General features: G+C 44.5%; 2 protein-coding genes across 3 annotated transcripts; both read right to left on the reverse strand.

Annotated features, from left to right (window-relative positions):
* Positions 1-13,579: 13,579 nt before the first annotated feature.
* On the reverse strand, positions 13,580-16,451 carry LOC141952526 (ubiquitin carboxyl-terminal hydrolase 42-like). Its single transcript, XM_074890092.1, has 9 exons — positions 16,207-16,451; positions 15,892-15,968; positions 15,685-15,795; positions 15,507-15,609; positions 15,292-15,359; positions 14,982-15,130; positions 14,441-14,523; positions 14,017-14,206; positions 13,580-13,829 (listed from the first exon to the last, which is right to left on the reverse strand). The coding sequence occupies exons 1-9, from the start codon at positions 16,404-16,406 to the stop codon at positions 13,599-13,601; spliced, it is 1,212 nt and encodes a 403-aa protein (XP_074746193.1). The 5' UTR covers positions 16,407-16,451; the 3' UTR covers positions 13,580-13,598.
* A 33,936-nt stretch (positions 16,452-50,387) lies between these two features.
* LOC141952631 (sphingosine-1-phosphate transporter SPNS2-like) lies at positions 50,388-189,733 on the reverse strand. Of its 2 annotated transcripts, XM_074890306.1 has the most exons (13): positions 189,335-189,733; positions 153,200-153,265; positions 126,148-126,284; positions 104,870-105,021; positions 102,532-102,598; positions 99,833-99,975; positions 98,494-98,646; positions 96,708-96,897; positions 90,890-90,955; positions 83,317-83,415; positions 71,990-72,153; positions 56,888-56,934; positions 50,388-55,035 (listed from the first exon to the last, which is right to left on the reverse strand). In XM_074890306.1, the coding sequence occupies exons 1-12, from the start codon at positions 189,630-189,632 to the stop codon at positions 56,892-56,894; spliced, it is 1,578 nt and encodes a 525-aa protein (XP_074746407.1). In that variant the 5' UTR covers positions 189,633-189,733; the 3' UTR covers positions 50,388-55,035; positions 56,888-56,891. The 2 variants fall into 2 exon arrangements, with proteins under 2 accessions (XP_074746407.1, XP_074746409.1); XM_074890308.1 differs by lacking the exon at positions 90,890-90,955.
* Positions 189,734-237,392: the final 47,659 nt, after the last annotated feature.

Below are 237,392 nucleotides of genomic sequence, written 5' to 3' on the forward strand. Positions count from 1 at the left end.
ATCGATGCTGTTGGCATGTAAGTGACACAGGACTGGCACACAAGCAGCATGCAAGCGGCATAGGATTAACATGTGATCGAGAGAGGATTAATGGGGATTGTTTAGAGCTGACATGGTCCTGACATGGGATTGACCTGGGATTAAGGCGACAGCAATGGAAATGAAGAGATGGTTGACATGTGAATGGCTTGGGATGCACACGTGACCAAGGCGCAATGAACACGCATCCCACATGGGCTTTGCACGGTATTAAGGCAAAATCAGTAAGGGGCACAGGATTAACATGTGAGCAACACACACCATGGGAAGAACACGGGGTGAAGATGGGACTGACACGGGACTGAGACTTGACCAATGTGGAATCAACAGAGGGTTGACTCACAAGTAAGACATGAGCAACATGGGATTAACATGCAACTGACACTTTATTGAGCAGCAACCAACAGGTAATCAACACAGGATCGACACGCTCTGCCTTCACGCAGGGCCACAGTCTGCCTCCGCCACGACTGCACTGCGCCGAGTGGTTGTCTGAGCTGCCTCTCTGGCCAAACCCTTCACCACGTCCTTGTCGTCCTCCCTGCTGAGGGGTCACAGGCTTCAATTTCCTTGAACCGGCTTTGGAGATCATGGCCCTGCAATGGGGATCTGCTGCGTTCTCTCTGCCTGTGCGGGGCCTGCTCCCGAGCAGCCCTGGGTGTGGCGGCCAACAGGGAGCTGCTGTTGGCAGGCCCTGGAGCTGCATGACCTCTGGGAGCAGAGGCACAGCTTGGAGGTCTAGTTGTCCCCCTGCTCCTCCTCCTCAGAGAGCGGTGGTGCTCCGTGTACTCCAGAATCCGGCTCTGTAGATCATGGCCCCGCCGTGGAGATCTGCTCCGCTCGTTCTGCCTGTGCGGGGCCTGCTCCCGAGCAGTCCTGGGTGTGGGGGCCAACAGGGAGCTGCTGTTGGAGGGCGCTGGAGCTGTGTTAACTCTGGGAGCAGAGGCACAGCTTGGAGGTCTAGTTGTCCCCCTGCTCCTCCTCCTCAGAGAGCGGTGGTGCTCCGTGTACTCCAGAAACCAGCTCTGGAGATCATGGCCCCGCCATGGGGTTCTGCTCCGCTCTGTCTGCCTGGGCGGGGCCTGCTCCTGAGCAGTCCTGGGTGTGGGGGCCAACAGGGAGCTGCTGTTGGGGGGCCCTGGAGCTGCGTTAACTTTGGGAGCAGAGGCACAGCTTTGAGGACTAGTTGTCCCCCTGCTCCTCCTCCTCACGGAGCGGCGGTGCTCTGTGTACTCCAGAAACCAGCTGGCAAGGTCAGAGTTGCGCAGCGGGGATCTGCTCCGGGCCCTCTCCCTTTCACTGTTCCTCTGGCAGGGGGAAGGTGGCCTGAATGCGTGCTCTTCTTTGTTGCTGACTTGTGGCACGGCGTGCAGCACAGGGTCAAATGGCTGAGAGCAGCCCCGGGACACAGCTTCCCTTCTGGATACCAGCCTTCTGGATACCAACAGGCTGGTGCTGGCTGGTGTGGATGAGCCACTGTCTTGTGGAGAGTCCTCCAGGCCCAGCACCGTGTCCTGCAAAGAGAGGTGTGAAAAGGTCCTGCCCTTTCCTCCTGAAAGGCCCAGAACCACGGGGAACCCCCAGAAGCTGTGGCAGGGGCCAGCTAAGGGCCTCCTAACGGCTCTCCAGGAGGTGTGCAAAGGCAGAAAGGCCAAAGGCGGAGAAATGGGATGGGTCTAGGTGGGATGCTTTGAGAGGGAGCAGTGTTGCAACTGTGAAGAGAGCTGCAGTGTGGGAGGGAGAAGAGTGATGCCAAGATGCCAGAAAGAGATCCCCTGTCCCTCTGGTGCCCTGACCCATCTCCCCAGAGTTAACCTTAGTCTGACAAGGCAGACCCTGTGGCCCCACAGAACCCACCTGTTTGTGGTTGGCCGCCGACCGACTGAGGAAGGAAGGGGCATATGATGGTGTCGGTGAGGAATAAGCCCTCTGTCCAAGTTGCGATTTGGAGCACCTGGAGAAGACAAGAGTGATCTCTGTTTAGGGCTGTTCTTGCAGCCTCCTCTGGGGTTCAGTCATTTTCTTGGAGCCGTTTCTACAACAGAGAGAAGACCTAACCAAGACTACAAATGGGAAATTCAGTCATCGTCTTCCCACCAGGTCCCTTACAGCCTCCTTTTCATAGAATCATAGAATCGTAATGAAAGGGCTTGGATTGGATGGAACATTAAAGATCATCTAGTTCCAGCCCCCCCTGCCACAGGCAGGGACACCTTCCACTAGCCCAGGTTGCTCCAAGCCCCATCCAACCTGGCCTTGAACCCTTCCAGGGAGGGGGCAGCCGCAGCTTCTCTGGGCAACCTGTGCCAGGGCCTCACCACCTGCACAGTGACAAATTTCTTCCTTCTAGCCAATTGAAATCTGCCCTCTTTCAGTCTGAAACCATTACGCCTCATCCTGTCCCTACACTCCCTGATGAAGAGTCCCTCCCTCCCTCCCTAGCCTTCCTGTAGGCCCCCTTTAATTACTCTTCTCTACATTAGCCAGCTTCAGATAGCAGTCAAGTAGCAGTTTACACAAGGGCAGCAACCTAAAGCCCAGCAAGGGAAGAGAAGGACGGACATGGGGTAGTTCAGATTTGACAGTACTGAAGGACGCAGATCGTGATTGTCTCCTATGACAGAGAGAGAAACACAGAAAGGGAAACAGGAGGATGATCAGAAGAAGAAAAGCAAAGCCAAGAAAGGGAAACGTGAACACATTTTTATACTTGTTTTTACCTGACGTAAAACAGTAAATAGGCTTGCTGCCTGAGAACTGTGTCGATGTCACAACGATCCACAGAGCTATCGTCCATCACGTACCACAGTCCATTGCTGGCCTGTAAAAAAAGACATCGACATCTGGAGATGAAGTGCAGGGTTTCTCAACAAAAACACAGGCAGAAAACGGCAGCGCCAAGAGTCCATCAGAACAAATCCAACCCAGCCCCTAAGGAGACCTCCTCCCCTAAAACTTTGGCTGCCAGTAACACCACCATGAAAATTTGTCTTCCCCAGCACAGGTTTTTCCCTTGTGAGGAAGGCAGTTGCTCTTTACCTTTGTGTAGCAGTAGTAGTGTCCTGCAAGACAGCTGGCACCCTGGTGAACCAGGACAGCGTACAAGGAGTAGAGGAGCGGTTCTCCAGCTGTCTGAGACATGTATGGGCGAAGATCCAAGTACTCGGGATACTCCACAAACTACGGAGAGACCAAGAGGGCTCAGAAATGATCCTTAAATACTCCATGAAATAGCCTTGCACGTCATGCTTTGGGTGTCAGGAAACTGTTCTCGACCAAAGCAGCTCTGTTGGAGCAGAGTACGTGCTTGTCTTCCCATGGGAACTCTCCTCTCCCCAGCAGAAAACACAAAAAGCTCAACACGAACAGCTTGTGAAAGGGCGCACTGACTGCCTTGGGAAATCTCCTCCAGGAAGAGGAAGTTGCGCTCCGGTTGCGTACACACCTTGCTGATCTTCCTGCTGGTGAAATCTTCACACCTATTCAGGAACACCGTGAAAACCTTAGGCGCGTGATGGACTGTGAACCTCTTGGAGGCGGCAACCATCTTGTCACACCTTGAAACCAAGCACAGAGACAAGTGCTGAAGTGCTCCCTGTCTTGCCCCAAGAAGGCCAGATAACCTTGCATGGCTGACCTGTCCTTACGCTATTTGAAGGTCATTCAGTACCGTAAGGCCATATTAAAAAAAGGCTGCGTCTCATTGTGGTGCATTAAACCTATGCGAAAAGATGACTTGCAGCACCTTCACGCACGATCTAGTACTAAGAAGTTGTTAGTCGTCTTCTTACCTCCTACACTTAAAGCAGTTTTCACCGTCCAGCTGCTCAGGTTTCACAAAGTTCTCCAGAGCTGCGGTGACAGATGAGGCTGCCTGGAGGAGGGAGAAAGGAGAGCACTGAGCTGCAGGAAATACCCTCGCCCACACACGAGGAGTTTACACAACCACGCAGCTAGGGTGACACTGAGAAGAGCCCCTGTGAACCCGCAGGCAGTGTCCAGAAGGAGGCAGAAAGAGGGCATTATGCTCGACATTCCCCTCATTTCCCAGGGATTCCTGGGGCTACCAAGAGCTACATCTGTGGGCCACCGCTCAGTTCAGCTACCGATGGTGTGCAGGGCCATCAGTAACGAGACCACCACAAGCCATCAGCCTAGGAGCCAGAGGGGTGTTGAGGGAGGGCAAAGGGAAGAAGGGGGAGAGCCCATCAAGGGTGCAGAGAATGTGTGCTTGTCCAGCTTAAAGCCGGCACGTACAGGGACACCGCTGCCATGACCTCCCCAGGAGGACACCATCCGTTCCACCTCCCATGCACCACCAAGCTCTCTTGCCCTAAGAGTCAACCGCATGGATTCTGGAAAGATACAGGGGCTTGGGACATCCCGAAGCGTGGTTACAAACCCTCTTACTTTTATATGCAGAGGAACATCCAGGAAGGCCTCGTAGTAATCGGAAACCATGTTGCATCTCAAGCACGTGACTGGAAGGCAAACCGAAATGCTCAGTGATGGGGGAATTCGATTGACTGTGCTGGTTTAGGTCCTTCATACCGACTACGCCAGTCACAGCATCATCTGGTTATGACGGGCAGACAGAAGGACACAGACAATTCCAAGGAGAGCAGTGGTTGTGGAGAAGTACCTCTGGATCTCAGAAAGCCCGCAAAGATTTGATGGACAACGGTGGTTGATTGGGAAGCCATGTCCAAGCTGGAAAGAAATGGTAAGGCAGAGAGTTAGCTCCTCCAAGAGTTCTGCTTTGTCTGAAAGCCCTGGGCGTAGCGTTGCCTTGATGGGAGTACATCAAGGTGTCCAAAGGGCTCGGGAACGTTGAAAAGGTAATTTGTTTGTGCTTACTTGCTGCTCCCACTCAGACAAGCTTCCTGCATGGCGGCGACAGTACAGCGTAAGAATTCGTGGGCGTCTTCCTGCATGCCAAGCTTGAAATGTTCTCCTATTCCTGAGAAAGAAGGTGGTATTAGTTCTGTCCTACAAGAATGGCAGAAAACCTGTAGAAGCACCTGAAAGGACTTACGTGTGAGAACACTGACGATAGCCCAAGGCTGGATGGCGCTGCCTGAGGACTGCAGGACCTCGTTAACGTGCCTTTCCATTCTGCACATCATGCAGAAGCCTTGCTGACGACCTGAAGAGGGAGGGAAGCAAACTTCTCAGGTTAGCAAAATACCCATAGTGTTGGGAAACCTAATGGGGATCTTGGAGTTATAAGAACAGTGTGCACCCCTCTTCTCCCAAGGTGCCAATATCTCAACGAGCCCGGCACATTTTAGTGCGTAGAAAATGTTCTTCAGAGGGATGCTAAATTGTCATAAGTTTTCTGTGCAGTAAGCAGAGTTTAACTTGTGGGAATGGGGACCCGAGGCCAGAAAGAGGTGCCTTTCCAAAGATGAACACATCTAGATAGGAGAAGCGGCTTCTAGGCTTGAGTGTTCAGAGACCACCAGCTCGTGGGGCTGACAAAGAAGGGCCGCTTTTCGCAATTCCATATGCTTGGAATCCCTGGGAAGCGCCCAACGGATTCACAGGGAGATGTTGCTAAAAGCACTCACACGACTGGCTGTGCTCCCGAGAGAGCAGGTAGTTGGCCAGAGGTGGGGTGTACGTCAGGCACTGCAGGACGGAGTTGAGGAAGCACGTATTGCCCATGTTGTGGAGTCCCGCTCCAGCTCTCTGCCGCTGCTGCCATTCCGTGCAGATCTTCTCCGGGGGGAAGAGGATCCTCTGTGGTGGAGTCATTCCCTCACCAACGACTGCAGGGAAGTGACATTTGAAAGGAGATGACACGAGACTGTTGCATGAAAGCATATTTAAAAGCTGAGTTTTCTCCAGGAGCACCCAGTGCAACAAGCTCTACATCCAACCCAGAAACCCAGACACTCAGGGCTGGAGCACCAGCCACGTCCACTGCCTTTGGGCAGCCACAAAATCCCAACCCGCTGGTGAAGCCGTTACTACTCACAGGAGTCGTTCCCCGTTGCGGCCATGGCTCCTCTCAGGAACAGAGGGGAAATCTTCGGATGGCAGAGGATGTCAGGGTGCTTTGCAGAGAGAGGAGGTCAGCGCAAATCCCTGATGGCAAAAAAATGATTGTAGCTCAACAAAACACTTACAAAAGCCCCAACACAACCCACAGAACAGCATCTTCCATCAAAAGTGTCTCATTGGTAATGTGGGTGCTGCAGAGCTGCAGGCTGACGGCCCTGCTGTTCCTGTCACAGGACTGCAACCGCCAGCAATTACAAAGGCCCTCTTGAAACTTTTATCCCCCATCTATGTGCTCTCTGTGATCTGTCCTGAAAGTCAAATCATCATTACCTTTGAAAGAGGATGGAAGCTGAGGAGAAGTGGGAAGTAAAGGACGAATGGTTGGGAAGAAGTAGGCACGCAAGTGCCAAAGGAAGGAGCTGAGGTATCCCGAAGGCCAGCTCAGCCCAACTGGCTTTTGCTGGCTGCTTTTCGGGCTATAAGTACCGGCCAGATGAGATCACAATCGCTAGGCGGGTGGGTACGGCATCGCTGCCCCTTTGTGACATCACAGAGCCGCATCGCTGCCCCTTTGTGACGTGGGGCCGCAGGGACGCACAGGGACCCACTGCGGCCACGCAGCTGCCACAGCCCCGGCACCTCCTGAGTCCAGCATCTGGCAGCCCTGCTCCTCGTCAGAGAGCGGTGGTGATCCGTGTACTCCAGAAACGGGCTGCGGAGATCATGACCCCGGCATGGGGATCTGCTCCGCTCTCTCTGCCTGGGCGGGGCCTGCTCCCGAGGAGCCCAGGAGTGCAGCCCACGCAGGAGGCCATGCTGATCTGGCATGGTCAGACGCGGCTCAGCCAGCCTGCAACTGCCTCCCAGGCCCCTGCCGAGGTCAGCCGGCTGGTGCTGGCTGGTGCGGAGGAGCTGCTGTCTTGTGGAGAGTCCTCCAGGCCCAGCGCCACGTCCTGCAAAGAGAGGTGTGAAAAGGTCCTGCCCTTTCCTCCCGAAAGGCCCAGAACCGCAGGGAACCCCCAGAAGCTGTGGCAGGGGCCAGCTAAGGGCCTCTGACAGGCCAGAGGGACGCAAACCTGCCCAGGGCTGTAAGCGTTGGTTTTGCCCCTGCTCCTCTCAGGGAGGATTTCTCTTTTTAGCCTCTGCTTGGGGCATCCAGTTTGGCCACAGCTTTGCTTGGGTGTCCCTTTCTCATCATGTCCCTCTTGGGATGGCTGTTTTTTCCCCTCCCTTGCTTGGGGAAGCTCATTTTTCCCCTTCTCCACACAGGGTACCTGGGTTTACTCCGGCCCTCCTCAGGTGGCTCTTTATGCCCCTGCCCAAAGCGTGGTGGCTAGCTTTGCTCCTGCCCCGCTTGGGCCATTGAGTTTTGTCCCTGTCCTGCTCAGGGCATCTTGTTTTGCCCCTGACTCTGCCCTGTTCGGAGTGGCCATTTTTGCCCCTGCCCCAGCAGGACCAGGGGGGCTCCAGCGCCATTTCCCTGGGACCAGCCACCGGCCCAGTGCTGTATTCAGTTGTCACACCACACCCTTGCCTTTCAGGACAAAGATCTGCTTCTGAGCCTCCTCTAGCACCGCTCCTGCAGCTGCCATCGGACATTCAGAGGTGCAAAGTTCCCTCCCTGCTGAGCTCATGGCAGGGTCAGGGCCCAGGAGCTGGCAGTGCCTGATGCCACCCGGGATGCAGAGGATGCTGGCAGCTGGATGTCGAGCAGGATGTGCCGCTGCTGCCTGCTCCTCACGCACACGCTTTAGCTACAGCTCTTGTGCTTGGGCAGCACGGCCTTCGCTACCCTTCGCAAAACGCCGTGGCAGGCGGGCTTGGTTGGGTGAACGCGGCTGAAGAATTCCGGAGCCCCAGGAGGCTCCTTTTACGGGAGGCATCTTGTCCATAAGATCATCTGGACAGAGTTTTCGCTTATTTGGCTTTTCAGTAGTAGTCCTCTGAAGATGCCTGTGAAAAAAAAAAAAAAAAGAAAAAAAAAAAAAGATTTTTTAAAAAATCATCTGTATCTATTTCAGTGCTGTCGCTGGTAAAGGCAACAAGGAGCCTGACCAGCAGCAGCTGCCAGGGCTTGCAGGCTCTAGGAAGCTCTGGCAGAGCTGGCAGAGCTGTGGCTGCCCTCATTAGACATTACTGACAGGGGAAACGCCAACTGGTGAAGCTGTCTTCAGACCTGAGCCATTGCCCATCCCTGTGGTATCTAACAATGCTTTAACTGAGATAAACAAGAAAAGAAGTGCTCTGACTTTGCTGTCTTTGTTTACTCCAAAAGCTGCTGCAGCGATCCCAAGCTTGATGCTTTGGGCTTGTCTTTCTTCTTCAAGGCTAAATAGTCTTGGGGGGATTTCCAACACATGTTGTGTCACCTGTCCCCTGCTGTCCCCCCGCATCCGATCCAGGTCCCCAGTGGCCTCCAGCCCCACCTGGTAGAGCTTCGGCAAGCCAGGATGTGACCCAATCTGCAGAGGGTCCAGGTGATCAGGAACCATAAGCGAAGCTGTGCTATAAAATCCAGTGCTACGCTGCTTCTGAAATGGTGCTATGCTGATGCTGCTTATAGAAATCTTGTGCTATGCTGATCATAAAACTGTGTTAAAAAAGCAAAGCTTTAACTGTAAGTACGACTGAGTGTTGTCATCATTCTGCTCAGGATGCCCAGAAGAACCTGTGTGTCCCCACAGTGTCGGGTGGCAGCCCGGGCCCAAAAGGGGCAGAGGGAGATGCAGAGTGACTGTCCAGCAATGGCATTTGGCTGAGGGGGGCGTGCAGGGCAACAGGGACCCAGACGAGCTGGTAACAAGTCCCTGTGCTCTGGGCCATGTTTTCCTCTCTGGTAACAGAGCCTAGGGATCAGACGCATGCAGGATTTTTTTGTTTTGTTTCTAAATACCTCTGGATTTCTTCAATTTTTCGGTTAAAGTAAGAAGTTACTTTTCAGACTTCAGTGTGTCTTTTGCCTCTTTGTGTTGTATGAGGTTTGGAGAGCACGGCATCTTCATAGGAAACGATACGTTCCTTTGTCAGGTGAGGGAGAAAAATCCCTTGCAATGGTGAGAAGAGACAACAGCTTGGGACTCCCAGTTTTTTTTTCTTCTCAATTTATAGACTTTTGAGTAGTGTCATTTGACTGAGCTTTCAAAGTCACATTTGATGGTGAGAATAAAGTGGAATGCAATATAAGCTGAAAATCATTCTACCTGCCATAATTCAACAAATTACCGAACCCATGTCTGTCAGAGCCTTTAGAAATCTGGTAGGATTTTTTTAGCAAGCTCCGTGGACTTACCAGAGAGCATAATTAAACTCCCATTTTTCATTTCATTCCTCATATTTACAGTACTCAGTTTTGTTCAAATAAAAACCCAAACCAAACCAAACCAAAACCAAAGCTCAGCTCAGGAGAATGGGACTTCAGATGCATGCTTTCCCACAGGCTAAGGAAAATTACATCCAGAGGTTTGCCTTTTCTGTCCACGGCGCAGATGCATTTTGCCATGATTTACTTATCTTTACACTAATGAGAGTGTGGCTAAAACCAAATCTTCATTCCAGTTTTTTATTTTCTTGCCAAAAGCCTTTTAATTCTCTTCTGTCGAATATTCTGCCGGTCCCTCAGTGCTTCCTTGGCAGTTCTTCTGGTCACCCCCCAGCACGCTCTTCTGTGGTCCCTCCCACTGCCTGGTCTCGGCTCTTATTTTCTGAAGTCCCGATCATTTGCGTGTCTCTGCCAGATTCTGCCAGTCTCTGGGTGCTGATTATCCTTGGAAGAGGCTTTGCTACCCTGGAAAAATGTCAGCGGTTGTTAGAATTCCAAATCTATCAGGAGCATTTAGTTACATCCACAAAGTGGTACTGGGCGACCTTAGGAGGGTTGTAATGGTTGGCTGTTTTATAAACAGCCCCACATCCCCCCCCAGCCCCACATCTGCTCCCCCAGTGCCTCCCCCCTCCCCCATCCAGGCAGGGCAGCACCTCAGAACCGCAGACCACCACCCCACACCCAAAGAAAAGGGCCCCGTGGGGTGAGGGGTCATTAGTTGTGCCCAAATCATTAACGATGTGTGGTCTTTAATGAGGGGTAATTAATGCCCGTGGTTAACTGGGGAGGGAGGGGACCCGGATGGCGTGGTCCTCTTGTGGGGGAGGGGGTGAGGCGCTTGCTAATGAGACAGGATGGACACAGGTCAATGTGGGATGGACACGGGACGGACACAGGTTGCAGATGGGACAGACAGGGCCTGGGGAGGGGTTGGACATGGGTCAACATGGGATGGAGATGAGATGGACAGAGGACAGGCATGGGTTGGACGCAGATCAACGTAGGACGGACACAGGGCAGACACAGGACCAACACGGAATGAACTTGGGATGGAGACAGGTCAACATGAGATGGACACAGGATGGACACAGGATGGACATGGATCAACACAGGATTGACATGGTGCTGACATGGGATGAAAACATGACCAAGGTGTGATGGAGACGGGCTCCACGGGGGATCGACACAGGAAGGACACGGGAGTGTCACAGGGTCGAGACGGGATCCATGGGGCATCGATGCTGTTGGCATGTAAGTGACACAGGACTGACACACAAGCAGCATGCAAGCGGCATAGGATTAACATGTGATCGAGAGAAGATTAATGGGGATTGTTTAGAGCTGACATGGTCCTGACATGGGATTGACATGGGATTAAGGCAACAGCAATGGAAATGAAGAGATGGTTGACATGTGAATGGCACGGGATGCACACGTGACCAAGGTGCAATGAACACGCATCCCACATGGGCTTTGCACGGGATTAAGGCAAAATCAATGGAGACTCAACATAGATTTGACATGTGAGGGGCACAGGATTAACACGTGAGCAACACACACCATGGGAAGAACACGGGGTGAAGATGGGATTGACACGGGACTGAGACTTGACCAATGTGGAATCAACAGAGGGTTGACTCACAAACAAGACATGAGCAACATGGGATTAACATGCAACTGACACTTTATTGAGCGGCAACCAACAGGTAATCGACACAGGATCGACACGCTCTGCCTTCACGCAGGGCCACAGTCTGCCTCTGCCACGACTGCACTGCGCCGAGTGGTTGTCTGAGCTGCCTATCTGGGCAAACCCTTCACCTCCTCCTCCTCCCTGCTGAGGGGTCACAGGCTTTGGTTTCCACAAACCGGCTCCGGAGATCACGTCCCCGCCGCGGGGATCTGCTCCGCTCGCTCTGCCTGTGCGGGGCCTGCTCCCGAGCAGCCCTGGGTGTGGGGGCCAACAGGGAGCTGCTGTTGGCGGGCCCTGGAACTGCGTGACCTCTGGGAGCAGAGGCACAGCTTGGAGGAATAGTTGTCCCCCTGCTCGTCCTCCTCAGAGCGCGGTGGAGCTCCGTGTAGTCCACAAACCGGCTCCGGAGATCATGGCCCCGCCGCGGGGATCTGCTCGGCTCGTTCTGCCTGGGCGGGGCCTGCTCCCGAGCAGCCCTGCGTGTGGGGGCCAACAGGGAGCTGCTGTTGGTGGGCCGTGGAGCTGCATGACCTCTGGGAACAGAGGCACAGCTTGGAGGAATAGTTGTCCCCCTGCTCTTCCTCCTCAGAGAGCGGTGGTGCTCCGTGTAGTCCACAAACTGGCTCCGGAGATCACGGCCCCGCCGCGGGGATCTGCTCCGCTCGTTCTGCCTGTGTGGGGCCTGCTCCCGAGCAGCCCTGCGTGCAGGGGCCAACAGGGAGCTGCTGTTGGCGGGCCGTGGAGCTGCGTGAGTCCTAGTAGCAGAGGCACAGCTTGGAGGAATAGTTGTCCCCCTGCTCCTCCTCCTCAGAGAGCGGTGGTGCTCCACAAACTGACTGCCAAGGTCAGAGTTGCGCAGCGGGGATCTGCACCGGGCCCTCTCCCTTTCACTGTTCCTCTGGCAGGGGGAAGGTGGCCTGAATGCGTGCTCTTCTTTGTTGCTGTCGTGTGGCACGGCGTGCAGCACAGGGTCAAATGGCTGAGAGCAGCCCCGGGACACAGCTTCCCTTCTGGATACCAGCCTTCTGGATACCAACAGGCTGGTGCCTGCTGGTGTGGAGGAACCGCTGCCTTGTGGAGAGTCCTCCAGGCCCAGCGCCATGTCCTGCAAAGAGAGGTGTGAAAAGGTCCTGCCCTTTCCTCCTGAAAGGCCCAGAACCGCGGGGAACCCCCAGAAGCTGTGGCAGGGGCCAGCTAAGGGCCTCCTAACGGCTCTCCAGGAGGTGTGCAAAGGCAGAAGGGCCAAAGGCGGAGAAATGGGATGGGTCTAGGTGGGATGCTTTGAGAGGGAGCAGTGTTGCAACTGTGAAGGGAACTGCAGTGTGGGAGGGAGAAGAGTGATGCCAAGATGCCAGAAAGAGATCCCCTGTCCCTCTGGTGCCCTGACCCACCTCCCCAGAGTTAACCTTAGTCTGACAAGGCAGACCCTGTGGCCCCACAGAACCCACCTGTTTGTGGTTGGCCGCCGACCGACTGAGGAAGGAAGGGGCATATGATGGTGTCGGTGAGGAATAAGCCCTCTGTCCAAGTTGCGATTTGGAGCACCTGGAGAAGACAAGAGTGATCTCTGTTTAGGGCTGTTCTTGCAGCCTCCTCTGGGGTTCAGTCATTTTCTTGGAGCCGTTTCTACAACAGAGAGAAGACCTAACCAAGACTACAAATGGGAAATTCAGTCATCGTCTTCCCACCAGGTCCCTTACAGCCTCCTTTTCATAGAATCATAGAATCGTAATGAAAGGGCTTGGGTTGGACGGAACATTAAAGATCATCTAGTTCCAGCCCCCCCTGCCACGGGCAGGGACACCTTCCACTAGCCCAGGTTGCTCCAAGCCCCATCCAACCTGGCCTTGAACCCTTCCAGGGAGGGGCAGCCACAGCTTCTCTGAGCAACCTGTGCCAGGGCCTCACCACCTGCACAGTGACAAATTTCTTCCTTCTAGCCAATTGAAATCTGCCCTCTTTCAGTCTGAAACCATTACGCCTCATCCTGTCCCTACACTCCCTGATGAAGAGTCCCTCCCTCCCTCCCTAGCCTTCCTGTAGGCCCCCTTTAATTACTCTTCTCTACATTAGCCAGCTTCAGATAGCAGTCAAGTAGCAGTTTACACAAGGGCAGCAACCTAAAGCCCAGCAAGGGAAGAGAAGGACGGACATGGGGTAGTTCAGATTTGACAGTACTGAAGGACGCAGATAGTGATTGTCTCCTATGACAGAGAGAGAAACACAGAAAGGGAAACAGGAGGATGATCAGAAGAAGAAAAGCAAAGCCAAGAAAGGGAAACGTGTTCTGAACACATTTTTATACTTGTTTTTACCTGACGTAAAACAGTAAATAGGCTTGCTGCCTGAGAACTGTGTCGATGTCACAACGATCCACAGAGTTATCATTCATCACGTACCACAGTCCATTGCTGGCCTGTAAAAAAAGACATCGACATCTGAAGTGCAGGGTTTCTCAACAAAAACACAGGCAGAAAACGGCAGCGCCAAGAGTCCATCAGAACAAATCCAACCCAGCCCCTAAGGAGACCTCCTCCCCTAAAACCTTGGCTGCCAGTAACACCACCATGAAAATTTGTCTTCCCCAGCACAGGTTTTTCCCTTGTGAGGAAGGCAGTTGCTCTTTACCTTTGTGTAGCAGTAGTAGTGTCCTGCAAGACAGCTGGCACCCTGGTGAACCAGGACAGCGTACAAGGAGTAGAGGAGCGGTTCTCCAGCTGTCTGAGACATGTATGGGCGAAGATCCAAGTACTCGGGATACTCCACAAACTACGGAGAGACCAAGAGGGCTCAGAAATGATCCTTAAATACTCCATGAAATAGCCTTGCACGTCATGCTTTGGGTGTCAGGAAACTGTTCTCGACCAAAGCAGCTCTGTTGGAGCAGAGTACGTGCTTGTCTTCCCATGGGAACTCTCCTCTCCCCAGCAGAAAACACAAAAAGCTCAACACGAACAGCTTGTGAAAGGGCGCACTGACTGCCTTGGGAAATCTCCTCCAGGAAGAGGAAGTTGCGCTCCGGTTGCGTACACACCTTGCTGATCTTCCTGCTGGTGAAATCTTCACACCTATTCAGGAACACCGTGAAAACCTTGGGCGCGTGATGGACTGTGAACCTCTTGGAGGCGGCAACCATCTTGTCACACCTTGAAACCAAGCACAGAGACAAGTGCTGAAGTGCTCCCTGTCTTGCCCCAAGAAGGCCAGATAACCTTGCATGGCTGACCTGTCCTTACGCTATTTGAAGGTCATTCAGTACCGTAAGGCCATATTAAAAAAAGGCTGCGTCTCATTGTGGTGCGTTAAACCTATGCGAAAAGATGACTTGCAGCACCTTCACGCACGATCTAGTACTAAGAAGTTGTTAGTCGTCTTCTTACCTCCTACACTTAAAGCAGTTTTCACTGTCCAGCTGCTCAGGTTTCACAAAGTTCTCCAGAGCTGCGGTGACAGATGAGGCTGCCTGGAGGAGGGAGAAAGGAGAGCACTGAGCTGCAGGAAATACCCTCGCCCACACACGAGGAGTTTACACAACCACGCAGCTAGGGTGACACTGAGAAGAGCCCCTGTGAACCCGCAGGCAGTGTCCAGAAGGAGGCAGAAAGAGGGCATTATGCTCGACATTCCCCTCATTTCCCAGGGATTCCTGGGGCTACCAAGAGCTACATCTGTGGGCCACCGCTCAGTTCAGCTACCGATGGTGTGCAGGGCCATCAGTAACGAGACCACCACAAGCCATCAGCCTAGGAGCCAGAGGGGTGTTGAGGGAGGGCAAAGGGAAGAAGGGGGAGAGCCCATCAAGGGTGCAGAGAATGTGTGCTTGTCCAGCTTAAAGCCGGCACGTACAGGGACACCGCTGCCATGACCTCCCCAGGAGGACACCATCCGTTCCACCTCCCATGCACCACCAAGCTCTCTTGCCCTAAGAGTCAACCGCATGGATTCTGGAAAGATACAGGGGCTTGGGACATCCCGAAGCGTGGTTACAAACCCTCTTACTTTTATATGCAGAGGAACATCCAGGAAGGCCTCGTAGTAGTCGGAAACCATGTTGCATCTCAAGCACGTGACTGGAAGGCAAACCGAAATGCTCAGTGATGGGGGAATTCGATTGACTGTGCTGGTTTAGGTCCTTCATACCGACTACGCCAGTCACAGCATCATCTGGTTATGACGGGCAGACAGAAGGACACAGACAATTCCAAGGAGAGCAGTGGTTGTGGAGAAGTACCTCTGGATCTCAGAAAGCCCGCAAAGATTTGATGGACAACGGTGGTTGATTGGGAAGCCATGTCCAAGCTGGAAAGAAATGGTAAGGCAGAGAGTTAGCTCCTCCAAGAGTTCTGCTTTGTCTGAAAGCCCTGGGCGTAGCGTTGCCTTGATGGGAGTACATCAAGGTGTCCAAAGGGCTCGGGAACGTTGAAAAGGTAATTTGTTTGTGCTTACTTGCTGCTCCCACTCAGACAAGCTTCCTGCATGGCGGCGACAGTACAGCGTAAGAATTCGTGGGCGTCTTCCTGCATGCCAAGCTTGAAATGTTCTCCTATTCCTGAGAAAGAAGGTGGTATTAGTTCTGTCCTACAAGAATGGCAGAAAACCTGTAGAAGCACCTGAAAGGACTTACGTGTGAGAACACTGACGATAGCCCAAGGCTGGATGGCGCTGCCTGAGGACTGCAGGACCTCGTTAACGTGCCTTTCCATTCTGCACATCATGCAGAAGCCTTGCTGACGACCTGAAGAGGGAGGGAAGCAAACTTCTCAGGTTAGCAAAATACCCATAGTGTTGGGAAACCTAATGGGGATCTTGGAGTTATAAGAACAGTGTGCACCCCTCTTCTCCCAAGGTGCCAATATCTCAACGAGCCCGGCACATTTTAGTGCGTAGAAAATGTTCTTCAGAGGGATGCTAAATTGTCATAAGTTTTCTGTGCAGTAAGCAGAGTTTAACTTGTGGGAATGGGGACCCGAGGCCAGAAAGAGGTGCCTTTCCAAAGATGAACACATCTAGATAGGAGAAGCGGCTTCTAGGCTTGAGTGTTCAGAGACCACCAGCTCGTGGGGCTGACAAAGAAGGGCCGCTTTTCGCAATTCCATATGCTTGGAATCCCTGGGAAGCGCCCAACGGATTCACAGGGAGATGTTGCTAAAAGCACTCACACGACTGGCTGTGCTCCCGAGAGAGCAGGTAGTTGGCCAGAGGTGGGGTGTACGTCAGGCACTGCAGGACGGAGTTGAGGAAGCACGTATTGCCCATGTTGTGGAGTCCCGCTCCAGCTCTCTGCCGCTGCTGCCATTCCGTGCAGATCTTCTCCGGGGGGAAGAGGATCCTCTGTGGTGGAGTCATTCCCTCACCAACGACTGCAGGGAAGTGACATTTGAAAGGAGATGACACGAGACTGTTGCATGAAAGCATATTTAAAAGCTGAGTTTTCTCCAGGAGCACCCAGTGCAACAAGCTCTACATCCAACCCAGAAACCCAGACACTCAGGGCTGGAGCACCAGCCACGTCCACTGCCTTTGGGCAGCCACAAAATCCCAACCCGCTGGTGAAGCCGTTACTACTCACAGGAGTCGTTCCCCGTTGCGGCCATGGCTCCTCTCAGGAACAGAGGGGAAATCTTCGGATGGCAGAGGATGTCAGGGTGCTTTGCAGAGAGAGGAGGTCAGCGCAAATCCCTGATGGCAAAAAAATGATTGTAGCTCAACAAAACACTTACAAAAGCCCCAACACAACCCACAGAACAGCATCTTCCATCAAAAGTGTCTCATTGGTAATGTGGGTGCTGCAGAGCTGCAGGCTGACGGCCCTGCTGTTCCTGTCACAGGACTGCAACCGCCAGCAATTACAAAGGCCCTCTTGAAACTTTTATCCCCCATCTATGTGCTCTCTGTGATCTGTCCTGAAAGTCAAATCATTACCTTTGAAAGAGGATGGAAGCTGAGGAGAAGTGGGAAGTAAAGGACGAATGGTTGGGAAGAAGTAGGCACGCAAGTGCCAAAGGAAGGAGCTGAGGTATCCCGAAGGCCAGCTCAGCCCAACTGGCTTTTGCTGGCTGCTTTTCGGGCTATAAGTACCGGCCAGATGAGATCACAATCGCTAGGCGGGTGGGTACGGCATCGCTGCCCCTTTGTGACATCACAGAGCCGCATCGCTGCCCCTTTGTGACGTGGGGCCGCAGGGACGCACAGGGACCCACTGCGGCCACGCAGCTGCCACAGCCCCGGCACCTCCTGAGTCCAGCATCTGGCAGCCCTGCTCCTCGTCAGAGAGCGGTGGTGATCCGTGTACTCCAGAAACGGGCTGCGGAGATCATGACCCCGGCATGGGGATCTGCTCCGCTCTCTCTGCCTGGGCGGGGCCTGCTCCCGAGGAGCCCTGGGTGCGGGGCCCAACAGGGAGCTGCTGTTGGAGGGCCCTGGAGCTGCGTGACCTCTGGGAGCAGAGGCACAGCTTGGAGGACTAGTTGTCCCCCTTTTCCTCCTCCTCAGAGAGCGGTGGTGCTCCGTGTACTCCAGAAGCCGGCTGCCAAGGTCAGAGTTGCGCAGCGGGGATCTGCTCCGGGCCCTCTCCCTTTCACTGTTCCTCTGGCAGGGGGAAGGCGGCCTGAATGCGTGCTCCTCTTTGTTGCTGTCTTGTGGCACGGCGTGCAGCACAGGCGTGCAGCCCACACAGGAGGCCATGCTGATCTGGCCTGGTCAGACGCGGCTCAGCCAGCCTGCAACTGCCTCCCAGGCCCCTGCCCAGGTCAGGCGGCTGGTGCTGGCTGGTGCGGAGGAGCCGCTGTCTTGTGGAGAGTCCTCCAGGCCCAGCGCCATGTCCTACAAAGAGAGGTGTGAAAAGGTCCTGCCCTTTCCTCCCGAAAGGCCCAGAACCGCAGGGAACCCCCAGAAGCTGTGGCAGGGGCCAGCTAAGGGCCTCTGACAGGCCAGAGGGACGCAAACCTGCCCAGGGCTGTAAGCGTTGGTTTTGCCCCTGCTCCTCTCAGGGAGGATTTCTCTTTTTAGCCTCTGCTTGGGGCATCCAGTTTGGCCACAGCTTTGCTTGGGTGTCCCTTTCTCATCATGTCCCTCTTGGGATGGCTGTTTTTTCCCCTCCCTTGCTTGGGGAAGCTCATTTTTCCCCTTCTCCACACAGGGTACCTGGGTTTACTCCAGCCCTCCTCAGGTGGCTCTTTATGCCCCTGCCCAAAGCGTGGTGGCTAGCTTTGCTCCTGCCCCGCTTGGGCCATTGAGTTTTGTCCCTGTCCTGCTCAGGGCATCTTGTTTTGCCCCTGACTCTGCCCTGTTCGGAGTGGCCATTTTTGCCCCTGCCCCAGCAGGACCAGGGGGGCTCCAGCACCATTTCCCTGGGACCAGCCACCGGCCCAGTGCTGTATTCAATTGTCACACCACACCCTTGCCTTTCAGGACAAAGTCAGCTCTGCTTCCGAGCCTCCTCTAGCACCGCTCCTGCAGCTGCCATCGGACATTCAGAGGTGCAAAGTTCCCTCCCTGCTGAGCTCATGGCAGGGTCAGGGCCCAGGAGCTGGCAGTGCCTGATGCCACCCGGGATGCAGAGGATGCTGGCAGCTGGATGTCGAGCAGGATGTGCCGCTGCTGCCTGCTCCTCACGCACACGCTTTAGCTACAGCTCTTGTGCTTGGGCAGCACGGCCTTCGCTACCCTTCGCAAAACGCCGTGGCAGGCGGGCTTGGTTGGGTGAACGCGGCTGAAGAATTCCGGAGCCCCAGGAGGCTCCTTTTACGGGAGGCATCTTGTCCATAAGATCATCTGGACAGAGTTTTCGCTTATTTGGCTTCTCAGTAGTAGTCCTCTGAAGATGCCTGTGGAAAAAAAAAAAAAAAAGAAAAAAAAAAAAGAGATTTTTAAAAAAATCATCTGTATCTATTTCAGTGCTGTCGCTGGTAAAGGCAACAAGGAGCCTGACCAGCAGCAGCTGCCAGGGCTTGCAGGCTCTAGGAAGCTCTGGCAGAGCTGGCAGAGCTGTGGCTGCCCTCATTAGACATTACTGACAGGGGAAACGCCAACTGGTGAAGCTGTCTTCAGACCTGAGCCATTGCCCATCCCTGTGGTATCTAACAATGCTTTAACTGAGATAAACAAGAAAAGAAGTGCTCTGACTTTGCTGTCTTTGTTTACTCCAAAAGCTGCTGCAGCGATCCCAAGCTTGATGCTTTGGGCTTGTCTTTCTTCTTCAAGGCTAAATAGTCTTGGGGGGATTTCCAACACATGTTGTGTCACCTGTCCCCTGCTGTCCCCCCGCATCCGATCCAGGTCCCCAGTGGCCTCCAGCCCCACCTGGTAGAGCTTCGGCAAGCCAGGATGTGACCCAATCTGCAGAGGGTCCAGGTGATCAGGAACCATAAGCGAAGCTGTGCTATAAAATCCAGTGCTACGCTGCTTCTGAAATGGTGCTATGCTGATGCTGCTTATAGAAATCTTGTGCTATGCTGATCATAAAACTGTGTTAAAAAAGCAAAGCTTTAACTGTAAGTACGACTGAGTGTTGTCATCATTCTGCTCAGGATGCCCAGAAGAACCTGTGTGTCCCCACAGTGTCGGGTGGCAGCCCGGGCCCAAAAGGGGCAGAGGGAGATGCAGAGTGACTGTCCAGCAATGGCATTTGGCTGAGGGGGGCGTGCAGGGCAACAGGGACCCAGACGAGCTGGTAACAAGTCCCTGTGCTCTGGGCCATGTTTTCCTCTCTGGTAACAGAGCCTAGGGATCAGACGCATGCAGGATTTTTTTGTTTTGTTTCTAAATACCTCTGGATTTCTTCAATTTTTCGGTTAAAGTAAGAAGTTACTTTTCAGACTTCAGTGTGTCTTTTGCCTCTTTGTGTTGTATGAGGTTTGGAGAGCACGGCATCTTCATAGGAAACGATACGTTCCTTTGTCAGGTGAGGGAGAAAAATCCCTTGCAATGGTGAGAAGAGACAACAGCTTGGGACTCCCAGTTTTTTTTTCTTCTCAATTTATAGACTTTTGAGTAGTGTCATTTGACTGAGCTTTCAAAGTCACATTTGATGGTGAGAATAAAGTGGAATGCAATATAAGCTGAAAATCATTCTACCTGCCATAATTCAACAAATTACCGAACCCGTGTCTGTCAGAGCCTTTAGAAATCTGGTAGGATTTTTTTAGCAAGCTCCATGGACTTACCAGAGAGCATAATTAAACTCCCATTTTTCATTTCATTCCTCATATTTACAGTACTCAGTTTTGTTCAAATAAAAACCCAAACCAAACCAAACCAAAACCAAAGCTCAGCTCAGGAGAATGGGACTTCAGATGCATGCTTTCCCACAGGCTAAGGAAAATTACATCCAGAGGTTTGCCTTTTCTGTCCACGGCGCAGATGCATTTTGCCATGATTTACTTATCTTTACACTAATGAGAGTGTGGCTAAAACCAAATCTTCATTCCAGTTTTTTATTTTCTTGCCAAAAGCCTTTTAATTCTCTTCTGTCGAATATTCTGCCGGTCCCTCAGTGCTTCCTTGGCAGTTCTTCTGGTCACCCCCCAGCACGCTCTTCTGTGGTCCCTCCCACTGCCTGGTCTCGGCTCTTATTTTCTGAAGTCCCGATCATTTGCGTGTCTCTGCCAGATTCTGCCAGTCTCTGGGTGCTGATTATCCTTGGAAGAGGCTTTGCTACCCTTTAAAAATGTCAGCGGTTGTTAGAATTCCGAATCTATCAGGAGCATTTAGTTACATCCACAAAGTGGTACTGGGCGACCTTAGGAGGGTTGTAATGGTTGGCTGTTTTATAAACAGCCCCACATCCCCCCCCAGCCCCACATCTGCTCCCCCAGTGCCTCCCCCCTCCCCCATCCAGGCAGGGCAGCACCTCAGAACCGCAGACCACCACCCCCCCCCCAAAGAAAAGGGCCCCGTGGGGTGAGGGGTCACTAGTTGTGCCCAGATCATTAACGATGTGTGGTCTTTAATGAGGGGTAATTAATGCCTGTGGTTAACTGGGGAGGGAGGGGACCCGGATGGCGTGGTCCTCTTGTGGGGGAGGGGGTGAGGCGCTTGCTAATGAGACAGGATGGACACAGGTCAATGTGGGATGGACACGGGACGGACACAGGTTGCAGATGGGACAGACAGGGCCTGGGGAGGGGTTGGACATGGGTCAACATGGGATGGAGATGAGATGGACAGAGGACAGGCATGGGATGGACACAGATCAACGTAGGACGGACACAGGGCAGACACAGGACCAACATGGGATAAACTTGGGATGGAGACAGGTCAACATGAGATGGACACAGGATGGACACAGGATGGACATGGATCAACACAGGATTGACATGGTGCTGACATGGGATGAAAACATGACCAAGGTGTGATGGAGACGGGCTCCACGGGGGATCGACACAGGAAGGACACAGGAGTGTCACAGGGTCGAGACGGGATCCATGGGGCATCGATGCTGTTGGCATGTAAGTGACACAGGACTGACACACAAGCAGCATGCAAGCGGCATAGGATTAACATGTGATCGAGAGAAGATTAATGGGGATTGTTTAGAGCTGACATGGTCCTGACATGGGATTGACATGGGATTAAGGCAACAGCAATGGAAATGAAGAGATGGTTGACATGTGAATGGCACGGGATGCACACGTGACCAAGGTGCAATGAACACGCATCCCACATGGGCTTTGCACGGGATTAAGGCAAAATCAATGGAGACTCAACATAGATTTGACATGTGAGGGGCACAGGATTAACACGTGAGCAACACACACCATGGGAAGAACACGGGGTGAAGATGGGATTGACACGGGACTGAGACTTGACCAATGTGGAATCAACAGAGGGTTGACTCACAAACAAGACATGAGCAACATGGGATTAACATGCAACTGACACTTTATTGAGCGGCAACCAACAGGTAATCGACACAGGATCGACACGCTCTGCCTTCACGCAGGGCCACAGTCTGCCTCTGCCACGACTGCACTGCGCCGAGTGGTTGTCTGAGCTGCCTATCTGGGCAAACCCTTCACCTCCTCCTCCTCCCTGCTGAGGGGTCACAGGCTTTGGTTTCCACAAACCGGCTCCGGAGATCACGTCCCCGCCGCGGGGATCTGCTCCGCTCGCTCTGCCTGTGCGGGGCCTGCTCCCGAGCAGCCCTGGGTGTGGGGGCCAACAGGGAGCTGCTGTTGGCGGGCCCTGGAACTGCGTGACCTCTGGGAGCAGAGGCACAGCTTGGAGGAATAGTTGTCCCCCTGCTCGTCCTCCTCAGAGCGCGGTGGAGCTCCGTGTAGTCCACAAACCGGCTCCGGAGATCATGGCCCCGCCGCGGGGATCTGCTCGGCTCGTTCTGCCTGGGCGGGGCCTGCTCCCGAGCAGCCCTGCGTGTGGGGGCCAACAGGGAGCTGCTGTTGGTGGGCCGTGGAGCTGCATGACCTCTGGGAACAGAGGCACAGCTTGGAGGAATAGTTGTCCCCCTGCTCTTCCTCCTCAGAGAGCGGTGGTGCTCCGTGTAGTCCACAAACTGGCTCCGGAGATCACGGCCCCGCCGCGGGGATCTGCTCCGCTCGTTCTGCCTGTGTGGGGCCTGCTCCCGAGCAGCCCTGCGTGCAGGGGCCAACAGGGAGCTGCTGTTGGCGGGCCGTGGAGCTGCGTGAGTCCTAGTAGCAGAGGCACAGCTTGGAGGAATAGTTGTCCCCCTGCTCCTCCTCCTCAGAGAGCGGTGGTGCTCCACAAACTGACTGCCAAGGTCAGAGTTGCGCAGCGGGGATCTGCACCGGGCCCTCTCCCTTTCACTGTTCCTCTGGCAGGGGGAAGGTGGCCTGAATGCGTGCTCTTCTTTGTTGCTGTCGTGTGGCACGGCGTGCAGCACAGGGTCAAATGGCTGAGAGCAGCCCCGGGACACAGCTTCCCTTCTGGATACCAGCCTTCTGGATACCAACAGGCTGGTGCCTGCTGGTGTGGAGGAACCGCTGCCTTGTGGAGAGTCCTCCAGGCCCAGTGCCATGTCCTGCAAAGAGAGGTGTGAAAAGGTCCTGCCCTTTCCTCCTGAAAGGCCCAGAACCACGGGGAACCCCCAGAAGCTGTGGCAGGGGCCAGCTAAGGGCCTCCTAACGGCTCTCCAGGAGGTGTGCAAAGGCAGAAGGGCCAAAGGTGGAGAAATGGGATGGGTCTAGGTGGGATGCTTTGAGAGGGAGCAGTGTTGCAACTGTGAAGGGAACTGCAGTGTGGGAGGGAGAAGAGTGATGCCAAGATGCCAGAAAGAGATCCCCTGTCCCTCTGGTGCCCTGACCCACCTCCCCAGAGTTAACCTTAGTCTGACAAGGCAGACCCTGTGGCCCCACAGAACCCACCTGTTTGTGGTTGGCCGCCGACCGACTGAGGAAGGAAGGGGCATATGATGGTGTCGGTGAGGAATAAGCCCTCTGTCCAAGTTGCGATTTGGAGCACCTGGAGAAGACAAGAGTGATCTCTGTTTAGGGCTGTTCTTGCAGCCTCCTCTGGGGTTCAGTCATTTTCTTGGAGCTGTTTCTACAACAGAGAGAAGACCTAACCAAGACTACAAATGGGAAATTCAATCGTCGTCTTCCCACCAGGTCCCTTACAGCCTCCTTTTCATAGAATCATAGAATCGTAATGAAAGGGCTTGGGTTGGACGGAACATTAAAGATCATCTAGTTCCAGCCCCCCCTGCCACGGGCAGGGACACCTTCCACTAGCCCAGGTTGCTCCAAGCCCCATCCAACCTGGCCTTGAACCCTTCCAGGGAGGGGCAGCCACAGCTTCTCTGAGCAACCTGTGCCAGGGCCTCACCACCTGCACAGTGACAAATTTCTTCCTTCTAGCCAATTGAAATCTGCCCTCTTTCAGTCTGAAACCATTACGCCTCATCCTGTCCCTACACTCCCTGATGAAGAGTCCCTCCCTCCCTCCCTAGCCTTCCTGTAGGCCCCCTTTAATTACTCTTCTCTACATTAGCCAGCTTCAGATAGCAGTCAAGTAGCAGTTTACACAAGGGCAGCAACCTAAAGCCCAGCAAGGGAAGAGAAGGACGGACATGGGGTAGTTCAGATTTGACAGTACTGAAGGACGCAGATAGTGATTGTCTCCTATGACAGAGAGAGAAACACAGAAAGGGAAACAGGAGGATGATCAGAAGAAGAAAAGCAAAGCCAAGAAAGGGAAACGTGTTCTGAACACATTTTTATACTTGTTTTTACCTGACGTAAAACAGTAAATAGGCTTGCTGCCTGAGAACTGTGTCGATGTCACAATGATCCACAGAGTTATCATTCATCACGTACCACAGTCCATTGCTGGCCTGTAAAAAAAGACATCGACATCTGGAGATGAAGTGCAGGGTTTCTCAACAAAAACACAGGCAGAAAACGGCAGCGCCAAGAGTCCATCAGAACAAATCCAACCCAGCCCCTAAGGAGACCTCCTCCCCTAAAACCTTGGCTGCCAGTAACACCACCATGAAAATTTGTCTTCCCCAGCACAGGTTTTTCCCTTGTGAGGAAGGCAGTTGCTCTTTACCTTTGTGTAGCAGTAGTAGTGTCCTGCAAGACAGCTGGCACCCTGGTGAACCAGGACAGCGTACAAGGAGTAGAGGAGCGGTTCTCCAGCTGTCTGAGACATGTATGGGCGAAGATCCAAGTACTCGGGATACTCCACAAACTACGGAGAGACCAAGAGGGCTCAGAAATGATCCTTAAATACTCCATGAAATAGCCTTGCACGTCATGCTTTGGGTGTCAGGAAACTGTTCTCGACCAAAGCAGCTCTGTTGGAGCAGAGTACGTGCTTGTCTTCCCATGGGAACTCTCCTCTCCCCAGCAGAAAACACAAAAAGCTCAACACGAACAGCTTGTGAAAGGGCGCACTGACTGCCTTGGGAAATCTCCTCCAGGAAGAGGAAGTTGCGCTCCGGTTGCGTACACACCTTGCTGATCTTCCTGCTGGTGAAATCTTCACACCTATTCAGGAACACCGTGAAAACCTTAGGCGCGTGATGGACTGTGAACCTCTTGGAGGCGGCAACCATCTTGTCACACCTTGAAACCAAGCACAGAGACAAGTGCTGAAGTGCTCCCTGTCTTGCCCCAAGAAGGCCAGATAACCTTGCATGGCTGACCTGTCCTTACGCTATTTGAAGGTCATTCAGTACCGTAAGGCCATATTAAAAAAAGGCTGCGTCTCATTGTGGTGCGTTAAACCTATGCGAAAAGATGACTTGCAGCACCTTCACGCACGATCTAGTACTAAGAAGTTGTTAGTCGTCTTCTTACCTCCTACACTTAAAGCAGTTTTCACTGTCCAGCTGCTCAGGTTTCACAAAGTTCTCCAGAGCTGCGGTGACAGATGAGGCTGCCTGGAGGAGGGAGAAAGGAGAGCACTGAGCTGCAGGAAATACCCTCGCCCACACACGAGGAGTTTACACAACCACGCAGCTAGGGTGACACTGAGAAGAGCCCCTGTGAACCCGCAGGCAGTGTCCAGAAGGAGGCAGAAAGAGGGCATTATGCTCGACATTCCCCTCATTTCCCAGGGATTCCTGGGGCTACCAAGAGCTACATCTGTGGGCCACCGCTCAGTTCAGCTACCGATGGTGTGCAGGGCCATCAGTAACGAGACCACCACAAGCCATCAGCCTAGGAGCCAGAGGGGTGTTGAGGGAGGGCAAAGGGAAGAAGGGGGAGAGCCCATCAAGGGTGCAGAGAATGTGTGCTTGTCCAGCTTAAAGCCGGCACGTACAGGGACACCGCTGCCATGACCTCCCCAGGAGGACACCATCCATTCCACCTCCCATGCACCACCAAGCTCTCTTGCCCTGAGAGTCAACCGCATGGATTCTGGAAAGATACAGGGGCTTGGGACATCCCGAAGCGTGGTTACAAACCCTCTTACTTTTATATGCAGAGGAACATCCAGGAAGGCCTCGTAGTAATCGGAAACCATGTTGCATCTCAAGCACGTGACTGGAAGGCAAACCGAAATGCTCAGTGATGGGGGAATTCGATTGACTGTGCTGGTTTAGGTCCTTCATACTGACTATGCCAGTCACAGCATCATCTGGTTATGACGGGCAGACAGAAGGACACAGACAATTCCAAGGAGAGCAGTGGTTGTGGAGAAGTACCTCTGGATCTCAGAAAGCCCGCAAAGATTTGATGGACAACGGTGGTTGATTGGGAAGCCATGTCCAAGCTGGAAAGAAATGGTAAGGCAGAGAGTTAGCTCCTCCAAGAGTTCTGCTTTGTCTGAAAGCCCTGGGCGTAGCGTTGCCTTGATGGGAGTACATCAAGGTGTCCAAAGGGCTCGGGAACGTTGAAAAGGTAATTTGTTTGTGCTTACTTGCTGCTCCCACTCAGACAAGCTTCCTGCATGGCGGCGACAGTACAGCGTAAGAATTCGTGGGCGTCTTCCTGCATGCCAAGCTTGAAATGTTCTCCTATTCCTGAGAAAGAAGGTGGTATTAGTTCTGTCCTACAAGAATGGCAGAAAACCTGTAGAAGCACCTGAAAGGACTTACGTGTGAGAACACTGACGATAGCCCAAGGCTGGATGGCGCTGCCTGAGGACTGCAGGACCTCGTTAACGTGCCTTTCCATTCTGCACATCATGCAGAAGCCTTGCTGACGACCTGAAGAGGGAGGGAAGCAAACTTCTCAGGTTAGCAAAATACCCATAGTGTTGGGAAACCTAATGGGGATCTTGGAGTTATAAGAACAGTGTGCACCCCTCTTCTCCCAAGGTGCCAATATCTCAACGAGCCCGGCACATTTTAGTGCGTAGAAAATGTTCTTCAGAGGGATGCTAAATTGTCATAAGTTTTCTGTGCAGTAAGCAGAGTTTAACTTGTGGGAATGGGGACCCGAGGCCAGAAAGAGGTGCCTTTCCAAAGATGAACACATCTAGATAGGAGAAGCGGCTTCTAGGCTTGAGTGTTCAGAGACCACCAGCTCGTGGGGCTGACAAAGAAGGGCCGCTTTTCGCAATTCCATATGCTTGGAATCCCTGGGAAGCGCCCAACGGATTCACAGGGAGATGTTGCTAAAAGCACTCACACGACTGGCTGTGCTCCCGAGAGAGCAGGTAGTTGGCCAGAGGTGGGGTGTACGTCAGGCACTGCAGGACGGAGTTGAGGAAGCACGTATTGCCCATGTTGTGGAGTCCCGCTCCAGCTCTCTGCCGCTGCTGCCATTCCGTGCAGATCTTCTCCGGGGGGAAGAGGATCCTCTGTGGTGGAGTCATTCCCTCACCAACGACTGCAGGGAAGTGACATTTGAAAGGAGATGACACGAGACTGTTGCATGAAAGCATATTTAAAAGCTGAGTTTTCTCCAGGAGCACCCAGTGCAACAAGCTCTACATCCAACCCAGAAACCCAGACACTCAGGGCTGGAGCACCAGCCACGTCCACTGCCTTTGGGCAGCCACAAAATCCCAACCCGCTGGTGAAGCCGTTACTACTCACAGGAGTTGTTCCCCGTTGCGGCCATGGCTCCTCTCAGGAACAGAGGGGAAATCTTCGGATGGCAGAGGATGTCAGGGTGCTTTGCAGAGAGAGGAGGTCAGCGCAAATCCCTGATGGCAAAAAAATGATTGTAGCTCAACAAAACACTTACAAAAGCCCCAACACAACCCACAGAACAGCATCTTCCATCAAAAGTGTCTCATTGGTAATGTGGGTGCTGCAGAGCTGCAGGCTGACGGCCCTGCTGTTCCTGTCACAGGACTGCAACCGCCAGCAATTACAAAGGCCCTCTTGAAACTTTTATCCCCCATCTATGTGCTCTCTGTGATCTGTCCTGAAAGTCAAATCATTACCTTTGAAAGAGGATGGAAGCTGAGGAGAAGTGGGAAGTAAAGGACGAATGGTTGGGAAGAAGTAGGCACGCAAGTGCCAAAGGAAGGAGCTGAGGTATCCCGAAGGCCAGCTCAGCCCAACTGGCTTTTGCTGGCTGCTTTTCGGGCTATAAGTACCGGCCAGATGAGATCACAATCGCTAGGCGGGTGGGTACGGCATCGCTGCCCCTTTGTGACATCACAGAGCCGCATCGCTGCCCCTTTGTGACGTGGGGCCGCAGGGACGCACAGGGACCCACTGCGGCCATGCAGCTGCCACAGCCCCGGCACCTCCTGAGTCCAGCATCTGGCAGCCCTGCTCCTCGTCAGAGAGCGGTGGTGATCCGTGTACTCCAGAAACGGGCTGCGGAGATCATGACCCCGGCATGGGGATCTGCTCCGCTCTCTCTGCCTGGGCGGGGCCTGCTCCCGAGGAGCCCTGGGTGCGGGGCCCAACAGGGAGCTGCTGTTGGAGGGCCCTGGAGCTGCGTGACCTCTGGGAGCAGAGGCACAGCTTGGAGGACTAGTTGTCCCCCTTTTCCTCCTCCTCAGAGAGCGGTGGTGATCCGTGTACTCCAGAAGCCGGCTGCCAAGGTCAGAGTTGCGCAGCGGGGATCTGCTCCGGGCCCTCTCCCTTTCACTGTTCCTCTGGCAGGGGGAAGGCGGCCTGAATGCGTGCTCCTCTTTGTTGCTGTCTTGTGGCACGGCGTGCAGCACAGGCGTGCAGCCCACGCAGGAGGCCATGCTGATCTGGCCTGGTCAGACGCGGCTCAGCCAGCCTGCAACTGCCTCCCAGGCCCCTGCCCAGGTCAGGCGGCTGGTGCTGGCTGGTGCGGAGGAGCCGCTGTCTTGTGGAGAGTCCTCCAGGCCCAGCGCCATGTCCTACAAAGAGAGGTGTGAAAAGGTCCTGCCCTTTCCTCCCGAAAGGCCCAGAACCGCAGGGAACCCCCAGAAGCTGTGGCAGGGGCCAGCTAAGGGCCTCTGACAGGCCAGAGGGACGCAAACCTGCCCAGGGCTGTAAGCGTTGGTTTTGCCCCTGCTCCTCTCAGGGAGGATTTCTCTTTTTAGCCTCTGCTTGGGGCATCCAGTTTGGCCACAGCTTTGCTTGGGTGTCCCTTTCTCATCATGTCCCTCTTGGGATGGCTGTTTTTTCCCCTCCCTTGCTTGGGGAAGCTCATTTTTCCCCTTCTCCACACAGGGTACCTGGGTTTACTCCAGCCCTCCTCAGGTGGCTCTTTATGCCCCTGCCCAAAGCGTGGTGGCTAGCTTTGCTCCTGCCCCGCTTGGGCCATTGAGTTTTGTCCCTGTCCTGCTCAGGGCATCTTGTTTTGCCCCTGACTCTGCCCTGTTCGGAGTGGCCATTTTTGCCCCTGCCCCAGCAGGACCAGGGGGGCTCCAGCACCATTTCCCTGGGACCAGCCACCGGCCCAGTGCTGTATTCAATTGTCACACCACACCCTTGCCTTTCAGGACAAAGATCTGCTTCTGAGCCTCCTCTAGCACCGCTCCTGCAGCTGCCATCGGACATTCAGAGGTGCAAAGTTCCCTCCCTGCTGAGCTCATGGCAGGGTCAGGGCCCAGGAGCTGGCAGTGCCTGATGCCACCCGGGATGCAGAGGATGCTGGCAGCTGGATGTCGAGCAGGGTGTGCCGCTGCTGCCTGCTCCTCACGCACACGCTTTAGCTACAGCTCTTGTGCTTGGGCAGCACGGCCTTCGCTACCCTTCGCAAAACGCCGTGGCAGGCGGGCTTGGTTGGGTGAACGCGGCTGAAGAATTCCGGAGCCCCAGGAGGCTCCTTTTACGGGAGGCATCTTGTCCATAAGATCATCTGGACAGAGTTTTCGCTTATTTGGCTTTTCAGTAGTAGTCCTCTGAAGATGCCTGTGGAAAAAAAAAAAAAAAAAGAAAAAATGAAAAGAGATTTTTAAAAAAATCATCTGTATCTATTTCAGTGCTGTCGCTGGTAAAGGCAACAAGGAGCCTGACCAGCAGCAGCTGCCAGGGCTTGCAGGCTCTAGGAAGCTCTGGCAGAGCTGGCAGAGCTGTGGCTGCCCTCATTAGACATTACTGACAGGGGAAACGCCAACTGGTGAAGCTGTCTTCAGACCTGAGCCATTGCCCATCCCTGTGGTATCTAACAATGCTTTAACTGAGATAAACAAGAAAAGAAGTGCTCTGACTTTGCTGTCTTTGTTTACTCCAAAAGCTGCTGCAGCGATCCCAAGCTTGATGCTTTGGGCTTGTCTTTCTTCTTCAAGGCTAAATAGTCTTGGGGGGATTTCCAACACATGTTGTGTCACCTGTCCCCTGCTGTCCCCCCGCATCCGATCCAGGTCCCCAGTGGCCTCCAGCCCCACCTGGTAGAGCTTCGGCAAGCCAGGATGTGACCCAATCTGCAGAGGGTCCAGGTGATCAGGAACCATAAGCGAAGCTGTGCTATAAAATCCAGTGCTACGCTGCTTCTGAAATGGTGCTATGCTGATGCTGCTTATAGAAATCTTGTGCTATGCTGATCATAAAACTGTGTTAAAAAAGCAAAGCTTTAACTGTAAGTACGACTGAGTGTTGTCATCATTCTGCTCAGGATGCCCAGAAGAACCTGTGTGTCCCCACAGTGTCGGGTGGCAGCCCGGGCCCAAAAGGGGCAGAGGGAGATGCAGAGTGACTGTCCAGCAATGGCATTTGGCTGAGGGGGGCGTGCAGGGCAACAGGGACCCAGACGAGCTGGTAACAAGTCCCTGTGCTCTGGGCCATGTTTTCCTCTCTGGTAACAGAGCCTAGGGATCAGACGCATGCAGGATTTTTTTGTTTTGTTTCTAAATACCTCTGGATTTCTTCAATTTTTCGGTTAAAGTAAGAAGTTACTTTTCAGACTTCAGTGTGTCTTTTGCCTCTTTGTGTTGTATGAGGTTTGGAGAGCACGGCATCTTCATAGGAAACGATACGTTCCTTTGTCAGGTGAGGGAGAAAAATCCCTTGCAATGGTGAGAAGAGACAACAGCTTGGGACTCCCAGTTTTTTTTTCTTCTCAATTTATAGACTTTTGAGTAGTGTCATTTGACTGAGCTTTCAAAGTCACATTTGATGGTGAGAATAAAGTGGAATGCAATATAAGCTGAAAATCATTCTACCTGCCATAATTCAACAAATTACCGAACCCATGTCTGTCAGAGCCTTTAGAAATCTGGTAGGATTTTTTTAGCAAGCTCCGTGGACTTACCAGAGAGCATAATTAAACTCCCATTTTTCATTTCATTCCTCATATTTACAGTACTCAGTTTTGTTCAAATAAAAACCCAAACCAAACCAAACCAAAACCAAAGCTCAGCTCAGGAGAATGGGACTTCAGATGCATGCTTTCCCACAGGCTAAGGAAAATTACATCCAGAGGTTTGCCTTTTCTGTCCACGGCGCAGATGCATTTTGCCATGATTTACTTATCTTTACACTAATGAGAGTGTGGCTAAAACCAAATCTTCATTCCAGTTTTTTATTTTCTTGCCAAAAGCCTTTTAATTCTCTTCTGTCGAATATTCTGCCGGTCCCTCAGTGCTTCCTTGGCAGTTCTTCTGGTCACCCCCCAGCACGCTCTTCTGTGGTCCCTCCCACTGCCTGGTCTCGGCTCTTATTTTCTGAAGTCCCGATCATTTGCGTGTCTCTGCCAGATTCTGCCAGTCTCTGGGTGCTGATTATCCTTGGAAGAGGCTTTGCTACCCTGGAAAAATGTCAGCGGTTGTTAGAATTCCAAATCTATCAGGAGCATTTAGTTACATCCACAAAGTGGTACTGGGCGACCTTAGGAGGGTTGTAATGGTTGGCTGTTTTATAAACAGCCCCACATCCCCCCCCAGCCCCACATCTGCTCCCCCAGTGCCTCCCCCCTCCCCCATCCAGGCAGGGCAGCACCTCAGAACCGCAGACCACCACCCCCCCCCCCCCAAAGAAAAGGGCCCCGTGGGGTGAGGGGTCACTAGTTGTGCCCAAATCATTAACGATGTGTGGTCTTTAATGAGGGGTAATTAATGCCCGTGGTTAACTGGGGAGGGAGGGGACCCGGATGGCGTGGTCCTCTTGTGGGGGAGGGGGTGAGGCGCTTGCTAATGAGACAGGATGGACACAGGTCAATGTGGGATGGACACGGGACGGACACAGGTTGCAGATGGGACAGACAGGGCCTGGGGAGGGGTTGGACATGGGTCAACATGGGATGGAGATGAGATGGACAGAGGACAGGCATGGGATGGACACAGATCAACGTAGGACGGACACAGGGCAGACACAGGACCAACATGGGATAAACTTGGGATGGAGACAGGTCAACATGAGATGGACACAGGATGGACACAGGATGGACATGGATCAACACAGGATTGACATGGTGCTGACATGGGATGAAAACATGACCAAGGTGTGATGGAGACGGGCTCCACGGGGGATCGACACAGGAAGGACACGGGAGTGTCACAGGGTCGAGACGGGATCCATGGGGCATCGATGCTGTTGGCATGTAAGTGACATAGGACTGGCACACAAGCAGCATGCAAGCGGCATAGGATTAACATGTGATCGAGAGAAGATTAATGGGGATTGTTTAGAGCTGACATGGGCCTGACATGGGATTGACATGGGATTAAGGCAACAGCAATGGAAATGAAGAGATGGTTGACATGTGAATGGCACGGGATGCACACGTGACCAAGGTGCAATGAACACGCATCCCACATGGGCTTCGCACAGGAATAAGGCAAAATCAATGGGGACTCAACATAGATTTGACATGTGAGGGGCACAGGATTAACACGTGAGCAACACACACCATGGGAAGAACACGGGGTGAAGATGGGATTGACACGGGACTGAGACTTGACCAATGTGGAATCAACAGAGGGTTGACTCACAAACAAGACATGAGCAACATGGGATTAACATGCAACTGACACTTTATTGAGCGGCAACCAACAGGTAATCGACACAGGATCGACACGCTCTGCCTTCACGCAGGGCCACAGTCTGCCTCCGTCACGACTGCACTGCGCCGAGTGGTTGTCTGAGCTGCCTATCTGGGCAAACCCTTCACCTCCTCCTCCTCCCTACTGAGGGGTCACAGGCTTTGGTTTCCACAAACCGGCTGTGGAGATCACGGCCCTGCTGCGGAGATCTGCTCCGCTCGCTCTGCCTGTGCGGGGCCTGCTCCCGAGCAGCCCTGGGTGTGGGGGCCAACAGGGAGCTGCTGTTGGCGGGCCCTGGAGCTGCGTGACCTCTGGGAGCAGAGGCACAGCTTGGAGGTCTAGTTGTTCCCCTGCTCCTCCTCCTCAGAGCGTGGTGGTGCTCCGTGTAGTCCACAAACTGGCTCCGGAGATCACGGCCCCGCCGCGGGGATCTGCTCGGCTCATTCTGCCTGTGCGGAGCCTGCTCCCGAGCAGCCCTGCGTGCGGGGGCCAACAGGGAGCTGCTGTTGGAGGGCCCTGGAGCTGCGTGACCTCTAGTAGCAGAGGCACAGCTTGGAGGAATAGTTGTCCCCCTGCTCCTCCTCCTCAGAGCGTGGTCGTGCTCCGTGTAGACCACAAACCGGCTCCGGAGATCACGGCCCCGCCGCGGGGATCTGCTCTGCTCGTTCTGCCTGTGCGGGGCCCGCTCCCGAGCAGCCTTGCGTGCGGGGCCCAACAGGGAGCTGCTGTTGGAGGGCCCTGGAGATGGGTGACCTCTGGGAGCAGAGGCACAGCTTGGAGGACTAGTTGTTCCCCTGCTCCTCCTCCTCAGAGAGCGGTGGTGCTCCGTGTGCTCCAGAAACCGGCTGCCAAGGTCAGAGTTGCGCAGCGGGGATCTGCTCCGGGCCCTCTCCCTTTCACTGTTCCTCTGGCAGGGGGAAGGTGGCCTGAATGCGTGCTCTTCTTTGTTGCTGTCTTGTGGCACGGCATGCAGCACAGGGTCAACTGGCTGATAGCAGCCCTCGCAGGCAGCTTCCCTTCTGGATATCAGCCTCAGAAAGCTGCAGAAGCTGCGATGTGTGGAGGAGCCTGACCAGATACTGCTCACCCAGCCTGCAACCGCCTTCCAGGCCCCTGCCCAGGTCAGCCGGCTGGTGCTGGCTGATTCGGAGGAGCCGCTGTCTTGTGGAGAGTCCTCCAGGCCCAGCGCCGTGTCCTGCAAAGAGAGGTGTGAAAAGGTCCTGCCCTTTCCTCCTGAAAGGCCCAGAACCGCAGGGAACCCCCAGAAGCTGTGGCAGAGACCAGCTAAGGGCCTCCTAACAGCTCTCCAGGAGGTGTGCAAAGGCAGAAGGGCCAAAGGCGGAGAAATGGGATGGGTCTAGGTGGGATGCTTTGAGAGGGAGCAGTGTTGCAACTGTGAAGAGAGCTGCAGTGTGGGAGGGAGAAGAGTGATGCCAAGATGCCAGAAAGAGATCCCCTGTCCCTCTGGTGCCCTGACCCACCTCCCCAGAGTTAACCTTAGTCTGACAAGGCAGACCCTGTGGCCCCACAGAACCCACCTGTTTGTGGTTGGCCGCCGACCGACTGAGGAAGGAAGGGGCATATGATGGTGTCGGTGAGGAATAAGCCCTCTGTCCAAGTTGCGATTTGGAGCACCTGGAGAAGACAAGAGTGATCTCTGTTTAGGGCTGTTCTTGCAGCCTCCTCTGGGGTTCAGTCATTTTCTTGGAGCTGTTTCTACAACAGAGAGAAGACCTAACCAAGACTACAAATGGGAAATTCAATCGTCGTCTTCCCACCAGGTCCCTTACAGCCTCCTTTTCATAGAATCATAGAATCGTAATGAAAGGGCTTGGGTTGGACGGAACATTAAAGATCATCTAGTTCCAGCCCCCCCTGCCACGGGCAGGGACACCTTCCACTAGCCCAGGTTGCTCCAAGCCCCATCCAACCTGGCCTTGAACCCTTCCAGGGAGGGGCAGCCACAGCTTCTCCGAGCAACCTGTGCCAGGGCCTCACCACCTGCACAGTGACATATTTCTTCCTTCTAGCCAATTGAAATCTGCCCTCTTTCAGTCTGAAACCATTACGCCTCATCCTGTCCCTACACTCCCTGATGAAGAGTCCCTCCCTCCCTCCCTAGCCTTCCTTTAGGCCCCCTTTAAGTACTCTTCTCTACGTTAGCCAGCTTCAGATAGCAGAGAAGTAGCAGTTTACACAAGGGCAGCAGCCTAAAGCCCAGCAAGGGAAGAGAAGGACGGACATGGGGTAGTTCAGATTTGACAGCACTGAAGGACGCAGTGATTGTCTCCTATGACAGAAAGAGAAACACAGAAAGGGAAACAGGAGGATGATCAGAAGAAGAAAAGCAAAGCCAAGAAAGGGAAACGTGTTCTGAACACATTTTTATACTTGTTTTTACCTGACGTAAAACAGTAAATAGGCTTGCTGCCTGAGAACTGTGTCGATGTCACAACGATCCACAGAGTTATCATTCATCACGTACCACAGTCCATTGCTGGCCTGTAAAAAAAGACATCGACATCTGGAGATGAAGTGCAGGGTTTCTCAACAAAAACACAGGCAGAAAACGGCAGCGCCAAGAGTCCATCAGAACAAATCCAACCCAGCCCCTAAGGAGACCTCCTCCCCTAAAACCTTGGCTGCCAGTAACACCACCATGAAAATTTGTCTTCCCCAGCACAGGTTTTTCCCTTGTGAGGAAGGCAGTTGCTCTTTACCTTTGTGTAGCAGTAGCAGTGCCCTGCATGACAGCTGGCACCCTGGTGAACCAGGACAGCGTACAAGGAGTAGAGGAGCGGTTCTCCAGCTGTCTGAGACATGTATGGGCGAAGATCCAAGTACTCGGGATACTCTACAAACTACGGAGAGACCAAGAGGGCTCAGAAATGATCCTTAAATACTCCATGAAATAGCCTTGCACGTCATGCTTTGGGTGTCAGGAAACTGTTCTCGACCAAAGCAGCTCTGTTGGAGCAGAGTACGTGCTTGTCTTCCCATGGGAACTCTCCTCTCCCCAGCAGAAAACACAAAAAGCTCAACACGAACAGCTTGTGAAAGGGCGCACTGACTGCCTTGGGAAATCTCCTCCAGGAAGAGGAAGTTGCGCTCCGTTTGCATACACACCTTGCTGATCTTCCTGCTGGTGAAATCTTCACACCTATTCAGGCACACCGTGAAAACCTTGGGCGCGTGATGGACTGTGAACCTCTTGGAGGCGGCAACCATCTTGTCACACCTTGAAACCAAGCACAGAGACAAGTGCTGAAATGCTCCCTGTCTTGCCCCAAGAAGGCCAGATAACCTTGCATGGCTGACCTGTCCTTACGCTATTTGAAGGTCATTCAGTACCGTAAGGCCATATTAAAAAAAGGCTGCGTCTCATTGTGGTGCATTAAACCTATGCGAAAAGATGACTTGCAGCACCTTCACGCACGATCTAGTACTAAGAAGTTGTTAGTCGTCTTCTTACCTGCTACACTTAAAGCAGTTTTCACCGTCCAGCTGCTCAGGTTTCACAAAGTTCTCCAGAGCTGCGGTGACAGATGAGGCTGCCTGGAGGAGGGAGAAAGGAGAGCACTGAGCTGCAGGAAATACCCTCGCCCACACACGAGGAGTTTACACAACCATGCAGCTAGGGTGACACTGAGAAGAGCCCCTGTGAACCCGCAGGCAGTGTCCAGAAGGAGGCAGAAAGAGGGCATTATGCTCGACATTCCCCTCATTTCCCAGGGATTCCTGGGGCTACCAAGAGCTACATCTGTGGGCCACCGCTCAGTTCAGCTACCGATGGTGTGCAGGGCCATCAGTAACGAGACCACCACAAGCCATCAGCCTAGGAGCCAGAGGGGTGTTGAGGGAGGGCAAAGGGAAGAAGGGGGAGAGCCCATCAAGGGTGCAGAGAATGTGTGCTTGTCCAGCTTAAAGCCGGCACGTACAGGGACACCGCTGCCATGACCTCCCCAGGAGGACACCATCCATTCCACCTCCCATGCACCACCAAGCTCTCTTGCCCTGAGAGTCAACCGCATGGATTCTGGAAAGATACAGGTGCTTGGGACATCCCGAAGCGTGGTTACAAACCCTCTTACTTTTATATGCAGAGGAACATCCAGGAAGGCCTCGTAGTAATCGGAAACCATGTTGCATCTCAAGCACGTGACTGGAAGGCAAACCGAAATGCTCAGTGATGGAGGAATTCGATTGACTGTGCTGGTTTAGGTCCTTCATACCGACTACGCCAGTCACAGCATCATCTGGTTATGACGGGCAGACAGAAGGACACAGACAATTCCAAGGAGAGCAGTGGTTGTGGAGAAGTACCTCTGGATCTCAGAAAGCCCACAAAGATTTGATGGACAACGGTGGTTGATTGGGAAGCCATGTCCAAGCTGGAAAGAAATGGTAAGGCAGAGAGTTAGCTCCTCCAAGAGTTCTGCTTTGTCTGAAAGCCCTGGGCATAGCGTTGCCTTGATGGGAGTACATCAAGGTGTCCAAAGGGCTCGGGAACTCTGAAAAGGTAATTTGTTTGTGCTTACTTGCTGCTCCCACTCAGACAAGCTTCCTGCATGGCGGCGACAATACAGTGTAAGAATTCGTGGGCGTCTTCCTGCATGCCAAGCTTGAAATGTTCTCCTATTCCTAAGAAAGAAGAAGGTATTAGTTCTGTCCTACAAGAATGGCAGAAAACCTGTAGAAGCACCTGAAAGGACTTACGTGTGAGAACACTGACGATAGCCCAAGGCTGGATGGCGCTGCCTGAGGACTGCAGGACCTCGTTAACGTGCCTTTCCATTCTGCACATCATGCAGAAGCCTTGCTGACGACCTGAAGAGGGAGGGAAGCAAACTTCTCAGGTTAGCAAAATACCCATAGTGTTGGGAAACCTAATGGGGATCTTGGAGTTATAAGAACAGTGTGCACCCCTCTTCTCCCAAGGTGCCAATATCTCAACGAGCCCGGCACATTTTAGTGCGTAGAAAATGTTCTTCAGAGGGATGCTAAATTGTCATAAGTTTTCTGTGCAGTAAGCAGAGTTTAACTTGTGGGAATGGGGACCCGAGGCCAGAAAGAGGTGCCTTTCCAAAGATGAACACATCTAGATAGGAGAAGCGGCTTCTAGGCTTGAGTGTTCAGAGACCACCAGCTCGTGGGGCTGACAAAGAAGGGCCGCTTTTCGCAATTCCATATGCTTGGAATCCCTGGGAAGCGCCCAACGGATTCACAGGGAGATGTTGCTAAAAGCACTCACACGACTGGCTGTGCTCCCGAGAGAGCAGGTAGTTGGCCAGAGGTGGGGTGTACGTCAGGCACTGCAGGACGGAGTTGAGGAAGCACGTATTGCCCATGTTGTGGAGTCCCGCTCCAGCTCTCTGCCGCTGCTGCCATTCCGTGCAGATCTTCTCCGGGGGGAAGAGGATCCTCTGTGGTGGAGTCATTCCCTCACCAACGACTGCAGGGAAGCGACATTTGAAAGAGATGACACATTTAAAAGCTGAGTTTTCTCCAGGAGCACCCAGTGCAACCAGCTCTACATCCAACCCAGAAATCCACTCAGGGCTGGAGCACCAGCCACGTCCACTGCCTTTGGGCAGTCACAAAATCCCAACCCGCTGGTGAAGCTGTTACTACTCACAGGAGTCGTTCCCCGTTGCGGCCATGGCTCCTCTCAGGAACAGAGGGGAAATCTTCGGATGGCAGAGGATGTCAGGGTGCTTTGCAGAGAGAGGTGGTCAGCGCAAATCCCTGATGGCAAAAAAATGTAGCTCAACAAAACACTTACAAAAGCCCCAACACAACCCACAGAACAGCATCTTCCATCAGAAGTGTCTCATTGGTACTTTTGGTTGCTGCAGAGCTGCAGGCTGACGGCCCTGCTGTTCCTGTCACAGGACTGCAACCGCCAGCAATTACAAAGGCCCTCTTGAAACTTTTATCCCCCATCTATGTGCTCTCTGTGATCTGTCCTGAAAGTCAAATCATCATTACCTTTGAAAGAGGATGGAAGCTGAGGAGAAGTGGGAAGGACGAATGGTTGGGAAGAAGTAGGCACGCAAGTGCCAAAGGAAGGAGCTGAGGTATCCCGAAGGCCAGCTCAGCCCAACTGGCTTTTGCTGGCTGCTTTTCGGGCTATAAGTACCAGCCAGATGAGATCACAATCGCCAGGCGGGTGGGTACTGCATCGCTGCCCCTTTGTGACGTCACAGAGCCGCATCGCTGCCCCTTTGTGACGTGGGGCCGCAGGGACGCACAGGGACCCACTGCGGCCACGCAGCTGCCACAGCCCCGGCACCTCCTGAGTCCAGCATCTGGCAGCCCTGCTCCTCGTCAGAGAGCGGTGGTGATCCGTGTACTCCAGAAGCCGGCTGTCAAGGTCAGAGTTGCGCAGCGGGGATCTGCTCCGGGCCCTCTCCCTTTCACTGTTCCTCTGGCAGGGGGAAGGCGGCCTGAATGCGTGCTCCTCTTTGTTGCTGTCTTGTGGCACGGCGTGCAGCACAGGCGTGCAGCCCACGCAGGAGGCCATGCTGATCTGGCCTGGTCAGACGTGGCTCAGCCAGCCTGAAACTGCCTCCCAGGCCCCTGCCCAGGTCAGGCGACTGGTGCTGGCTGGTGCGGAGGAGCCGCTGTCTTGTGGAGAGTCCTCCAGGCCCAGCGCCACGTCCTGCAAAGAGAGGTGTGAAAAGGTCCTGCCCTTTCCTCCCGAAAGGCCCAGAACCGCGGGGAACCCCCAGAAGCTGTGGCAGGGGCCAGCTAAGGGCCTCTGACAGGCCAGAGGGACGCAAACCTGCCCAGGGCTGTAAGCGTTGGTTTTGCCCCTGCTCCTCTCAGGGAGGATTTCTCTTTTTAGCCTCTGCTTGGGGCATCCAGTTTGGCCACAGCTTTGCTTGGGTGTCCCTTTCTCATCATGTCCCTCTTGGGATGGCTGTTTTTTCCCCTCCCTTGCTTGGGGAAGCTCATTTTTCCCCTTCTCCACACAGGGTACCTGGGTTTACTCCGGCCCTCCTCAGGTGGCTCTTTATGCCCCTGCCCAAAGCGTGGTGGCTAGCTTTGCTCCTGCCCCGCTTGGGCCATTGAGTTTTGTCCCTGTCCTGCTCAGGGCATCTTGTTTTGCCCCTGACTCTGCCCTGTTCAGAGTGGCCATTTTTGCCCCTGCCCCAGCAGGACCAGGGGGGCTCCAGCGCCATTTCCCTGGGACCAGCCACCGGCCCAGTGCTGTATTCAATTGTCACACCACACCCTTGCCTTTCAGGACAAAGATCTGCTTCTGAGCCTCCTCTAGCACCGCTCCTGCAGCTGCCATCGGACATTCAGAGGTGCAAAGTTCCCTCCCTGCTGAGCTCATGGCAGGGTCAGGGCCCAGGAGCTGGCAGTGCCTGATGCCACCCGGGATGCAGAGGATGCTGGCAGCTGGATGTCGAGCAGGGTGTGCCGCTGCTGCCTGCTCCTCACGCACACGCTTTAGCTACAGCTCTTGTGCTTGGGCAGCACGGCCTTCGCTACCCTTCGCAAAACGCCGTGGCAGGCGGGCTTGGTTGGGTGAACGCGGCTGAAGAATTCCGGAGCCCCAGGAGGCTCCTTTTACGGGAGGCATCTTGTCCATAAGATCATCTGGACAGAGTTTTCGCTTATTTGGCTTTTCAGTAGTAGTCCTCTGAAGATGCCTGTGGAAAAAAAAAAAAAAAAAGAAAAAATGAAAAGAGATTTTTAAAAAAATCATCTGTATCTATTTCAGTGCTGTCGCTGGTAAAGGCAACAAGGAGCCTGACCAGCAGCAGCTGCCAGGGCTTGCAGGCTCTAGGAAGCTCTGGCAGAGCTGGCAGAGCTGTGGCTGCCCTCATTAGACATTACTGACAGGGGAAACGCCAACTGGTGAAGCTGTCTTCAGACCTGAGCCATTGCCCATCCCTGTGGTATCTAACAATGCTTTAACTGAGATAAACAAGAAAAGAAGTGCTCTGACTTTGCTGTCTTTGTTTACTCCAAAAGCTGCTGCAGCGATCCCAAGCTTGATGCTTTGGGCTTGTCTTTCTTCTTCAAGGCTAAATAGTCTTGGGGGGATTTCCAACACATGTTGTGTCACCTGTCCCCTGCTGTCCCCCCGCATCCGATCCAGGTCCCCAGTGGCCTCCAGCCCCACCTGGTAGAGCTTCGGCAAGCCAGGATGTGACCCAATCTGCAGAGGGTCCAGGTGATCAGGAACCATAAGCGAAGCTGTGCTATAAAATCCAGTGCTACGCTGCTTCTGAAATGGTGCTATGCTGATGCTGCTTATAGAAATCTTGTGCTATGCTGATCATAAAACTGTGTTAAAAAAGCAAAGCTTTAACTGTAAGTACGACTGAGTGTTGTCATCATTCTGCTCAGGATGCCCAGAAGAACCTGTGTGTCCCCACAGTGTCGGGTGGCAGCCCGGGCCCAAAAGGGGCAGAGGGAGATGCAGAGTGACTGTCCAGCAATGGCATTTGGCTGAGGGGGGCGTGCAGGGCAACAGGGACCCAGACGAGCTGGTAACAAGTCCCCATGTTCACCTTTTTTTCCTTTCCCCTCCTAGGTGATGATGATCAAGCCCTGGGCACCTGCAGCCATGTTTCGAGTCTGTCATTCCCTGTACACAAGCTGTACATTCAGAAAAATGTAGCTGCAAAAGCACTTTTCTGAAGAGCGGTGGTAGTTATTTACGCAGTGCTGATGCTGCACCAACACCCGAACATCTATTTATAATGTTAGATTTGATCTCCAGGCATAAGGTCTTATTTCTTTTTTCTACCTATAGAAATTTAAACAAACAGTGCCTGTGATGACAAATGGTCGTTTTCTCTATCTGACCAAATGGGAAATATTGGCCAGGCTTTCTGGGAGAATTTTATTTAACCTTGGTCACTCTAGTTTCCTGTTTTTAAGGAAGAGGTTTGTCTTGTTCACTTAGTCACATAAAACACACGTAAAACACACAGCATGATAGAGTATTAGCTGTGGACAATACAAACCTGGAAGGGAAGCCGTGAGCCTAATCTAAGGAAGAAATTTTGTATTTGCTTGTATCCTGCTGACTTCTAAATGCGTGTCAAGTGTTTCTTGGATGGGCTTGCTTATCTGTAGTAGGGCCTTCTGTCAGAAGGATCTAAAAGTTACTGAGTTAACTAACTCTTTAATTTTTTCATTATTTTTCTCCCTTCCTTTCTGTCTTCCTGTGTGTCACTGAACTATTTTCTCCTCTGTCCATTTAAAACCTAGATCTCATCACATACTTCCCAGCTGTCAAGTGCTGAGCCAGTAAAGCACTGTTGGAACTCAGCATTCTTCCAGTTGGCAGAGTGACACCCATTAGCATTACAATGGGAAGATGTGTGCATCTTTTCCCCAGAAAAGTATGAATTGTGTATGGTTTGCTCTAATATCAAATCTAGTACTACCAGAAGCATAAATTAGTATATAATGCAAGAGTAAGAGAATTAGGCAGTGGCAATGGCCCCAGGGACCTCGCTTTTCTTTATATACTTGTTAATGTACATAGTTTCTTGAAGACCTCACAGAAAAAGTTACACTTCTTTTTAGAAAAATTAGCCTTATAACACAAGCAATGCTCAAGACAGTAACAAAGATGAGACACAATGGCATTCTTCTTAATTAGAAGCTGGATACCAGGATTCAAAAGGTAAAGCTTTGGTTATAAGGACTGGAAGGTGCATTGCTGAATTGGGGACCAAGAATAAGAAGGGAAAAGTAGACTTTAAGATCATCAGGAATCTCTGTGAAGAGTTAAAAGCTGAAGTAGCGTATTAAGTTCTGAAATCGGCAGCTGTCAGCAGTAGTCAAAAATACTAAATCAGGTTTCCCAACAGAACTAGAAATTCTCTGTGAGGCTGGAAGATGGCTGGGTCAGCACAGGCTCATGCAGCAGAGCTTCCCACCCAGGCAGCCATTCTGTACGCCTGGCTTGACCATCTGCTGCCTTGTCAGCTGGTGTCGCTCTGCTCGTTAGTCCCCAGCCCTTGCTGCAGCTCTGTGTGTTGCCTGACCCCACGAGCGGTATCGCAGCAGCCTCCTGTTGTCAGAAGAGCTGGGATTTCCACCAGGGTGTAGGTCAGAGTGTGCTTGGTGTCACTTCCATGGCGAAGCAGTTCCCTAGGCACTGGTGACTCAAAGTTTTGCTCTGCCTTGCTAGGCTTCCCCTTTTTAACTTAATAAAGACCATTAAACCATTACAGCCCACCTTTCTGTCTTGATACCAGCATGCTTGGACCCACAGAGCATTCTTTATCCACTAGATGTGGTTAAACTCCTGCAGTGCTCTCTGTCTTGTAACAGGCATCACTGAAGAAACTCTTTTAAATGTCTCGTGTCTTGCTGAGGTTCAATCTGAAGTGCTTGTCCTCTTCGGTGTGCTGGGTCCCTACAGTTGACTTCGTTTTTCTCATTCACAAAGGCAGATGATAGATGATAGCTGTTCAGTCCCGCGTGAGCCCAGTAGCTAATTCAGTCAGGTCTTGAATTAAGCAGTTTCAACATGATTTGAGTTCATTCCCCAAAGGGAGTTCTGTCTTACCCCATCCTTGTTCAGCATGGGATAAAGACGCTGTGTAATGCACATTACCGCTGTTCTGGACAGCGCCTTAGCTGGTTTTGCTTGAATTGCATGCACCAAGGGCACATTTAGGTGTTCTCTTCAGGTGTTTTTCACGTTTATTTCCTTCGTTATCTCCCAGTGGATTTTCCACCTCCTTCTCTTTTGATTTTGTATGACCTCTGATACCATGGCACTCTCTTCCAGAAGGTTTTTCAGGGTAATTTCCAGCTATATGAGATTTCAGTGGCTCTGCCCACCAGGACAATCCTCCCTTTGTTCCTGACAATATGGCAAATTCTCTCGTCTGGTCCCAGGTGGACCAAACCTATCTGGAGAAGAGTTCTCTCTGTTTACCGGAGGTTGAGGCTGAGTGCCAACAGCACCAACCTTTTCATACCATTTTCCATAGGTCCTTTCCCATTCTCCATATCTTTCTTTTTCAAATGGATTGCTAAAGCCAACAGATCAGCCATAGTAAGTTTTCATATCATATGGTGGAACCTTCTGTGTATCTGTTAAAATATTCCCTTTCTCCTTCCCCTTGAGGTATAGTTCATTTAGTGGGAGACTGGCCTATAAATACTGGAGACCTTGACAGTGAATGGGATCTTCTGTATGGGGGTGACCTTGACCTAGAATGATAGTTATGACTCTTCTGGGATATGACGGTGATCATGAGTAGGAACAAGAATGGGAAAGACTAAACATAGAAGCGAGTGTGGGAAGAACCTGATCTTGACTTGGAGTAGGTAGACAAACTTCTAGAGAAGATGAAGCACTACAGGGAAACTTGAACCTTAAAAAAAGGTGATCCCGCAAGGTCTGCTGCATGCCCCGAGGGCTGCGCTGGCTCCTGCTGGCAGCAGGTGAGGGCTGGAGTTGCTGCGCCCACATGCTGGCAGGGTTCAGCAGGGAGTGTCGTCCTTCCTTTCCCTGCCTTTCGCTCGGTGCCTTCACAGCTGGCTGCCTTGGGCGCTCGAGGGAGGCAGGACTGAGGAGCACTTTGTTGTTGCCTTGGAGGCTGCAGCCCTTGTGCATCCTGGATGAGGAGTGGGCAGAACGGAGCTGGACTCTGCAAGTCAGGCACCCTTTGGGTAGTGGCACAAATTGGGGCAGGAGGTGAAGGGGAGCTTCCATTTTTTCAGTGCAGCCCACAGAAATCAAGATGGATGAATGCTTTCTAATTCTAAATTTCTGTTATGTCTTTCTTTCTAAATATCCCTCTGACTTCACTTACAGGCTTTCTGTTATTCTGTAAAGAGTGAGATAATTGCTTTAGGTGCTCCCATTGGTCGATGAGCTATTCAGATCAGCTTTAAAACAACAAAAAAAAACCCCAAACATGCATAAACATTTGGCTTAAATGAGGAGGAGGAGAGTTAACTAGTTTTCCTGCATCCTAAGAAACCTTTAAAACACAAATTTGATGGGGACATAAGCATTCCCTTTGTCTCATTGTTTCTGCCTGTTCTAAGCTATTTAATTTTTTTTACTTATCTGAATGCTTTGTGCTTTTTTTTCCTCTATCCATCATCTTAATTCCTTTATTTCATTGGGAGTGATGCAGAAGGGGAAGTCTTATTGTGTTGAGGTTTCAGTTCCGCCACAGTTGAGTATAGTGCAGACTTACTACTGTGCTTTACTTCAAGTCTGGCAGTTTTGTTATGAGCAGTTCAAGGTAATTTTCTTTTCTTGCTTTGAATGTACTTTGCTTTCGTTGACTGTTCTTTTATTCACAAGCCAACTGCAAGGTTGCCAATGTCCCTTAGTGTGTGAAGGGAAGCTCTCCTTTTGCCCATGCTTGCTAACTATTGGCCTCCAGCCTCAGCAGGGTTTGCAGAAGCTGCTGGTCCTCAAGCAGGATGAAGGCTTAGGCTGCAAGTATGTGGCCAGGACAATACAGGTCAGACCTTCAGTGAAGCGCCTGGTGCCTGCATCTCTGTGTGGTGCTCCCACACTTGTCGGAGCAGTTTAGGGCTGAACTTGTCCTGCTTTTCTTCAAAGACACATTAATCTGAAGGTTGTTGTATGGTCTTGATTGCAATAGCTGCTCATGAAGTGTGCGAAAGAGCTACAAGTCGTTGTTCGCAGTCCGAAGGTACCAGCAATTATTATTGCCAATCTTGTCTCCAAGAAAAAGAGTGCCTCTGCTTCAAAGGGGACTGTTAGCACCAGGGATGCTGCCCTGTCTCTTCCATTTAATGCTGAAAGCTGGTTCATTCCCTTGTTAAAATCTCAATCCCAGCTAAGCCCCTCCATATGTGGAGTGATGACTTTTCGTATATTATGCATATTCGTATATTTCGTATATTATGCAAGTGCAGCATACAAGAGGCCAGCAGGTCAGGGCCATCTGTGTTCAATGGTCCAGAGATGCTCTGAAGGGGAGCAGGAATTTCAAATCTGAACACTGTCTTCACTAAAAAATTTTCTTCCTTCTTTCTGTGCCCATAAATAGGACGTCCTGGGACTTTGTACCACTGTCCCTGCAAGAACTAGAGGAGAAACAGCATGCAGGTGTGGTGGGTGGAAAGCAAGGTGAGCACACAGATATGTGGGTGTGTTGGGAGTGGGAAGACAGTGTTGGACCCCACTGGGCTGTCTCTTTGGATGTGCAGCAGGGCAGCAGCTTGATTGTGTTGTGGGAGCTGAGCGTGGTGCTCAAGGCAAGAGGGCCTGGAGCAGCCTGTTGCAGTGCCCTGGCCTTGCCACACAAGTGTGGATGATGCCACCTCACCCTTCTGTGGGAACATGAGCCTGCTCCTGGGCCTGGCAGGTGCTGGGCAGAGCAGGTACTGTGGCCTCACAACAGGGACTTCTGGCCCTGTGAGCAGTTTGGGGTGAAGTCTTGTCTCAGCTGGTGTGGTTTTTGCCCCATTAGAGCATGCTGAGGCATTTTAAGGACCAGTTGAGCTCTCCATCACTTGCAGGCTCAGAGATGCAGTTGCAGCCGAGCTGTGGGACAGCAGAAGGTCCTGGTGAAAGTAAGTGTTCTAGAAAGAGCCTTTCACAGTGCTCCCATCAGAGCTGCCGCAGCAGGCTGAAGCCTACTTTCCTGCAGGTGGCACATGGCAGGGCCAGTGCTTTTACTAGGAATAGGCATTTCTGTAGCTACTCTTTCTAGCTCGCTGCTACCAATGTATGACTGGTTTAAATAGCAGGTTTTGACTCAACAGCTCACTGAAGTGAGCTGGATGAGAGAGCTCTATTCAGGCAGCAAAGTTGGGGGGACCTTCATGCCTCTGCAGAGAGTGCGTCTGCCCGGCACCCCGAGCTGCCACGCTCCTGTCGGGGCCAATGCTGCCGGGTGAGTCCTTGCCCACATGAGCGTGAGCTGGGGCCATGGAGACTAAAACTGAGCCACTCTAGGGTATCTGCCAGGATCACAGAGGTTAAGAGTTCCTGTGGATCAGGTTGTCACTGTCCTTTTGGGAAGAGACCAGGGAAGGTCAGAGCACGAGGCTGAAGCCATGTCAGCCGTTGTTTCTGATGGGATGGCACCTGGGTAGTGCCAGCTGCCAAGCTGGACAGGTTGACTTTGACCTCCACCTTGACAGCGTGGAGGCTGCCGTGCTTGTGTGTGTGGTTGGTGTCCAGCGCTTGCAAAGCGGTCAAGGGGACAGGAAAGCTGTGAGGCATTGTGCAAGCTGTGCTTTGGTAACAACTCTTTCACCAATTAAATTACCTGACTTCAGGCAGGCTTTGATGCACAGTTTATAGAAAGCAGTCACTAATCCACCAAGTCAAATCATGTTTCACCAGCACTTATTTGCGCCTTTTAACAATTACAAAGGTTTCATTTTACTCAATTTCGTGTCACAGAATCACAGAATCATCTAGGTTGGAAGGGACCTTGAAGATCATCTAGTCCAACCGTATGTCCTGTCTGCTTGTTGGACCTTTACAACTTTAGGGGGTAGAGCATGCTTTGATTTTAACAGAGCCTTTTCTTTTCAGCTGTCCTGGGCTCTGATGCTTTTTGGCAGTGATAAGAGCTCCAGGGTTCTTCTGAATGCAAGAAAATAGCTGCAGGCCCTGGGGCGCTGCGCTCAGGGGAGTGATCCTCTGCGGGTGTGCTGCTGGAGATGAGCTCCTGTCCCTTGCCTTGCCCAGTCTGGTGCCTGCTTGTGCGAAGGCTGTAGGCTGCTTTAACTGAAGTCAAGATTGTTTGGTCCCAAGGTGCGTTAAGACTCTCTCAGCTGCCTATGACTGGCAGAAGAGTCAGTGCTGAATTGCTAGTGGAGGATTTGGCCAGGACATAAAGGCTGGATGTCTGTGGAGGGGAGAAAGGCTGCATGTGGCAGTCAGGTGGAGCTGGGCAGTAAAATGTGCTCCCTGCAAAGGGGATTAAAAATCTACCTGTCCCAAGCTAAGCCTGCACTGGAACAGCCGTATTCAGGTCTCTGTCCTCCCTCTGAATCTCATCCTTGCAGATGAGATCAGTCTTGATCAGTCTACAGCTTTCAAACTTCAGCCATGGCAGGAGGCCCTGCAGGGGTCAAGGCAAATGGTAGCTCAGCCACCTTGCTAACAAGGCTGGGGGAGAAATTAGCTGCCCTGTAGCGGTGGGACCTTGGTGATGCAGGAGAAGCCCTGGGTTTTAGTGCCAGCAATGTGTTCCTGTGGGGTGGGAAGTGCCATAGAGCAGTGCAATGCACTGGCACTGATGTGTCACTTGTGGCCAATATGCTTTGGAGCATCGATGCTAAGTGGCAAATACAGTAGCTGTGATCAACTCAGCAGCAGCCAGTCCTCTTCCAGAGAAAAGAAACTGCAACAGCTTTTACTTTTGCACAGCAAAACCAGAGATTTTTTTCTGAGTTGCTCTTGCTGCCAAGACATGAGTCCCAAACTTATTTCCAGTTGCTCCAGACTTGTGTAAAATATGGCCTGGGACAGGCTCAAGACATACCTGGGAGACATCTGAAAGACAGGGAAGGCACATGCCTGGTCTTGCTGTCTTTAGAAACAGTTCACTGAGAGTCCAGCATGCAGAATAGTGAGTTGTGGTTTTATTTTTCTCCCTTTTTCAGGCAAAGGAGAACCTGTCCCCCCAAATTGTAGTGGAAGCAGGGCTTAATGGTGACGATTCTCTGCTGTCTCTTAAAGCTGTCTTCTTCTGACAGATTCTCTGTCTTCTGCTTATAATCAGAAGCCCTAAGGTTACAGGAATTGGCTCAAACCGGGGTGTTGACACTGTGGTGTTTTGCTTCGTGCTGTGAGACTAGAGAAACCAGCCAGTTCACTGTTCCGCAGGAGGCCGGCAGCATGTGCGGCAGCATGTGCTGGGGGTGACAGGACACTCCCGGCTGCTTGGTGCTGGTTTGGATTGGGGCAGTGACTCTCCCGACAGACTGGCTGTGCTGTGAGGGGTGACTCGGACTGGCCACCCACAGGGAACCTCTGCCCCTGGCACCCAGCAAACGGGTTCACATTGTGGCTGCTCTTGGCAGGGGAAAGCCTGGGCACAGGGATTTCCTCCTGACTTGCATCTGTTGGTCATCACAAATAACCACAGCGAAGGCGGAATCGGCTGCTAGTGAGGTAAACATTGTGTCCAGCTAAGCAAATTTTCAAATGCTAAAACGTTAATGCTTTATTTATGAAGTAATAAAATATGTGTCATACAGAGAGATCACCAGGGACACTAGGAGATGGTTGTAGCGTGTTGTAGTTGGTCAGGAGTGAGAGAGGTTGGCATGCAGTCAAGGCCAATTTACCTGTGGTAAATGCACCAGCAGTCAGACCAGGACACCTACGGCATAAACAGTGTCAGCTCGTACAAGCCAGCTCGGGCTTCACAAGGTGATGCACAGCTCTGGCTTCAGCAGGTGTTGGCGATGGTCAGTGTAGTCACCCTGTGCAAGCCCAGGCAGTCAGGCTGTTGTCATGTTTGTCAGGCTGCAGATGGCCTTGGTAAGAGCTCTACAGAAAGAGCGTGGGGAGGATTTATGAAAAGGGAAGGCTGGGGTTGGGGCAGAGTGTGTACGCACATGCACATATGTGTCCATGATCAAAAAACATGTGAACAGTAGTCATGTTAGTTGTTGCTTGATGGAAGCTAAAGCTGCTGAGCTTCGAAGCTTAGCTGCTGGAACATCAGAATTTATAAAATTATGTTTAATCATACTGTGTAAATTACTTGATTAAGCTGAAAGCCCCGAGATGCACTGCCAAAAGGCCATCAGGGTTGATAGTTTAAGCGACAAATCTTTTGCTTTCAGGGGTGTCCTGACTGGGACACTTGTGCTGGGCTGAAGGAAAAGAATGGTGAAGGGAGCGTGGCAGGGCCCTGTGGGAGAGGTCTCCTCCAGGACTGGTAAGGGGACAACAAACACCCCTTATCAGTGCTGGCACTGCAGACCAAGGCAGGAGAACAGGGGGGCTGCAGTGCTTCTGCAGCAGCAGCACCAGCCCCTTCGCTCCTTCTGTTGCCCACGATTGAGACGCCACCATCCCACGAAGCTGACAGGGGATCCCTGGCAAAGGGCAGCCTTGGTGCCTGCCATGGCAACCACTTGGGGATTAACTTCCTGGTCTGCTTCCTGCCCGTCCTCCTGAGCACCCTGACCCGGCCATTTTTGTCAGATCAGCCAGGTCTTTTAGCTCTGACTTGTGCTGTGCAGTGAGGAGCCCAGAAGGGGATGGAGCAGGACTCTGCCTCTGTGCCCACCACTGACTCCTTCCCCCTTGCTCTGATCCTGGGTTGGATCCTGGCAGCCAATTTGGAAGGAAAAGGAGGCTGTCACCCACCACCCCTCTGCTCTCCTGGCTCATGGTGTTACTTTCTAAATGAGCTTCAGGCAGGCTGGTGTCCAGGTAGATTCACTGTCATCCACATCAAGGTGTTCTTGGCAGGAGCTGAGTGGCTGGTGGAGCTCGGGGCAGCCTTGTTCAGGGACCAGACCTGCAGACAGCAACCACAGGAGTGCGCAACCAGAGCGAGAGGTGACACAAGAAAGGGAGCCAGGAGCTATGTTTTAAATACTTTTATTTCTTAATTTACATAAAGGTATATATTTGGCTTATTTATCTTTTTTTTTATACTCTGAGATTCACAATCAATTGCTCTTAAAAAATAAAATAGTCATTTGCTTCTGAAAGAAATCAGAAAACTATTTTATATTCCTCCCTTGTATAACAAGAAAATATACTAATACTCCCGTACATCACATAGTAAAAGTGATTGTAGTGCTGGTTTACCAAACAATAAAGCAAATGGAGAAGAAAACACACAATTAAGACGGAGGGTGCAGAGAGGAATGCTGCTTTCCAGAGCACGACCATTCATTTATAGCGTTTAGTCACCCTGAGGTTCTCTCTTAGCTAGTCTGTAAAAGGGGAGAGGCTCTTGGGTTCACCCAGGTTCCAGGTCTGTGAGCGAGGGCAACAGGAGGCCTTATAGTTACTTGGGTTGGCAGCTTGTTGCTTTTTGGGTAATTTTCTTGCCTCTCTGTGCAGTTCCCATTACCTCTGTTCCTCTCGCTGTGTAAAAGCCACCTAATTGCTTCTGCAGTAGGTGCATGGGTGCAGATGCAGTATTGGCTGCGGAGGAAGTTAATGCTTGCTTAAAACCCCAAAATGTTTACAAAGTGGAGTAGAAGAAAGCCCTCATGATTAACTGAGGGGCATCCTGGACCCTCGCTGGCGCACTCTGTACACTCTGTGCCCTGCACGGACCCCGATGAATGCAGCGAGGCTGCGTCTAACCCTGCAGGTCCCACAGAGGGCAGGGAGGCTGGAAGGAGCCGGAGCCTTGTGGAGAACCACCGGAGATGGTCGACCCTTGGGCAGAGGTGGGGAACAGGGGCAGAGCACAGGGTAGGGACCAGCTGCGGCCCTGAGGAACAGGGTGAGGCAAGGGAGTGGGGCAAGACACAGCAGCACCTGCCGATAACCTGGAGACCTCTGCCCTCGCCTGGCTCCCGGTCCTGAGGAGATGTGCCTGTGCTGGGATGGGAGGGCGGAGTGGGGCTCACTGCCTTTTGGTATTTTACCATCTGTTTGAAAATGTATTCAAGGGTTCCTGTTTCTGTACTCTAATTTTCAGACATTTACACAAAGTGATTTTGTGTGCAAGAGATCAGTGGCTCTAAAGGTATTTCTGTCCTTATTGTGACTATTTAATTTTGGGTTGAAGTTTAGAACCACAAACATAACCTCGATGACCTGAGCAATTACTTAAATAAGCGACAGCCTGGAATCTTGCTTCATTTGGTGTGATGGATACTAAAATATGTGGATTCTTTATTAAAAACTAACTCTCTTTTCCTATTAACAGCCTTTCTTTATAAAAACAGAAATACAGCTTGGATATGCATACGCATTCAGTCTAGATTTCTATTCTCATTCCAGAAATGCTTCCTATGTATATACCAAAAATTGTTCCACTGCTCCACGAGGTCAACAAAGAAATGGCCCTCACAGCTTCCAAGCCTGGTTACATCTGTACCTGCATAAAGTGGAGTCATTAGGGGAAACCAGCACAACGTGCTTGCTAAGTCCAGAGTTCAGCACTGGTATAATACAATACCTCTACTAGAGTACAAACACACCATCGCTTGTTTATACAGCATCTCAGCAGCGAGTATCTCAGCTCTGCACATACAGAAACTGAGGCCAGGCAGTGACTTTCCCCAAGTCACATACTGGCAGAAACGGGCCGATGTCCTTGGACAGGGAACAGTAGGTTAGAATCCAGGGAAGGGTCTTATATGGCAACATAAGTCCAGTTTCTGTTCAGTAATACATATGTTTCACGGCCAGACTTGATGTACCTCTTACTGCCTTAATCTATGGATCCTTGATCTAAGCAAGCTGGTTTCCCTCTAATAGACCCAATATCTTTATAGAAGCACTAACTGAACAATTCCTCACAGCTAAACCAAGAAACTCTCAACAAGAAATGCAGCCTTTCAGCTTCCGACCATTCGAATATGGGTCATCAACATAAAGGAGCAGCAGCATCCACAGGAGGTGGAAAGGCTGAGTTTTCTTTCCTTTCTGTTCACCTCCTCTGAGCAGCCATAGCTGCTGCTGCTGCTTTGGCTTCCCTCTCAGCCTGCAACATGTGGGAGCAGGGATTCAGGGATCCCTTGGTGTGGAACTGCTGCAGGCCGGACTCACTTCTCACTCCCTTTCTCCCTTCTCTCTTTCCTTGTCAAAAAGAAAGCCACAGCAGTTTCCTTCATATGCACAGAAGATAAAGCTGACCTCCTGTAACAGCACTGTTTCTCTAACAAGGACTGGGGCTTGTCATGAACAAGGACAGCCAGTGAAATTACAAAATACTTAAGTTCCCTTTTCATTGTTGACTCCTGAGAATTAAGTTTAAGGACAATTCCTAATCTCTGAACTTTAGCAAGAATGCTTCATTTTGTTGACAGTAAATGCTACAACAGAGAGAGCCTATCAGAAAAACAATTTAGGAAACGTGACTAATCTTCTTTGGTCTCTCAGATGAAATGACTGATTGTTGGGTTGCTTTTTGTTTCTTTTTAAACAGCTTAACAAGGAATTCCTTAATGGGAATCTGAAATTCATGTGCCTTTAAAGCCAAGTGTTTGGCTCATAGACTACAGAGGCGGTATTTCCCCTATGAATGTAAATAGTGGCACAAGGTGGGAAATGAAGCATTGTTTTGGATTTGCTTTGTTTTATTATTTCTAGCACCTGCTTGCTGTTCTCCAGAGGATGCCCAGGCACTCGAGGAAAATTTCTGGCTTTAGTTGTTTAGCCAAATCTTAAAGCTATTGTTAAGGTATTTTAGGTGACAGAGCAACCTTTGCAGAAGAGTCCTGTGGAGGTTGATGAGGAGGAAAGGCTCACATCGTTATAGGAGTCACACTCAGAATCCATCTGCCTGGACAGAGGCTGGCTACGTGGTTGAGTATTAACTGGGTCACTGGTACCTGGAATTACCAACCACCTCTACTACAGTGCTGTCCTGTAAGTCCAAGCAATCCTGGGAGAGGATGGGAAATGAAACCCAGATGTACTAACAATACCTTCCTGTGTCTCTGCACAAATTGATGCCACAATCGGGACAGCCAGCTTCCAGTCATAACTCACATACAGTCCTGGCTTTGCTGATTTAGTCTTACTTGCAAGCCCAACTGCAGCCACTTGTTAAACATGAACACAAGAGTGAGGAGCTACTCGAGATGTGTGCTGAACTGTAGGGGAGTATCTAAACTTTGGGACACATTTAAACAGGAAAAAGGAAGCAGGGAGTTCACTGAACCAATGCCCTTTCGCTGGAAGCCTGACTTTCTCCAGCACCCATGCTCACCTTCCTTCCCCACACTGTTGCAGCATCAAGCTGGCATAGCATAAATTTGGCTTATGCAGGCCACGTGCAGGAAACAAGACTCTAGTGAAATGGCACTCTGAGACTGCTTTACAGACCCACGCGTCTGCATTTGAGACTGATGCAGGGCAGACACCAGCCTTGTATATTAAAGATCTCAAATGCATCTTCATAAAGACAGAAGTGACACCCCAGTAAGAGTAGTCTGGGACTGTGCATGGGGTTGGGCATGCATTAAATCTAATCACTGTTCCAAAGGAAACAGCTACGGTAGAGTATCAGCCACCTGCTTTGAAAATACTGACAGAGGGAGAATTAGCATTGACAATACATGTAGTATGATATGCATGTAAACAAAGCATGATGTCACTGGCACAGCAGTATTGCACTACCAGGCCCTAGGTAAAGCAATTCAGCCAGATGGATTTTGGTATTTTAAAAAACCTGTGAACCTCCTAGGCAAGGCTGAATTTAGCATATTGAGCAAACGCTAGAGCCCCTAGGTATTTCTGTCCAGAGTTCTTCTGGGCCTTTCTGTAACAACCACCAGCATACCCAGTGCAGTGAAACTCTCTCCTCTGTCCCATTGCTCAGCCTCAGGTGACAGGTAAGTCATCTATGGGAAGTCTTCCGACAGTGCCCTTGCAGGGCCTGATACCAGGACACCGAGATGAGGAGAGTTGTGGACGTTATCATGTCTGGTATGGTTGCACAGGCAGCTCCAGATTTTAAATGTTTAAATAAAAATTGTTTATCTAAATATATATATATATATATATCTGTCATCTACTGTTTTCAGAAGAGATAAAGCATCTTATGACATATTTAAATAAAAAATAATCATCTGAATTGAGCCTTCAGTGTTAAAGAAAAGGTGATGTACAGAATAGGTCCCCAACTAGTGCAGTCTCTGGGTGTGGGAGCGCTGACAGAACAGCAGCTTTCAGTAGGACGTAAGTTGCCCTATAAACGATGTGGACTTCGTTGGCTACAACTAAAACCATATACACAATCTACAGTCACTCACTTGGGTAGCACATTTTGGGTCCAGTGGACAGTTGTGTTTGACGCTTAGAGGAACCTGTGAACATCCTTATGCTCAAGAAGTTCTTGCGTTCCAGGCTGCCCTGCTCATCTCCTCATGCCTGACCCTGCAGGCTGGAGTGGTGTGATTGATTTGGTGCTGGATAACCCTTCCAGGGTAGTGTGGAGCTGAAGGATCCACCAGTTTCCAGTACAGAAGGGCTTCGAGCTCAAGATTGGTGTAGCGGTGGCGGGAGCAGGAGTCCACATGTCACTTCCTTCACTGGCAGCTGCAAACAGGGAAGAGAAGGTGGTTAACGGGGTAGTCACAGAAATGGGTAGGTAACGGTGAACATACGCACCCCAGCTTTGTGGCAGAGGCCTCAATGCAAGTTGGAGGCTAGCAAAGCTTGACCAGTGTGGAGACAACACTTCAGGAGGTATTGTAGGCTTTTGGAATGGGAAACACAAATACACTGTGATCCTGGCACAATCTGCTCAGCAGCAGGCACAAACCTGCTGAACAGCAGCAGGTTTAGACTCCTTTCTGTAGTATTTAAGGGCATTGACCATGTCTTATGGCAGTTGTGTAGGTGCAACTGTTCATAATGTAGGTTGAAACAGCTCAGCAGATAACAGAGTTAATTTTTGCTAGACTTTTTTTAACCCCATCAGTTTACTAAAGAAAACAGGGATTTCCTCTTGCCTTAAATTGTCATTTTCAAAACTGGTGTCCCTTGGAGAGGCCAGTTCAGGCAGTCAGTCCAGCATGCACATCCCCCGCAGTAAAGCTCAGCTATCAGTCTTGCTGCTAACAAGGTACCCCGCATGCTGGTGGTACACACTTGCTTTAAAGAGCAACATCAGCACATCTATTGACTGGTGAGATACCACTTGTGCATGCTGTGGCATATCTAAGCAGCCAGCAGCCTTCCTAGATTAAGTGGAAAGGATAACCAGTTCTCTCACTGCAGGATTTCCTGTGAGAGGTTCTGTGCTCCATGTCATGCAGGAAATTGCCCCTGACCTTAAAAATCAGTGGCTGCTGGGTTATAGAAAAACTCCCTATAATGATGGCCTGGTTCCTCTCAACCTGTATAAAACTGGACCAAAAGAGAAGAAAGTGTGCACAGGACCCAAGTGTTCAGGGTTTTATAAGGTAAGTGTCAGCAACACCACCAAATATTTCCTCCCAGATTTTTTGAGGCTTTTTTCTTAAAAAAACCCCACTTTGTCTAAAAGCTACTGATAAACAATAATGTGTGAGCACACATCCCACCCAGAGACTGCAGGTACAGGCAGGCCTATCATATCCTTCGCTTACACCAGAATATACTCCCCTTTGTGGAAATAACACATCTGCTCTACTAGAGATTGTATTAAATCTTTTCCCCCAAAAGGCCACTCTTAAGTGTGTTATTGAGTTCTGATTTTATCATTAGTCTTTCAGTGCATTTAATTTATGGGAAAGAAATCTCTTCAAAAACTTGCTTTAATTAATTTTGGCTACAGTAAAATGGTGGGAAACGTTTATCAATCGTTGCAGCTCTGAGCTGCAGCGCTGTGACTGGTGAGTGATAAGAATAGCATGAACACAAGAGAGAAGAAAGGGCAGTGGCAGTGGGACTCTCCCTCTGGCTCGCAGCCAAGGCCTCAGCTCTGTCGCCCTGGACCAAGGGCTGCAGTGGGGACAGTCCTACCAACGACATACAAGTTCATACACTGCCAGAAAACATTTTTCTGCAGAAAATTTGGAATATGCTAGGAATGGTCACTTGCTAGTGAACAGATGTTGGACCAAGAGCGATGCAGCAGCAGGTTTTATGAACGCAAGATACGTTCTGAGTTCTGGCCTCAGACAATCACACCCACTGCTGGACAAGGTGAGAGGGGTTCCATGGTCTTATCTGCTTAAAGAAAGGGGCACCATGTTTCTGGAAGCAACCCAACACAACAAAGGACACTGGAGTTGACCCCTGGTTTCCCTGTTGTTGATTTGTTCCAATTTGGGTTGAGGGTAGCAAAGGTGCAGACCACGGCTGTCTAAGGTTAACTTCTTTCCAATTTCTAAGGAAAGGAAGGGGTTGACAGGGATTTTGGAGTGGATGGATAGCTTGAAACCAATTGGTTTGGGTCACTCACCATCTCAGACTTTCACAGAGGCTGGTGGCATCACAAGTTGATTTACCCTGGTGAAGGGAAAACAAAAGTGACATGTGAGAGCTACAATTAGTGAAGAAACAGGCTCCTAAAAACATATGAGCCTATTAAATCCAGGTTCCTGTTGCTTAACAGTTTCTGAAGAGATAGAACATTAATAACTGTCCTGCACAATGGTATAAAGCTGAAACCCTTTCACACAGAGGTGTCTGATAGCAATTCTGAGAATTGCTGGAACATGCCAGGTACCACTGCTGACACTAATTGACAAGGATTTGGGAAGGTCCCAAAGGCATTCAGACGTAGCAATTGTTTCCCTAAGCCAGTAACAAGACTGTTTATACAGCAGCTGTTGAATGGTGTCCTTCAGACTGACAGCACAAATGTAAACAGTCACCAATGATAAAAATTAAATTAAGAAAAAAGGAGCTGTCTTTCAGTTTTCAGCTCCTGAAAGCCTCCTGCTGTTCCAGACAACTGCTCCCAAGTGACGGATGGAGTCTGGTGGGGACACTGCAGTGTCACCACCAGGCAGAAGCTGTCCTTGGCAAGGTGCTGTCCTGCACCTCCTGCTTGCGGGCAGTGAGGGGAACAACTCCTGTCTGCTCTGTGGGGTACCCAGGGAAAGGCACCAACAACTAAGTTCATCCCTTAGAGCTGCTCCTTGTCATTGCAGGACGTGTCCTGTGCCATTCAGCCTTCCTTGGCAACAGCCCTCCTGCTGCTGCAGATCACCTCGCCTCTCCCCCCCTGTTCCTGCCTTCCCAGGCTGTGGTTACGCTGGTGCTCCGTTGACAGCAGGGCCCCTGTGTGAACTGTGACCAGACAAGTCACCCTCGGCCTCTCAGACCTTTGGGACTTGACTTCCTCTCTATCTCAGACACTTACTGACCTCAGTGGGAACTCCTGGATTCGTACGAGGACGCTGGAAAACCCCCACCTCACCTGAGGACCTGGCTTGACGTTGCCACGTTTGAGTGCTTTTACCCAAATGCACTCTAGCTGTACGTGGCCAATAGAAGAATAAATCTGAGTCACAAAGAGTCTGCTCATACAATCTGGCTGTGCTAACTTAAAATTACAAACAAACTGAAACAGCACTATTTTATACCTTAGAGGATTGCAGCAGGATATTGCCATCACATGCAAATGCACAGCTTCTTTCTGAATCAGTGAAAAACTTGGGCAGGTTTACAGGGAAGACCACACAAATCATCACTGCCTGAGGTTCTACCAGGTAAGAACTTCTCAGTGAAACAAAATTTTCCTTTGGAAAATGCTGATTCTATAACACTTATCTGTGGCTCTTCACCAGATTTCATACCTGACCCAGGACGCTCTTTTTGCTGAAAAGGGATGATGCTGGATTCAGACATGTATTCCAGAATAAAAACTAACCAGTGTTTAGGGGACACCTTTCAAGAAATCTCTGCATCAGAAATTGGCCCAGTTCAGCCTACAGCTCTTGACTTCACACCGACCTCACAGAAAATTTGTCTCCAAGACGCATAGAAGCCTCTGTGCCTTTTCTGCCTTTCAGGGCTATAAGCAGAAATATTTTTGATGCAGGAGCTGGTGCAAGTTTCTTTGTAGAATTACCATTCTCGGTAACCCTACTGCATTGGACGTTACATTGTACTGAACATTGCAGCTGTGCTTTAACTATCAGAATACATCAGAGGGATGAAACCTATCACTGTGCAATGCTACAGTCCACTTCAGAGGTAGGAAGTAAACTGTGGTACGTTATGAAGCTATCATAGAACACTAACACTCCAGATGTTTGAATGGACCATAATGTTGTTTGAAAGTCGTGTCCCTTAACATGTACTTCATTACACATTTTTCCAAGATATAAAATACATACAGAAAAAGTTAGTTTTGCCATCATCTCTTTAACACAGAGAACCCACCTGCATTGCTGACAGATGAACTGTAAATACACACACAACTTTCCTTCTTATATTACTTACAGTTCAGTCTCCTCTGGGATAAAATGTACCTCCTACATAAGTACTTATGTTGTCCCCAAGTCATGTGAGTTACTCGCTCTTTGCATTTTAACACATTTCTCTCAATTTCTGCTTTATCTCTTTTTTACAGATGGGAACAGAGGCCTAGAGGGGCTAATCCTAAAATGCATTTAGAAGATTTCATGGGAAATTAGACCTCACATGACTTGAGAACCTGCTGGGGAGAGAAGTGACTTTCAGGGCTCACATAGGAAGCTCCTGGGCAGAAGAGGGAATTGAAATAGCCTCCCAAATTTCAGACACTGCAGTCTTCATTCTCTGAAGCACTGTGTTGTAGACAGTGGTCAGTGGCTTAGGCACAGCCTGATTTCAACGAGGCTCAGCTTACAGGTGGCAGCAGGTCAGCTGTGAATTTTTTTTTTTTAAAGAAAAACCACTAATAATAAATTTTAGGTTCTCTTGGGTAATAGAATGTAGTACATGGACTTAAGCTAACAAGGCTCAAGAGCATCTAAATCCCTGTTTAAGTCCCACTTGCCTTTCTAATAATGATAATCCCACACTGAATAGATTGTCGCTTCCGATTTGGTGATATCTGCCGACTAAACATTGGTTCCTAAATTGTTCTATTTTCTCTGCAGTGTTTTCTCAAGACTGTGAATGTTTTTGTTCCTTGAAGAGAGCAGGGTGGGAACCACTCTGTTGTTTCCTTTGGGGGAGGAAACTTACCCAAATTGCCTTTCAAGAACAGAAGCTGTACAACTTTTTTGGTTGTTTTTATGGGTTCTTCCAGCAGTTAAAAATGTGGCTGACTCCTTCTAACCCCATCATTTCCTCTCCTGTCAAACCTAAATATTTCTTCTAGATCCTATCAAACCATTTCCATGTAGTGTGACAGCATCTATAATTCTGAAGTATTTATAAGACTGTCTGTTTAATATTAAACTACATGCTCTAGAGCTATTAAATATTTATACTATGTAAAATGGATCTAATTTCACAGCACCTCAGCTGCTTAGAGACTGCATAAGAAAAAGAAGACAAATTTAAGATAACAGATGAGTGGCCAGGATCTTTTACAGGTCAGCCACACTCTTTATTTCAGGAACTGTGCAGAGATTATTCTCCAAATGCTCCGTCCGTTTCAGTCTAGCTGGTCACTAAACCAACAGATAATGGAGATTACAGTTTGTAATACAGCCAGCACAGCTGTACAGTTCTGAGCACAATCTGGGCCCTAGAAGACCTTTGAAAGAGTTTTTGCTGCCCACATCCCATGCAAGAATGCTCTGCTCCACCCTCTGCCAGCACGAATAAAACCCGGATCGCCCTTCTCACCTGCAGCTCCATCTGCTCCAACAATTTAGGGCGAAGTTGTGAGAAGCAGTGGTGGGACATATGTCCCCCTGACTCTCCATAACATATAAGCCTCTGAATGTTTGAGCTCCATGAATATGTCATCTCTGCTCATGAGCTCGAGCTGAAGCAAGTAACAGGATGTCAAGAAGGACAAGACACTTTAGTATGTGCAGCTCCGTCATGCACAAGACTCCAAGAGAAAGGCTGTGCTTATATAAACCTTTTGTGAATGATGCCAACACCGTTTCATGTTAAGTTTCATACATAACTTGAAGAACACACATATTTCAGTATCCTACAGCTTTCCGAAAGCCCTGTTTTCTTGCTATCTAAACAAGTCAGGCTCTGGCTTTCGTAACAGAGAAGCATATTAGGAAATAATGTCCTAATTTTATGACCTGCTGTACTTAACATCACTTAACTTTTACAACCAACAATAAAATGCTTCGGTGGGGACCTTCTAGCCTGCAAATAACTCATTTTTTAACTAGCAGGAGCTCATTCAGCAGATGAGAGTATTGGGGCTATAGGGCCAGCTAGATCACTAGACTTAGCAGCAACTCCTGCCTGTGCTTAAGGATGCTTCTTCCTTCATTTCACTGGAGAGAATTCTGTGTTTCTGAAGTGCTGTGCAATATGCTATGAAGTGCCTGTTTGAAGCAGTGCTTTAGGAAGGGATACCAGCATAACAGTCGCTAATGGCACCCTTCCTCCCTGTCTGAACTTCCTCAGACGCTGCGGGTGGGGTGGTAAACCCCTCACAAAGGCCTTGTGAACACACTGAAATCAGAAATTTTAGGTGATGAAATGTTTACATGGACAGACACCCTTGAAAGCTAATGAGACTTTATAGCCTTAAATCTATGAAAAACAAATCTCTTTTTCAAATACAGCTAGTTAAAGGGGTTCTTCTTGGCATGGAAGCGTTGGAGCCAATGACACACTCCACCGGTGTATCAGTGATGATTAGCAGTGCAGCCAGGTGCAGCATTCTGCAAATCCAGCTACTGAAACTCATCAGTAGCATTCAAATCTAATGTTGCTATCTGAGCCTGTGCAAGCAAAACAGAGTCTGAGGATTATCATTTGTAACTCCACACCTGCATGACTTTCAGATGTAAGAGTGAATTTTATCCTCTGATAAATGAACACAGGAAGTTACTTGCACATGAGTTAGCTCATGCCATTGTTATCACTGTATTCCTGCAGACAGATAACTGACAAAATAGTTATGGAGTAGGAGAGCTGGGGCAGCCTTTGACATTGGGTTTCCTGATCTCCAAATGCACACAAACTCAGGTAAGTTAAAATTCTAGGTTAGAAGTAATGCTGTCACTGTGGTCCCCCTGACACTTGCAGGAGGACAAGTGTAGTTGCAGCTGGAAGGAGGAAAGAGATCACTAAAGCAGAGCATAAAGTGGGCTTAGGCACAGGCAAAGTCCTCTCTCTGCACAATAACTGCCTCCTAATTTACCAACTGTGGTTCAGAAAGGGAGAAATGTCAAGAAAGCGTATGTTTCACAAACTGGGCTCACTTAATCCTCCCCCTCCTTAGTGCAGGGATCAATTGCCTTAAATAAATCCTTGCTGAAGCTGATTGCCAAAACACATTAACATTATAGTAAACAAAGGAGGGAAACGGACACAAGTTTACAGACCATCCCACTCATATTTTCCATCACTGACTGCATGCTGTCAACCCCTCATAAGCAGAGTCAGCTTCAAGAGGATATAAAGCTTATCGCAGCTGGCCTGCCAGCAATACAGACAGGTAACACAGGACCAGGAAACACCTTAAAAACCCAACCAACCACCTCTTGTACGTTACCACACCTCATTCATACTCTACACAGACCCTACTGCTTTATCTCACCGGTATTTCACCACACAGGGATTTCTAGCTGCATTTCACTGGGATTTTGTCCCTTTTTCCTTGAGGACTTTGAATCAGTCCAGCTCCATTAAATGCACCAAGTTTTATCTAGTAATGCATGATGCCAACAGGGCCACGCATGTGGGCACTGAATTCATGCAAAGATTTCTGCCCCTAAAGCAAAACAAAGTCGTCCATGGCTACTCTGCTTTCTCTTCATTTTACTCCCTGTAGAAGCCAAACCCAGCTGTCTTACCTACTGCAGAGTTCTCTTTCAGCTTGGCTCTCGACCACACTTGTGAGTGTAACATACTGGTCCCAACAACACACCACCTTTTTGCCAGACACTTTACAAAGAGCAAAACCAGCAGGCTGGAGACTCAAGTGTGTACCTTTTATGTCCTTCATTATACAGAGGTTTTAACCAAGTAGTGCAGAATGTAAATGTGTTTGCCATTACTGTACTCCAGTAACTAAGTATAGTTGCTGTTTTCACCTGCAGTTGGAAGGAGATGGCTTTGGTCCCCTGCTCTACAAGGGAGTTCTCCCAGGATGCTGAACAAACTGCTAGGTGCACCTGTGCCTCCGTCTCCACCTTAGAAGATGGCTGCAGAACATTACACCTTAGTACAACCTATTCCCTTCCGAGCAGGGTGTAAGAACAGCCAAAGCAAGGATTGCTTCCAGAGAGCATGTCCTGTTTTAACTGAACTCAGGTCAGTAGCACTTTGGGACAAGATACTCACAATTAACAACATGCATTACTGCAGAAACTCAGTGCTTTGATTTAAAAGGCTCCTAGTATGCTGTAGCTGAAAACAAGGACTGAAAGTGAAGATGCACGAAAGGTGAACAATAATAATACATCAACCTAGAAAGATCCCAGTGAGTGGTACAGGGACAGGACTGGCACAGCTAAAAATAGTCTATGCACTGAGCTTCCTGATGCATCATGACAGGTTCACCCAGCCTCCCAGGAACAGGGCCTGTTTGATGAAGCTGAGGTCAGTTTGCTAAAGGAAAAGGATGCCAAGCAGAACGCTAACAAAATTTAACAAAGAATCAGGCATAGGAGTAGCTTGCATTGGAGTGGGAAACCATTGCTTAATTTAGCTCTGCTGCCTGCTTGCACTCACTCATTTCTACCCAGAGAGGAAGCCTGGGGCTTGTGTAAATCTGAAGCACTCCCAAGCAAGGCTCAAACAGGACTTGGTTGTTGCAGCCCCCCTGGCAGCCACTGCCCTTCGCTCTGGAGACAGAAATGGTGGCTCAGTCTGCAGCGAGCAGCAGCTCCCGTGGAGGCAGCCCGACAGGAGCTTCGTGCTGGTGATGACAGGTGCTCCGCCAGCTGCACTAAAGAAATGAACTGGCTTAAATCCCCTTTTCTTCCTGCATGTCAGTGTGTTCAGCAAATGCAATATGAGAATCATGTACAGCAAATACATATTTTCTGTATATTCAGTACAGCCCCTTAAAGTTCTGCAGACTCTGTTAGTATTTTCCATCTGTTCATTTAATCTAGGTGCTGAGCATATTTGCCTCCAGAGGGGGAAACATAGGTCAGCTTCTATTTTTCCTCTTTCACATGTCTTGACAGAGAAGAAAACTGGCATAAAGAAAAAAAATCAATAATGTTTCCTTCCATTTTTCCAGGCAGCTGCAACAGAACAGATGTGAAGACAAGTGGTTAACAGCACTCACTAGGGTGTGGAGGACTTGGATGGAAACGAACTGCAGAGATAAGGCTGCCTTACTGCTCTGCGGTGGTACGCTAACGTGGGCTCCTCAAGTTAGAGATGTGGGTCTCTGAAGGTCTCTCAACTTTGTGCCTGAGTCTGGCCCTGTATGTATAATTCTGCCAGATATGGATGGGCTCAGAATTAAGGTGGTGGGATTTTTAGTGCCATGGAAGATGAGGGTAACATCATACCCTTACATCCACTGAAATAATGGAGAAAAGAGGAAGTGGAGGGTCTTGCTTTTTTCTTGGCATGACTGACTGGGAAAGGGGATAAAAATGACATAAAAAGCAGGTATGATCTAATTAAATCTTTAAACGGAAAATCCTGTAGAACTTCCTGATGCCACTTGATTAGAAACATAATTCTTACCCTCCAAAACAGCTGCCTCATCATACAGCTCTTTTCACCAACCTCTAAGTTACCAGGTGTGGGGAACCATCCTTCTGTTTTGCTCCACTGTAACAGTCTGGGCAAGCCTCGTCTGGCACGTGGTAGTGGTCTGGCAGCAACTTTAGGAATGACCAAGCCACTTGAGACACTCCTTATTGAAGCACTGGAAGTAACCCTCCGACAGTTTTGTCCCTGTTTCACTAAGAGATGCCGTTCAGGCCAAGGACCCAACCACCAGTAAATTACTCTAACACACCTACAGTCACGGCTTGCTGAAAATCTGCCTTGCAGATTTCTCCACATGAAGAGGTCATCTACTGTTGATAAAAGTAAATACCTTTGTAAGATGCTCTGTGACCCTGACAGGCTTCAGGAAACAGACTAGCAGGGCTGAATTTTTCATGACTGTTTGTATTTCCTTGTGTCAGAAAGGGTTTCTGGCTTGAAGGCTGCCTTCTGTTCACTGCTCCAGTCACCTGCACAGAATCTGATCAGATTTCCTATCTGTGCCAGGGCAGCCTTAGCAGACAAACTGTGCTAGCAAGAGTTTAAAATATCCTTCTGCATGATACAAGTCCCTCCATGCCAAGAATTGTCCTTTGCAATGACAGTGCAAACTGACATATTGAATCCATTGTAAGCATATGATTTAAGTGCCCCTTGTACCTTGTGGGCAAGTGCTTTCAATCTTGTTTTACAGCTGATGAGCATTTTAGGGACAGCATCTGATTTCCTGAAGGTCGCAGCAGAGAGTCAGTAGCCAAGACAACAGTAGGACTCCAAGTAGTTCTTGATCTGCTGCTCTTCTTGGACAAGTAAGTTTTGCCTTCCCAGAACTTCAGGCACAGGGAGAAATTCCACTCTTGCTGTAGAACAGCACTTAAGTAGTAGGAATAGTCTAGGAATAATGTTTTCTTTTCTCCGTGGCACAGCAGATTAACCTCAAAAGGTTAGTGTATGTGAGGAATTGATGGGCTTGGAGAACCATGAAGTTCTGCCTGCAGCCTCTTCCGCAGCTTGCAGTTAGCAAGACCTATGCCAACACCAGCTGGCTCAATCCTTCTGCCTGTACTTAAGCAAAGCTCCTGCTGCCAGCAATTAACTTAAACAGCATATTTCAAATGCCACAAGCATTTTGTGTAAGGACCACAATTGAGCTCAAAATGTCTGTGAGCAACCAAACTGACCTTTGACATCTTCCTACCTAACCTGCAGGAAATCCGCAGGTTGACAAAAGCAAAAGAACAAATCTATTTTTTTCTATATGACACCATATTTTCCATCTGCTGGTAGCAGCTCCCAACTGAAGAAACAAACCAGCATTTAGAATTCAGCCAGTCCCGAGCCATTACATTCTTCTATCTGCTAGCCCCGTTTATGGAGTTACAAACATGGCTGGCAAACAGGGGAGAAAAAAACCCAGGCTCTACAAGCAGGCTTTTTCCACCAATACTAAAACTACTTACATTTTAAACACCTCCTCCCTTCAAACTCTTAACTCTTTGATTCCACATAAATGATCTAATAGTCTAATCTTATTCCAACTGCCATCTATGTGTCTTTATCACACCACTCTCAGATATTCAAAACACACTCCTTGCCTCTCTTCTTCCATCATCACAGATCCTGTGCGTCTTAATCTGGGCTTTTTGCTGTAAATTCACATACCTTCAAAGGCCAAGGACATCTTATCTGGGCTAAAAAAGCATTGTGAGTTTATATCACTGTAGGAAATGTTTAATTATTGTTCTTCTTTTGTAAAGTAAAAAACAAACAAAGCAATCATATTATTTCCCCTAAATAGCTGAATATCAGCAGTGAGTTAACTGTTTCTCAAATATCCCTTTATGGGAGTTGTTAAAATCCGCTTGCTGGCCCTGAAATCCTCAAATCCAAACTCTGCTTCAATGCAGCACTGAGATGTCTCTCTAAAGTAAGTGTCTAGCCTCTTTAAAAACACCCTTGCAATACATCTTAAAATATTTCATTGGAGAGATATTCTTTTTAGTAATGCAAACTACCAGAATGGAACATGCTCTGTATGAGTCTAGCATGCCAGTTTACTACCTGTGACACTATTAAGAGGGGACTCTATCCTTTACTGGCAACAACATGAGGTCACCCGATGGGTCCTTTCTGTCTCTAAATGCTGCCGCAGAAAAATCAGAGAAAAAGATGGTTGACAACTCTGTGAGTCCTTCCCCTGTCCCACATAATAGAATCTGCAAAGCCAAAATAAGGTCAGACACTTTCAAATTGCTGCAATAGGAGAACTGGGAGATCATTTTATATCTAGTTCTAGAAAAGGCTAAAAATAAGCCTGATGTGAGGCAGAAGACAGAGTCTGAAAATGGATTATTCTCATTTTCCCTGTAATGTAATTTGCAGATGTGCCGTGTTTAAGACAGCAGAAAAGGTGTATGGACTAGGGGTTGTGCTTTTTGTGGCTTGCACTATCTGTAATGAGTATTTTCTTTCTAGTGTTTGTGCTCACCTTTTTTTAAATGAAATGTTAATCAGCACTGCTACTCAGCAAGAATTTCCACACCTGATCAAAGGTGTTAAAAGTAAATTTTTTTTCTTATTAAATGTTTGATTTTTATTTTAGGAGAGAAGAAAAACCTACTAGAGGTGTTTAAATAACCTGCTTCTTGTCATGTAAACAAATGGGTGAACCATTTAGGCTCCCAGGTCTCTCTGAAGTGCTGAGTGGTAGCTAGTTAAATGCTTAAATTCTTTTGTTCTGACCAGCTGCATCAGTGCAGCTATTTATTCCTGTTCAGTCTGCACCAGGGATACACACTGCAGTTGCATCCTGCTGCCTGATCTGCATTGCTGTATCTTTGGCGAAAATATCCAGCATGTATCATGCAGGATGCAGAGGGACTGAACAATTATAAAACTTGGATATCCACCCAGAGCATCTTTCTGTACCTCTGGAAGAATATGGGGAAAAAAAGAAACGCGAGTGCTTCCAGGTATAAAAACAGGGATTAAAGAAAAAATATATTAAAAAAAAAAAAATCCTTTGAGGGGTAGACTGTCCTACACCTGCAGAGGGTGGTGTTTCTCAGGAAAAATCTAGGTGAATTTGGGTTTTCCCTCAGCAACAACTGGGAGTGGCCCTGCTGGAGACAGGACTGCAGATCACCCTGCGCCTGCTGCAGAGCATCAGCGGCCCTACAGGTCTGTGCCCGTGCAGAGACAGAGGATCATTGCTCAGCAAAGCTCCAGATGCTCAACGCTCACGCTGACTGCCCAGAAAAGAACGCCACACACTAATTCCATTACAGTGATTTATATGCCCTGGCACCCAAAAGTTGTCAGAGCTTGGGGAAAGGACTTTTTTTCCCTTTTCCTAATAGAACGAGCACATTCTTTCCAATTACTGGTGAAGCCGTTGCTTCTAGTAAGCACCAATGTAGGCGTTTCTTCTGCAGCTCTAGGGTGAAGCTTTGTTTTTTCAAGTTATCTGCATTATGAGCAAGGAAGAGGACACAGGCAGACCACAGACGCAATTCTCAGCAGTGCTGAGCTTTTGTTTCCAACCCGTGAAGTACCTGAAGTACTCCTGACCTCTGAAAGTTGCCTTCTGGCTGACATCTGCCAAGGCTGCACAGGTATCAGTGATGGAGCTAAGGAATAAAAGGTCATCAGATTTCTGATCCGTTTCTGTAGGGCTCTCCCATGGCAAGACTGCACATGTACGTATTGTCTTCCAGAGGATCACAAGTATAGCTTGGGTCTCACAAATTTTCATTAAGCAGGTAAGAGAAATACAGTACAGAGTGGAGTCATGTTTGGAAATAAAATATGACTGCCTTAACCCTCCACTGCAGTAGTACAGAACAGGGAAGGAACAACAATATAGTCAAGAGAAATCACAGCAGGAATTGTAGTTCAGTGGTTTAAAAAAGAACTGAAGTATTTATTATTACTAGTGCATAAGAGCTCTTACAGAAACCATTCTTACCCATTTTCTCTCTCTTATCACTTTGGAAGGGTGGGATTAAATTTGTGTTATAAAAATTGCGCCAGAAAAGATTGGATTATATTACAGTGATGTACTGTATCATGTTCTCTGCTAGTCCTAAATTTACTAAAAGCCTCTTAAAGCTGTCAGACTTCTGAAGCAGTATGAAAATAGTTATAAAATAATCGCAATTTAAAAAAAAAGTATTGCTGTATAAAGAAATTTTTCTCATGAGTGTTTTTGTGAGAGGGGAAGCCTTATTGACTGGAATTCCTGTGCTAAAAAAGTAATCTACAAAATATGCCAGGAATTGTGGCAATGATAAAAGTAGCGTAAAAAAAGTCACGAGGCACTGGAAATTCTGTTTTTGAAAGGAAGTGTGGTGGAAACTGGTGGAAGCTTTACAGGAAAGAGAGGTTGCTATCCTGATACTCTGTCCTGCCTGGAATTATCTCTAAGCAAAAGCCCAGAGACCATTACACAAAGGAACAAACAAACAAAAAAATCCTAGCAATAAAACCCTGAACTACTTTTCACAGAAGCATGGAAATTAAAGCAGGGAAAGCTTAATTTCCATAGGCAGAGCTGCAGAGAGCAGTGTTACACTTCTTTGCTTCCCTATCAGTTCATTAGAGAGGTCTGTGACATCTGCCCTGTGTGCCCTGACCCTCCTGGTGATGAATGGGTTTAATCTCTGGCGTGTGACACCAGCGTTTGTGATTCCTGCAGGTTAATTGATTTCTTTTGGCAAAGCACATTTCCAAGTCCTGTTGTCTGAGCAGCAGGACTGACTGCAGAAGGAAAACAAGGCATCTTGAGAAAGGAATTCTCCTGTACCCAGCAAGCAATAGGTAGGCTCCGAGGGAGGACTGGCCGGGCAGAAAGCTCTCCTCGCCAAAGGTGCGCGGTGCCAAGCGCAGATGGCCTGTCAGCCAGGTGGGAGCTGGACGTTGGATCTGCAGACAGCATGGAGTTTTAAGCTGCTAATAGGAAAATGCTCTGTAGTCTTTTCTCTCACAGGCAAGCGTGCAGCTAATAACAAACAAATCCTCCCCCATAAATTCTTCCAAGGAGACCACCGAACCTGTCAGCAACGGCAGATGGGACCCGATCGACAGCACAGACACCACTGCACATGGCAGGGAGAGAAGCCTTACTCTGCAGTTGCCAACCTTATTAAAGATACTGTCTTACTGTTCAGTAATGTGTCAAACTTGAATGAAGCTGCACTCTCCAGGAATCTGACTGTAGGATGCCAGGGTATTTTTAACATGGGAGTGGGCATATGCCAGAAACAGTGCACTAGGAGTCATTTGAGAGAAATTATTTTGTTAACCACCATTTATGAAAACTGTTCTCCCTCTGTATCTGAGCCAGTTTATAACACGAAAGATCCATAGCTGAATAATATAAAATTCATACAGAAATGTGAATCAGACAGACCAGAAAAGGGAAGGATGCTGAAAGAGAGAGAGAGCAACAAAAACATGTCTGAAGCCTGAATATGTTTCTTCAAAAAGTGGACCAGTGACTGGCTGGGAAGCTGGTATGCTTTGGACGTGAACAGAGTACAACCAAATCTGCTCAGGCTAGACAGCAACAGGCAGAAATAAACACTTTTATGCAGGAGAAAGCAGAGCTGTGGGATGTGATCTCCCTCCCATAGTAAAACTACTGCAAAGCTGGGTTTTGGTGCACTGTAAAACAGTCCTGTAAAACACACCAGTGCTGGCACCCAAGCAGAGTCAACCAGCTAGCGACCAGCCTGTGACCTGCAGTGCCTCCTGAGAAAGCCTCTTGCTTGGGAACTCCACTGGAGCTGGGATACTGGCTGGATACCACAGTGCACTGCCCAGTATAAAGGTCCAGGTGGGGTTAGACATGTTGATAAAGATGGGAGTGACCTGGAATTCATCAGTACCCGAATACTGAAATCCTCCTTCACCACCTGAGACACCTTCATGCCATGCTGGCAACACTCGTGGTGCAAAGGGACACATATCTCCACCCTAACTGTACCTAGAACGAGCGCTCTCCCTTCTGAATACAGTGAAGACAAACACTGAAGTTTGCTTAGAAACAGGTGGGGTTGTGAGCGAAGGCTAACACTACAGCTGCACAAGGAGGATTTCATCTGCTGCACTGTATCACTACCCTGCCACCAAACAGAACTTTTGGCTCCTTGCAGAAGAAAAAGCCACCCTGAGCACCTCGAAACTGATGTTCATCTTGCCATGTCCCCAGGTGATCACTACTTAGACTTGCATGTACAGCTTATGTGCACAATTACAGAAATAGGACTGGAAGGCAGCCAGAGAGCACTTCCCACCTTCCTGCCTCAAGACTGAGACACGAAGGCCTTCAGAAACACAGGACAGCTTTCCTGTCTTCTCCAAATAATCTTCTGTAGCATTTACATCTTTTTTTCCTCTTAGGAAGTCCTAACATCTAATCTCCAATTCCACTTCTTACAATTTAAAGCCCTTATATAGAGATAGCAAACCAGGCACACATCAGCCATGTCACATCTCCAAAGCCTGAAGTTCAGCTGTGCACGACTTATCCTCCTTACAAGATACACGATGAGGTCTTGTTTTTTCCACAATGTTTAAACAGCTTATTACAGGGGGAATGTATATATCTAAAGGCACCAGGAGGCAGAAAACCTTTCCTTTCTCTGGTATTTGTGCACTTTAGTAAAAGGAAGGTGGAACTGCTTGCAGGGCCACAGCACCATCTGTGGCACTGCTTCCAGATCTCTTGCATCCATCTGATATGACAGTGAGCCAGAAAGTATCACCCAAACTGTTCACACACTTATGTCCACCTCCAAACACCTTATTTTCATCCTAGTTGTACTATGTCTAGTGACAGTGATATGCCAGGGCCCTTCTCCTTAAGGCACAGCAAGGTATACTCTGCTCTCTGTCTGCAGAATTACGACAGGCTGTTAACGTCTGCGCTGTGTGTCTGCGTGTCTCCTGCTCTCCCAGTGGGACAAAGGCAAAGTCAACTTATAGTCAACACCAGACTAGTCACCTATCCACATATTCAGCATGACATTATACATAGATACTCTTATTTTTTGACAATTATGAGAAAGAGACTAACCCCAGAAGTTTGTATGTCATGTGGAAGCGTCTTCTGAATTACTGTAGTTGCCAACCGTGAGGTGGTCCGAATCGGTTTCTTTACTGAAAAACAGTAGCTTTTTTTTTACAAGCTGCAATAAGGGACTGGGAAAGACTATCTTTATTACAGTGACCCTTGAGCACATATGTCCCCACACACAGCTTGCTTCCTTCTTGCCTGATGTTCCTGTGTATTGGAGGTAGTGGGCAGGGCACAGGGGTCTGAGTTGGGACTGTGGGCTCAACGTTGACCACCAAGCTCTGTGAAGTATCTCTTGCTCTTCACCTAGCAGTCCACCAATTCCAGCACACAGCAACTCCTCTCCACAGATGGCCTGGGCTGTGGCATGCTCACGCAAGGGTAAAAGGGGCCTGCGACCTCAAATCCTGTGCTCCCCTCCAGGCCATGTGGCCAACAACTGAGATCCACCAGAGCAGAAGCAGGTAAAGGATGCCCAGCCAGCATGACACAAGCCCCTGTGCTTTGTGCAGCCTCATGCACTCTGCTGAGCCGAGGTTCTTAACACACAACCCGACATCCTTTATCTGGAAGGACCAAGGCCAGGGAAAGAGTACAAGCATAACATTCAAGAGGGAAAACAGGCTGCGGTACCTCCCCATTTGCAATTGCCAGGTTACTCACTGTTGTTCAGCTTTGGCTCGGTCACTTAGGAAGAAGAGGGCTGTGGCCAGGAAAAACATCCCTCCTAGGACAACGACAAACGGGCAGAGCATGAGTGCATACCCCAAGCTGAGAAACTCCCAGACTGGGGACTCCTTTGTGCTTTGTCGTATCAGGTCTGAGATCTAGGAGAGACGGGCAAAAAAATTAGTCACTTAGATGAGAAAGAGACATGATAATGGTGAAGAGAACACGATTCCCTAAACAACCACCCGCGGAACATGTGCATGAGGTTTAAAATGGAACAGTGTGTTCACTAAAAGCTGAATGTCCCTTGCACGCTTCAGCCTTCCACATGCCACTCTGGAGCCTGGGCAACTTACGGTGCTGCTCTCCCTGTTGTTCTCCTGGCCTGATTCTTCCCACAGCTCACTCTATCTTCTCCCTGGCTGCTTCAGTGACTGCAGCGTGGGTGTCTAACCCTGCTGTACTGACCAAGCCTCCTGGGGTGCTGGCAGGAACACACTGGCATGGCTCAGTGCGTGAGGGACTGATCAATCTTCTCTAATTTCTATCAAGTCCTGCTTACTCCTACACCTTACCTCCCTTTCGGCAAAAGGAGGCATTAAATTCCATTTCTGTGTATTGAGTGGGAAGGGGGAAATGTTTCTCACAGAACAAAAAACCAGAGATCCCATCTGATTTTCAGAAACAGAACTCAAACATGGGCTTTTTATCCCCACATCGGAGCTATGGGACTCATTTCCTCTTCTAACCTAAGCTTGCTGCACTTTGAAGTGTAATTGTGTGCAAGATGTGACTCTGCCCCCCAGGCTCAGGCAAGGTCTGTTGCATAGGGGCTGTGCTCACACCGAAGAACCACACACCACCGAGTTTATGGACTAAGGCAACCTGCATCCTCCAACAGCCAACATGAACACAGGTTTGCGCTTACACAAAGGAGCAGTGACGTAGTTAGTTCATTATGAAAAGCTTTTGCTAAAACACAGTAATATTTAATGACTGTCTGTAGCTAAAACAATCACATTTTAATATTTACTGTCCAGCAATAAACTTTACTCTCCATAAATCCAACAGAGCAGTAGCAGCAGTAGGGGTGAGTCTCAAGGCATTGGGTATTTAAATGTCCAGCTCTGTTTTCATCTGTGGCATTTTGTTGAGGCAGAAATACTAGATTATACTAAAAGGCTGCAGGGAATTTGCAACATAAAATCCTACTGCTGTGCACACACGCAAATTGGTTCCAGAAATAGCCAAAGCTTGTGCAGCAACTTCTAAACTGCTACATTACTGCTAAAAGGTGGTGTCAGACACAAACTACAAGCAAAATCTGACATTCAAGGCTTAAATTTTGACAATCAAGTGAGGAAATGCCACACGCAGGAGAAATCACCAATTCACAGCCCTGCAGCCAGCTGTAGTGACCTGGAAGGTAAACGTGTGTGAAGAGATGCCTCAGCAGAGGCCAAGCACAACAGAAGGTCAGAGAAGGATGACATTTGTGGGGACTCAAGTGACCAGGTTGCAGAATGTGCTTTAGCAGGGAAAGTCTGAAGCACTGGTGGGCTCAGTGCCTTAATATTCATCTTACAGCTCAGCCTGGCTCCTGCTAGAGCGAAGGAAAGGAGGAGTGGCCAGCCTGATGCTGGAGGTGGAACCACTACACACAAAAGAGGAGAGGACTGCCTTTTAGGATGGACCATTCTCAAGTAGAGAGAAGTAAGTAAACACTGGAAGAATGTATCCACAGAAAGAACTGAAGGTTTTTAGCCAGACTCCTCTGTTTCATTCCCTGTCCTAGAAAGGACGAGGAGAAAATTTCCGTGCTTGGGAGACAGCTAAGGAAGTGTTCCTGTCCTCTCAAAGAGAACTTTATTCACAGTGTGTAACACACACAAGTTAAAACAAGAGTGTTATGAACAAGTCTCATGTGAGAAATTATGGCTAAAAAAGTCCTTAGACTGAAGGCGAATAACAGTGGCTATTAGTCTGAGAGACTTATTAAAAAATAGCAACGAGACTTGAATGTGAAAAGAATGCACCCACAGGAAATTAGCAGAACATGCACTGCACCCAGGGACATCAGCTGGTAATTTATTCCCTCTTGTATCCAGACACCTTAATTCCCAACATTTCCCTTACTCTTCATTATGAATCAAAATTTGGCATTGAATCAGCTCCTCTGTGTGCAATAGCTAGAATTAAGGCTATTCTAAAATAGAAATTTAGAAATTCTAAACCACTTTTCATTTTGGAGAATGGATACAATTATCCTCCAAAAGGACCAGACAATAAATCACTTGACAAATTGACATGATAAATCAGCAGTAGAGGATGAAAAGCCAGACATGCGCTCCCAATTGCTTTCTCTTACGGATGACATGACATTCTAGGATAAAACCAGCTTTGAAGACATAAAGTCTCCAGCAAATAAAATTCTCAATGCAGCTTGCCCCACACCTTCCCTTCTAAGGCATCGTGTTGATCTTTTATACCAACAAATCATGTTAATATTGAATCTGCTATCTTTTTCATTTTTAACCCAACATATTCTGTAAGTGCACATTTTAGAAAAAGCAGTGTTTCCTCTCATCCAAGGTGTAATTCCTCCCACCCAGCCAGCTGAGCTTTCTCATCTAGGTTTCGTATAAACTCCTCAGCTCTATCTGCCTCTCTTAACTCTAGAACTTTATCAGGGCCCACAAAGATGTTGTTGCTGTTAACTTAACAGTCACTATTCCTTTGCTGTTTTGTTTCACTCAGTTACAAGCCACCTAAGACTGGAACTTTGGCATCTCCTCTCAAGAGGACACAGGACATCATAATTACAGACTTGGGCTCCAAGAATGACATATTGTTTGCCAAATGGTCTGCTTTCCAGACTCCTCGCAACGACAGCATCCTGAGCTGTCTAACTGTGATCTGGCAAGACACAATCTAGCATCATATTTGGTGTCTTCTCTCTATCATGAGTAACAAAAAGTGGGGGTTGCATGCACAGTCGGTGCCAGTTCTTCAGCACAGAGTCCTGTGTGGGAATTCTTTGTTCTGTCAATTGATAGGTGGCAAAAAAACTTCCAAAACATTTACCCAAAACGGGGGGGTGGAAAAATCAATAAGGAAGTCTGCTGCTTCTCTGCAGTCTAATCAAAAGTCTTTGATAACATCCTAACTAGGAAAGTTCAAATCTTCTTTTCCCTTACTGTCTAACACAGATCTCAGACCAAGAGGAATGACTTCCCTAAATAAACTTCAGCTGATGGCATTTTTACAACAGAATACAAATGGCATGTATTCAGCTGGTGGCAGCCAACTGGATAGAGTCCAGGAAGAGAAAATGCCCACTTGCCGGAGAATGAACAGTGCAGCTGCAGCTGATCCAAAAACCCAAAATCTCTGATTGTGTCTCAATCTGAGTGAAGAAGACAATGAAGGGAAAAAGGGGAACTTCATTACCTTTCTTGGGAAGCATGTGCTGCTGTGTTTTTTGGAACACTGGACAGGCTATTGATGTAATAAAAGCTCAGGTGGGCTGACACCCTAGAAAGATGGCTTGCTTCTGTGTTACTGTCCCTCCTGAACAGCACGAGTGGTTAACTTACATTATTTACTAATTCGACAATGTAGTGGTAACAACATCTTTGAAATCATCATTTCATCTACTCTGTCTCATTGCCAAGTTGAACATCTCAATTCCTCTGCAATTGCTTGACTTTCCTAAATTTCTGACATTGCCTCTTGGGCACAAATCTTGCCACATAAAATGGTGTTTCCACTGCAGTATCTGGCACAAATACCTGATTTTTACAATTACCAATTTGATACAAGCCAGGTTCTCCCTGGCTCTTCTCTTCAGTACAGTTCCCTAACACAGTATTCCCTGTAACCCCACAGTGTCACCACAATGGTTCGGGGTTCACGCACTCTGAATTCAGAGGTTTCTTTGATTTCTTAAAAAAATCTAATATGAATGCAAACGAAGACTAAAACCAAAAATAAGGGATTTTATAAAGTAAAAGTAAACAATTTGCTGGGCCTGTGGGGAGCACAAGCATTTATACTGTGCTAAATGGCATGAGAAACTTGTTATAAAAAGAAGTAAACCTGACTGTTTTATGATATTCATTTAGAAGACTGCAGAAAAGTAAAAGCAATTATAGTCTAAAAGTTATTTCAATTTTAACCTTGGCATGTTTAGATGTTAGAGGGAAAAAAAAAGCAAAACATCCTGTTAATTGTGTCCTTTTGAGATCGCAAACACATTTAATACTTGGCCAGTGACAATATCGGTTCCTTGCTCTAGTGTGTGGTACCCGAGTTCACCCCAGCAATACCCATAGCAAGGATTCCTGCACTGCTTCCCCTGTGGAAGGTTCATCTGGTTACGCCCTTGTACTCTCACCCAGGATTACCAGGCTGCATTAAATAAGTGGTGCTTCCTTCAGAAGGCTGCAGTAAATTAAAAGACTCAATCAAGGGTTCTGCTTGAAGTGCTAGCAAATGGACTTTGTACGTCTCTTGGTGTTAGAGCAACATTTGCCTCCAGACAATGTTTGCCCTGGAGAGGGTTGGAGGTTTATTTTCTTCATGTCACTGCCTTTCTCTCCAGGTCTGGTCTGCCCAGAGATTTTCTAAGTTACCACTGGACTCTCTCCTGTCCCAGCAGGAGATGCCTTGTACTGTGGGGAACGTGGAATCGAGGAACATGACTCATACGACAGGGCAGAGGTACTTCAATGTGTAGGGATCAGGGAGGGCCCACTTACATGTAGAAACAAGGTCTGTACCACAAGACCACAGTTTGGGAGCACACCCTTTCGCAGCATCCCTGTCCCCCACCTCTCCTTGCAGCACAGGCCCCTTCCCTGGCAGCACATCCCAGGAGAAGGAAGTCACGTTGCAGAAATTGGACAACTCGTTCTGAAAGGTGCACAGCCCCATGAAAACTCTGTGTCCGTATTGGGTCCTTCGCAGCTCAGAGAAAGAAGCCACTTATTTATTGAGATTTTTAGTGCACAGAAGGAGTGATGGAGCAGATGGGACAGAGCTTGAAATACTTGAGGGAAACAACGATCAGCTCTGGATTTCTGGGCTTTCTCTAATGAGACACTTTTACATACTTTAAATGTCCGTTTATCAAAAACACTGAGAACCTGCACTTCTAACCAAAGTCACGGGAAATGACAGGTGCACAGCAGCTCTGGAAAAAAACCAGAACAGGCTGTGAACCCTTGGCAAAGAGCGTTTTATATATGGGAAGTCATTTGGGTTTTTAGGGCAGATTTAAATCTTGTCTGTTGCTGAGTCATCAGAAGTGGGAAGCTTGTTAGCTCGTCGCAATGAGGAGATAAATCCTACGTGGATTGGTCTCCAGGTGCATAATTCTCCCCTTTTTTTGCAGCTGACAGCCACGTCAAAGATTTGGTCTTTCCATGCACTAGGAAAAAGGCTTTTAATTGTTCAGCTCAGCCAGGACCAGAGAAATCCTCAATTTAAAGTTACTGGTTGAAGAAACAGATAACAAGGATGAGGGGCTGAGGGCTCCTTTCTCACAGTATTTCCCTGACCCATGTACATTAGATGTTGGACTGCACCCACTCCCCACCACAATCTGGGTCATACACAAGCATGAATGCAGGGGAAGATCTCTGCAGGAGCAGTGATATCGTTAGGGCCACAGAACACCAGTCAAGCATCTGGCACTTGGTAAAGAAAGAACAATAGAAAACATAAACGTGTATCACATTTCATCTACTATCTCCATCAGGTGATGGAAGGTGCTGCCTATACACACTCATATATACGATAAATATTGGAACATGTAACAGGCTGCAAAAGGCAACAAGACAGAGACCTCTGTTCCATCCTTAATCCCACAACAACAGTGGAATAACTCCTGATAGTCCATAAAACAGAGAGTGATGGTAGGAGAGTACCTTGCACGTTTTTGTTACAGGATATGCCCGCCTTTTTGAACTCACGTTCATCGCACACCCTGCTTTGGCAGAAGAGAGAGTACTGTGTAATCACCAGCGAGCACATAATGGGCTGTATTTGAGGAATGGCTGCGCAGGTCAGACAGGGACAAAACACCCTGCCTGCAGCATCACATCGCAATGATCCACTTTATTCCACTACTGTGCTTTTAAGTCAGACAGCAGTGGATTTGAGCACCAACAGCCTGTTGTAATCTAGCAAGCTAAACTGGAAAAAATGTTATTCCAGAGTAAGCATGTCCACAAATCTACTCTGAAGTAGCCACAGCATTTTAAAACACAAAATATGAGTTTTAAACCATAATACCCCAATTCAGCCTTCTCAGGCAGGCAAATCTTTACACATAGAACTACTTTCTATACATATATATTTACTTGGATGGGTAAACACCTTTGAAACCAAATCAGCAAAAAGGCTGTCTCCAACTGGGACAAGACGGCTGTGAAAGCTACACCTCCAGTTATAACTTTCATTAGAGAAGTATCTTAATTGCTGTATTTACTACAGTTTTCCTTGAGTTGCCCCTAATCAAATGCTGATGTGCCTTCCCTGATACTCTGCACCAGTTATAATTAACACTGTTCTGCTAACTACTTGCTAAAGGAAGGTCATTAGCATTCTTGCTGTTTAAGTAGCTCATTAGATCTGGTTTATCAACCAACTCACATAAGAAAGTTGGGGAAGGGAGAAAAGTGAAGGCTTATTTTAAAAATCTTTCCAGGTAATACTAGGAGCAGCACAAAATCCCTTCAAAACAGAACAGCTCAGATTTGCTTACAATTAATTACAAGGTCATGCAGACCTCTTTTTCACAAGGAGACGGTGCAAAGAGAAGATGCCTGTTCAGACACTGGTGATCTCTGTGGCCGGGTGAACCCGCACACCTGGGCACCGCAAACCGACACAGCGTTGGGTCACGGGGTCTTCCAAGAGGAGTCTGTCAGAGACCCAGCAACTCGGGTAACGCTGCCGTTTGCGTAACTGGGGATGGACAGATGGGGAGAGCTTTTGCATGACCCTCAGCACACAGGCGAGTGACCGGGGTCCCCGCTCTCACCCAGCCTAGTTGCCAGACTGTGGGATCCTGTCCTGACGCTGCCTGGCCGGAGCGGCTGCGGGTTGTGTCCCTTGGGTAAAACTGAAGCAGCAGCAGCAGCCAAGGAGGTCAGGACAGGTGGGAACCTCACCAGTGGAGTACAGGGAGTAGCTTTTAGCTCATCAGAAAGTGCTGGTAGAGGAGAGCTGTTCTCTAGCACTTGAAAACACACGTTGATGTTGCTGGTGACAAGCAGATACAGACAGGTTTCAAACCACAGACCTGATGGATTGTTGCACAGGGGAGATGAGAAGGAATTTAATAAAGCAGGAGGCTAACAGGAGAGGCAACAGCACGGGAGCAGCAAGGACGGTGTGTGCCCACAACAGCAATTTCCCTGGCACACGTAGAGAGAGCAAAACCTGCCGTAGGTGCCCATTTCTCATCACAGCCAGGGCTAGAAGCCACGCAGGGATGGAAGAGGAAGCAATGCTGTGCTCAGATAGGAAGCAAACGACAGACTTGGAGGAAGGAAAGAAAAAGTACCAAGGCACAGCCTCAAAAGAAACAGCAACTACCTGTACTCGGTTTTCCTGAAGCAAAAGAGAACGCAAGTGAGTGGAGGGAGACCACTGTCTGTGTGAAGGATTGATGTAAACCGCGAGTAGGGAAGACAGGTTCATGCATGCGTGTGCACAGATGAACACAGAAGCGCAGACTCACTGGCACTTCTTACAATTATTTAATTCTAAAGGACAAAGATTTAACCAGAATTAATAATACAAAGAGCTGGAGCTATGACGCAGCCTGAGAACTGTAGTTCACATTCTGCTGCTAGCTACCTCCACTCAGCTCTTCTGAGTCTGAAATGCTGTCTAGGTATTAGCGCACAGGAGGAGCAGTTAGAAGACCTTTATCTGATACTCAACATGAGTAGTGGGATTCGGGGTATTTCTCTTAACTGTTCTGTGCTTCAGCAACCGTGTCTACATAGTGGGACCTCGCAAAGATGGAAAAGTACTGGAGATATCTGGGTGTTATGCACTGAACCAGTGAAATTTCTTACAGACTACATCAAGAGTAAAGCATGGAGTTATACTCCAAGTTGTTAAACAGGAATTATTTAAACTCTGCAGGTTATCACAAAGGTCCTGAAAAAGTTACAGTTATCTAGGAATAAAAACTATCCCATCTAATGAAATACTGCAGCAATGCCTATTCTTATTTGTGAAGGAATAGGCAGCACTGTTTAATAGTAATTGATCTCAGTGCTTGGCAGGTAGTAAAACCTTATGCAAATTACAGCTGCCACCCTAAAACTGCATTTGCATAACTTCTTTGTAAGTCAATCTTAAGCCTTTTTACCATAATAAAAGTTATCTATATTTAAAGAGACATGAAAAATAACCATACATACATGCTTCCTTCCACTTAGCTTTTAAACACTAACATATATTTGGTGCTTTGGGTGATTGTAAGGAACTGCACTGCAAGATTGGAAATTGGGGGAGATTACAGAAAAAAAAAAATCTGAGTCTGACCTTCAACTCTTACTGCACACCACAGAGCAAGGGAGCCACCGCACACATGAGGCTGCAGCTGTTAAGTACTTTCTACGTTCCACATGAGGATTATAAGATCAATACAACATTTATTGGTATCCAGCAGACAGACAACTGCCTGCAACAGCTTAGTCCCACAAGGACACGGGTGTCTGATTCTTTATTAACAGCACTGCTAGAGGGAATCTCACTATGAACTCACCAAAACTATGTAAGCCATATTCGATCAAAACACTACTCATTTAGTGAGGGAGCTTCAGGTGGATTTTGTTAGTAGTCAGAAGAAATGGCAGATCTTCAGGCTCTCAGATGAACCCTGAGTAATCAGGAGGCTGTGTTTGACTGCTTCTGAGCATGCCTGCTACTGCAGTTCAGTTATTTATCTTGCCTTCTGCCTCTCTCTTTCAAGATCTACACCCTGCTCTTGGTCTCCTTCATGGTAAGTCTGGAGTAACAGCAGTGTGAGTTGATGTCTCCAGGCTGGGGATTCCCAGAAGGACTACAGGAATTGGGTTCCCAAATTTCCCTTAAAGCCAATAGGAATAGGTTGTTTAGCTCCCACAGACTGCCTTGAAAATTCTCCTCCTAATCCAAGCCACTTTTGTAACCTGCCAAGTGAGATTTCAATCCTGCATGAAGGTCTCCAACACCACAGCTGGACAATTCCAATGACAAACATATGCAGTTTTTAACAACAAGTTGATTGGTTGTCTTAGCTCTGGCAGAGAAGTTGGTGTTTGTCCTTTAAATATTATTTGTTTTTCTGTGTTATGTGAAAGCTGCAGTTGACCTTTCAGTCATTGTAGCACAGGGAGCATGAGTCAGCCAAGCCAGTCCAGAGGCTACAGAAATGGATGCTGGTGCCTTCCATGACATGAGAGCTTCTCTCCTGCCACAGAGCCTTGCACTTGAGCAGTCTCCTCCCAAATGAGGACTGCCCAACAGGTACAGCATTAGAAAACAGTAATTCAAAATCATAATTAATATTTTCCCAGTCTGAAGAAAGCCTAAGGCAGCTATTAAATTGGGATTAAGCATATTTCAAGCAGGCATCCTTAAGTAACGCACAACTTGCTTGATCTCTGAATACCAGAAGGGCAAGGCACATTATTTTCTACAACCAAAGTCCTTTTTTTTTAATCTGTGACACTAAAAAGCCCTAGGCAACTTTCAAGATTAATTGCAATTGTTCAGGGTCCTCGCCATTCCTCCTGGATATCCCTCTTATGTAAGAGAAGGAATGAACATGCAGCAGAGTCACTGGAGATGCCTCGCCTGCATCTCAGACCCTGCCTCTCATCGCTGGCACCTGCCTTCAAAGCATGCTGGCCTGCTTATTTCATCTCCTACTTGACATTCCCCATGTTGACTGCCTTGCACGAAGCAGTCTCTTCCAGTGATTCCTTTGTTCTTGTCACTTTCAAATAATTTCTAAAATAAGATCATTTCTCCCTGAGTGCCCAGAACATTGAAGTAAATAAAGAGTAAGCCAAATTGTACATATTTATTCTCTTGAGACATTTCTCATTTCTTTGGTCCATTCAGCTTTATCTATATCTGTCTCTTCATGTATGCCTCAGAGGGCTACAGAGAAACTATATCATTCTGGGGAGCTGGCATTCAAAAGGAAGTATTTATGTATATTTAAATATATATACACAAAATTAAATATGTAAAAATAAATGCGTATAGATACACACACTAGTGTCTATGTGATGAATAGATGAGAAATGACAGGGGTTTTTTTAAAAAAAAAAGTCCACAGCACCCAGCAGCTGTGTCACACAGCAGTACTGAGCTGGAAGAGCACATCAAAGTTCTGTCTGTCAGCTGATGGGACTAGTGAAGATCCCAGTTACATCACTGGAAATCTGTAGCAACTTCAACACAATGTGGGCTTTACATGGAAGCTACTGTATTTTATAAATGATGATTTGTGTTCTCCAAAACTCAATGCATCAAACTCCACAGAAGGGTGCAAGGGAAAGAAATTACCCCAGTATATCTAGACTTGTTTTCCTCATGAAATTTCCTAGGCCTGATCTTTTCAACTGTGAATGTTCTCTGATTGCCGTTTTTTGGAGCAGGGTCTTTTGTTTTGCTCTGCACTAGGATAATGGTGGCATAATAAGGGAGATCTCCAGTCAGACCAAGGCCAACAACTGCAGCAGTAGTAGAAAGGAATACTACTAATGAAAAACCAAAGCATACACACCATAAAGGAATACTAATAAAACCGCCAAAACATACACACCCATCCCGCCATGGATTTTACACCATTATTTATTATCATACAAACTAGGTTCAAAATATCAGCAGGTCAGAACAGCTGCATGTTGCCACCCATAAATAGGTGTTTGGTTTATGAGACCAGATTAATAAACACACACACGAGCCTGTTCCAATCTAATTTCTAATGGACCTATGTCCACACCACAGAAGCAACCGCTCTCCCTTTACAGAGCTGTCTATACGTTTTACAAAAGCCCTAGGCTAAAAAAATTTAGAAGCTCAATTCTGTTGACCAAGTGGTCCTTCCAGGTTTGAATTGTAGCCCACTGATAACAAAAGCATGTAAAAAAGTTGCATTGCACTGCACCGCTTCCCATTCTGCTGATAAATACAGGCCTTCCTTCCCTAGCATGGTTTAACTTGGCATTTTAGATACGCAGTTAGTAAACAAAAACAAACATGGGCACGCAACCCTGCCAAAACCTGCTGTGAGCACTTACAAATCCAATCAGATACGGACTGCCAGCATCTCCCAGGAGGTGTGAAGTGAAACTCTGCAAGGCTACTGCGGTTGCACGGCGTGTTGGAATGACCACATACTGCAAAGAAGAAGGAGAAAGAAAAAAAAATACATAAGGAAACTTAAGTAAGAACCTGTCCAGCTGTCTTGCATTGCTCAGTTTATATCCAGGTCAGGACAAAGTAAACAAGCTTCCCCAGATGTCGGTGGCAGACACAGCCACTGTCCAGTCCACGGGCTCAAGCAACCGCGGAGCTCAGCTACCCTTCCTGGCTTCCTAGTACTTCTGATGGCAGGTGCTGAGGGAAGGAGGCTCTGTCGGGTCTGCACTCCACTCAGCAGCACTGAATGCCTGGGTTTGACTAACAACTTTGCCCATGAGACACTTTGCTATTGCAAATCCTCAGCCTGTATTTTGCTTGGCTGATGGGAAGAGTGAAGTTCAAGGTTGCCTGCAGCACATAATTTGCCAGCACCTCCAGCCTTCCAAGTGAAGGACTTTGCAGTGACCTGGGATATTGTCCTTTTTCCACAATAAGGATATAATTTTGTTTCCTAAACCATAAGCAATTCACATCAGTATGAAAGGTCACACATGCTCCCCTTCCACTCCATCTCTAGCCACTTTATATTTTTCTCAAAAATTTGCAATTCCACTTGTGAAAAGTGACCAAGACACATTAGGAAAATTTTCCATAGACAAGATATTGTCGTTTGGTCTCCACTCCTCTAATAAGGCATGACACCCTCGGCCAGGTCATGCAGAATCAGTCTGACTACAGAAGATCAGTGGAAAACACAAATTACTTCCCCATTAAGGGACCAGATCTTACAGAAAACAGAGCCCTAACCATGAAAGGGGATGAAAGATTAAAAAAGGAAAAAAACCCAACAAACCCCTGTCCTGCAGAATGACCTTAACTTTATAACATGCATTTAGGAGCAGAAAAAAGTAATTCTCCTGCACAGAACTTGTGAAAGAAGCTGGCTAAGAACATCTGCATCAAGTCCACATATCCTGGTTTATAAATTGATCCTGTCTTGATTTAAAGGCTGTAATTAATGAAGAATTCAATAGGTCTCTAAATCCAAGTGAGCTTTGTTTCCACTTCTAAGCACTGAATCTTGTTCTGCCTTTTTCTGTTGCTCTGAAGAGCCATCTACTCTGCCAGAAATGACTCTCTTCTTTAGCTGCTTGTAGACCATGATCCCTTTTACTTGTCCACTTTCTCTCTGATGGGCTGCCTTTACTCTTTCTTTAGAAGGCATCCCTTCCCAGACTTCCACTCATTCTTGCAGTCCTTTCCTGAAGTCATTTATTAATTAAATGTGACATTTCAGGACTGGCATATCCCCAGCTAGAGATACCCAGAGATGAGTCTACTGAGGTAGGGAGAACTCACTGCTCAACAGTGACATATCTCAGGGCACAGGATCTGAAGCACTGTTTCAGTGCTTTAACACTTCCTCTTAGGGAAGGGGAGTTGCCTTGTCTGCAGTGGAAAGAGCCACAAAAAATGGAAAGAAAAGAAACAGCATTGAGAAAATCCACACTAGAAGAGAACTGATGCCTATTGAGAATGATTGTCTCATTCCAAGCAGAGACAATTAGGAACGATGGGTAAAATTAGATTAAATGCTTTTCCCTAGGGTTTTACCATGCCCTTTCAGAATGACCTGCCAATTCTTTCATTACTGGTTTGACAAAGGTGCAAGTGCACACTGCTAATGCACTTTGATGCCACATATTAAATGGGTACCCTGTTAAACTCCTGTTGTGCAACAGAAGAGCAAAAGATGATCAGATCCACAGCAACCACCTGGCTACAGGTGTTATACACTGTCCTCCTTTTGCATCCAGGGGCTCACAATAGACTTGAAGGCTCACAGAAATCCCAAGAGGAAAATAAGGTCTAGACTTTATTAGAGACACAGAAATGTACCACAGGAGGAGAGCCACACAATTCATTACCATTCCCCAAAGATGCAGGGTAATGGGTGCAACCTGGATAGATTAGACAGAGAAAAGAGGAAAAAAAAAAAAAAAAAAGTGAGTTATTGTTCTTCCCACCTGGTCCCACTTCAAACAAGTGCAATGGAGCAGCATTCTGCAAGAGCTGCTTGAGAAAGGGCACCTGAGAAGATAAAGTGAAATTCTACCTAATTCAAGAGTCCAGAGCTGGGTATATCTGTGAAACAGGGAATTTTAAGTTTACATTAAAATAGTTTTCTTTCTATAAAGTTTATGTTAACAAATCTGGAGAAGAAAGCCTGCCTGGCTTTACATTCTATCAATTTTCCTAGCAAAATGACAAAGAAAATGGCAAATTTATTAAAAACTTGCTATTTTCAAGGAGTGGTAGTGAATTAGTGTAAAGTGGAGAAAGAAAATTGAATAATACCTGAATCATATCTGTGTGTGCATATATATATTTATACACATGAACACACACATGTATTAAACATAATTTTGCATGTATATCTGTATTATGTGTACATATAGTTTTGCAAGTAGCAATACAATTTCCTGCAAGTTTTCAGTTTGCCTAACTAAAGAAGTTATTGATGGTTGAAACCATTTAAATTAATTAAAAGTAAATTTAGTCTGGAATTCAAGTGAAAAACACTCCTCCCCCACCCCCAACATGTGGCAAGCAAACGAACATAAGATTTTTCCTCTTCCTCTGAAAGATATTGGAAAGAAAAAAAGGCTTAAACCAGCACGTCCAGAACAGCAAAAAAAAACCCCCACCCTATCCCTCCTTAAAAAGCATTTCGTTCTGATGGAGAGGAAGTAGTTGGTAGCAAACATTGTCTACTGTTCTAGGGAGACAGCAGTAAATTACAGTTCTAAATGGGCATTTTGATACTAAAATAGACCTAAATTCAAACCATACATGGCCTGGTTTGAATATCCCACAGAAACTGGAGGTGGGAGAGCCACCGCAGCCAAGGCGGAAGTCCGTGGGATCGCCCTGGCTCATCTCTGACTCCAGGTTCAGAGGCAGACAGCACAGAGGATGGGCAGGGAGGCTGACCAAGCAGCTTTGGCAAACCTCTGCTCTTTAAATAGAGGTTCCGAAAGGCCATGGTTTACTGCTGACATCCCCTTCCTGTCGTGAAACCAGCAGAATGAGTTGGTCTGAAATAAGTTAACCAGGAAAGCCAAGGAGAGATCACCCTTCTCCCAGTGAAAGGCCACATGCCAAAGAGGTAAGTTCTGATGTTTATGTCTACTCTTTGAAAGAAAACTCTACTCTCTAAAACGCTTTGCTGCCCTTCCTGGGTCAGACAGTAATCTTCAGGACAATGCATTCTGGCCTCTTCAGCACCAAAGTCAGAGAAAACACATGCTAACCCCGTTCTAGGCACTGACAGAGCCTGGAAGTAGTCCTGGTGTCCCTGTTGTAACTGCTGGTCAGAAAAGGCAAAGGCTGTGATCCAGAGAAACCAGCCTGAGAGAAACCCTTCACTCAAGCTAGGCAGGCATTGTCTAACACAATACTTTTAAAAGAAATAAAAGAAGGCTGATTTGGTCTCCAAATCACAGCACAACGTGGAGCAGCACACATCCATCTGCAACCCTTGGCCCACAGAAGAACTGCAGAGACGCCCCTTGGCACATCCTTCCCTGTCAGAGCTGTGCTCGGGTGTTTGAAGTGGGCTGTGTACCTTCAGTCAAAGGCACTCCTCACCCTGCCGTAAAATCTAAACCACAGCACTCAGATTACTGATGTGTGGAGGCACACTGAGAGAAGCAACAATGAGAGCTTCTGGAAATGCTATTTATCTGCGGCTGTAAAAGTAGGGCAGTATTTCATACTACATAAATAATTGGTTTTTATTTATAGGGAAGGTAATCAGAACAAAAGCAACATTCCTCTGTGCCTATAGCACAGCTGAGCACCAGTCTATACCTGTTTCAAGCCTAAAGGAAGACTTTGACTCTACAGCAAAACGTTAAAGCAGCTCCTCCATGGCAGCTCATGACCATTTAAAAAGAACTAATGTTTTAAAAGAAAAAAAAAAATATGCAGAGCATTTTTTTGCATGACTGTCAGGACTTTGCATAAACTGGAGGGTGGCTTTTCTCAGCAAAGACCTAAAGAGATTGTGTGATTGCAATAGCTGAGGCCCTTTAAATTGCCTACTGGCTCCTACACAGAAAAGCCACCAAGCCTCTGTCCATCACCTTTATTTTTGAGATGTGCTATGGAGGAAAAACCTCACTATTAGAACCGGATTCCACAAAGTCCCAAGCACTCAGCACGTCTCAGAATGTTACACACTTGCCCGCTGCACTGAAGCTCATTCATTATTGCTGTTACAAGGCAGTTTTAATGCTTCTTTGGGGTTCTGGTAATTTTGAGGCCAATTTGCAAAGATGGCTGATAAACTCTGTTTCATAATTAGCATGCTCCATAAGAATCATCCCCCCCTTCCCTAAGCACCGTCTGAGCATGTGCCTGGGAAGAGATCTGGAGAGTTGTGCTCGGGAGAATAAGGCCTGTTTTGTACAAATTTGCATTTGGAACAAATATCAGCCTTTTAAAATCTCAAGCAGTGCAGTACATTCTGCAGTGCTGACAGTTTATCAAACCTAGCACTCAGCACCTTTTACTGCAGACACTTTGAGGAGCTGCACACTGACCGTTACACTGGCAAGAACAGTCGATGCAATGGAAGCACAAAGTTATGAAGAGCCAACCATTAAATTTGAAGATAATAAGCAAACATCCTTGCTTTGCCAAGGAAATTAAACTTGCAAAATCTCTGAAGATGCTTACCAACTTGCCTGATAGGATTATTAAGCAATCACAAGATCTGTAAATCTTGGGAGAGCTATGGTAAATCATCTGGGATGCAGTTTCCAAAAAGCCTCACTTCTGGCATAATGAAATCAGTGGGAACAGTGTTCAGCCAGTATTGACAGCTTTTTACCCATGAAAACAGGATAATATTTATGTATATGATGAAAGTGGTGTTAAGCTTACGCTAATAATGCTTTTAAACTCCTTACCAGCCTCAGGCAAGAACAGACACGCTTCTGATTACACCAAATAAATAGTAATCGGTAGAAATTAATTTGCCAAACATTTGAAGTGCATCTCGCTAAAGCATATCCACACCTTTCTCTGGCTAGGACTTCTTATAAAGCTGTCTGTCAAACATGGTTATAGCCCTGGCTCTCACCTATCGTCCAACTAAACATCCTCTCAAACCCCCTGTGTAATACGGATGCACTTCAGACCATCTGTTTACAGGCTTGCATTGATCTAAGTGGATGTTTACTTTTATTTGTATAGCACTTTTATAGGTCTACTCATGCTGATAATGCATTAAGCTGGGCATTATATATGACACTCAGTTCATTTTTCTAAACAGACAAGAGAACAGCTAGCTTAAGAGTTGGCATCAATTACCAAAATTCAATTTTTAATATGCTTTTAGTTTCTTTTCCATGTTTTGGAAATTTGAACTAAGAAATTATTTTCAATTATTTCCAATCATTTCTTACAGAGTTCTTTTGCACTAAAGCAACATAAATAACTGCAAATGCATCCCTACAAAATGCAACTCACTATAGGATGCTGGTAAAACAGATGGCAAACCCTATAAAAGCCATTAAAAAGCTACAGGATACTGAAGTCACATTGAAATCAACACAAAAAATCTCAGTAATTAAAATGGGACAATGATAGCATCCTTAGTACACTTGATATAACAAAGTAGTTGGTTGAAAAATGCCTTTTGGGGTTAGCTTGAGACAAGGTAGGTCAGGTTTCAGCTCTCTCTCTGGCACAGATTTTCTGGAGGACCTTGAACATGTCCGACAGGTACCCTCCGTCCAGCTGTGCTGTGTTGGCAGCAGAGATGACTACCTCAGCTGCAATTTCACTGCTGGAGGACTGCAGATGTGCTCCATGGCCAAGCCCTTACCTGTTTCAGCCAACGCTAGTGAGGATATAAAAGATCTGCTGTTTAAGCCAGTCAGCTAATTCTAACCAGAGTTGGGAGTGCTCCTGGGAACACCACAGCCAAAGGCAGGATGCAACAGGAAGCTCTGGCAGGAGGCAGCAATGACAATTACAAGTATTGTATTATAATGTATTCCTCAACACAGCTGTCTGAAGACCGCACATCTAAGTGTTGAGATACCACTTCATGAACGGCCACGGCAGCCTTGAACTCCCCACAAGCTGCAAAACTCACATAAGTACGGAGTAACCACACGTTCAGGCCATGCAGGGCTCCATCACACCAAAGCTAAACTGGTGGGAGGAGCGAACCTCGGTAATTAAAAGCTATGTAATGCTACTGAAGTACACTGATAACACCTTTGTTTCTCTGTGCTTTATTCACATCTGAGAGAAGGGGAATTAACCACCCCATCTCCCAAAACGTTCTCTCCACAAATGAGTTAAAGATTGAAAGTTCATCAGGCAACACAGTTATGGCAACTACAGAGCTACCTTAAAAATATGAACACCACCTTGAACTCAAATCATAAACAGAACTTAAGCAGAAGCTTGAAGTTCTTTGCTGAATCAATATATCAACACTATTATCTTTACATCTAGGAATACTGAGCCAGACTGTTTTCTCATTGATGTTTGCATAAGCAACAAATACAAGTCAAGGGAGTTTTCTACTGATGCCAGACTGATTATATTTTTAGTTCTGTCAGCAAGCTGCCAAAAGACCTCGGGCAAGTCCTGTAATGGTTCTGTGCTTTAGTTTCTTTCTTTTCCATACAATAAGCAACAAGTAACCTTCCTGACACTGAGATTTCAACATACAGTTTGTTTGATAGGCTCTGTAAGTCTCTGATGGAAGCATCTACAAAACATGCAGGGCTCTCTAACAAACATTCAGACTATTTCATATGAAAATCTATCTGCTGAGGTCAGCTTGCTGATTTGAAAGACTTAAAAAGCTCTACAGTGGAGAAAGAATGGAACATTAAGGACATGGGGTGAAAAGTCCCTGACAGTTTCCTCTCGGACAAGATGGACATAGTCCAAAAATTCTTTATACTTTCTTTTCCTCTCTCCTCTCCCAGAGGTGGTTTTCTATTGTGTATGTGTTGAATGGTAGGTTTGCTGGAGTTAAGCCAAAGAGAGAGGTAGATGGCTACCTTTGTGGTCAGAGGAGGGAGGGAGGGAAGGATTTCCTATTGCAGAACAAAGCTGAGTTACCAATAACAAAATCCACTAATATGCTGAGTATTAGGAAATGCTGGCTGATTTCTTTGCATGTGGGGTTTTGTGCAAATACTTAAAACTTGGGGAAACTATTTGAATTCAGTAGTGGTGTCATTTCTGGACATCTCCTCTCCCTGGTGCTCAGAACAAAGGATGAGAAGAATCTTTCTTCCCTTCTCTCTTTCTATCTCGCTTCCCTTTTCAGCAAGTAAAAAAAAAAAAAAATTAAAAAATAGGCTGAAGTAGGGGCTAGGCATTTGGGAGAAATTGAACTTCAGGTTGTTCTTGCAAGCTGACAAACTGCTCTGGCCACCAGAAGAGAAAGATGCTGTTCCAAAGTACACTCACCATTAGTATGTCTGCTGTGATAGCCCAGTTTGAAAACAGAAGAGTTTCTCCGATAAAAATGCAAATCTGTTGTAACAAAACACACAAAAAGGAGAAGATTTATTCACTTGACATTCAAAGGAAAAATAACCTGTCACAAACTTTCCTTTGCTGCTTATTTGTCTCAGACCTACAGAATACACTCCTTGTTACTGTTGTTATCCCGGATATTAGAAAACTATAGACTTTTATCTGAGCTCTAGGGGTTGGCCTGCAACTTTGTTAGAGTAAACTGTTTATGATCTACAGAGCAGCTAAACAGAAGGCTGACACATTCGATTACAGAAGAACATGAGAAGCCAGCAAGAAGAGACAGCCCTGGGCTTCCATACTTGCATCATTCTGTTCCAAAAAGCCAGTTAGAAAAGGCAAGAAGGCTACAACTCCCCAAAACACAGTCATTTTCATCACTAGGAATCAAGTTATGAGTTAAGTTCTGTAGCAAACCAAATGAGGTTCTCTGCTCACTATGTGCAAGATCCCTTCCCTTCCCCAATAGCATATTGCTGTCCTTTCTGAGCGGGACATAGGTCTAGGCACTACAACATCTCAAGCATTACACTGGTAATATCTATGTACAGTCAAAACAGGACTTAAGTATGGCTTTTGCAACATCAGTGTCTTATGGTGAAATATAACTCTTGACTCTGTGGAGGAGGTCAACAAGATACATTAAAAGCCCTGTGTATGTAGTTGGATGAGAGCTTTTTATGGTGGCGTGGCATGAACAGCCACCACATATGCTTTTCATCTCTGGCACTCCCAGTTGTGCTGGTACAACAGGGCCAAGCAGGGATTCGGAGCAGGAAACTGAGATGGAGCAAAGAATCTTTTGTTAGGGGGAAATAGAGGAAGAAGGGCTTGTTTTGCTTATTTTTAACCCAAATCAGTTGTCTGGTGCAGTTCACTGCAGTTCTACAATCAGTTATAGCAGTTGAAGAACTGGAAATGATCAAGAGGAGAAACAAATTTAACCTGGCCTCATCATTACACTGAGTCCAACGGAACAAGGGTGACACGGCTTCAGGAGGAACACTGCCTCCATCAAGAAGCTTTTTACTCATATCTCAATTATGAACCTTTTGCTTTTATACTGTATGGTAACAATTTAGCAAAGAAATGTTGGTTCAAGAGGATGAAAAAACAAGGATAGAAAATCTTCCACACACATGTTTTCCTCTTCTTTTGTGTATTATGAAGAACAGAACACATGGACAAAATGCTACTTAAATAACCAGACTTGTAAAAATCAGCTCCCTCATTCCCCACCAGTAAGAAGGCAAGCAAAACTCCTTTAATCTCCCTCCAGAAAGTTGCTTTTTGCCCAGCTAACCCATTTCTTTTTGTGGCATCTAGAGAGAAAACATTACTCCTGGAATCCCTATAGGTAGCTGGGGATAATAGCTATGGAGATTGGGATTCTGGCAATTGAAGATTCCCCATTTTAATTGCCATACCTTCAGTTTTTGTTATGTTGCATAGGCTACAATTCAGTAATGAAACAAAGCCAGCAAGAAATACACGGCACACCTTGTTCTGAAGAAACATTCAGCTGGGTGTCGTTTTGTGGCGTTCCTGTGAGCTTTGACGGGCTGACAGGCACAGCCACTGCCCCGGTCCCTGCTGCCTGCCCAGGCGCAGGTTGGGGCGGGAGGAGGAACTGCAAGATTGGCAGCTATGGCATGATGTGACCATCGCAATTCTCTTTCCCACACACCGGTTGAGATTGCCTAAACCCCTCAGACCATCATGTCACTGCCAGAAATAGTTTGCTTTATTTAGTGAGTCTTACGTATTGACCTACAGAAAGCTTCCTCTATTTGTTTCTAAAATTGTCTTTGTTTCCCACACATTCTCCCTCCCTATCCCCTCTTTCTGTGACTGGATCTGCTTCCTCTGTGATGGTGTCGGAGCCAGTCATTATGGCCCAGCTGGTCAGCTAGGAAATCTCCTCTTTCCATTTTCCCACTGTCCACTGGTCTGCCTTGAACTTGGCTCTCACTGGAAACCACAACTGCCAAGCTAAGAAACACAGATCCAATGAATCAAGGTGCTGACAGGAGTTGAAGCCATGTGTCATGCAGCACGGGCATACCAGAGCCCCAGGTGGGCTCTCAGGACCTGCTCTGAAATCTGTCCTACTACAGCTCTGCAGCTGCTGTTGCTGTGGTTCTGTGGCTGGATAGATTAAACTGAGCTTGGGAAAGATGTAATCACACTTCTGAATATGGCATTGCCATGGCCTGCCTGTTCATACAGTATTGCAAACAGGCAACTGCTTGCATTAAGGTTATATGAATTACAGACACATAACACATATATGAATTGTTACACACAGCAAGTAAAACTTGCCCCCTTCTGCAGGTATTCAGCACAAGTCCTATAAATAAATCACTGAAATCCTACAGATTTCAGAGCGCACCAGTTCTGAATTGCTGCATGTGTCTTTCACCCACCACGTTTCCACGAAACACATGCTTAGTACGCGGATACTGGTAAAAGGAAAAGAGGAACAAGAGGAAGATCAAAAAGTAGGACAAAAGATACTGACATTAAAAAAAGTCTGTCCTTCAGCTGCTAATGGGGATTTATAAAAATGAGTTCTTCCCCTGCAAAGGGCATATGAGGATATGTGGCATTTCTGCTGGAGAGAGACTCTAGGGATGCTTACTGCAAATAGGGCAGCCTCCAGAGCAGATCAATACCTCCCGAAATGCTCACGGTTTTGACTCCTCACACACTTTTCAAAGCCTCATTTTACACTGAGATTTCAGCTCTACACATAAATCCTCTTCCGAATCCAGCTGTGTTGTATAATATCTCACCATCTCCATGTGGTGTCCAGTTGTGATGAGCTGACAGAAGTTATATCCCCCTCAAGTCTTTCTGTTTATGTGATCAGTAGCAAATTCTGATTAGTAGGTTTCAGTGTGGTCACACCAGCAGCTCTCACAGCAAGATCTAAGCAGGTTATAAACTCCTTCCATGGCTATTTGCAAAGTGCATATCTGTCTATATCTTCATTACTTGTATTTCTCTGAAATCATGGGTAAGACTCCCACATGGACTCTTGAATTTGAAGCAAGTATAACTCCATCTCAGTGTTGGGCCATACTGATGCCTCAGAAGTAGGTACGTTACCAACACCATGTCAACAGAAAGTCCCTGGCGTTAAGACTGAGATGCTGTAAAAGCTCTATGGCAAGGATTTACTCTGGGATTTGCTGTTTCTGCAAGCTCATAACACGTCTTTGGGGAATTTAAATAGATGTTGAAATTGAGGTACAACAGGAACTTGGAGCAGTGTGAAAAGGAAGGCAAAGCAAAGCACTTCGCTCCAGTCATTTGGAGATTTAAACTAGTGTAAAATCTGCTGTTGAAATGTCTGAGCAGTGTGATACAATGATGCCATACAGTTAATGGGTTTCAAGAGAGAGGTTTGAAAACCAACATTTCAAAGAGTACATATTTCAGAAAGAGTGGGACTTAAAGATATGCAAATTTCTGTTTTAAGGAGCTAGACTACAACACACAAATCCACATGCTGCAAGGAAACCAGGATAAGAACTGATTGGACTGTACAGCCAAGCAAGATAGTAAAAGATAGAAATACAAGTGTCTGGGCAGCTAAGTGATATAGAATGCTCTTTTATTCCAAGATTGCAATAGCATTGAATGGCATGGAAATACAAGGGCTTGTGTTTGAAACTTGCCTTGAAAAGTCAATTCAACTGATATATAGCACCACCATGGTAATACACTGTGTTATGAGACATTGGTAGCTCCAACATAGACCTGTTCTCTCAGTTGGGTTTAGCACCTGTAACACTAAACGGCAACAGCAACAGGTGGTGTGTCATTGTTTTCTGTTTATATTCATTTATAGTGGATGTCTTGTCCACAGATCATCTAACGCTAGGTCATTAATGATCTAAGCTACCCTGACCCTTTGTAAGTTAAGAATTCTCATTCTTGCAGAGGCAAAACAAAGTTAAATAACTAGCCCACTGTCACATGTAGAATCTATAAAGAGAGTTCAGATCTCTGAATCTCTGATTCCCCAATTGACACATTAACCAGACTCATGATCTGCTTTCTATGCATCAGGTTTCCAGCAGCAGAGAGAGCATATTTAGGGCTACAGAGAGGCAGTGTTGTTACCCACAACAAATGTATGCTTCAGCCTAACAGCATCAGCAAATACGCTTATATTTCTCATACCCCCTCCGTATGCAGATATAACTTCCTTTGCAAATCATTGACTCTTTATTAGATTTACTGCTCATGCATAATAAAATAAATTGCTTCTAAGACTGGTTAAATAATACCATCTATATATATTTACACAATGCAAAATAATCACATAGCTATTAAAAAAAAATAAGAAAAAAAGGATGAAAATGAGACCAATAACCACCTTTTGTTGCAAAATTTTTGAAAACGGTATTTCAAGCTTAGAAAGGGAGAACTTTCTCCATAAAGAGACTAAACACCACAAATGAATATGTCTGTCATCGGGTCTGAGAAAGGAGAAAATCACAGGTCTGGCTGCACAAAGAGGTGGAGGGGAGGGGCAGGTAGAGGGGTGTGACAGATCACTCAGAGGAGGGTTAATGCTTCATCAACCAGTGACACCCTCTTATAGGTTGTCTGAGGTGATCGTTTTTCTGCTGAATTGATTCTAGACCATGCCACAAACCAGAGGACTGAATCTCTTCTCACACTTTCTAAAGAGCCAGAGTAGGCATTCTTGGTTCTGTCTTAATGTTGTCAAAGTTGCATTCCTTCTTCTGTGTTTAATGATGAAAATATCCACAGCTAGGCTACTGCTAGAAATACAGAGAAGCAAGGAACCACAGTAGGTTGGTTGGTTGGTTGGTAAATTGTAAATGGATTCTCCTTGCTGGGTGGTGTGCACTGCTCCATGGAAGCCAAGGGTGGGCTGTCAGAAATTATCCCACTACTCCAACCATCTCATGTTTTCCCTTCAAAAACTTCTCCCAAGTCCCAGGCTTCTCTCTATTACATTGAAAGTGAACCTGGGACCTGGATTTCTACTCTCTACTGAAAGCAAGATTCTAGCCTGAAGCTGGATTATTATACTTGAGTTTTTCCTTTTTCCCTCAGTCTATTTGTCTGGATCTATCTTTTTCTATACTTTGATTATAAACACTCAGGGAGGGGCCATATTTTAATCAGCAGTCTGCAGCATCAAGTACTGTGGGTTCCTGGGCTCAGACTTTCAGATGCTATAGTAACACAGATAACAACAAATTGAAATTACATAGTAGTTAATATTGGTCTGCAGCAAGCTACCTAGTTATGGAAATTAATGGTACTTATAGGTAGCCAAAAGCATGCCCACAGACAAATTATACTGCAATTATAATTTGGTACCACTGCAGCTACAACACCCTTACTGCAAGGGAAGCGGTCAATTCTCCTGTACCAAAACATTAGGCAAGAGCAACAGAGGTATGGAGAGAGGTATAGACAGAACAACCCAAAGGCAGGGAACTGTGGGTTTCCATGCATGCGCTAAGTCACCAGCTCTGAATTCTGATGACAGTAAGTGGGGATAAGCAGCTGAGATGTCATTTTCCCTCCAGGCCCATCTAGATAGTGCCAAAACACCAAAGGGCAAAATGAAGGGCATTCAGAAGGGGAAAAGCAAGACTGACATCTCAGGCTTCCTGCAGGGGACAATGCACGCACTCTTCTAAGGAGTTTGGAGGAGAAAGTACAAGCGAGACTGGCATATGCAAAGGATTATACTTACATAGGCTCCCACAATGCTGCTCTTGGCAGCAACGAAGATCAGACAGATGAAGATGGCTGATCCTAGCATGCCAACAGCACAGACAAGAGGATCAGCTCGCTGGGTTTTTAACCGGCACCATTTGGTTGCCCCTGCCCCTGTGATTACACCCAGGAAACCAGTGAAGCATGTGATTGCTCCGAAGATCAAGCTATAAAAAAAAAAAAAAAAAGAAAATAAAAAAGACAGGTTTGGGGTTTTTTTTTGTTTTCCCAATGTGGGCATGGTCTTTGAACAAATTATTAAAACAACTAATGGAAATCTGCACCTTGGCTTTTAAAATTTAAAATAAAACAAATGCGCTCCCCTGATGAGTGCTTGTGATTTTTGCACTCTTGCCCTGCAATTAAGAAAAACACAGCATATGTAATTCAGCCTTGTACACAGGCATTGATCAACATGCAAAGAGGTGCGAGGGGCCCACAGACTGCTTCTCTGTGTGGAACTCAGCTTCCTGTAAAGTGCATTGTACAGCTAATTCTGTATGCACAAAACTAAGTAATAACCTGCACACTGATCATGTAAGGTGAAATCATGGATAGCACAGGAACCAGGAAACCTAACAAGACCATAAATAGCAGTGACTTTCAACATACTTTGACTTTCTAACTCCTTTCAGACCACTTCAAAGAAGCCTTCTTCTGCTGTTAGGGTACACATTTGAAATGTGTTAATTTAAATTTAAAGAGCCAGGAGCTGTCAAGGATTCTCTGTATTGTATGTGCAGGACTTGGATTACAGAGTCTTTGGCAACTACGTTACAGTGGCTCCGGGGCAGCTCAAAACATACATGTCATCAAGGAGTGGAAAACTTCTCTTTGTAAACAGCAGATGGGCAGTCAGACTGGAGCTGTATTTTCTACGCACTGCATTTTCGCAGAATAGACTGGGACTGCCCGCTGGGTGCTCTGGTTGATGGAACTCCAAACCACTAAGTAGTTTACTTCAGATGGGATTGTGTCAGCTAGAGCAAGAAGGTTTTCCTAATGTTATTTTTCCCTCACAAGCTAAAAAACAAAAGAGCTAACAAAAGGCAGTTTTTCCCATCTTTTACTCACCTGGAGAAATGCTTTTTTAGCATTTTATGTTTTGTGCCATCATGGTAAAGCACAAAACAATGAATTACTTTTCATAGCTTACGTGCTGTAAGTGATGTTACATAACCAGGACTGAAAAACCAAACCACTGTATAACATGAAGCACCCCAGACCGAAGTGTCCCAGATCTCTGCACCATTCTAGAGCAAAACTCAGCAAACACAGTAGCATACAGAGTGATGAAACACAGTGAAACCCTCCCTCACATAGAAACAAAAGTATTCAGGATTAGTCTCTGCAGCCTTTAGGGAAAAACAGTCCAACCTCTGACTTACAGCCACCACTGTGGCTACCCAACCTACCACCTTATTCTGCTGCTATTAAGTATGGGTCTTAAGAAACCAAATTCTCAGCTCTTCAAACATCCTCTAAGTCAAAGACAAAAGTCTCTTTTCTACTTCTGCACCATAGCCTGGGAACTAAGACAGCGCTGAGGTAACTGCTTCTCCCTTGGTTTGACTTCATGCAATGAAGAAGAGAAATAAAACCTAGTTTACAATCCCAGCATTTCCTATCATTGTTGCGAAGACCTAGAGGAAATTACAGACATTCTAGTAACTTGACTCTGTGGGACCTGCCTGTTTCCTCTGGCAAAGAAGCCCCCACCCCCTTTTCCCCCCCTCTTTAAAGCAGAGGAGTATGAATCTCACCTATCTTTGGTGCTGCAGGGCTGTGAGCTGCAGGTCTCTGCTGTCTTCTGCACGACCTGTGCTCTGTGAAGGTAGAGAGGGATCCACATGCCAAGCGCCCCTGTGGCAAAGGAGACAGCCGAGGTGGCCAACGATGAGAACACGTAGCTGCGGCTGTGGAGATGCAAGAGGCAAAAACAAGAGAAGGTTTAGTGGGAAGAGTGAAAAAGCAGGAGCCCCAGGACAGAAGCCAGTGCTTCAGTGACAAAACACAAGTGTTCCCCCATACTAGCCACCTCCCTTTGCCAAGGGGCAGAAACAATACAAGGTACAGAGCAATGGAGGATAAGAGACATGGAATATTTCTTCATATGTGATGCTCTATTGATAATAATGTACTTAACTCTTCAGAGGTGCTTCACAGAGACCATTTCTCATGGGACTGTTTCAGGAGACAATCAGTACTTAGTCACTAAGACATCACGTGTGAATTACAGGCCTTTCACTGTAATATCACCTGTTTACCTGGATGAGCAGTTTCACTTCTCCCTCGCCATCCATGCCACCATATGATTACTACTTGAATAAACTACCAAAATAAGTAATAAAGAAATAGTGATAAATTAACCATCATCACTTTTCATAGTCCTTTGATACTGGATGACAATACCAACAAGGCATTCTAGCCAGCAGTTCTAAGGATGATGGACACAAGTTTTCCATCAGAATTCTGATGTAACGCTGAATTCACAAGTGCAAGATTTACACATTCATAGGCAAGATTTCTGAAAGCAAGTACAGCTGCTTAAACACTCATGAGCATGTGATCTTTTATGCACATATACAAGCACCCAAGCACATTCAGTGCTCATGCATTCAGTCATATGTCGTTGTATAAACATATATATTTAAATTTGCCATGTAGTGTAAGCTTTTGTGTATTTTCTCCTCTTATATTGCTCTGGTGTTTAACTCTCTTCTTCCCCTCAGCAGATCAGCTCTTTCAAGGAAGAAAAAGGATCTAAGCATCTGAACAACAGTGCACAACAATTAATACAGGAACACAGCAATTTCTACACTTCAAAAGCCTTGATTTGTCTGAAGTATAAGCCAAACAAAGCAGACTCCCTCTTAGATCTCAATCTTGGAAAGGTTAGAGCAAAAGTTGGAATCCATCACTGTCATTGTCGATACCTCATGAAAATGTAGCTGCGATTTTCTCTCCTAGCTCCACAGACTAAGCTCCCGGCAACTCCCTGCCTGTTGTTGCTTTCCAGTTTCACAGTGCTAAGAGGTACAGGCCATTGCACGTTCCAGTTAAGCACTAGAGGCAAAGCATGATTTTTATTAGTGCTCTTACTTTCTAATCAGTGCTTTCATGTCTCTTAGCCACGAGGTCCGAGCCTTCAGCTGTCCCCCAAGTTGTTCGACATTTCCTCTTTTAGCAGCAGGTACAAATATCAAGATGAGTGTCCCTGTTATCATTCCCAGGAGTGGAGACACCTGCAAGAAGGGAATAGGGAATTAGCACAGGAGTCAGCAGGGTTTGCTCTGAGTAGTCAATAACAAGCAGATTACATTAGTTTTGTTTCAGCGACTCGATTCTTTACAGCTAGCCAGAATCTGTAAGCACACTGAGGCATCTGCTCCTTTCCTTCCTCCCTGACATTCCCTGGACTCTCTTATCTCACTCTGGAAGCATGTAGCTTTGAGAGTACTCTGATTAAGGCAGTCCATTTCTTTGTGTTATTAAAGTACCAAGATTCATCTAAATACGGTTCTTCAGTGATGTTTAACTCTTTGGAAACCTACTCCCAGTTGGCCTAAGAGACCAACTAGTTTCTGGGAGAGTGCAGAAATCTTTTAAAGGCAATGAGGCCAGGTGAAATATTTCTGGATGTAGGGAGCATGCTGGCTTTGAAAATCCTTGCTTGACATGCATCCCTCTTCCAGCTAACCCACAACGGCTTCCCATATTCAGGCAGCTTCCTTGGATTACCTCAGTGTACAGCAAACCAAGAAACACTGAAAATTCAGGCTGGAAGATAGGAAACAACACATTCAAGGGTTAGGTTTCCCAGTTTCCAACCCTTTCTCCCAATCACTACACAAAAATACAGAGATCCCACAGTGTTTTGCAAGCTCCAAATGTGATTCTTGTTTTGACACTGAAATTCCATCATTGTCAGAATGGAAAATAGCTCTGTTAGGAAAATAGGAACACAGATTTTCACCAAACTATCATCTATTCTGTACATGCTATTTTAAAAATAAATTCCTGTTCCAAAAAAAATATGTTTCCAATAATAACCTGAGAATGGCCTTTCAACAGAGAGCAGTGTTTCACACGCAAAGATGACAAACCCAGAATTCTTCTAGGGAAGGGAAGACAAAAATATTTCAGAACTGGAAAGTCAGGAAAATCCCTCATCCACGGATAAATGAAGCCTGATACAGTATCCTTAATACAGTTGAGGACAAGACACAGCACTGGTTAAAAAACCCCCAGAAATTCTGGGATTTTCTAGGGCCATATAATTTAAAGTCTCCTTGATTTTTATCAAAAGACTTAATCCCCCAACAGGACAGTATCCATTGAGACTCAGTAATGCTCCAGTAAAACACAGACGTTACTGCTAAATCCAGAGACAAAGCTGCACTTGCCAATGTGCCCTTCTGTCTTCTTCAGCCCACTGAAGTACAGATTATTCTTGACCTCTCCTGGATTTGGAGACCACAGGAGAACACAGAGGGAAGCATCACCTAGGGGAATCTTTCACATTTTGTAAGAGCACAGTAATTGCCACGGGGATGGAGGCTGCTTTACACTGATGCCTGGAAGCTTTCAACATGTGCTGTTTGACTACAATAAACAAGAAAAACTGTCTAAAGCAACCATCACAGAAGCGTGCAGCTTGTCAGATTCCCCACAATATTGCAATATTGTCTTTCAGATAGCCTGGATTTCTCAGGATAACTGTGGAGAGTTCATCTGAAGAAAAAGATGCTAATGAGGATTTCTTTGCACAAATTAATCATTTGAGTTTTACAGACAGAAGCACAAGAGTGCTCCAATGTATCAACCTCATTAACACCCACTGACCAGGAGGAGGGACTTTGGGGTTTCTTATTCCTTGTGCTGGCCTCTACTCAAAAGTTACTTTTACCCTTAAAGTATTTCTGCTACTGAATGAGGTAGCCATCCTCTTGGTGTGAAGCTGTAGGCTAAGAAACTTTTCATTTCAGGTGCACAGCTGAAACCTACTCTCCACTCTCTTAGCTGCAGATGAACTGTTCACGGTGATTTTCCTGGCTTTGCTTACCCTTGCTGGACAGGGAGGGAATTGCTTGTGCAACAGAAGGGCACATTTGCTTGAGATGGGAACCCATGTATTTCATCACCTGCTGTTATAAATGTGGATGGCCTGAGCTTCATGAGATTCATTTACTTCATGAAGTGCCAGAGCCACAGAATGCACCTCATGGGGGCTCATGCCACCCAGACTGCCAAAGGTCAGAAAACAGTTCTGCTGGGCCACTTCCTCTCAGCTCTTTCAAGACATCTTTGTGTGCAGGATCTGTTTGTGCGTATGCGATTGCAGTGTATTATCTTTTCAACACATTTATCAAGGTCCCTAGAGGTTAAAATAGAAGGAAACCGACTGTCTCAGGGCAGAAAAACAAGCGGAAACTGGAACAAAGTGTTTTTTCCTCAAAGCAGGAAGTCATTCTCGGAGTTTCTTGACAGCAGGGGACTGAAAGACTGTGGAGTTGATTTAAGGCCAATGCATCGTCTTCCCATCCCCATCAAGAAATCATGGTTGACCGATAATAAAGTGATTGGAAAATTCTAGCTCCCAGGCCAGGAAAAAAACCAAGTACAATGAGCCAAAACCACATACCTTCCCCACTTAGAGAATGTATCTGCTATGCACTTACTATCCATAGATGTAATTTCCAATCCTTTATCTTCTATATATAATAACAGGTTCAGGAATTGTGTGATAGACCTGATAAACAGATGCAATGATTATTAAGATGTTATTAAGATTGGCTTACCCGCAACGCCCAGTGCCAGTCTCCAGCAACCTGCTTCACACTTGAGCCAGTGATGTATCCCAAGCCACTGCAAGAAATACATGGATGAGAGTCAGTCAGATCTTTAACAGAGTACCACAGTCACAGATCTTCTTAAATAAAGATAGAAAGAGGCACAATTGATTGTGTGTCTTGGGCTCTCTTCTGCAGGAAGAAACATGGGGGGTGAAGCGGATGGTGGCTAATATGTAACTCTTCCCAGCACTGTTGATCTAAAAATGCGCAAACCTGATGGAAATTTGGACATTGATCTCGAGTTTAGAGCTGACCTTTCAATCTACAGTGGATGGAAACAAAGCCTCAAAAAGAATTTATTTCCCAATTTAATTTCTACATCAGGCCTTTCTGTGCACTAATATGAGTACTTAATAATTTTATGTTCAAGCTCTCAGTTAAGAAGTGCCCTTCAAGGACACACTATATTCCATCATTAATTTTTTTTTCTTGTCATTTAATAGCACTTAGTTCTAATTACCCATGAAGAGATCATTTTCCATAAGCTTGTAAGAAAAAACAAGAAGAATATGCAAGACAGTCTGATGTGAGAAACATCAGACCTGAAGACTGGAAACCTCCTCTGAAGATAAAGGAGCAACAGGACCTTCAGCCACATGCTAAGAACTACACTGAGGTAACAAAAGGTGGCTCACAAAGAGGCTAAATAAAGGTGACCATAGCCATGCTTCTCTCAAAGTGAAGTGGATGGATGTGAATATCTTTTTTTTCAAAACTGCTGCATTTGTTGCTGAGATTGCCTTGGCTAGAAGTTACCAGGGCTGCTGTGGGGCAGCTCTCAGCCATCACATGGCTTTACTGAACAGTCTGCCATCTGGACATCTGGAGGTTGCCATCTAAAATCACCCCAAGGGCTTTTTACACAGACAGGCCCCAAAATCAAACCATGGATCCACACCTCTGTTGGATATTGAGATAATTTAGTCCAAGAATCAGGCTCAACAGGATGAATATTTGTCATTTCTTGCTAGCCATAGTGCACTGAATTCTCTGTGTAAATACTTGGCATCCTCAGCCCTCTTGGGAAAATATTCTTTTCACCACTTAAGGACTTGTATATCTCTCTTTCCTCAAGAGCAAAGGGATGTTTGTGAGTTTTATCTCAGGGATGAGTGCTCTAACTCATAAAATGCACCACCCTGAACCAGAAGTTTTTCCCTGAGTTGGGGGGAATTAAACTGCTGTTTTCATGTTTTCCACGCTGGAAATGAACCCATGATGCCACTTTTGCACAGGATGTTGTCCAGCTCTGGGAATTGGTATGTAAACTATGCGAACCCACCCTGCCTACAACCTCACAATAGAGGGTCAGCCATTATTTTTAAAAAGTAAAAATGAAAAAAAAACCCACAACACAGATTCCCTCCTGTCCCAACAATCAGATACTGCATTGGGCTGATAAGGGAACTCAATTGAAAGAAAGTGCCAGAGGAAATAACTACCCCAAATCTGAATCTGCTTCTTGCTTTCATCAGGCATCTCTGGGCTTGGCTGTCCTCCACTGCTCAGCATTGAGACAGAGTGGGAACAATCATTACAGTTTCTCTTTTCAGCCTTACTGTCTACATCAGACTTCACAATTTCTCCTAACTGCTGTTTCAGTGGCCATAGCACTAAAATGGACTGGCCATTGCTATTGCAGCTACCAAGTCACCTAAGACTGGCTTAGCTGCATTTTCCAAACTCAGTCAGATTGGCCAAATTCAAGGTTGGGCAGAATTTGAGCTTAAACTAAAAATATTTTTAAAGTCAGCATTTCAAATTGTGTATGTTACATAGCATACTCCTCTTGCAACCTCTGATATTTAGGAGGACTGTCACGTAGAAGCAGGTACCCACTTGCTCACTTTTGAAAACTCAGGTCAGTGTCTTAAGAGAACTTGATTTCACAGTAACCTGAAAGACATGGCCTAAAGAAGGCATAGACCTCATGTGAATCGAAGCAACAATTCAGAGAACCTATATAACATTATCCAAAATGATAGTTTAATTTAATAATGCTAAAAAAAAAAGTCAGCTAAAATATTTTGATTCCATTTCCGCCCCCTTACTGTAAAAAAAAAATTCCTTCCCACTAATTCCCAGAAGTCACACATGAACCAGTAACAGGGCTAGAAAAAGGATCTAATTCCTGCAACTAATTAGTCACTGCTCACAATATTTTCCTGTTTAAACCATTCCAGCCAAAGACAGAAGAACTACGATCATTAGCAGCCTAAGATCTGTGTGAGCTTACTTTAAGAGAAAAGCCCAAACCAGACGAAAGAAGCATTACATCACTTACCTGCCAAGAGGAATTGCAAAGTAGAAAACAGACAGCATAAGGGTCCTTGTGTTTTTGGTGAAAAGGTCTCCTATGATAGTTGGTGCAATAGTGGAGTAACTTGCTTCACCGATGCCAACCAAACCTCGTGAGAGCACAAGGAGCCAGAAGTACTAAGAAAAGAAATAAAACACGTTAGCAGGTCTCCCCTTGTCTTTTTTAATTCAGGATGGACAACAGTGAAATCTGCGCAAATAGGGAAATATAAACCCCTGTGACTGGAATGTGATCCCCTTGTATACGTTTACTTTTTAAAACCTCAGACTCATTTCATTTAAAAACTCAGACTCTCTTGCTGGGAGGAAAGGGACTATAGATTTTGTGAAGATTTATAGGCACGAAAGAAAAGTAATAATACATGTTCACTCAATGACACTCAAGAAGATATTCTAATACAGGCAGAAGACCCTCAGTTTATTCTGAGGATGCAGCTCACTCTTGTTAAGCCAGCATCAGTGCACTGACAGAGGAAGGTTTGGGGAGGCGGGTGACTGTAACAAATCCTGCTCTGGGATCCAGAAAAAGCAATACTTGCCGAGCACAATCTGAACCTCCCCAGCATGCCAAGGGACAAGTTAAGACTGGTGAAGTCCTAAAGGCTCTTCAAAGCTGTGACAGAGTTGAACATGCAATCCCCCAAACTCTATTTTTTTTTTTTTCCTTCATTAGAGGCCATGGAATAAGGGAAGTTTTTCAAAGGTGCTAAGCACCTATCTCACTCCACTTCTTTTGAAAAAAAGCATCAATCTCCCCCTCATAGCAGGAAGGCAAAGTAAGCCAACACTGAAGCGTTCTGAAAAACCTCAGGTTACAATCTGGGCTGAGATGCACGCAGTTACAAAGAGGTAAGACAAGCTTTACTGTGCACCACAGGGACATCGGTGTGCACAGTAAGGAGTAGCCCCAGGTGGACGATTCAGAGCCAAACCAGGCCACGGCACAGGCTGCGAAAGGCATGAGGCTGCCCAGAGAATTACACGCCTTTCTGAATAAAGGGCCATCCAACAGAATGAGGAGAAGGACTTCACGTTCAGCACAACACAGCCTAAAAAGGGACGAAAAGGAATCGTTCGCCTAACAGAATCTTCTCCATGGCCCGTTTCCCTGTTTTAGCCAATGCTTTCATAAACTGCAAGGACCTGATTTTCAAGTCGACCTCTTTCACTACACTTGCAGTTTTCTGGGTGCTGCTGTGTGAAGGCATAAGGCACAATATTTTGATGCCTAAATACCTGATAGATGAGCACAACCAAGTTCTCAAACATCCAGGCAGCTTGAGCTACACCCAGAAGTAACTGCAGGTACAGAAATGAAACAGGCAATTGCAGAAAAGTGTAAGCACAAGGAAATCTATGTCTACAAATGTGACTTCTACAAATCCTCTATTTACTGTTATTATTCATTTGTGTGGAAAACAGCAGGGATTATGGTAAATATGAAAGTGCTTTGAGAACAATGAGCGATTACAATGAGTGATGAGGGAAAAAGTTGAGTTGCAGGGAAGTGACTGACTTTGTGCCCTACAGCAAAGCTAAGCCAGAGTACAGGGCTCTCATTCACAAACATGGAAAATGCCACGCAGACATCAAGCCACGTGCCTCGGTCATAAATATATCCATCAGCAGACAAAAATCTACCACTGACATGTTCTCATTGTTTTCTTCATTGTAATCCCCTGGTTGATAAGAATTTCTTGAGGATTCCTATAGTCACACAAAACAAATACTTTTGCACATTCTTCACTTCCTCTTATTTTGATGTAAATTCTGCATTAATACCTACCTTCTGAGTGTATACAAGTTCCTTGTTTGCTGGCAGGGAGTTTGCAGTGCTGCTATCATTCATATATCTCCCATAAACTGCACATACGTAACAGACATGTGGGTGTATGCAGAAAGGGCAATACTGTGACTCAAGCGATTTAATTTATGCAAATTACCCAATGCTAAACCACTCCACGGCAGAAATATGCTGACAATGATGGGTGCACAGGTAACCAATGTATTTGGAATGAGCAACAGTATTCATTACATGCTGAATGACTTAGTCATGCAGAATTAGAAAGCGGGGGAACTGGAAGATGATTTTTGTTTCTTAAGAGGTTCAGATCTGGATCACAGAGAGGGTGACTGGCAAAATAGTCATCTGCCAGACCCAGAATGAGTACGCAGATAGTGCTAGTTACACATGTAGAACGACAAGTTTGTAAATCACAGAATCACAGAATGGTTTGTGTTGGAAGGGACCTTAAAGATCATCCAGTCCCACCCCCCTGCCACGGGCAGGGACACCTTCCACTAGCCCAGGATGCCCAAAGCTCCATCCAACCTGGCCTTGAACCCTTCCAGGGAGGGGGCAGCCACAGCTTCTCTGGGTAACCTGTGCCAGGGCCTCATCACCCTCACAGGGAAGAATTTCTTCCTTATATCTCATCTAAATCTGCCCTCTGTCAGTTTAAAACCATTACCCCCTGTCCTATCCCTACCCCCCTGATCAAGAGTACCTCCCCCCTTTCCTGTAGCCCCTTTAAGTCCTGGGAAGCCGCTCTAAGGTCTCCCCAGAGCCTTCTCTTCTGCAGCTGAACCCCCCCAACTCTCTCAGTCTGTTCCCACAGGGGAGGTGCTCCAGCCCCTGATCATCCTCGTGGACTCCTCTGGACCTGCTTGAGCAGGTCCATGTACCTATTTTGTTGGGGGCACCAGAGCACTGGATGTTCCTCAGATTTGAAATACCTACACAAAAATGACACAAGTTTGTGCTCACCAGCCAGTATCACTCTCGGTGAATGCACTGGGCAGGAATTTCCTCCAAAGAATGCTGTTATAAGGTTCCTCTTACAGTCCTTGCGTAAAGCAGGAAAACGGTACAGTTTTTTATTGTGGTAAAGAGTGACTTAGTTCCACCAATATAATTGAATCAGAGTCCCAATACAATGAAATCATCTGCAACAAGTAATACGTTCATTCTTCTCCTCCAGTTCTTCCTTGAATCCTCCTCCCTGGCTTGTCCCATGCTTACACACTCCAAATATCTGTTTAATATTTAAACTGTTCTCTGAAGCAGTGGTATCCAAATTTAAGTCAGGAGATTCTGATTTCAGTTGGCAATAAAAGCAGTCTTATAAAAGCATAATCTACATAAAGAGATGAATGATGAGATGATATATTTAAGACTACGGACAATGTAGCTATTTAGGTGTAACATCTAGGCAAAACATACAAAAGTCTAAAACAATAATAGGTAATTATAAATAATCAGTTGTATGTTGTGCCTGGATTTATAGCTCTATATCTAGGATTAAAGAGCTAATGCCTCTTCTTATCCTGCTGTAAGATCTCTTCTGGATCTTTGGCTAGCATGCATTCTATTGGAACCTATACAATAAAATGATGTAGTAATTTGTTATAATAAGCTAGAACCCCCATTCTTCCATCTCTAATCAGTCAGTCAAAACTTATGTTTTTGTCATTTCTGAACAGGGACAGCTGGGTAGCTCCCTGAGACAAAAGGTGGTCCTTTCTGAGAAAGGCCTACTCTTTTCATTTTTCGTAGGGGAAGAAAAAAAATCCAGACAACAAAACAACTCCAAAATTCTTATGCTGCTGCTCATTTGGACCACAGACATGCCATGAAACACTTAGAAACTGGTCCCAAAACCACTATGCGTGCAATACAGGCAACTGCTATTTTTTGTATGTGCATTTATATACACATACACCCATACGCACACCCCTCTCTCTGAGCGTATGCATACATGACAACGAACATAAGCAAATGGGAAAGTCAGATATTACCCACAAAGAGGAAGCACTGTTCCCCACCGCTGCAGCAGGACACTTCTACCATCTCCTTTGCAATAGATTTTTGCCCCAAGTGCTTTTTCCTCTTTGTCCTGCCCCAGGATTCTCAGCAGTTTAGTGAGATGAAAAGGGCTGACACCAGCCAAATTCTTCTCTACATTATCTGCACTTAAAAGCAGTACAGGCAGTTGAGACTTTTAACTGAATTTCACTGTTCCCCAAGCAGAAATTGATATATACTAAAGAAGCTTATTCCTTTCTACATTACTTTAGAGCTCTTCTGTAATTTGTTCATCTGTGTAAATAGTTCTCACTCTGACAGGAAAATTAAAACCATCCGAGTCAGCTCTCAGCACCTGAGCTTGTTCCTTTTCCACAGGTTAAGCCCAGCAAGCTCAAGACTTCAGTGTCTTTTTCTCTGGGTCAGTGCTTGCAACTAAGTTTTTTGAAACGAGGAGCTATTACAGCAAACTATTTATGTCTTTAATTTTGTTTAGCAGTCTGCACCTCCATGAGAGCTGCCAAGATCTGGTTTGTAGAGATGCAATGGTTTTCTTCGAATGTATGGCAGAAATCCCCCTCCCTGCCTGTGCTTCAGCCCAACCTGCTCCAGACACTATCGCAGTCATGGCCATGCCGCAGCAGAGCTGCTGGTGCTGGTTGGATGTGGACTGGAGAACCTGAACCACACAATGCGACTGCCATGAGCCCTGGGGGCAATTTAGGATGCAAAGGTGCTCCGAGCTCCTTTCTCCAACTTGTATGTGCCACAAAGGGGCTGATGAGACGCCAGCCAGGGAAGATTCCAGTATACAATAAACCATCAACATATGGAAAGAATTGTGGCTGACAGAGACCCAGCACTGGCACAGTCTTCCTGGGAATTTCCCTTCAAAGGGGCCATCACCAGAAAGTAGCACACAGAGAAAGCACTCATACAAGTGCATGTGAGGTAGGAAAGTCAACGGACCTGCTCTCTTCTCCCCATCTCTTAACTCTATGGAAGGAAAAATACGCCCTAGTTCTAAAGCTGAAGACTTTACTACTTTGTAATTTGAAGACTAACAAACCCAAACAAAGAAGAAACCAAATCCACCAACTTAGATATGAGTTTTGGAAGGGATACAAATCCTTATGCCTCAGGGAATGCACCAATCACTAACAGGAATGCACAACCTACTAATTTCTAAATTTCTTAAACTATCAGCAAACTGTAGGCAACAGCAGCAATAGATCATGGGGTCAGATGGACTTGGTCTGACTGCTGTTGCCAATGACACTGTCCCACTAGAACCTATAGGCATGACACAATCCTTCCAGAATTTTCATCTAAAAAAAGCTTTCATCTAAAAGAAGCTTTCATGATTTGAGTATTTATAATATGACATATATCTTTTCTGCAAAGTATGACATGGTTTATACTCACATTTTCATACTGACTTTACTCTCATCCTCTTGCACACATAAATGTTTGATGGCCTAGAACATGTGACTATCTTTAATCATGTTTGGACAAACCTCCTAATTACACATTTATCCTAGTTGTACAGGCCATTGAGTGAGTAATACATGTTTTAATAGGTCTAATTACAGCTTTAACTTCTTTCTCTTTTTTTTAATTAGTTAACAAAAGGAATTAAGCCACAGTTCTCTAAAAGATTAGCTGTCAGTGATAAACCCATAATCTGCCAAATATGTGTACAACTCCGAACCACCAGATTTACTCTCTAAAGAATCATATGATCCTTAAGCTTCGGTTATTAAGTATTTGCATTTGAATGTGGAGTAGCTTGTAAGGGTCATAAAACAAGCTGAAGACATGCTTCTTTCAGATCAGGGACACACAGACCGATGAGATCACACAGGTATAGTTAACCTAGTACAAATTACTAGTACGGATGCACAGCACCAATGCAAGCCATGTTTTGAACTGATGTTGCTGGTCTAAAAGGACGATCTTTTATACAGCTACAGCAACTGCACCTGCACCCTTTCCTATATGAGGGTATATGAGAAACCTCCTACGGTTTCTACATTTAGCTTCAGTAAAAGAGGGTTCAGCACCATGAGATTCCGTATTTGAACTGCTGAGGTTTGCCACATTTTCTTTCTTTTATTATATAAACATTATGCAGCAAACAAGGATATAGAATCAGGGTTTGCATCCTTGGAAAGATGTGCGTAAGAAAAACCATCCATGCCATCAGGCAGCTAGGATTGCCACACAAAGCCTAAAATAGATGTGTGTGGAATGACAACAAGCTAATGAGAAAGCATTGAGATTGATTTAATCTCCCTGAGTTTCTAGATCAAACTCAGCTGAACTGTACTGCAGTTACAGTCTTGTATTTCTACAGCTGGCAGAGTCTTGCACTGACAACATCCAGGGTACCACAACAGTCACAAGCGATCAATTAGATCAACTGAAGATAGACAAGTCTGAAATACTGCAGGAGTCAGCTGACCAAAGTAAAACCTGCAGGGCTCTAATGTATATTCAGGGGCTACACAACTGAGGTCCCTTTTGACAGCTACACTTGTGTGCAAGCATTTGCCCTTTGCGATCAGAACTTGTATTTTCTGGCCAGGCAAACACCACTTCCTCTTGCATTCCATTAAGTTTTCCCAACAGTATCAGTACTTTGCAGGAATCTAAGTGGTTAGAGGTGACACACAACACGCTTCACCGCAGGTACAGCAAAGACCATGATGTAAACCAAACCAGGAACATGCTTCTGAGTATCAGTATTGTGACTAAGAGCATTGGCTCCTGCAAACTCACAGTTCAAATTCCAGCTCATTAACTGAGAGTCACTGGAAGAGCTGAGCAATGGAATGACATTACAAATGCAGGTGACATATTAGCTTAAACACTAAACACTCCGTTTCTCTTAGCTCTCCCAGCAATGATGGTGTCACCTTTAAGAACCTGAAAGTTTCCAAGTCAGACAGGGACATTGACATATCATAAAAGACAAGATGACATTAAATGATGAACATGTTTTAAATTCCATTCTGTGTCTGGATGGATGACGAAGACTACAGCAGAATACATAAGCCTAAATACATCTTCCACCTCTATGCAGCCCTAAAGCTTTCCAAATTTTCAATACATATATGCAAGGCACCTGGCTTCCATTGGTGGATACAAGTCCTGGGTCCACACACTTGACAGGAGTAGTGTGTCAAATCTAGATGTGGACCACAAAGTCACACGCCCTACCTTCTCAAATTTGAATGGTTCAAAATCTCCTTTAATAAAAGCAGAATAAATATCATAGACAGTTAGAGAGAGGTAACATATTTAATACTGGTGAATTGTTCCATGCCAGTTCTGAAGAACATGTCTTCCTGTGACATCCAGCCCAGACTTCTCAGTAACTGAATATTCATGCCAAATTTTGGCCATTTAGTGTCTTATTGTCTGGGAGATCTTTGTGCAGGAACAAAGGAAGATGAGTATCTACCTTTATCTACAAGTAATCTTAACTAATCCCTCATGGAGATTGCCAGCAGAGACACCAAAATACAAAATAACATGAGGGCAGAACTGTTTACTATGATGTTCTGTTGGTCAGTACTTTTTTCCCCCATTAATAGGTTGGGTAAGCATTGTTTTCAGGATTTCCTAGAACCAAAAGGAGTTTATTATGTTTAATCTCTGGGTGGCATAAAGAGTGGCTAGCCAGGGTACATGCCTGTGTGGAGTCTGGTTGGCGACAGGTCGGTGAGTTATCAGAACTGATGCAATGCTGTGAGCTATCAGTATTTTATCTGTTTTCTGTAGAGATACAAGTGCACTTAGAGGTTCATGCTACAGGTACCTGTCTGATAAATGTAACTATAAACTACCCTTCTCACCTCCAACAAGATGTTTTTCCCTTATCAGACGTGAGTCATGCTGGTAGGGTAGCCTGGGGGAGATTCACTGCAGTTGCTCGTTCTTTTGCCATTTGGCTCAATGCAGAGATGTGATTGGGTTTAGAGTCTTCTTTTCTTCCCTCATTGTGTGTGTCATCACCTACGCATAACCACTTTTCACCTCCCATCTCTTTACAATCACAACTGCCTTTTAAGTCACTACTGCACACAACATTTCCCGTAACTTCTATCACCACTGGATTCTACAGTTTCCTCCCTTCAAATTGAACTCTTGATGACAAGCCCGTATTTCACCACCATTTTCAAACTGCTCTTCTCATTTACGTGCATGTCACAGAATCAGAGAATAGTTGAGATTGGAAGGGACCTCTGGAGATAGTCTAGTCCAAGCCCCCTGCTCAAAGTGGGGTCAACTACAACAAGTTGCTCAAGACCATGTCCAGTTGGGTTTTGAATATCTCCAAGGATGGAGAAGCCACAACTTTGCTGGACAACCTGTTCTAATATTTGACCATCCTCACAGTAAAAACGTGTCTTCTTATGTTTAAATGGAATTTACTGTATTTTAGTTTGTGCCTATTGCCTCATCTTTTCACTGGGCACCATTGAGAAGAATCTGGCTCCATCTTTACTGCCTCCTATCAAGTCTTGATACACATTGAAGCAACATTACAGGCTCTCCAGGGGTAGAAGCACAGTTCTAGAGTAAGGATGACACTTTAACAAGGGTAAGCTATTCAAAATGTCAGGTTTTTCTTCACTTGGCTTTCCTGAAGCCTGCTTGGGCATAGGAAGTGTACAAGTTTAAGTATTTGTGTCCAATGAAGAACATTTCTCTTACCCAAAGGTCTCTCCCTGAACTCTGACGGGCAGGTCATTAACACTGAAGTGAAAATACTCTGGGCCTTCCTTCAAGTATTCACACATTTTATTCACACATGCATATTTTATGCTGGCTAGAGGTTATAGACATGTTACAGAGGAGACCACTACACCACACCAAGATTTAATAGCAAGTTATTGAGTTATTGAAACCTTAGTACACTTAATTAATCATTTGCTCAAGGGTCAATGTATAAACGCTTTGCAATTAGGACGGACTTATACTATAGTTTCTAAAGCAGGTCTCATTCTTCTGCAGCATCCATTTACACTATGTCAAACACTTCAAAACTTCAGCTCATTTGGATGCATTAAGTGTCCTACCAATTCTCAGCTCTAAGCAGCTCACCTTTGAACAACTGGCTTTTGGGAAAATTCAGCTGGTATTCAGAGCCCTGCAAGGAGAAGAGAAACTACAGCAAGCAGAAAGAGAACAAAATACGTATTTAAAAATAGAAATGAGCAAGGGAGATGAAGCAAAGTCCACTCACCTTTCCTCTGATTGTCTCTAGTATTTGTTAATGGCTTTAGTTCTCCCAGGTGACCTGTTCAGGCACACTTAATTGAATGTGGAAAGTTTTATTTGGAAATTAACTTAAGATTCTGGCTGATCAAAGTGTCCTTATTTTATGAGATTTATATTATTATTTAGTATGTAAAAATAACCAATAAAGACTGTAAGATACTTATTTTTCACCCATCACACCCTTCAAACAGCAACTAAGGTGTTTAACAACTGGATACCTACAGGTAGGCTCTAAAGTGAAGCACCTAATTAAACACTCTGGAGAAAAAAACAAAAACAAAACCACCCCGGAAGTAGCAAGAATCCCACAGCACTTCCCAGAGTCAGCAGGGAGCTGCTGTGTGCTTCGCAGGTACAAAAATCAGGGTCAAGACCTTCTTAGCTACTTGTAAATTTTGAATGTGAAATTCCCTTTCAACATTAAAATTGCAGCGTTTGAAATCCAAGTTCCCATCACTGCTCTCCCTTCAAACCTGTGGCAGTCCCGAGAGGCTCTTCTACTACTTTTCAGTCATTTTTGGGTAGCACAAAAGAAAAAATGAAAAAAAAGAGTAAGCCCAATTCCCATTCTCCATCCAATTAGGTAATGTAATTACAAGACACTGGGTGAAGCAGCAGCACCACTGGGTCTTGACAATAGCCTCGGTTAAGACAAAGCAGCATTACAGCTTACTAATTGAAGGGCTTTTCATCTGATTGACCTGCCTGTGGTAAAAATATTACATGACACTGAAATGGTGGAATTTATGTTCTTCTCAATTTAGTCTCTTGGTCATTAATATTGCATTAATGACAGGGGTCTGGAATGTAATTGGAAGGAATGTAACAGATTAGCTTGCTTATTCACCAGAACACTGAGTGCTACATGCACAGCTACTTATATTATAGACCTTAAAGAAAAAGGCTGATGTTTTCAAATAAATCATAGGGATCATAAAGAGCCCCATGTTACCAGTGCCTGCTAGAACATTGAGTTAAAACACTTCTTTCATCCTTGTGGCTCTGGTGTAAGACACAGAGGAGTCCCTAGCATTTCACATGGCTGCAACAGTGGTCATTTATCCGTGTTACAGAACCATTACACGCAGCTCGGCCAGAATGTATCTTCCAAAACTGTTCTCCTGAGAACCTTAATAGTTCTGGGTCGGAAACAAACTGTTGCTTGTTGTTCCAGATCTGTCAGGTGGGACACACTTATCAGCACTTCCAACAAATATCTCTGGCATTAGGCACTATCACCATTCCCTTCCTGAGACGTGCAAAGACACCCATAACATAATCACAAAAATAGAGATTGGGAGAACTACAATGTAGTTTTGCAACTGTGGAAACAATGCAAGGTTCTTGACACATAAAAGTTTTCAAATACTAACAGCTGGAATATGGCCTGGCTAGGAATATTATAAACTAAAGGATATTCACAGGCAGTAACAGGCTCCTGTGTTCCAGCCACAGATGAGTCACAAGCGAAGACTGAATCCAGGCAAATCAGCTCTAAACAGCCCATTTTTCAGAAAAAATAGTTACAGGCACTGATATATAACACTAACCACATCTCCACCTTCAGTGATGTCTATAGAAATGCGTGAGATCGAACCACATTAACCTGATTGGCCGTCTTGGTCAAAACACTCTTTGGCTTGGACCAATTCTTAAGCCAAAATTTAGTCAAATCCAACAGACAGGTCTTGTTCTTGGAGAGCACAACCCCATGTTCCTATCCACCAGACAACTGCAGAAACCATGATTTCTCAGGACCCTTTGAGAAAAGCATCAGCCAACCAACCGAGACATCCAGGTGTGAATGTTTTGCTCTAACCATATGCATTTTCAAGGGCAGAACAAGTTTTGAGAGTCCATGAAGGACACATTTGAATAGAATGCCTCAAGGTTTAAATGAAATTACCACAAAATTATAGTCCCAGCAACTTTACCCATACTGTTGGTTCTGCTGATTCTTGGCATATTTTACTCTGCATATACTAACAATTTAAGTACAGCAGCAGGTCAGACCTTTTAGGCATCGTTGTTGAAAAAACACCCAAATCATGACAAACTCTGACTTTTTTTTGTGTGTGTGCTTTCTGTTTTCACACTTCTCTGCCTTGCTGACTCAATCAAGATCCAGAAGCGCTCAAGTACTGTGAGAAAGGCTGACCTCGCAGTATGTTTGGCCTACATTTGAGACGTCTTTTTTAGCATCAGTTTTCCAGAGAGAAACCGATGCATCTACCAATTCCTTCTACCTACCAGCTTCTTCTTATTCATGATCTTCTTTGAACGGTTGTTATATTGTTAGGTGAAGCATTATTAACTGGCAGAGTTTCATCATGCTGTAGTTTCACTTCATTCTCTAAATCCAGCCTATTTGACAAAATGACAGTCCTATTTAACTATACTAAATGCATTTGCATGTTTTGTTACTATCTTCTCATGAGACTTTGTCAATCATATTTTCAGACATGATGATCAGCACCTTTGCCAGGGATTTCCAGCTCAAAATCTATTAGATGGGTTTGAGATTAGTACTCTAATTCAATGTTATCTGAATTGCAAATGCAGTGTTTTGTGTAGCATGTGAACTTTATGCATTTAAAAGAAATGTCAACACTTCAAAAGACTAATTTAGCACCTGGTACTGTAAGACATTTCCCATCTTCACACTATTTGCACATTACTCAGATCACAAAGGTCCTTTTTTCAGCCTTTATGCATGACCCAGGAGGCCACAGACTGTGTGCGCCACTGAAGAAGCACTTACACTTCCTATAGTATGACTGATGCTTTTGTATCACAGGCAACCAAGAGCTCAACCAAAGATAGGCTCAAATCCATACTTTTGCATCTGAACATGAGCCAGAGGCCTTCCCTGTCTCCTGAATCCTATTTTTCAGGACAATATGCACAGCCTTCAAGAACCACCAAGGCCCTGTGAATACAAAGTTTAATTTGTTTCCAGGCCTCCTAATGCATTAGCCTAAAACTGGGTTGAATGGATTGTTTTCTTTGTCTGTAAGGCATCATTAACCAAACTCCCCTGAAGCATCATGCTTCTTTCCAAGTCATAAACCTCAAGAACACAAGCCATAAACTGCTTCATTTACATCCATGCTAAGTACATGTCAGCTTACATCCTTAAACGGCAACATTTCTCCAGACCCATATTTGAACATCCCAGTGAAGCATGAAGGGACATGTTCTACACCACCAACTTGGCATCCTCTCGACACCCTCAATACACAATTACCCGGGAAGCTTATTTCCAAAGAGGCAGGATCACATGGTGGCATGCAGACACTGCAGTAGTGACTTGCTTTGCCTTCTGAACTCGTTTGACTGAGCCAGGCTTCCCCACCACTGAAGCACAGCATGTAACAGTGGAGCACTGCATCAGGAATGGCTTGTGTTCCTCAGGTCACTACCACTACTGCAAGGATCACATTAAGCTGATAGGAAATTTTATAATTCCTTACTCTATCTTTTAACATCTGCTTGGGAACTTACATGCAGCACTACCTCCTCTTTTTAAATTTTTTTTTCCCCCCAGCTGATTCAATCCCTATCTATTCAAGAAGCATTTTTCCTTTCTTCCATTCCTAGGATGTTTTGAATGAGGCTGAGCTTAAGATGCTGCAACAATTATTTATAAAACATAACGCTAAAGCATTAGAGAGACTTTCAATAAGACAGAGTTGAAGCAATAAAATGTCCTTTTTGTGTTCCATCAGCATGCTCTTGGTTAGGCTCTGCTGTGGTACGACAAGGAGAATATACATTTTAATAGACAACAGAAGAAGAAGGAATGCTTCCAAGACACATACAGCCTGGCAATGAAATAAATATGCCTTCTTCCCTCTGCCTCCTCAGCAAATAACTGACCCAGGTGAGATTTCCTGCCCAGGCACAATAAAAGCAGGACAGGCGGGTTGATAGTTACAGGCAGGCATTGCTTCCAAATCATCCAGTAACTGACATAGTGGCTGAACTTTCCTACTCTTTAACCTAGAGACTATAAATTCAGGTTTCTGCATAAAAATGGGACAAAGCTGTAAAGGTCTGTGGCCTGTAAAGATCCTTCATGCTGACGCCATGGTCCCCAGCTGTTGTCTCTAGGCATTTTCATGATCCGATGAAACAGCATCAAATGTAAGCATATTGATTTAAAAAGATGTAGGGTCTGACTCAATTACCACAAAGACACACAAAAGGTTCCCACAGACTTCCAAAGGAGGAGCTGAATCAGAACCACAATCACAGACCCTGTGATAAAGATTTCAACATCTTCCAGTAACCTAGATAACCAACGGTTCCCTAAAAAAAGGGTAAGCAATTACAGGGAGCCCTCACAGAGAACCACTGCAAATTAGCATTAAGCCTCGAGACTATTTCTTGATACTCTCCCAGCACAAACCTCTGTGCACCTGCTCTAGAAAATGCCTGAGCTCTGAGGAGCAGTTCTGACATTTCAGTGCAAACCGCTGCCTTCATTTTAATGAACTGGCAATAGAAGCCTCTGCAGCAGCATGCATCAGTTCAGGTGAGTTATGACACTCAGCAATAGAAACATCTCTTCTTCTTTCAGCATTCACAGTGTTTGATTCAGATATTGCATGCTTTCAGACTGATTAATGACCCAAAAGTAGGTAGCAGAGGGCAGGAGGCACGAACGTAACAGCAGGGTGATTTGAAAAGTTCAAATGGGACATGCTGGCGCCAGGCTGACCCTACCTGGGGAAGGTGGGACTTGGGGGGTGCAATCTTGATTGCTCTTGGGTCCCAGAGGGGAGAGCAGAACTGATCCTGTTCCAGACACACTGCAGACAGGAAATGCAATGTACGGTAGAGATATTCCTTATGATAGTTTCTTGAAGTTCATTTTTATCATCACATGAATAAGCTTTCTGAGTAAGCTTTGGAACTATACTCTGTCTCTCTCCTGGCAGCCATCACCAGCTGTGTTTTTAATAACTCTTCCCAAATGCTTTACAGACACATAGATGCAGATACTGGAGGGAAAAAACCAACACTCAGAGCAGAAAATACAGCACTTCAATTTCTGATAGTACCTATGAAAAGCCTCCTCCTCTCATAGATTGGCTTTTTGGGGCTGATGCTCTGAGAACACCCTAGCCTGTTTTTCATTTATTGTTTCCTTTGGAAGAGGGACAGGTAGAAAGGGATGAGGTAGGAATATAAAGCAGCTAGGAGACAAACATATGACAGTAATTCTGCACTCTATTTCAGCGAGCTGCAACTATTTCATCTATATAAATCTTTGCCCATCTCTTCTATCCTAGGTCAGCAAAATCTGAGGGAACAACGAGGACCCAAGATTCAAGAGTTCAACTCATTACACTTGTCTGTGCAAGAAACGATGTTGCTCTTACATGAAAACAGTTTCCCATACAGTATTTGGTATCAGCTGTGCTGAAGATGCTAGCAGACTTGACAGATGCTCAGAATACCTGAAGACCAGCTCAGCCAATGCTTCTTTATTGAACGAAGAAGCAATAGTGTATTTTTTTTCCTATAGTACTCCTCACGTAATCCATGTTTTAAAAATGCAAGATAGTAAAACTTTTAAGAGTGCTGTGAATAGCACTGGGGAGGAGCAGCAGGTGCCTCCTTGCTGGAGAGGTGTCAAAGAAATGATGTCTTTCAACTCCCATAGAAACTCTCATACTTCTTTGTCCAGAGAGCATGGATTTTGTTATGTCTTGATCTAGTCCTAGCTGGAAAGTCAGGAAGCCATGAAAACACAGAGGGAGTTTCTCACAGCAAACTGCTGCAGGAACCTCACAACTCCTACCTCCCAAGAGTCGCACCTTTAGAGATCTCGTGCCCATCTCCAGCAGCCATATAGGTGTAAGTACATATAATCAGATTTGAGGTAGGTTTATCTCTTCTCCTGATGGGTAATGCCACCACCAGCACACGGCAAGTAAGACTTCTGCATAGCAGGCTGCTGATGGGGGAAGCAGGTCTAAAGGGGGCTGTGGGAATTACCTTTCTTCAAACCATCTGCTTTCAGACATATGGGAGAGGGAAAGCAAGGCAAAATCAGTCTGCAAAGAATTTCACTCTGCAGTGTAAAGCAGAGATGACAACCCTTATTCTTTCCCTCTCTTCTGGGACCTCAGAGCCACCTAAATCCAGCCATCACAGCATTCTCCTTCACCTGGCACCCACCGATCCCCATTCCCCCAGCACAGCAGCTCTCCTGCGGTGAGGAGGGAGCCCTGATAGATGAGAAGAGGAGATGTATAGATTGCCATGTCTTATCTTAACAGAGGCGAAGCAGGATTAGCTACCGGGTAGCGCAGAGTGGCATCATACCAGCATTATACATACGGTCATAATAGTAGCACTTAGTAATTTGAGTGTTGACACTGCTGGCAGATAGAATAGCAACACTACTGTAGTATATTACCCACCCTAATCTCTTCCTCTGTGATAAGAGAGTACGCAGTGGACTACATTTTTCCTGAGAAGTCTAGCAAAAGGGCAAGCATGCAGAAATCCAAATGTCAACAGCATATGCTCATCTGTAGGGTTCCAGTACCACATTAAAGGCTGGCAAAATACACCAGAGCCAACTAACAGCCTTTGTCCGTGAGCACCCCATGTTAGTTCCAGCACCGATTTCTGTAACAGCCGCACAAACTGACAGGAGCTGCATCTGAGGGAAGGGATTGAATGTATGTGCAGCAGACTTTACTAAGTTGCTGGAAGAATCTCTTTTGCTTTCTCTCTAAAAGAGTGTTCTGCTCAAAAATAATAGGATGGAACAGTGGGATATAAACATTCCAATAATTCATGGTGACTTCAAAGATAACACTTCGTACCCTTCTTGCATACAAAACGATGGCTTGGGGCTTCTAGTTTTGTTTGTTTCTGTTCTTCAAACTGTGGATTTATCTCACGCAGTGGAAGCAAAAGAACAGAAGCTCTAAGTTTTATAACACAACTTCTGTCAGAGCACTTAAGACTAAAGGCTTTTCTTTGCTTGGAGAAAATCATCATGTGTAGGGGGGTGGGGTTGGTTTATGTTTACGTTTTTTAAAATTAACCCAGCTAACCATTTGTTCCATACTGCACATAATTTGTTGCTTCTCTTTTAGCACTCCTTGAAAGACAAGCTGTGGAAATAAATATACATCTGGCAAGTCTGAAAGACAGGACTTTAGCAAGCACTGCAGGCTAACTGGAATTCCACAGTGGGCTATTTGCTTCCGCTTTCAGAGATAAATCAAAAGGAGAGGAAAACAAAATAAGCAGTAGTAGAAATACCTATCCAGATTAACTTGCAGTGGGAGCAAAAAGATTTTATCATGGCAGTTATATCAACATCTAAACAGAAATATCTATCAAGAACTGGAGGATTCAAAAGCACATTCCTGATTTACCTTGTTAATTCTTTGCTTTTCCGTTTCCAAACTTTCTGCCATCTGCAACTCCGATGTCTCACAGCAAACCCACATTACCACAGCCTGGTCTGGTTGATTATTAGGTACACTTGGTCTCCCAGAATAGTGGAGCCTAACTACTTAGCAGAATACTTTGCTCATCTGTAAAACAGCATCCCTTTTACACAGAAATATGCTTTATTCGAGGTATTTACATGGGAAATAGCAGTATTTCACAAGACTAGAGAACAGTCTGCAACTTTCCACCTCCAAACTCTTTCTTGCTTTAAGATACTGGTGTCTGCCCACAAGGGAGAGGGGTCCTGATCCCTTAGAAGTTTGTGCTAAGAGGGGTAGGAAGGCTACCACCAAAACCAAGGTTTCATCTAAGACAAATTTCTGGCCAGAGTAGTCAGCGGTAAGAACTATTATTATGACTAATAGATGTGGATATCCACGCAGCCAGAAAGCAACTCTCAGCACGTGGCCTGATCACTCCTGATAACCAAGTTGCTTTCACATGAAACTGTTCAGAAAGAGAGACATGGTGCAACTGGGATTACAGACTCTTTCCAATGACATCTGCACTATAAACCAGCTCAAGATGAGCAGCCACAACGCAGGCAATCAGGCACTGTGCTCATCAAAATGCTATCTAGAGAAAAAAATGGTTACCTATAAATCAGAGTTTATATTGATACAGAGGAAGACAGACACATATTCAGCTTTTTGTGTGGATGGAAATGCATCCTGGTAAAGAAACTCCATGAAGATTGTGTGCTCAGTGCATTTCTTTGTGATACGACTCTATATTGCAGAGCAGCTCACTTATTTTTTGCTGATTTATTACAGAACATGAACCAACAACCAGCAAGCGTTTTCTCCAAATGCTTGCCAAAAGCCAAAAACAACAAAAGAAAGGGTTTTGCAGGTGAAAGTACCAAAATTTGTGTACCCGCAGGTGCAGAGCTGATTAAAAGGCATGCATAAAGGGAGGTAATTTCTAAGCAGGTGTTTGTACTTACAAAATACAAATTAAGATATATACATACTTTATTGAAGTTTCTATAAACGGAGTTAATCTAGAGATAGGTCTAAATATGTATCAACTTTAACTAATTTCAGATTAATGAACAAGTTTGTTAATGGTTGTTTTAAGCAACTTTTATTTTAGAAAGTGCTAAACAGTGTTATAGAGCAGAAATGTGCAAGTACCAGAGACAAAGTAGTGGAGGACTCATTTCTTATTTTTCTATAGAGAAATTGTGCACTAGTATAAATTATCAAATCATATTATTTGCCAGAATAAAAAGTGACCTTTTCAATATTATTTCAGTCTTGTTACTTCTGATGATTTTCTTTAGTTAAATTTATCATTAGCTATTTCTATCCATGCAACCAGGTGTATTTATTGATACAGTATTTAGTTGGGTTTCTTTTTTTGATTTGTTTTAAATGTAATTTAAGGCCTCATGAACAGTAACCAAGCGTTAAGTATCTAGTTGTCCTGTTTCTATTTTGCTCTACGTGGAATTCACGCATTATTTTTTTCTGTAACTATCACCTCCTATATATTCTGGAACTATCCTTAAGTTTTGGCCTGATTTTCTTTTTTCCTTGTGAGAGCCTATTATTTAGTTATTTAGTAGCTACTAGCAGATGAGAGATCCATTTATTTGATGATCATTATTCCATGTTAAAAGCCCAAAGACATTTGGTAACAAATAACCAAGGTTTTTTTAAAGTCGTTAAAAACCTTAATGCAGTGCTCTCTAGCAACTACATGTCTACAAGGTATATATATCCAATTCCCTGTTTTATCTGCCAATTTTCAGTCACTATCTTTTTAACCCAAATAGCATGAAATAGCATTTAGATAGTATCTTAGATGACTGTTTCACTGTGCTCCAATCCTTTTTTCCAGATCAAAATACATCTCTCTGAGGTACTTTCTCACTCCATGTCCTTTTCTTGCCACTTGGGTATTTCTTTACTGAACAACTTGACAATAGCACAGATAAGAATTAAGAAGTTCTTTTCTGTATGCTTATTTGCACAATAAATTACAAATAATCTAGATATTCGCTCAAATTATAGCATTTTGACCGCTCTCCTTTAAGTGTCCAAATTTTAGCCAGGAACTAATATTACCAACACACTGCTGAAAACCTACCAATTGGGCACCTTTAGAGTCCACCAGAGGCGTAGCTGCTTTCCATCTTTGTTAAGCTGTCTCTTTCCATTTACACTCCAAATCTGAACTATGCAGATATGTACTCTATTTAATTACACAGGGATAGCATGCATGAGGCACTAGACACTATCAAAATCTGAAGAAAGGCCATCCCTGAAGACATAGTTTGCTATTTCTACTGAATGGCTATTGTTTCTCTTCTAGTTCAGTATTTTTGCTGTCACCACAAAAAGGAGTTTTCTGTACAATTTTTCAATGGGCTCAGCCTGTGCTAACTTGCTCCTTCTAGTCCTGTCTTTTCATGTTGACCTGGATGTGAGTACTTATCTACTTACAGTAGTCTTACTACTGCTTTTATTTGTGCCAGCAAAGTCTTTTCATATTTCAGCTCCTAGCCTTCCTCCCTGACAAACACACCAAACCTAGAAGAGAAAGATCAGGGAAAATGCCTAGTTAGTCACTGCATACAGAAAAAAAGCTGCATCAGCTCTTCTCTGACTCTTTTTCTCATTAAGCACTTCAGGAATTCACCTGTTCAATGTGGCATGTCTTCCCAATTAAAGAGCAGGCCTCCTAAAAGGATACCAAAGTGGTAGGGATACTCTGTGAAGTTGGGACTATTCTTATAACCTTGCTCAACTGCTGCAGCCCCTGGGTAAAGCACATCCATACAGCAGCTGCAAAATTTTCCATTATCTTCTGGAATAGATAACAAGAGCTGGGCATGAGACCTCTGGTTCAATAAATAAGCCTTCCAGTAGAGTTGAGGAACACAATAAAATCAGGACAAAGGATTCTTCTCAGTATTTAGAAGATTGTGTCCAAGGTTGTAGTTTGAGTCCCGAGTTAGTACTGATGCAAATCCAGGAGGAATTAACACAGGCCAGGCTATTTTGATCTTGGCTCTCTTGTGACTTCCAAGACATTGGGGTTTGGATTCCAAACATATTCCAGCTTTATAAACGTTATTCTCCCTCTCTTTGGCTAAAAATATGCCACTTCCACTCTGAGCTCCTGTATACTGATGACCACATATATTAATCCTTGAACTACTTCAGCTAATACCCCCCCAATCCTTCAGCTGAAAATCAACTTTGCAAACGTAATTACATCAGTCCAGTTCCAGTGTTCCCCTACATGCAACTACGGGACTACATCTATTGCAGAGAGAGCGATGAGAACCCGAGCATGAATGTGTGTTCCTAATGTGAGAAATGGTTATAAGCAAGTAACTGGTTCCTCATAAAGTGCTTCCCTCTTTGGGCTCTGATCACAGCTGCTTTTGCAGAATGTTATGAAGATAAATTAAAAAAAAAAAAAAAAAAAAAGGGAAGAAAACCAAAACACCTTCTTCATTTTAGATGGGATATGTACTTTCTCTGGAAAGGATGCTTCCTGGCCAATTATAAACCAGAACAATTTACTGAGTTAAAGGCTTCTACATTTGGCCATATGCGTTTTTCTTTAGAAATGCAACAACAATCAATCCAACATGAAAGCCAGACAGACATGTGACTGCCACTGCCCACTTTAGGTGGAAATACTCTTTTATTAGAAACTGCAGAGCATGTGTGTGGGCAGGAGGGAGCAGGGCGGAGCGGTTTAGTCCCTGGTTGTCATTCTTTAGGTGTGACCACAATGCTGCAATCTCTGGAACGCAGCTGGACAGAAAGGATGAGGAATGCCCTTGCCTCCCTCGGGGAAATCAGTCTGAGGATGCCAAGAGCTGTGATTTGTCTCTCCAGGAATGTTGCCACCTGCAGCAATTAAACCTCCTCTATAATATGATTTAAACAAGAGGATATTTTTCCCTAGAAACTGCCAGATCATTGTTTCCTCCAAGTGCCTCTGACAGGTAAGAAAATTAATGCAATGAGGAGTCCTCAAAATGGGGTAATGTGGCTGTCCTGAAAGCAGGTGAGGGATGCTGTGCATAGCTTGACAAAATTAAGTGAGCCTGACAACTCCATCATCAGTTCCCCAGACATATTCATCAACTAGCATTAAAGGAGCTGAAACTATGTCTAATCTCTATGCTATCATCCACCCTCACTGCCTTGGTTGGATAAGAAACAAAGCGCACGCACAAAACCACTGCTGGATGCATTCTGTCATTCCACAAGCCACAAGCAGACTTCCCAACAATCTCCAGTGGCTTCTGTTGCATATCAGAAGACCAGAGAACCACTATATAGCCATGGATTTTTTTTTCCCCAAGTCTTTTTTAAAGCCTTTTCAAGTTTCTTTAGGATTTCCCTCAAAATAAAGACCTTATATCAACAGAAACTCTTGCTTAGATATGCTTCACCTGTTATATTTTATGAGTGTGCATGATCAAAGAATAACAGCTTTCACAGTTAAGAAAACACTGTTACACAGATGACACGTCACCCACAAAAGGTCAGATAATGCAACATGCTATACGTTAAATACACGCGACAGGGATACGTTCCCCTTGAGCACACGGAGATGGGGCGTGAGGATTTTTTCAGGACCATATTGTCCTTCTTTTCAGGACACCCTGCAAAGCACCTTTGCAAAGATCTTACCTGTTCAGTGATGAAGGAGCTTGAAAAAGTGACAGCTGACCAAAAGAAGATCCCACAGCTGAGAATGATCTTTCTGTTGAAACGGTCACCAAGGTAACCAAAGATAGGCGCCGCAACCATGAAACTACAGATGAAAACTGCCAAGGAGAGAAAAAGGAAAGAAACGTTTAATAAACATCAGGCCAAGAACATGAAAACTAATTTTCTGCAAGCCAAATCCTCTAGAGAGCAGTTCCATTTAATTAGACATTCTGCAGCCCTGACATAAAGTTGCGCAGTCTGATAGGCTTTCAGAAGTCAGTGTTTCCTTAATCAAACAGATATTTCATTCCCAGAGAAACTTCAGACAAGTATTACATTTGAAAGCACCAGCCCCTCATAGTCCACTGTGAGCTCAGAATCCAGGGATGGGCAAAACCAGGACAGAATAAGTGAAAAGCTTCTGCCTAAATATCACTGAGAAGGTGAATTGGAGGTTGGAAGGAGTTTCAAGCAAACAGAAAGCAAGCCAAGGGCTGCTTTTGGTTCTTGCAGCAGAGATCAGGCCATAGAAACTCAAGTTCTTTCATCCTTCCTAGCAGTATTTTAAGGCAACCATGAAACAGTGAGGAAAACCAGTAAACACTACTATCACCCTACTGGCACCAGCCCTGTAATTAGACAACTCCTTCCTCCTCCTTAGGTCCTTTCACCAGCACTGAACTTGTATTTAAACCCATCACTGAGCAACAGTTTCACTAAAAGAAAGAGTTTTAACCTCCAAAGCCCTAACAGGCCAGGAACGCCCTCATCTGAAAGACTACAAGTTCACCTTTCCCTCTGCTTCCCCCCTCAAAAACCCAAAGCATTAACCTAAGACCTGCTGTCATGTAGGAATGAGGCACTTGATAGAATAACCTCTGCAAAATCTCCTCAACTTCGGAGGTCACTCCTCCAGCCTAGCTCAAAACAGTCTGGCCAGTGACACCACTGAAAACACCTCAAACGAGGCACTCACACCATATTCATGATTAATTTGGAAGTTGGCAGAAATGGCCAGGTTTTAAGCTGATTTATATCCAGCTTTTGTCTGTTCACATTAGAGATCTGGATGAAAGCAACTACATTGATTTTACTGCCATGTAGTATGAACTTTTTGACTTTCACTGACTGCCTTGAGTTCAGCAAACCCAGAAGGATTTGGGTGGGACACTAGAATACCTGGAGAGGCCTCTATAGTCACAGAGTTAAGCCTCTCATTAATTAGCAGGTAGTTCTTGGAAGGCTGGGTGGGCTTTTGGCATTGTTTAACCCCAGCCATCTACTTTTAATTGTACAAAAGGGGAGGGGGGATAGAACAGGAAAAAAAAAGGCAAGAGCAGAGGACACACCCCCCTTTGGTTGGAATGCGCACATGAAATTAAAGTGGTTAAGGCCCAAATGATGCATTTTTCATGGATAATAATATACAATAGCTCAAAAACATGCAGAATGCTGAACTATGAAATGATCTAAACGTCTCTTCTTTTTTAGTATATTAAGATGCCAAAGCTGCTTTATAAATAATACATATCCATTTGCAACTATATTTTGTGAGCCATATGACTGTGTGTATATCAATTTTGCACTGTGATATTTGATGGGAATTACAGATTTATTCCTTTTAGAGTAAAATAAATGGAGATAATACAGAAATGTTAAGACATGAAAAGAAGCACATGAAATGATTATATCAGGCATATTTCAATAGTAATGCTATGAACAATGTTGCTGTTAAAGCTAGCACACAAACCCTACTGATAGGCAGAACGCTCAGTCCCTGCATCTACCCCAAAATCCTTGTGCAAACAAAACCTGTTGAATAAAACTACGAGCACTTAACGCAGTGTTTGCATTTCTTGTGTTTTACAGAGAAACTACACAACTAGTCTGAAACCCAGCTTAACACTCTATCGCCAGGAAACCAGTCCCCATGTGAGACTGTGGGACTGATACCTTTTGGGAAGCCCAAGACCGTGGGGTTGATACCTTCTGGGAAGATGGGCCAGTGCCGCTGCCCCTGCACTGCAGCACAGACGCTCGGGGTACAGAGCCCAGCTTTGCCAGGCAGGGCTGTTGCATTCTGCCCCCAGCACCGGGCTCACGCAGGCTCCCTCTCAGCTCCCTCTCAGTTGGCACACGCAATGCCTGGCGTAGCCCAAGAGCCCTGTTGTTCTGCTGACCCAGGTTGCCAGGGACTGCCTGGGCAAACACTCTTCTTTCCCACACAGGGGGTTCTGTCATGCACACCCACCCCTGCAGCACAGTCCAGCTCCCAGAGCTTCACATCCCCAAAACCCTTGATCTCCAGTGAACTTGGCTCTAGCAGACCAGAAGTGGCTTACAAATTCTGCAAGGGTACATCTGCACTGGCCCCAGGCCAACAAGGCACTTAAGCACATGCTTATATTAAGCATTTTAGAGTCATCAATTCCATGATTAAGTGCTTTCCTGAATTAACACCAAAGAGCTTGGCACCTTGCAAAGCTGGTGCAGCAACCTGGCACGAAGGATATGTGACTGTTTATTGGGAATGAGAAGCAGAAAATGACTCTGACTCTTACCGAGCAGTGTGCCCATTGCAAGTTGACCTTACCCTTGGAAGGACACTGAAATTCATTCATCTCTGAATCAGATATTATGCCATTTTTATGATGTAAAAAGACATGAAGCTAAAAAAGCTTCTAAGGGAAAATTAGAAACATTCAAGTCAGCATCCCACCATTTCAAATAACCTGATTAATTCAGCTTTGAGACAGGGAGGGTGTGATCCAAAATTCTCATTAATCAGTGGGATTATTAGCTTCGATGACCTCTGGATTGTCAACGCAAAGACTAATTCTGGAATCTGGGCAAAAACAGGGCAAAAAGCACAAACCTCCTCTTTCCAATAAAACAAATGAAAAAAAAGATTGTCCTATGCCTTTCCAACAACATACATCCTGCTGTTACTCAAATCCCTTCAGAGAATTTATTTTTGGAAGATTCTAAACTGAGCTGTGAGCTTTGTCATTGGTAAGCAGCTGACTTGACAGCTCCACAAGGTGTAAAATGAAAGGACAACAGAACCTAATAAATAATAGGTAATGGAACACAGCTGTCATAATAATAAATGCAATTTATATCAGAGTATTTATGACCCAAATATGCATCAGAGCATTGATTGACTCAAATAAATGCAGAATATGATGGCTGTGTGGTCTGTCAAAAGGATCTGCCTGTTACAGGCATTTCTCATGAATCAATGCTTGCAATTACTCCTGCAAATGACAGGCAAGACTCCTGAACAACAGACTGGGTTGGCAGAAGAGAGGTGAATGAATCTAGGGCATGTTACCAGGTGGGATGGAAACCCCAGTTACTCTAGACCAAGAGTTGAAGTTCTGTGACAGCTAAACACTGTGAAGGAGAGATCTTATCCAGAAGTCAGAAAACTGCCAGCATGTTCAGCTGGAGAGAGGGGCAGCAGAAACATGATTAATTTGTAGAGAAAGAAGGCCAGCAGCATAACGCAGAGGGATGCATTCCAGTAAAAGAGCCTGGCCCTTGTGCCAGCCTCTTCCTGTCTGGCTCCTCTCCCCTCTTCCACAGCATTTGCTGCTCCTTGCATTCACCCACTCCCCAATTAATATCCAAGTGACACCACAGCAGCTGCAGCTTCGGCTCAACACACTGCCACAAATCTTTTTTATTAGGAGAGCGCTGTGACAGAGGCTGGCATTTCATTTGCCTCTTTCCAATCAACAGCTCCTCTTCCCATTTACACTTAAAGCCATCTCAGAATATTACCAACTCTCGAGAAGACATACACTGCAAGCCAGGGCAGAGTTAGAAATCCACTGGGATTTGGGATGAGCTACAGAAAAGGTAGCGATGGCGTTCAGAGCGGCTGTGGGCAGGTATAGCTATGTGGGTTGCCACTGTGTATGCTGTACAGCTAATTTCTCTTGGTAAATGATCTCCAACAGTGCCAGAAGTGGCTCAGTCCCAGCACTGGGTGGAGCAGAGATAATTTCTGCAGTAGAAAATTATCATGTGAGCAAAGGCTGAATAAACAGACACATAATGAATGCCATCCCAGGAGGGAGGTTCTTTTAAGTACAGGTATTTTCAAAAGGAGATCACATTTGTCTTTATACCTCCCTTTGTGGCTTAGCTGCTGAAACGCCGACCGCGGTGAGAATGCAGGAAGAGTGTAATTGCCCAAACAGGATGGCTTGGTGTCTATTTCTGCCTCTGAACGCCTGTCCCACCCTGTACAGGTGCACAAGCACCTTCTCAGCCAGCACTGCCCAGCTTTTTCTGTGCGCGGCTGGAATTACAAAAATGTGCAGCTTAAAAAAAATACAAAAATCTTACACTTCCCACCCAAACACACACCAGAGAAGGAAAGCATCCTCCCCAGACTTTATTGCCTACTTCATGTACTATAGCTTCAGCCATCATTCAGGGATTATGGCCAGGGAGCTGCCATTCAGCCCACGCTTTTTCCTCTCAAGAGCTGTTTGTGTACCCAGTGGAAAAGTAAACCCCCAGACAGTGGAAGCAAAGGAGATTCAGGGAGAGGGAGAAACCACAGACTTTAATAGTCACAAAAAGCTCCTGCCTACTGGAACTAGACTTCATTGTTCTTATTCTTCTCTTCTTTCTCTCCAAACAAAAATTTACCAGCTTGACTCTACAGCTATTCCCTGAAACAGCTCTGATCCATCAGCTTTCTACCCCTTGATTCCAAAGACACTGTTGCCTCTGTCTCACTTGCTCTTTTCTTATGGGGACTGATCAACCCTTTGTGTCTCAGAGAGGGACTTCTCCTGCCAGCAGGTCGTCCACACAGTATAACCAAGAAGGAACAGAGGCACATGCAGAGGCTGCATTTTCTCAGTTACTGGAAGACTGAAAGGATCACAGGCACCTCCAGAAAAGGATCCCTTCTTTCAGTTTTGACTTCAAGCACACAGGGTTTATTTTTTTCCTATCAGGAATAATGCTAGAAAGGTTCAGGTAAAAATAGCTTGCTGTCTCTATGCAGGGATGCTCAACAAGAAAAAAATAGTGGCTATCTTTGAGCTCTGAGTCAGCATGAAACCATATATACACATCTAATTGAGTGCTGACAATGTGTTTGGCTCTGTGGAAGGCAAACCCAGACAGCCTCTGCCTCGAGGGACTGGCCATCAACTTAGACACAGCAAAGGACTATGTGCTGTGAGGTTGTTAATATTTTCCCAACAACAAATTTCCAAACAATGAGAACACCTAAACACCCAACTCACTCTGGATGGGATAATTTACGGGTGTGTACAAGGACAATCCTGCTCTTTCTGCATGAGACACTGCCCTGCCAGGATTTGGTTGAGCCATTTCTACTCCAGGGACTTTTGGTCGTGATGCACGTGTTTCTCAAGCTGCTGATGGGACCAGCTTCCATCAACCTGCAACGGTGAATAGAGACTCCACATAGCCCAACCAGCCCCTCTGTTCCAAATACATGTTTTTGCAATGCCTTTTTTTATTATTTTTCATGATAGTTTTATGGTATAATAGTACTACTCGGCACATACATACACAGCACATTTAATCACAGTGAGGCTTGGGACAATTTAGAAAGGAAGTTAAACATCATCAATTTCTACTTCAGGGCTAAGGAAATTAAGACACAGGGAAGAGACCTGACCAGGATGAACTACAGAAGTTTTGAACACATGCAGGTATTCCAGCTTCGCCAGTGTCCTGTTTACAGGACCATATCTATGTTAAAGGTATTTTTTAATGTCTACAATCACAATTAAAAGTGATTTTTTTTCTCACTGCACCATAAAAGCCAAGCAAGAACAACAATCCTTTCATGGTACTTCACCACTGAACCTGACTGTTCAGACACAACATGGTGATGTGACCAAGGTAAAAGTGGTATCTGATGATGGGGCAATCCAAGGCCCTGGGAAAACTCAGCAATGTGATTTAAAAAGATCATCCTTTGATGGAGATGAATTCCTACTACACAATTGTTTGTGATGTGTGGTGGTCAGTTCCCTGTATCACTTGTACAAAATATCACCCTTCAAATCGTCATTATCACAAACTCTACTATAGGTATGCTGTTACATCACTCTGCATGGACTTTGTTTTATTTAATTTCTAATTCAACAGCCAACAGATGGATCATGTTACTGCATTTTGCCAAGTGCAAAACACAAGATCACTGGGTTCCAGACTATCATGCAGACTACAAGTTTCTTGCAAGTGTAAAGAGCTCTGAAATACACCATCAGTTCCGTATGTCATGCAAAGCTGTCATATACTGACAGCATCGAACGCAGGAGAATTTAAAAAAAAAAGGCTTGAGAACACACCAAATCAGTTGGACTTAAGTATACAAATGTTTGGTTTGGACATGGCCTGAAATGCTCTCCCGGAACAAATCACAGTACAAGATGAAATAGAGAATTTCAGAAATGCCTCATTCTTGTGTGCTTGTGTCCTCAGCAAATTAGTGAGGAGAAAAGCAGTGCTTTAAAAGGTGTGGACCTAATTGCTCACACACTTTGCATTTCTCTAGTATCTCTCTGTTTGGCAGGACACTCTAGATTGCGTTTCCCTCACTGCAGATGCCTCTCATCAGTATTCAAGTTCCAATCTTGTCTTCTCTATAGGGAGCATGTTGCACCATGAGGTGCCAGTTTTTTCCTGAGAACAAACTGATATAAAATATAAACAACATGTTTAGGATGACTATATACACACCCAGCTGACATACACATTTACACTGAGAAGGCGGCTGTTGTACGATACCACTCAATTTCATTTGCTGTGACAGGGTCAGAACCTGGTTACAAAACACACTTATGAAGACAGACAAGGCCTGAACGCAGCTTTCCTGGCAAGTTCTTGATTGACTCAACAATACAAAGGATGCAGCCCTGAGAAGAATTCAGTACTGATAATTCCACCCCTTTTCCTCACTGGAGAAACCAAACTCTTCTAAGAGTTACATTCCTTATATTCCCAGCAAAGGATATCCTGAAGGCTTACTTTGTTCAACTTAGCCAACGAGAATAATTGCTTCAGTGGGAATTTCTGGAAAATCTACTCCTTGGAAACAGAAAGTCAGATAAGAATAGCCAGAAAATCAGTCCAATAACACACTAATGCCACCTGAGCTTTGAGAGGAACTGTGTTGGGCAAAGAGCAACCGCTGTGGTCAAATATAAGTAACTGCTGTCAAAACTGCCATATATAGTACAGTATATCATCGATCCATACAGGGGTGAGTATGTGATGTTATGGATGTAAGAGATATTGCACTCACTCTGTTCATTGCTGTATAGGGGTGAAGAAATATTTCTCTTCAGTCCCAAATGCCTAGACAACAGCTACAAGAAATAACTCTAACAAAAGCGAAGGCTAAAAAGGGAAACAACCCTTACACATGAGTACCACTGCCTACAGACTGGCAAAGTTGAGAGTCCAATGGCCATGGCAGTTCCTTACGTGAGTAGGCTTACAGACAAAATCATTCAAATACCAATCAAACCACGAAATATTCAACTCAAGAAATCCATCTGCAAGTCCTGCTGCATGTCTAGTAGTGGAAGTAAAATCACAGGTGTAAGGTGTGAACTACTGTTATTCTGGTCTTCTCAATAGCCCGTTTTAAGGGCTGTTCAGAGGATATTGGACAGTTTGGTCATCACCAGTGAGAGGTGACTGTAACTAGTGAGCTGTCAGCTGCTGACTCTGGCATTGCTGCTGGTGGGCTGAGACAGGCATGTACCTATTCATAACCAGAAGACGGAGAGACCCAGAAATGATCAGGTACAATGCACTGCAGAGAACACAAACCTTGCCATAATATACACTGCCTCCCACATAAACTTAAAGGAAAGACAAACAATGTCTCCAGCCTACTTTCTATAAACCTATAAAACTGATCACTCTATGGTCCTCATTTCTATGGTCCATAGCATACCAGCACTCCCTAAAGAGCAGTAATGATGCTCCTCTCACTTAGGCCTCACAAATACTGCTATGACGTTTCAATGTATGAAATCTGCCTTGGTTTCCTGATTCAGGCAATCAGCATTGTAAAGGCAAGGAAAAAATGGCTTTGAATTAAAAGCCAAGATGTAAAACAGCACTCAAATTTTTTATCTAAGCATACAGTGAAAAAGCCAGCATTTTGCTGTACTGTTCAGTCTCTCTGGACGTCCAGCAAATTTACTTGGAGTAGGAGCTAACTTGCTACTAGATTAAATTTTGAACAGCTGTACACAGACAACATCATTTCAAAAGAAAAGAGGAAAAACCCAAACCCACCTTCTGCTTTTCAATTTGGGAACTACAGTGATTACATTACCATTGTTTTAAAGGCATTTGGGCAACCTGAACATCAATAAACCAGTTACTGTGTTCCTAGAGATGTGCTTCATAATACATTGCTGCAGGCAGCAATCCAAAGGAAGGGTTCCAGCTTACCGTCCACCTGTACCTAAACTAGTGCTTGCCTGACCTGCAGTGAGCTGAATTCTGGGCGACCAGCAGGTAGCCAGCCCCGATGAACATCTTTTGCAATGAAATAGTGTATTTGCTAGCAGAATGTCTTCTGTGGCTACACAATGCGTTTGATTGGGGGATTAAAATTTAAATGTGAGAATGTTTGAGGAGGAGCAAACACCACCTCACCCCCTCAACTAAAAAAAAATCTTCACATCTGGGTCAGTTCCACAATCTGGTTCATTACATGGTTGCCAAAAAGAGGCTGTGGCAGAGTTTGCTTTCCATGCCAGTGCCATACAAAAGGCATGCAAATTATTGCCTAAAACAGCATTAGATTGCTGACACTTAGCATGAGAGCTTGTCTGGCAGTGTTTAAACTCTGCTTTTGCATTTCTTGCCATTCAGAAATGAATGATTAAGTCAGTCAAGGCCACTTTTGTTTTATAGCCACTTCCACTTTGAGTTGTTTTTCTGCAAAATGCTTTTAGTGTGGTTTGATTTAGACCCCTGACCAAAGTTGATAAAAGGACTACCACTTGATTCAGGACACATTAGAGCTGAGTTTGTTGTTTAGATGTAACTGCTTACAAATCCCCAATGGTAGCAGAGATCACAACTTCTTTACCAGTAAACACATTTTAGTACTTGTAAGTTTACTGCATCCCTGTAACATAAAAGCTTATTACTGGGAAAAGCACAGAGAGCATCAAAAAAAATTGTCAAAAGGATGAAACAGGTCCTTTTACAGTAAAACATTAGACATACTGGAAAAGGAACGACTGATGTGGGATATAGAAGAGATCTAGAACCACAAGCAGCAGGTAAAAGGGGAAAACTGAATCACCTCTCTTAGAAGACTGACCAGGTGGCATCAAGTAAGACTGGCAGCTACAAAATTCAAATCCAAGGAGATATTTCATGCACAAAACTTAACTAAACACTGGGGTTTTATCACAGGAGGCTATGGGAGCTCAGAATTTATGTTATTTCAAAACATTGGATAAAGTCCTGGAAGAATACTAATTTAAAGGCTTTAAAGATCACTCCTCTTGTTCAGAAAGTCCTCAGCTATCCAGTTAATGGGGTATACTGGGGAGGTGTCACCATGATCTTGTCCTGTTCTTTTAGTATTTTTCCTATTTATGTGCTATTGATCACAACCAAAGACTGAATAAAATAATAGAAGGACCTCTGGTCTGGACTGGTACAACTATTCCCATGTTATTCTGAAAAAAAAAAAAAAAATTAGGAAGACAAAATTGCATCTGCATAATTTCCGCCAGCTTGATTAGGTAATGGCTTATTAACATGTTATTGAGTTGTACCTAAAATTATTTCTAAAGGCTGTAACGTGGTTCACAGTTACATTTCTAAAACCACAAGTGACCTTCACCCTGCACAGGCACACTCATAGGGTAAAGTAACAAAGCACGCAGGCAGTTAACAGGAGCTTTTTCCACTTGCAAGTTCTTGTCCAGACTTAACGGGCTCTGACTGAGAACTTTGCTGGTTAACACAGGGAAGTGAAAAAGGACATCATCCTTTCCTGGCTGCAGCCTCGCTGCTCACACCATGCGTGACATGGGTTAGTTTGCCCTTCTCCAAACAGTTGCAGGGAAACTTCATTAACTTAGCTAGCCAGTTAGGATGGATTTGTATCCAGTCTGGTTAATCCTGAATTAGACATGAGATCCCAGGGGTACAGAGATCGGACAGTAGCTTTGCAGCACTGCAACATCATGAGTGACACTGCTACAAGATTGAGTTTGCCTCAACACAACTAAAATACACCTAAAACAATCTCAGCGACTGTTACAGAAAAGCCAGTAATCACTCCTAGCGCTCATGAAAGTCTGCATGTGAAATAAATGCATTTTTGCTTTTCCCTTTTTGTGCAGTTTTCCAGGACATTCTGCACACACACGATCCATCTGAGAGCCTCTCCAGCCCAGAGGAGGGCTGCTCCCATTTACCAGGAGGATGAAGCACCTATGTCCAGGGCTCAGGACTAGAGAAAGGGATCTTAATTTAAATAATCATAAACCAAATGGATCCTTATTTTATTCTATTACCTTCCTCTACTTGAGATCTTTCTTTTTCCATTGCAATTATGATACCAGGCACACACTACAACCACATTCACAGAACCCTTTGGAAATAAAGGTGAGCTCTTCTAAAAGAACTGGTCAGACTTCCCCTTGTGCCAGTACTAGAGCTTGTGTATCCAAATGGAGAGCAAAATCAGGGAACTGTTGAGGACTGAAAACTAAACTCGTATCTTTTCTGTCAGGTCCCTGATCTATGGCACGGCAGTGCGAGTGCCAGGCAGGCAGTAGGCACAGGTAGCCAGAAGCAAGCCAATTTTCTTGAGGCAGGAACAGTGACATGCACATTTGCCCATAAAGCCTTTTCAACCACAGCGTGCACTTAAATGCACCAAGAAATGACAGCCTAAAGCTGATAATGCAGAATAATCTAAATCCTTTGATCCTTGAAATCTGCATTGAGTACCATGAATTAGATTTAACTAGCATAAAATACTTTAAATCTATTATTCTCTTAATAGAATGGTACATCATTTGTATCTGGTATAAAGTGAAATAATGTTTCTTGTTTCCAATCTGAGATAGAGGGGGAAGACAGTTTTCATCCTAAAACAAGGTTTACCATTCTTCTTTACAACCGCACCACTAATCCTGCATCCCACCTCAACTAACATTTTAATTTCAAATAATTAACTAGTGTGCAATAGGAGTTAATCTGTCTCAAAGAGAAATCAATCTCAACACCTACTTCCTGCAGCAACAGAGAACAGGAGAGAAGGCACTTCGAAAGTATTACTACGAAATTCTTTGCTACGTGTAATTTATCAACAGCAGCAGCTTCCGAAGAAAAACAGTGCAATAGGAAGTGCTTCCCCTTCTCTTTTGAGTGGAATCGAGAACTTCTAGTGCCATGGTACTCGGGGAAACTTGCTAAAAGAAACGTTCATCTGACATATTCTTATCCCAGAGCTTTTGTCAGATTTCAGGTTTGGTCAGGTTTGTTTTTAAAAGGAAATTCACAAATAAATGACTATTCCACAGTAGGAATGCCTTGCTAACCTCTACATCGGAGTTTCTAATAGCTGCTGGTTGCATTTACAAAGTGGGAGAAACCCTGCAGTGTCCCCAGATACACTCCCTAAACAGGCTGTACAAACCGCTAGGGCACAGGACAGCTAACTCGGGTGCAGTTCCATTATAGGGTGAGGGATTCGGGGAAGGCTGGTGCACAGATGCTGATGTTGCAAGTAATCTCAGCCAGAAAGAGACCCTCAGCCATCGCCTTCCACCAGGGGCACAAGCTCAGGGGGGATTTTGCAGCTATCAGTCCCGAGGGCTGTGCTGGTGGGAACCGAGGAGATGCTGAGAGCGGCAAGGAAAAGCAACAGCAAAGTCTTGCAAATCCACAGGGCTCTGCTTTGGGAAAAGGGGGGGCACAGTCCTTTGCTGGCATTCTCTCCCGCAGCCAGTGGGACTGATTGATTTCTTTTAAATTATCATTGCAGCTCTTTGGGGGGCTGTTGTGCAGTGGGCTTGGCAAAACACATGCTCCCTCTTTTGAAGGGAGAACGGCCATACTCTCATTTTCATTACGCAGTTGTCTATCAACCAGCTGAAAGCCTCATTACAAACATTTTCTACTCTGGCCAGGACAGAGGTACGAAATAAGACGTTGCTCTCAAGCTTTTAATGTCTGTCATTGACATCCACCAAAGTTGTCCTACTGAGAGTTAAAACTGAAGTCATATCTTCAGATTCATGTTCCAGAAATTGCTCGGAAAAGCATGTAAACACAGGGCAAATGGAGAGGAAATGCTTTGGGGTTAATGAGAGACCTCCAGGGCACTCCAGATCCTGCTTCGGTGTTACCACAGAAGTGCAGGAGCAGAGCACCAATGTCTGGACAGGAAAGGACAAGGTATCATATTCAAAACATGCATTTGTACACGTGCGAATAAAAGCGTGTCAGGGTTTGGTAAGCAAATTCCTTTCTCACCATTTTTCTGCAAAATTGTTACCTTTCCAATTCAAGCCATACATCTGCAAGAGTGCTTTTAGCAGACCGGGAAAATGGCATCTTTTAAAATCAATAAAACCTCAATAACTAAGAAAATTATGAATCTGAAAGGAGAAAATGCTGATTCATCTCTGTGTATTGTAGCTAACTTCCTTCACAGAGGTCAGTTCAGATCTTTCTAAATTTTTAAACAGACTAACTTCACCCTGGTTTTATGCTGCCTGCCTCTAGTTATCTGGAGGAAGGCAAACATCTGTCAGATTAAACTGAATTCTAAGGGATGAAAATGCATTACCTCTTATCAGAAGAACTTCAAGACGACATTTGAAATATCTGATTTTTATTCACTTGCTCCAAGATGCAGGCAGCACCAACAAGGGGTATTGCTCTTAAAATCCTGCCATCTGCAGCCTTATGCTAATTCACTCTTTTAGGAATAGAGAGCACTGTGGAATGGGAATATGCTAAAATCCACAGGAAATATGGATGTAAAAGCAGTTGTGGGTAATTGCTTTTGTTTGATGCTAACCCAGCAGCCTGGGGTTGTCTTATTATCGTCAAAGTTTTTCCTCCAACTTTCCCCCCTCTCAGGGATGTTAGTGCTTGGTATAGATAGCTTCACATTGATTTGTGGAGGAAACACATCAATTTCATAACACTGCCCACCAAACTCTTACTTCTAAAAAGCTGCTTGCTGGTCACAGAGGGAATTTCACTATTTTGTCCTGCTCAATTGCCTACTTTTTTTCTGAGTTGCCTATAAAATATAGTAGTGTCTCATGCAATAACAGCTCTTGCTACCACCCATTAGGGAGTGGGCCAAAACCACACTAATTTTACAGAGGAAATTTCTGTAGTGCTGACTGGGTTTCAATTCAAAGCAGCAACACAGAAGGAGAGAAAAGCATCTCTCAATGGACTCTCACAGTTTCTCCTTAACAGTGGTGTCCATCTTTCTGCTTAAAGCATTGGCAGTGAATAAATAATAAGTCCCCCAAGAAAAGATCTTTCATGTAACCTCAGGAGACCACTTCATAAGAACATGAGAACAATGGCAACAGATCAGAAAACCATGTAGTCTTGCATCCTGTGACAGTGACAGCAATCAGATCCTTCCGAGGAAAGTACACAAAATTCCTACGCATGCAGCTGAATTACCCAGAGGCTGGCTTAAGCCCTTCCAAGAATTATAATGTGCTATCCACATAAAGATCTGGTCTTTTAAACTCTGGCCCTGACAACACTCCTTGTTGTATTCATTTCCACCAGCTAACTGTTCACTGTTAAGTTTTTGGAGTGCTCTCCAGCAAACTGACCTGTACTGATTGTTTCTGCATTATGAAGAAAACATAAGAAAAACACACACCCTACCTTTTCAAGATGTTATTTTATGTGCTTTTACATTACTCCCCCCTATTTTTAAGAACAAGAAAATTAATAATACAGATTATCTTTAAAAACTACTCCTGTAAGAAGGAAGTGAAGGGCGTGCATGTGAAGCCAAGATGTGAATACACACCGGGGCCGAGGCTGGCTGGCTGAATTGGACTAGACACATTGGCCGAGAGTTGTGTGCGTAAATGCACTTGCTGTCTAGTTTCATTCTGAGTCACATATTCTTTAAAAGGCAAGGAAGGAACCATCTGCACTTGCACTTACCCTGTACCCTGAACTAATTCTTATTTGTTTTATTACCCCAGTCATTACACTTGCACAGGCACAGACACTGCGTGTTTAGACAGAAACAATTCACCAGTAGCTGCAAGGGCCAGGAAATAAAATGCTGAACTACTAGCCTAACAGTACAGAGGTGCTCACGGAGGAGTCTGGATGTGCCAGACAGCAAGACCTACCTTTAGGAGAAAACAAGGCTCTAGCCCCTCAGGAGTTACCATGCTGCTTTCTCTTACTGTTAAGGTACATCAGGTAACTCCACCTATGCTTCTCTTAGGGACTGGCATCTAAACTACAAGAGATGGACTTTCCAGACAAGCACCAAACTCCAACCTCCTAAAAAGATCCTCGTGCAAGCCAGAGACGTTAAGAACATGATCTTATGACATCCAGAATACCCTCAACTCCCACATCTCTGCGTGTCCAGCGCGCTTTAGAGGAAGTGTCATCATCATTTAAGAAGTCTGAGCACAGGATAGGAGTCATAAATACTTCTTACTTCCTATGCAATTCCACACGATGCCCATCAGCACTTAACAACTCCCTGCCAGGGTACAGAGCCACAGGCTTATCCATCTACTTTTTCAAATGCCAGCAACATTTCAATAGGATTTTGCACCACAAAGTAAACACAAAGAAACATTGCTATCGACTGCAATTAGTAATTATGTATTGACTAGTAGGACAAGAGAGATGAACAAACAGCAGGCCACAAATAAACACCTACAACGACAAGCAGTCTTCATCCTACAACACAGAGGGATCACAGAGTACGTAAGGAAGCCTCTCTCATAATTCTAAGTGGCTAGTGATATTCAACAAACTATTTACTGATTCAATTTTGCTGGCAGTATTTAGAAATGCTTTTGCCTCTTGCTGTTATAAATGGCAATTCAGACAAAAAGCAATTGTTTCAGAGTGGCTGGGTGGCCTTCAAAAAGGAATAAATTCCTTTAAGGAAATTGTTGAAATACTGACATATTTAATGTTATGTTTAATTTGCCATGGTGTGTAAAAGGAAAAGGATGATAACTACACTGGAGAATTCATTGAGTCTCTGTCTGTCTTACAGTTGTTATTTCTAAGATGATCATCTACGTGAATTTCCAAAGTGTCATCCACGACTTGCAAAAACACTTTTAATACCAAGTTGAACTGTGACTCCAGGAGTAAGCTTTGCAACTCAACTTGCATCTGTGGATAAAAGAACATGACCTCTGTAAAAGATCTCAGGGTTACAAGTAGTTTCAATAGCCATGGTGCATGACCAGACCCTGTTTTAAATAATCCCTCATTTTAAATTTCTTCTGACTAGTATCTTGCTGGTAGAATGAGTACTACTGGAAAACAATATACTGAAATGAATACTGCAATGCACAAGGTTTGCAAATGCAATGCCTTCATGCATCATCAATTGCATTAATAGGAAAAAGGAAAGACAATATGTGGTGAATCCAGGAATTGTTAACGTATTAGAAAAGCCCATTTCAATCAGGCCTAAATATGTAGAAGGTGAGACTGATGTCTGACCAACGGCACATCTGAAGTCAGTTTGTGTTCAGCACCTATTCCATTCCCCTCCCTAGAGACCACACCGCTGTCCATGTCCCAAGATGCCAGCTGAGATTTGTTATTAGCAGTCCTATACAGCTGAAAACTGAACCTTGGGGAAGACTTGTCATGGTATTGCCAGCAGTTTTTCTGTCTGGTGATTAGACAATGGAGTCTAGTTTCTGGACTGTGAATCCATAAAGAACAAGTTCAAGAAGTACAAATAAGGAAAATTAACACGTCTTTTACACACAATGCAAATATTTCTCAGCTCAATGTGTCATATAGTGTATTGTCCAAGTCATTGGAAAGTATAACATTAGCAGCTGGTAGGAATATCTCACTGGGGAGCTTTTAGTGAAAATCCAACATCCATTGTATAATATCCTGTATTATTACCTTTGCTGCCATAAAACATCCTCAATGGGAACAAGGGCAACTTTGGACAACTTGCTTTTCAGGAAAATCTCTTCTCTCTCTACACATTTTTTTCCAGAGATATTTTCTTTTAATATTTTCTCTTTGTCTTGCTAATCTCCTGCCCAAATATGGCATATTTTGTACCATACTTGCTAATAATTTGCTGCATTATTACATCCATGGGTTTCAAAGCAGTTAGCAAGCAGCGTGATTGTTATGTTAACCAAAAAGCTGGAAATAACTGAAGGCTCCAGATGGGTAAAACAGAAATGAAACCATCTGCACTTCTCGGCTGGTGATGCCAGCTGACGGAGGCAGGGCACTGTGCAGACCCACGCTGCAGTGGAGCTTAAAGACCTCACCCATCAGCAGGTCAGATACACATTTGTGAATTTAGCCTCACTGGTCTCATGAGGAGCTGGAAGGTCGTGTTTCCAAAGCATGCTCAACTCTGTTTCACTTCACATTCCCAAACCTGAATGTCCCTTGTGAACAACAGGTTTTGCAGACTAATGACTAATGGTCAAGGACACTGGACAGCACAAGAACCAGAGCAGGGCACTAGTCCACTAGATTCCACTTATTATTGTATCCACATCCAAAACATCTGTCCCTTGACAGTGACTCTGTGGCCAACAAACTCCAAGTACCTTCAGGATAATAGCCAACTTGCAAAGCTGGTGTTTTGACAGATTGTGACAGATACTAGCGAAGCTAAACATCTTGAAGAAGTAGGTTTCTTTATAAGGAGATCTCATCACATTTTGTCAGAAATGGAAGAAAATAACCCTTAGAGACAGATCTTCTTGCTAGGCCCATATGACTAAACAAAAGCAACCACATGGCCGATGACAGTTTCAACATTGTGAGCTATAAAAACAGAGTAGTACCTTAGATTTATCCATTTCAGCAGTGCTCCTGTGAACCCCTGCATGGGGGACATCATATTGGCAGCATTTTGATGGTGGAAGATGTCAATTTAAAAACAAAATGGGGGGGGGGGGACGACACAGGATGGACAATGACGGACACAGACCGAAACAGCAAAAATCATGAGACCTTTTCATGTTCCTGTTCTGTAATTTTACCTTCAAGAAGCTTGATAAGGGAGATCAATTTATCTAGTCAAACACTTGCATGGTTCTCACTATTATAACTCTTTACATCACCCCTCTGAAATAATATCTATTTTTAGTATCAGGTTTTTAAAGTATCCTCAACTCACTAATTTTGAGCTTGCAATTTACCCTGGGAGCAATTTTGCTGGTGGAATTAGTGCCACTTAACTACTTTGATTTGCAGGCACAATTAGTAAGTTAAGTATTTATAGATCCTAAACTACACCTGCAAAATGGAAGGCTGCTTTTAAAAACAGCCCATATGCTTAAATTGAACGCAACTCAGTTCAATGGCACATGGATCTCTAAAGCACCATGCACATTCCAAAGTAAGCAAAAAAAACCAACTTTTTTTTTTTTGTGGCAAAAGTTATTCTTTAACTCACCCATCTTTCTTACATGACTCATTCTAGTCACAAAGGCTCTCATAAAATAGTACCTTTCTTTGTCAGACTTTGTCAATGATTTCTAGTGCTCAAAAGGTGTGGCCAAGGGCACTCAGGCACTTTTACTGTTATTTATATTGCCAGGTAGGTTGGACAAAATCACGGGATGCTGAAAGTACAAGCATGGAGCTGACAGCTAACACCATCAATCGATCTGGTGACCAGGACCACTCAGATCCCAGGCAAGGTAGAGGCAAGGATAAAACCAGTAACTGTGATTAAGGCAGAATTAAAAACAAAGACTTTGGAGCATATTTCAAACATCCTTCAATGAAAACAAACAAAAACAAAACAAATCTAACGCCCCCAAAAACACCAGACAGACAAATCCTATCCTGAAAATTTCACTCGGCCAAAATTCATAACAAGGTCAGTTTTAACAAGCACTTCATCACAGGCTTACAGGGTAGGTGATCGCCTTGCCTCTACAAACTGATGATCTAGAGGGCGAAGAGAACAGGGGAAAAACCCAGAGAAGAGAGTACCTTGGCCAGTGCCATCAGCAGAATTGTAAAAAGAAATCAAAGCTCAAACTGCTTTACTCATACTGCTGCCCTAATTCACTTTCAAGCCTACCCCAATACTAATTCATTGTAACCATCCAGTTAAAATCAGTGTAGCTCCAAATAAGCAAGTTAAAGTTATTATAACTTCTTAGCTCTTTAAGGCAACTCTTTGCAGGAAAGGCATATGACTATTAATGTTCTTAGTTCAACACTACTATCCCCCAAAAGAATAAATTAGAGTTGCCACATCTCCAATTCAGCTCATCTACAAAGAACAAGGACAATGATGAAGTAGGAGAATATGTAAAATAAATCTTGCTTTGTAAACATTAGTGGCTGAAAAGGTTGGAAGGAGGAAATGGTCAAAACTGTCCAAATGTTTAATTAACAATAACCTGACGTATAACTGAGTGAGGGAATAAAAGAAGTCACAACTGAACTTTCCTTGGAAACATCCTTTCCACTGAAAACCAAAGCACCTCCCTGCTTGCAGCAGCAAAGAACACAAGACCCCTCCTCCCCCTATTCATCCCATCAAATAACTTTTCCATTTGAGATTCAAAAACCTAAGCCATCCTCAGTCTTTTGACTAAAACTTGAAAACAACTGAAAGGAGTTTTAGCAAAAAAATGTTTATGTACATTTACATTTTTTTGTGAGAACTTTGAATTGGGGTAAGTAATGGACGATGGTCAGGAATATTTTCCCTCCAAAAACAAGTTTCTTGCATAATCTAAGCAAAAAAATTGGTCTTTGCTCTATAACCTTACAGGAAAAATCCTGGAATTCATGCACATATTGGGGTTAAGGAGAGTTCTTTTGAATTGGTGTAACAACACAGCATTCATGCAATTCAGACTTACTTGTGTTAATTGGAATCTAGTTCTGCAGGCTGGTTGCACTACCGAATACCATGAGGAATGTTCACTCTTTACGTAACTGATGCCCTGGAATTCATTTTCTAAGCCAGGTATAAGTGTCTACAAATGAGTCACTCCTTCTCAAGTGTGCATGGCTCCATGCACAGGAATCTCTGCAACCTGTACTGAAATGTAGTCGCTTCTGCCTGGAAACCACCACCTGTTTCAGCAGCTTGTAACACCTAAAGGCCATGGTTCCCTAAATCGTGTTTCACAAGGTAACAGCAATTTTTTTGCAGCCAACCACACAGCAATATTGCTTTTATGGTGGTCTGATGATAAATCACTATAAAAATTGGATTGTAAAGATGCAGAGTGCTCTGGCACTCAGCCCAAAAGGTTTGAGAAGCACTGGTCTGGAGGAAAAGCCACCTGGAACTCAGGACACATTAGAGAAGCAAAACAATCACATGGGCTGGCCTAGGACCCCAGCATTCCCACTACTACAAAACCACCCTGCTACTTCCAGAGTCTACCAAATGCCTGCAGTATTACAACAAGTAACAGCAGTGCTCTTGCTTCATTGCAAGACGGTACCTTCAGCGCTCCAGAGCTCCTTCACACTCTGTCAAGATTATTTCATTTATCCAAATGATGTCTCTCTCAAATCAAACACATCCTCCAACAGCAATGCTTCCAACTATACTATATTAACTCGGAAATCTCCCAGGGGGCACAGACCAAGCCTGACTTCTTTATCACCTGATCTCAGATCCCTGTATGAATATAGCTGCTTACATTTTTCACAACACAGCATGTTACCCTGCAGAACAGTAGCTTTGTGCTCTAAGAAAATTAGAGTTCTTCAGGTGTGGGAGGCAAGACAAAACCAAAACAATCTTAAATCTTTTAAGAGAGAATACTTATGGGTCCCCTAGGATGAAGTATATTAAATATACAAAATGTTCTATTTTCTCACTCCCAGTTCTTAGAAGACCCCAGTCCAACTTCCCTTAAAGTCAAGGCAAAAAGTCTTCCCCTCTGGGCTAACACTTGCCTTAAATTGGGCCCAGCAGGTATCAGTAGCAGCTGTATGCACAGATCTAGATCAGGGTACAGAGAAGAAATACAGGGCTCCTTCTGATTTAGACCATATACAAACACTCCTCTGGTGACCACACTTGAAAATTAAACTTAGAGGCTCAGTGAAAAGCAAGAATTAAAGCTAAGCAGGTTTTCCACTTACTACCAAAAGCTTTTAATATCACTGCAGAGGGGGGAATAAAAAAAAAGTAAGCTACTTGTGAGGTATTGAATATAAGTACATACCTCTCTTCCAGCAACTGGTACCCATTAGATGTCTAATAATGGCATTAAAATAACTCTTATGTAACTCAAATGTTCATCTCCCTATTTCAAAATTCCAAATGTGGTGTTAATGAAAAAAAACAAAGGTGGCAAGACTAGCCTTTCTGAACTATTTGTGCATGAAACACACAATACAGTGCACATGCCTGCTACGTGAGAACGCATAGCTGGTATTAAGAGGAAGTTGTTGTTTAAAATAATTACACAATACCAACAAAAATCCCATCTTCCACTACAAAGAGCTTGAATTAAATTCTGAGGTTTGAGGGACATGCGCAGGGGGAGATGGACAGGCTATGTTAAAAACTGTTAGGACTTCAGGTGGAATGATAACTACTTCTCTAAAATCTGTGGAAAATCTTTCCCCTCATTATTATTACAAATTACAGAAGTGAACACAACCTTGGCAAGAGGTGCTTGAGTTACAGCCAAAGGGAAAATAGGCCACTATCTACTTACAGAACAGACGTGCCACAGGGAGCACAAGTGCAAGTTTGTCTTGCAACACCCAAACCAAGTACCTGCCCTGGTCTGAAAGGCCAATAGTTAGGACAAACTTTCCTTCTGCAAATCAGGAAATAGAATAGGAAAATGAATTTGTGTCAGTGGCCATGCAGTATCATAAAATCAAGATATTAATGAAGGCAAGCCAGTCTGAAGAGTTTCCCTGTTCTAGTAGCCTGCACTCACTTGCTGACACATACAATAAAAAGACAAAGTGCAGCACTGGCTCAAGCATTTACCACCTATCAGCAGGAGGCAAGGACACCTTCCCCTCCCTTCCCTGCCCCTTCTCCCCCACCAAAGATTATTTACTTTGCAATCTAGGGCTGTCCAGTGAGAGTTCACACTGTAAACAGCATTTTTATAGTTTGGTCCTTGGTGTATGGAGGACTGGGCTAGGGCACAAACACATCTTCCTGTAACTTGCTCACTGATTCGAGAAAATACTTTCATTCTTGATTGCAGAGGGATTTCCAAATAGGCTTAACTGCTTTCATGAATCAGACCCTCAGATTGCCATGACTTCTTAGCATATCAGATACCATTCTAGCAGACAGGAAAAAAGGACTGTCGGAACTTGTAAAGGATTTACGTGGGAAATAATCAAGCTCTGGACTATCTCAACTCACTCTCCCTTGATAAGTAAAAGACCTACCCTTGTCACAACGTTAATCAAGGCACACTGAACGCAGAGCCCTGCTTTTTCATCTTTATTGCTTAGACTATACAAAGTCCTATACAAACCGTTTAATCCCTAGATCAGCAGCATGCTTCAGAAGGCTGGAGAAGTTCAGAAAAAATGACACAAAATCAGGTATGGAGGAGGAAATGGGGAAAAAGGTTTTGCTCATTGTTGATACGACTTAGACGATCTCCTTCTGGCAGAAGGAGAGCTCCACCTTGCCCTGGCATTCAGAGCCCCTGATTGCAAGAGAAGTAACCTGGATTGAAGAACGCTTAGCATAGTTGGGGGAAGGGAAGATGACAGTGGCTTGACCTGCTCCGGGTAGTTCATGGTGGTCCAAACCATTTGCAGTCATAAGAGCAGCAGCAACTACTAAGCATTCTGTCTCACCTTCTGCACTGGACACCTGAGATACCAGGGCCTTGGGAGGTGCTCTGGTGTAAGAAGTCATTCACCCAAAAGGAAAGCCCATGGATTTTAAATAGAAAACAGAAAAGTGTCTAGAATATGAGTTCCTGTGTTCTAGCAAAAAAGAACAGTTAAACAGGTGCAGCAGGAAGTGAAAGATGAAGATTTGATTCGGTTATGCATAGCACAGATGAGGAGCAAGACAGCATCTATTCAGGTAGAAGCAGATGGTAGAAAAGAAACATGCGGCACCTGCAACTCATGTAATATACACATATTCAAGGTTAGCATCCAGAGGAGGTGGTCACTGTGTGGAATAAATAAAAAATGTTAGAGCAGTATAGGCTGTCATCATAAGCCAATGACAAGGAGATGGAAGTCAAAGGGAGTTGAAAGAAAAAACAATTTAGCAAGTCTGATTTATCCCATCATTGCACCCCACTATCTCAAGTCCCTACTCACTGCACATGCTTATAGCTCGCTTGGTACAATCACAGCACACCAGAGTTGCTAACATATTTGCAAGGTTGCAATCTAGTACGAGGTTACACTAGGTTGGCTCAAGAGACAGGGGAACTCAGGTAGGTAAAGGTTTCACTTTTCAAACAAACAGAGATTTCAGTTGGAATTGACCCTTACAGGAAAAATGAGCCCACAATACTTAAGAAAGTACCTGGCATTGCTAGGCTTCCTGGGAAACTAGAGGCTGAAAGGCGTTTGGGAGAATGCCCATCTCTCCACGTGAGAAGAGACAAGTTCTTTCAGAGCCCCAGTTATCTATGATTATTCACCTTTAATGTGTCCTTGCAGATCTCTCCACTTCCTTACACTTCCTTGCTTCTGACCTTATGGTATAAACTTTTGGTTACCAGGATTTCCTCTAATGACATCCCTATGCTCTTTCTGCAAACAGACACTTTTCCCCTCTGTGTTTCAACAGAATTCTTGCCATACCCTCCATTTCATGCCTCACAGTTTCCACTTGCAGAAGTCCCCACTGCTTCATGTGCCTTCCCCTGAGCTTGAGCTGCCTAGGCTAGAAGATTAAGGTGCCCATTAACAAGGACCAAATCTCTGGGTCTAAGCATTAACCTAGTTGAATGCTGTGTGTTCAGGAACTGGATGGCAGTTCTCATCCTGACTCTGCCTCAGACCCGCTGTGTGACTTTGGGCAGGTCATTTCTCCCATCTGGCTTTCTTGGTTTCCCCATCTGTAGAAAAGAGCAAGTCTCATTATCCCTTCCTATATAAAACATCCTGAGATCTACAGAAGACAAACTGCATTGAGAGCCAGGCACTATTATTATTAGAGCTCTGTAGTACTAAGCAGACACTGGCAAGAGACACAAAAGTAAAATAAATCGAAGGGCAAGGAAAGCAGACAGAGCAACAGAGCACAAAAATTGAAGAAAGAAGGGGAAAAAATCTGGTGAAAACCAGACTACAACACTGGGGCACCATTCCTGTGGTCTAAGTATATACGGAAGGATAACACTATTTAGAAGCAGGTCTACAAATCCAGTTGTCTGTCTTCTCAGTTTTTAGGGGCCTTTAGTTTTGGTGAGTCTAAATTGCTGCTCCTACCTAACTTTGCACATAGGAAAGACTTTTTGTATAGTTTGGCTTACAAGTGTATTGACTGACTACAGCTGTACAGCTCAAGTAGGCAAGAAGATGCTCTATCACCTTTTGAGATCAGCCAGGATTATCCCTTCTCCAGCTGGGAAAAGCAACCACTAAGAAATGAAAAGCACAAGAAAGCCTGGATGCAGACCTGTAGGACAGTTAAGTGAACCTAACTAATATTTATATAAGTGTGTATGTAGTGCTTTAAAAGGGAAGATGGGCACAGAATTAGAGCATCATCAAGAGATAACTGAGGCTCTGGAATCAACATAGTCATATGCCTGTTACTCTACAACGCTACTGGGCAAGAGGCAAATTGTGATCCATCTGTCAGCGTGTCCTTTGCTGTCACAGGATCCTTGCTGCAGAGACTACCACGTTCTGCTTCTTTCCATTATGGATGAGGCTGGAATGTCCCTGTGATTTTTCTGTACAAGGAGTTACAGTGCCCCTCTAACCAGTTTTCATTATATCTCCTAGGCAAAGAGCAGCTTGTATCTTGGGATTAATATAGAAGACGACAAAAATTCAAATCCTGTCTTTGCAATTCCTAAGAAACCACTCACCTTTGCTTTCGAGAGAGAGAGCAGCAGAAGCTGAGAGTGTATGAATTGGCTTTTGAATGTTTGGAGTGAGAGTGCTATGAGATTGGCTGGGTCTGCAAAGAATGGGTTATGGTATGAATGCAGGGACATACATTGCCTTTGGTGGATTTCTTTTCCCCTTGCTGTTTGAGTTTTCAGTACCATCTCTTCCTAAAGCTGTGTGCAGCCTTGTTTCTTAGTTAAAAGGATTTTCTTTATTATTTTTTAAAGCCTATTTGATGAGTGATATGAACTGCCAGTGAATACTACATTTCACTCCCTCGCATTAACATTGTAAATTAATTTAGGACTCATTTAGATGCAGGATTAACAACCTGAGGACTAATCCACTCTTTATTCAGAGGACATATTTGGGATGAGCAGTCTTTCGTCTCACATCACTCAATTAGTTAGCAGGACCATCTCTTGGGAATAAAATGATATTTCTGTCTCTCTGCTTGCAAAGGAACTGTTCAAGGTCAAGGTAGAGGTCTGGGAGACATCAGTCCTGGTCCCAGCTCTACTACAGGCTTCCTCTGCAATCTTGGTCAACTGCTTTTACACTCTGCATCCATTTTTCCCAATTTGCACATCTAGAGAGGTCAGACTTAGAGAACAGGCAAAAGATTAAAAGTAGTGTTGTTTATGGTGGCTTAGGCCAGCGTGTTTTATTTCACCAGGGTTAAGGGTACATGGGCCATAGGCCAGCTGCCAACACAGAAACTTGTTAAGCTGAAGTAATACATTTAATAAGTTTTCAGTTACGTGTCCCTACTCTTACTTACGGGAAATGGTGTTTTATTTTGAGAGAACTCTCTTCCTGTAATGGCACTGTGATTAATACATTATTATCTATATTGCAGGGGCAAAGTCAAGCCCTCAGTTTTCAGATCAGCAAAAAAACAAGAGAAAAATGTTGCTTTTCTTAAAGCAACAGTTATCAGTTACAAAACTCATGACACATTCAGCAGCAATCTTGCAGTATCTCAGTGACACCATTTTCAGATGCCTTGTACGTTTGCTAGAGAAATAAATAACATTTCTTGCAATTAACAAATGAAATGGCCTGTTGGAGATTAGCTCTTACTTGCTGTCAGTAAATCATCTGCAGAAGAATTTCATCCACTGAGGGGAATGAAGATTAAATATATGCTTTGGCAAATGTCGTTTTCAACCAGAATATTTTCTTGAAGGCACTTCGAGTCTAATGATATATTGAGGACCTGTTCCTCTGAGTACAATAAATAAATACAAATATTTGCTGTGGAATAGAGCCTGATGGACAACCAGTGCCACTTTGGGCATAACTGACTGATGCTACCTGTAATCAGTAACACTTGTAAAGCTCAGGCCTTCTGTTCTGGACATGTGCTGCACACATCAGCTTAGCCGAACTCTGTCGTCCCACAAGGAGAGCATTTTTAAAGCCCTAATACAAACTGCTATTAATTGTGTGTATTGCAACATTACCAAGAAGCTGTAATCACAGATGAGGACCGTGATGTGCCATGGGTTGCAGAAAATAAAAAGGAGGAGATACTGCAGTGGTTCACATAGTTTGAAATCAAAGGCCAAATGACAGAGCTCCAGAACATTCTCACCTCTGGTGTGATAACAAAGGATGAATGATTTTATACAGTTTATTATCGGCTACAGTTTCATGGACAAGCTCCTGACAGGCATTTGGTATCCACTGTGGTAGAATAAGAAAAAAAGCATGGAAAAAAATGTCTTTCTGGCACACTATTTCTAATCCTAATTGAATTCTAATTTTTTTCAAAGAGATAATTGTTCCAGTGTGGTTCCCTCAGACAGATGACAGTGACAAGACAACCACAGCACCACAAATCTCTGACTCCAACTAACAATTCTGTAGGAAGTTTCCAAACCAGACTGTCTCTCCCCTTAAAATACTGCTTATGCTCTCTGGCTAGTCCTTTCAACTCTCCATAAAGATCAAATGTGCTGTCATAGCTACATGAGACTGCTACTCAATGTCATCAAATCCAGCCCATTGACAAAGGCACTCCTCTAAACCGCCTCAAGACTAGAGGCCAGAAAAGCTGGATTTGTCCTGGGGTTGTACAGCTCTGTCTGCAGATGTCTGCAACATTAAAACGTCTGCTACATCACAATGCAGTAATCCTCCTTCCTTAAACACAAGGAGAGAAATGTCTGAAGCTACAATACCAAAATCACAGGGATATTGTTAATCCATGAGTTACCATGAATGCAGTGATTGTTAGCCTTTCCTGCAGTTTGCATCCTCAGGTACTTGTCCTGATGAGTTTTACATTTTCATGCCACACTGTACTCCCAATTACTGTACATTCAGCAGATTCTCTGTAGAGCACATCCAGGGCATCATACATCACACTTATTACCAAGAGTTAAGAGAAGTGAGAACAACAGGATCCTGCTGTTGGTTTATCATGAGTTTTCTGATGTAGGGGAAGTAGCCATCTCTTATTTGAATTTTGTTGCCCTAAATAATGTCATTAAGTTTGTTTACTTTTGGCCCATTCTACCCTCAAGTCATTCTGAGCCCTGATCTCCTGCCCACCAGCAAATCAAAACCAAAACAACCCTCATGTTCACTCGTCTTCCTAGTAAGAGTATATTTCACAGCCAATGTGCCCAAGGGCCATAACTGAAGAAACCTGAAAGCACCCTTCTGAGAAGAGGAAGGTTACAAAAACCAGAGAGAAAACAAATACTCTTACCTGTCTGTAATAAGCCAGCCCCACTGTCTTTGACTCCAAAGTGCTGCTGGATGTCTAGTAACACACCTGCAAGAAAAACAGACAGAAAAAATTCAGTGCCTTCAGCGTTTTAAAAGCATACAACTCAAACCTTTTGTGAAGCATCAGAAAAGCTTCAAATTCCAGTAGTTTAGACACATAACTTCTAAAGTTTGCACACTGGCTGCTCTTCTATACATGCACACTCAATAATTTCAGGCTACTACAATAACAGCAGAGGTAGGTAGATATAACATCACGCAAAGAGTTTGGGAATGAAATCCTCATGCATGAGAAACTGGTCTTTCCTTTCTACTTAAATAAGATCAGCGTTTTCTTTTTGTTTGTTTTCTGCAGAATCCAGATCCCTTACTTCTGTTATTTTACAGAAAAATAAGGAAACCGATTCTGTGCCTTAGGTGATTCAAATGGTTTGACAAGACAGACAAATTGAATCCAAGACAAGTTTTAACAAACCTCTGTTGGGAGGAGATATGACACATTGATAGGAGCAATGATGAATGTTTTCACATTTATCTAGTTCTGAGGGGGTTCTCATTTCCAAAACAAATGTAGAAAATAAATTTAAAATAGCTTAGTAAAGGTGGGTAAGTGACCAAATACTTAGCTTTAAAGCAACTACAAGCAAAACCAGAATCAACCTCCTCTCTTCCCTGAACCCCCAATATATTAGTTGGCATAAGCAAAATTAACAGGTTTTGTAGTATTTACATATTCAGCTAGATTTAGCACTTGGGTATCAAACATACCAATGCATGTAATGTCAGGTATGTGTGAACAGGCATGCTTTTGTAATCTAGCCACAGGGAAAACCCACAAGAGAGCTTTTATAATTCATCTTGGGGGACACACATTTGCCAAGCTGTAGATGGTCCAGTTGTGTCAGGTACAGATCCATACGCTTGAAAGTTTGTCTATGGTCTAAACAAACTGTACTCCAACTTCTTGGGTCTGGAACAGAGACAGTTGCTCTCTTAATATCTGGAACTTCCTTATTTAGGCTACTGTCTTCCCCAAAACTGAGGATATGCAAGTTTCTTTTTTAAAAAACAAGAAACACCACTCTCCAACTATACTGAACACCTATAAAAGTTCACCTCCAGTTATAAATTTGATCCAAGGCTTTATCCAAAGTGATTCTGCTCATCACTGTAGGTCACAGGAATCAGCTAAGCACCAACCTGAACTCACTCACCATATATCTTATCTTTTGGGACTGTCAGGATCACACTAAATGACAAACACAGAGATAAAAGACCCAGAGATAACTATTCCCAGCAGACATCTGGAACAATGTCAAGAAAACAGACATAAATTAAAGGTACTAAAGGAAAAAAAGATACAAAAAAGGAAGGAAAAAGTAAGAAACTTCATTTATCCTATTTCATATTACTGGTACATCATCATTTACTCAGGCAGCATTCAGCAACCAATATCTGCCCAGTAACACTAGTTCAACCTCTTACCTCCTACAACGACCCCCTACTCCCATATTCTATCAGTGTTTAGCCCTGAGCAGAGAAGGCTTGGGGTGGGGACGGGTGTGAATCTTATCAATGCATGTCAATACCTGATAGGAGAGGGAGTAAAGAAGACAGAGCCAGGCTCTGGTGCCAAGTGAAATGAGACAAAGTGCACAAACTGAAATACAGGAAATTCCATTTAAACACTAGAAGAAATATTTTTACTGGAAGAGTGGTCAAACATTGGAACAGGTGGCTCAGTGAGGTTGTGGATTCCCCATACCTGGAGATGCTCAAAACCCAGTAGGACACAGTCCTGAGAACCTGCTCTGGTTGAGCCCACTTTTAGCAGCAGGCTTGGACTAGGTGATCTCAAGAGATTGCTTCCAACCTCAATTATGCTCTGATTCTGTAATTTTCTGAAATATTAAGTGCCTGATTACATCCAGCCTGGCAGTTTTCCCCTGCCTTTCTTTTTCTTTGGAGCATTCCTGTCTACTGTGGTTCCAACAGGTAGTTCTTAGGTTCCTCTTGGATGGCAGATTTACCTCCATTTTCAAAGTGCTTTGGCATTTCTTGCCTGTCCTTCCCTCATTTGCTCCATTAATAACTGAGATATCACTATTTAGGTAATATCTGATGAACAAAAATAAATTTTGCATTTGCCTAGCAAAACCCTCTGTGGCTTAGATGACTTGCATACTTACAACACTCCAGCTGGAGAAGCCAAGTCAGAGGGATCCAAGCTCTCCTTTCTTTTACAGATGCATTCAATAAAAGACTTAATCTGAGCAGGTACATCACCAGCTGCTCAAAGTGATGCCCATTCACCTCCTGATCCATGGGCAAATGGTTTCCTGGTGGATGCCATGTCCCTGTTCAGCCCATCAACTTGCAGCTTCTTTTATTTCAGTAACAAAGGGCTAAGTTTTGCACCCACCTTTCTTTCAGGATGGGGCTTCAAATCCCACTGACATGATGATAGATTTACGTTTTAAAAATCAAATAAACTCTGTGAAGCAGGCTACAAGTATATTACCTAAAGGCTGCAAAGAAAAACAAAGCAGTAAGATACTAAACCAGGGACACTGCAACTGTACTGCTCCCAGCACTCTAGTTAGGATGGCAGCTGATGAAAAAACTTATTCTGAAGCTTGCGCAGACAGACTACCCTGATGTTGGTTTCATGGTAGAAACCTCTGAGCTGAGGTGATCACCAAGCAAGATTCATACCTCCTAAACTAGCGGGTGCACAAGGGTCAAGAGCAAGCCAGTAACAGAATCTCACCTGTACAAAAAGCAAACCAGCACAACCTACTGTCCTGCCACAGGATACCAAAGGGACTGAGTCAGTGATGGGAAAAGGGACATTAAGAGCTGTAGCCCTGCCTTATTAAAACTGTCTGAGGAGGCAGATCCTCTGAGTGGGAGGGTTGGACCAGACTATCTCCACAGGTACCTTCCAGTCTCAACTACCAGGACTCTGTGCTCCTAATCCCACAACGGAACATACACACGCGTCCAGAGCTCCCTCCACCACCCTGAAAGGTGCCTGCCCTGCCTACAGCAACATATTCCCAGTCAGGCCAGAATGCCAAAGAGGTCCACTAAACCACCAAAAGTTACAAGGAGCAGGAGCCTGGGATGTGATGGAAAGCAGAGTCAGAAAGAAGATTTTTTTGGATTTGCATCAGAAACCAGAACAGCAAGTGCAAGGGATTATAATGGTGCCTATACAGTAAAGCAGAGGAGGTCTTCTAGTTCATTACAAAGAAATTATCTGCCCAGTGACAATGGCTTTATAGTTCTACAGTGTTTTTTTCCACAAGAGATCGTGGAAACACATAACGTGTTTTACAAGCTTGAACTACCGTAGCCATAAATGAAATACTTTTAGGACACTGAAGTGCAGCTACCTTGGATTAAGCCTACAACTTCATTCTGGTGGTGGAGAAGGAAGTGGGTTCTGTGGACAGTACAACACAGAACCACAATTATAAGTCCTGTGTGAGCTTGGAAGGTTTCAGATGATTAAGAGGGATCTGCATGTCTAATTGGCATGAATTTCCTACTTCAAGTCTATTTTGTATTCTATTTGGACTACAGGTGTTTTGATATGGGATTTAGAGCATTAAATTAGAGGCAGCAGCAAGCAGATGATGCAATGCATCTATGAAGTGATAGGAGTTTCTCTCTGCTGTGGGAGTTTTCCTGCTCAGCACACTCACATGGGAAGACACTCCTCCTCTCTTAAATTTGCTCAGCTCTGTTTCCACCTCACCATAACAATGACTCACCCCAAATTTTAATAAGATTTAGGGATACAATTAAGCAATGATAGACCAGGGGAGAGAATACAGTAAAATGACAGAAATGATAGAGCTTTTGACTTTCCCTTCTGCTTCTAGATGATGGGACGGCAGGGACAGCTGGAGCCAAGCTCCAGACAATGATCATGTTGCTTGTGGAGATGTGCTCCCAGGTGCCTCACAACACCTGATGCAATCCATGAAAGGGAAGCCGCCACATGTGGCTGACAAGGCTTTTCTTGGATTAAAGTTCATACCTACATCCCAGGAGGATCTCAAAATAACCATGAGCAGCTAACAGGCACCATTCTTCCTGAGACAGTCTCTCAGCAGGCCTGAAGGCCATCTGGGAGGTCTTTATGATTACATGGCACACGTTAGTGCTATCACCTATTATTTCTTAAACACACTTGGCATTCTCAGGACTGAACAAACATACAGGAAATATGGTGCCAACCTTCCAAAGTATCTTACCAGCTGAACCAGACACTATTAATGCTGATGTAGATCTTGGAATTCAATGAGATGAAACACAGGCTGCACCTAGCCAGGAGAACTGATCAAGACAGGCACAGAGACAGGACTTACTGGGAACCCAGACAGAGGAATTACTAGTTACTTCAGCCCTATCTAGGTTACTTTACTAGGCCTGCCACGCTGGCACCTAAGTACCTGACAAAGGCACCAAGGCAGTTATCAGATTTTTGCGGACACTGGGCATGAAGAGGACTTTTAAGAGCAATTTGGAGGATAAAATGTCTTTGGGCATGAAGTGTTAGATAGGGAGGGAATGCCAAGTAAATGGGGAAGAGGAACATGGCTGACATCCACCTACAGTGTCAGAGGGCTTCTAGGATCTAGTGCAGGATCCATCATCCTCTTGCCTCCCATTCTTTAATGGCCACTTCACAAACAGTGAATATAAAAGACCTGATTCTGAGCCTTTTGGAATGCAGGTACACATTTAATGGCCTAAGTTATCTCTGATTTAGGGGAAATACCTTGCGAAAGGCAAATTTTCCTGGAGGCACATGGTTTAGGCTTCAAACAGGGAGGTAGGTGGTACTGATGACACATGAGGCAAGCTGCTTGCCTGGATAGACTCTGCGTTACTGACCAGAGCTACAACAAAACAAAAGTTGCAAGACTGGAGGGTCATCTGATATGGGTAAAAAGATACTCAAAACAGAAGGTCATCTTAATACAAATGGTTTTTGTGGTAACCGTGACTTACAGAACTAGTCCACAGCAGATCTAGTGTGCAGAGTGCATTGGTTGTCCTTTATATTTAAAAGTGGGCTCCTCACCTAACCACTGCTACCTGTATATATGAATAAAGAGTCGCTATGTTAAGAAACTATTCATAAGCTAAGCCACAGTGAAATCACAATTTCAAAGCAGAAAGACATGAGAGCTTCCGTGGGAGAGCCCCATTTTCCACTCACCAAAACAAAACATTATGATTCGATTTCAAACTGCTTCCAAAGCAGGTGCAAAATATAGAGTTAGCCACCGAGCACAAAGCTACAGAAACAAAGGCACAGGTTTTCAGCTCACCAAGCCTTGCATCAGTAATGCCAATGCACATTCTTTAAACACTGTCTGTGTGCAGCAACACCCTTGTCTACTTACCTCAAAAGCACATGCATTTTTAAAGCTATCTTTTAATGGGGAGAAATGATGGTGCTTTAAAGGAACAAGCACACAACTTTCCAGATGATGCAGGCTGGGCACTGACAGCAATCACATGTGCCCCCAGCACCCCCTCTCCTGCCCCACTGCACCGCTCTCTGGGGAAGCCTTAAAGGAGGTGGAGGAGAACCCACACTCTCTTGGCTCCCACAGAGCCAGAGCGGACTCTGTACTGACAACTCTGTTTCCTCCATTACTTGTTGCTACCTTCCTCTCCTCCTCATAAAGGCGTTTTCCTTCCCCAGCTGTGCTCCCTGGTTCTTCCAGGACCAGCCCCCTCAGGTGGGGGTCACTAAGCAGGGATAGCCAAGCCCTGGCCTCCTAAAGGCACAAGCCACCTTCCACCATCAGGCTCTTCCTCATGCCTGCAGCCCTATTCTACCTGCTTCAAATAACGCGTTAAGGAGGCTTAGGAGTCGTGTACACACCTGTCTGTTCAGAGTCGTGAAAAGATTAGGTGGAGAGGAGTTTATTCTGAGGCCTGTGTGATTGTATCTTCACTGCAACCCTAAGGTGTGACTGCAGTTCACACACGGATCCCTAAGCTTCAAACAAGCTGGCTTCAGCTCAGCCACCCACTAGCTATTAAACACCAGCTTGACAATTTGGACTCTATTTAAATACTCAGCTGCAGAAAACCACCATGGTACCCTGCTGGTATTTGTACCTCAAGATAAAATCCCACTGCTACCAGAACTAGCAAGTCTAGAACTAAAACACAGTACCACCTTCTTTGGATCACCATGAAAGCATTCCCTGTCTTACACGCAAAAAGAAGCAGGCCTGCTCTTTAAGTATTGATAAATGAGTGGTGACATCTTTCTTGAAAACGTTGACAGGAGCTTCCTTAGGACATACGCACAGACTTTCCTTCTGCAAAACTGATTTCCACTGTTGCATGACATGACAATACACATTGGTGAAATAGTCTATGGTTTTGAAATAGTTTTGCAGGATTAAAAAGAAACAAACAAAACCAAACCAGCAACTAGACAAATCACAACAAGGGTTTCCTAATATCTGCTCACACTGGCACGCAAGAAACTTGTGACCTAGAAAGCATTGAAAAGAAACTGCCAACACCCACAGTGGCATATTTAGAAAGGGGTTTCCCTGAGTAATAAAGCAGAGCGCTGTGAAGAGAGAAATCCAGCACAGCAGTTCGAGCCAAAGATCAGAATAAGCCAGGGTCTGGGCGCCCAGCGCTGCAGTAATTCACAGGCCACGAAACAGCTGCTTAAAAATCTGCTAACAAAACCCAGAGTAGGTGAGTTCAAAGCCTTCACAGACACTGATAGCCTCCCACTACCTGCACATGAAGAAAGGTGACGGGGTGAAGGCTCGTCTCAGAAGACTGTGTTTGAAGTGGAGAGCAAACCCACAAGGGCATACACCTGTAGCTCTGGCACACAAGAGGACTTGCTGTGTACCCCGAGTGGCCTTTTCAGTGGGCTTTCATTAGGATAGGTGCTGTACGCTGCCAAGCATGCTACTGCTTGGGAAACAAAATTGAAATTTCTGTGTGCTTTGTAGTGACATCCCTATTCTGAATCAAAACCCAGTGTTACCCTCAGTGACTTGCACCACCTGTCACACCCACTTTTTCCATTCAATGTTTTTATCATTATTAAAATATCAGTGGGGAAGTATCTGAGCTATTCATTCATTCCCAAAGGCTATTGGCTTACCTGCATGGCATGTAACAAGTAATTACGCATTAGGAAAAAAAATAAGGAATGCAATTAACCAATGGCTTGGAGAAGAAAATATATTAAAAAACAACTTCTCCCTCTCTCTCTGGCAGGGGCTAGGTAGTAATAAATGACGGTTCTTCTAACATAGCTCAAACTCCACTGTAATATTGTATGCAAAGTCTTAGCACAAAATTGCCTGTGAGAGTAGGAGGAGATAAAAAAATTCATCAGGTGTAGAATCGATTAGCACAAGGCATCATTAACACAAGGTCAGGGCGTCTAGGGAAGGCAGCACAGGACAGCTAGTCCTGCTCAGATTAAAAAAAAAAAATCAAAACAAAACAAATAAGAATTTGAATGTAACCATGGCTGCCAAATGCTGGGTGCCTCACTGGCAAAACCACACCCTAATCAAATATTTCATCTCCCTAATTACAGTGTAGGCCTGTTCCCAGGACTATGGCTGAGAAGGAAGCCCTTGTCAAATGTGGAACATTGGATACTCGGCCAGCATGAGCCCAAGAGCTTAAATAAACTTCAAAATGTCCAAGATTTTCCATTTATGATCAAATGCAACAACAGCTCTCACCGGTAAAACTGCAAAATGACATGGGTCAAATCTGACACTAAGCTTACAGTGTCACTTCACTCTCCTTTCCACCCCCATCACACAGCTCCCTACAATAAGATCCTTAGTTTCACCTCTGCCTCCTCTCACTTTGAGACTCCCACCGTACCTACCTTGATCAGCCTTGCAACTCCCACAAGCCAAGGAAAAACTTCAGTTAAGGGATAAATGACGGGATTTGGCTAAAAAGACAAGCTAAAATGAACTGGCACCTAGACCTGAACTTGAAACCAAACTTATTCATTGAATCTTGGAAAGATTTCTTTATGTGGAATAGTAAAAATCAGAAGCTGTTACAACTTTAAACAACAAACAGAAACATAAGTAGTAGCTAAGGTTTATGTTAGTCATCTAAAATGACAGAAATCATTAACAGTTTTCATACGAAGTGGGCCAGACCTTTCTCCCACACCCAGGATCTCTATCTCAGGACTCAGTTCAGACCCCCTTTCTAGTTTTTTAACTCACACAAACCAAGCAAGGCACACTTTGCACTTCAACACCTCTGCTCCAACACAGAATGGAACACAATCTTCACCGTGACATTTCAGATCTAATCAGCAGCCTTAACAGATTTTCACACCAAACAGCAGAGCCTCAAAAAATAAGGTCATTATTGTCCCACTTACTGAAATCTTAGAAAATCCAGAGACTCTCCCCGTTCATACTCTCTTTATATATGCTATGGCAGAAAAAATTGGGTCTGCCACCTAAAGCTCTAGTTGTCTTCTGGCTTTCTAACCTTTACAGAAGACTAACAAGTCTAGCTAATTCATGCAATGAAACTTATCTCAGAGACTTTGTATATGAACTAATTAAAATAAATAAAACCAGTATAGATAATGATAGAGCAAATCAAGTGCATATGAATTCAGCCAGTGACTCACCACTCCCTTGTTTTCCTTATTGGAAAACTTGGCGTATCACCATACTGGAGTGACAATGAGTCAGGAAACTGGCATGAACCACAAATTGCAAGGAAATTAAAACAACAATCTACCAAATCTCTTTTTGGAGACATATTTGAGATTTTTGCTGGTTTTGTACGGATGTGGCTATGGACTTCACGGCTCTATTCTCATGGTTTTCTGGCTAAACAAAATCAACAACAGAAAGAGTAATTTACAAGTTCTTCTCAAGACAGTACATAATGATTAGGCTCTTGTTCTCAGAATCAATTTGATGCCTTTAGTTTTACATTGTCTTGCTTATATTTTAACCAAATACATTTGAAGCATACTACCATATCCTACTGAATGCTCAGTATCACCTTATCTAGAAAATAGGTGGATTATTACTTGCTTGGAACCAGCCAAAGTACATGCAAATATTTTAACAGCACTAAACTGAGGACTAATGGTGTGCATGACATGAGGATAACAGTTCTCAACCTCATTCTGTGCAAGCATAACCTCTAGCTGGTCACTTTGTTGCCTGACACATTCACACAGACCATGAGAACTTGCACTGTTACCTTCTGACACAGCCCCTCTTGGGCTCAAGATTTTCAGGCAGGCTGGGAACATGAAGCCCACCAAAAAGCCTGGGCTATCAGGTGTAGCTTCTACACACAAGCAGCTATGTCTCTGGGGCTGTCAAGAGATCACATTTCACTATAATAAAATTCAATTCAAAATGTTAAATTAAAAAAAATTATTTAGAGATAAATAAAAAAATGCAGATTCCAAGGTTGTGAAGACTAACAAAAGAAAGCTTCTGTATTCTCTAATGTCACAGACTCTAGTGAGTGAGGACTTTTTACCCACTACCTCCCCTTTTATAACCACAGACACTTTTGTGACACAGAAGACTGAGATATGAGTGAACTGGGGTAATTAGTGACTGATGATTTACAGCAGATGACAGCTAATTTCTCCAGTTAAGAAGATTTCTATCAAATCTGCAGAAACATGCACTCAGATTGGACCAAGTGACAGCATCTCATTTCTCATTTGTATTTTGTTTCTGCTTACCAATGCCTTGAAGCTATTTTGGAACATCACAAGCTGTCCAGGGCATGCTGATATGTTTGTATGTAATTGTAAGGCGCTTTCTATTCTTTTTCACTACAAAGAATGTTTGATAAAATGCAGGGGAGATGTCAGATGCAGAGGTACGCTGTGCTGAGTGGCCTGCAGAACAGCAACCAGGTGGTAAAGCAGCCCGGCAGGGAATGTTGGGCACCTCCCAGGCAGGTTTCTGCTGTGCAGAGCTGCCAGTTTCTCAGTGAAATCCCAATATATCTACTGTCATGGTCCTGGGTTCATAAAGAGTTCTGGTAATCAACTTCACATCAGGATGGGGGTACATGAGCACATCTTCAGTGCTCCTGCTGAGATGCACACTGATTTTAAAAAGTGGCTCTGCAATGTTAGTTAACGTCCACTACGCAGATCTCCCTCTGGGACCTAGATCTGGATGGAATCAGGAGGCTTTAAGTACAAAAGTAGGAAACACTGGAATTGCCTATATCACATCCTCCATGGATTAAAACCTGGGTAAAACTGCGATGCAAACTTGGGGCTGCAGCCCACTTCTAAGATGACAGAAAATCTGAAAAACAACCCCAAAGCCCTACTATTTCAAGTAGCTACCTAAATTTTCTTGTTTTAACTTCCAGATGAAAAAGATTTTTGGCTGTGGATAAAAATACCTACCCTAACTTTAGTAATCCCAGAATGGCTCTTACTGCTAAATATATGCTTTAAACATCTCTGAGACACCGCTGCTGAACACGGCAAGAAGATTTGTGAGTCGTCATCCTGCATAAAGAAAGGAGGGTAGAGCTACTCCAAGGCCACCCTTGCACACTGCTCCCTTTCATTCACCTGTTTTCCCTGTTCTCTCTAGAGCACCATATCCAGGACTTTCTGGGTGTCCTCCTCCATCTCCTGATCGGGAGGGCACTATGTTCCGTACAGCAGCTTCTCATACCCAATGCATATTCCTTTCCTCCTTCCCTCTCCCCATTCTCATATGCGCTGGGGGAACTCTCCCATCACAGGTTCATTGATCTATGCAAGAATCCTACTACACACATGATGTAAATAAATCAAAAGGTCGTGTTTAGAGGAGCTTTTTTCATATCCTCACATGACCTGAGGGAGACGTTTTTCCCTGCAGATGAGGCTTGCAGGTATATTACTGCACTCTGCCAACATAGGCTCCTGGAACCCTCTTGTGTTTTCTTCCATAACTATTTAAAGCAGCCACTGCAGTCCTCTAATCACAGGCAGTTTTTAATCCGTGTATGAGTGGAAATGCCCTTCTGTCACTGTCCATTCCAACATCTCCCACTGATAGAAAATATCTTTCCCTGAGCACAAAGCAACGCGATACTCCTCCTCTGTGCACATACACGCACACACTTACTCTAAGCAACGTGTCTTTAAACTCATCTAGCTGACAAGACAAGCGGCTTTGCGTAGTTAATTAGTACAGGTATCCAAAGAAGATCTGTGTGGGGCACAAAAGCTTGTTAAGGAACCCAGGACATACCCACAGCACTATTAGGGAAAAGAGAAAAGAAACCAGCTTTGGAGTTATCACAGGAGATGTTTAAATACATCAGTCTAGCTTCTTAAATATGACCTATTAAAGAATTTACTGTGTTCTACAATAGCTCCACAGCTGATACAGCAGTAAAATCTGTGTGTAAAACCTTATACCTGCATGAGGGTGTGTACTTCAATGAGAACAGAGTGCACTAAAATAAGTATGTCAGCTAGGACTTCTCTATAATTGGAAGGGGTTATTGGTGTAGCCACATGACTACAGCAATATCAGGAAATCCTCACAGCACAAACAGGACTTGCCCTGTTTTATTTATAGAGTGTTTTATTCAGTGCAAGTGGTAGCAATTTCTGAAGCTAAAACACCCTCCACAGCAACGTTTTTGGTTTTTGCCTAGCTGCATTGCCACAGGACCTCTATGCGAAGGGCTACGTAACACGACAGCGATGCACTAAATGACACACCCACGTTAGCAAAACCTGAATTCAACCCAGGCTTAAGAGACAGGTCTGCTCTGTTCCCAATCCTGACACTACATCGCTATTTAACCTTGGGTAAGTTATTTGATCATGCAGAATTTCAGAGCCTGCATTAGCCTAATGAAGATAATAACAATAATCATGTGTGTCACAGATAGAGTAGGGCTTGGTTATTATGTTCTTGTGAAGTCCTTAGAAGAGCCCCAGATGAAAGGGAAATTTGGAGAAGGAAAATTAATTATAAGACATGTGCATCCCAAATAAAAAACAGACAGGAACATTTTTGTTGTTGCTGTTATTAGGAGAGACAGTCTCTTGATTTAGGGCAGCTTTTATTTCTGTGTTGGTAAAGCAGACCCATTTTAACCACTTTCCACATTCAAACTTTATTTGTAAGTTGTGGGTAGGTGATAAAGGCTGCTGAGCCTCTGATACTGCAAACATAAAGGCCTTTGATCAAAGGTCTGATTTCACAGTAACTGGCGTCTGTGATATGACAAAGCTGACGGGTCTGCCTGTGTTTTAACTGTTGCAAGGCAAAACAAGGAAGCAAAAATTTATTGCCACTCTGAAGGAAAGACAAGGATTGAAAAAAAGGAAACACTTCCTGTGGATAAACACCTCATAGTAAGCATAGTCACAAGTGAGAAATGTTGCAATGAAATTATATTAACAAGCACTTGGGAATTTAACAAGACGTGCAAACAAAAACATCTTTTCTACAGTGCTTTTTATCTAGGAAGTACTAAGCATTACCTGTTTTAAATATGGGGAAGGGGGGATAGTGAGAGATGCAGGGATACATCTGAGCTCATGTATAATTGAGTAGCACAGCTCAGAAAGAGACTCAAGCTCCCAACTTTTTCCCCAAGCCTCAGCCTGGACTACTGTGCACTGGAGTAGGCTTCCTCCTTTGCCAAAGATGAACCCTAGTTCTTCCTGCAGCATGTTAGAAGTGTTAGATGCCATACTTTAATTCAACATCATCCAGTGACAAATTCAGTTCTAACTATTAACTTCATTGCGTGAATTTCAAAGCAATACCAAATTCCATGGACTATGCCTTGGGGCATTCAGTAATGAATTCCTTAAAAAAATAGATGAGTACAGGAACCTGGGGGAAAAAAAAAAAAAGAATAATTGTACATTCTTTCCAGGACATAGGAAAACCTTTCCTTCACCTTGCACAGAAAGTTTTCTGTTTTTTAAAAAATAGGGTGGTATTGAACCCTTCATTTCTCAAGAGTCAGATTTTTTTAAAATTGCTGTCAGTAAGTCACCTACACTTTAATTTGTGATAATTAACAACGCAGTAGAAGAAAAAAAGGACGCAGCCTCCCCTTGTTTCAGGAGACACTTCAATACAGCTAGCTAAAGAAGGAGTTTGGGTTTCCCCCCTCAACTATAAACAGTAAAAGGCTCTAATTTGTTCAGTTGCTGCTCATGAAATGATCATTAATTCCTTAATGACAGGTGCACCTCAGAGTCAGGACAGCTAATCACAAGATCAAGAGCTAACCACAGCACATAGCTCATAGAAGCCCACATCTTTTTCAAAGAAAGGTTTGGCAAGGTCCCACAAGCCAGTTCACAGCAAGTTTACAGCAAAAAGTTATTTCCAAAAAGCAGAACTAATGATCCCTGTTGTCCTACAGCTTTATGTCCTGAGACATCATTCTCCAAGCTTCTTCAGCAGTGGCCGATGTTCAAAATATTTTGCCTTTGTGGTTTCCTTCACATCTAATAAACATTAAGCTCATGTTACAGGGACTCCCTCATTTCACTGGCTCCAAATTTCTATGAAACCTCTAGCAGCATTGTATCTTTGAAAAGTCTTCCTTTGAGTATGGCCAAATTTGGTCAATGGATTAAAACAGTAAGGGGTGAGGGGAATAAAGAATAACCTAGAAAAGACGAAATACCCTCTGTTTAAAAGAAACTGCTGCCATTGCAATTCATGTCTTCATTTACTGGAATTGCTGAAGTCCTTTTATTTTGGTCATAGTGGCCACATTTTATTCCAGAGTGACCTTCCTGTTTCAGAACAGCTACATGCATTACGGATCTGAAGCCAGCCATAGTGGGCTTTTCCTCTCTATACAGAGCATCACTCCACTGTATCTATAAACTCAGAAATGCATGCATTACCCCGTGGCAGTTGCCACTCTCACTTCTGTTAATCAATACTGTCAGCCTTTTAGTAAGTTAAAACACCACACAACTTTGGTGAAAAATGGACCTAGCAAAATTTCTTGCAATGGTGTTTAATAACCTGAAGTTTCATAGCTGGCCAGTAAAATATGACTTTTGGGCTAGACAGTCCCTAACACTCAATCCTTATCTCAGGATGTTTTTATATATGAAGTGGAAAAACAGTTCAAGCTTCAGAAATAATTGAGATTGGACACAGGTGCTGCACATAAGGGACTATCACTGAAATAAAGCAAACAGTATTTATCTTTTCTTCCCTACTCACCCTACTTTTGCACAGAAATATCTAAACAGCCAAAGAGATAGGGTCAGGAAGAAAATGCTTAGCCACCGAACTTGTACGAACATAAGAGGCAGAGCGCCCTTTGAAGAAGGAGCCTGTTGGGTGAACATGCTTTTTCACTGAATAGAAAAGAAAAATAAAAGATTCATTTTAAAATGAAAAGCAACTCAGTCCTCAATCTGAACAGTAATCCACACTCTTTGGTCCTGCACTTCAGTCACTTGTATGAAATGTACTTCTTTTAGGACACGTGTCAATCCTTTTGATCATTTATTCTTGATTTAGATGTTGAGCAGAAAATAACGCATCTTAGTTGCATGCGTACTAGAACACTGCATAACATAGAGGGGATGCAATAAAAAGCAGCAGTGCCAGTCTGAGGCAAAGGGGAAAAAAACCTCAGTGCTCTCTGATTATTGAAAGTAACTCACAAAAGTATTGCAAAGTGCCTGTGCGGTCAGTAAATTTAAAGTAAACGAGAATTCAGGAAGTACTGCAAAATCCGAGCACCAAAATCGGTGCTATCAGATAGAGCGATTCTCAGAATAAAATTTCCCTGTCGAGTATTCTGCTGTGGGGGTACACGTTGCAGGTGGAGAGCAGACAAGATCTTGCACAAGCATGCCATACCCACACGGTGTGCAAGACATTTGCCGGGAAGCTGGGCTGGAGAGCACCCGCTGACCACTGCTTCTGTCAGTCCCTCAGTGCTGAACCACCAGAAGTTTGGTCTGGATAGAAGTGCAGAACACACCATAGTACGGATAAAGCTCCCCACTGAACATGTTTTAGCATATACAGACAGTAGGTAAATCCACAAGGACCTGACAAGATAGATATGCGAGCTACCACAGCACAAAGAACTTTATTTTCAAACAGGCAAATGCCAAGCTAGTGAGGGCGCTTTCAAGTCGGTCCAGCTGCCAGACATGAATGCCACCCAAACACCAGCAGATAGCTCTGTGCAGGTCTGAACAGGCACGCCAGGTGTTCCCAGGAGGTACGCACTTTACCAAGGGAGCTGCAGCATTCCTCACCAGCCTCCGCATTGGAAAGGTTCTCAGATGGGGTCCCAGAAGCCATTTACTCTGTAAGCTATTCCCCACAAGGTATGGGGCATGATGGAAATGAAAACAAGAGAAAATTAATCTTTTCATTAACTTAGAAAGATGCAATTCATGATTCATAGCAAGCTTGTATAAATAAATGGCATTGTTTAAATTGATTTGTAATTATACTTCAAGCCAGAGGTTTTCAAAGCTGCACTAAGAATACGGCATCCAACTGCCTAATTTATTGTTATTTTAAGCAGGTACTCTATGCTCAAATTCCCTTGGCAGATTACATCTCAGCTTAAGTGTTTTGCTAGAGGTAATTTTCATGTGTTCATGACAGCAGCAATGAGAGGAAGGAAATCAAACAAAAGAGAATTCCATCTATGTTGTCCAATTTCTTCCTCTCTCTGTGGCAAGTTGAAAGAGATTCGTGCACAACTGCAAAGCTGTACACTCATTGTGCTCTGCCTGATTTGGCACTGAAGAGAAAGTGGAAGTGAGGAAGGACCACATGCAAGTGGTTTCAGAAAGGAAACAAACCAGTAGGCTTGCTTTATCTGCCATGCACTTTTTAGAAACATGAAAAACTGCGCTTCGTGCTACTTCTGCTCGCTATACTAGGCACCTGTTCATTACAACAACGGTAATTAATAGGGAACAAAAACTCAGAAGTAGATCACCTTGAAAGTCTTGTTCATACTACTTCATCAGACTCCTGCAGTCCCCAACCACAGACTTAAATTTCAAAAGGATCAAAAATGTGTAGAAAGCTAGAAATCATTGAGTGGAAAAATCATTTGTGCTAATACGTATATAAATCTGGAACACCAATCTGCCTAGGAAATGATTCTTAACACATCACTTGAAATACCCCAGGCATGCTTAGAAGGCACCTGCTGATCCCCAAGGAAACCGATGCAGTTTTGAGGAACTGTCACATAGCTGGTTGTTCTTGAAAAGTTGGACAGAGAACAAAAATGGCTGGAGAAGTTCCTATCACGTATCTACTGCTTTTTAATACCTATCACAGTGCTGCAGTGTTGCATGAAATCTAAGACATGTAGCTAACACAAGGAAAATTAGCAGCTTCCTAATATATATCACTGTTAATAGCCAGAAGGATCAGTCACCCACTTACTCACTACAGAAGTTGAGTTGGGAAAGTTTCCATCTGTCCTTTTCTCAAGGCACAGTTTTAACCAAGGGAGATTTCTACATGAAAGTATAACTAAATCCTAAAATGCTATAATTACTAGGACTGTAAGATAGATATATATGTATATTCAGAAAAAAATTGTTCCCTAAATCAGTTTAATTTTTTTCTTTTGCTGCTAGAATATCTGGACTGCTTCTCCCTCAGTTAAGAAACTTGCCTTTCGTGTCAACTCAAATTCCCATGCAACAGATTTAATTTTGGTTTCATCTCCTGCTCATTTTGCTCCCACTTTGTGATGGAACTGATGCTGAGGAATGAGAACTGCTCCATGCAGTCTAAAACTGAACCCAAGTATAGTGGGTTTTCCTTCTCTGTTCAGAAACACAGTCAGCAACTTGATTTTGCTATGATCATTATTTAAGAATATACACATAACCCTATCCAGTCTTGAACTGACTTCAAATTTCTTTCTTTATGTTGCTGGATTCCTATCAAGTGTCTGCTACAGGTAAGAAAATACAGTGTGGTACCTGAAATGGCAGAGACAGAGAAACCTCTTGCAATTAATTTTAAATGACCTGGAATTTCAGAGAATACTGTTAAATTCATCTCTTTGTAGGTGGGGCCACAAACTGTTATTCCCTATCTTCTGATGCCCTAAGGGCCCAGAGGAAGACTGCAGGTATTTGGGGACAACTGGCAATGTTAGATGTTAGAAGATGCAGGTGTTAGAAATGACAAAGACATTTGTCAAATGCATACATATTCCACCCTACTCCTACCTTCCTTTTGCGTCATTTCCTAGTTTTATGTTATTAATACCACTTTTTGGGGGTGAGAAGGAAAATATTCACCTCAGGCACACCACCCTAGGATACTGCAAAAAGAAAAGACTGCATAAAACATCTACAGACATAAGGATCCTGCTGTGTGCTGGAGGCATAATACATCTCCATTTGGCTAAATTGTGCAACAGAGAAGTGGAGAAAAACTGCAGAGATTGCTTTGAAAACAAAAACAAAAAAGTGTTTTCCTAGAGCCATCATCAGGTTTGCTTGTCAGATCAGATGCCTTTCTTTTTGTGCTCCATTCAAATGCAAAGAAAATGCTTGAAGAAAATTGCTAGTTCTGATATTTACACCCTTCACATACGCAGCTGGAGTGGGATTTCTGCCATGGTGGAGCAACATCATCGACAAAATAGTCTAAACCTAATGGTAGTCATACTGCAACAACTATTTAAACATATATGCAAAAGATTTCTTGATTCCCTACTACATACTCTCTAATCAACTTTACGCATATACAATTTTTAAGTACTTATTTTTACAGCAAGTTTTAGGGAAATGGGCCATTTCGGGTTAAAGATTATGGTCTTGGAAGTAGGACTGAAGGAAGGAGGCTAATAAAGGTAGATGGAGTCATGAGAAACCTTCTCCCCACTTCAGCAAGGAAAGCAGAAGCTTCACAGAAGCTCCAACAGAAGGCAAATCATTTGGGAATCACAAGCGGACATTTGTCTTGTTTTAGCTTCCCATCTGACAACAGCATACACTCTGCCTCATGCTGCAGCTTTTTAAAGAAACACAGAATCAGTTCTAACTTTTTAAGAAGTAGAATTTAAGAACTGCCATCTCCTGTGCGTTTGTTTACCCTTTCGATATTTGGCACTCTCCTTAAAACAGCTGTTACTGCAGTTACAAAATTTAAGACTAAGCTCTTCAAAACCCCAAGGTTGTGCAGAAAACTCCCAAAACAGAAAAAAACATGCTCCAAACCCAGAATACAACTCAATCACACCCAAGAAGTTTCATAGCAAACTTGAAAGGCCTGCTCATTATTGTGGCAATTAATATCTGTAAGGTGTAAGCTTCCATCAGACACCACCATCCTCTTTCATTTATTTTTTGCAAACAGAACAATGATAATTCTTAATATAAAAAACTTGCTCAGACATAAGACAACAAGGCCACAGGTTAACAGAGAGACAAAAGAAAACAACGCATCTTTTCTGTCAGTCTGACAGGTATCCTGACCAACTCAACGCCCTCTTTTTCACATAACTGCTGTGGAAAAAGCTCTGCTCCTGTAAAGCCAGAATGCCTTTTGCTTTGCTACCAAAATACTATGGCTATCTATCCTGATAAGGGACAAATTATTTGTCTAGTTATTTACCTCCAGAAAAATTTAATTACTTTATCTTTCTTAGCTGATCAGCTGTGTCCCACTACCTTGCTTATCAGCTGCTTATTCCCACCTCCCTTCCCTGCCCTGACCCACTTGCTGCTGCTCCCTACATCACCTCCTGCAGCAACTACTTGTGTGCCCATGGCCAGTTAGAGGGGGAGCAAAAGCACCTGGAAGGTAAAGAGGAATGTGTGGTTTTGCTTTACTTTCTCCTCCCTGCAGAAAACAGTAACTAATTTGCCTTATAGGACAAAAATTAACAATGCCACTGCCTACAAATATTTGAGTAAGCCTTCAGAAATGACCAAACGTGTTATTTCAGCAGAAGCATGTCCTAATCCTTATTGCTCCAGCTATACACAGACTAGTTCCAGAGCCTCCTAAAGTGCTTTGAGTTGCATCAATTTCCTCTCCAAGTCCTTCATATGAATTGATGTGCTCTGAATTACATCATCAATTTCTGTCAAAGTACAGGTATTTAAATGCCATCCATCATATTTTTACTTAAAAGCCCTTAGCCTCCTTCTCCCTTTCACACACATGCTCACTCACGCTCAGCATAACACAGGGAAAGAAGCTCCATGTTTTAATACACACCAACATCAGCTGCAAACAAGAGGTGTGAAAGGAAATTAGGTATGCAAGTCAACTCATTCACAAATTAACTGCCTATTCATTTGCAGGAGCATGGTGCTTTGCCACACTGGAAAGCCTTGCCAAACAAGAGGCAGCTAGGAGAGCATCGGTGGTTTTCTAGCAGCTTGAAAACAAGAGCAGGTACATGGGAAGATACCTTTGTTTCTCTGAGAAGACATTTCAGGATCGGCCTCTTCTAGTTGCTGTTCTCAGTCTCCAAACACAAGGCAGACATCAGCATCATCACCGACATTTTGATGTTAATAATAAACAAGTAACTTACAGGACCACTGTGAGTGATTATTTTGAGAAGTTCTTCTATGCTAGACAGTCTCGCTATGCTAGGTGGGAAAGCAGAGCCAGAGAGGCTGTGCCCAGTTATCCAAGAGCATCAGCAGGTCTGCAGGATGGTCCTTCTGGAGCATGGGCCATCTGCATCTCTCAAGTGCTCCTGCTGAAGTCCCCTGACGTGACTGAGTCTCCTTCCTATCCTCCTTCTCTTTGCTGTCCTGCTTCCAGCACCACTTACAGGGATGCAGCAGGGCTAAAGAACACAGGGACTTGGACTTTAGGACTCTGCGGTAATACAAACTGCAATGCTTAATGGCAGTGTCCAAAACCCAGCTTAAGCTCTCTGTTCCTTCTTCCATTTATCCTTTCTAACACAGGAAAATAAAGTAGTAAAATCTTGATCTCAGTTGTACAGTATAAACACTCTGCAACTGCTCTGTATTCACACTAACATGAAAAGACTTCAGCCCAGCTATTTTCCTTATAAGCTTCACTTTAATCAACTTTGATCAAGATATGAATATAATTTCCTTTCTGAAACTTTTCAACCTAAAATAAACATTCCTTCATCACAATCAAACATTTATATACAAACCCGTTATTAACATTTCACAGCACGTTTGAAAAATAAATGGTTGCAGCCTATCAAGTAAAGGATTTTGCTTAAATTACACACTCTTTCATAAAATTACAGAATGTGGTTTTGCCTTCTCGCTGTACCGGGGACTGCACAGAAGCGCACTGCAGCGCTGTTACTGCTGCTGCACCACACATGCACCCTGCAGACTGCTTAGGCCCAGTCTTTTGCTTCATATTAAACAATATAGTACCCAATTTGTTCAGAAGCAGAGATAACAATGGTCAGCCTCACTGGTTGAGGACTGCCAGCAGCAGAGATCCTTGTTATACATAAGGAAAGGCTAGTCAAGGAATTAGTGCCTACAGGTACAGCACAGGTGATCCACGTGCTGAGCAGAGAGCTCCATCCTCCCAACAGTCATCGTTGTTACTCGTCTGCACAGAACACAACACAACAGTGTCCTTAATTGCAGTTCCTAACTGTAAATAGAAATAATACATAATTCGTGTATAACCAAAAAGCCTTCCCCAGGCATTTCAGATTTAAGAAGCATCCATGACTACTTTGGTAAGCATCAAAACTCCACTACATTTTAGAGCTGAGCAGAAAAGTAAAAATATCTGGAGCTTAAAGTATCTTTGTACTTCATGACCGACCTCCATCTATAGTTAGGTTACATCATAAGCCCCTGAAGATCTGAATAGTTCAGTTAATTGCATTTACTTGTCACGTCCTCTTACTGGAGAAATCCATACTAAGGCTACAAGTAGAGTAACGGTTATAATAACAACAGGGCATGCCCAGAGGATAAAATTGATGTAAAAAGCAAACAACAAAGAATAAGGTTTAATTTCTTAGGGCTCCTGAATAAAAAAATAGACAACAAAAAAACAGCAATATGAAACCCAACTGAAACGATGAAAACCGTATGAAAGTGCAACTCAGATCCATCTTTCATCTCAGCATTTCAAGTTTTCAGACTTTATAATAAATGATATATTATTTCCATTTATGACATAACAATTAAACATATGGCCTAAAATGAGAGACTGGCTGATAGCTGAAACTCAAAGCATCTAGCTAGAGATTTCAGACCAGCCAAAGGCTCACAGCAATATCTGACCCTTCCACTAGCTGATATGAATTAAAGAGCAGAGCACATTATTTGGGAGATTCTTGGATTTTGCATAGCAAACACCTCAGAATTTTTTCTGTGATCTCACATTTTGAAGTGTTCTAGGAGAGTACAGCCTGGTTCTCCAGCACATCTTTCTGCTGGCCAGTTACACTGCTGGATGTGTAAAGCCTTCTTTGCACATCCAGCAGGCACCTTCTGCACCCCAGCACCCTGCTCATCACCACTGCCTTCTCAGGGCTTTCTATTACAGCACAATATGCAGCTCCGCAGTCCTCCCTGAGAGGCGTCTCCACCTAGATTAAACAGAAAAAGACCATGCTGAGGAGTTTAAAACATCGAAAATTCCAGTTCAGAAAGAGAGAGCTGCCAGTGGCCAACATTTCTAAGGGCAAAATTACAGCATGTGGGAATTACAGATCTGCAGACAAACCAGCAATTTGTGAGGAATTCAAGTCACCAGAAGCGACAAATTAGGACCACAATGCTAACAAAATTAGACACAGTCTCCTTTTATCCTCATCTCTATTTTTAAGGGCTTTTTTTTTTTAAGGTCTTGTATTTGTTTTGTTGTTAAAGTTTCCATGAAATTGGGCTGAGAGCAACTGTTTAGGAACGAAGTTTCCCCATAATTTACTCTCATTACCTTAGGATGTGTGAAATTATGCCCATGCCTGTACAAGGAGGTTTCTCTCAGCCGTTTGACAGTGACAGAGTCACACAGCAAAGATAGAACTCGGTAGCAACGTGAAAATTTCCATAATCTTTGCAAATATGCCACTTGACAGGAGGCTGTCAGTTGTAGGATTTTTTTATTTTGAGGTTCCCTTGCATTCTTCAGTCTTCTCTCCAGTTGGGGACACCGCTAGAGTCAAAAGACAGCTCTTTCCCAATGTGACTCTTGCTCATCTACATGTCAATAGACTGAACTATGGAAAAACAAAACAAGAACCAAGCCAATTTCCACCCCCCTCCACTCAATAACAATAAAATCACACAACAGCATCTTTAAAACCATGCCAGTTCATTTTGATAATTACTCTAACAGTCCATCTAAACACGGCCTCTCAGCCCCCATCTCCAAAGGAGAAACCAAAGCCTGAAGAAGGAGGAAACAGCTCATCTGCTGAATACAATGTTCGGAAATGTGAGGTGAACATTCCTTACCAAAGCAAGATGAATGTTCCCACCCAAGCACAAAGAAAGGATTCATATTTCATATATTTTCCATTGTTTGAGCTTGCTTGTACATAAGCAACTACATTTAGCAATCACCAATAGGAGATATTTAGCAGCTAAAAAGATTAATGTTTTTAACAGTGCAATAGAAGAAGCAACAAGGCAGGCTGCACCCTGTTCAGTTCCACCAACATTCTCCAATTCTGATGGAGATGCACCTCTCCATGGGTACAGTGACCTCTGTTACACCCGCCAGTGAGATGTGCAACATTAATGAAAATACCACATTATCCACAAACGAGGGGGCTGCAGCAACGAGCCCCAAAGGAAACTAAATGCCAGTTTGCTGCTTAGTCTAAGCAATGCTCTTAGAAAGCTCCACTGCATAATGCTGTCTCAGTGGTTTTCAATGATACAGAGAGAGTGGATACGAAGTCTGTGTGGAACCAAAGAATTCTGGATTGAAACAAGTGAATACTTTGAAGTGTAAAATATTTAAATTAGATCACTTCTTGACTTAGGAAAATATCCTGTAGGTAGTGATGAAGGCAGTGGTTTCAAATTTCCACCCTGAAAAAGTGTTGGTTTGACTCCAAGTTGTTCATCAGACAGTGAAAAGCATGGTGGAAGGACTTTGTGCAGAGCAGGCAGACCGGGCAAGTCTCACAGCCCGATGGCCATTTCACACTCCCGTGCTGCTGCACCTTGATCCTACTCAAAGTGCAGCTGCTCAGGCAGGGGTGGCTGGCACACAGGGTCCTGCACGGGGGAGAGGCAGCAGCCCTGTACCCCAGAGAAGGCACAATGCCCAGAGATCTGAATAGAAAAAGCAAGAGAGGCTTTACCAACCTACAGTGGGTTTCAAATAGAAGTCTGCAGTGTTCCACAAGTGACTGCTACTGTCTCGAATGATCCAGCATCCTTGCACAGTTATCACTTGACACCATTTGCTGGTGATTTGGGCTGCTGCCTTTATGTATTTAACAGAAGCCTCATAACATTGCCCTTTCTAGCTTTCATTACATGTCTGAAAGCACTCTTCAACTGGACCCTGTAAAAATACAATGCAGAGTGTTTATGGACAAAGACAAGCTTTAGAAGACTGGCAAGGAATTAAGTGTCCTTAAAACTATTAACCGAGATAGAAGGAACAGGGAACACTTATCAGCACGGGCTGCTGGCACACGAGGTCATAGCAGCAGCCAGCAATGGCAGGTGCAAATGATGAAATCTGTGTGCAAATTCTAGAGGGACAGCTTTCTAACAGAGGAGCTCTTCTCCACTGGGGCTGGTGCCTCTGTTTAATTTGATTACACACAAGTAAGAGCCTGGGGGAGGGAGAGAAGGAAAGAAAAAGAGTGAGGACCCTCTAAACACCCATGCTGAACTTAAAGGGCGCGTGCAGCTGCAGTCCCAGCAGCAGCAGGGGGACTGAACAGTGGTCCACAGCAAAATTATAGGGGGATCAGACAGCTGACATGGCATGATCCTTTGGCAGACAAAAAATTACTTGCTTTCCCCTCAGCAAACCACATGCCACATAGCAATTTTGACTGGAAAGATGCTATCCCAGATTTAAAGGGAAACTAATCCATTAAAAGAAATACATCACTGAGCAGGAGATCTGGAATCTGTGTGTGAATCCAACGCCACACACACAGACTGACACTTCAGCCGTAACACTTGCAGGTGCTCCACTCTTTCAGCTTACCACCAACGAAGTATTTTACTACCTGGCTTTTTAAGAGCTGCCAAGAGACTCTTTTCTAACCATAACTTGAAACCTAAAAGTACCCAAAGCGTGCTCTTGCTTCTTGCTAGCCCTGAAATCTTATAGAAGCACCCTGGGACTGTTTCTTTAAAAGACAGAACAATTCCATTTCTATTTCATTCTGAGTTAAAAGGGGAAAAAAATAAAAAAATTTAAAAAAACCACCACCAGAGTCTAGGATCAGGTCCTCCAGACTAAGCCCAAGAATATCACTAAAGAAGAAAGTTGCTCTTGTTGAAATATTTAGGTACATTTTTTTTTTTTTTTTAAACCTACCTTAAAATTGTCATGACTCTACCTACCGGAGTCTAAATTATACTTTCAAAATTATATGTATTAATATCTAAAGTGTGTAATTATAAAGGAGCAGATATATTTTAGAAACACCATACTTATAAACCTATTTTTTAAAATAGAAACTTTCTGCCTAAGATCTGTATTTTAGGTCTCCTGTCTTCACGACTCAATACTAGCAGAGGCACATGTTTGAACGGAAGCTGCAGTGATCTTCTACATTATGTCAATGGCACTGATAAAGAAAAAGCAAACTTTACTCCTGCAGAATAAAAGCAGCCCCTGAAAACAGTGGAAAAACTGCTAATAAATTTTCTTCTTACCAGCTTCCTTCACTAAATCCAAACTCAGGCAAGCAAAAAGTTTTATGTATTTTTTAATCTACCGAGAAAACTGAAGCACTGAAAAATACTGGTTTTGCCAGCCAAAAGTGGATTAATGACATTTATAAACAGCTTAATTATCAGATCTGTCATTTAAATTACTAACTAGTGATGTCTACACCATGACTGATCCTACCTGTTGTTTTCTGGCACTCTCTGCACAGAGACCGAAGGCTGAATTGCTATGACTATCCAGACAAACCAAACTCTCCCACTGCTGGGCTTGTTCTGTATACACAAACCTCTTGCTACAGATAGCAATTGCACAGGACATGTCTCCCACTCTAAACGGAAGCAGTGTGTACTTCAATTGCACAAGTCTTCGAGTGAATAAAACCAAACATTGTCAGGTTACAAAGTCCAGTAACTCCTAAATGATGATGAACCTATTTCCTATTCACATAGAAAATGTGAAGGGATGGTATAATAGAGCTTGACTAAATATTTAAGTCAAGAAGGTTAAATCCTGATTCAGTTTGTACTGCATGTGCTTACAGGTAGAAGCCTCTATCCAGCCACTCACACAACTTGTGTTTTTATTCAAACATTAGCTCCACTGTTAATTTATTCTTGTTAAGCAAAATGACTTTCAGCAATGCAAGTGATTTAAATGTACACTTGCGAGGCAAATGTAAGCTTGAAATGATGTACAGATTTTGACATTTATACCAGTATACATTTTTGAACATAATATTACAGAAGCATTACTAATTTTGAGTCATTTCCAAATGAGAAAAAGAAGTTCAACAAGAACAACGAAATGCAGAGCAAAAGTGATTTACCTCTCTCTGCTTCAGCTACTGTTGCAATCCCTCTTGATTCACAGTCCGAAAACCTGATAATTTTTGTAGCTTTTTAATAACTTAAGGTACACCCACTGCATCTAGAATAGCTGCCAAAAATGTGCCTTAATATCACATGCATCTTAGCACACCTTTAAGGACAAAGGTAATTTTAACCCTCCTTGGAAAAGTGTTTTAGCTTCCAAGAGCTTTAGTGAAACATCACATGAGAGACAAAGAACCTCGGGGAGGGCACTATGCAGCTACTCAAAAAATGTGTTTTCACCAGGAATAAGCTCCAAGAAGCGCAGCTGTTCTCCCTGCACTGCATCTGTAACTTCTGAGAGATACAAGTTCAGAAAGATGCCCTACTCCTCCAGTGCCCCCAACCCCAGCAACTTAAGAGTATGACCCTAAAAACTTATTGAAGTAGGGAAAGGTCTACCCAATTTCATGGGTGTAAAAGCACATAAAAACCAGTGCACTAGCTTCCAAAACTAGTCACACACCTAAGCTTAGAAAATAACTGCAAGTGATATCCATTTATGCCAAGCTGGAATTTGCCAACATGTAAGAGGCACAAATTATGACTACCTAAAAATACATGTTTTATGAAGGAAATAGCAAGTGACCCTGAATTTTAGCAGCTCTGCTAAGATACTGCTATAATGAAATAGGCAAGAGAAGCAAACTCATTAATTTTATTGCTTTTTCGGTACTTCTGTACAGTTCAAAGTACACCACAGAGCCACCAAGCACACAGCAGTACGTGCTAGGGAAGCTCATGAGCATCCAGCACCTGCATACATATAAAAAGTAGATTAAATGAACACAGAGGTAAATGAAATAAAGTTGGTATTCCCTCAACGGCTAAGAAATGCCGCTGGAGAGAAAGGGAGGGAGGAAGAGGCAGAAGATTCAGTCACTGTATGGAGCACTAGTGGGTAAGTGCCAGAATTTGCACCCAACAACCTCATGTTCTGACCAGTGATTCAAGGTTTTTCATTAGGGATTGGATAATTGTTTATGCAGTCTGTATGCAAGCACAGATGAACTAAACCACCACAATTCCTCTCATTTAGAGAAAAATAAAAAAATATCTTCCTTGCCTTAATACAAGTTGGGAATAAACCACACACACACACACACTTTTTAGTGCCCCAAACACCATAGCTTAACTGATCATCAGAAGTCCAGGAATCTCAGCACATTGTCCTTATAGTCAAAAATCAATGACTAGTAACTGACACCGTAGTATTTTCCGTATCTTGTTATAGGAAAGGCATCATGGAGAGATCAGTGTTTGCCCTCCCAAGCACTATTACTTGGGTACCTTACTTGGTACTTCTGAGTTACAAATTCCTGAAAAATTGCAAAGGAAAAAAAAGTTGCACCTCCTAACACTATCACATTACATCACTTTTTGCCCTCCCCTTCTCTTCCCCATCAGAGAAGGGACTAAAACATCCAAGATAAAGCTGATCAGGAACTGTCAGTTTTAATCAGAGTACTGTAGCTGTCAGTCATCAGTGGCCCTTGGATATTTTGTTTCCTGAATATGTGAAATGCTGTTAATCTTAAATTTGGTCAGCATTTCTGCCTGCTAGATGGAAATAACAAGACTATTATAAATGTTTTAACATTAGTATAGCTGTAGCAGTATTTGAGTTCTAGTAACTTAAACACATGCAATGACCACTCTTTATGAGCCACACTGGTGCATTAGAAACAATTTTTTCCTTATTGCATAGTTTGTTTCCTAACTTACACAGTCAGCAGTTATTAATCGTGTTGCAATTCTATACTAATTATTATTTAGCACTGACAGTATGCCTGGAACTGCACAAAACTAGTCCCTGCCCCAAAGTGCTTCAGCAGCCCCGATTCAGTGTCCCATAACCAACATTTCATACACCAACCTGCCCAATTACTAAAGCCTGGATAGTAGTGTAACTTGGTCAGCTGATGTCACATCAAATTATTTAACTTGTGCCACACTGCAGTGGGTCTAGCTGGGATAAAGTTTACAAGCACAAGCCTGTTAGAAAAAAATACCCAACACTAAAGGCAATGTAAAAATGAGAACCCAGTATCTAACGGAAAAAAAAATAAATCCTGTCAGTCTCACATCTTCAGATGAAAACTCTCCCTGAAGAGGTATACAGCAAGAGCACACAGTGGTTTGTAAACTTCCCAAACTGCACACCTGGTAGCAAAACTGTGCTAAAGCAACTATATATGCCTGGTTAAACGCAAAACATCCAAGGTCATCACTACCACAGAGTCACAAATCATGAAATAAAGAAGTGGTGGGCAGAAAGAAGTGAAAATGGCAAATCAACAACAGGGCAAGGCCCCCCTTTCAGGTCTGTACTGCTCTGTTGGCGCACTCTCCCAAAGGATCACTTCTCTGCAACAAGAATATGCAGAGAGAGCAGATCATCAAATCGTAGGACAGCCACATGAATCAAAGTTAACCTTCGGGTAGGTTTACTTCAAGCCCTGCAGGCTTCACACAGACAAATGTCCTGTTGCCTCTGTCAGTTCACCCACTCTTGTTGTTTTCCATGTTGTCGAGAACACAGGGCTCACGTTCTAAGATAATAATGACATGTTTCTAATACAAATAAAGAAAATGGGAAGCTATGAAACAAATAATTAACTGCGTTCTGTTATTTACATAATTATTGGCAGAAGCCTGAACAAGGAGTAAAATGGATTACTGCAGTTTTGGTTCAATGCAGCCTTAAAATAAAAAAACATCGTCACATGCCAAGGCTGAAAGGATTTTCATTCCAGCATGTGGTTCTCTCGTTCTGCCAGACAAGCTCCAAGCTGCTACTGCAGCTATTCTCCATATAAACCCTGATCTTTTCCCTCTGCTGTTCTGTTCAGCCACTGCAGTTGCTGGCCACCAGCAGAAGCACAGGAAAGGTATTAAAAAAAAAAAAAAAAAGCCTGTAGAAGATAATACTGTTCACCAACAACATAACCCTGGTATGTTCATATTGCTGAAGCCTGAATTTAGGTCTGGCAAGGCATAAAGCTGACTTTTTCTTCTGTATTTCTCTCCCTTTTCTTCCGCTAAAATTGCTCTATGATTTCAATTGTGGTAGAAGATCAACAGTTCTGGAGAAGGATGATTGATATTTATTCCCTCAAAAACAGAAGTACAGGATAGGTGGGAGCAGCTACATTGCTCTCACAACATGCGTCATTGCTGTCTAGAAGGATCAGCCTGACTGAAGAACTCAATGCCTTACTCTGTCATTTTGTATTTTGAGAGATAACATGGTGATTCCCAGCCATGTCTTGTGTGGAGGCTTTCATGAAACACAGCATCATGAAGCATGGAAAGAGATCAACAGAGGGTCATGAACAGCTCATTCAAGAGCCTTCCAAAAGAAACCCTTCAGCCACTCCTGACTGGCTACAGGTCCAAAGGAATGACCTCAAAAGGGAAGGATTCTATGTCCCTTCAGTCATCCCGGATCCTTTACATTCTCACTTTCCTGATTATTTATACTGTTGTAAAACCAGAAGCACAGAAATTACTGTTCACTCCCTTTCACTTCCTTGCCCTGCAACCCTACAGAAATAGCTGGGTTACATAAAACAGAAACACCCAGAAAATAATAATGAAAACAGATGTGTCAAAAAAAAGAAAAAACGTCTATGAGATGCCTACTGTGCGTGCCAATTCTAAGTAAAGTATTCGTCCAGTCTGTGAATAGCACAGTGAACTATTTTAATAGTACCAAACTCAAAGGGAGGTTCTAGTAGTTAAAGAGCTCAGAACTAAGAGGTTAGGGGTTTGTTGTTCTTTTTTTTTTTTTTTAATTTTGCCTGTACCTGTCTTTGATTTGCTTCTTGACTTTCATCCCAAGAATTTCAGACCACCAAAAATATAATTTTCAAGAGAGGTCCATGTCAAGCTCTGTACCCAAGCTTCTCTGGAAACCACCAGGAGTTGTTCACCTCATTTACACCTCTCTGGGCTCCAAGCCCAAGCCCATTTTGCTCAACTCCCCTTAACTTCTATGGCCCCTTAGCGACTTCACAGATCTTTTGTAGAATTCATATTGAACATACCTTATTTTTTCCCTAGAACACTCATCACCCTACATCCATAGTGCCAATTTCCAGAAAACTCTCTCAAGCAGCAGAAGAGCATCATCCTCCATCATCCATTTCCAACAGACATCTTCAAGCTTTCTCCTGTGATGCTCATCATGTTTGGTAGATGCTGCCTGTAAACACTTGTTGAAAGCTACTGTTGTCTTCCCTCAAATCCATTCTCACGCTTTGGCTATGCTGCCTACCAAATTCATATCTGCTAATCTCCTAGGGCCCCTTGCACTAAGCAATGCTGCCTCTTGTCTCCTTCAGCCTCTCCCATCCATGGCCTACAGCTCTCTGATATCTCTTGATATACACGGATTATAAGTACCTTGGGTACACCATCTGATTCAATAGAAGCTGCACAATGATGTCCTGGTCTGTTATACACATAAAGCAATGATGATGCAAACAAGCAACTCAGCAAGAGTTCTGATCTCTGAATTTCCTCATTTCCATCTGTAAAATACAATTGTGGTTTCCCATTGAATCTCCTGAATAGGTACCATGAGCATTTATTAACAGTTATAAGGAACTTCAAGACCTTTACAAACCTTATTTGATTCAGGCGACACGTTATAACAGCTTTTAATCACAAGTTCCTCAGCAGTTGAAAGCCCAAGCAAGACCTATGGGATTTCATATTAGGGGAAAAGTCACCAGCTTTTAACAACTTCTGTTGAACTTAGTAGCCCACCATGCTACCTAATCACCAGCTTATTTGCTTCTGATGTACAGTCTACCAGAAGCAATAAAGAATAAATGTATAATAAATAGGAACAACTGAAAACAAGTGGACTGATGGGATTTAACTCTATTACAGCTTGGCATGGTATTTGAAAAGTCCTGAAGAAATTATTACAGAATTCCCACACTTTTGACCAGAGCAGCTTTTCCACACAGCTTCTGGTATTGACAGTCTCAGAGATCAAGGGACTAGTACAATCATCACATTATTCTTAAGAACACACTCAATATTTATGAGGATCTTGACTTCATGGGCTACATTCTCTGACTGTGACGACTTGGATGCTTTGGGATAAAATTAATCAACATGCACGAAAGAGGATCTCAGAGTCAAACAGGAAAATCTGCACATAATAACAAAGATAGTAACTATCTGGCAAACCTACATCACAAGGTAGAAAAATACTATGATTAAACATAATAAGACTTCACTTGAAATGTAAATACTCTGGAACAAATCCTGCCAACCCGCATAAGAACCGTCAAACAGGAAGCAGCTGACTATGCAATAAAGTCCATCACACAGGGAAAACACAACGTTAGAGAACTAGATGCTACTACACACTGTGCTGCAGAGTGCTTTCTATTGCCTACTGTTGAAGTGCGTGAGGTTCTGTCCTTCTAGCTTATGCTCACAGTGCAGTACTTCTTGAATGTTGAGCAAGTAACAGGTACCTACTGCCCAAGTAAAACATTGTCGTCCTTCTGCAAATTCTCACATGCGTGAGCTAGTGGCACTGCTGGCTCAAGCAGGTTCTGTCAATATTCTTTTCTAATATTTTCCAACATTACCCTCCTTCCACAGCTGAGTCCTAGGTTGAGATTAGCTCAACAAGAGATAAAAAATTAAGAGCTTGCACTGCCATTTAATGGTTTTCTCCCTGAAACTGTAAGCACTGAGCACAGTCTCCTTACAGTGGGGATAAGGGGCTCTTTATCCCATTACACATTTGAGATCTCAGACTGCGTGAAGATCATTCAGTAGGAAACATGCTATGAGGTAATACACTACTGCCACAATGTGAACTCACAAGTAAAAGGAAGCAGTTTTGGCTTATAACCTCTTGAATGTCTTTGCACTTGAGAGTTAGTGTTGAACCTTTCCTAACCCTTCAGTTATAGCTTGTCCTACGTAGTTTTAAACTTGACTTTCAACTTTCAATAATCATTTGCATGTATGTATCTTCAAAGAATGGTATTTGATTTGCAACTATGTGTTGTAATGAGAAGCTAATTAACACAAATATGGTTATTAGCAAGTTACAGACATTTACAGGTCAAAAACAGCAGACCAAAGCCTATGGCATACTGTGTCACAGGGATAGAGAACCTCAAGGATGAACTAATACCAACCAAGACTCTGCCACTAACTACATTACCACAGGCAAATCGACAACACTCTACAACTCTGTTTCTCCTTCTGTAGTGGGATAGTAAGATTCGTACACTTTGCTGGGTAGTTCTCCAGCTTAATTAAATCATTACCTTTAAATTAAAAGCACTACAGAAATGCCAGGAAGTAGCATCTGAATTAGAACATGGAGGTGACACCCTAATGAAGCAAGACTATTTTCATTGTCAACAGGAGGCGTAGAAAAAGGTCATCCATGGAATAATTGTGAAACCACATTCCAGGCTTCTGAAGGTAAGATGACTTTTCCCAAAACTTCATTAAGGAAGAAGGTATGTCCTAGCATCACCACATGGCTGAAATGCCATAGTTTCACAGGGAATCTACAATGGTTTCATGACTGCTTGTTTTATCTTTTCCTTACTCTTTGCTGTCCCCAATAGCAGCAAAATATCACAGCTCTGGAAAGAATGCTTTTTCCACAGGCGACTGTTTTCAGTATGATCAAAGACCCATTAAGAAAATTGCACAGGATCATTTCCCTTCAAGTCAGTAATGTTCAGCACAGAGTTTTCAATCTTTTCTTTAGAAGAGCAACAGTAGAGGCACTCCTACATTTTCTGTGGGACACCTTCTCCCAAATATCATTATATTTTAACATTCCCCATACACACTAGAAATTTCCAACTGTGCGTAAACATGAGGACATTATTGAAACGTCCGCTACTTCTGCGCAGACTTTTTAAAGTATTGGAAGAAACTTAAACCGTAAGAAGCAGGACAGTCCTCAGTGGAGGCCCAGTTTCATCACGTATTCCCAACAGAGCTGCAAGTTAGTGTCAGGTGTGAAGCTGGGTATGTCCTGCATCTCAGAAACTGCACTCAAGTTCTGTCAGGGAACGTCCCAGATACCAAACAGCACATCCCATCCTAAACTCATTTAGTCCATACTGGGGAGTCATTAAACCAAAACTAGGGAAACAGGCAGCTACTTCCTTGTTTGTTGCACCTGCAAAAAGATTACCCAAGAACAACTCATTATACAGAGTGTCTTTGTATCCAGACTGTAAACATCAAGAAACACCACACTTGCTGTTTATTTTTTAGCAATGCAAAAGCATTTGCTTTTTACTTTTAGGAGCAAGATGTGCTGCTATAGGAGAGGTCAGCCTAGTTCTTTCTACTGTGTAAGTTCTCCTTGCGTTGACTGGATGGATATTGTCTAGCTTCTGTGTGGTTATGTTAGAAAACTGTGGAAGGTACCCAGGGAATTACACTGGCAACAAAAAACTCCATATATGATCTTTTTTCTAGTTACTAAATATATACCTGCATATACTTATTATATATATATATACACACACTAAATATATACTTGCTTTTTATATACTTGCATTTGTGATCAGGAAGACCAAAACGATCGCAACCAAGTTTTCAAGTAAGAAAGAAGATGTACTTGTAGTATTATGCCCATACAACTGGATTCTCTGTTTCCTTATGTCCGTCTGTCAGCTGCCTACTATATTAATCACTTTGAGTCCACTGACCTGCTTTTGACTAAATCTGACAGCAGGAAGAAGTCCCAAAGCTCCCAACACTTTCATTTAAAAAAATGGCTGGGTAGAGGAGGGACTCTTGTAAGACAAGAAGAGCAAGGTTAATGACAAAGGTCAACTCCTATTTGACGTCACAGAACCTACAGGAGGGGATCACCCTAGAGACACAAATTCTCAGGAACCAGTTTCCATTGGTCCTGCTGCTCTTCTAACACTTGTTTTGAACAGAACTGGAACCAGAAATTAATTCCAGTTCTCACAACAGTTCACCGGCCTTAGGTAAATCATAATTTCTGATGCCACTTCCCCGGCCGTAACATGGCTAGTGTTAAACTCCCTTATTACGTTGCTGCAACAATTCATATTTGAAATGTACTTTGAAGGTCTGAAGAGTTGTATTCACTAATTATTACCTGTCTTGAGACATGAGCTGAATATTCAAAGCGCTAGCTTGATTCATATGCAAGTGCACATCACATAAGCATGTGGTATGCACTAAGACTCAAAATATAAAAGCAAAGATTGCTTTTAGAGAAGACTTCATAATGAAGACAGTTTTGAGCTCAAAACACATCATTTGTATTACTACAAGTCTTCTATTAGACTAGATTTAAATTATTCCTTGTTTTGGATTAGCACTTTATAAAACACCAGTTTGAAAAATAAATATCACTTGACAAAAGACAAAAAGACCATGCAAAATTTGATTCTGTCCCCAAAGGAAAGTCTGATGTCTGAGATCTTAAACCTTTGATATCAAGCTGAATGCTAACAGATAAGTTCCACTGGACAGTCATTGAGCACCATAAAACCAGAGCTTATCCTAGAAATACTGGCAATCACAGCATCGGGACTGGCAACACGACATCACAGCAGGCAGGCATTTTTATCCTCTGTTTGGTCAGGCACTTTCCAGCCTTCCCAGAAATGAGGATGCTTCTCCCTTCCTTTGCCAGAGCATCCCACGCCTTCTGTTCTTGCAGGCAGAAAAATCAGATGACAAAGGTCTTGCTGAGAGTACTAGAGCAAATAGGTGAACAACAACATTGCTATTTTTTTTTAAAAAAAAAGGGTGCACGAGGGGGGATAGCTTCCTGAAAAGTAAACTTTCCACGCATTAAAGGAAAACGGTGCTTTGTGGTAAAACTCTCCACTAGAGAGATTCCTATTTGAGGGTGAGGAAGCAACCTAGTTTCCTTCAATAATAACAGATCAACCTTGCATCTTCAAGCATCCTGTAACACACCAGCTACCAGCCAAATACTCAATACTTCTCGATACTGACCTTTACATTTCCTGAAGGAGCAAGCCCTGTCTAAAAATAATAATAAAAGAGCCACAACAGCGTCAGCTAAGTTTTCATTCTAATCCTCCCCATCTCCCTACCCCAGACAAAACAAAGCCAATCTGGCCAATTTATTCTGACAACAGGGACTAGATTTATGTCCCTTGTGCTCTACTGCTGCCCTACAAACATATATTATTTTAATGTGGTATAAACAAATATCTGATTTGTTTAACACCACATCGAGTCCTAGTGATTATGTATATGCATAGAGCAAAATTTATACATGCACAAACCCCTTTATAAGCTCTGAAGATAGAATTATCGGTATTGCCAAACACAGAATATGTATTATGCTTTAATTACGTGAGACAGTTGAATACCAACAAGCCTACTTCATTTCTAATTAGAAAAAGTTCAGTAATCATCTTCTTCCCTGCTGTTATTGCCTGACAAGAATAAATGAGGAGTCCCCTCTAGGGACTGTACAGTAAACATCCGAACGCACGCTTGTCCCGGAGCCGAGCTTCACACTCGTAGTAACCACCGAGGCACACGGTGCTTTTCACGCAGTACAGCCGGTAAAACACCCCCGTGACGGAGCGCACGATTTTCAAACGTTTCCCTCCAGAAAAGCGCCGCGTTGCGAAGCGCCAGGCGGCCGCCGCGCCCCGCCGGCTCTGCGGCGCGGGGACCCCCGGGGAAGGCCGGAGGGACAGCCCGGTCCTTCAGCCTGGAGGCACCGGCCGAAACAAAGCCACGGTGATCAGCTTCAGGGCGATTGTCACCCGCGGAAGCAGAAGCGATCGCGTTCGCCCGTCGCGCCCCTGCGTGCCCGGCAGCGGCTGCACCTGCCGCCCGCCGCACCGACACCGCTCGGAGATCGATAACGCCGCTCCCGGCAGCCCACACAAGCCCAGCAAGTAGCCCCCGCGCTGGCCAGCGCCGCCCGGCACCAGCCCTTTCCGAACCCCCCCGCCAAACACTTCGCCATCGAGCCCAGACAAACAAAGGCCACCTCCTTTTATTTTCCATAAAATTCGGACAAACTAGAGAACAATACCGGAGGGGCTGCACAATGGGCACCGGGCGCAGCCGGCCACGACACGGCCCTGACGGCTTATTGCAGCCCAGGCACGGCGAACCGGAGCCCCCGGCTCGGTGGGCGAGCCCCGCTGCCCCCCGCCCCGGGACGGCCCCACCGGGCGTGGGGGGGGGGGGGGGGGGGTGGAGGCGGCCGCACCGTGCGCGGGCAGCGGCTGTCCCCGCGGGGGCAGGGCATGGCTCCCGCCGCAGCGGGCCCGGGGGTGCCCTCACCTGCCACCGTGTACCGGTCCAGGTAGTTGAGCACGTTGCCCACGCTGAGGATGCCGGCGGCCGCCACCCGGGCCCGGCCGAGGCTCGGCGGCTTGTGGCGGGCGGCCGGGCGCTCGGGGTGCTGCTTGCCGGCCGCCGGCGGGTTCATCCTGCCCGACAGGGTCTGCACCTCGCCCTCGGCGGCCCGGCCGCAGCAGCCCCGCTCGCCTTCCTCCTCCTCCTCCTCGTCGCCGGCTCGGAGCCGCCCGCCGCAGCCCGGGCTGCTGCCGGAGGAGCCGTCGCTTTCCAGGCACATCATGAGCCGCGGGAGGCAACGGCGGCGCGCAGGAGCCCGCGCGGAGTGACCGCGGTGCGCGCTCAGCGCCGCAGCCCGCGGCCGCCCCAGCCGCCAGCCCGCGGGACCGGCCGCCGCCGCCGCCTCTGACAGCTGCCCCCGGCGGGGCGGGGCCCGGCGCAGGCCCCGCCCCCGCCCCGCCCCAGCGCCCGCGCGCAGCCGCCCGCGCCCCGCCCCAAGGGCCGCCGCGCGCGCGCCCCGGCGGGGTCCCCCCGGCCCCCTCAGGCTGGGCCGCAGGGACCGGTCCGGCCCCGCCGCGGGCGGGTCCTGCGGGATCGGCGGTGCCGGCAGCGGGGAATGGGCCCCCCTGAGCGAGCTTTGTCCTTCTGCAGCGCGGCGGGCTGGGAGCGCGGCGGGGGGGAGAGCGGTGCGGGCAGCTGGGAAAAACACCCCGAACCGGCGCAGGGACTCGAGCGGAACGGGCTTGTGCCCAGCACCAGCTCCGCGTGGGCCACGCAGGCCCACCCTCAGAGCGGGTTTTGAGAACAAATCCGTACAAAAACCATCTCCTTGCCGACTTTCAACCCCCAGAACCATCCACAGTCCCTAGACAACTGCTGTCGGGAAGGGACGACCTTGGGAGGCAGGGTGAGGGCACGCTGGAATGCGCTGCCGACCTCGCAGCTTCCTGCTCGGCCCCAGACGATTTCCCTATTACACAGAAGTTGCTTCAGGAACAACGTGCACCTTCAAAGGGAGTAAAATTGCTCCAAAGTTCCCCCCAGTGAAAACAGTTTCATCCCACTCCCTGTAAAGTTCCACCTTTGAGCTAAGAACGGCCAAGAGAAATTTCATTTCAAAAGGAGAAGTCTTCAAAGAGATAAAAGTGTTCACAACCAGAGTGGCTCCAGCCTGTCGTACCTGTAGTAAAGCTACAAAAGCGAACTAAAAACAGAAATAAAGCGACTGCTAGAGAGCTAATGTGCGCTTGTTGAAGAACAGTACGTTACGATTTCAGATTTCTCAGTTTGTTGATCTTACCTACGAAACTGTATCATGATGAAAGCCTTTGTCTCTAGGATACACATTTAAACAAATCCCTCGTCACCCACCTCTGAGGAAACCAGAGTTGCTCACAGCACAATGTGGTGTGTGTGTGCTCGACATACCTGGCTTTGTCACACCCTTTCCACAGAGCTCCCACCGATGACGCCGGGGCCGGACTATGCCAGTAATCTGGTGAGAGACCGCACAAGGAACCCCCGGGATGGGGCCGGTGAAAAGGGCACTTTCTGGTGAGTCAGCGTGCGATTCGGTGCTGTTTGAGCAACGCACTGTTGAGGAAAGGAGCAAGAAGCGTTTCTGATGACACACGACACTCCCAAATAGTGGTGACGTTTTTATGTTGAGAATAGGTCTGCACAGACGTTCCAGAGCTAGTTTCGGTAACAGAAGCAACATAGCTGGATTAACACAGGATAATGTTCTGGTTGGCTTGTCGAAGTCTAGGGAATTATATTTTTACTCCTTAGCAGCATCTGCAGTTCCGTTGGAACTGACTGGTAAGGATAACCTTTAACCAACAAAACTGCTTCTTCACATTGCCACTAATTTCAGAATTCAAATGGTGTACACAACGTGGTCGAGTGACAGTGCTCACCCAGAACATTACATAGCCCAAAAAGAAAAAAAAAAAAAACAGGGTAAAATTGAAAAGAAAAAAAAAAGGGGGGGGGGGGGGCAAAAAGAGGGGAAAAAAGAGAAAGGGGCGGAAGAGAAAAAGAGAAAAAAGAAAATGAAATGGCTTCACAAAGGCCACACAGCTTGCCCAGTAGTGGAGGCAAAACTCATGCTTCCTTTAAATTAGAGATATCAGGCACTAAACACAGCTGAACTACAGGTTCAAGGAGTTCCACAGAGACCAGATGAAGTATCCAGAAGCCCTCAAATGTGTATGGTCTGCTCCAAAGTCTCATTCCACTCTTTTTTTACTGCTTGGGCTACCCCTGGGCTTTGCACACAGAAAACAGTGTTCAGAAGATGTTAATGAGATTAAAAGGTAAGGCAAAATTACAGACCTTAGTCTTGTGGATCAGATGGTTCCCCTGAAAGCAACTAAGCACAGTTTCCGTAAGAAACTGAAGTTTAATTTCATTTCTTTCTTTTCATTTGTAACCAATCCCAAGCACACAAACACAGCTGACACTGAAGCCGAGGTAGCTTACTGCACATTAAAATAACTGCCTAAAAAGGCTGGGGAGTGACTTCTCCAATCCCTTCAATCCAGCAAATCCCCAAGAGAAACCAGCCCAAATGCCAGCTCACTATTAAAGGTCAACTTGTATGCTCCAAAGTTCGGGCAGGCCATCAAACACGGAGCAATGCAGGACCAAGCTGAAGGGGCTTGCGAGAGCATCCTTTTATTTCTGACACAGAGAGGAGTTTCAGCTCAGAGACATCTACAGGCATAGCACAAAGAGGCACCGGACAGGCGGTTAGTTACATGGACATGCAGGGTCTTACACCTTCAGCTGTACGTGGAAACTCACAGACAAACAGAACGTATGCCAGTGCCTCCATGTCATGAGATCTATGTAAAGGAAAAGGAGAGGGAACTGGAAAAAATGCAATGGAATTGGCTTTACTGACAGGATGATTCATATGACTGAACTGCTAAAATCACTGGTTACTACCTCTTAAGAGGAACAGAGTACATTCTAGCTTAGAGACATTGCTGGGTTTTGCTGTTACAGGTTGTTGAGAGGCAATTTGATTACAGTGTGCAAGTTCCATCATGGGGAGAAAAATGCCAGTTCTAAGAGCTCTAATCAAGTGGGAAAAAGCATAGCAAGAACCAGAACAATGGCTGAGAGCTGGAGTTAGAAAAATCCTAATGAATCATCTAGTTCACATTTGTTACAGAGTGATTATCCTCTGGAACAAAATGCTAAAGAAGGGGTGTATTCTCTGTTCCTTTATGTCCTTGGATCCAGGTTGATTGCCTTTCTAGAAAGTGCCTTACTGAACTCAAACACAAGCTATTGCGCTCCACGCAGAGAGAACTGGCTGTAGTATGATGATACAGGAGGTCAGACTAGATGGGTTAAAGTCCCAACCCTAAAGATCCGAGTTCTTACTCTGCTTACCAAGCACACAACATTTTCTGCACCCACTTCAGTCACTAGACTGATCTGAGCATAGCCCCTAAGAAAGCACATTACACCAACCGAATCTTGAAATTGTGATTGCAAAACAGTAGTGTTCTCGTGGCCCTGCTGATAAAAATGGACAGCATCATTCTAGATACTGGTGGTAATGTGTTCTCTCTAAAAGCTAGGAAGTTCCCTCACACTGAGAACACTACCAAGAGGTGTGTAGATACAATTAAAAGCAAGTTTGAACTTAGCTAGCTCATCCTTCTGCTTCTTTCTGTATTATGCATGTCATCTCTGCTCCAGAATGAGCTCTGGCCAGTTTCTGTAGATTCCAGCTAACAGATATTAGCTAGGGATAAGAGAATCAGCAGCCTTTCCACAGAGAAGTAACATAGCCCTGGGCACATCTCTAAAAGCGCCTCAGCCCATACCCCATCACTGTCTTGACCCAGTGGCCTCAAACACAGCTATGCTGTCCGGATGAGACCAAGTGAAACCATGCACAAGTCCTTACCCATGCTCTGCTGAAAGGTACTTGCAGTCATCTTGCAGAGTGTCCAACGAGGAAAAGAACAAATTCACTTGTTAGTAGCCCTGCTCTCTCCCAGTGCAGTCAGCAGAGCTTATCCCTTCAGGGATTATTGTCTTCCTTTCATTATTTTGTTAGTAACCTAAAAGCTTGAAAATGTTTATTTTATTTTATCCTAGTCTGCACTTATTGATTTTTCTCTATCTCCAGAGTTCTAGAGGTGGTCGGTATGAGCAAAAGCACTTCTGTTTGACAACAGCTATAACTTATCTTTGAGAAAACAAAACCAGATTTGCCGGCGCACCAATATTAACTATGGTGACGTAGTCCAGTAGCTGGTCCGTGGGCTAGATCTGGCCTATGGGAAGTTTGTGACCAGCCTGCCACCTTCTCTCCCAAGGGGCGATGGCTGATCCTCTGGTGCTAGGTGCCAGCAACTGCCTTCTCCCTCACCTCCTTCCCTCTTACCAGCTCTTTCTGTGAGGGAAAGGGAAGAGGGGACTGTTTGCAGAGGGGAATGGTGGGTTGGACTAGCCATGGAAGGCAAAACCCAGACCTGAGCCCCGTTGATAACCAGGTTGGACCTTACCTAAAATCTAAGCAGTTTCTAGAGCCTGAGGAACTAGACCATCAGGAGGGCATCATATTGCTGTTCTGGAAATAATCAAAATTAAAAGAAAATGCCTTTCCTTCTCTAGGCCAGCTAATTTAGAATCCAGATTCCTTCTTCAATTAATAAAAATATTGGAAAAAAATCACTTTTTATACTTCAAAAAGTCACAGTAATCTAATACACAACTGTCAACGGACTAGAGTCTCCCTGAAGTAACGCTTTGCCAAAATGTACACCAGTCTAGCCACAACTGTTATCAGGAGCAGTAACTGCTACAATAGTCTAACATGTTAGACTGTAAATAATTATGACTCAAAATGGCTTTCGTCCTTTTCCCATGTTTTGCTTAATCTGGTTCAAAATCAGGACTCAAACATGGGAGGGGGACGCACACTCACCGAGTCTCTCACTTAAGAAAAATAAAGCTATCAGAACACCAAGCTACAGGATCAAAAACCTCAGATTTTAGGTTATTCAGACATAAGCCTTAACCTGACCAAATATTATGAAAGGTCATATCATCAGATTGTCATCAAGGCTGCAAGAGCAAGACACAGGACAATGACAGAACTCTCTCTAGCCCTACCCATTCTTGGACTTCAAACAGATTGCAGCTCTGCAAGAAGAAGAACCACAACCCTGCAATTACACACGTACGTTCCCATTATGCCCACTGTATCTCCTGGCTTCTTTTTTCTTCAGAAACTGCTTAGCTGAATAATCCTGTTACTAACAACCGGTATTATGCAGCAGCATTTACAAGCTCAGAGGTTCCTTGTGTGAGATGCTGTACCAGGGAGACCTGCTGGGCATCAGGCAGGGCTTCCAAACCAGCTGGTGGGGGATACACATAAGCATATACCTCCATGTTTTCCAGCAGTCACTCTCTCTACCTTAAACTACCTAGAGAGACCAGCCTCTTAATTTAGCTATTTAAGGTGTGTGCTCAACGCTCAGTGATGTGAATAACCCCCTGGTTATCATCCTTTCCCCTCCACACTCATGTATGACATGTCTCACGAGGAGAGCTTTGGGCACTGGTGTGCTGAAACCTCTTTGTATGCGCAGAGCAACAGGGCCAGACCATGACACCTTCAGAACAATTTCATTAGGCAGAGAAAGTATGAACAGTGCCCCAAGATGCACAGAAGTTTTAAAAGCTCTCAGAAGGCAAATTAGGCTTAATCTCAATGTTGAAAGTGTAGCAGTGTTTTAAGTCCCTGGATTCAACAGGAACATGATGGAGGCAGAGGCAGCGCATCAAAGGAAAAACCCGTGAACAGAAGCTGGCATCCCAAGGCCCAGTTCCCTTCTGACCCTCACGCTGTAGCACTTGAATTGATAAATTGGGTGCAGAAGCAGCTGTATTTCCATGAAAACATTTAGCTTTTGAAACAATACAAGCAGCTGCTCTCACCCTCCCCTACAATCCTACATAAGTGCCTGAATATTTGTTTGTGAATTTTTCAGTTACAACATTTGTATAGCGTTTCAACCTGACTGGCATATAACAACTTGTACCAACCCAAACTTAAAAAAACCCCGCCAAAACACCCCTCCAAACAACCCCAAAACACCCGACCCTCCCCACACCCAACAAGAACAAACACACGCAGACCCCAAACCAAAAGTCTGCAGGCATAGCAGACTGCTCAGAATCCCAGTATCCAGAGGCCGTTGGTACAGCAGCAAACACCACCTTTGCTGCCTTTCGCAATTTCTTAGTGAATGGGCCTTTGATGTTCAGGACTGTTGAACGTAGTGATCCATCTCCAAAAAATACTGACCTTCATTATACTCAGAGGAGTCTCAATGCTCCAAATAAACGGAGTTTGTGGTCTCACCTCAGGTCCCAGCAGGGACTACAATTACTAGTATGCCACATTTTTGGCAAGTTTCGTCCCATGTTTGAATGAAGGATGTTGATCCTGAACTACTGCCTCCTCCTACTAGAGGAGTCAGATTCTGCAGATGATAACATGCATATTTGCTGTTAGCATCCCACTTCTCAGAACAGCGAAATACTTGAGGTCTGATTAACTAGCATTTAAGAGTCCATTGTGGAATGGATAGTTACAGAAATAGCATTCTTGCACTACCCCAGCATTTTAGGAAGGGACTGCCAGGTCCATGTGGGAGCAGAGGAATCCCAAAACAATAAGGACAGACCCAGCAGTTACCAATTTATAAACAGCTTCCTGGCATCTTACAAAAGAGCTCAAGCCATGAGAAGGGGATCCTTACAAAAACAACATTAACAGAAACGGTTCCACTGTTTGTTTTTGCCCACATGAGGACAGATAAAAGATGAGGTCACACAAAGTGGAACAGGCTGAAACTGTGCAGCTCTAACTGCATGGTTTTTTCAGTCAATGACTTAACTCATTTCAAGACCAAATTTCCTCGAGCAACTTTGAAAATTCCAGCTTAATACTAGCAGCTGTAATTAGGGCTGAGCATCCATTGTCCCATTGTCCCCAAAATTACAATCCCAGTCTCATAACCTCATGTGATTTATGTTAATACATCATCAGGGTCACTTGAATTTATATTACTCCAAGTGGGCTGAAGCATTTGCAGTTAAAAAAAACATCTATAGCCTCAACACTTGAAGGGCCAATCTATGCTTTCAGAAGAGGGGTTTATTTTATTTACACTTAGTAATTTTCATGCCTTTCAGCATTCACAGTGAAGCCATTTGGTTTATAATAGGATATTGGGGATGCACTCTTCTGGACTAACAGCAGTTGGACTGAACAACTGCCTACAATTGTATGGGACAGGATTTGACAACTAGATATATAGGATGGAATGAACCAGCTTAGTGGTTCAGCAGTTTCCAGCTCCGAAGTCCACACTGGTGACCGGTCCACTTGATCAAACAGAACATGCAGGGCTTGCTTCACTAGTGGATTGCCCTACACAGCTTGTAAAGAGACCAAAAACATTGGTCAAAGAGCTCTTTGTATATCACAGCAAGTTCTATGCCATGAGCATTAAAGAAAAAAAGAAAATGAAAGGCAAAAATCATTCTTCAAAGCCAAAGCACTCCTCCAAAATTAGGAAGCTGAGCTAGGTTTCTACCCAAGGCAATGGAGGTTGCAGGTAGTAGTGAGATTCTTTGAGGGGATCACAGTTTGAATGTAGTCAAGATCAGGGTATTTGAGAGCAATCTGAAGAAGAACATCCAGATTATTCTGAGATCAGAGGAAGAAGGAGGTTCTCAATCCACTGCCTAAAGTAGCATGGAGTAGAGGCTAGGTAGCTTTGAATTTAAGCTTATCTTTTATGGGATGGAGAGCTAAGGGAGAGAAAAAAAAATTAGTGAAATAGATGCAGAGTAAAGGGACACATGCTGCCAGTTTCAAAGTTAACTGCAACTCTGTAAATTATTAGCAACTACTATTTCTTAGTTCAAGCGATCTTGTGTCCTAATCAAACAAGTTTTAAATTAGGTTTAATTTTAAACACAAAAGGGAACCGATCACATAACTAGATGTTAGTTGTGATTCATGTAGGCATGCTTACACCTGGATCATCCTTCTTGTATGCAAACAGAATATAGCCAGTGAGTAATTAATTACCTGACCAGTGTATAGTGCTTGGTGTTTTAGCAGGGACTGTTTCACAAAGCCAAAACAATCATGAGTCCCATTAGCAAGAGAAAAGTTAGGGATGATAGCAATCTAGGAAGCCACTCATTTACTGAGAAAGAGGCTATAAAAATCATACTAATACCATTAAAAGGACAAATTTTGATAAATTGGAATCTAGAAATAAATTGATAACAAAGCAAAAGGATGCAGAATATTCTGTAAGCGATATTTTCATTTTGAAGTGTATTTTAACATAAGAGTAGTGTTGACAGTATACTACCTCGTCATTAGATAAGGGGGTAGAGCTGACAACAACAGACTATTCTGCAGTCTGAAGCTACTAAGGCCTAGACACTTTTAAGTCAGAACTTCAAAGACTGTTAAAAGATCAGGATGAGGGCTCTCTGGTCTGCTGACACGAGACATGCTGAGAACTGTTAACACAGAGAACTTCCAGGAGCCTGGAAGGATGCTGAAGTTGTGCCAATATTTTATAAATTAAAATATAGGCCAGCTAGCCAGGCATCAGTCCTGAGTAACATAATGTAAGGGCTGACATGGGACTTGATTAATAGAGAAACAGGGTGATCATATAATTAGTACCAATGAACAAAAATTTATTAAAAGGTAGAACTTGCCAAATTAATTTGGTTTTTATTTTAATGGGATCAGAAGTTTGCTTGCCTGCTGAAAGGTGGCAATGTCACTGTAATGGGCTTTTGCACAACACAATTGTGTGACATACTCATTAGGGATCCACAATAGTTCAGACTTACCATGACACGTTAAATGAATTAAACCTGGCTACATAACAAGTCACAAAATGTAATTATAAGTGGGGTTATATTCCTAAGCATATTTCCGAAGGAGTCCTTTGGGAACTTTAGCTCTGTTTTAATACATTGTTAGTGACAAGGAAGAAAGCAATCAACAACCATGTTCCAGTGCTCTATCATTTAGTATAGAAGGACAGCAGAGCTTACTGCTGCATGATCTGGATTGCTTGGCAAGTTGGAATAATATGTTTTAATGTCTAGGAACACAGACCATAGGTCTTACAGGACAAAGGATTTTACTCTGGAAAGCACTCACTTTGGAAAGGCAACTAGGCTGACAGTGAAAAGTCAATTAAACATGAGTTCCCAGTGCAGTGCTGCAGGCAAAAGGGCTACAAACACCACAGGAACCTGGAGTAGGAAGCAAGTGATGTCACCTTTCAATTGTGGTGTCACATCTACTTCTGACACAGCAAGTACAGTTTTGTTGACTACCACTCAAGAAGGCTGTTGATAAATAGAAGAGCACTCAGGAAACAGCTGCAAGAAAGATGAAGGGGCTGGGAATGATGTTTTGTAATAACAGATACAAGAAGCACAAATGGATTCAGATTTTTAGGCCAAGGGCTGATTTGAACAGGTTTTTGTGCATATACATAGGAAAACTAACTCAATTGTTACAGTCTCATCCATGTGAGGAAGCTGTAAAAAGGCCCTTACCAGCTAGAGTGTGAAGCTACACAGATACAAGCAACGAACAAGATGCATGTTTATTAACAATGAGGATAATTAGCCAGACCATTTCACCAGCAACTGTAGCAGTTCTACTTTACCAAAAATTATTCAAGTCAAAATTAGGTATTTTCCTAAAACCTGTGTAGTTCAAACAGGAAATAATTTACAGAAGTCTATAGCTATAACATACAGACTACTGGATTAAAGAGCTAGGAACGGGCCCATCTGCTCTGATAATCTGTTTTTAAATACAGTCAAACTCAAATGTATATACACATATGAATATACATGTATATATACATACACACACATAAACATACACACATATATAAGTAAGAATAAAACTTCAGGCAAGCATTTCTGTTTGTTCAAATGCTTTTTTCTTTCTAAGCAAGTGCAAAGAGGGAAAAAAAGAGGCTTTAACTACAGTGTCAGTTGGTGCTACCAAAGAGCCTAAATGACAACTGTTCTTATCACTTGTCTATTTCTATCCTCGTTGCTGCAAAACATAATGAACCACAACTGATACATGGCAAGAGAGCAAGTTTTATAAGCTTTGCTAAATAACAGAGAATTACAAAGTCAGAACAAAGCTAGAGGGCATTGCTTAAGTGCTTAATTCTCAAGAATACAACAGACTTCTTGGGACTGCTGTTTCCAACTAACTCTTTTTAGCAGCTAGTTCTTGTGACATACATACATCAGCATAACTACTGCTCATTTGAGCTGCCAGAGCTGATCTTCTCCAACCTCATCCTGAAACGTAGCCTGCAGCAAGACCGATGTGCAACTCTACTTACATCCAGTCATATAACTCTTCAAGCCAAGGCAAAAGGAACAAGGCAATGTTACGTCTACAAGCGTAGCACTGGAAACTCTGTCACTCTCCTGCTGTTCAGCGCTGTCTGCCTGGACACCTCAACAGAGTCCTACTTTCCTTCAAAGTGCCAGATCCTAGCCACAGCTGAGGTAACGAAGCCTCCAACAGATCAATTCTTGCTACATCCCCGCTTACTAGAAAACTTTGGTTGTAAGACAGAGTCTCTTCTTTGGTTGTAGACAGAGCCTCTTCCCCTCTCTCTCTTTTTTTTTTTTTTTTAAAAAAAAAAAATGGGACGGAGCACTGATCATTCATTGGCAGGCTTCTTCACTGTGAAGAGTGCTGGGCTGCATATTGGAAAAACCCACTCCAGCAGGAAGAATATTGTAAGGTCTCCAACCTGCATCACTTCCTAAAATGACTCAAGCAGCAATATTCACACAGATGTATCCTATGCCTTATTTTACAAATTCCACACATTCACCACACATACCACTGTAAAGAACATTAAAAATAAAACCTTTGCAAGTGAGGTCTGTGTCTTGCAGGAGAGGATCTGCTTGAATACAACTGTAACTCACGTTTTCCTGCCATTCATAAGCTACACAAACTGCCATCAGCAGTTCCTTTAATTGAATTAGAGCCTGGTTGTAGAGTCAGGAAATGTGTTTTCTACTCTGAGGGGAATGTAAAGGGAGAGCCTGGCACATGTTCTTGCAGAATACATACATTCAACACTGATTCACAGGCAGATCTGAAATCGTTGTGGCAAGATGTGTATTGGCCATAAAGTTGCCCAGTTATCCCAAAGAACAGAGGTGAGTGGCATTTGGTAAACACCGATGGAGATAACCAGATGCTGCCTTAATGCTGCTCCTAAAAAAATAGTTAAATTTCCAGCCACCTAGGAAAAAAAAAAATTCTCCTGATGGTACCTGGTGCTTTTAATGTCAACTAGTTCAGTTACGTCTGCGTTATCCTCTCCAAAAAACATGGGGCTGGAAAGGCCTTCTAGACCTCCATTTTCTAAAATAAATTTCTTCTCCCCACAGCTCTGATTTGGAGACTCTTTTAAAGCCTCCCTGTTCTGAGGATTATAAATTTTTATCTTGTTTCCAGGCTAAGTTCATTCCTGGACCAGTCATACCCTTTTGCTCTTTGACTAATGCTATCCTTTGGGTTAAATATGTTTCCCTTCCTGTTGTTCATTCCTGTAGTGTATTTATAGATGGAATCTTGCCCCTCACTCTTTCATTCTCTCATAAAATGGGTTCCTAGGATGACTGGGAAATGGATAACCTTTTTCTGCACTTGTTTAAGAGCTAAGAACCTGATGCAAAACTCCAGGTAAGATTTCATTCCTGCTTTGTACAATGCATTGATGCCCCCTTATAGTTTCCTGATTACCAGAACTGCAATTGCATTTCTCCCATCTGGCAGGTCAGATCCATCCTTTGACTATCCTTACATCTATTCTTCTCCCTCATCTGATTGCGCCTAGATGTTGTGTATAGCAGAAATCCTTGTTGATCTGTAGGTTCATAATCATGCATTTTGTCTTGCTGAATTTTATCCATTTCAATTCTATTATGTTTTTAAATTCTCCATAAATGTAAACCAATACAAATATTAAATAAGATCACATGTATTGTTAGGAATGTCGTTACTTACTACCCTTATCTCATTTCAATGCTGCCTGTTTTTGTCCCCCTCTTCTCCACCTGTATGGCCCTATTCTCAAAGGACAGATTTGCTCAAACACTTTCTGCTGCTATATTCCAGCTCCTTCACTATGCTGGAGCGGAGAGTCCCATACTCAGGAGAGGTCCTGGTAATATTTGTACAAGAGCTGACAAAGAAATTCCAGACCTTTTCCATATTCAAGCGTGTTGCTTTCCCTAATCAGTTTTCCCTTTGAAACAGAAAATCTGAATCGCAAACCTACATTTGTTTATCCTTTCATTTAATTTAAATAGAATCAATTTATGATCACCCAAGCTAGGATAATGTTTTTCAGCAACTTCTTTATCATATCCTTAACACCTGCAAGAATCATATTTGAAGTCATATCATCTCTTGTTGATTCAGGCACATTTTGATGAGAAAAATCTATTAGATATTATATCCAGGACTATCTAACCTTACATTTAATAGCATTTGCTCTCCAGTCTATTATCTGGGAGGTTTGTCTTCCCATGCTAGTTTCCAGTAATATATGGCTCTTTAATAACACTACAAAGATTTTATGCAGATATGATTCTAATAAAACAGAGAAGCCTTCTAGCACCAACCTGGCAGACCCTTTTATCCATGCTCTGTCCCCTACTGGTTCCTTACAGCCTGTCTCGTCATTAGCACAAGACAGAAAGGGGAGCAGTTGTCATATTTGGAATTTTCTGGATAATGCAGATGGATTTCAGAGAAGTAATTTACACAACATCTGGTTTGCAAGGAGGATTGAGAAGTTTGAAATCGCACCATAAAGTCAACCTTTTATGCTAGAAAAAACAAATAACATGGCGCCTGCCATCACTTCTGTTTACATGAGCATTAGACTGTGCCACAGCCAGACAACAGCTAGAAGATAATAGCTGTGAAAGCTTATTTTATTATCACTGTTGATCCCATCCGCAAAACATTTTCTACCATTATGAAAAATAGGCTCAGTGATACCCTTGAATCTGAATCTTCAGTTTTTGCTTATAGAAGCAAAACCAAGACGTTGGAAATTTTACTGTTGAAAAAAGCTGCCAGATCTTTCTCTCTGAAGAAACCACAACTTGTTGAACTGCGAAGTCCTTCACAATATACAAGCCACAGCACTTTTATCACCACAAAGTAGCTGGCCCCTGATACCACATGAATGTGCTGTGGGTTCTCTTTTCCATATAAATATTTTTAGCATTTGGGTTTTCCTTGATTTTTGATGGACTGAACTCCCTGAGGAGTGGGTGGTGAAACACAATGAACTTCCTCACATCTGAGCACCATGGGAATAGCCCTGCTCTCCTCCACATCCAGCCCATGGAGAACTGTGCCATAAAAACAACATAATTGACTGACTTCTTAAAAGGCAGCTTTTCTTCCTAGCATTTGGAAACATCCTTGCTACCATCTAAACATGGTAGAGTTGATTTACAGCTTGTTTGGATCATACAGGTAGGAGCTGATTTGCTTTTGTAAGTTATCACTGAGAGGGTGAGAAAAACTCGTTTTATGGGAGGCAAAACCCGAGCTGACTCCAGGCCATAAGAATGCCCTGCTCCATCTAACCAGCTCACCGGAGAGGTGTGGTTTTGGCACAGGATCAGGAAAAATTACACCAGATAAATAAATGCAGTTCTGACAGACCCCTGCTGCTGTCCCTGGACAAGCCACTTCTTTTCTTCCTCCATTCAGTAGTCACCAAGTAAAAGTAGAGTCTCCCTGAAGAGATAAGAAAGTATAACCACTTTGGTGGAAACATGGTAAAAAATGAGGCTAGCCAAATAAGTGCAAGCCTTTGCACAGATGAACTCACAGAAGGCTCACTTGTTCGCAGTCAACTTTTTTTTTTTTAAAGTGGTGTGCCCTGCAAGGCCCATACAAATATCTATGGGTTATACCTGTACAACTTTCTCATGCTGACAATCTCCAGCTTATCTATGAGCATTTTCAAGGGGAACTCAATGTCTGTCATCATCTTTGAAGTGATGCAGAAATACTCAAACATCCAGACAGTCCAAATAAGATTCTAGGTGAGCAGTGAGTTAACTATCTGCTGAACTCTAATTAGTCTGAGCAGCTGGAAAGCAAATGACTAGGAAAGCTGTCACCACTGACCAGCGTGGCAGGTGTTCCCCCCAGTGAGTGATAATGGCTATGGAGCCATCCCAGTGGCATTTTACTTCCTTGTGTAGGAAATCCAAGGCTATGGGACAACTTCTTCCAGAATCATCATCTAGGTTTGTAGATGTGGAAAGAAGGGATCCCTTCAGAAAGGGCCTACCAGCAACCTGACTTGTCCTTCTGGTCTTTAATAGCAGCAAAGAGCTGCAGGTTGGGTGTTCTGCAATGGGAAAGTATCTATTTGGCATGTGGCAGACCTCAAACAGACAGATATATCTAGCACCAGCTGTAAGCCTATTTATTGAAAGGATCCCGAAAGCAGTAAGGTGAAAAAATGAAACAGAGAGAGTAGCCAGCCCTCAAGGAGCAACCAGTACTCCTTGCACTCAAGACCTAGCATAAGGCTGTCAAATACGGCAGCCAGTCAGTGACAGGTTCAGTGACAGCCTCCAGACAAGCCACTGTCAGCCTGTCCTTGTGAATATCTAGAAGAGAGAATTCCCTCTGAACCAGCTCTGCACAGGCTGTTGCCCTCCTCTTGCGGCATGAGCTTGGATAAAGCACAGAACCTATGGGCTTCTTGCAGGGCGCAGCCACCAGCCCGCACTCCTTATACCTTTGGGTTCAACGCTCCTTTAGTCAAGCCCTTCCACACTGACATCTTCACTTTTATTTTTCTGGTTTGAAAAGAATTACTTCCATGGGAGGGGAAAGGCAGGCTCTGCATAGTGGAGAGGGCCCGAATCCTTCATCTTCGGGTGCCGTATGCTTCTTGTGGCACTACGATGACACTGTGTGCTCTGTGGGGATGCTCTTGTTTCAGAGTGCTGTGTGTCAAAGCAGGCTACTTCCATGGTAGTTTTTGCAAGGACAAAACATTTTATAGCTGCAGATTTACATACAGGAGCAGAGAAGTAGCCAGGAGTTTTAGTTAAAGTGTTTGAATACAAGATGTTTGATAAGAGAAACCGCAGAAGAGTCTCACAAAGTTTTACATGAAGCAGGAACCTCAGGAAATTAACCGTGACAGCTACTCCAGGGTCCTGCTGGAGCAGTGCCGTGGCCATGGCATGCGAAGGAAGGTGCAGCGTCCCGCCCAGTGGGCGCTTGAGGTATGACAAGCCCAGGAGCACGAACATTTCTGTCATTGCGGGATTTTTACCTCACTGAGCAATCTGGTAGCACTTCCAGTTTTCTTGAAACTGCCGTGTTGAGGGCATCCGTCTAATTTTCTATGCTCCTCCTGTAACAGAGTTCACACTGCGAGCCTGGGAACAGAGACAGACTCCACCAGGTCCATGCTGCTCAGGGTTAAGTCTTCTCCTCACACCCCCCAGTATGCACGTTACCAGAAAGCACAAGAATGTGCTCCCATTTCCTAGTGGCAGCAGGACTTCAGCATAGCTTGCAAAACACTTTGCAAGTCTCTAATGGCAGGTGCAATAGAAACATTATTTACTACTGTATTTTCCTGGCGGCTTTCCTAGATCTTTCTTGGAGCAGATGGAGAATGAGCAGCACTAACACTGAAGCTGTGGGTGCAATCATTCACACATGCCTAATACTCCTCTGAGTAGCAATCACTTCCTTCTGTATGGAAAAGTGTGCTTACCATTGGTACTACAACAGCCGCAGCCCTTCCCTTACACAGCAACCCAGAAGATACTATTCATGAGTGCTCCCCTAGGCAGCTGGGAAGGGGCTCGGTGCTGCCACGAGCTGTAAGATACCAGGGCTGAGAGTTACAGCAAAGGAGCAGTGATGAGGAAAAATATGTGAAATATTTTTTTCCACCCCCAGGGGACAGGTCGCAATCCTATTACCATGAAGTAGAGGGAAGTGAAGGAAGAAGGCTTTGAGTAATGTAATCAAACAACCTTGTGGGAACAAGGAAATACTTTGTTTCTTGCAGAATGGTGTGAGCAACCAGATGCATTAGAAATCCCAAATCCTCAGCACACATGACTCACTTTAAAATCCCCTCCGATACTGCCTCACCTTTCATTTCACAGTCTGTAACTGGCAGTGAGAGCATGTGCCCTGTACACGAGCCAGACGCTGGGAGGTCAGCAGCAAGGTGCAGAGCCTATCTTCATGGGGAATGTGTCTCTGGGTGTAACCATAGAGTGCCCTGCATGGTTGTGCTCGGCCTGGAACGTAAGTAAGGGTTTCCTGGATTAGTCCAAATTTATTGTAAAAAGTGACAGAACAAATAGGGGGAAAAAATACGCAAAGCAATTTGAAAGTATCCGTATAGCAAAGACTGTTGTTACACCAGCTCAGTCACAGCAATTTAAATGCATATCCTGGTATATGCTGGCATGTGGACAGGGCTCCCAAAGCTAATACCCTGCAGTATCCTGTACCCACTGATTTTGTTGTGGCCGTCCCAGCCAGACAGACAAGCGAAGTACCAGTCACTTGCATGTTTGGCTCTAAGGACAATGGTGGGAATAAACACCTATCTGAGCCTTGAAAAAGGCCAGTGCAAGATCTGTTCATATTCTCCGCTTCCGTTCCCCCTTGGCCTCCCTCCAGCCTTTGAAGAAGCGGGTGCAGCTGACAAACTGTCCTTGTGCAGGGAGGGGTGGGACAGGGCATTGCCCAGGTCCTGCATTCCCCGTGTGTGCTCCTTCAGAGGGCAGGCAGCTCCCTCGCCCGTCGATGGCCATCTGCCGCCTTCGGCTCACCTATGGACATGCTTGCATGAGGACCGAGTTCCCCAGTCTCCCATCTTCTGCCCATGGAAGCTAATCTGGCCAGCACACACTGGCTTTTCTGCATATAACCACCATGCTCCAGATGAAAAGCAAAAATTGGAAAAAAAAATAGGAAAGAGCATCTAGTGAATGTCTTTCATCTATGTCAGATAGCCTTCACCATGCAGTTGAACCTCAGGCCACGTTAGTTTGCAAATATTTCTAGGTGAAGGAAATGCTTGGAGATAAAAAGAGGTGGTGAGTTATCTGCATTTCAATCAGCTCCAGTGCATGGTGGGGCCCCATTCTTCTCTCCCATACCACCTCTCCCACATATGGTGAAAAACAGTCACTGCCACACAGTGCTTCTTACAAATTAAGAAAATACAACGTGCAGTAGAAACCCTCACATGGCAGATGGGGGTCTGTGGCACAGAGCAATTAGATGAATGGCTAAAGGTCTCATTAAGTCTGTAGCAAAGCCAAGGACTGGCTAAAGATGTCAAATGCCAGTAACACTCCTGTGCTTTCCCCAGGGGACTATTTAAAAAGCAAGACTATCAAAATTCATCTAAATGATATAGGCATGGAAAAAACCTTCCCTGTCAAATTCTATCCTTACCTCCATTTTTCAGAAGGGATCCCTGTCCATTCTTCCCCTGACCTCTAGTGGTTTAGACTTTGTCCAAAGTAGAAGAGTGACTAAGCTGAAGTGAAAAGTGACTGTGCTAGTTCTGGCCCAATAAAATGCAATCTTTGTCTACAAAAACCAAGAAACTGAATCCTAACAGCCTCCAAATGACATTTGAAACTTGTAGAGTTTAAACCAGACAATGCTGGTTGTAAGCTTGTTTCTGCAGAAAGCAAAGAAGGTTTTTCAGAGGAAATATTAACCTTGCTTTAAGTCTTTCCTAAGCTTAAGCATGTGCAGGTTTCTAAGGAGTCAGTCTGTTCCTCTTGCAGAGGGGGAGAATTCAGGAGGTACTTACAAACCCAGATAATACAGGGACATCACAACTTGGGACAGTCTCCTCGGAGACATGCGCTGGCACAGTAGTAGCCAATTAAAACAATCATGTTCCTGTAACCCAGATGTGATTGCCTATAAAATATCCTTGCATGGGTAAATGGATAAAAATATATCACGCTTTATTTTTGAGCTTTCTGGGTGAAGGTTGCCATAGATATACAAAGTACTGTTTGATGCTGCATTAAGTGCTTAGTATACTGTATGAAGTCTGGATACTTTATGAAGAAATAAGATTTGAGCCAGAACATGCTCGATATCCAGTTTCTTTAATGAGTTAATGCACTGCTTGTAAAGACAACTACAAGGTCATTGTGCCTTCACTCTCATTGCTGCATGACACAAACATGGATATGCCGACAGAAAGCCAGGAGCGACTAAAGGAATGTATACATTTCCAAAAGGACAATTTGCCATCATAACTTGGGCCAAAGCCTTCTCTTCTATTTCATGTCTACATCTCAAAAAAAAAGCAAGGAAAATAACATATTCCTCCTCCTCCTCCTCCTTCCATACCTTCCCAGCCAAAGGAAGAAGTCTGGCTCACCTATCCAGATAACTTGGAAATACCCAAAACATGCTTTTAGCTGCCTCATATTCTCCTATTGCCTTGGTCTTTTGGTCTTTAGGCCATTCAGGGAGTGACTGCCACTGCTCTGTAAGGGATCCAATGCACACCTAGCCCTAGATGCTAAATAATTAATACTGAACATGTTTAGAATTTGAGTTTTCCTTCTGCTGTCTCCCTGTATTTCACTCACTGATGATGAAGGACCTCACTGGGCTGTTAAGTACTAAAACCTAAATCCACCATTTCCTATCCAATTGCCTTGGCAGCCTCATTTCAGGGTAAAGAACAAAGAGGATACTTATCCTCTTCTAATTGGGAGATGGCAAGTGCTTATAGATGCTGCTGTATGCACTGGTAAGTGCTATTTCTCTCCTGGGAGTGCTTCCCATATGCCTGCTGTGGTCATGTAGATGGACAAAAGCATAGTCCAGATTTTTTTGAGCCATCACGTATGTATATGTGTGTATATATATAAGCTTCTATTCACCAACGTGAGCCTCTGAGCTCTATCTTCTCTTCCAACTAGTGCCAGAATGAGAAGGCTGTTAGGTTACAGATAGCTAGCTTCTCTTTTAGTTATCAGAAACAAACAAAAACTTGCTTTGAGATGACCCAGCTTTTTCAGTTTCTATTTTCCAGCAGGAAGCTAAACCAAACCAAAATTTCGTTAGAACACATTTGAAAACTTGTTAAATCTAAGTAAGTTTCTACATTAAGCATTGTTTTCAAATGAAAAGTATTTTCCAGGAAAAACAAAACAAAACAAAACAAAAAAAAACCCAAAACTTAGCAAAACTCAGACCTGCATTTTGAGGAAACAAGATATTTTTAGGTGCGCAACAGGAGTGTGGTACTACTTGAGGGTTACACAAAGGCACAGCATACTGCACACTAGTTCATTTGTCTTAACATATCACACTAAGATATAATATGGGTAGAGCATTTAAGCAGCATCTCCAAGTTTTCTTTGAATGTAAGACCCCATTCTGCTGAGAACCAATACTTACAGTTCAGTTATTTTGGATCAGTGTGTTACCAACCAACTCAGCAGATAAGGCAGAGCAATCAGAAGCATCTAGAAAAAGCAGTAGGAGTAGATCTGGAATTTAAACTCAGTCCAATATGTAGTTCAGTGCCATAAGAAATGCTAGTATTTATGCCTTTTTGTAGCTTATCAGACCTGTAGTGACCCTCAGTGTTCTGCATGAACAGGTATCTCCCCTCTAATTATAGCAAAGGCATAAAGGTCTTCGGACCTAACTAAAAAAGCCATGAAAATAATAAGATGAATGCAGCTGGCTATATTTGAAGCACCAGAAGTTCCCTAACTGTGTTACTGGCCATGTGAGAGTAACTTTAGCACCTTGCAGAAACACTTGCATGCCTGGCCTTCATTACTAGTGTTTTGGGGTAAAACCACAAGTGATGCTCTTACCCAAGCTCTCCTGGTTTTCCTCCTCTTCTGCAAATGTCAGCAGAGACTGCTCATTGCTCTCTCTGCTACGTTCCTTCCTAAAGCAAGAACTGCTTTAGGCATTCCTTGCAAGAGGAACAGGGATGTGGGAAAGATTACGGCAGAAATTGACTCTGCTTCTTCTAACCAGGACTAGTTCCAGGTGGTCAATGGCTCATAATTTGCTATTGATTTAGAAATGGATTTCCCATAATCTCCTTGTAGAGAGGATGCAGTAAAAACCAAAAGAAAGGTGGGCAAAGGAGCCTGGAAAAGATGTTTTATTGCTCAGTAAGAGGGAAAGAAGGTCTTCCCTGTTATTTTTAACTCCAAGGACCTGCTTTCCTTCTCAGCTTCAAGTCTGGAGTTTCAGCCAAAAAACCAGATCCCAGACCTCCCTCAGAGCCCTTACAGGCGATGTCTAAAACATTAGGATAGCAGCAGGAATCGTTGCATGCAGTTGTCAGTAATACTAAGAATAAAACCATTTGCAGGAACGAGGATCCATTTGTGAAGGGAAAGAGAGCAAAAATTTTCACTTAACTTTCTTTGCAATCAGTCTTTCAAACTCTCTCTGTTCCTGGCATCACACAATGTTCCTTCAAGCAAGGAGAAGTTATCTTCCACTATAAAATAAATTTTCTGATATCAGAATAAAAGAGACATGGGTGGAAGCTGATGCAACACCCATTCAGTTTGCTTTGAACTGCACATTAGTCACATACCTGCAGAACATCCAAGTGTCATACAGGACAATTTAACATCAGATATGTAAAAAAACCCCAGACATCTAACATACAGGCAGAGGGGTTGGGTGCATGAAGGAGTACAAAGTATTCCAGCTTTTCTACAGAAATTCTGCTACCTACTAGAAATAGAAAAGTCACTTAAAACTATTAGCTTTACAGCAATGCTTTTTCATTAGTCTGCCTTCATCCATGAATGTTCCCAGAAGAGATTGCTGTTTTCAGCTTCCTTCTACCTAACCTATTCAGATGGGCAAGAGCAACCTTATTCTCCTAAAAGCTAAAGTTTCTTCCACAAATCTTTATCCTTGGTCCAGGTTTTCAGGAGTGGAAACACAGCCAGATCCTTCCAGGCATTTCCAGCTGACACTGTTCAGGTCTGTCTTTATGTTGTGATCATCCTGTAACTTACTCTCCCTCCCTATCTCTTGGATTCAAACGTACAAAAATTGCCAAATGCCCATCAGTCCCCATTCCCACTCAGACAAACCCGCACGCATCACATGCGGAAACGCTGATAGCCACTTGCTGTTCCTAAAACATCTTACTCCTGCCCTGGTTTGTTATTGCAGGGCTGTTCTTGGCCATATGTGCCTTTTGAAAGGGACAAGATGACTCACACTTAAGGCTGAGTGAGATTTTCGCATATTTTCAGTTTTGGTTTCTTGTCTGCTAATTTTTTTCTCACGATACTGCTTTAAGTTCATTAAAATTATTTACTTGGGTTAAAAGTGACATCAGTTATTTATATGGTTTTTTACATATCCCTGGCTTGAGTGAAGGACAGATAGAAATGTCACCACTGTGAGAGCCACTCACAGTTTAGCAGCTGACATATGGCCCGACTGCCTGAATCCAGTCCCCTGCCGTGAGGGCAGACAACCACGCACTAAACATGCAGTCCAGAGGGATCCACAGTACTCACATCACGCACCCCTCCAAAGCAGGCCCAAAATTTGACAAGGCCACAATTGTCATGTGTCATGAAGACCACAGAAAAGGTCAGGTCACTCATGCTGGGTTCCTGAGAGGGCACTGTTGAATAAGGAGTGCCCTGTGAGCCCTGGGATATTGCTGTGCTATGGGGGAGACATAAGTACCCACAGTACCCATTAACGGGAACATCAAAATTTGTTCCTAACATGAAATTGATAATCAGTTTAACCTTGAATACGACAGGATACATCATCCACACCTAAAAGATTTTAGCATCACTCACAGAAGTAGCCTTTGCAAGAGAGTTAGGGTGGGTCTGTACGCATTTAACTAGCCAGCAGATATCTTGATTTCACAAAGAGGATCTACAGAATTAGATCAGTTAATGCTGCCAGTAACATTTCACTGCAACAAATTACCATAGAGACCCAGACTGTGATCTAATCATCACATCTCTGAAAAGACTCCCACTGGCCTCATTCTTTAAAGTCAGACAGGTTCCCTGAAACTTTAGTATGGGACTTTTCTAAATGCACCTAATGGCAGCACATATCTCAGTCATTAATGCTTTAGAAAATACCACTTCTCACAGGCCATTTGCATTTTGTTACTAGACCTTATTTTCTTGCTGTTGTTTACACAAGCTTCAGTACCTTAGCTGCTGTCCAGCTCATGCTCTTGGAGGTACTTAACCTCACAAACACCCAGTGACATTGGTGTCCCCGTCTTAGCAATGAGCATAATGACATCTCCAGTGTATTGGGGAAAGAGTGAGGTACCTTGGTAACTTAGAATGACTGGATTCAAGAGACTCAACACTATCACATAGGAAGGTTGTGGCAGGTTGGGGCTTCTCCAAGTTGTAGGCAAATTACTACTTTCTGCCATAATTCCTTAAAAAAATATCTTGGAGGAGTGCCTACAGAGTCCATTGAGGAGTTTTCCAGGACAAGCTTGCTGTGAGCTTGGGTGTCATAGTGGGGATACTGCTGTATATTCAACATTTACAGTTCGTCAGCACAGCAACATAGAATGAGACCAAACCCAACAGCCAGAATTAAGAATGTAGAAATAATTTCCTCCTCACTTTTCATACTCCTGAGGTGTTCTTGTTCAGATCTATATTGACATGATTGCTTTGGGGTTTAATGCTAATAAGGATAATTTTAATTGCAATCTTGCTATTCCCTCTGAAATCATGAGGGGTACATGTAAGTAATTTGAAGGGAATCATCTTTTTTCACTGCACTTTCCCATAAAGGAAACCAGTGAGGGAAGAACCATCCATACATTGGTGTTGACAATACACCCTCCAGAGAGGTGTTCACTTTATACCAGAAGGCACTGGACTAGATTGCATCCTCAGTAGTGTTAATTTACATGCAAGGCTCCCAAAGACCGGATTTGGGAAGTCTTCCAGCAAATGAAGAGATTCCCTGTGGTCACTTCAAAGTGGTACACAGTGATTATTTTTCTTCCTCTTTCCCTGTTTTGATGAGACTGGGGTTACTCTAGGTATGCTGCCAATTCTCATTCATTTATCTTTTTACCATCTGCTTCTGGTAACTTTTGTGTGTGCCAGACATTTTGGATTTTTATTATCCATAGTTAATGCAACTATCTGGGAGTCTCTCCCTGTTTATTCTCCTCTCCCTTTCTTCCAGTCCTGAGCAAGCAGTAGTGGAAAAGGAGAGAAGAGTGATCCTGTTATTCACAAGATGCCTTAACTTAGCATCTCTTACTTAATAGAATCTGTATCAACACATCCTGATATACTATAGCATCAGTTGTTAACATACCATGGTTGTATTTCAACCTGTTCATAAAGTATTTTTTATTATCCCTCAATTTTGTTGCTAACATCCATAGTCCCCAACCTTCCCACAACAAGTGGAACTTCTTCGCAGTTACAGGGAGATGCATAGAGTGGTGTCACCATCATCAAGACAGAAGAGACCTAAAAAATTCTTTCTTTTTTTCAGTACCCCAGCCAGGGTATCTTTGAGATGGCATGATTTTCTGCACTATGAAGGCATAGTTACAAGGACCCACAGAGAGACACTTTTCTAGATCTGTGAGGGACGTGACAAGATCAAATTAGCCCAGCAGAAAATGTGTAATAGAAAAAAAATCTGTGAGGTGAAACAGGGATACTGGACCCTCACAAGTGTAAAAAAGGTCAGGATATCCCAGTCACAGATGGAACACCAGCCACTCAGGGTGACATCCCAGGTAGTGTATGTTTGCCAGCTTTGTTTTAATGCTTTGGATGGACTCCACAGAGCTGCTCATATCTTTGCGCTGGCTGGAAGAAAGAGGCCGAAGTAAAGCAGCAAACCAGGGCCAGTAAGAGGTACCAAGGGTGAACTCTTTGAAAAATAAATGCAAAATAAATATATGAAAGGCTTCTTCCTATATGCAGTCTTACTGCCAGAGAGTTAATAGAGCAGAGTTAGCCCACTGAGTGTCTGGTCTGTAGCTGCCAGACCATGCACCAAGCTGCTCCATCTGCTCACAGAGCGAAGGAGTGCTCCCAGCTGGGGCAAGAAATGCCCCTCAGATTCAGAGTTGATGGAACTTCAGCAAGACCGTAGGGTCACTGCAGTGTTGTAAGTTCTGGAAAAGCTGCTGATCTCATGCCACAACAGACACCTCCATCCTTCAACAAAACCCATGTGCAGACAGCCAGTGAGGCTGTTACATTTATTTTAAAAAAAAGGAAAGAAAAAAAAAATATATAGCTGGATTTAGTGGTTGAAAACAGCCCACATGGCAATTCAACTCTAGCTTCCCTTCACTTAAAGTCTACGAGCGTGTTCTCACCCCACCAAAGATAAATAGAAACATTGCCATTGCAGAGCTTTACTCTAAGAACGAAGTCTGCAAAGGGGTGCTGGTAGAACAGTAGATTTCTCATGGCATCTTGTTTTTATAACCGTTGTATACTTAATGACAGATATGACAGTTCTTCCTCTAACTACATGAAGCTTTCACATAATGCAGAAAGGTAAGGATAAAGTTTACTGTTCATTAGGGATTTTTGGTTGGTTGGTTTTTTTAAACAGCTCTGCTTACAACGAGAAGCTACTTATCAAAGCCAATTGCAAGCTGTGAAACTCATGCATTTAACTCCAAAAAGCACACCTTGTATTGCAGGGCTCAATTCATTTGTGGGAAGACATGGTGAGGATGCAACTATCTTTTATAGGTGACAATGATACCCTCAATAGCCACAAGCATTCTGGACTTCCAAATTCCTCACCACTGCCCAGCAATATGATTCTCTTAGGGTTAAGTACTGACATTGATGCAGTTTTTGTATAAAGAGAATAGCACAACTTACACAGCAAGCAAATTATTGATCTTAAGAAAATCCTGCAAGTGTAATAAATGACATTTGATTAGATGGGTAGAGGGAAGGCAGAAGTAGTCACCTGTGCTGGGAGAAGAAATAGAAATCCTACCTGGGACAGGGAATAAGAGAACAGTGTGAGAACAGTTGTGTTCTTCCTATTCTGATGGGAAGGAGGAGTGGGCAGTTGCCTGGCCATTTTACTGAGTTGCAGGGGAAGAAGGTCAGTGAAGAAAAGCTGCCTGGCAGACTACAGGTCTAGACCCTGTGCTGAGTTTAGGTGTGGTTCCACGGTTAGCAGTACACCTCTGTCCTTAACAGGAGGAGAAGTAGAAAGGGAAGACATAGTTTACCCTGAAGGCTAAGGCAGCAACTGTCCTCTTGCTATACAAGAGACACAGGGGCTAGAAAGAGTGCCACTCAGAGGCACAATATGAAGATTTACAGAATATGTGCTGTAGGAACTAATCAGAGTTTTGATAAAATATGTATATGCACTAAATAAAATATCAAGTGATATAAATACATCTCTGTCCCAATTCATTCTGCTCTGTCAGGAAAGTGCAGCAGTCTATATAGCTTCACAAGGACTTCCTTCTCCGTGACACTGAACTTCAGTCCTCGGCTGTTTTACTCCTAGCAGCTACATGACAAGAGTGTGCTGCTGACAGATACCAACCACATTAGGTGTTTCCCTGCACATCTGTCCCCATCAAAGTCCTCGAATTGCTTTTGAGCCTATACTCTTTTGCAGTCCTTTGCTTTTAAATGGACAATTATGAGCCAAATGTGCAGGCTCGAACTTTAAAAATCCCTTCAGTTCTCTGGTTTCCATGCAATGGGACTTAAAAAAACACCGTAACATAGATTTGCATGGGGGTTTTTAGTTGGGTCTCTTACCAGGTGAAGGTCAATGCACATTAAGTAACAGCAGGTGCAGATGTCAGAGTGCTCCATTGCTCCATTTACCTTCGTACAAAGGCTTGTGCCGTACAACACGAGTGGGATTCACCACTCCTATGCACTTGCCAAATCAAGTCTGACAAGCAGCTGCCGAGAGCCACAAGCTACTGGCATTTCCCATCATCTCCCTTTCCAGTCCCCACTTGTAAGCAGGGGACAAAGCAAGGCTAAACCAACTCTTCCAGGGCCCTTTCCCCAAGATTGAAGGCATTTTGGGTTAACGGGTTCCTTTTGGATTTTTCAAACAAAGGTTATTTTCGGGTTCTAAAATTCTTGTTTAGTTTCTTTTATGCCAGAACTGCACCCCCCAGCATGCACTGTCCTCTCCCTGATGCTTGTGCCTTCTTTGGCACACGAGTTTCCAGCAAAGTCCCGACATCTCTGATGTAACGCTCTCCTAGCACTGTGCATCATCCATCACTTAGGACCAACAGGCTTCTACCCACACAGAGTGAAGCTTAGGCATCTTTTCTTAAGCACATTGGGGCAGAATGGTAGCTTTTGATCACTTTCACATACACTCCATCCTCATGAAGTGAGCCAAAGTGGCTGCCCTTGCAGGAGGAAGGGAAAGTAGCTGAGTTCAGATTAAGCTGACTTGGCTCTTTCTTGATAGAAATAGATGTCAGGGTCTGTTTATGATTTATGAGCAGTGTCAGTTTTACAATATGAAGGATTAAAGCCCATAAAAATCAATAATACATGGAGATACAAACCCCAATGAAAATGGGTCAGTGTTTGTGGGACCAATAGTACATCTGCTAGAAAAAACATCACTCTCAAGCTAATATGTTATTTCTCTGTACTCCACCTGGTTATTTTTGACAGTACAGTCCTAATCCTTAAATATCTGCATAAATGTCATTCACAAGGAGAAGTGGCTGTTTTGATTCACTTTGTCTGCACTGTCATCTACACTGCTCCAAGGCAGAAATATGATGCAAGGGAAGCTGAAAATTTACTCTAGGCTCTATCTAAACTGTAAGTTTCATATTGGAAAGATAATAAAAAGGCTTTTCAATAGCTACAAATTAATTTTGTTGTAGGGTACCCATGCAGTTTTACATACTGATGAATGACTAGATGAAGGCAAAAGCAAATCCTATAAGACACCAGGCAAAGTCTCATGGATCTGACCATTTACCAAAACAGGGAGTTATACAGCCAGGACCTTTTTACCACTTTTGAACACCGGGAAATGTCAGAACATTCTTGACAAAAGTATTCAGCCCTTGAGCTTGCTTGATATTTTTGATGTTACAGGGTACAGTAATCCAGCTGGCCTCAGCAGAACTTCACTAACAGCAAATTTGGACCTCTGTATTTAATAGCAGAGTCTCTGTTCTTCCTCTCACACCCTGTCCCAAGAGCAATAACTGGCATTTTTGTTAAGCATCTTTTGATTTTATGATTTGACTCTCACAGCTACAGCTTTATGAAACTGCAATTTATGTGTCTTTCCAACCCTTCCAACATAAGGGGATATTACAGTGTTTAACCCAATGTTTGCTGACAAACATTATCCTTTGTGACTGTTGCTTTTGGGGGACTGATGAAGTCTAAGTTATTTGATGTTGACCAACACGAAAGTGAGCTTCCCAGTGTAATCAGAGGAATGCCCACATATACCATAAAGTTCAGAGGCAGAAGGATTCAGGTACAGCTTTTTTGTGACACAACTGGGATTCTCAAGGTATCTCCAGATCTTCTGAATTGGAGTTCAGCTTGTGAAATCCCCAGAGTGAGATGGAAGAACACAGTTGTTCATATTTCTTTTTGTATTAGTACTTAGATAAGAAAATGCAGCAGAACTTAATCACTTTGCCTCTCAATACTCAATGGGAAGTAATTTGCTGAGTAAGAATATGTAAGCTTTCTATAGTCTATTTTCAGAGAAGAATCAAAATGTAAAGAAAAACGTCAAATGAATTAGAAGGATGAATACCTTTCTGAACTGTTTTTTTCTTAAATCTAGCCAAAAGCCCACCAAAAAAAAAATATATCAGTCCTCCCCAACAGTGAAATATGAGGAAGTGGTAATCTCTCCGATCTCTCCGTGCTGATCTGCACTACTCCTACATACCACATGGAAACGTGCACATCTAGCTGTCCCCAGCAATTTAAGGAAATAATTTCAAAATAAGCTGAGATCTGTAGAAAGTCTTTGTGCTGCCAAATTCTTCCAGTTTTCTGAAAGAAATGCTCAGTCATCCATGCCACTGGAACAGGCTTGCTAACCTTTGGGAAGAGAACCTGTTAATGAATCAGAGTGGAAGGGAAGCAATCTGCAACGCTGAGCAGTACTTCACTTACGAGTCTGTCATGGCCCTGTCAGCACAACTGCCAAACCAGCTAGAGAGCAACAGGAGCGTCCAGGGTACGCCCGGGCAGAACCAGCCCCACGCAGGGCACTGCGCTGTGTACTGGAGTGCCGAACCCAGCTCCATGTGTTTAGCGAGGCTCGCTGGCCACGCGTCCAGCCCCTTCGGCTACGCAGCTCGTGCACCCCACGCTCATTTCCACCTGTAATCCAGACCAAGTGCGCTGTTCGATGTGTAACAAGAAGCAATCGACTGCCTTGTCCCCCCACACCCCCAAAGAAGCAAAGTCCCCATGCCACTGCTCTTCATGCGAGCAGGAACGTAGGTGTGTGGGTTGCCCAGCTCCAAAGCACATGAATACCTCTGGCCACCTTCATCCTTACATCCCAGTACCCCAGAGGAAAAGAAAGCTGTGAGAACATCTGACATCTCTTCTCAAAGATTCATGTGAAATAACTGCTGCTTGTAGTAAATCAGCCTTGCATAGCTCTTGTACACTCAAGCTGGGCAAGAATTACATTTGCATGAAGTACATCTATCTCCAAAGCAGATCATTGCCCTTCACATCACAGTTACCACTTGCTGCACTGACAACAGCTTGAATATTTCTTCTAGACTGTGATGCCTCTTCACTTTGTTCAACTCCCCTGCTAAATAAATTGGAAAGAAGAACTTCTTGCTTTGATTTCTCTGCAGATATGAGGCTGAACTGTTTCCATTATTGTCACTAAATTACAGAGCCCTGTAAAGCAGCTGCCATGCTTTAAAGCACGGAGACAAATTCTGTACTGACTTTACTATCCAAATAAATTCTTTTCAGCTGTTATTCATTCTAGCTAAGTCAAAGTTAGGGTGGAAACAGCTACCCAGACTGCCATCTTGGCTCAGCTTCTGGGAGCATGCCAAACCTGCAGCCAAAATCATGGATGCTGTGCTGCCAAAGAGACTGCGAGGGGTGTAAGGCAGCCCAGCGTCCAGCCCAAAACATTCCCTAGCTGGATGGGTAAACCTTTGGTTTCAGTGACTGAATCACCCATGGCAAATGCCATGCTAACAGCATAGGAACATTACTGCTCCTGGAGCCTTGAGATTGTGGGAAGGAAATGGTACATCCAGCCTGCAGGAGCTGTTGGTGGCCTTGTACTCTGAACTGGACAGACAGACGTGTGCCACCCCGAACAACACCTGGGCAAGGATAGCAAAAGTGTTTCATGCTAGCTTAAGAAATCCTGCTACCATTGGAATCGATGTTACCAATGATTTTCACAGATGTTAGTGCCCAGTGTTTTGAAGATGTCACACTCCCCCCACCCCCTTTAGACCAGTTGAAAGGGTATTTTATTTCTTTGCACTACTGTCACTAAACATCTGAGGCGAGAGCCACACTCCACATTGTATAAATGAAGAAGGTGCCTAGTGTTCATCAGTGCTGACTCAAGTTGGCTTTTAGTGGAGATTTAGATGAAAGCTCACCATCAGCTAGAATGTCTGCTGCCCATCTGAGTCCTCTTCTCAGCACAAGTCTGAGCTATGAGGCTAATTTCTGAAGCCACTGAGAGGATTTTATCCGGGGTCTATTAGCCATTGTAGCAGCAGGAAGTACATTACCATGGAACAACTTGCAAGAAAATAGCTTAGATTTACAGTGCGACTGAACAAACTGGGAAATTAAGTAGCCCCAGGTGTAGCTCGAGTAAGCTCCTTGTAACAAGAAGCAAGACTGAGTGAAAACTAAGCAGGAATGTCTCCAGGAAGGTGTGTGTCTCATTTTCCTAGAGACTTAATATCTATTAATATTAAGAATTGTATATTTTATCCAAATTTTTACCATAATCCTATGGGTATACAACAAATATAATTTGACTCACTATATACACAGATAGAAATATAAATTCAGTTGCAACTAATATTGTGCAGATATAGAAAATTACATTCCTGTATGTGAACAATTCTTTACCAAAATATTTATGTCCACGCTGTTGTTTGTATGTGTCTTTACTACTGTGAAATACTACCAAGTCTAGAATACACACAGAAACATCATCATGCGTGTGGATCACAGTCCTGCACTGTCATGACGACATGATGCTAAATGCTCATATTATGTTGAAAACTCAGTGAAGCAAGAGGTCTGGTTTACATACTTATAGAGCAAAACCCAAAACCAACAGGGGAAAAAGGGGCGGGGGGGCACGGAAAGACACCCACAAGCTTTACTGTAGCAGTCAAAATAAAATCGATAAATAAATCAAGGGAAAGATACCAAGTGCGTACAGCATTGTGCACTAAAGATTGCATTACATGGTTGAGCAAACACAGTGAAATACTCCCAAGAGCTCTTTGCCCTTCCTGCAGTGCAATCCACCTCCTTGAATAAGATTTAGATATAGCTCATATGTCTGCAAGGGAGAAAGCAGCTGGGAGGCAAACCCTTTGTCCTGCGCAGGACCTGCCTGCGTCCTAACGCCGCTTGCAAGGTAAAGCACGATGGGGATCTGCTGCTCCCGGCCCATACAGATGGGGAAGCCTGTGTGTGACTCTTCCACCTCACAGAGCTCCCTGGTAACTCCTCAACTAGTGCAGATCTGGAAATAGCCTGCATTAGCAGGAGAGCCAGCATTGCTTACCTCCATCTGTAGCAAAGGATGATTAAACCACAGCGTGATCTCTGAGCTGCCTCCAGGGCAGCAAAACTGGCACCTTTTACCTCAGGCTGGACATCCTAACACAGCTCTGCAAGACTGTCTGAGGAACCTCCCTGCACATAATATCCCCAATGGCATCTTTAACAATCGTTTACAGGACAAAAAAGTATTCCACATTTGTCTTTTATATAGCAAAATTGGCTTGTCCATTTGGGGCAAAAACTAAATGATATTTTACTGCCATGCTTCCCCTCCCCATGTTTTCGATTTCCACATACATTCACAGATCTCAATTGCAGAATGACTGCAGTAGACCAAAACTCAGAGGCTTTTTGTACTCCTAAAGCATTAGTTCTGCTCATGTCTAAGGTATAAGGCTAAAAAACACCCAAACCCAACAAAACTCCCTACCAAAATTTAAGTGAAGAAAAATCAGCAGTACTTCACCACTTGCTAGTATTGCACAGTAATTACTAGATTGCTACACATTACCAGCACAAGATCTGAGGGAGCCTGGATACTTCCCTCAGGTCGGAGGTGATGGGGTATATCAACTTTGTCAGGTTTTTCTTATCTAAGAACTGAAGTATACCCATCTATACGGGAAGGAAGGTAGGACTTACACACGTAGACCATTTTGTTCACCTCTGTGATCACAGAGCAGTAGAAGCCCAGCATCCCCATAAAGGCCAACTCCCAAGGGCTTTAGCCATCCAAGTTTGAAACTGGCAACCTATACGGAGAATGCGTGAAGAGTTGAGCACTTCTATTTTTCTCTTATTCAGAACCATAAGCTGGAACAGTTTTACAATCATAACCAAATATATCAATCAACGGCCAGTTAATTTATGCATTTAATTCAAGGATTTGACCTGGAAATGGCGGAAGACATTCTGCCTCAGTTTCTGGAGAAAAGCCATTCCAATACCCTAGCACATAAACAACGATCTAGGATCACTTAGAAAACAAGTCTTTCTACTGTATAACATCCAAGTTTTTGGGGCTGCAGCTGTGAAAAAATACCCACCAGGACAAAGCAGACTGACTAAAATCCAGGTTCTGACTAGACCGGGTGCATATAACCAAAGCGCCTCACTGCAAAGGAAAAATTCCTTGACTTCTTGGTAGAAGGAAAAGTGTGGACCAAACACCTCTATAAAAAGGAAGCTCTGTCTCTTTGTCAGATGAGACACACGCCGCAGGACCAGGGAAACCAGTCAATAACATGTGGTGTTTGTTCACTCAAAATCAATGTTCAGCCAGCAGTGATGAAGGCATCCTCCAGAGGAAGCCACAACTTTAAAGCAACTAATGGCATGAGTGGAAACCACAGTGAGTGTGTGTTTGACTGTCAAAGAGGTCACATAACGGTGCTCCAGTGCTCTCCTTCATACGAGAGTCAATTTGTGGAGAGATGAAAGTTGAGGGATGATGTAGTATTGCACCTGCTTTAGTACAGATTTTTTTCCCAGTGTCTCTGCATTTCTAAAGCCAAATTCTATAAATGAGCAAGTTTTTACTGTTCCTATTACATTTTGATTTGCATACAAACTGTTACAAACAAAACCATTACAAGCTATTTACATACATAATATATGAAATTCCTCCATTGCATCTTCATGACCTTGACTGTTATCTGTCTTGTTTGTCTTACATAAGTTGACTTTCTAAAGCCATATTTTCCATGCTCCAACTATTTTTCCCCAGCCTAATCCTAAAGTATCTTATTTTCATTAAGGCGTCTGGGGTCCCAACATGTGATTGACATGTGCTTTGAGACAAATTTGCCCAAGGCAAAACTGAACGTTCCGATTTGCACATCATGTAGCATCTCATCTGTAGTGCCAGGTACATAAAGTTAAATACGATAGAGGCATTTGTTTTCCAAGTCTGTGTTCCAAAACTCACTGCACTCACTGCTGCAGTTCTGAGCTCTGTGCAAGGGAACAAACAAAGCCTACACAATTATCCTCTTGAAATAGGCTCCTTTATATTAAAACCAAATGAAAGTACATCCAAGATGAGCATCCTTAGTTGGACAGAGGAGCAATGCCTCTGCATATTAGTAATAAGACTACTTGTTAAAAGAACACTGGTTTATAATATAGTTGTATTTATGAAAATACTTGCTGCAAATGCTGCCTGGATGTGTTGACCCCTTAAAGGCAATTACTGACTATGATTACAGTTCAGGTTAGTAATGTATTGTGTTCAGCCTTCTGGGAAATATTCAAGAACAGAAATCTAATTGAAATTTCGTGTCTTCTTACTGTACATTCCTTGTGCCTTCCATTAGAAGAGCTTCAGTTCCAAGAAAAACTGGGGTGTTTTAGTGTGAAATCATGCTGCGTCTCTGATGTTACAGCTCAGTAGAAAAGGCTCTTGCAATGCACATGTACAACTAAATTGACTATAGTGAAGCTGAAAGGCAGTCTGCTTTGGTGTGAAAGAAAATGCTTCTTTAGATCATCTAACTTACCTAGGGAAATCAGGGTGGCAAAAGATTTAACAGGCATTAAGGAAAAACAGTAGATCTATATAAACAAAAATTAATTCCTCATGAGATAACCAGAGCAGTGTCTAGGTGAGACAAACCTGCCATAGTTCTCCTTTCCGTTGGGGTAAAATTAATCTCTTCTGCAGAAGAAGTGAGCAAGCCTGTTCACCCCTTTGGGTTACCTCACAGATGGAAGCATTCTGATGAAAATTCTGGCCTTTTGTTTGGATCATATCACTTACATCTGTTCTTACGCTTCATAAACCGCTCCAGCAGGGAGCGTAGGAACATCCACATCTGTCACTAGGGCATAACATTCTCTTGAAGAAATCATACTTTGTGTGGAGTTACAGAATGGACTGTATTCCCAGGCCATCCTGTAATGATCTGTAGTGATGCAAATACCTGTTACACATGCACAGCTGCATCCTTACAGGACTAGTGAAGAACATTGCAGCTTTATGTGTAGAGAAGTCCCAGAAATGCTGTAGCAGAACTACCCTGTGTCTCTGTTGGGATTGTTTCACTTAAAATGTGATACACCCAACAGTCTCCTACCTTGCCTCCACCAGTTATAATCCACCAGGGATGCCAAAACTAGGAGAAATAGTAAGCAGGCAAAAAGCAGAAAGCATAATTCAAAGAAATGCCCCTATCACATCACAAAAGTTTTACTCTCATCTCATTCTAATGCTCTATTGGAAGTCACATAACTTCCTCATCACAAGGAGGACACAGGCCTTGGTCAGGACTTGGATGATTGCTCCTTAGACATGGTTCACAGTACAGTAATGCTCAGTCAATAAAAGTCTGAAATGCTTATGTGTCACAACATTTAGCTAGTCAGATGAATTATATATTTAATGGTGTGATCCCTTTAGAAGGCAATAAGAACCAAGTTACAAATAAATACAATAGGAGGGAGTTAATTTCAGCAGCAAAAAAAAAATATCACTTCAAATTGCAATTCTGGACATAATGCGGGTATTCTGAAATGCTCAGTATTGCTCCTGATGGCAAAGTATTTACACATGGCAGATAAGAAGCAGCTAGAAGGGAATGACTTGGCTGCTCAAAGGCTTTGCAAATCAGGGCACTGGTACAAAATGAGGCAACTTCACTGTCTTACCAAAACCTGTCTGCAGTCAGGCCTCTGGAGCAAGGAATTCCCAGTGAAAGGCATTGCTGGAGTCAGTGGGATGCATTTTGAAAATGATGCAGAGTGAAATCACATCAGCTCCTATTACTCTGGAGGCTCTTGTCCCATTGCAACCTCTTCAGTCCTGTAACCTCCAGGGGTTACAGTACAAGGAAACACAGCAGTAGCTCAGCTTAGCATCCTGATGAAAAGTACTTACTATTTATGTATTCTTTCCTCCTTCAGATCTTCAAGTGCTTTCACACATAAGCATTGCAACTTACGTCATGTATGGCCAAACCACAGATCTTTGTTTTCCAGCCAAAGTCACACACCCAGTTCTCAGTCCCTGGTACAATTCAGCTCAAATGCGAGAGGCATGGGACACAGCAAGAAAACCACCAAAACATTTCACCTGGAAACATGGAGGATACCTAGATATAGAACTTCCTTTTCACAGTTTTGAGCAGTACAAGTCCAAAGAGGGAACCCCTCCTGCAGGACTGCTGGTAAGAAAGCTTGAGTAAATCAGCCTCAGACACATCCTACCCAGGGTACAAGACATTTCTGATAGAAGCACTCAAAACCACATTGTTTAATATCAGAAAAAAGCATTATTGAAGTCTTTTTCCATTGATCTCTCCCTGTGATAATTTATCCTGAGTCCCAGGGCACTTCCTATTAATTAGAAAAGCATTTAAGCATTGCAAAATCACTGAGAAAACACAGCAGAAACTCCTTGGACCACATCTTTCAGATGTTTAAAACAACTTAGTATAGCACGGAATCAAATATTAACTATGCCCTGGAAGGATGCATAGGGTCATTTAAAAATATCAATAGTACAGTGTCTCTGTTATTTAAGTAATTACTTCATTTCTCTTGCTACTGTCTGGAAAACAAATCCTTCAGCAATGATGGACCTGAGCTTTGCGTTTCTTCAGTCAAGACTTCAATTCTGTTTTCTCACTCAGACTTTACCTTGCTGCTCTGCACATCACAGCCAAGGTTTATCCCAGAGGTCACTGCATTTTTAATCAGCATTTCAAAAATCTCTGTGAATGGAAAACACTACATAAAGTGTCAGGGCTTGCTTTTTTTTTTTTTTTTTAAATGAACTGCTATTCTGTTTCTTTAATAAGTTTAGTTCTCACCAGTGCCCAATTCTTAGTGATTTGTTATGTCTAATTAGTCAGTATTCAAATGTGCCATGCATTAATTTGGACACTGCTCAAATCCCACACAGATTTCATATGAAAATGAATTATCTGAATTTTAAACACAGTCTGTTCCACCAATTATGACATATTAAGCAAGCTCACAAGCCATTAAAGCCATAAAATGCCAGTTGACCTAACAACCTGCAATGGTAGGGAATGAACAAAGCTGTTTACTTTATTGACTGATGCTCAGAAGCAGAGCTACATGCACACTCTGATTCTGTATCCTTTGATTTCTCCAAGATCTGGGTGAAGTCCAGATGCTAGACTGCTGTACTCTCTGCACAGAACCATTGGCCATTCCAACACAGAAGCAGAGTCTTGACACTCCCCAGAGCCAGAAAGCACTCCGGCCTTCTCAGGCTACAGCCACAGAATGCAAATCATCCTGCCTGCTTCACCTTTTCAGTACGATACTTAAATTATTTTAGCTAATGGACTTGAAATACATCTTTTAGGGTAGTCTAGACAACTCTCAAAGACAATTGTAAGGAGTAGTCTCCACAGCAAGGAGGTACCTTTTGTATTTCTGTGCCAATTTGTATTGGAGAAAAGGCACAGACTGATAAAACCAAACTTAACCAGTCAAAGCCAGACATAACCCCCCACTCCTCTCACTGATGCTAGCTGCAGTCAAGTTCACCAAGGTTTTGCCTTTGCTAGGCTTTGTACACTTAAATTAAAATTCTCCTTTTTGAGGTGAAGGAACAGCCACATACACCAGCCTTCCAAGGTTCACCCATTGCCTCTGGCACATAAATCTATGGACATTAGCTTGTCTAGACTAGGAATGTATGGGGTGGTAGCTAGACTATTGACCTTAGCATAGGAAAATAAAAGTGCATTTTAACACATGCATTAAAGTATGCTCTACCTCTGCTAATGCATTTTAGCAATCTAGTACAGACACTGCCTCTTTGAGTCAGTCTAGACAAGGCCATAGAGACTCTTTGGAATCTGGGCTGAGCACTTGACATTCGTTTCCCAGAATTGCAATAGCTTTATTTTAATTCAGCACTATAGCACCTTCCAAACACAGCAACCTGTGAAATAAATGTTTCAGGGTTCATATCAGGGTTAGCCTGACTACTTTCGCAACACTTCCTCCTCCAAATAAGTGCAGAAATTATAGAAGAAAAGCAAATCCACCCAAACTATGGCAACAATCCAGGACAAGAATGATTAGTAAAATTAACTTAAGGTGAAAAAAATGCAGGACTGCTAAGATCTTGGTAAACAACAAGCCCTTTTATTCCACCACTGAAGCTTCCATAAGGCAGCAATATTCAGAAGGGTGATAGTATCCTCAAGTTATGCAATAGTAAATGAAAGGGAAACTATTTCAGCTCTGATTGTTTCTCCACACAGTATCAGAAAAAAGTGAAGGAAAACCTCAGAGCGAAGTAGGGTTGTTTTGGCTGTTAGTCTTCAGGCATAAACTGACTTGGTAGCTCTTTTCAGAATGAACATGGGGCCAGGTAGAGAAGGGAGCTTGGCAAATCATCCATAAAACCTTGTCTCACAACACTGCCCTGGCAACAGGATCAGTTCCATATATCAGCATGTCATGAAAACTGATTAACTTCTTTAGGTCCTATGGACCCAGAGATGAGCAAGTAAAGGATTTTTTTTTTTTTTACTTCAATATAAATTTGGGGGGTGGGAGAGAGAAATTTCAGGGTGGGGAGGTGAAGATTTGTTTTGGGGTAAACAAGCAGACAAGTTTTTCCAGGTGCACAGAAAAAAGCCCTTATACTTTTGGCCAAAGAGCATCTCTAGCCCAAACGAGGTATTTTACTTTGCCTCTGTAATATGCAAGATATATAAATTTTAATTTTTTTTTTTTTCCATTTCAAACATTACATTTCCTAAGTGAAAGTCAGTTTTTCAACTGGAAGTCTTGAAGCAAAATGCTTCAGTATTTTAAAAGTGCTGTCCTCTTTCCCTCTATCATTTTTCGATAAAATTATTTGCTAACTGCTTCACTCTTTCCTCAGTAAAGTTGAAGGAAGGACAGCATAGCTGCTCAGGCATTTAGTGCTGAGCACAGCAATGGTGTTTCTTATTGCAACTGTCCCCTGGGATTAAGGCACAGTGTAGTATGGACTTAGCAATCATGTCTGGTAACATTTCTTAAGCTATCGAGGACTACCTAGTACCAACACTACATCCTAGGAGCCCTTTGCAATTCCTGTTTTGGTCTGGCTTAAGTGTTCTGGTCAGCACAACAGGATTAAGAAGCCTGTACACAAGAGGGATGACAGGACAGCTAAAGCTCCCTACGTTTAAACGCATCTAATTGTGTCTTTACTGTCCAGGTTTTTTCTGCAACAACTGTCCTTCCAGTATCATCTTTATCTGGATATAATTAAGCTGGTAAGTGGCAAAGAAGAAACTGAAGAGCTCTGTCTGAGTGGAGATTAAACGAAAGCTATTGTATAGCAGGTGCCAATCTTCTTGGCACAGGTGCCAGCTGTGAACACTTCACTAACAAGGAAGAGTCAAACTTGTGTGCACAAGGAGAGAAGATAGTCTCTCAAGGGTTTGGTTATTTTTTTTCCAAGAAACGGGCAGTAACAAGACAGCAGAGACATTGCTTCTTTGTGCTGCTCTCCTCTAACTCAGAACCTTTGCACTGAGGCATTGACCCAGAAGATGACTGCTCAAGGGAGCAAATCACCAAGTTACTGTGCCTTCTGGAGCATCGTGCTCACTCATCTGTGTGCTGCGGAGGCACACACAATCCACAGCTTTCCTCTCAGCACTGCTCTGAGCTGCTCCAGGATTAATTTCCCCATGAACTGTAGAAAAACACACATATTTCTGGGCAGAAGGAAAGACACTTGTGACGACTCAACAGGGAGACTATGAAATTGTTTAATCATTTCTCCTGCAAAGTGGGAGGCTACCAACCTTCACGTTACCAGAATTCTGGTACTTGCCATGCCCCTAATATGCCAGCCAGTAGGGGCTGAAATCACCTCTTAGCTCACCTGATAGCTGAATGGCAAAGGGACTGCACCCTCATGCACAGAAGGCAGTGGTTGTAAGCAACTGGTCAAGCAGCTTCTACAGCTCGTTGGATGGACATCTTATTAGTGATGGTCTGTTCCACACATCCTCCCTGCTGCTGCTGTTTGCAAACACCCAACTGCTGTGGTGCCACCTTATCTGTGGCCGAGGAGCAGCTCATCAGAATCATAATCACAAGGCAGATCTTCAAAATTACTGATTTTTCCCTTCACTCTCTGCATATTAATGAAGCATTTGGGAATGCTGATATCATAAGCAGAAGGAAAAAAAATCTTTCCCTTCAGAACAATCACAGCAGGAACCTTCTATATCTCCCTATGAGAAGAATTACTTTTATGTTATACTTAATGACTGAGCAACCACACAAGCAACGCAACAGGCAAGAGTCATCTGTTGAGATAACAAGCAACACGCTCCACGCATTTAGATTTTCCACATCCCAGACACTTGTGAGCTTTCATACCGTTCCCAGTGCTGCAGAGGCTCTGCCTCTCGGTGCATTCACCACCCCAACCCCCATCTGGTAAGCCTGTGGGAAGCAAAGACAGGAGGTGAATTTGACTGTCACTCATTTGGATAAATCAGTGCCAAAATGAGTCTAGAGTTTAGATTTCCAAACGGCTTTCTCAGTCTTCACCAAAACCTGCTTTGCACGCAAGACTTGCCAAGGCATGAGATTTTAGCCAAACTAATCAATAAAAATGATAAAATTGGAAAAAAATAGAAACTGAAGAAATTTTTTAAAGCACAAAACTGTTCTACCATGCAGACAGATGAGACCACGTGTGTAAGAAACACACTTTGCTGTCTGAACAGAAAAAATGATGAAGTAATGGGGTAGGTTTTATAATGGAAGATAAAACTGTTACCCCTGCCATTCATAGGTCAAAGTCATCGAAACTCACTAAAGCAAAAAGGAAAGAGATGCACCTCTGCTACTAGAGGATGAAAGACAAGGATGAAGAACTAAAAACAGAGGTGGAAAGGCCTTTCACATTACCCAGGAGAGAAAGGCTTTTTTTCATGGATTTAAATTAAAACTGTGCAAGGAGATCACTTTGCTGGTAAGAAAAGATGGATGGTTGTCATTAGCACAAATAAACTGGTGTCTGACACATTTTGTCTGCAACTCTTTGCTGTAACAGGGAAGGCAGAACCTTGCCAGATTGTTGTGGCTAAAAAAAAAAAATAAAAACCCCACAGAATAGTGGTGAAATGAAGCTACTGAAAAAATAATTTTATTTTTCTTTAATCCATTTACCATACTGCTATTAAGGATTCAAGTCCAACACTTTCCTTTTTAGAAACAGGAAAAAGGTTCTTTTTGCCTCACTTAATCTACTGGGTTTATGTGGCAAGGATTTGTTAGTGGGGGAGCTACAGGGGTGGCTTCTGTGAGAAGCTGCTCAAAGCTCCCCCATGTCCAACAGAGCCAGGACCAGCCGGCTCCTGGCAGGACCCGTAGCCCCGTGGAGAGAGGAGCCCACGCTGGGGCAGGTTCGCTGGCGGGACTGGTGACCCCACGGGGGACCCACGCTGGAGCAGTTTGTGCCTGAGGGACTGCACCCTGCGGCAGGGACCCACGCTGGAGCAGTTCGGGAAGAGCTGCAGCCCGTGGGAAGGACTCAACATTGGAGAAGTTTGCGGAGGGCTGCCTCCTGTGAGAGGGACCCCACACTGGAGCAGGGAGAGTGTGAGGAGACCTCCCCCTGCGGAGGAAGGAGCAGCAGAGACAATGGGTGATGAACTGACCACAACCCCCATCCCCTGCCCCCTGCGCTGCTGCGGGGAGCAGGGAGAGGAATCGGGAGCAAAGCTGAGCCTGGGAAGAAGGGAGGAGTGGGAGAAGGTGTTTTTAAGATTTGGTTTTATTGCTCATTATCCTACACTGACTTGATTGGTAACAAATTAAACTAATTTCCCCAAGTTGAGTCTGTTCTGCCCATGACAGTAGTTGGTGAGTGATCTCTCCCTGCCCTCATCTCGACCCACGAGCCTTTCGTTATATTTTCCCTCCCCTGTCCAGCTGAGGAGGGGAGTGATAGAGCACCTTGGTGGGCACCTGACATCCAGCCAGGGTCAGCCCACCACACTTACAAAGGAAATAAGGCCTGTCCACTGGTTGATCCATGCAGCTATTCGTATCGGTGCCCTTTGCTGCCAGAATTACTCAAATCTCTGCCAAGAGGTTAGCAATTTCATTCTAGTAAAGTAGAAGATCTGACTCTGGATGATGAAACTGGAAATGGTAACTGAAGAATACCTTACAAAATGCAACTCTAAATTACATTTTCCAATGCAGTGAAATGTTTGTTCCTACCTCTGGTTTTGGAGACAGCTTGATGAGGATTCTGAGGCACACATGGGTCTGGCAGTCAGGAATATGCAAGTACCTACAAAGCAGCAGTGGACAGTTTGTGGGCTGTTTTGTTTGGGGTTTTTTTGGGGGGTGAGGGGGAAAGTAGCAAGAGGAAAGGAGTGGGTTAATTGTTTTCTCCACACATTAAAGTAGCAGTTAAGCACTACAAACTTGCTCAGTCAGAATTTGGTGTCAGTCAGAGGAGGGTTTTGTCTCCTTCTAAGACTGCTGCACAAGCGTGTCCATTTTGGAGCACGGACTGCCTCAGTTCGCAGGCAGGGAGCAACAGGCACTGATGCTGGCAACAGGACTACTTAAAACTAGAATTTACCACTAGAACTAGAGCTTATGGAAGGTCAAACCCAATTCATCAACAGTGGAAAACAGTTTAAAATGGAAAACAAATTTCAACTGCAGTTGGAGTAGCACAAACAAAACAGCTTTACATTCAGCATGGTATTTTATCCAATAAATTTGATGCCAGTGAAGGGCATCTGATGTCTCTGATCCATTTTGCTTCCGCACTGGAACTGCAGAGCAGGCAAAAGCAGGACTAGTTTTGGGTGCATGCCTGATCACATAAATAAGATTTCCCTGCACTTTCCATGACCTTCTCAATCTTTACACTCCACCATGGCTGCTGACTAGGCCTGCCAGCTACTGCCAGGGGTTGAACACTCAGGTACTAGAAGGATTTGCACTCTCAGGGCAGTTTGCTTCTCTCTTCCATAACAAAAGCAGCTTTATTGCACAACCTTAGCCCAGGCACACATTTATCTAGCAATCCAGACTGGATCCAACAGTGTATCCTGTATGTGACAATACATCATTCCATTGCCAAAACACCCCTCAGGTGTTACTAATGATGAATGAAGCACTAAACTTTGTGTTCTCAGTTGTTAACACTTTAGGCAGATACCATATCACACTAGAGGTGAGAGCATATTTAACTTGTACCAGGCCACATCTTCCTCCTAGTTGCAAGGCAGGATGTATGACTGAGGCATACCACAGATTGGTTTTGTTGCTGGCTGACAGTGTGCTATAATGTGAGTTTCCATCAGTGTGGTGCAATCCTGGCAGTGCAGCCTTCCCCACAGAGAGGTGAGCAGAGGCAGGCTCAGATAAGAATGTCAGAAGGGAACAGCAGGTATCTCCATCTAACTTTGTTCTTTAAATGTATTTGAAGAAGATGTAAATACCCAGTGCTGTGGAGAACGGGAGAGTGGCCCTCCCTCCTATGACTAGATTGGCTATTCATTAGTCAGCAGGCAGCCCTCCAAAGCACGCTGGTACATCTTGAGCTTTCAGCCTGCTTCCTGCTGTGCCGTCTGCTTCATTTATATTTTATTCTGTTCCCTTCAGGACAGCACTCGGTCTTACTCCCTCAGAAAGCAAACAGCACGCGATGAGCACAAGTGCTTGGTAAAGGCCTAAGTCCAACAGCACAGGCCAACAAGTACCATCTGCTGGGGAGCAAGAAGCACCCAAAGAGAGGAGCTTGGCTAGAGAAGTGTCCTGACATTCAACATCAAAGTCTCATGCAAGCCCCGGAGGCTCACAAACACAGATTCATAGCAATGCAGAAGTTTAACAGTAATGGGACAAAAATCTCAGGAGTACCTAGATGGTCCAGCACACTGGAAGTCATGAAGATCAAAGGAAATACTTGCTATGTGCAAAAGGAAGTGTTACTTAACCCAGCCCTCCTGTGAAACTAAAGTCAAACATCACTGTTAGCATCACAAATTAACAGCAACTCTAGATCATTAATACTTCTGAAGGTCTCAAATTTTCCAAGGGTGGTAGGGAAAAATATACCACCCTCCAAACCCATCAGAGAGGGTTTGCACTTAGAGATCCTTTAAAGGTTATTTTCCAGAGAGCTCAATATTCCATATGCCACACTATTAAACATACCTGGCACATATTCTGGATAATGGAAAAGACATTTCCTAACACTGATGCCAAATGCAACTGCTACACTTGTAACATAACTCCTACACCTTCCTGTGAAAACACAGGGAGCAGATTATCAGAAGGCTTGTAACTAGCTAAATAGGTCAGACCTATAAGCTACTGAAGTCCTGATGCTTACTAGAAGAAAACCTGCAGTAGATAGTTATTAGATAATACAGCCCTAGTAAAAGGTGCAGTTTTTTCTCCAAACCACAATTAGAGGGGTAGACATATATTGAAGAGCTCTCTCCCCTAAATTGTTATTATTATTATTAACTGTACTAAAAATGACACGAGTGTGCCTGGACAGGCAGTGTTCAAGCCACTTGTGCACAGAAGGATCCTTCTATGCAATCACGTGAACTGGGGGTACAGTAAACTCATGACGCAGTGAATGCTGTATCAGACAGGTCTGAATTTCTTCTTGGTTAGAGTAGAAGAGCAGGTACAGACACTTAACAGCACACACATTCCACAAAGGAGAAAGCCTCTTGTTAACTGTTGGTATACCTTCTTCTGGTGGTGCAGGGGATAATGTATTAAATCTTGTGCTGGTGGTCCTATATACACTAGGGATTTGACCATCTGTTTTTAACTATTCTCATTCTACTTAAATAATAAGACCACTCCAACAGCCAGCAGCATTTGCCTAATCAGGGGTCCAGTGACATTAACTACATAGGAGTTCAGCTTCACGAGTGGCAGGATTTGCATGTTGGCTTCTGTTCTGACCCAAAATAAAACGAGAGCTTTTCAATTCCAACAAAGCAGCCTCAACCCAAAGTAGCCACTTAACTACTAGCTAGACAGAAAATCCTGGTTCAAACTTGTACTGTTTCTCTTCTTGACCATAGATTTGGCCCTAGATCCACTTTAGGCAGTGGTTGAGACTAGCTTTCACCCATGACTTAATCTCAGAAACTTAAAAACAAACAACAACAAAAAAAAAAAAGAAAAAGGTTTTGGATAGATCTCAAAGACAAATTCACAAGACTGGTGTGCTGAACTGCGCTCTAGAATGTCAGCCCTTCCCTTCCTAAGCAGAGTTTTTGGGTATCATTGAAGATTCCCAAGATCTATTTCTTTTTAAAAAAATTACTCAGATGTTGTCCAGGAAATAACATTTAAGGCTGATGCCAGACAATGGAACTGTTTGGACTACCTCTCAGAAACAGCCTCAGAGTAGCATCCAACTACCAACTACTACCAATCCATTTTGTCAGTAAACAGAAATAGGTGTTACACGAGAGCTCAGGACATAAATCAGTTTTCTTTCATGTGATCTCATTTCCCTGATGAACAAAACCTTTATTTAATGAAGCATTGCAATTGGTTCATCCTGCAGCAGCACCACTGACTTACTGTGTAAAGAGAAGCTGCTGCAAAGAGAACAAGTCAGTTAAAGAAAAAAAGGAAGCTGTACTGCAATCTTTCAGATTGTATGATTACAATGGAGTTAAATCAAGAGATTAATCCAATTCTCATTTGTACTGTTTGCCAACAAAAGCTTGTACATGACATGGAACAGCCTCTTCACTTTTTAACCAAAATCTGGAATGCAAATTTAATTTTTATTTTTTCTTGCAAGATCAGCTTAACATTACAGGAAGACTGCAAAGGTAACTGTTCCAGTGTTTAATTCACTGCTATTACCCTTTCACTATGGCACCCCAAGGCACCAACTTGGGTTGGATGTCCTTCATGCCGGGTACTGGGTGCGCTCCTATAAACATGACAGTGCTACTCCTCTGCTTCCCAAAACAGCTTCTACTTCACCAACAGATAGGCCATCAGTTACCTGGCTGTGTGCCGGCATCACGGGGATCACTGCAAGACATTCCAGCTCCCTTCACCAGCCACAGGTTTGACGCCAGCAGTGAATTTTTAGCAAGTAATAGAGAAAGTTGAATAAACAACACACCCCGGAGAGCACTCTCCCCATGGCCATAACTCTTCACACATCCAGCAGACAGAGTGTGCCCAGACTCATCTGAGATTGCTCAGTGCCATTCTCACACAGCTCGTTTCAGATCGTTTCTGGAGTTCAAAGAAAAGCCTGATGAGTAAGAAGCAATCTACACATTGACAGCTCAATCAGAACATTCTTTGCTTGGTGTGAACTGAGCAAGATAGGTACCAGCACCCTTCACCCCAACCGAAATTAATATGCCGTCGCGGCTTTCAGCCAGGTAAGGATGTCTAACTCATTTCAAGAGCCATCAGCTTAACAGAAGGGACGTTTGTTTTGCCCTGGATTAGAAACCAATGGAAATGTGACCAGCAGGGAGTTGTCAAATCTCCAGTACTTAATTTATGGCACTATGATAAGAGTCAAAATTAAGATGGATCCAGGGCAAAGCAATTAAAAACAAGACCGGGGAATGGTCCTACTTGCATCTGCCTCAGGCACCTTTATCTGCTACAGAAACACGTTATTGTTATCCCTGCAGGACACAGAGGACTCGCGACCCACCTCACCAATGCATGATTAGAGACTTTGAAGTTACAAAAGCTACATGAATGCTAAAGGGAATCTTTTTGTTCATCCTGATGGCATTCATTGCAGGGGTTATTGCTAGAATCACAAAAGAGATGAGCATTGGTGTAGTGACAAAGTTTGTAATGGAGTCTAAAGGCTTTACATGGTAGGCACCTGCTAGGGAAACGGCTCTGCTGTCTGTATTCACTGCCTGATAATAGTGGTTTTCAGTCTTTTTTTTAAAAAATCTACACAATTGTTAAAATTCACTTTTCAGCATTTACCTGACATAAATTTTAGGAGAAGCTCATGTTTGTTGCAACCAGCTGGCTGACATGAAGATTAAAGATGGCAGTGGAGAGGCATCAAGGTCTAGCAATGGTGCTGTGGCCTCCTGCTAAGCACGAAATGGTCTTTCTGTTCAATGCACTGAACAATGTGTAGAATATTCACGTAGGTTGTCCATGGAAGAACCAAAAATGGAAATCCGTTTCTGGGAATTCTATCTGGAGAGGACCTGCCTAACATAAACCATAAGAGACTCCACAGCTGAAGTCCTTTCTACTAAAACAGCGTATTGGACCTCTTTGCAAACCCTAGGCAGGTGTAACATCTCTGAATAAGAAGCATTATCTTTCTCCAGTAGGTGAGAAAAACACAATAAACTTGGTAGCTTGTCTTTAAAAAAAAAAAAAGCCAGGAATCCTGGATTCTAGCTCATTTCCCCAGACAGCAACATCATCTTCCCTCCTGTTGTTAAATGACAGCACACAGAGCAGTGTGCATCAGCTGGTGTATCGATGAGTTATTGTGGAAAAGCTGGCTTCGAGTCCTTTTTCAAGATGAAGTAGAAAACAGTGTAATCTCCAGTTATCTATTATCATTCACTATATGAGAAAGGAGAGCCTTACAGTGATATCTGACGTAGTGAGACATATACAAAACTGAAGTGGCTGTCATGCCACAGCTATTTTGTCTTACTCTCTTCAACCTGCTCTGCCAGTTAATCTCGAAGCAGTCAGCAGAAAGCAGTCCGTGTACCAGCCACTTCATTACGCCCCACAAAGGGAAGGTACAGACGAGCTGCTTGTGTAGCTTCTCCAGCCTTTTTGCCCAGTCACACAGGGGACCCAGAGCTTATGGAGCTGGAAAACATCCTATTTTTTGTGTTATTCGGTCCATTACCTGACCTTCAAGGACCTTGTTGTCACTCATAAGCAAAAGCATTTTGATGTGTGTGTGCTCCGTTACAGAAAATTATGCTCAGAGCAAGACTCTGTTAAATCACGTGGAAAAAAAATATCTCCACGAGAAGAGATTCCCCAAATGGCCACAACCAGCCCTTCAATTGTTATAAAAGTATTCTGGGAAATTCAGTTAAACAAAGGCTGTGCCATAGGTGGTGTGCAATGCTTTCAGTTGCACGACATTCTCATTTAGATAATGTCACTTACAGCACAAGTTAAACAAGACATTGCAGAAAATGGGCTTGTCAGCCAAACAAGGATTTCAGGCAACATCCTAATTCTTGAACACAGCCTATTGACAGTGATCTACATATGACAGGAAAGCTCCCTAGCAGATGGGAAGCTGGCAGGCTGTTTTGATAGCTGTAGTCCAAGGAAGATTGCCACTGAAAACTCTGACAGTTCTATAGCAGCATAGACAAACTAAGTAAGCAAACTGTAAATATAATTAAGAGGACTATAGGGATTGGTTATGAAGGGAGAACTAGGAGGGTTTGAAAGGTGTATGTGGAAATATTTAGGCTAACACATAGGAATTGTATGACAACATTAAAAGACGAGAATGATGAGTATCAGGAAAAGAATAAACTTATGGTGAAATCCACAAGGCTGTTTACTAAAGCTACAGATACACTTAAGTTAATTAAAAACTATAAGCAGACATGACATTTAAGGAAAAAGTATTATAGGAAACAATCTGGCATCAGGAAAGAGTAAGCGATCCAATATAGTTTTCATGACTAAATCTTACAAAGGACACGCTGCAGACCAGAGATACAATATGCACATATACACACGCAGTTGCCATCTCTTCATACTTACTTGTCTTCTACATTTTTAAGTCTCTTGGTTCAGCACCAATATTGTCATTTCTCCTATGATATTAGGACTTGTCTTCTCCAAATCAACACTTAGTTTTGTCTGTCAGGAATACATACACATGTGCCAGTGGTAGGAAGAGGCCTGGAGCAGCCTACTGGTGAAGGTCAGACAACTCATGAGAGCTTGGGCACTGGTGTCACTGGGCAGGCAGCCTTGGCACAGCGGCTGTGGTTTGACACCCATCCCGGGTGGCCGGGTCAGCACA

Source organism: Strix uralensis, chromosome 20, assembly GCF_047716275.1.
Source record: "Strix uralensis isolate ZFMK-TIS-50842 chromosome 20, bStrUra1, whole genome shotgun sequence".
Classification (NCBI taxonomy): domain Eukaryota; kingdom Metazoa; phylum Chordata; class Aves; order Strigiformes; family Strigidae; genus Strix; species Strix uralensis.

Coding starts and splice junctions, on each gene's coding strand:
- LOC141952526 (XM_074890092.1), bottom strand. CDS start 16,406: ATGACTCCACCACAGAGGATCCTCTTCCCCCCGGAGAAGATCTGCACG. Junction 15,360..15,506: donor TGTCTGAGTGGGAGCAGCAA/GTAAGCACAAAC, acceptor ATTTCTTTCCAG/CTTGGACATGGCTTCCCAAT. Junction 14,524..14,981: donor CCATGCGGTTGACTCTTAGG/GCAAGAGAGCTT, acceptor TCCCTCCTCCAG/GCAGCCTCATCTGTCACCGC.
- LOC141952631 (XM_074890306.1), bottom strand. CDS start 189,632: ATGATGTGCCTGGAAAGCGACGGCTCCTCCGGCAGCAGCCCGGGCTGC. Junction 105,022..126,147: donor GCTCCTTCATCACTGAACAG/GTAAGATCTTTG, acceptor TTCTTTTCTTAG/TACTTCTGGCTCCTTGTGCT. Junction 90,956..96,707: donor GCAGCATTGTGGGAGCCTAT/GTAAGTATAATC, acceptor TTGTTACAACAG/ATTTGCATTTTTATCGGAGA.